This window comes from Copadichromis virginalis, linkage group LG7 (genome assembly GCF_057382275.1).
Source record: "Copadichromis virginalis isolate Kocher_CV1m ecotype Utaka linkage group LG7, C_Virginalis_male_GT1.1, whole genome shotgun sequence".
NCBI classification, from domain to species: Eukaryota; Metazoa; Chordata; class Actinopteri; order Cichliformes; family Cichlidae; genus Copadichromis; species Copadichromis virginalis.
Window position 1 is genome coordinate 14,573,073 of NC_140624.1, and position 243,793 is coordinate 14,816,865.

The window sequence follows — 243,793 nt, forward strand, 5'->3', positions numbered from 1 at the left end:
TCCATAAAACCTTAGAAAAACCAGTCTTGAGATATTTCTTGGCCCAGTCTTGACGTTTCAGCTTGTGTGTCTTGTTCAGTGGTGGTCGTCTTTCAGCCTTTCTTACCTTGGCCATGTCTCTGAGTATTGCACACCTTGTGCTTTTGGGCACTCCAGTGATGTTGCAGCTCTGAAATATGGCCAAACTGGTGGCAAGTGGCATCTTGGCAGCTGCACGCTTGACTTTTCTCAGTTCATGGGCAGTTATTTGGCGCCTTGGTTTTTCCACACGCTTCTTGCGACCCTGTTGACTATTTTGAATGAAACGCTTGATTGTTCGATGATCACGCTTCAGAAGCTTTGCAATTTTGAGACTGCTGCATCCCTCTGCAAGATATCTCACTATTTTTGACGATCAACCTCTCATATGTTTAATCTTGCTGCGGGACATTTCACTTGTCATGTTTGCATAGTAAGCTAACGATTGATAAGACTATGTCAGAAGAATTGGTACATAAATTATCGTCACTCACCAATCAGTGCTGTCGCTCTCTATACACAGTTCGCGCAATTGCAAAGTGAAAGCAAAAACATGCGCAAATTCAAACGCGATTTCAATATGTCACATATTGACAGTGGCTCACCGACGCCAATGACATAATTACCCAACTACATTTCCGAAAGAATGCAAAAGCATTGACATATATTTTTCCTTCCTACAATATTCCGACGGGCAGGGAAGAGATAGATTTTGGTAGCCCGACTGGAAAAATCGCTAGCCCTGGGACGTTGGGCTAGCGATATTGCAAGCCCTGTATCTGATTGAGGAATCACTCATCTTTGGAAAAGAGAGTTTATTACAGAGAAATGGCTCTTTCCAAAATAAAAGCTATACTATACGCTTCTTCTGGGCTATATTCTCAGCAGCATATTAAACATATCAGGTCCCCATAAGGAGAATCATGTGCTAACGGCTGTCTAAATGACTCGGGTAAAGTTTGTAGCATGCATGCTTGTTGTTTTGGTCTGCTTCCACTTGTCTTTGCACTAGGATAATGTCGGCGTAAATGTGCAGTCATATTCGTTGTGTTCCCACTAGTGCTGTCAGCGTTAATCTCGTTGAAATGACATTAACGCCACAACACGGCAAATCTCCATTAACGAGCTACCCCTGATCGCCCCGTGCGTGGGGCTATATGGCCAACACGTTAACGAGCTAACTGCGCTAACACACTATGTAATTGAGCATTGCGTGGCACATCCAACATACTGTTTTACTTTAGTCTATGACGCGCTTACCTTCAGGGTCATACGTCACATGAAAACCAAAATAATTCCAAACGCCAGATCTGAATGAGGGTGGGGGAGGTTCAATTTGCCATGTTGCAAGGAGAGCTTAACTTCTGTCTCGCTAGCTTGCCCTGCGCTCTTCCTTCTGACGATGCTGTCTGTGTTGAGCACTCAGTGGATCTGCGCTCGACAGTGCAACCTAGGCGGAGTAGTCGAACGCAGATTCACTGAGCGCTCAACACAGACAGCATCGTCAGAAGGAAAGTTGATAAAATAAATTACAAATTTTGTATTGTTCGATACATATGCGTACCGAAAGCACTGTATCGAACGGTTCAATATCGATATGAATATCGTTGCACCCCTAGTTTACAAGGTTGTGTTTAGGGGGAAACATATACCCGCTAGCAAGATCATGTAGCAGGAGGAAGTGTAAGGTGCGGTTTTGATTCCTTTCCATGGATGTGTCACCGCTGGTATCATGCAGGCTTCGAAATGCTGCAAGGCTTCAAGCTAACACCAGATGCACCGCTTTGAAGGCAAAACCGTGACTGCTGAGGTGATGATTTGGCGATGCAGTTATAGCTCTAGATATACTCAAGAGATGTAACAGTAACCAGGCAACAATCAAATTGAGTAAACTGGCTAAGGTAAGAAAGCTTTAGGACAAGCTACTCCCTGTATTTTTCATTAAAGAGATGGTTGGGTTTGTTTCCATATGCACCTACATATCCACCAAACATCAGTACTGGTAAACCTTTTTGTGTCATTTGAACTGAAGAATTTAAACAGCAATATGGGGGGCACGGGGGTCTTATTACTTAATCAATGTGCCCATCCTCTCTGTACTCTATTGCTTCTATACGGTGAATGCTCCACTACACTATAGTCATTACCGGAAAGATGCAGACAGTAGGTGGCCTGCTAAAAGGTATTGGCTGTAATCGAAATAGCTGTTTTTGCTTGGCTTTGTTAAAAGTCACATTTAAAGAGGAAAATAGCCACAGCAGGTCTACGCTGGAGGGCACAAACCTATCCAAATACTTGTGAATCGAATTTAATGTGTTTGCTATTATATAGTGGCTTAGACACAACAAATTATCATCAGAAATGATTAGCATTTCCAACAAAATCTAAAGTACTGTACAATGCAAAATCTAATTATTGTTCAGTCCTTTTGGGTTTTCACTAATTGCTCATTAAGTTTATAAAATGAGAAAAATATTCAGATTAATTAAGCATATGACAGGAAACAAAATATAAAATCCTTATATTTAAAAAGCTGAAAACAGGGAATGTTTTTCATTGTGACTTGAAAAAGAACTATAGTGACTGGTTTATTAGCAGAACAATTACCTCCAGATTATTATTCACTCTACAGTCTAATTAATGGTGATGTGGTGGTGACAGTTTATGAGTTATGAATAAAAAAGTAGGCATGCATGGTTTTATTCATAACTCATACATCTGTCTTTTTGCAGGCCTCCTGCAGGATCTCATCTTTACACAAACCGACCTAAAGTTTGACACCAGAGTGACGAGATTCACATGATGAAATTGTTAGAGAAACTGAATTTTCTTGCCCCTGCTTCCGGTCTCTGGTGAGTTTTTTTTTCTTTCTTGGTAAAACACTTTATTTTTATTCCTGTTTGGTTCATTGAAGCATCTGTCATTCCCAGTGCTCCCATTGTGCCTGACAAAAACAGAGCCATGTTAGATTGAAAAGACAGAGGGGCAATCTTTCAAATGGATCTCTTTTTGAAAATATATTATGACATAATCATGTTTTCTCCCTAAAAGCCCAGGGGAGGCCCGTCTGTCAGATTGCAGTCCTCTCTTGGCTGCCTGGCCTGAACAGAAACAGCAGTTGTGTGTTAATAGAACCCAGAGGCACTCTGAAACCTTACCCATTCTGCTTTACGCTCTCAGCCAGGAGATTAAAGTCAGGGAAACATTACAGGAGGCTGGATAATTGCCCCTGTGTCTCCAGCAGACAAAAGGCAACGCTCTGGCAATTCCCTCGGTAAATTGTCAAGCGAGACTCAAGGATCCTTCAAGGCTGCAGCAAATTGTACAGTGCTGTCTAACAAACTACCAATCTCTGGATATTATGAGGCTTCTATATATCCTTGGCCGTAATGACAGCTTGCACTGCTATAATGGAGTGCAGGCACAAGATAGCTTTTGTGAGTACACTTCCAATAGAAAAATTACTACCTTGGTTCCCAGTCTGTGCTTTTCATTTTTTCCCTTTGTTCCCATTTGAATTTTGATTTATTCTTCTATCATTTTTTATTTTTTTATTTTCTGCTTTCATTCAGGGCTGAGTGCTGGCTGCAGCCACCAACAGATGATTGCAACCTTTACTCCTGAGGACCACTTGATCCGCAGACAGGGGAAAAAAAAAAATGCAAGCAGTTAATGAGTTGCCATCCTTTCCTAGTGTTAAGGGTGTCTACAAATTAGACCCTTTTGTCAGGGCTCTCCTTTGCTCTCTCTCTCTCTTGCTCCCCCCTTGCCTGCTCTTGCCGCCACTTTCTCTCCTCATCCTTGCGCCCTCCCCTCCATCACGCCCTTCCTCCTGCTCTTCAATTTTCTCTCTCTACCTGCCTGCTTCACGCTCCAGTAGCTCAGTGGCGGAAGCAGCGCTGTCTGGCTTTGGCTCTGAGCAGCATTTATTGTCAGCGCGGTTCATGTTTAGAATTAGCCATTTAATGAGAACAAAAGAAATTAATTGGTGGTTTAAGCCTAATGAGACGTCTGTGAAATTAACAGGCCTCATCAATTGAAACAAATAAAATCCTCCAGCTTGTTGTTGGGGAGCATTATTCTGACAAAGCTTTTGACACAATGATGAATAGCGGGTCAGGAGAGACCATCTGTGCTTTTTTAAACCCCTGCAGGAGGGGGGGGGGGGGGGGTGGAATGTGGGCTGGCTCTAAGAGATGGTGATAAAGGAGGGAGCGAGGCAAAAAAAAGGGGGGAGGGGGGAGAAAAGAGGAGAGGAAAAAAAGCTGAGAAAAAAACAAATTCACCAGCTTTATTCATCGCCCTTTAGCATGATACCGCTGTCTAACCATGGTTACAAAGGAAATAAAAAACATGGGCATTAGCATGTGAAAGGCACCGGGTCTCTGACTATGCGTCCAGAAAGCCAAAGAGCTCTGATTTCGAGGGATATTTAACCTCCATTCAGTCAGCAACAAAGGCCTGGCTGTCGCGCTGAGAGCAGTGGTTCAGCCTGATTGGGGCTCAGGGGGGAAGGAAGGGGGGCAGAGGAGGGGATAGACAGGATCACAGACCTCATTTGTTCCCCCTCTTTACTTTAGCCTGTCTCTATTCCCACTGAAGAGCAGCATTTCCTCTCTACGCCCCCCTCCTCCTCCTCCTCCTCCTGCTCTCAAAGTTGTAAATGTATGACCTGAGGAATAAATTGGATGGGAAGGAGCCGAGGAGGCAGCACAGAGAGCAGTAATACATCTCTATCATGTTCGGTGACCTTTATTTACTGCGCGTTGAGCATCATCCTCGGCCGTGTTATGTGTCTGCCTGGCTTCCTTCTTCTTTTAATGGCCCGGTGTGGAAGTTGCAGACGTGATGGAAGTGGTTATCTGCATGTCTTCAGCCCCAGCCCGCATCTCTGCCCGACCCTCTCTCCCCCGGCCACCCAGTAGGGCCTGGCCCAGCCCTGCCTGTTTGTGTATCATGGAGAAACTGTTTGCTTTCCTGTGCTGATCAAATAAACAGGCCATGTCCTTTTGGGTGGGGGGTGTTGGGGGTGGAGGTTGGAGGAGCGGTGTTGTTTAGCTCTCTGGGTGAAGATAAGGAATTGTTTGATGGGGTAGAGAGAAACGAGAGCGATTTAGGTCAGCTAATCTGATTTACACAGAGATGGTCTGGCCATTGCAGGGAGCAGTAATTACATAGAGGGATTAGAAGCCCCTGCCACCCCACCCCACCCCTTTTCAGAGCTCCCAACCTAAAGAGAGGAGAGAGGGGTGGAGGCTTAAAGGCCTGAGAACTGCTCGAGTATGGTGCTGAAATAACAACAGCTTGAGCAGTTCTCTGTACAGATTAAAAATGGCTGAGACTGTGTTCAAAACAAAGGGGGCATTTGGCCAAACTAGTATTACTTGGCTTGTTTACATGCATTTACATCTGTTGCTTTTGAGCCCACAATTATCACAATTTGCTTTCCGTGGCCAAACATTACAGCTGCTTCAGCCAGGGAATCCGGCTATCAGCTCAATCATTCCCCAAAACCTGGAAGGAACCTGTTAACAAAGTGCGCACAACATTACATCACATGTTTCGTCACATGCTCGTGGGCCCGATCGCCCTCAATTACTGCTGCCGCCTGTTTTGCATTTCATTTCCTCGTGTGTTTGTGCGATGCGTAATTTGAGGATTGATCACTTTCAGCCCTGACATTCGTTTCGTGTTTAGCTGTTTTTTCCGTCCACGCCGAGCAGATATTCAGAGCCTCTCTCGATGCCATTTGCCTGTGTATTTAAAATGCACAGCTGAATAATTGCGCTGCCAGAGCCATCACTTCATCCACAGGAATGACTTGCACGCTTGGCTGCTGCTTCTAAAGTGTGCTTGGCTAATCCACTCATTGCTTTGTGCATTCAGTGCTGTGAACCATAGGGCACCCGCTTGGATGCCCGTGCATAAATTACTGCCATGGAACATAAAGTGCTGGGAGGATTTTCCTTAACGATCGCCAACGCTTTAAATGCTTCTGCTTCAACAGTCGATACTGCTCAGCCCATTCAATTATTCAGCGGTCCGTCCCTCATTAACAAAATCCTGACCTTGACATGTCTGCCCTATTTCTCTCCCCTGACAGAAACAGCTCTCCAAACGACTCTGTTTGCTCTGATATTGGCTGGGAAATCCATGCATATTGATAAGTTGTTTGCAGTGTAATTGAAAATGTCAGTTATGAGGCCCATGCATACAAAGGTCAGCACCAAGAATAGAAGCTGACAGGCTGCTATTTGGAGAGAATATATAGTAAATGAATGGCTGGGGGAGAACTAGGATCACAATAGAATATGTTCTGTGTTATAAATTGTTGAAATATGCATCTGACTCCTTGTAGGCTCACAACACGCCAAAAAGACTTGTAGAAAAAAAAAGTAAAGTTGCTTTAAGCCGGGTAATTACACAACGTAATTCTTCATTTCTTTCGTATTGTAGTGTTTCGAGTTGGTTTTTGGTCACTTGATTGGAATTCTAATTTGTTTCCAAAGGTCAAATTGTTCATCATTCATATCTCATGTTCTGTTTAAACAAGATTTATGAATATCAAATTGGTAAGCCATAATCTCTTTAGTAGTGGCAGGTGTCCTGTGGGTGCTGCCTCATCTCAGGGAGGTGTTGTACCTTGTGCATCAGTGATGTGATGTGTCAATCAAAAGCTTTCGTGCTCTGCATCCCAGAGCACCACGGGCTCCATGGTTCAACTGTCCTAATCTACACCATAGGAGTGGGATCTGGGGTTAAAGTGCTGGCCACAGTTTCTACATAAACAAAGATTTGAACCTCAATCCCCAGGAGGCTCGGCTGGCTGACAGGCCCCCACCCCCGCCAGACGCTGTCCTCCCCACAGGCAGAGCGGCGACTGCCTGCTGGTTCTTTAATCGATTGCTAATGGGTTCAATTCCATCGTTGAGGAGCTGCTTGGAACCTGGCCCTGAGACTGAATGAAGTGGAAATACCATTTGCGGCTTTATGAGCCGTTATACTGCAGTGAGAGACCTCTATTCGGCATGCTTCATAGCACTGCAGAGAGTTTTGCACCACCGCTTGATGGTTTTTCTTATGCCTGCTCCTACTGCTTTCGTCTCAGTGCTTCCCATTTACAGCGTGCCCTAAAGCATTTACATCCACTCAATCTACAACAAAATAGCTTTGCTTTGCTGCTTTTTCACAAGGCTTGATGTCTAGGGTAATTACCATAGTATATTTCTCATATGCACACAGGGGCCCAACACATTCACTCCACCTTTAAGCAATGATATTCATCAGTTTTTATCAGTAGCACCACGGCCCTGTGTAACTCGCAGCGTCTTGGCATCGCCGTGCCTTATCGTCCACAGCGGTGCATGTGCGGTTCAGGAAGTATCGGCAGAGGATAACTCATGAAACTGCAGTTGTTTTATATCGCAGTAGCATGTTTTCACCTTCTGTGGATGTTGCAGGGCGAGTGCTTTTGCTTAACACTCCCTGATTTACAGATCTGCCCAAGTTTCTGCAGTGCTCTTATGAGCGTGCTCTGGCTGTAATGCAAACCTAAGCAGCCAACACCGTTCTACATTTTATAGCCAGTCCCAGCAGACATGTGCTCTTTGAAGCATTCTGGGCCAGGGATACAAGTCTTGTTTGTTCTGTACTTCTAGAGAGAGAGAAGGAGAGCGGAAAAAAATGCAAGCTATTTTTTTCTTTCTTTCGCAACAGTAGAGAGTAACATTCTTTGACGTCTCAACAGCAAGCCTTGTATTACAGCACTTGCTGCCAGATGCCTTGATCGAATCACCCATGTCAAACAGGAAGAGAAATAAATGCTTCATTGAACTAGAGCTCAGCTTAGTGATGGTGGGAGTGAGGAATAGCGAGGGAGAGAAAAGGAGGGTCGAGCAGGCTGCTATGTGGGTGTCTGTTGGTGTCAGTTCACATGGGGAGGGTTATTCTCAACCCGCCGTATAAGCACTTTCTTAGATGTGGTGTGAATAATTAGTGTGCCTGGCCTAGATAGTCTCATCAATGGCCATTTAATCTTCTGAAGAATGAGGGGGAAAAAGGAAGCTGTAATCAAGGAAGCCGATGATTTTGGTAAGCGACCTGGTGCCAGCAGTTGCAGCGGGATACAGAGCACATGTTTGTATTTGTTCTTTCAGGCTCATCTTCCAGCGGCAAGTAGAGTATGACAGGATTTACATGCAGGCTCCTAATCTCTGTAAGCGAACCTGTTTCGGGATGTAATTCACATGGTATGTCTTTTGATTCGGATTAGTCTAGGCAATCCTCTTACCAGTGGCTCAGTATAACTTATCACTGACAAGGCCGTCTCGTGGAGCAGTGCAAAGCCTCATATCCACCCCTCCCAGACTTCGAAGTCGTAATTCTAATCTGCCCAAATCTGATCTGAGACTTTAACTTCCAAATACCTCTTGAAAGCCAGAGCTCAAACTGAAGTTCATGCGAGGGCTTTGGATTACATAAATTGAGGTTAGGGATTTCCAGCATGGCCTAATGTTTGCACATAGAGCACGACTTGGATGTAGGATGTAGTGACATTTTATCATTTTTTTTCCCCTTTAGTGTTGAATCTTAAATTAAAGGATCATTACCGAAAGTCAAGCCGAAACCCTTTGGTAATTAATACTGAAGCGCTGGCATGAATTTACACAGAGGTAGTTGCATTCTGTTCCCCGAACTATACCGTTTATAGCCATTTTGTTATACGGATCATGTATATTTCAACATAAATAAATAAATGGATGCAAAAAGTTTTCGAAGCATTGCATCGTTTCCTTGACGGCGTGCTTCAATGTGAAAATAACATCAAATATTTAAATGTATGAGTCGCTTTCCTGATCCTTTAAGGTTCTTTGTAATTCAATAAACAGGATTTAAAGTAGAGCAAGCATGCTCCACTTTTTTGCCTCAGCCGGAAGGCCACAAACGGGTTCTTATTAAACGTTGGAAGATTATGCCTTAATCTCACTGAACACATGTTGGGTGGAATAAAAGCAATTTTATTTCTGAAACACTACTCTACACAGCTCTCGCTCTCTCTCTAATCTTATCCTAGCTACTGCTACAAAATGAAGTCTTGTTAGTGTGCGAAAGCTGCTGTGCGTTTCTGAAGAGGCTCAGAGATCGAGGTACTAATTGGGAGTTGTAACCCATTAACAAAAATGTGGCCAACTTGGACTGCACTTCCAGCCCAAAGACAAACTTGGTTCCCCATCAGAGAGGATTTGGGTGCCGTGTTCGCTGCTCTTGGTGAGACAGCGGTGTGAAGATGACGATAAGCCAAAGCTTTAAATCCCAGACTCAGCTGTCTTATCTGAAGCTGCTGGGCTGTGTGGCATGCTTTAATGGAGGCGGCTCACTGTCTGAGCTTTAGCTACAATCGCATTAAGATTCCCCTTCACCTCAACTAGGCTTGCTTGTTGTCAGTTTTTGATTGAATCTTGTGAATTAAGGTTTCGTCTCGGTTAAAGTCACCCCGCAGTTTAATTCCCCTGACTTCCTAGCAAGGAACAGTCTCATTTAATCTCTTATCATGGATGAAAATGACAATGATTTTATAACTAATAATACAACAGCGTGCTGAAAAATAATCAAACTTTTAATCTAGTGTAAGATGAAAATTAATTTTTTTTTTTGCCTCTTTGTTAGCTGCAAAGGAGCAAAACCTTAACCACAAGTACAAAGAAATGATCACACATTTATTCACATGAAATACAATCAAGTTTCAGTTCAAACAAAATGCCAGTGCTTTTAGTGTGTGATAGCAGAAAAAAGTTAACAAAAAGCTTTTTAAAATTGATGCCGTGTAGTGGAGTCATTTGAATATTTTTTTTCCTCTCACCTGCAAAGTGAACCAGAAAATAACTTCCAGCGTCCAGTGAAAGACATTTAAAAAAGTTCTTGCTTTTTAAAAAAAAGAGCCACTGCCTATTTTGCTTGGAAAATAGAAAATAGGTGGATTTATTGATACAAGTGCAAACATACACGGAAATACAATATATAAACCACGTTTGAAAGTCTGCAAAACATCCAGCATCCATTGTGCTTTACAGATGACTCTAGACACTCACTGTTGTAGTTCTCTCCTGACCTCCTCCATACCTACTGATGATGATATGAACGAAGATTTCAAAATTTGGATTCATGAAATTGGTACGGCCTGATTTCAGTCCAGCTCTAGTGTCATTCTCCCTGTTTCCTTAAAAATGGCTTCTTAAAAGCACCCTTCCACTGAGACCGTTTCTGATGAGGCTTCAATGAATAGTAGATGGATCAACTGAAGGGCCAGATGCATCTCTCAGGTCCCGTGTCAGGTCTTTCAGATGCTTTTTTTATGCTGTAGATGGTTTTTAGGCCTTCTTTTGTTCTCCACTTGTACAGTTTCCTCATGGTGTGTAGGACACACTGCACACCATGCTCACGTATGCCTTATAGATGCAGAAATACTATTTTTTGCCTGTCAAACTGTGCTACCTTATGTGTTTTTTAAAGGTTCAACAAAAGAAAATACAATTTAATCTCTTTATTAAGTTGTCTGTTATGTATAGACACAACACTGGTTCCCCTCCTGAGTTAGGTGCCTTTGTATGTTTGAATAATTCAAGGATTAAGTAGCTTAAACACATAAAAAACATTCCTCTGAAAATGGTCAGTACAAAGAGTGGACTTTAAATGAGTGAAAAAGATAAACTTCCTTCAGGAACCCTGGAGGATTATCAAGACCACTTTAAAACAACAGTAAGAGACTCTGGCTGCTTAGAATCAAAATATAAAGGTGGCTTGACACTTTTACACAGTACTCTTTGAAGTATGTGGGAATAAAATTTGAACAATCGCAATAAAATAGTTTGCTATAATCAAAAAATTACAATTCGTTAGTTATCAAAGTAATAAGAGGACTGGAAAGGATACAACTGGCCAACAGAAAATGAATGAACAACTTTAATAACTGATAAATGTTATTGATTATAGAAACATCTGAATCACATATAGGGATTTTTGTGAATATTTGAACTGCTAGACAAACGATTTGATGTTATTACTTTGCTTTCTTGAACGTGAAAGTGGAATGGAGGTTACTCAGTAGCATCACAATAGATGCTGTGTAAACGTTCTCAGTTGTACAGGGACCAGGTTGAACTGACCTTGATTGTTATAGTTTGAAATTCCTGCTCTGGGAGCACCACTCCGGCATTGTTATTCTCCCCTCTGCTTATTCTGGCTTTCCTCCCCCCTCCCACCACCTATCTACCCACCAACACACGCGCACACGTGCACGTGCACACCCATACCCCCGGTGGGTCCCGCTCTGTTTACTCAGGTGCCTGCTCTCTCAGTGCAGTGATGAACTCCTGTGCAGACTTTAACACTCTGCTGCCTCTCAGGCAAATGCCAAAACAAATCTTGTCATAATTAGCAGTAATCCTGCTCATTACCATCTGCTTAATTATCCTATTAATAGCACTTCCTGGGAGAGCTTGTTTGCTACGCAGGCAAATGTTTGTTCCTAAATTAGCAGACAAGAAGACAGCTCCATTGTTCAAACAGCAGCTTTGACAAAGCAGAACAGGCAGGATTAACAGCAGACAGAACGGGCCACGAGCTCATCTCTGCTTGGAGCTGACAGGCAGGGAGGAGGCAGCCTGGGCCAACAACAGCACTCTTATCCTGCAAGCTGCTGTGTAATCTACATAGTCAAGTACACACAATCAGCACAAGCAACTTGTCATATCAGAGCTGCAGTGTACTAGGAAAGAAGTATGAGTGACAAGAATAGAATAAGCTACAGGTGCGTTAGGAATAATGATAACTGCACTGTCAATAAACGGTGATTTCAAATGCATGCAGTGATGCTTTTAAGTTTCAGTTATGATCAGAAGTAACGGCACCGCTGTTCTTCACAGGCTCTGGTCAGATTCCTCCAAACTAAAAGCCAAAAGCCTCACTAAAGAACCAACTGCCAAAACTCATTACGTTGCAGGTAACAATGCACTCATACGTTGCCCACTTCCGTCTTTGTAAGGCGATTGTAAAAATGAACTAGAACTGTCTTGTTCATCAAGCCTCCCAAGTTTCCTTGCAAGACTCCAGAGGAAAGCTTTAAAGTAAATAAGGCAAGTGCTTGGAGCAAGGTGAAGACCAGCCACACAGAGCTGTGTGCACTAACCTAAGCAGACTAACCTCACACACCAGCAGGCCTATACATTATAAATGATCCTCTCTCTTTCCTCCCATGCACCAATCCCCTATACATACACAGCGTGCCATAGCTGGAGTAAGCAGAGCCAGTCTGTGCAGCCTGCAGCACTGTCAGCCCATTGATGTACAACACTCTGCCCTTTGTTCCTTGTACACAAACACACTTTCCACATTAATATTTCACAGGAAATGTACTCCGTGCTTGTGATTTAAAGCCTTTTCTTGTTAACAATGCTGTTTTCTCTATTCTGTTGTGCTGAATTATGAAGGCAACTTGTCAGAATGAAGACATGCCCATGAGATTATAATACATCTGGAGATAAATGATTACTGGCAAGGCACATGTGACTTTATCCACTGCGCTTCGCCGTGTTCCAGTTTAAACATTTTTCCCGAGGTTGCACTTGCAGCTATTAGTTAAGAGCAGGGAGATGTGTTTAATGTGGTGTGCATACAGTACGTGCGAGTGAGCACTGGTAATGTGTGTACACATTATGCACATATGCAGATTATACATAGCCTTTTTGCAAATGCATTTTTCTCAGATCTATTTGTTGGAGTGTACAGCCATGTGATGTCGCTTGTTTGTTCTTGTTGTCAGAGAAAAGGCAAGGATCAATGGATTTTCCTTGCAAGAGTGAAACATGACAGACATAACGAAAGCCTTTCATGAGAAATGAATGAATAATTCATAGGCGCTCTCTCACTGTGCTTTGTTGTGTCTCATACAGATGGGATTACAGAAGGCTAGATCTTGGAAACATATGAAAGATTAATTTGTGATCTGGGACACTGCTTGCTTACAAAAGGACTAAATAATGATTTTACTGAGAGTGGCAGGGATCTTGGGATGGGTGTGATGCGCACAGGGCCTGGACACAAAGAGCCTACAGAGTACACGCAGCGCTCAGAATAATGGGGCCCGACAGATTTTCAAAAACTTTGCGCAAAAAAAGTGAACTCGAGTTCTCGATATTTTTTTTTTCTCATTGCGGTTACTGATTTCTGTTGTGTTGCATGTCAATAAAAGCGAAAGGACAAACTCGTGTTGAAACTGCATTTTTATTCTTTCTTTTTAAATTTGTATTACATGTATCCTCTTCCACAGGCAGTTCAGACACTTAGCAGCTATAAAACATCGTCAGCAGCTGTTAGGGATTTGCTCTTGCTCAAGGGCACTTTGCTGTGCAGATGTGCAGATGCCTGCTTTCTCCTAAATCTAAGCTTTCCTGCTGAAGAGCTGACTTCAAATTAGCAGCCCGTTGCCCAAAATTTAGCAAAAGGTAGACCAGGGACTTCAGTCTTCAGAGTTGCTGAAGGCAGCAGTACGGGGTTGCCTGAAAATAACTCGGATCGTTTCAAAAGAGTCCTCCACTAATTCACCAGGGAGTGCAAGAAGCTGTTGTCTGGTCTCCCACAGATGGCATAGACTCTAGGGTGGCACTGCTTGTTGTTTTTGATGAGCTGTGCATATACAAAAGCAAAACATCTGGAGCTGCCATGTGGCCTCTCCATTTGGCCAACCCCATACCTCCCCGTGCCAGATGCACCCAAACAACTGTGAGCTAAACAGCATGAATGATTCATAGAGGAGTGAGAGGCACAGCTCACACCAGAGACCCGCTAGCTACTTTGATTGGGATTCTGAAAAAGCAATGAATATGCAAGAGACATTAAGGCTGCTGCGGGGGAGGTGATGGGGTGGTGGGTGGGGAGATTTGTCAAATGGTCTGTGTGGCAAATGTGACCGGAGTAGTGAAAGCTCCTGTGGTTTTTATGATTAGAAAATAGGAATTATAATGTCCAATTGCCAGGATCATTAAATTTTTAAGACCTGTAAAAGTGGTTAGCAAGGTGTTATGAAAATGTGACTGGCTTGGCGCTTGATTGCCCCCGTGTCAATGAGGAGGAGAAGGAGAGGGATTCACACCTGCTCCATGACTCAGTTAAGTCCAACCTAATCAGATTATAAATTGGAGACACTTCTGGTATTAAAGCATTTATGTAGGAATTTGTCTGTGGAAATCAAATCAGTGAGAGAAGCGGTCGTGCTGAAATTGCGTGTGGTCATTAGGTTCACTGCTCGAATCACCGAATACATAAAAAATTAGAGTTTATAGCAAATTACATGGTGCGCTTTTCTTATTGAGAAAGCTAAAGTTTTTGATTTTAATATCAAATTACAAATTACTTGCATTTTTTTCAAGATGTAAATAGAAAGGCTTGCACCGTATATAAAATCTGTACATAAAAGATGTGATGTCACCAACAGGTTTGTGTACTGCCAGCCTGAACATTCATATTCAGAATTTTGGTTTTGTACACGGCCATATTGGCATGAGAGAGTAGAGCTGGAGAGTTACCTGTTAATGCTAGCTATGGCTAGTTAGCTTGATAAGCAGGGTGCTCCTACAATTTTCCATGAGATTAAATGGGATGCTAATTTTGGATAGCATCACGTGTAAAGCAAAATTCAGTTACCCCCAAAGCTGATTACCTGATATTATAAAGAAAAGAGTATAGAAGACAAAATGACACACCAGAATTAGCTAATAAGAGAAAATGTTTTTGCACCAGACTTTAAACATGCTCACATCTCTAGCAAACTTTTGTTTTGTAGCACAGGAGTCTTTCGGGATTGTTTGACTTTTGCCAACCTTGAAAGTTGCTTTTGGTTACAAGTGAGTGTCAGTTTCCTCTGAGATTAGACTTTGATTTGATATTCTGCTGAATGAAATGGAAAGTTAAAATGCAAGAAGGTTCTTTCATAAGTCACTGTGAGTGCAAAGCACATTAGAGTGAAAACAATGAGTCACATCAAAAGGAGAGGACTCTACTGTGGGAATGTTTGGTTTAAAGTATAAAAGCGGTCAGTAACACCACTCAAAGGACCATAAGACTAGTTTCCTCCTAGTGGAAAAAAAAAGCATCATTTATACATTTTAAATATCTAACCCAGCAAGCTTACAGTGCCTGGTAAAAAATAAAACGAGAGAATTTACACTCTGTTTTTTTTTTTTACTGTGAACAGAAGCTCTCATGCATACCTTCCCCTGAGAAAAAATAAGCTTCTTTCAAAGCGTTGGCAGCTTTGTCCTTGTAAGTGTGTCACAGATGTTTTTATGTCTTCCTGCTGAATCATGACCTATAAAGATTTTGCACCTCTTCCTTTTTGCTTTGCTCGAAGCATTCGTGCATGTTCGTGCTGGTCATAATCTGTTTTTTTAACAGAGAGCCTGTTTACAGGTGCAAAAGAATGTAGATGATTCCATATTCGACTGTATAAAAAGACTGCCTTATTCATTTGACCCTCATTGTGTGATGTTTTTACATTTATAATGAATACGTGGGCAAAGGTGCCCTTTGAAGCCTTCTGCAAAAATTGCATTTACCTGCTGTAAATCAAACACCACAATCACACATCAAGGAGTCAGAGTGAACTACCAAGGACACAAGCCTTTTAAAAGTGGCCCTCAATGAACCAGTATGATTTTTTTTATTCTTCTGCACAATTTGAGTAGTATGGATAGAAGTAAAGACAGTTACAGATGTTTCAAACCTAAGTCGCATGGATTATGGCAGGATATGTGCTGCATTGTACTTTCTTATGTGGTTCAAATCATTTAGAAACCAAATTGCAAGCAGTGGAGCAAGGAGATACGCAGTATCACAGAAAATACCTCAAGATGAGACCTCAATTAATTTTGTAAGCTTAGATTTAGAGTGCTCTATTGTGAAAGCGGGAGGGATGTATTAATGTGTGTCACTGTCTATAAACAGACCATATAAACGCAGAGAGCTGCTGAAGCAGCTCTGTGGAGGAATGTGTTATCAGAGCTCTGACAGCATGTTGTGGACTCAGCACTGATGTCATTTACTGTCTAATGAGATGAGCGCTCACTGCTAATTAACGCATCCATAAACTGTATTCATCACCACACAAAGCTGAGTGAAAACAGAAACCGATAAGGACAACAATGTTTAGCACCACTCACATTCTCAGAGGTTTTGCACGTATTTTAAATGAGGTATTTGTTAAGCAGTGAAAGTGTCACTGGACAGATTTGGCGCATTAAACGTTCTGCCTCAGTCACAGTTACGGGGATTTATACTTCTGGGTTAAAGCTACGCCGTAGGTACACAGTAACCGAAAACCCTTCTGAAATCCTACACCGTCACCTGACGTGCACCACCCTGGAAATGTAACTACACGCCGTGTTGACGCGGCCTGTTCAGCATGGTTGATGCATTTCAGGCTACTTTTTGACTGCGATTTGTGAATTTATCAGGAAGAAAATAACATCATTGATTGCTTAAGTGTAAGGAATTAATAATCAATATAAGGACTGACTGATGTCAGCAAATACCTGGAGGGAAACTGGAGCAACTGTCAAAAAGGTCATGAGAGAAAAAGATGAGGAAAAACTTGGGTTTGCATCTGAAAAATGAAAAGACCCAGCATGGAAAAATGTCCCATGATTTAATTTGTTTCTATTGTTCTGGCACTGAGGCTAAAAGACTGAGACATGACCACAAGGTAATTCCCACAAAACACCACATAAAAGCATGAAAGCTGATAACGCATCCGCCAGTTATAATGTTTTAAGCACTGTAGAGATTCACTGCAGAAGTCTGAATGTCTAAATCAGTTGTGACATTGACAGTATAGGTCAATAGAAGGGCAGAGTTAATTTTTTTTATTTGTATTATTTATTTTTAAATGATCATAGTTTTATCTGGGACCTGTCCTATGACACAAGCTCAAGGATATATTTTCCTTATCTGCATTCACTTACTCTTAACATCAACAATCAAGTTAATGGTCACACAAAGGTGCTTATCAGCTTGATAAGTAAGCCAAGGGTTGTCTAATCTAGATACGAGCCTGTTCACACGAAAGAGTTGTTGTTGGCAGCATTTGAGCAATCACAACCGTGGACAGGTTCACTAACAGGAGAGTGATGTGTGGCTCTCAAAAGGAAGGAAGAAGTTAAATGATTAGTAATGTTCTAATTAAGTGAGAATTAAAGTTATATGATCTATAGAAACAAGACTTCTTCTCAATCTCAGAAAAGCTGTTTGGTGGCAAACAAATTAATGAGCCAAATGTCTAAATTAGTCCACTGATTATTTTTTTTAAATCGAGCACAGTTGCTGCCAAAATTCTCACCTCAATGGCTACTTTTAGCTGCTTAGTTAAAGTCGGGGAAAGATTGTGGTTACAGTAGCTATGAAAGATGTAAACTCTAGTCTATGTGGTGACAGTCTGACTCACACTAATAAATTCTAGCCTCAGACGTAAATCTCAAGATTCACAATTGCTCGCTATGGGCGCAGCTCTATAGATATATGGCCTAATGAAGAAACAGTGTTGTTGTGCATTGTTTGTGACTCGAAATTGCATCACAACTCTTTGACACGAGCTCTTACATAACAACCACCGCTTCAAATTCAGTTAATGACGCTCCTACGATGGCCTTAATGTAGTTAAGGTTATCTGCCTGTGGTGCTGACATGACAGTTGCTTTACTCTTATAATAACTGGATTATAGTGCATGTAAACTAATTGTATGGTACAATGTCTTCTGGTACAGTGCTCTCAATTTGTTACACAAAGAAGCAACGTTGGATGGTGACCTCAATGAAACTGTGGCGACCTCCCATTTGTGATACGGCTTATTTGATTCTTACATAATTCAGAATTCAACAGAATGTAGTTTTCTAAAGCTGAGGGGGTTTTTTCAGCTTGTATAACAGTATGCTGCTTTGCAGTGAGGGACACAGATGAACAGCATTGGTGCCCTTGTATGAGAATTAGATTGTGCCCTTTTGGTTGTATTTGATTGTGGTTTATTGCACTGATGGCAGCTTTCAATTTCCCACCGTTCCCTTTGGTTTCACAGCTAAGCTGCATAAAAAAGGATTAAGATTACGCTTTGAATGAGTCATCACTTTAAACTACAGATGGAGTTTACAGTTCAAAAGGGATTATAAATATTAAAGAGGGTGTTTTTGGGGTTTTTTTTTTCAAATGATTGGGTTTTTGCTCCAGTGCGTTGCTGAATCACATAGCAGACACAAATTCAAAGGATTAAGCAAACATAAAACTTCAAGGTCTTTCTTATGATTTGGTCTGCATTTGAATTACCTCTGAATAATATCCAATTAAATAATGCATTGTTTTTTAAGACAACAAGGTCTGCCTCGGAGGCTCAGTGAAAGCGCAGGAGGTGGAAGTTCACATTTGACATCAGATTGCGGAAGGAATAACATGACCAGATGCCTCAGGAGCATTTTGCAAAGTTTTTAAAGATGACCTTGTTTTTTTGAAAGAGCATCAGCCGTTCATCCAAATACTTTTCACTACTTTTTAAGTGTCCATCTAGTGTAAAATAGGCATAACCAAAACACAAAAAAGGCTCCTGCACTCACATCATACAAAGAAACATGATACATCCAATTTTACTAGTTTGCACAGAGGCTAGTAACTCAACCCTATTCAGCTGAGCTGTCATTTTAGTCATGTCAAACATAATAAAACGCTGACTCTCGTGTTCACACAAAAGCTTGTGAATAAGAGAGCTTGGCTGCTTTTATTCACAAGGGGTAGATCCACTTGTTTGATTTGGCAGATTATTATGTCAGATGCCCTTCCTCATGCAGGATCAAACCTAAGGACTTTCTCTTGTTAGGCAAATGTGTAAACCGCTATACTACGGAGCCACAAGGCAAAGTGTTTGTGTAAAAAAGGGTATTGTCCTGTTTTCTGCCCCGACTTATTTTGTTGTTGTAGCAACAGGGTAGTCCGTAAAGATGTTGAGCTAACCCAAAGAGCCAAACTTTCTTGTAATTTTTGTGGTTTTAAGCGATAGTTTTCCAGACTTTCTGTAGCTATTTTAAAGTTTTTCTTTAGACAATGGCTGCTTTTTCGCTCATTTCCTGCCTATTTTCAGAGGATTGTTTTTGTTTGATAAGCCACTTAACACTGACCTCTGACCCATTCAAGCATAAAAAAGGCACTTAACTTAAGGGATAAACCAGTGTTGTGTTTACATACAACAGGCAACTTAGCAAAGAACCAATTTTAAAGTGTTTCTTTAGGCACTTGTCACACAAAAACACACAATTTGTTCCAAGTTCTTTAGCTGAATCAACAAAAAATGTTTGACAGACATGAAATAGTCTGGGGTTCTTTTCACTGAAGAACTGACATTTCTTGGCATGGTGTCCATGGTGTCCTCAAAAAGAAATGAAGGACTAATGAAGAATTGCAGAAGCACTTTGAATGCCTTTCAAGAAGCCTGGAGAACTTTTCAAGAAGACTAGTTAAAGAAATTGCAAGATATCTTGTTGAAGAAAGTTCAGGCTGTTTTGAAGAATAAATGTGGTTTTTCAAAATTTGGGCTTTCAAACTTTTTAGAACTGTGCAAACTCAGTTTTTGCCTTATATACTATATTTCTATGTATGTATCCAGATGTTTCAACCAATCACTGCACCTATTTCCTATTTTCCTAGCAAAATTAAAAGAAATTAGGGGGTGACATCAGCTCAAGACTTTTGCACAGTACTGTAGAATATGTAGATATGTCTCAATAAATCCCTGTATCTAGCAAAATACATTTTTGCAAGTACTATATTTTATTTTTAAAAGATGACTGTTTGAGCTTTAGCTCTATGAGTTTAACAGAGATACAGGCCAACATGAATAGAAGCCTCATATCTCAGATCTGTTTGGCAGCAGATTACCGGCTGGGTGAATGACGAGAATGGATCAATAACTGAGGGAACAATCTTCACTTAAAATCACAATATATTGACTTTTTCATTACTGTTCATGTTTCAGCAGCGCTAATCATTTTACCTACCTTGAAAATGGATCCCCAACTGTGTGTGTGTGAGGGAGAGAGAGAGAGAAATGGAGCATGTGTGGTTGTTGTGTTCCACTTAAAACACAAACAGTCAACACGATCAAGCAAGACAACCAATTTTTACAGTCTTTCTCATAAATAATCAAAGCAGTTTATTTCTTTGAAAACAGTTTTAGCTGAAAAACAGAAAATCTGTCAGGTCATTTTGTCTTGTTGGGTCATATTACCCTGTAAAAATGTCTGCTGTTCGCTTGTCCTGATTAACAAGTCTGGAGGCGCAGTGGCCACCATGCGCCATCCTGTACTAACAGACTGCACCCTGTGAATATCTGATGCACTGGATACGCTAAAGTTTTGCAACTTTTTCATGCTGAAATTCAGCTGCTTGTCATTTTAGCCATGCTAACATATGACTTTCATTCAGTTAGAATGAAATAGCAACAATTAGTTGGATTGAACTTTCGTACTAACATTCACAGGACCCCCAGATAATAATCTTGGTGGACTCCGCTTTTCTAGTAGTTCCACCAGAGTTTGATATTTTTTGGCTTTGAATAAAATGTTTCTTTTGGAACAGTTAAAATGATTGCAATGAAATTTGGGTCATTCATATCACTCTGCATGAATTGTAAAAAAAACTTGATCACACCTTTATTTTTTTTTCTTAATCAACAGGGTATCAACATTTCAATTTGACCAAATGTATCTGTATAGTGAGGTATTTAAAGTCAAATACCTGCAGAGCCTCGACATAATTATCAGCTTCATTTACCACCAACTTCTGTTTGGTGGTGAATGGTAAGAGTTCACCTTCTGAGATGGTAAACCTGCAAAACATCAGCATCTTAATATCGTCACTGTGAGCAGTGTAAGCATGGTAACGCTAGCATTTAGCCTATGCGGTCTCCTTGCCTATAAGTACATCCACTTGAGTGACATGTACGTTCTTTCTGTAGGTGTATAGCTTTGAGCTTGGCCTTGATTATCCTGGAGAAACATTTTCCCTCATAGAAAACCCCAACAAATAGATGAACCCTCAATTTGAGCAAACACTTGGTAACAGTGAGAAGGAAAAACTCCCTTTTAATAGGAAGAAACCACCAGCTCAGAAAGGGGATCCCACGAGGAGGTCTACGTAGAAACAGTTTGCTATCATTTATAACAGTTCAGTTTTCACCTGCTTTTCAATGAGGCTGGCTACATTTTGTGTGCAATACCAAGAAAAGTGATGCACAAGATTGCTTTGGGCGTGTTTAATTATTCAGCACCAGCGCTGGTTATTTTTATGCCCATGGCTTTCTGCATGTTATGGCCACAGTTTCATAATTGCTAGCTGTTATTGAAAGCTTTAACTTCATTATGTGATACTAAAATGAAAAAGGCCAAGTATGTTTTGAAAGGTAAATCACTCGATTCTAATATTCTTTTGCGTAAAATTTGGGTCTTGAGGTTTTATATTTGTATGAAATTTCTAAATATTAAAACTTTGAATGTGACGCTTCTTTTATTGTATTCATATGTTGTCTCAGCTTTGAGGAATGGCAGAACAGATGCAGGTTATTGCAGCGATAAGTCTTCATATTTCATTACGGCAACAAAAAAGCCAAATTTAGGCATTTGGATGAGAAGCCGCTTTCATTCTTGAGACATATAAATTAAATGTTGGCATAAAGTCATGCGTAGGTTTGAAATACACTGCCTAATCTCACTTGCAAATTTGGACAGTGCTTTTTTTCCCCCTTTTTTTTGAAAACCTAATTTCCCTTTGTGTTTGTGCACAAAGAAAGCATACAACCTTTGTGATATAGAAGGTGTTATACCACTCTACATATTATCTTCTAAATGTCACCTGAATGACAGGCAGATCTGTACATATGGGTGAAAAGCAAATATGACTCAGAGTGCAATTTTCCCTCGGCTACTTGTGTCTGCCTCACTGCAGTATTCAGAGAGAGGAGAGGAGCAAGAGGCCCTGTGTTAAGTGTCTTATTAGTGGGAAATGACTGCAGTGTCAGACGAGCCCAAGCTGTCACAGTGCAGCCATCATTAGAATAAGCATGAGAAGCTCTTGTCGTGGATGGAATCACATTTTAATCCCCACCACATTATTACTGTGGTGAGGAAGGTCAGCACTCAGGCACATTTAAGCAGGAATAAACCCCCTCGAGAGCTTATGATAATGTCTTCTCTCAATGGGAGATATTGGTCATATTTTAGTTTCAAGCTTTTTGTAGAATACGGCACGGCTAATGAAGAGCCTAATGTAATGCAGCTGTGCGAGCCGCCATGGTAACCATGAATAATTCAGCCTACTTGTTCTTTGGTTTCCTGGTCTCAGGAGGGTTCTGCCTATATTGTCCATTATGACAGGCCATTATCCAGCCTTCAGCCTGCTAGCTCTCAGATGGTGCGCAGAGCCCATTTGTTACCCCTCTTGCCCCTGGTAACCTTCAACCAGCTGGAGAGAATGATTGAGACTATACTGTTATATAAACATGAGAGCAAGAGGTGCAAGAGGCAAGAAAACGAAGAGACCCCGCCACACCGGGGAATTCAAGGAGGACCTTCCATTTCATTACAAGTGCATATTACATTTCCCTCCAAAGCCATCAGTTACTCTTTGAATACAAATTGCACGCCATTGTGACATACTGTATTAATGTGCAATGTGCATGTCCTGTTTTGATGTATGCAGATGCTTTACATAAATATATATATTCCCAGTACAACAAGTTGAAAATGAAAGTTTCAATATTGCATTAGTAAAACTAGAACTACTCCAATTATTTGTAATAAAGGATGGATCGTGTCAGTGTTAAAGTTATTATGCATTATTGATTTTTATTTCTTTTTTAAAACGCTGTAAAGGAGAGCAATCCAACAAGGCTTGTGAGTTAAGTAAGTAAATTCCCTCAAGTGATGTCATTTGGGTCAGCGTTGGTAGGACTGGGCATAATCTGGAAGTGTGGAGCAGGAAGGAAGTTGCCATAACTCTGTAGGTCGTTTCTTATCTGGCTGCAGGCCAGAGAAGGTCACCACATCAGAATGTGTGACCAAACAGTGTGTGGTCAAGTTGAGTTACGTGCAGGGCAGGTTTGAGTTTGAATAAGTATGCACTGATCTCAGGAGAGTCATATCAGTATGCTTGTCTAATTACACTATTGGTTCATGTCTTAGCATATAAAGTCTAGCTTAGCAACATATATATATACATATGTATTTATTTATATATATATATATATATATATATAAATAAATACATATGTATATATATATATATATACATATGTATTTATTTATATATATATATATATATATATATAAATAAATACATATGTATATATATATATATATATATATATATATATATATATATATATATATATATATATATATATATATATACATATGTATTTATTTATATATATATATATATCTGGGACAGACTGGCGATCTGTCCAGGGTGTACCCTGCCTCTCGCCCTAAGTCTGCAAAAATGCAAAATTTATCTATCTCTCATTCATGGTGAGTTATCAGTCAAATCACTTTCTTTTGAGTCCAAAACGGAATTGGTCGTGTGATTGTGTTCAGTCTGGAATGTAGTTAGTATTAGCGCGGCCAGTTGAGGAGGTGTGATGCATTTGATCTAGTCATTAGAACGGGCAGGATGCTCTGGTCCGTGGTACCTCAGCCATTTCAAATCACTGCCTGTGGCGGGTCTTAAATCAATGAGCGTGTTGCATCTCAGAGGCTCATCAGTGGACAGTCCCCTGAGAGCCTGGATAGCATTGAAGAATGAGAGAAAGGCCGAGAGAGGGAGATAGACATTGGCAAGAGGAGGAGGGGGGTACTCTTACCTACTGACCTCCGTAATTACCCCGTGCGACTGCCTGAATCCAAATGCAATCCGATTGAGATAACTGGCTATTGGAGACACCACTGAACCATACTCCACAGCTCTCGGTGATTTCAGCCTGGGCAATCCTGAACCCACGTCTGGCTGTGGCAGAGCTGCTGCTGCAAAGGGCCCTAATATTTTGCAGAAGGGTGAATTGAGACTGATGTTTCTGTTCTTGTGATTCCAGCCTAGCTATTGTCCCAAGGGCAGGGCAGTGTAATCAGGGCTGTGATAGCATCTCTTGGGGCAGTGGAGGAGGAGGAAGCAGGGCCTGTGGGCTGATCCAGAGGGCAGATATATTTATCTAGGTAATGAGAGCCCAAACACTGCGGCTCTGTTGGGAGGGCTAGGGACATGGCCTAGTGCACTAAGAGACGCCCCGGTGCCATGGCAGCGCAGTCCCCGTGCTGCTCATTAAACTTCCATCAGCGTGTGGTCACCATGTTCCTGCCAGGCCTCCAAAGTGCCCGTTATTAATTCATGAAAGCACACCGCACATGTGATTGAGTCTGGCGAGCAGTGAAGCATTGAGGCACGAGAGATGGGGGAAATATTGTCTGTGTCTGAACACCCAACCATCCACCAAACCCCTCCCACACTTTCCTTCTGGCGGTGTGCCCTTGAAAAAAATAAATCTGAGAGAGAGAGAGAGAGAGACACAGATACACTATGTTGTGAAACATTAATAGCCACTGCTGCAGTTTGCCTACAGCTGGAAAAAGAGCAATGCAGGTCATGTGAGCATGGATGCACGCGTGGGTGTGTGAGCACATTTATGAATGTCAGTGCATCTCGGTGTGCACGCCTGTTTGGAGCCCATTTGCCTTAGTGTTTATAAATGTGGAGGAGGTGGTTGTGCATTGTCAAGACATTCTGGGTGCATATATTATCAACAAATGTGGCGTTGTTTAGGCATGGGATGCTTGTGTTGAGCCAGCCACTTTTATCTTCGCTCCACAGACGTGCTCTGTAAAGCTTACGTTGGGAGGGCTGGCTTTAAAAAGGAGACAGCAAATTGGCCTGGATATGGATTGTTGCAATTGAATTTAAAACATTAGCTTCAGGATAATAAGGGTTGCTATAGAGAAAATCTAGGAAATGCATTTGGTCATTAGAGCATAGAGGGATGGGACTAATGGTGTACGGGGGTGGGCTGGGGAGGAGGCAGAAAACGATGAAAACCATTTTTAGGATGAATGGGTTATTTCGGGGAGAGTGCGTGCGAGAAAGAGGGAGAGAGGGGGAGGGAGTGAAATAGAAAGGGGGAGACGAGGGAGACGGCGAGAGAGAGGAGTGCTACATGATTTCAAATTAACCATTATTGTAGGCTGTGACATGTATTATGTCTCCCGAGGCTCAGAATCTTGAGCTCATTTTCACGGAGATGAGGAGAATAGTCCACTGTCACAGTTTGAACATGTACAGCTGGCTTGAGCTCCTCATCTTAGGGCCAATTATAACTCCTCTTCTTCCAAATCCTTAGCCCAGCTCTCCAAAGCAAATCTCACCATGCATAGCTTATTGTTCGCCTCACTCGATGTCCAATTAACAGAATGTTCTTCTCACTTCTTTCCTCTCCCCCCTTACCCCCCCTGCCGTGGATAAAAAGACACTGACCAGTAAAACTGTGTTAAACTCCAGCAGACCTCATCAATAACATAACAGCAGTGGGGATATTGAGTTATGATTACATCTATGCACGGAAGACCATATGATTAAAACACCATAATCGTTTCCCCGATGCATTTTGATCTCAGCTAAGATGTTATTAGCTCTCTCCTGTTATATTTGTATCCTAATTAAAACTGCAGATCAGGCAGTAAATAATACATCCCTATCTTGTGTTAACTGAAGCAGTATATGTGTGCAAATGGCATAGCATCACTTTTGTGTGACTTCTCATAAATCATTAGTTTATATCTGCAGCAGCTGAGCTGTTCTCTGAGGTATGAGCCTCAAGTTATTATTCCACTGTTAAAAGTCCTTTCATAATTAGCATTGTGAGTTACTAAAGATTAGACAGAAAATTACGTTGACCTCATAGACAGGGGCGGCAAAAAGAAATGCCTGAAGTTACGGCTAAAAAGAGAGAGAAGAGGTCTCACTACATTATATATCCAATACGTTGATTTACTCAGGAAAGTTTTCCATTTTTACTTTTTCACATGGACTGTAATCACCAAAATTAAGTAAACAAGTATTAGATGTGGGACAAAAAGCTAAAGGGGAAACTTTCATTAGTAAATCATCGTAGGAGACACAGAATTCTCATTAGACTTTAGCATTGAAGGGAGTGGGAAAAGTTTTTTTTTCCTTTTTTTCCCCTGTCTGCAGTGGTGGTAATGTGATGCTCTCCAGGCCAGGAGCATCTCTGTCAGATTTCATCAGTGTTTAATTAATAAGACGGGCTGAACGAGCGCCTCTCGTATTAATAGCCACATTAAACTGCAGTGTTAATGATATCATTAGGTCAGTATGTGGTGTCACTATGAGACGGGTGGATGATGTAGCACTAAAATGATACAGAGAGGTTTAAGTCTGATGCGAGACAAGCTATGGTTATCACATGAAATTCATTAGACCTGATCATCTTGTTGTTGTTGTTGTTGTTGTTGTTATTTTTTTCTGACATATTAATTAAACTGGGATGTTTTGATTTCTAGCTGCCGCAAGCACCACCAGTACTGCAGGCCTTGATCCTTTGTTGTCTGGTTAGAAATCATAAGATACACGATAAGTACACAATAAAGAAACCAAACAGCGTGAGTGCGGTTCATATCACCCATATCTCCAGTTTTATGGCTCATGTGACCTTTAAATGTGGAAAAATATAATCAAATACCTGGAAAAACGAGGGTCACGGTTCTATAAACTGATAAGAGCAAATTATGATGGTGATTATAAATTTTACAGTGACTGTTGCCGTCATATCTGGATGTAGAATCACAGACTGCTCAGCGGTGATGACATCATCGTACACGGTTAATGATGTTGCCCGCATATCTGCTTCGAATTTGTCAGACGCATTTTGGCATCTTAGAGTGCAGCGTAACTGACAGCCGTGCGACAGAAGCCGTTGTAACTCAGTGTCTACCAGCTAAATTACAGGCTTACTAAACTTTTATTGGCAAATTGATCCTCCGTCTCTCGGAGTTATTGACCACGCAGGAATCAGAAACTGCTGCTGTGCGAAAACTGAACACTATGATGTGGGAAATGTATATTAACCTCCTTTCCACAGTTATTGACCAGTGCATTACTGCATTAGCTTTTTGGGGGTTTTATCCATTCAGTGTTTAGCAGCCGTCATTTTAAAGTCGTCTTGAGTTTACATCATGATATTTCCCTTAAAAAAAAACGTGGCTGAGAGTTGCTTAGAGTGGAAAGGTAAGTTGTGCATGTAGTGTAGAAACGAATGAAGAAAGGTGCATTTAGTCTAATAAAGGTTGCTAGCCAGCTAGTTTTGAGCTGCAGGATAATTTTCTCAAGGTACTGATTTGGAGAATAGTAAATAATACGAAAGATTACATTGAGTTTAGGCTTGTGCATTTTCCAGAGATTATGTTTTTTCTTGCTCAAAATGTTTTTCAGACCACCAGAAATGTTCCAGTTTTATGATATAAGCTGTGTGAAGGTATAACGTGAGCAGATATGGCTGCCTGAAATTGGTTGGAAGCAAAAAAGGTCAGGAGCAACTAAACTAAATATGTACAGAATTAGTAAACGACAGTGCATAAACACTGAATTCTGAATTTGCATGTCCAGTCTATGGCTGCACATGCATTTGTACAGTATAAAGATGCATATGTAGACAGAAACTCTAAAGCCATCTAAACACATGCACTGTAGCACTAGTGGGGATATGAAAAATCAATTGTATCAGACATTAAATGGCTTTTACTTTGCCAGCTCCAAAGAAAAAGTCCTTTTAATGGTCAGCTGTGAGAATTAATTATCCAATTAATTATCCAGAGAAGTTACAGCGTGGGAGTCGGTGTCCTTCCTCCTACACCCTTGATTCTAAAGCAGGCAGACTACATAGCAGTAGTAAGAATTCCTCTGATATAGAGACACTCCTGTTATGTGGTGCATGTGAGAAAGTGTGACTTTAGACAACGTTCCAACCTCATTCTCCCAATATTATCATAGTGGGTGGCGTACAGTATTAGTTTACATTCACCGTATTAGTGTTGCTTGCTGAGAAGCATGTTCTTTGCCAGGAGAGCGGAGATTTACCTCAGCCAAATGTGTGCCACCTGTCTGACCTGACTGTCTGCCACCAGGCCTGCCGGCCAAGAGGAGTCATGGTAGACTTCTCAGCTTTCCTCTCAGCTGTCACTGGCAGCGCATTTAACATTTGAATGTTTCGCTTCGTGCACCTTCATTTGAGGTTAGTACGCAAAGAAATTATGCAGTGTAATAAAGGATAGATGGTAGATGATGATAGATATTTTATGATAGATAATTTGCAAGCTTTATACTGATATTTAAGCTTCCCGCTAACACCTACAAATACACTGCTAAGACTGGGGGATGCAGGACTTCTAGGAGCAGAAGGACATCTGTGTTATATGTGTCAAAAATGTGTTAGCAGTGTAGTTCTATAGTCACAAGGGGCGCTGTGGAGGAGCAAGTCCCACTGGGAGACAGATGGCAGTGGCCACAGAAGTACAAGGCGTGTGCTGGCTCTGCACATTCACTGTAGGGCCAGATCTCAACACCTCACCCCTTCCGATTAATCAAGCCTGCCGTGGTTATTTAAGGCCTCCGATTAATCATGCAGGATAACTGAGGTGATAGATTAGGGTTAAAGGGAAGTTTTGGAATTTGAAAAGAAAAGGATTTAGTGTGGAGTTAGTCTGTTTCTATAGCCAAAAAAGGTGCAGTGGGAGTTTTGAGACCTTTTCACTATTATTTTTCTTGAGTGTCACCTAAATAAATTCTTCTCAGTCATCATTAGTAATGTGATGCTTCTAGCTACTTTGCTACACCAATGCTATCTGTTGGCAAACACATAAATAAATCGCTAAGTGCGCTTAAGAAGCCTGTCTTTCTAGGTAAAATCAGAATAATCCAGATGTCCAAAGATGTAAATATGAAAAAAAAAAGTTTAATTTTGTTTCAAATCAGATGTAATGTGAGTGTAATTGGTGCAGTGAGAACTGGAGATCACTGCTCTTCAGGATCCTTCACGGGTTATTAAGCTGCTGCATATGAGAGGATATGCATACATCAACACTCAACATGTCAACACTTGTCACTGGCACGGACTCGGGGGAGAATGTGTGAGGGTGCGTGTGTTTCTGCAGCTCAGCAGAACGTTGGCATTAAATCTGCACAAGGAGTCAGGAGAATAATATTTCAGCCCTTTCTGTGCAAAATGATAGTTAACGGCAAGAGTTGAAAAATCAAGTCAGGCAATTACTTGTGTTTCTGAAAATGTGCTTCATGCCTCATTGTGTGTCAATAAGAGGCTCCTTTGAAGCAGCAGGTCTATCGGTGCAATCGCGGCATTAGAGTGCACTGAATAAAGCGTCTACTTTTTCCCTCTGCACTGCAATAATAAGTCCTTGGTCTGCTAATGAGTATCTAAAGTAAGACAGTCTGGTGTGCTGTTAAATGGCAGGGAGAGCTGTGAGGATCTTATTCTAATACTTAAAGCTGACTTGATCTTCTGTCTGTACTCTTGCCAGCTGCTCTTTGCTCTGACAGACACGAGCACATTCCTCGGGAAAGAAGATTCAGTTTGAGCCATTTACCTGCCAATCAAAAGCAAGGGGGTCATGCCCCCTCCGGGGATAGCATGCTTTCGAAGCCTTGGCTTGTCATGCGCTGTGGGTCTCCAGATGAACCCGGCCACATGTGTGTTGATGTAGGATCATTTGAGCACGTCAGCATGTAGGCCAGCGACCAGCGGGTACATCATGTCTATAAGGGGCAGCAGTTAAGTTTAAACTACCGTAATTAATGGGGCTGAACTTTTCAAGGCAATGCATAGCTTTCCAGGCAGCAGGACCCAATTCTATATATAAAGCTTAGATGAAGCAGGGTTATTTAGAGCTGGGAACATTATCCAACACCTCATTTTCCTGAATCCAAATGAAAACTGCTGCCTGAGCGCACAGATTAGGAGACTTGAGGGCTGCTTGTTTCCTCCCTTTAGCGAAAGTGATTGTCATGTAAAAATGCAGGAGTGTTGTCAGCTGCTTAAAAAAACTACAATAATAATAATTAGAGATGATAACAAAAAACAGATCAGTTTTTGTTGCTGTTAAATAAAATGTATGTGTGTTACAGCTTTTAATTTCATCTGTATCGTAATGTTAAGCTGCTCAATCTATTGAATGACTTTTATATTATTACATAATTAAAAAAAAAATGATTGTAAATCTTTACTTACTAATAGTAGCTGTCAGATCTGACAGACAGATTATCTAACAATATTAGCATATGTAGAAGTATTTATATTGGTACATATGGCAGCCATTAAGTAACAAGAAACCAGCAAACATATGTTTATTTATAAACAGAGCTATCATTACATAGTGTTTGTGTGTCCCCAGCACACAAGCGAGGTTTCTAACTGGAAAATTTCTCCTTCTACACATGGCCTGGTCCTTAAAAAGCAAATCTGAAATTGCAAAGTTGTATTTTAATAATTATTTGCTTAAAAATATTCAGATACTCTGGTTTTCATATCCAAATACATGGTTGTTGGACTCTACTACTAACTTGTAAGTGACGCTGTAAAATAAATTTCATAGGGAAAAGGAGAGAATTGAGAATGTGAAAGAATGATTGTTTATATTTGTGTTACTACTTTTAATATCAGTTTTAAGGTCATATTTGTGTTATGTCTGTGGTACAGTCTTTCTTTCTTTCTGTCCTCTTGGTTAAGAAGCAGTTATATCATGTGCAGTAGAAGAATAGCTGTGCTTTGTTATAAATATAGATAGATAGATAGATAGATAGATAGATAGATAGATAGATAGATAGATAGATAGATAGATAGATAGATAGATAGATAGATAGATAGATAGATAGATAGATATTTACTCTGTAAATACTGTATATCTGCACGAAGCAGAAGGCACATACATTGACAGCTGCTGTGACATTTCACAATAGTGCTCTGATCCGAGTTAATGCTCCTAAACAATGTAGCACCTGATTGCTGGCTTATTGTGGACCTGTGGTGACTGAGGCCTGTCGTCCGGCCTGTACCCTGCTCTTCTGGGACTTCAGCGAGGCACTTCAGCTGGGAGAGGCAGGAGAGAAGTGCCCGCTGAGAGGGGTGGAGTGCACAGCAATGTAGGGGTGCTGAAATTTGTGCTCTCATAAGACCCACTCCCTGTCCCTTTCTCAGCGGGGCCCTGTTGCCACCTTCCTCTCCGCCTGTCCCCCTCCTCCGCTCCGCCCACATGACAGAGGAGCCATTGGAGCAGCTGGGGTTAGAGATACTTGTCAGCAGGACGATCGGGTGTCCTCTGAGTCGGTCCCCTGACCGTCCCGTAGTCATGTCGACTGACAGCCAGCATCAGCTGATTATCGCCACTGTGGCAGTAAAAGAAACCCACTTTGGCAGTGACAGGCTTATGACCTGCAAGACCTGCTCATATTGAGTAACCAACACTTCATCCAGAGGCTCAGGGTGTGTTACCCTAGCCTTGAGAACACACTACTGGACAGATAATCTGACACATTAGCAGTCTGTTTAAGGTTAAAGGATCAAATCATAGCCACGGTCATAAATTGCATCTGTTACAAGATGTTTATGTGTTTGTACGCTGTAATTGAATTTTATTGCTTCTATGATACACAGAGCAGCATGACTGCACCAGACTGGATGTGATTCTAATCATATCTACAAAAAACATGTCTAATAGATCATTAATCCAAACTGTTTACTTATTAAACTGGTACTTTGCTCTGTTTGAATAAGTTATGTTGCTGACCGAAGGCAAGTGTGGAAACGACGGTATATGAGCATGACACTCATAAAAGTTATTTTAATCCCTCCTGGCCAGTCGTGCTTGGTGTTTGTGTATTTTGAGAATCTCTGAGAGGTTAACACCCCCTGTGCACAGAGGCTCAGACAGACTACTGGTGTCTGGTATCAAGCTGAATTAAAGCTATGTCAACACATTCAGTCATCCGGGCTTACATTACAGAGGCCCCTAGTCGTCTCTTATCTGAGGCACAGACATACAGTCATCTATATTACACACACACAGACACACAAAAACCATATTCTACTGTTTTTCTCTAATTGTATTCTTATTATTGTGGGCCTCGTTTGCAGTTTATGAAGATTAGAAAGCACTGATTAATTCTATGTATTGATGAAATTGAATTAAAAGTGCCTTACTTGTGGACGACATCATCAGGGCTGAAAAATAATTAAGAGCACATTTCTGGAGTTGTGTGCTGGGTGGAAGCATTGTTCTGGAGTGGCCAACCTTGTGACTCGTTCCTGACTGAGTGTGTTATTGTGTCAACAGCTTCAGGTCCTCATGCTCCAGAATAACAGTAATTGACTCGCTGTTATGTAGAAAAGCCCGGTCCGATGGGAGAGGCGGACTGCTGCCAGCCAGCCTGGTAAATTCAGCGTGAATGAGGCAACGTTGATGTTGTCCTCAGACTTCGGTTGTTTGATTGCCTGTGTGTGTGGCTTGTTAGGTTGCTGAAAGCTTGTGTTTAGCCCCAGAAATGGTGGCTTGAAGGTGACATCTGTCTGGGAGGGGAGAGGAGAGTGGAGTGCAGTGCCATGCGGCTATAAATACGCAGAGGCCGGGACAGCTCATAGACGAAACAGCTGAGAAGAGGAGCTTTGCTATGCTGCATACCTCCTAGTGACCCTGTCACTTCCACAGAGGTCTTAATTATTCCACACTGGCAGCTTACCTCTACTCACTGCTGAAGCTGTGACACCCAGGGACCTGTCAGAGGGAAGGGCTATACGCTGCCCCCTGTAACATACTACACTCACACACAATATATGTAAACAGCAGCCTGGTGCAGTGTGCATTCACAGTACTCTCTATACTTTCATTTAAGTGTTAAGTTAGTAGACCTCGGTGTAGTCCGTCACACGTTTTTGCCTGCAATTATTTTTACTTACTCTTGAGTCTGGATGTTGATTACGTTATCTTTGACTCTGCAAATTCAATAGGTTTCATAATTCATAAATGTTCTCTCTTATATATTTATACAAAACTAAAAAGTCATGATTGCAGCCTCTCAGCCTCTAGAAATGTCACTGCTGAAACGATTCAGTTAGCACCACTGTTTTCCAATGTTACACTCAGGGTTGCAGACCATAAAACAAGTCATGTTTTAGTATAGTGTAAATGACCTCTGTTATCCTATGAATGACGTTAGGGGCTTTAACGGCTGACGCTGGTATGGAGGTACATCTTTATCACCTTTGCAGGGTTAATGGCGACTTATAAATGGGTCTAGTGTTTCTAGGCTCAGGTTTCAGCATGGTCAAGGTCACAAGCTAGTTCCTCTTCCATATGCAAAAGCTCAGGTACGAGTGTTATATTATCCTGTATTTTAAGCTCGATTTGTCTGTCAAAAAGCATTTCATAATTGAGCTGTTTACATCCTTGTGTGTCATGTAATGCCTGCATGTTTGCCGCATTGTCAGTATTGCCTCACAGTGCTGGCAAGATAAGTGCCCACTACTCACCCTGAAATAATTCCTCATGTTGTTCCTGCAGAGCCTTAACCAGCACTCTGCCCTGACAATGACTGATACTGTTGTGTTGCCTTTATCTGGGCCCAATTGTGTACTTATGTGTGAGTGTGCGACACTAACTGGCACTAGTGGATAGATTACCTAATACAGTCCAAGCACGTTATTAGACCCCAGGGCGCTGGCTAAGTCACTTTGAGTTCTGTTTCTGGCCTTTTAATTATTCATCAAGGTATTGCCTGGGATGTAACCTCAATTACTGTGGGCTGTGGGGCCAGGTCACGTGTTGTTAACACTGTGCTGTGATCAGAGCCACCGCAGGGAAGGCTGCCAACGGCAAGAAGTGCTCTGTGGCTTGGCACTCCACCCACCGCCACTGATTGGCTCACATTTAGCAGGATGCTCGATGCACCGAGGGGGAGGGGCATTCCTCAGATTCCCCATAGCCACAATGGGGACGGGAGGATGGTGTAAATACTGTAAATCAAAGCTTGATGGGTGTGATCGGTGTGGCGTGAGCACCAAGCTGAAGGGGGGAGAGAGGAAGAAGTAGGGGGAGGAGCAGCTAAAGACTTTAATGAGCCCAGAGAAGGGTGAGACGTGAGCTCTCTCTCTCTCTCGGGCCCACCTGTAGTGGGCAGACAGGCTGTGCACCTGCAGTCCTGGAGCCCTCAGCCAACAGAGCAGTTGGGGAACTGGCAACCCAGCAACACTTGACAGAAGGACACAAGGATGAGAGGCTGGTCTGATGTGAGTTGCTCTGAAAGGTGCCAAAACGAACGCCGTTGTCCATCAAATGCCCCCTGCTTTTCATGTTGTCATGTTGACATGCTAGCATCACCCCACCTTTACTCACAGTTACAAAGAAACAGGAAAATAAACTCACTTGAACATTTCTGCATCTCAATTTGCACCTTAATAAGGCATCTGCATGTCCATTCCTGACTGAGATGAATTTCTGTACTTCTATCAGATCTGGTGAGAGTGATCAGACAACCCATTACTCGGCTGATTTGTGGCAATCATGTGCGGCTGTCCCCCGTGCCAGCGTCGCTCTGACAACCGTGCCATGCATATCCAGGTAGTGATAATGAGAGCCGCTGTCATGGCGATCTATGACTAACAGCAGTTTCATGCTGTGTTAAATCAGGCCTGCTGCCTTGTTAGAGTCTACTCCCTCAGGCCACACCTACCTTTACCATTTCAGACCGAGACCTAAAAATCCTGTGATCTACAATATGAAAAGATCGGATGTGACGCCCAGATATTTTTTCTGACAGTGTTATTTGCACACACATTAGCACAAAGACAACACTGTTAAAAGTTAAGATACAGTGTGAAAATTTCAAGAAATGAAAATGTAATGATTTGTTGGATTTAAGATGAAGTACTGCAAAGACAATATACCCAACGTGTTTCTAAAAAAGTTAGTATAGGCCACGTTTCCCACTTTTGCATCACCTCTTTTTCACAACAATGTGACCGTTTTAGGAACAGAAACAAAATGAAGCAGGATATTTTTGCATTCTTGCTTGATGTAGGACTCCAACACTTGTTTAGTGTTTAGCTGCTCAACACTCATTTAGCATTAATGATTCTTTCGTAAATGTGCCACGTGCCTTGAAGTAAACCCAAATAATTATGGATGTTGTTCTGGAGCCTATCCCAGCTATCTTTGAGCAAGAGGCAGGGTACACCCTGGATAGGTCGTCAGTCTGTCACAGGGTTAACACATAGAGACAGGCGACCATTCACACTCACACATGCAATTAGCATGGCGGTGACGGCAAATGAGAAGGGCGAAAGCGGATTGTTAAATGAAACAGAAGAACCAGAATTGGTTTGTAAAAATGCTGCAACTTCAGTGGTGTGGAACTGGTTTGGCTTTCGTCCGTCAGATACACAACAAAGCACAATTTTTGGTAGAGCATGCAGGTGGGCCGTCATTATTACCGTGTTTTTTGGAAAATCAGGCACAATTAAAATCAATCCTTTGATTTTCTGAAAAATCCTCAGTGCCCCTTATAATAATGTGGATTTTATACATGGTTATGCTGAAGATATCTTGGCCCATTTCCACTGGAAATGCCTTTTGGTTAAACTGTCAGCAATGAATTTGTATTTGCACTGTTACATTTTTATATAGCTTTAATACACATAAAAAACAGCTGCTTGTTTAAGTGAAAATACATTGATGGAGGGTTTTTTGCACTAACAAAGTTGTGACGTTTATTTTGTATTGTATTTTGTCTCGTGTCAATTATATCTTTAGTTAAATCGTTATCGCAAATTTTCAAATATATATCGTGATAAATATTTTTCGCCATATTGCCCTGCCCTACCTGCAATTTAGTTACCAATGATCCTAACCCCATTAACTGCATGTCTTTGGACTGTGGGGGGAAGCTGTAGTACCCAGAGAGAACCCATGCAAATCAGTCATTAAGGAATATATGCTTGGTACAAACCGAATATATTCCATCCATTCATTACTTCCATTTATCCAGTTCAGTTTCACCCAGATTCTTTGCAGTTTCGAGCACATATCACTCATTTACTGGTCCCAGTTTCCTAAATTTGAATTGCTGCTGTCTGTTTCAAAATTAATACATTTTGGGCCTCAACTACAGCATTTTGAGTCATTATCCTAAGCTCTGATGGGTCATTTCTCAACATCTTTCTAAATTAAAATGGTAACATTCGAGCAGTTTGTCATTTGGCATCATGTTATCCACTTTCACATGACAAACAGGACAACTAACTTATAGTGTTTGCTCCAGGGAGGTTAAAGGGAAACAAATGGACTGCTTTTAGACTTCAGTCTTGGTATTTATGGTTTAAAGAAAGCAGGTTTATGAATTGTCAAGCTTTACAGGTGCTGTTAACATTTGAAGAGAGCTATCTGTGTGTGAATATGGTCCAATAAACTCCTAAAAATGTCAAATGTTAGAGAAGCTGTCTGAAACTTACATTATGAAGATTGCCCAAAATAAAAAACTAATCATTTTTTTAAAAAGTTGATTAATTGATTAATCTTTTCAGGATATGATTTAATGATAAAACATGATAACAATGTGTATTTGAAGCGCTAAATACCATATAGGCATTTCTAAACTATCAGCATATGAAATAGTAATACTGCTTTCACTGAACCCTGTAACTCTGCAGTGTTTTTGCAACTGTGTTGCATTACACTCAGAGGAGGAGAGCAGATGTCACAGAGAAGCTCCGCTACCTTCAGGCACCCCACTCTCAGGGGATCAGAAGAAAGGAAGAGGCTCCAGATGGGACATCCTCTGTCATAAATATTGTGTGAATTACACTGACAATAATGGCACATGCCAATTTCTGCTGCGCTTGCAAGTAACCTTGACCGTGGGTTTACAAGCACGGACATAAATTGCAGTGAGTGATTTAGAGGCGGCTGAAGTATTCAGTGAAATACGTGGTCAGTGGTTGGAGTTATGTCCCGTGAGTGACATATTTCTTTTTTGGAGCCACGCTTGCTACATGACTGTATATTATATGGCAGTGTTTGTCAAATTTTCATTATGTTACATGGCAACTGTAAAAACTAGTGTCCACATAAAAGAAATATATCGATTTACTACCTGACATTTTTTCCCCTTATCAGTTTTTATCTGGTTATCGAGTTTAATTACATCTTAACTCCAAAGGTTTCGATGATGTTATTGGCTGTAATTAACCATCTCGCTCTCCCGCTTGTGTCTAAGGTCACATTATTGCTGTGTTTTCATGTTGATCCAGCAGCTAAGCCAAAGCTCCCTGCTTTCCATTATACTTAAAACCAGAGAATGCTGAAGTAAACCTGCAAAATGAATTCAGGGGCAAGAAATGCAAACGCTATGCGAGCCGTGTGAGCTGTGTGGATTATCTGTCGCTGGAGTCCTGCTGCCTCTCTGGGATAGTGGCTTTTATTATGGAGTGTTTTATTGCTGCTGGAGTAAAGCTGACTTGGAAGAGGCAGCTATAAAATGAAGCCTCCCATTCTTGGTCGTCTGCCACCTCCTGTGAAAGCTCTGCAGTCTGTATGCGTGAATGTTCCTGTGTGCAGTATGTGCGTACAGGGGGGTTAAATGAGCTTGTTTGTTTGCACAGTTGGTATAAGACGAGAGGCCGACTCTCTAGAATGAATAACTCATCAGTGATTACTCATGTGTCACTTTAATCTATGTGGCTCTGATAACTAATCTGCCCCGTACTCCAACTGCAGAGTGCAAACAGTTTATGTGTAAAACAACATTAGGAGGAAGTTTGAGATGTGATTCATTTTAATGTGCTGCCACATCTGTTGCAGGGTTGACAGAGTTTTGGCTAAAATGAAATGTCAAAAAAATACTTTCCCACAACCCATCTTCAGCTAATTGCTCATCCATCAAACAGCATTTGAGCAGACCTTAGTCTGTTTGGGTCTGACCTTACTATTACACATATTACTGTTGGTAGAAAACTTCATCAGTAGAAGCAAAGTGGACAGCGGGACACACCCAGAGCTGTGTGAGTGTGTCACAGTGTGTGGAGGACCATGGTTTGCAGCAATGATCAGTAGAAGCATAACGCTGACAGGTTGACCCATACCAAAGCCCTCTGTCATTACAGGGATCAAACTGTTCAAGGCCACAGACTTTCACTTTGACTCCTCCCGCTGAAAACATGCTGCGCCCGCCTTCGCCATTTACACAAGTGCAGTTGCACGATCAGGAGGGTTGAGGACTATATTGGTACAATTTTGGCTTTTTGCCATTATTGTAAATAGTCCCTGTCTGTAGCAAATTGTATGTGATGCGCTGCCATTCATGTGGAAAACACTCTGTGAGGCTTGGAAGGTGCCCAACATCTACAATTTTGCTCTTGTGAAATTATGTAGATGCCTACTTTTGATGAAATTACTGTATTTTCTCTGCAACAACCCACTGTGGTTTTGCACATAGATGATAAATCTCTTGCATTTTATGCTTCCAAGAAACGAATATTTCTTCTTGCCTTTCTCTGGGCAGCTCCCACTGGATAAAAAAGGGGGGACAGCGGAGACCTGACATCAATTTGCAATCCTGTCTTGCAGTTTTGCATATTTTTATAATGTTTACAAATTTGCCAGATGTACTTAGAAGGAGATATAAAGCTAGGAGAATCATGACATTTTTGTAACCTACAGATCAATGAACGCTGAAGACTGGGCTCCACCTCTTGCTTTAAGCGTAGCATGTCACTGATTTTAGGCTACTGAAAACCGAGGTTTGGTTAAAAACTGCAAAATTATACAGCATGGATCAGATGCTTCCCTCTAGACATGCCTTTTTGATATAGTTTACCACAGATTGTATGTCCTCTCAAACCAGGGTCAAGTTCTGTGAATGCCAAAAATATGCAGTATTTCTTCTATAATTGCAAATGTTTTGGTGGACTTGGCTGACATGTCTATTACCGATTTTACATTCAGTAAACATGGAGCGTATCCTTAATGTCTAGCAAGCAGGCTGAGCGCGTTCCCTTTTCCGAGCCAAGAAATCTGCATTTTTGTCACATCCGTGTTTACTTATTAGCTGTCCTCATCTTCTCTTCTTTCGCTGGCATGCTGTTGTGATTCTTGTTGTTTCTGCCAGTGTAGCATGCAGTGCAGTCCAAAGTAACACACTGCTGTATTTACATTGCAAGTTAATTCAGTCACATTACAGTTACTATTGAAACAGCTATTTTGTTTCTTATGTTAAATAAGTTTTTTTTAAAAATATCTCCGTTTGCAGCACAATGAGACTATGTAAACGTGTAAACTTAACTTCACAAAACTATGAAGGTTAGCAGTTTAGCATCAGTCATGTGAACGATATAGTTTTTAATCTATCTGCCATTTTCTTATCACCTTTCCTAAATGAATACAGCCATCATCATAAATAGATGCTAAAGCTGCTGCTTCATGCTACATGTACAGTCATGTGAAAAAGAAAGTTTTTATAGGACTTTACACGGTCTTAGTAGCAATATCTTGAAGTAATCGTTTTCTGTATGAGTTTATCAGTCTCTCACATTGTTGTGGAGGAATTTTGGCCAATGTTTCTTTACAGCGGTGTTTCAGTTCATTAAGGTTTGTGGATATTCATTAATGTACAGATCTTTTAGGGTCTAACAACATCATTTCAATTGAATAGATGTCTGGACTCTGACCCCAACCGATCACAGCAGATGGCCCCGCCCCTCCCTGAGCCTGGTTCTGCCAGAGGTTTCTTCCTGTTAAAAGGGAGTTTTTCCTTCCCACTGTTGCCAAAGTGCTTATTCATAGGGGGTCATATGATTGTTGGGTTTTTCTCTGTATCTATTATTGTGTGATCTACTGTACAATATAAATATAAATATAAATGAAGCGCCTTGAAGCGACTTTTGTTGTGATTTAGCGCTGTATAAATAAAATTGAATTGAATTGAAATTGAATTGACTGGCTCATTGCAGCACCTTGATTCTTTTCTTTTTCAGCCATTATGCTATATACTTCCTGGTGTGCTTAGTGTAATTGCACTGTTGCATGACCCAATTTGGGCCTAACTTTAGCTGTCAGATGGATGGCCTCATGGTCAACTCAATGACTGCAAGCTAACATAAGCTAACATGGTCACATAAAACCAGGACAAACAGGTTCAGGGATAGCTTCTTTCCCAGAGCTATCACTGTAGTAAATAAGCACAAAAACAATTGAACCTGCTTAGCTGTACCATACCGTCACTGTCATTATATTAATGCTGCTATCCTGTATATATCGTACTTACTATTGTTTGAGTACTTGCGATTATTTTATTGTACTTTTTATATTTTACATTTATATTTATTATTTATCTTGCACCAAGGGAGTGGCACTCCAATTTCGTTGTACTCTGTACAATGACAGTAAAGGCTATTCTATTCTAACCACGTTCTGTGGCTGCAAGGCTGCAAACAAGCTCAAATCATCACTCCTCCACCACCGTGCATGATAGTTGGTGTGAGGTGTCTCTGCTGATATGCTCCGTTCGGTTGTCTCCAGACATGGTGCTGTGTATTATGTTTACATATCTCTGCTTTAGACATTGTTCCTGATGTGTTGTGGTTTATTCAGATCCAGCTTTCCAAACTGAAACCATGCTGTCATGTTCTTTTTACAGAGAAGAGGCTTCCTCTTGCCAAAACCTTCCTAACAAGTCATACTTGTTCATTAAAAAAACAAAACAAATATAGCGCTGCCATAAACGTAATTATTTAACACGTTAACTGAGCTTCTGAGATCTACATCTTGGGGGTTTTGCAGTTATTCTGAGCATTGCACAGTTTGATCTCAGGTTGGATTTGCTGGGATTTCTACTGCCATAAAATTCTGGTTTTATAGAGACGCTCACAGTTGCTGATCAGTGAGTCTAGTGCATTTGATTAGCAGCATCTGGCTGCTATTAATTCCTACAGAAGTATTAAGGGTGGACTTTGTTTTTTTGAAAAATGTATTTTTCCTGCTAATGTAGGACTCTACATTAGCAGGAAACAAAAAACTGTTGAATCGGATTTATTAAGCAAAGGGAAACTTGATGAGGGGTGTCTTCTGCTGCATTTCTTTCAGACTAAGTGTGTCTCCTGGAAAATATCTTTACATCTACTGTAATGTTTTGGTTGTCACTGTTGTGAAGTTTACTTGTAAGGAACGAGCTCTAATAAAAGTAGTGGCTAAAAATGATGCCTGTCTGACATAAATAGAGAAATTCAGCAGCTATTTGAGGAGCAGATGAAAAATGTGAGTTATATGTGTACGTGTGTTTGTGTGTTTGTGTTTTGTAACAGTAGGGGAAAAGGAAGCCGTTGGTGGTGAGAGAGTGGCTTTTTTCCCTCCTCTCCCCTTCTCTGATTACTGCTGTTTTGGCAGCTGACACCCAGTAATGGAGACCTGGCTGTCAGGGAAATTTGTAGCTGTCTGCCGTAGCGCAGCTCTTCATTCCAATCAGCAGCTGTCAGACCAGCCTAGGCTGTTATTAATGACGGCCACTAACTGCCTCACAAATTCTCGGCACTATTTGAGAGCCAGCGTGAAATAAGGTTACACTCTCCCAGTGCGCTGCTGTGGGTTAATGGAGAGATCTCAAATATCAAACAAACTACTTCAAAGCCTTCCCTTTTATTTTAAGGACCGCACGCATCATATGAAAAGCAAGTTTGTGATTTTTGAATGCGAGCAATGAGAAAACAGCAAATTAAAGTGTTGTCCTTGAGATTGGCTTAGCTGTCAGCGCGCTGGCGGCTGCCTCGTCTGGCCAGCGCTGTCCATGTAGTCACCCCGTTTTGATTGACTTCGATAACTGCATCATAAAAGCTTCTTTATACCCTTGTATGGCTGAGGTTGCACTAATAGAATTGTGTGTGACGCCATAAATGCGGCGTGACAGAAGAGGCATGTGTTTGTCAGCTGTTAAACATGGGGCACGGGCATTCAGAACGCCACGCTGGGGAACAGCTGCCATATAAATCACTCACCTTTGAAATGCTGCAGTGAGCTTTCCACCCTTCACCGTCACTCCACGGCTGAACACAGAAGCTATTCAGCAGGGAGCAACTGACACCCGGGACGTGACATCGCCTCTAATCTGCCTGGCCAGCCATATCTCCTAGAAATTATGTTTATATTCAGCTAATTTGCAACAGTAAACATGTTTTAGAAGATTGTTTTTTTATTGAACCCACTTTTAAAGTTGCCAAAATTGTCACTGACATAGTTCACTGATAGTTCACTGACACACAAATTAAATCAAATGGAAAACTTAAAAAAATACAGTAACATTGTCCACGACTATTGCAGTGAAATATCTGCTTGTAGTGTCTGCATCATTTTGCTTTTCAACATAATCTGGCCAGCGACGAGGTTTCATCACAACAGCAACAAGAAAAACATTACAGTAGATGTTAAGACATAGTCTAGGAGACAGAGTTAGTCAGGAAGGAACGCAGCAGAAAACACCGCTCAACAAGTTTCCCTTCGCTTAAGATTGCTACACCCTTGCTTCCTTTTTGCTCAAGGCAAAACGGTGCGGTGAAGCACCGCCCAGAACAATATAAAGAATTTTACCATGAGCTATGCGGTTTACTGACTCACACGGTTTCCCGATCTTTCATCTGCCTGATTACTTATCCGCCCATTTAGTTTGATAAGTTACACCAGAAAGAAGACTGGTGCACTTGGCTATTAAAGGCCTTGTAAAAAGAGAGAAGATTCCTGCTCGGTGACAGGCAGCAATTAAGTCTTAAAAAGGTGTAACAAGGTTCTGGATTATCCTTGTCAGAGGTCATATCAGAGAACTGCATGCCTGCTATTTGTGAGTTGCTACAGGAGGTTTAAGAAGATGGAGTAGAGATTGTTGGGGATTTTTTCTTTTTGTGTGTGTGTGTGTGTGTGTGTGTGCATGACCTTCACAGGTTCACAGGTAATCCTTATCTCGGAAATCTTGAGCCCGTTTCCTACCCTCACTCCCAGGGCTATCTTTCCATCCCTGCACAGGAATGCTCACACCTGTAGCTCTTCACCCAAATGTGAAACCTGTTATGGGAATTCATCGGGGCAAACCTTTTGTGAGCACATGCTGATCAGTCCTCTGATAACAAGCTGTTGTTTTGGCAACAGCTAGACATCTGAGAAATGATAGAGCAAAAGGAGAAATGATTATAAGAATAATAGTCACTGTTATGCTAGGTGCTGGCGCCCTGCAGTCTTGTGGCTGTTTGTGGTTCATTAAGACCTGTTCTTCCTCCACTTCAGCGTTCAGCCACATTCCACAGCGTGTTAAGTTGTTTGTTAGTGGCTGTGTCGTGCAGCGGAGGGTGGAGAAGCTTGTGAGTCAGCCGCTCCCGAGATCTGGGATTGAGGCTGTATGACATGCAGCTAACCACTCTGCCATTTGTCAATCCACACACTGTTACCACCCCACCCTGTGGGCACATCACAGGATAACTACTGGAAAAAACAGGATGCTGTGGACACAGTTTCTTTAGCAGGAGGAGCGAAAGGTTTTCTGTGGTGTCAGAGTCAGGTTTATAATCATGTTGTGTTGAGCCGATGCTCCTCCGTGGAGTTGTCCTTCCTTTGGCTGAAAAGCGAAAAGACAAGAAGCAGCTAGCAGCGTAACTGCCAGATCTAGATGTGAAATAATTTCTCATAGAAACTATTGTGGTGGTTGGTTTGTGGTTTTAGCAACCCTCCCATGTACAAGACAAGGCAAAACGTTCAAACAGCCTGAAGGCATAGTCACCCACAAAGCAGAGGAAAGGCTTGCATGTAGTTTCAAATACAGCATCGGCTTGTCTAGTGCACAAAGTCAGGTCCATGGGTTTTTGCCTCTCTGCATCGCCACAGTAGAATTTAAATCAAACAACCAAGATGTGATTGAAGTGCAGCCTTTCAGCTTTAATTCAATTAGTTTCACAAAAGTATTACATTAACTGTTTAGGAATTACAACCATTTTCATACATAGCCCCAGTCTGAAAAGTAACTGGACTGACTTCATTTTAAATATAAGGACTTTTTTTAATGATTGGATGAACATTTTTTGACTGCAGGCTGTAGGAAGTCTAGAACCTTCCAACATCACAAATTCCCGCTTCGTCAAACAATTACATGTAAAGTTTCACGTTTGACGCTTCCTTTTTGTTTATTTGTAATCACAGTCAGACCTGTGACGCCATGACACGTAGATGAAAGAGAGACGTGCGACAGAAGGTCAAAGAGCCCGAGGCAGACAACGCAGGAATGGACTCGGTGCACGTGTTTTTTCCTTTGCTTGTCTCCTGGCCTGCACCTTCTGAATTAAAATGTTCTGTTCCACATGTTCAAAACAGACTCAAAGATAACTTTCTTACAATATTATATCATTTTAACTCATTTGTGGTTGAATTCATTTAAAAAACAGACTATGACCACATTGGCTCTTTGAGGCTGTAGTCCTGAATATAGCCTAATATATTCACTTTATTTCAGCATGCTGGCAGGCTGTCTTGTTGGTCCAATAATGAGCCAAAGATTCTTGGACAAGGTGTAATTTTGATCTCATGATTGTGGTAGCTGAAAATTTAATGGCCTGCTTAACTTATGATTGTGGGTAATGTAAGCATGCCAGCTAAAAAGACCCAGCATTTAAATGAAGACACTTTCATAAATAAACTTAAGCAAGTGCTGAAAGGATCAGGCTGGGAAATTGTCCACAGTTGCAGTTCCTCGCAGCAGAAAATGGTTTGTTTATTATGTATTTACACTACTGGAAATTCTCTGTTTTAGATGAGGGGTGCTGCTTGGAAAGAGCCTGCAGAAGGCGCAGGCATATAACGACTACTCGCTCAAAATTTACTGGCCTATCTGTCCGCTGGCCTCGCATCGGCACATTCAGACCATTAAATGTACCGCCATTATTAACTTCTTCTCCCTGAAGAGGTTAATGCCACTAAAATTGTCAAAAGTAATGCATCTTTACTGGACCTAGTAACTGTAATGTAATGGCTGAATTTCACATTGTAATCCAAACTATAAAAAGCATAAGTATCACTATAATGTGTTACTGTGCTGCCATGCTGCTGTTTTCTTGTGTGATGCTAAGCTGCCACTGGGATAACATGTATTTTCAAGCATTTATGATAGGCTTCAGAAAATACAGACATTTCCTGTATTTTTTGTTGACATTTTTATAAACCCGAAGACAGAAAACTAATAAAAAGATGAATCAAATTATTTTTTCAAGGCTCTAAATTATGCCAAGATTGGGTAAAGAAAATGCCATATGTTCATAATATAACTGTACTGTATTTGTTCTGTGGAAAATTATCTCACATGTGTAAGTAAGGAGATATGAGCAGATTCACAGACTAGTGACGCTAGGCTCTGCTAAATCCATCAGCCTCTGTTAGTGTAACACCAGACTGTCGGGGGAAATGGTAAACCTCACTTTTGTACATGTCACAAAGCATGATGAACAGCCATAAAACCACACAGCATTAAGACTTCACTTTTCCCATGATGCATTGCCACAGAGCACAGCATGTCTGCAGAACCGCAAGACTATAACTCTTGCACGCTCTATAAACTAATCACTTCCAGGGTTTCCTGATTCCCAGGCAAGACTGTTTCATCCGTGTGGCAATGACAAAGCCCGAGGTTGTCAAATTTACCCTCGCTGATGTATCAGCTTATTCCAGAATACTCAGTGGGCAGAGAAACACAAAAAACGGTTTCTAAAGAGCCGTTACATTCACAGAGTGTCTGCACTCGGTGCATTTTTATGAATCCGGTTTCAAACCCATGAAATAAGATGCCTCTGTGAGGGTGAGACCTAGACGTTGGTACCAGTGGGTGTCAGAATTAAACATTGGGAAGTTGTTTTAGCTCTGATCTCTGGAGGAAAAGAAGCAGTTAAAGTGTACAGTCTCAAATAAGAAAAAAGAAAAGAAAAAAACTGGCTTGACTAACAGCTACTCAATCCTGAGTGGATTTCACACTTCCATGCACTTGCATTTAAATTTCTTTGTCTGGATCACTCTGGATGGGAACGTCACGAAATGAACCCTTTTGGCTCATAAGGTCGTTTCCACTGTCATTATATCTTTAAGTGAATGTATTTGACCATTTCTTAGGGGAAAAAAACTGCAGTGTGTTACACTGGGATCGACATCACAATGATTTTAAAGAGTGCAGCATGGGTAGACTCTTTCACAAAGTGGAGGTTATTGATTTATTCAGTCAGACATTGGATTGTTCACGGGCTACACATTACACAAATGTGGAAAGTTTGGCATCATAGGGCTCGGTTTGTCATGCTGGTGATTCTATTCGCGTCCCATTTAGTTCTTTCTGGAGTTTTTCATTGTATTCTGACATCATGAAACATTTCACGCTGAACTTCCTGTATGAGAAGAAAAATCTGAAATGATGCACAAGTGCAGCTACAATATAACAGCAAAGCAGCAACTGGATCCCTGCCACAGACTGACTGCCATTCACCTTCGAGCTGACTCAGACACATAAAGGGGGCAACGTGTAAATCACAAGATAGGCACTACCTAAAGCGCACAAGAATTTAGTGTCCATTTCGACTCCAAAAGTATCCAAATGTGCATCTTGTTGTATTTAAGAGTTCATAAACACATCATGATGATGTTTACATGTGGAACAAATCAGTTACAGAATTGTTTTCTTCTAAAGCTCTGTACAGTTTCGCTTTTTTTGCAGCCCCTGCTGACCCTTATGAAGAATCCAGATTTGAAGCCTTTCCCCATTGGCTTCACTCTCCAGAGTGAAGTGGGAGGTATTGTAACGTGGGTTGTACTCAGTCGTTGAGAGGAGCAGTAGAAACACTTAGCAGGACAATCAGAAAAACACACGACCACACTTGTACTGGGAATTCCACAGTGCTTGTCCTTCAATGCACACTCTCATCATCAACCTTACAAGGCTCGGTTGAACGGCTGTTTATCATACTGAAGCACAGTGTTCCTACAACCCATAACGTTGCAAATTGTTAGACAGGTAAACATATAAAGTCCATGTCTGTCCATACACTCACGTGCAAGCACGATGCTCTCATACTCCACAGAGGGCAGTGGCGCATACTTCTGACATCACTAACCCTTACACACCATTGTGACTGTTACAGTATGCTCATCGTTTTGACCCTTGTGTGATTAACAAGATTGCAATCACAAATAAAAATATGTTGCCAGTCTTGCGGATGATCCACCTGGTCAGATCGATCTGTGTCCTGTATTCAATCATACGTCTCTTTAGCATCACTTATTTCAGGCTTCTGTATGAAAGAAGAGCAGTTATCTGCACTTTTCTGCTGGTGTTCGTTTAGTTGAAGTAGCGCTCCATGATAATGGGTAGATGTTTCCAAGTACCTGCCAGGCCTTTTTTTTTTTGATAGTTCACTCTATGGCTTTGGACCACAGCCAAGCAAACACTAAAGTTATTTTCAATTACTAATCTACAACCATTAAATATGCACACTTTGCAAGCAGTGCATTACTCTAGCCATATCACTAATGTTGTGCGCACTTTCCTCCTCAGATCTTTAGCAGCCTATGGAGCCTGAATTGGCTAATGGATAACTGCCAGATCTTAAAGTCTGTTATAAAATTAACAGCAATCTGGACTGAGGATAATATGGAAGCTAATATGTCTCCTAATCCTCGTTAAAAGTGTGGCTGTGATTAACGGCATTACAGCCAAGTTGTTTCATGGATTAAATCACATTATTACAACCCACATTCCACAAGAAGGGTTCCTAAAATGCACTCTGGTTTTAAGAGTCACAGATGCATTTATCATGGAGGGGGAATTTTACGCTGCTTGTAGGCTTTCATGACAGCATACATGATGGAGTGTCGTGTAGAAGCCGGCTTTGTGAAGAGGCACCCACAAATATAGTGGCCTGTTTCCCTGATGGAGTGTTTTGTGGTGGTTTAAAAAAAAATGGATCGTGTGCAACACAGCAGGCTGACAGAGTGACACCAGGGAGCCAGAGAGGAATATCTGCCTCAGTGCATCTGTTATACACCAAGAGCGAACACTCAAACTGGGAAAGAAAACCATGGAAATTAGCAATTTTGTGGCTAAGCTATTAGTGGCTTTTTGGCTGGCAATGCTAAAGATGGATAGCTTATCTGACTTTAATAGCTGGCACAGCAGCATTAGTGCTGAGCTGGAGCGAGGAGAGGAACAATACGGCACATTAGAGGAACAGCCAGCACACGCCAGAAAACTGCTCCAGACTTCTAATTAGCATTCATTAACAGTAGGGGAAAGAGCGATTATGGTCTTTAAGTAGTGCATTAGCTAATGTTGCTTTTTCTCATGTCAGCAGATTTAAATAGAAGTAGTGTTCTGCCACATCCGAGCTGGCACTTTGTGCTGAGTACAGGGTTTCAGTTGATGCTTGTGATGACCCTAAAATACACTGCTGCTGTTTGTTTACACTAGTTATTACCACTAACAAGGCCACAGATTCTGTCAGACATGACTGACAGTTTGCTACAATCACAGCTGCTTAGCTAAATGTGACACAGCCTGCTTGCAAGTTACAGTAAAACGTGGATATTTAGTCTGATTCTGAGCATCAAAAAAATGCTGCTCATGTCTCAAATTCAAATAATAACTCTGGAGCAATTTAGTCAAATGATCAGGCCTGTGGTCTTTTTTTGCTGTTGGAGACCGAATGTGAGTAGCTGCAGGAACCAAACCAGTGGCTCCAGGTGACCACTTTCCATTGCACAGGTCCTCGAGTGGGAGGCAGTCTGTCGACAGGCAGGACAGCAGTCCAACTCTGACTGCGTGCAATCACTCTCAGACAGACTGGTGAAGGTCTGCAAATAATTGCCATCTTGTTTATACACAGAGACAAATTTCCATCATGTTGGAGTCGGTCTGCACCAGTGAGCATAAGTGCAGCACGTCTTTCAGTTCAGTTTTATTTACATAACACCAAATCACAAGAGCACTCACCTCTTATATCAAATCAAAGACCTTACAATCTGCAATCTGGGCTTGTATTCTGGTTATATTCATATATAATGAAGAACTAATGTCATTTTGCAGGTAAATTGGCATCCTGCAGCAATTACATCACTATTTCTATTTTAGTTCTGTAAGGTTCCGGCTGGACTCTAAGTGTAAATTTCTGCGTATGCTAACAGGAACAGACTTAATAAATGCTTTGGTACTTACAATATAGTGTTTTTCTTTTCTAACTGAGCACGCAAAGCACTTTTTACTAAAAGCCTCATTTACACAAGCACTTTTTTTTCTATGCCAGGAAATCGATCCACTGACCTTTAGTTTATGGACCTTGGTATTGGTCTCGTGAGCCCACAGTGAAGCTTCGTATTATCACATATTGCAGGTAATTGTCAACAAAGTCTCTGTGAGTGGTCACAGATCTGCTTCCCGTCTTAGAAGCAAACAACTCCAAAGCACTGAGGACACATGTTCACTGTGAACAGTCACAGTGATTTTGGTTGTGCCGCAGTCTCCAACCACTTTGCCTATTGTGACTGTGGCTCTGTTTTGATAGCTAAATGCTCCACTCTTCAGCTAACTTCCTGCTTGCTCTCTTATCTGTTTGTCCTTGTACAGTTTGTTTGTTTTTTCATAGCAGTTATGAAAACCATAACTGCTAAAGTTCAGCCAAGATCATTTCTATCTTTGTTTATCCTGTATTGTCTTTTTTTTTTTTGCTAAATTAATTAAGCTCAAAATACAAAAGTACTTAAAAATCATGGCTCTTTACTTCAACATAATGTAATGACATCATGGACTTTACTATCCATGACACTCTACGCTAAGTGGAGAAGACCACAGAGGCATGAATCACTGTGGTTTTTATCAAGTGCTTTATTGTTGTGGGGAATTCAGTCAAAGCTGACCCAACACTGAGGTGTTCCAGCTGCATACTCGAAATCAGTTTGCTCAGCAGCCTGGATTTTAATCACTGTAGTGTGTGTTGTTAAACTGGTGAAGATGCTTTCTCAGGCGGCTTGTGTTTTTTCCCACACTTGTTTTCTTAAGTTAAAAAAAGAAGAAGCACTGAGCAGAAAACCATTATTTCAGCTTATTGCTTCCAAAGGTGGTTCGTGGGGTGTACTTTGTTTTTTCCACAGCGCTGCTTCTGCGCTTTCACTTCATTTCTGTTAAACAAATAAGACACACCGGAACGTGTCGTGTGTTGCTGTTTGTTTAAATCGTTTTAGAACCTGTTAAAGACCAAATTATTTCTGTTATTATGTCCTGATAGAATTGAAACTTTTACCATGGCTATATTCATGACTATCAAGCTTACCAATTCCAGCTACAAATACTGAAATATCAGCTTTCTGATGTGGATAGCAGATCTGTTGGCTCACAAATTGAGCACAAGACTAAGACACTGATTAAGGAAATGAATGTATTTATGTTATGATTACATTTGTAATAGAAAAGAGTAATCAACAGGCAATAATCAGAGTGTGTGGCAGATGCAGAAGCCTGATGTTTTTCTACACCCCCCCCCCCCCAAAATTCTCCTACTGAATGAATCCCGAACAAACAGAAGGTGCAGATAGCTGATGGGCTCATAATTTCCTCTTATTCAATAACTGCAAATGAGGCAAAACTCAAACATTATTTAGCTGCCCTCTGTAATTAAAACTTCATTCAGCCACAGATATGCTTTATGCCACTACTTGTTTCATGTTGTGAAATCACAGTAATTGAGCATTAGTACTGACTACACTTAAAGTTTACTCATCCACACCACATTTGTTGAGTGGAAGAATTAATGTGGTAGTTGTGCAATGCGATACTGACGGTATCATAATGAGGCTGTTGATATTGGCAGCTGTTTGACCTGAAATAAACTCTAATAAAACCTCTTTAAAGGCTGAGCCAAAGTGCTGAGCTCTTTGCGTAGGTCTGTCAGCAAGTCCAGGCTCGACTGCAGAGTGTCCTCGAGCGAGGACTGAGAAAGGCCGAACGCAGGAACTCTGACGTCTAACAATAACATCCACGAAAGGGTGATAAAAGAAATGTCACTCTTGGCGAACGCAGAAGCCGCTGAGGCAAACGTAAGCAGGAGTTTGCCTTCTTCCTTTTTCTTATTGCCTTTATTATTATTGCCTCGCCGTGTGGTCAAGGTTCACTGGTAGAGTGCGCTTAACCATGTATCCTGTCACATACACAGCCACCAGCACGCACACACACACACACCTCCTGTCTCTCCTAACACCGGGCCTGCTCTGTGTGCTCTGCTAATATTGACTCTCCTGACTAACACTGCCTCTATTGAGTCAAACACAGAACTGTTTGACTAGAATTAGAACATCATTGAGATAACAGCCGTGGACCTGTCCAGGCTGGAGCTGCGGCGCTAATGCAAAGCAGAGCAGGAGAGCCACCGCCGATGAAGGCGCAGAGGTGGAGCTCGCAATCTGCTCCCTGCTCAAATGTTTTCTCACTCTGACTTTTATCGCCAGCGCACAATAGCAGCCACTTGTGAAATGTCTTCCTGTGAAATCACACGCCGCATTCTTGTTCCATGTGGGTAGAGCCGTGTTTATGTGCGTGGCACTTCTGTCATTAAGCTCATTGAGTCCTTGAAGTTGTAAAACTGGCTCGTCACTGGGGCCATTGTGTGTGTGTGTGTGTGTGTTTGGGGGGGAGGGGGGGTTGTTGTGCAGCTCTGAGATGAAAACAAAGTGCTGTCAAAGTTGTTGGCAGCGGGAATAAAAGCCTGTATTATGTGCCAAAGCACGTTTTTTAATCTCAATGCAGGTATTAAATTCTTATCTTCAGTTACACAATGCAGTCATAATGTTAACAGCTCTACCCAACCATAAAATACACACACACACAAAACACACAGATAAGAAAGCCTACTCGACTATTCACCACATGCAGGCCTACTCGCTCGCCTTATCGCTCTCTATCTCTGTCTCTCACATTTCACAGACTAAGGCTCTGTCCGAAATCACTCCATATTTACCAACCGTATTTACACCGTACCATTTTTCCCTGCTTGCATTTGTTCGCTATAGTGGCCTGAAATGTTTACGCATCCACAAAAACAGCAGTCTCCGTGGCACACAATGCATAATGATGCTTTACGGATGCAGGAAAACATGTAGTCCATTAAAAAAATAGTAAAAAGGGGGTGTAGGCTGCTTTATGTGACTGCATATATGGCTTTGTACTAAAATTCTGAGGTGAAAGTCAACAGATCCATTCCATTTAGCATCTCCATGTAAGCACAAACAAACAGATACAAACAGTACTCTTCTACAATAGTTAGTCATACAGTTTTAAGTATGATGAGAAATAACTCTTTAGTTTAGGACAACCCTGCGTAGCATCTTACATGTTACATATTGTTTTATATTTTTCAAATGGTTGTTGTAGTAAAGGCTTTCAGATGATTTCTTTTAAATGTGGACTGGTTTTACAAAAAGGGTCCCATTATGCATTTCCTTTATGCTCCGCCATATTTATTCTGTTATGATGGTTGATAGTCATATTCTTTCGGTGCTTGGATTTGTCTGGCGCCCTTGTCATCTCAAGTTGGTCATCTTTGAGCAGTCCCGCCCACGCGCTGTTGCGGATGGTCAGTCAGTGGATGAACTGGGAAGCTGTGCCAAGGACCACTATAAAAGTCTGCACGTGAACAGGACATAGCCACTGGTTGTGAGGGGGAAAAGTGTATTCCCAGAATGGTTAGGGAGTGGTTTCTGGAGGTGGGTGAAATCATAAAAAACATGGACTTAGCGTCCTCGTTAGAAAATTAAGCCGATGCAGACGTGCCATTGACCTGCATTCTATCCGAGAGCCACCAGATGCCGATAGCTGTGGCTACAAAAAGACTTCCAGTCCTGTGGAAGTCTATGGGGAAACAGTAAACATTTTACTGGCAGGTTTATGGGCTCAAGCACTCATTTTGGGTTAAATTGAACTAATTTAAAAATGAAGGCAATTTTGTGGTGATACTATGTTTTGAAATGAACGATTATATGTGGCATAAAACTGCACATCACTGGCTAATGACTTGTCAATTAGTCAAATGCCACTGAGTATGTATCACAGTCATATGTGCCCTGGGTCTTTGCGACGAAGATAAGGATGACAGAAATTTTTACTTTGAGGCTTTAAAACCGGACTTCGAAATCCAGTGTATGAGTGAAATCTGTTGCTAAGAGGATGCTGCACACTGGGGGGAAAAAGTCCTCAAGATTGCTTTGGTCACTAAAAGGATGCTCAGGCTGTATTTTTACATGAAAGACACTATTTTGTGTGTAAACAATTTAACTACTAGCCAAGTGGTAGTAAACCTCGAAAAGCTTTTACTTTTTCAAGGTGGGGCCTTGTTAACGTGACCCAAAAGGGTCACATGTCCAGACAGATGTCAGCTGGTTAACAGTCACGTGACTGCAAAACATCTTAAGACAAAGAAGGATTATTTTGGGTTGTGAGCCATGCTAAGCTTCTTTTAGCATCCAGGAGTGAAAATACAGAGTTGAAGTAAGCATAAAGGAAAATATTTCACTTAGCCAAAGTCACATGTAACATTACTTAGTGTGTGCAGTTCAGAGTCCTCAGCATTGCCCCTTATTCCTTGGAAACACCCCCCCCCCCCCCCCCCCCCCCCCCCAGAGAATTTCCACACAGACACAGCGAAAAGATAGAAAAGCACCTACAGCTTTTATACATTTGGCATTTGCTCCTGCAGACCCTTTAAATACCAATGTCTCTCCTATATTCACAGGCACTCCATGTCAATATGAAGAATCATGAAAGGCCAGGTATTAACTTTAACTGGGCAGTTCCTGCAGGGGGATATTTAGGGAATGGTCAATTCAACAATAATTCACTGTTCTATAAATCATCACTCGCTGTATTTAACTGATACACATTATTAGCCCAGCCATCTGGGCGAGGGAGCAGGCCGCGTTCGTCAACCACATGAAAGGGGAAGAGCTGAATAGCAAGTTGCTGCAGATGGCAGTGCGGCAGTGTGTTTTTTTTTCTTTCTTTTTCTTTTTTGCTTATGTGGTTTCATTTTATCCCTACAGGCCCTCATGGTATTTTGAATTGCCCTGGGTTATGTATTCACTCGGTCATGTAAGCTAAATGAACCATCCATAATGTAAATGAGAAAGAAAGTGCAGACTGAGAAAGGGAGACAGGGATGTAAATGCAGTGGTGCCCCTGGTGTTAGCCAGGAAGAGAAAGAGATGTCAGCATTTTCCCACATTTCACTTTCAAATGAGCCTCAGCTGACTGGAGAGTCAAACCTTCCTTCTGCATATAGCAAATAGCACAATTACTTAGCAAAAGATGCAACAATTTGGAAGATGCAAACGGCTTATTGTGCAATTCGTAGCAAAGAGCTTCTCATCCTTGTCTTGCAGTGGAACGAAGAGAGAGGGAGATGATTCATCACTCTCTGGTCCATCATTTAAAGAGCTGCTGACTCCCTGAATAGCTGGCACGAGCTCTGTGCTTGTGTTTATTGTGGTTGAACATCCACCCTCCCCTCTCCCCCACTCCCTTGCTTCTTTTATACCCACAACCTCCCAAATGCACTGTTTTCCCATTTAAGAGAGGCACTTTGTAAATAGTTAATAGCTTCCTGGGGACACGGGTCATGTTTGGAGTGCAGAATAATCACTGTTGGAAATTCTTGTCTGGTGATTCAAGGCGCAACACAAGGTATGCATATTACAACACTGCTGTTGTCTGCACTCCATTTCAATCAGCCATAATTACCCGACATATTTGCACTTGGCACTGCAAAAACATGATGCAAGTTATTTTGTGTCCTCGATGAGAAATATTTCCTGGCATTTCACTGCTTCCAAAATGTTACAGCCAATTTGATATTAGATAAATATTTGAGCTGGCATGCAATGAAGCGTATGTCAGATGAGCAAAAAGCACTGGCACTACGGATGCATTTAGCTGCTCAAAGGGAGGGAAAAAGACAAGGGAGAGGCCTTGTCTGTTCTCCATTAGAATCCACTCAGTTCTTCTCCAAACAGAGAGGATGCTAGCCAAACAAGCTTATTCAAGGGGGGTTCTGTGTGGACCGTGTTAGCTCAGCAAATCCAGCTCCACAAACATGCTTCAAAGAATCCTGCTATCTCCGCAGAGCCTTTGATGCGGGTATTGATCGTGCAGCGGTCTGTGAGAAAGAGAGGGATGCAGTACAGGTTTAGTATTCTGTCCTGGCTCAGATTGAATAGATAATAGCAAAAACATGCACTCCCATCACGCCGCGCTGTGCTTCAGTTATGACAGCTGCACAACCATTTTCGAGCTCTGAGATGGATGTGATTAAGGGTAAAAAACAAGGGGAGAGCAAATCAGATCATCTGCCCAGAGGACAGGTCACGGCGTATTATGTTTACCACAGTAGAAGAGGCCCAGCAGAAGCAGGGGGGGGAAAAAACCCAATCACTTGACAGAGAGGAGCGCCTCACCTCCAGGTGACAGTGGAAACAGTTGGGGATTTGTCTGTGCACTTCTAAAAGCGTGAACACGTTCCCATATTGTGAGGTCACCTTATTGTCTGGAGATAAACAAGTACAACAACAACATTTTTCTGCTAGGTTTGGGTGTTGCACCAGAGCGGCAAGGAAAGCAGAGCAAACACAAACAAAGCTAACATTTCCAGAATCACACAGTCACGCTGTATGCTATAGAAAGACAAACAAAGTCTGTTCTTCTTAGCATGGTAAAACAACCACCCACAGCCCTGCTCCTGTCTCACACTGAGACCATTAGTCACAATGATTTCTCTGCCAGCTGTCCTGGTGTTTGCTTAAGCTAGCCTCACAGGCAGTTTGGGCCTCATTTGAATTCTCACTTCACTTTATTAGGCGTGCACCGACTCATTAGCACCCAGCGATTGTGATGCAGATGTGTAAGGTCCAAATGCAAAGCCGAGCAGCCATTAATCGTGTGGTTAAGCATACCATGAAAACATCATGCTTTGTGCAAACCCAGTCATCTAATGGTTTTTTTGTTTGTTAGCTTTTTGCCTTTTACAACAACTCTCCCAATCACCTTGTCAACAGCAATCACTTCCTACACTCTAATCTTATATGTGGGCCAGGATGCTGTAATCTCAGCCTTTATACTCCTACCTGTCCTTATGTGATAAAAGTTGGCGCGCCATTAGAATGAATGAACTTTGCAACTTAGCCGGATCCAATGAATTAAATAATAGCTCCTTAATGTCTATGTGTAATTGCCTAGCATTTACAAAGTGCAATGTGCAAGGTACTGGATAAGAGCAGCAGTGCTGCAGACTATTTTAAGATAAACAGCTGATGTGTGTGTTCAAAGAGGCTTTTGTGTTTGCTTTTCCGTAGGAGTTTGTGTGGAGGGACCTGACTGAGCTTTATGCAGATATGAAAATCATGTGGTGCCATTTCACCCTCCTCCAAATGCCACCTATGATTGTTCACAGATAAGCTAGCTCCAGTGTGAGTAATTTGCATGAAAGCACAACAAAGGTATGAAATGCCGTTCTCCTCTTTTCTGTAGCGAACAAGGACTATAGATATCAGTTAAGTGGGTTAATGCTCATTTATTCTTTGTCCTTGCAGCACAGAAGCTAGTTGAATCAGTCTCAAGCGCATCCAAATACCATTTAGTCATCATACATCATCCTGCATTGTACCATTGTCAGTAACAACCATTTCTGGCATCTCCTCTCATTTCATCAGCAAACTGCTTGGAGCGCTGCTTAAATAATCAGCCAACTGCACGCAAAGCCCGGTTACACCGCGGCGTTAACTAGATGAGATCAACCACTTGTAAAAAAAGCTCCCCGACTTTTCTGTGAAGGACACGTTGTGGTCGCGTTGAAAGTGAGTCAACGGAAATCAGTCATGGCGTACTGTCACCACAGTAAGGACGCAGCCAGCTAAAAGTGCAGCCAAGCCACATATACTGGGCAAAGAGAGTACACTCAACTGACAGCTGCAAGCACTTAGTCGGCCGCCAAGAACAAAGACAGAGAGGAGAGGGGGGGGAAAGCCTCTATTCAGTCCAATTTCCTACAATGAGCCAACACAACAATAGCTTCCAATATTTTCAGTAAGAATTCAGTCATGTCTTGAATTGTGTTTGTCAGAGGTCAGCTCTCGCTGTGCTCATGTGTAACCACAACAACAAGCACGGCAACAAATAGATTCCTCATAACAACTTGAGCTCTTAATGATAACTTGGACAGGAGGAAATATAATAGGCAGTGGCAGGCATCTGTTCTAGTCATCTTTGGAAAACTCGTCAACTGCTTAAACTAAGGAATAGGATCAGGGAGGTGGCTCACAGTCTGAATGAAGCAGCTAGAAGGGCTATAAAGCAGAGCTGGGAGAGGAGGCAGCAGATGGGATGAGGGGTTCTGAACCACTAACCACATGCACTTAAGGGTCAGAGCAATTCTCAGCCGGCGCGCCTCTAAACAGCTGAAAAACCAAACTTTACCTCCGGGAGTCTCTGTGAGCTTGTGACTCGTAAACCCATCTGTTTGTCACAGCCACACCAGCAGAAAAGAGAGCGTGGGAGCTTTTACCTCTTATTAACACTGAACACGGTGCCTCGTGCCTCCACGGTGCATGTTAGTATGCATTAAGGCAGATGAGTGTGAGGCGAGAAAGCAGTGAAGAGGAGCGCCGTTAAAAAAGCCAGATGAGTCCCGAGTGCCGGGGCGATGGGCTGAATGACAATTGACTGGCTGTCAGCACTCATCTGCATTCGCGTATCTTTCTGGCCCGACTCATTTAGCTGGCAGACAGCCACGGCCTCGACATATGAAGATGTAGTGTGCAGACCCCGCTCGGAGCTTTGGTTTGCAAACTCTGCTCTCATGCAGTATTTACGTGTGTTTCCCACTAATTGACTTTAATTGTCAGGGATTGTTATCCTTGCCACTAAGAGAAAGCAGAAAGCCGTGTAATGGGTTTTGGTTTAAAGGACAGCTGTGGCTCTGATTGAGTCACTTGCTCCGACATGCCCTTGAAATTAGTAACCGTTGGCACATCCAGCTTTGGAGGTAATGCAAACAGCCTACTTCAGGTGCCCCGCACAGCAGGTTACGCTTTCATCACACCTATTTAAACTCATGCTCACTTTTCAGTGCCTGATTCAGCACAGCATGTTAACCACGTAAGCAGGTAGAGGTCATAGAAAGTACCTGCTACTCGAGTCAGATCGCACAAAATAAACTTGAAGGCACTGTAAGTGATATTTTTATATGAAAAGTTGGATAAAATAGCAGCCTGAGAAGTCATTCTCATAGTTTTGAACCACAAATAATAATACGTGATTTTGCGGTACCCCTTAGCGCTGTGCAGCTCTTTTGGTTTTCAGGGCAGTTGTGTCGTTTTGCTCTGTAACAGACGCTTTGTTGTTTACTGATTCCTGATCAGGTTTCCATGAAAAAGAAGAGGAAGACAATGCATACTTAATAAACACAACTAAAATATAAAAAATTTGGTTTATTTATTTAAAAAATGAATCATTAAGCAAAATTTGCCTGGTGCAATCTGAATGTATACCATTCAAATGAATTTAATTTCCATTAATTAATGTATCCATAATGTAACATTTTCCATTGTATTTATTTAAAAATGAATGTGGAAAATTGACATAGTCAAATGAGTTAAAGTCAGCATTTTAGGTAGATTATTTTTTTAAGTGCAGGTTTTCATCAACAACACAGCTGTTTTATTTCTGAATAGGCTTTCACATGACCCAGGTACACTGTATTATGAGTATTATGTTGTTTTGCAGAGCTTGGCTATCAAAAAATTATAGGCTGGTATTGAAAAGCAGTGAAAATCTGGTTGGATTGAAAAATTTGTTACTGCTTCGCGATTTCCATCCCTTACTTTACGCAACCTGTTCTGTGTCAAACACCAACCCAACGCAGCTACGAGCCTGTGAATGTTGTCCGGCGTTCTAGCTGCTAAAGAGCCAAGACCAAAAACAGACCAGGAGGAGTGGATTTTTGAGCTAATGTGCCAGATGGATGCAAACATGATCGCTCGCGTGTAGTGAACACATTAGCATTGTGCTGAATGTGTAAACAGGCAACTGTTTGCCAACAAGTTCATCATACAAATGTAATAGCTGAAGCTATGTCACTGTTGGGTTGGCAGCTTGTTTTCTAGGTGCTGGTGACCAAAGGCAGGCTCCTAATCTATCAGTCAGTACAACAACATATAATAAAAGCAGAAATTATACACTGATGAGCCACAACATTATGACCAGTCTGTCTAACATGCTGTCGCTCACCAAAACAGCTCAGTGAGGCATCAATTCTAAGAAATCCTTTTGGAAACGTCACAGTAAGCCAGAACTTAATATCCAACAAATATCATATGCTGTTAGAGCCTAATTAACACCATTTTCTTCCTCTGCTATCGGTCATAATGTTTTGGCTCAGTGATGCTCTTTCAATCATAAAGGACTTGAGAGGAAATTATTGCATGACAGGTAATATAGTGGGCGATGCTATTTTGAATAACTGAAATATGAATGGCCCTCATCAGCATCCTAGATGGCTGTGAAAATTACTTCATCCTCCCTGTGCCAAAAGGCAGCTTAAGACCTCTTTATCAGAGTCATTCAAGCAAAGAGTCAATAAAACACTGCAATTAGGGCTGCTCTTTTAAAATCTGAGACAGTCTAATTGACTGTGTATTCAAGTAGAACCCCAGAATTCCCTTCAGCAAGTTTAATAACATTGATAAGCAGCATAATGCATAATCATAAGCTCAAAGCTGTGGAATACAGAAAGATGTAGTCTCACAGTACAGCTGGATGAGGAGCTTTGTCTTTGACAGTCGGCCTGTGTTTATGGCAGGTCTCTATGTGCAGTTTCATTTATTTCCCTCAAGTGTCTCTTTGAAAACTGGCAATGTTGATCAGGGGCTCAACAGGAGCTTCATAATAACATCTTTATAATGCTCACACCACTTGGTGGTGGAGGGCATGCGGTGAGGAGCCGGGGATAATAATGCAGTACAGCACATCAAACAGAGCCTGGTCAAAAAGCAAAGCACTCAGTATCTCATAGGAGTGAATTTAATGGCCACTGGTTGCTCTGGGCTCTTGACCCTCTCCAAGAGGCTCCATGTTAGTCACTCTCCAGTGCTTTCCAATTGAAACTCAGCCAGACTGGTAGTAGATGAGATTTCAACTGTCTACTCAAAGCCTGGATGACTATACCACTAGCTTCAGCTGGTCATCACACCGGCGGTGCTTGGCTCATAAGACAGTTACTCGTATTTTCAAACTCCTGTCTGCTTATAATTTACATCATATGTTGTCCTCAAATAGTGGTATTGAGAAAAGCTTTGAGGTACGTGTACTTCACTTGAGTACTGAGGTATGTTTCTCAAAGTTCTACTCTACCAGATTTACAGGTGTATTGTACTGGACAGATATTTTTCTGTTTCCCTTCAAGCTGTTTTCTCACATTAACCTTAGACAATCTTGGGAGCATCACATAGGATACAGTTGCTGTTAGTCGCATGTGGCACAAAGCAGGAAATAGTCTGCTTCCAAAGCAATCACACTGCCTGGAATACTGATTTTGGGGAGGAGGCTGCCAAATGTACAACCGTACAGATGTTGAAGTGGAAATTTGACTTCTATGGCCGTATTGTAAGAAGTTATTTCTTTGTGTGAAAAGAGTGTGAAGATGATAAACCTTATGATAAACAGTGTTCAAGGTCATGAGGCACTTTGTGTGTCTTGAAATAATTCTCAGAAAATCAGCTTGTTTTCGATGCTCAATTAATTTTTCCACAATGGAAGCACATGATGTCGGTGCCCTATTTAATATAATGAGCATCTTATTAAGCACAGAAAAGCAGTCTCAGCAAACTAAAATCTAAGTGTATTTGTATGATAGAATGTTGCACTACTCCGGCCACCCAGTGCACTCGCTTAACATTAAATCTCATTTTATAATTGTGAGATATACATTTGTTTCAACATACCTGCCTGTCAGTGATTCTTTAATACAAACAAACAAAAACAAGGTCTAAAATTTGTTTACATAAAAAAAAAAATATGATCCTCTTTGCGTGGTGTATTGTTCTCATGCCTACAGAATAGTGCAGTACTAGAGGCCTGCTTGCAGTCATCCACCCAGTGACTGAGGATTTATAATTGTCTTGCGTTCCTGTGCTGCCATCTAGTGAAGAAAAGTGAGAAAGGAGTAAAATGAAGACAGAAACTCACTTTTTCCAAACTTGAAGCTCAGTTAATTTCACCAAATCAGACAAATTGTATACAGGAGACAAAAATCATTACAGGGCAGGTTTACAATAACTTGTGTGCAGATTAACATATGTGCAAACAGTTTTTTTTTTTAGCTGTAGAGCCACAGTAACTAAAGATGCATATATCTGAGTGAACAGATAAAGTTATATGCCAAAACAAGCTTTGGTGACTTAGGTATATTCTCTTCTGCATATTTATATAAAAACATGAAAAGCATTTAGCCTGAAGCCTTCACTTCACTCAAGCAGGAACGCTGGTGCTACTGTAGTGATGGCCAAATGAAGCTTTCTGAAGCATTGAAACGCTTCATTACTCGAAGCCTTTCAACAGTCCTCTCTGGTGACATCTGGTGGCCAAAAATATGAAGAGCAGCTTGAATCAACCAAATAAAATGAACTGCTTCATTATGACCTCTATTATGACCGTGTGAAAAAATTGTTATGTTTATTTGTTTAATAAATAATTTTCATCAATAAACTTTCCTTATTTAAACTGTGGTGTGGTCTATCTTTGCTTGTGACTTCTTGATGTTGGTAAATACAATGGATGAAATGGACATGAAAAAAGCATTTAAACTGCATTTCAATGCAAAACAGAGAAAAAAAATATCCCTGGCCAAAATTGGGCAAAGTGCCATTTTAAGTACTTTAAGTACATTTTCAAAATGGTATTGTCTTTAAAAAAGAATAATAATAATAATAACAATTTCAACATAAAGTGCAGCTTTTCTTCTTAAAAAATAAGGCAGAAACATAAAAGTTTATTTGACCAGCTTCACCTTTAAACTCTGAGTAACCTTAGCCAACATTATTTTGTATATTAGGCTAAAACACGGTGATCATCAAACATTTTATTGCAAAAAATAACAAACCCATTGGACTCACAATACCTCCATGCTTATTTACTGTCCGTCTCTTTCAGCCAGTTACTTAGACAAACTAGCCTGTTCACATTTTTAGAGCTCAAGGCAGCTCTATTTTTGTTACTATGTGATCTGCAGGTGAGAACAGTCTCTCACGTGGGACAGAAATGGCAGGACTAATGAAATACTTCCGGGCCAGGACATACAGCTTTGGGTGGGTTGCTGCTTGACTGGAACACCACTGCAGCGTGGAAAGTCTGTCTCACTGATGGATGATTCTGCTCTGTAGAAACTCAGGGCCCCGTTACACAGGGCTTCCTCATCTGAATCACAGTCTGAAGACAATGAAGAGAGGAGGCGGCTCTTTGTGGTGGCATCGTCACACTGTTCCTGCAACAGGGTCTCAAGGCTGGTCCATGGCGTGATGCAGGTGGCAGAAAGCAGGCAGAAAGCTAGCGCTAACAGCTCCCACAGTTTCTGTGCTTGTTGCAACATGTTACGCATTTAGATGATACCGTAAGGTTGAAGTGCTTTGGTGGTATGCAAACTCTTTTTTGCATTTTGCACAAAACCACGCTTTTATCAAAGCTTCCGTCGGGTAGTCTTTTTAAATGACATTTGCCTCTGATCAGTCGTAGTAACGTGCTATCTTCTGATTCTTCATTTTTGTAGCTGTAAAATCGTGCATTGACAAAAGTTCCCCTTTGCTTGGAATGCAAAGTACGATTAAATGCGTTAATTTTTTAACACGTTATTTTTCGAATTAATTGATCGCTATTAACGCGTTAAATTCCCATCCATAATTATAATAATTGTTTACTCAATGTCCTTGATTCTCTAGTTGCTGTAAAAACCCAGTTTCCTTCGCGTGTTCTGCTCCATGGTTTACCATTGACCTCTAAGCATTGAAGGTCAGTCTAGGCCATCTTCTCTTCATAATATACATCCTCCCTCTAGGGAATCAAATTTGATCTTCAGTTTACCTGTTTTGCTAATGACATCTAGTTCTATCTCTCCTGCAGGCCTGATTCCTCCTCCCTCCCACCTTCTTCCCTTGGAGAATGCCTATCCGAATTAAAATCCTGGTTCAGCTCTAATTTTCTTAAACTCAATGAGGATAAAACTGAAATCCTCCTTATTGGCACTAAATCTAACCTATAGCGGCAACCTTCGGTCCTTCTTTGCCGCTTCTGCAGAACGTAAAGTTTCTGACTCGTTAAGTCTCTTGGATGCCTTCCGGTAGCAAAAAACGAGGCGAAGGAAAAAAGGGGCAAAACATTTATTTTCCTTACAAATCGAAAGGTACAAAACAAATGCCTCTGGTGGGAGCTCCGTTTATATTCCCTTTGTGTTACAACAAAAAATGACATTAAAACGGCGACGGTCAGAAAACTGTTGCTCCACGTCCTGCTTGCTTACCTAACCTTTTACCCACACCCCTCCGCATGCGGGTCAAATACACACCCCCTTTACGACATCCACCAACACTTTACAACAACAACAGACTAACAAAGCAGGATTAATTTATGGAGCACAGCATATTACATTATAACCTAAAATGATCAAGATTATAATAAAAACTTAAAGATCATGACAAATACTTAAATATGGCATGATGTAACTGAGTAAAATATTGGCCTGGACTTGGCTCCAACATAACCTTTTGAAGCCAAATCATTTCTCACTCACTATTGATGACTCCACAGTTTTCCCTTCAACTCAGGTTAAGAGCATTGGTGTCATCCTAGACAGTTCACTATCCTAGAAATCTCACATCAGTAATCTCACTTGTTCTGCCTATTTCCATCCACATTAACCGATTACGTCCTTCTTTCCACCCAGTCTACGCCCATTCTCGTTACTTCCCGCATTGACTATTGCAATTCTCTCTTGCATGGTCTCCCCCAAAAATTCCTCCATAAGCTTCAACTGGTTCAAAACTCCGGATTATTACAAGAACCCCCTCCTACCAGCTTACCTTTCTGACCTGTTAAGCACTACCTCTTCTATCCAGCTTGCTGTGCCTTCTTTCAATCTCAGCACTATGGGGAAAAGAGCTTTCAGTTGCTCTGCACCCAGGCTGTGGAACTCTCTAGCCCCAGATGTAAGAAACACTTGTTCTCTCCCTCAGTTTATGTGTTTTATTCTATTGTTAAGTGTGCTTGGGTGTCTTGAAAGGCTCTTTTAAATACATTTTTTTTATTAATATTATTTTTATTATTGCACAACAGCCAGGTGAGGATAAAGGGGAGTGGTCACTGTTGATCTGTTAGCAGCTTTTAGGGTTTTCTGCGCCTGTAACAGAAAACCGAGTGAATCACAATCTGTAGTTATGTATTCTGCTGAAAACAACACTTTACTCAGAGGCGATGCAGAAAGTTGACAGCTTACTTGGTGACTGCATGATGCTCCAACCCAGGTCCCAAGTTTGATCCAGCCCTCATCGCCACAGCCACAGAGCACTGCGAAGAGGGAAAAGATTAGGACCTAAATCTATTTGCAAGTGTTCTGAATAGCTCAGCCTGATTCTGATACTAGAAGGAGAATTTTTTAAATCAGCTTACCCTCGTCTCCACATCAGTCAAAGCTCCATCTCCACTGGCTGACACGCCTTCTGAAGACTTCCTCTTCCGCCTTCAGAGATTGATACGTAAAAACATTAGCACACCTTCAGCAGCTTGGAATCATATTTAACAACTTAAGAAAATGTAAGACTCAGGAGGCACGTTAGGTAATGCATGTACAATTATTAACAATATTAGCAACAATAACAATATTAACAATACTAGTTTTTGTTTTTTTTTTTACAAAATTCACAGCAGTAGTGAAATAAGATAATCAAAATGTCCGATGCTGTGTCCTGCTGTTATGAATTAAATAGAATAAGAGATGAGTTTTTGCTCAACTGAGCTATCAAGTTGATCTCAGTCAAAGACGTACTCTAGAACAATCCCAGCACAGAAAGCAAACCCTAGTTTTTTTTGTTATCCTGTTATTACAGAGTGAAATATATTTAAACCTCAGCAACACAACGATTATAACATTCCAGAATGGAAATAAACTTGGTGGTTAAGTCTTATTTTCTATTAAGAAGAAGAAAAGTATTATCTGTTTTTTGATAATGTGGCAGTATCCAGAAATCCAGTTCACCATATGGAACATTATATGGTCAGGTAACACATCTAAAAATGTTAAACATTTTTTTAGGGTGCAAATTCAAGACATTTTTATAATTATAAATTATTACCTTGGGACTGTAGTGAGCTCCTGTTTCAGTGTCTCAATGTCAGTGAACTGGACAGCTTGCCCCCCTCCTCTCGTTTTGATGACATCGCCCTAAAGAAAAAAAAACCCAAAAAGAACCACCATTAGATATCTTTGTTATTTAATATTTAATACAGTGCGAAGCCCTTCTTGTGATCAGTAATTCAACCATCACAAGAGTTTCCTTTCTAAGGATAAGCATGCACGCTACTACAATCATGCAACAGAACATTGAGAACCACTTTATAGAAATTATTTAAATTCACTTCTTAAAACGGACAAACTTATTCGAGCAAAGTGTAAAACAAACAGTTACAAAACCACACTGACTCAAACTCAAGTTGGCAAATATGCTGCTGGTTTGCTGAAAACTTGCCAGTGTTGGGGAGTAACGGAATACATGTACCGCTGTTACGTATTTAAAATACAAAATACGAGTAACTGTATTCCGTTACAGTTACCGTTTAAAAAGGTGGTATTTAGAATACAGTTACTTTGTTGAAATAAATGGATTACACCGCAGTACTTTCCTGTTTCATTTTGTCGCGGGTCAGGACTGTTTGGGTTTTGTTTGACAGCTACGTTCTGTTGTCCCAGGCGGCAGCGTTACGGTTGCCATGGTTACAGGGCGATGCTCTCTCTCTCTGCGACTGTGTGTTTCCTGGGTGAGAGAGCGCCTTTTCGTTGTTGTTGTTGTTGTGCTAAGCTAACAGGCAGAATGCTACAAGCATAGCTCTAAAGAATGTAGCATCATGGGCAGTGTAGTCCGTGTTGCAGGGAGAATGGACTGCCACACACGTTATGGGTCTGTGAGCGCGAGGAGGGAGAAAAAGGCGAGTGGAAAGGTACGAGTTGTCGTCGAGGAAAAACGGGAGCTGGAAGCATGTAAATATAATAATAACCACTGCAGCCAAGAAGAGTGCCTGACGAGCCCAGTTGTAAGTAAGCTATTAAGACTCGACTGTACACCGTGTTCGTGTTTTCCTCCGAAACAATAAGTTCCGTTGGAGCAGCCTTTCAACGCCTCTCTCCGTCTCTCGCAAGAAAAGTTGACCCACACAACAAAGTAAAGCTATTTTTCGGCTACGAGCCGACAGGGACCCCGCCGTATTAGTCAGAGGTCCCTTTACTACAGTTCGGAGACGCGGACCTTCAGTAACAGTAATAAATCACACAGCAATAGTACATTCACGTTGTTGTAAAAAGCATGATAATATATTAAGTAATCCAAAGTATTCAGAATACGTTACTGTCATTGAGTAACGTAACGGAATACGTTACAGAATACATTTTGGGGCATGTAATCTGTATTCTGTAATGGAATACATTTTAAAAGTAACCTTCCCAACACTGAAACTTGCTAATATAAATGTCTGCATGAGTAAGGAAGTGTAACCAAATATATCATTCTGAATATCAGTAATATGCTGTGCTGCATACTTGACCTTTATAAGTTTGGTCTGTATCTCGCCGTCGCAGGCAACTTCTTGGTGCGTTAGCACGTATCTGTCACACTTGGACAGAGCCTTCTCGCTGGGTGCAGACACCTGGATGGCGTTGGGGATGACCGGCTGCAAAACTGTGCCCAAGTCCATGCTAGACGATGGCTTATGGTCCACCCACTTCTCCCCACCAGCAGAGCGGGAACAACGGTGCAGCAGGCATACTGGTGTTGTCGTCTGAACAGATCAATGGGAAATGATTTAAAAAGGGAAAAATCCCACAAACAGAGTGAACAAAAACACAGAACTTGACAAAGCATTACAAAGCTTGACAAAAGAAATCATAAAACTTATACATTTTGGGGGGCAGGGTACCCCACACCCTAAACTTGTAGGAGCCAAAATCCTGACACATTACAACCTCATGCTGCTGCCTTTAGCTAACTCACTGACCCTGTATCTTCTTTCAATTAGGTCTACATGAAATGAAGGGGAAGGGAAGCAGTCTCTCTCATCCACTCTGCTCAAGCACACAGCTCTCCTCCTGGCCCGGCTGACTGAAGTGCCCGTTGAGGCCTGGGGTCTTGTGGGTGTTCTTGTGGGTGTACTAGGGGAACTGTAACCCTGCATGCTGTCCTGAGCTGCCTGCTCCTCACATGCAGATCTAGCCACAGACAAAAAGGTACTTCTGCTGGGGACGGGGCAGGTGAGCCTTGGGTTCGTCTCATCCTCCTCATCACTAGCAGCACTGCCTGACTGTGACTCTGGCTTTGGACTGACATGAGGGGAATCGACTGGGCACTGGAGAGTGAAATGGAAAGACTAAATGGTCACAGTTAGACATGCAAAAATTAGACGTTATAGGAACGGGATACATTCACAGTCTAATGTAGTCAAATGCAGCAACCACTTTATGTAAAGTACAAAGTTCATGTTTTTCCCCATACCTGGTGAAAAACATGAACACTGAAATGTAGATTTACCTAAGCTGAGCTAAAATGTTCTGTGAGTTGATGCAAATTTATCTGCAACATAATTCATTTTACAGTTTGTCTTATTTGTTGTAAATTCAGTATCTTTGATTTTTAAAACTATAGATTCAGACCAATAAATTTAGAACAACCTACTGAGAAATCTACAGCATCAAAATAACTCTTACACATTCACCAGGAATGTAATTTCCTCAGTTTCACAGTGGTACTTAATTGCTGAAGGACTACATGATCATATGCATGAGGCGTTTATTATAACCTGCCTGCTGCTGTGGCACTGGGATTAGTGATGTTAGTAGATTAAGACAGACGAGTGCAGTAGAATTTAACTTTGAATGGGCAGAATACCATTCAACACCCTTAAAAACATTCATCATTATGGTTTTTAAACACAACATACAGGGAAAGGTGAGGGTGATGCTGATCTCTTTGGCGGTAGGCGGTCCTCTTTGGAGGGTCGCTGAGAACGGGGCTGATGCTGTGGTTGTGGTAGAGGCTGTGGCTGCGTCTGACGGGGTGGAGGTTCAGGGCGACCTGGAGTCTTGCTCTCTGTCACGATGGCCTTGAGCTGCTTCAGCTTTTCGTCTTTCACCCACAGCTTATTTTGCATCTCAAGCTGCAGTGCATTAACACGTCTCTCCTGCACAGTGAGGATATTGCAAAATGTTCAAATGCAATATTATCCAAGTTGCTTGAATAAGACAAATTAGCTTCCACTATAAAGACTAAAACAATGACCAACAAGGGCTGTTTGCAAAACTGATAGTAAGATCTAAATTTTACACACATTTCAAAGTAGGTCTTTTTTTGTTTGTGGTCTTTATTGGAAATCTATACATTGTTGAATAAAAGGAAAAAAAGATATTTGAAACTCACACATTCTTTCTCCCACTTGAACTGGGTGTCCGAGATCACGCCATGCATGCGCTGCTCCATGCGTCTCTTCTCTGACAGCTCTCTCTGAAGCCTCTGCTCTCTGGTTTCCAGCTCATGCTGCAGCGAGCGCTTGTCATCTTCAAAGATTTTAGTTGTTTTCTGCAGGATGTCAATCTGAAACAGAGACATTAATATTAAAGAAAAAAAAGTGACAACCTTTAAATCTGCAGCGTGAATGGATTAGTCTCCCACCTTGTGTTCTTGCATCTTTGTTTTCTTCTCTAAACGTTCAATCTCTGCCTTGTTGCCTTGGATGATTTTGTCTTTCTCTATCAGTTTGCCGTTTTGTTCCTGAATAAAGTTGTCTTTGGAAATTAGGCTGGTATCCAGTTCTTGGAGCACAGGCTTCATCATGTTGGCTGAAATAACATCAAGAGAAATGTGAGCCAAGAGAAAGACAACTATTCAAAAACTGATCTTTCAAAGCCAAAAAGTATCAGGTGAGCTAAAATGAGAACAGACACCTGTTTTACTGTAGTCCTCAATCAGCATCTGCTTGATCCTCTGCCTGTTCTCCAGGGCTTCAATCAGCCTGGGCAGCGTGATGTCATCATGTGGGTCAGTCAGCTCACAGGAGGGTAGAGATGGGAGACTGAGGATCAGAGTGTTTGCAGCAGGAGGCATGTCTACAGAAGACAAGGAATCACAAGTCCTTAAAGCAATTGTGTGGTTGTTAATAATCATCACACACAATACTGTTAAAACATTTACACAATAGTAGTTCAGATTAATTGTGTTTAATTTTAATGGAAATTACGTTTGCAAGAGTTTGGCTTGTCCGGTAATTTGCATGTTTTGTGTTTCCAAAGAACTTCTTGAAAAATAATGCATTCTCTCATTTTCAAATTAAACCTTTACACATAGTAAGTTGATGCCCGAGTTTTCTAAAATTGTGAATACAAGGCTGAATAATACTTTAAATGTTGCTACAGTTAACTATGGTAAATGGACTGTTTCTTATATCGCGCTTTTGTACACTGAGCGCTCAAAGTATCTTCCCCAAGGATATTTGGCATCCAGACTGAAGCAGCCAGGGTTCGAATCACCAGCTTTGCGATTAGCAGATGGCCTGCTCTTCCTCCTGAGCTACAGCCACCTCCAACTACAATTCTCCTTGAGATGATAAAATGAAAAGTCCATGTAAAAGCTGCCACTGTGCAGCCATCTTATTTGGGCTGTTATTTTGAAGTATCATCTAAATCATTGTTGTAATTTCAGAGAAATGATGCATTATCCTGACATTTCTGGCCATTTAATATACAATTCACAAGCAACCGATGACAGTGGGAAGAAAAACTTCCATTTAATAGGAATAGGAATAGGAATGAGGGGATGAGGGGAGGAAGACAGCATAAAAGATGTGCTGTGGAAGAGAGTGAAAAGAGGTTAGTGAAGAAGCCCACAGCAGCCAAGACGTATTGCAGCATAAACAAGCCGCATAATTAATGGACAGTTTACAGTCATCTGATGAATACCAAACTATAAGAAAGTTTTAAGCCTAATCCTAAAAGCAGAAAGAGGGTGTTTCAAATTCAAACTGGGAGCTGGTTCCACAAAAGCAAATATGCCCTCTTCTGAGATGCTGTTGGCACTCTCGCTGTTCTGGATCAACTGAAGGCTTTTCAGGGAGCTTTTGGGACAAGTTGATAATGAATTACAAGAGTCATAGTAATAAATGCATGAAGTAACTTTTCAGCATCACTCTGACAGAGGAGATTTCTAATTTTAGAGATACTGCACAAACGCAAGAAAGCAGTCCTACATTTCTGTGTGAAGCACTTTGTGATCTTTGTCTTGAAAGGTGCTATATAATCTGAATTTGGAAGCACACAAAAATGTGTCCAGTGGATTATTAAATATAACAACAATTACCAGAAGTGGAAAAACCCTCATTATACACTTGGTGTTTAAAAGGTTGAGTGTAAAACTTCAGTGCGCCTAAATTTAGGCTAATCACTTGATTAATAATAATAATAATAATAATAATAATAATAATGGATTGGATTTATATAGCGCTTTTCAAGGCACCCAAAGTGCTTTACAATGCCACTATTCATTCACTCTCGCATTCACACACTGGTGGAGGCAAGCTACGGTTGTAGCCACAGCTGCCCTGGGGCAGACTGACAGAAGAGAGGTTGCCATATCGCACCATCGGCCCCTCTGGCCAACACCAGTAGGCAGTAGGGTAAAGTGTCTTGCCCAAGGACACAACGACCACAACAGAGAGGCCGGGAATCGAACCGGCAACCTTCCGGTTACAGATATGCTTCCTAACCCCCTGAACCACGGTCGCCCCAGTGTGTTAAATAAATAAATAAATAAAAACTTAAGCACAGTATTAATTTTTTTTACCAGGAACTATTGGGCCACTGCATTCTTCCAATCTGTGAGACAGCTCATCTTTGAATGCCTGGTTTCTATGATGACGGCCTGGAGTAGCGCTACAGATTGGTCTGTCCGCTGGCCTGGCCACTTCCTCCACTTGCATCATCTCTGCAAACTGCACCAAAAGCTACACAAACAGAGCATTTCCTTTATGTCTGGAAAAAATAAATAAATAAATAAAATTTCGGGTTAATTAAAAAGACACAAAGTAAGAGGGCAGGGTCAAGTTACCAGGGTTTCCTCATAGTCATCAGTCTTGGGATCGACACAGACAACCATTCTAACTTTTCCCTCTCCATCGAAGTCGTTTTTAAACCGGTGGGTTATTTTGGAGCTTCCAAACAGCTCAAGCCGAGCTGTTTGTCTGATACTCATTTCTATTCTTGGCCATTCTGGTCAGTTTCAATGAAAATCTTAACATCTTTAACTCTGCCACCTCCAGCACTGCCTCCCATCTTTTTTGTCAGTGCCACTGTCTCCAAACCATACATCATAGCAGGTTTCACTGCTGTCTTAAAGTTTAAAACCTCAGTTAGATGGCAGTCAGGTGGCACTCCTCTCAATAAAACTCTTCCAGATGAAAAAGTCTAAATCTGTTGCCTTTGAGGAAGAAAACTGATGGCTGCAGAACGAAACTGTGGGCTCACATTCAGGTTGAAGAGAAACTGTCCAGAAGAATTTTCACTCTGTCAGTAAATTACTCCACTCTAGGTTTAAACATTCCCTTACTGGAATTTTTTTCCCACCCAGTGGAATGTATGAGATTCACATTTGTACTGTCTGCCAAGTTGACCTTCTTTAAGAATTCAGGGACACTCACCCCAACTGGGTCCGTCTGGTTGCTGGAGGGTTTTTTTGGAGGAGGCCTGCTGGGGGTTTTAACCTTCCTGTAAAAGTAAATAAATACAAAGTCATTCACAATTCAAACAGAAGCGTAAGCGTTAACAATTAATTACTTTATAATGGCTTAACAAAGCCACTTGCTAGATGGCTAATTAGCCCCCTGCTAACAGTAAAGCAGAGCGTCAGCGTCCGTTGTTAACTCCTTAAACTTAAATTCACCATTTAGTGACAGGGTAATACACACAAACAATATAGCCTGCCTGCAACATATATAATATAAACCTATACTTACACTTCTCTCGTCATTGTTACGTGGTACCTATGCTGAATTCACCGTTTCTATTTGTCTAGTTTTAAATCGTCCCTCCACCTCGACGCCTCTTCTTCTTCTTTTAAATTTGATTGGCGGTTGGCAAACAACTGAAGGATGCATTACCGCCACCAAAAAAAACCTCAAATCCTCCCAAACAATTTACTTTCTTTTAAAAACTGAATTAAGGCCTGATAACTTTCACTTCTTGAGACCATTTGCAGTAAATCAATAAGATCTAGCTTCATTTTTATGTTTCTGAGGTTTCGGGTCAGTTGTCTTTTCTCCACCTGATACTTCTGACAATATAACATGTTCTCTAGTTTCCTCTTCTCCACAGTAGTCACATTTCCCTGTATTATGTTTCCCTATCATGAACAGTGTAGTGTTCAAACCAGTATGTCTTATTCTCGATATGACCACGATATGTACCACCTCCTTTCTCCTACTCCTTCCTGTGGTTCTCATTTCTCCTACTCTCCGCTAAATTTTATAGGAGAGTCCCCTCCTTTCCCCCTCCCACTGTTTTCCCACCTTTTCTTCATTTCTTGCCTTACAATACTCTTTATCTCTGTCTTACAGAAGTTAATAACCAGGTCAACTACCCCATGTTTTGTGGCTTCCTTCGCAGCTCTATTTGCCATTTCATTTGCTTTTACTCCACAGTGAGCCGTAATCCATAAAAAGACAGCTGTAAATCCCATCATTTGTATTATGTAAAGTGTTTCCTGAATTCCTGTTAGAACATCTGCTCTACTTTCCGAGTGGCTACACTGTAAACTGGCCAATGACGAGCTTGAGTCTGAACAAATGACTGATTGTAACAGCCTCGTGTCTTCTATCCACTGAACAGCTAACAGAATTGTGAGCATTTCTCCAGTCTCCTTCTCCGACAGTCCATCATTGATCCTTTTCCCTATTTTGACTTTAAACTCCAGAACAACACTGGTTTGACTGGCTGTATTCTTTGATGCATCTGTATATATTTGTACATAATTATAATACTGGTCAATGTAAACCTGTATGTGAGTTTAAACTAAATGCCCTTCCTCCCAGCAAGGTTTCAGTACCTCTTGTGTTGGGTGATCCTGTCCATGTCCCTGTAGATTTGCCCAGTAATTGAGTGTTAGCTGTTTTCTTCTGATTCCTAGTGGCATCTCACCCATCTCTACCTGTAAAGCTGCTGTTGAGGTTGTTTTAAATGCACCTGTGCAGAGTCTTAGTGCCTGATACTGACTGAAGTCTAACTTTAAAAGACTTGTGTCAGCCACGAAATTATATGCTACACATCCATAATCTAACACTGATCTAATCAACCCAGTGTGTATGGCCCTCAAAGACTTCCTATCCGCTCCCCAGTCCACCCCAACTAAACATCTCATTATATTTAATACCTTTTTGCATTTATCCACTATTTTCTGAATGTGTACAGCCCATGTTATATCCAGCCACAATCCCAGAAACTTAAATTTACTTGCTCTTTCTAACTCTTCACCATATTACTTTAGCTTGGCTTCCTCAAAAAACTATTTTCCTTGTAGAAAGAAATATTGTCTTTGTCTTATACACTGCACATTTATTTTACAGACATTAAATATTAAAGCTATAGGTATGCAATTTCCTGGATTTTTACCATCGTTTCTTGGCTTACCTATGGGCACAACCACTGCCTCCTTCCGGCTTTGCGGCAGTTTCCCACCCTCCCAAACTCTGTTATATAACTCTAACAAAAGATCTTTAGCTGACTCACTAAGATGGTTTATCATGATATAGCAAACCTGATCTTTTTTCGGTGCTTATAATTTGGATTTCCGAAGAACTCGATTCAATTCTAACTTTGTAAAAGTAATATTTAATAAACCATCTGTATCTTCTACTTGTTTCAGTAAATCCTTATTCTCTATGGTTGTCATTTCTCTTCCACTTCGCCCTTCTCCACTAGCATTGCCTGAACTATGGATTTTAACAAAGGTTTTGCTTTTTCCTCATCTTTTAATGCTGTTGCCTTTCCATCTCTCAAGATTGGATATCCATACTCCCTTTTTATACCATTCATCCTTCTAATCATTGACCAAACATTGTGTATTTCTGTCTCCCTCCCTACTGGATTACAAAAACCCCTCCAGAAGTCCCTCTTTGCATTTTTAATTGTTCTTCTTACCTTAGCTTGTAATTTTTTATATTCAATGAAATTCTGAAAACTACGATTCCTCTTTAATATGTTAAAAGCTTTATTTAATCACTTTATCACAATCCTTTGTCCAACAAGATACAATCTTCTTTTCCCTTCTTTCCTCTTTATCGCCCAGTTTGCTGCCTCTAAAACTGCCTTACAAATAGAATAATTTAAATCATCAACCCCAACATTCATATCAATCTTTTGCATTTCACTAACTAATCAAAATGTATCCCAATATGCATTACTGAAACACCACTTCTGCACACCCCTATGTCATGTTTCTCTACACTCAGCTCTATCTCAGTCATTATAGGATAATGGTCACTGCCTACAGTTGTCTTTTTTTATTACCTGCCATGAATAAATACCTGCCAATGAGTGTGACACTAATGTAATGTCACTTGCTGATTCTGCACCTGTTCTAACTTTCACTCTTGTACCACTTCCATCATTCAGACACACATTTTTTTTTTTTATCTCTATCAATCACTGCTCCATTCTGATCCTTACAGTTACCCCATAATGTGCTGTGTGCATTAAAGTCCCCACACCATATTACTTTCCCACTTAAATATGTGCCAAGTTCCTCTACTGATAACAGTGTTACCCGGATTCAAAAAATTGACTACTCTGATGCTACTATATCTTGACCAGATTTTCATTACAAAGTATTCTGTGTTCCTATAGCTAGGACTCTATATTGGGTTCCTTGCTTTACAAATTTTACAAACCCTCTTCCATTACCCTCATTTCTATCTCTCCAGACATCATCATAACCTTTAATAACAAAATCCAAAGTAGGTTTAAGCCAGGTCTTCTGAATACAGATTATTTATTTTCGCATTTTTTGATGAATCCTTTGAGCCCTTGTCCATTTGCAATCAAACTTGTGGCGTTCCACAGTGATCATACTGTCCTCTCATCTCCCTCTCCTCCAAGTCTTATATTGATATGTTCCCGAGATATATCTTTAATGCCAAAAGACCTCTCTGCTCCTTTCACAATTATTATAAGTTTCTGTTTTGTGTTTCACTTGATCTATGCAATTTATAACATAGGCAATAAACAAAATCATCTTCTCCACTGTCAGTCCTGTATGAGTTCCATGTGTCTGCACGAAATCTGATGTTGACATCGGTTGAGCCTTTCCTGTTTCTTCCTGTGCCTTCTGTTCCCTCTTGACAGCCTCGGTGTAACTTGCGATGTGAACTACTTTAACTTGTTTGACCTCCATGGCCTTCTTTCTGACTTAACAACCCCATAACTTACCCCTTGCTGCCCCCCACAGTTACTGCATTTATCCTACACTATCCCCACATTCCTCATATCTGTGTTCACCTCCACACACACTACCCATTTCCCATTTGCAAACTGTAGAGATGTGCCCATATCTTTGCCATTTATAGCACTTGAGGGGCAGCGGAACATATGCTCTAATCTAATAGACTGAACATCCTTACAGAATATGTTAGCATTAAAAGACTCAATTATGTTTAGATGGGAAATTCAAATTAGTCAACCTGGATACACAAAATCCTTATATGCAAATTCAGGAACCACTCTATTGGATTTTCTTTCAGTGTAGTGAAGAAAAGTGAGAAAATTATAAAATGAAAACAAAAACACTTTTTCCAAACTTGAAGCTCAGTTTAATTCACCAAAATCAGACAAATTGTATACATGAGACAAAAATCATTACTGTGGAGGTTTTACAATAACTCGTGAGCAGAGTAAAATATGTGCAAACAGAATTTTGTTTAGCTGTAGAGCCACAGTAACTAAAGAGGCATATATCTGAGTAAATAGTTATTTTACACAACAATGCTTTGGTGACCTATGTATATACTCTTCTGCATATTTATATAAAAACATGGAAAGCATTTAAATATCATCACTAGAACTAAACATAAAAACAGAGGTCAGACTATTGCACAACAGTCAGGTGAGGATAAAGGGGAGTGGTTACTGTTGATCTGTCAGCAGCTTTTAGGGTTTTCTGCGCCTGTAACAGAAAACCGAGTGAATCACAATCTGTAGTTATGTATTCTGAGAGAAAACTACACTTTACTCAGAGGCAATGCAGAAAGTTGACAGCTTACTTGGTGACTGCATGATGCTCCAACCCAGGTCCCAAGTTTGATCCAGCCCTCATCGCCACAGCCACAGAGCACTGCAAAGAGGGAAAAGATTAGGACCTAAATCTATTTGCAAGTGTTCTGAATAGCTCAGCCTCGAATCTGAGGAGAATTTTTTAAAATCAGCTTACCCTCGTCTCCACATCAGTCAAAGCTCCATCTCCACTGGCTGACACGCCTTCTGAAGACTTCCTCTTCCGCCTTCAGAGATTGATACGTAAAAACATTAGCACACCTTCAGCAGTTTGGAATCATATTTAACAACTTAAAAAATGTAAGACTCAGGAGGCACGTTAGGTAATGCATGTACAATTATTAACAATATTAATATGTTTGTTTGTTTTTTTAAACTGGATACCAAACTGACAACAGTAGTGAAATAAGCTAATCAAAATGTCCGATGCTGTGTCCTGCTGTCATAGAATAAGGGATGTGTCTTTGCTCAACTGAGCTGTCAAGTTGATCTCAGTCAAAGACAGACAGGAACTGGATACCGGTTCCTGTCTGGTATCTGTCTGGATACCAGACAGAACAAGGCCAGCACAGAAAGCAAATCCAGTTTTTTTGTTATCCTGTTATTAAATGCCTTTGTTCCCCTTTTGTTAAAACATAGAAAAACACTACACAAAAATACTGCAAAAGGAAAAGGTTGCCTTATAAGTGTATAAACTCAAAATGCACATTTCACTTAAAAATTAAGATGTGCAAATGTGAATAAATCAACTTGTTCGAGATATTCCTCTCCTGCTGAGAAACAACAAAACAAAAGAAAACTGCACCAAACACCCACAAAATAAGAATAAGTCGTCTCATCAGATACTGATGCTTATTTCCTATATGCCACAAAAAAAACAACAACAACCCTTGACATTAAAATTCAAGTGTATTCAAGGATTTCAAGCACCTGTATAAGCCCTGTATTAAACATTTCAATATATATTTTTTTGGTTAAGGTTATAAATTATTACCTTGGGACTGTAGTGAGCTCCTGTTTCAGTGTCTCAATGTCAGTGAACTGGACAGCTTGCCCCCCTCCTCTCGTTTTGATGACATCGCCCTAAAGAAAAAAACCCCAAAAAGAACCACCATTAGATATCTTTGTTATTTAATATTTAATACAGTGCGAAGCCCTTCTTGTGATCAGTAATTCAACCATCACAAGAGTTTCCTTTCTAAGGATAAGCATGCACGCTACTACAATCATGCAACAGAACATTGAGAACCACTTTATAGAAATTATTTAAATTCACTTCTTAAAACGGACAAACTTATTCGAGCAAAGTGTAAAACAAACAGTTACAAAACCACACTGACTCAAACTCAAGTTGGCAAATATGCTGCTGGTTTGCTGAAAACTTGCTAATATAAATGTCTGCATGAGTAAGGAAGTGTAACCAAATATATCATTCTAAATATCAGTAATATGCTGTGCTGCATACTTGACCTTTATAAGTTTGGTCTGTATCTCGCCGTCGGAGGCAACTTCTTGGTGCGTTAGCACGTATCTGTCACACTTGGACAGAGCCTTCTCGCTGGGTGCAGACACCTGGATGGCGTTGGGGATGACCGGCTGCAAAACTGTGCCCAAGTCCATGCTTGACGATGGCTTATGGTCCACCCACTTCTCCCCACCAGCAGAGCGGGAACGACGGTGACGCGGGCGTACTGGTGTTGTCGTCTGAACAGATCAACAGGAAAACGGTTTAAAAAGGGGAAAGAAAATAAATTTTTAAAAAAAATCCAAAGTGAACAAAAACACAGAACTTGACAAAGCATTACAAAGCTTGACAAAAGAAATCATAAAACTTATACATTTTGGGGGGCAGGGTACCCCACACCCTAAACTTGTAGGAGCCAAAATCCTGACACATTACAACCTCATGCTGCTGCCTTTAGCTAACTCACTGACCCTGTATCTTCTTTCAATTAGGTCTACATGAAACGAAGGGGAAGGGAAGCAGTCTCTCTCATCCACTCTGCTCAAGCACACAGCTCTCCTCCTGGCCCGGCTGACTGAAGTGCCCGTTGAGGCCTGGGGTCTTGTGGGTGTTCTTGTGGGTGTACTAGGGGAACTGTAACCCTGCATGCTGTCCTGAGCTGCCTGCTCCTCACATGCAGATCTAGCCACAGACAAAAAGGTACTTCTGCTGGGGACGGGGCAGGTGGGCCTTGGGTTCGTCTCATCCTCCTCATCACTAGCAGCACTGCCTGACTGTGACTCTGGCTTTGGACTGACATGAGGGGAATCGACTGGGTACTGGAGAGTGAAATGGAAAGACTAAATGGTCACAGTTAGACATGCAAAAATTAGACGTTATAGGAACGGGATACATTCACAGTCTAATGTAATCAAATGCAGCAACCACTTTATGTAAAGTACAAAGTTCATGTTTTTCCCCATACCTGGTGAAAAACATGAACACTGAAATGTAGATTTACCTAAGCTGAGCTAAAATGTTCTGTGAGTTGATGCAAATTTATCTGCAACATAATTCATTTTACAGTTTGTCTTATTTGTTGTAAATTCAGTATCTTTGATTTTTAAAACTATAGATTCAGACCAATAAATTTAGAACAACCTACTGAGAAATCTACAGCATCAAAATAACTCTTACACATTCACCAGGAATGTAATTTCCTCAGTTTCACAGTGGTACTTAATTGCTGAAGGACTACATGATCATATGCATGAGGCGTTTATTATAACCTGCCTGCTGCTGTGGCACTGGGATTAGTGATGTTAGTAGATTAAGAGAGACGAGTGCAGTAGAATTTAACTTTGAATGGGCAGAATACCATTCACCATTATGGTTTTTAAACAACATACAGGGACAGGTGAGGGTGATGCTGATCTCTTTGGCGGTAGGCGGTCCTCTTTGGAGGGTCGCTGAGAACGGGGCTGATGCTGTGGTTGTGGTAGAGGCTGTGGCTGCGTCTGACGGGGTGGAGGTTCAGGGCGACCTGGAGTCTTGCTCTCTGTCACGATGGCCTTGAGCTGCTTCAGCTTTTCGTCTTTCACCCACAGCTTATTTTGCATCTCAAGCTGCAGTGCATTAACACGTCTCTCCTGCACAGTGAGGATATTGCAAAATGTTCAAATGCAATATTATCCAAGTTGCTTGAATAAGACAAATTAGCTGCCACTATAAAGACTAAAACAATGACCAACAAGGGCTGTTTGCAAAACTGATAGCAAGATCTAAATTTTACACACATTTCAAAGTAGGTCTTTTTTTGTTTGTGGTCTTTATTGGAAATCTATACATTGTTGAATAAAAGGAAAAAAAAGATATTTGAAACTCACACATTCTTTCTCCCACTTGAACTGGGTGTCCGAGATCACGCCATGCATGCGCTGCTCCATGCGTCTCTTCTCTGACAGCTCTCTCTGAAGCCTCTGCTCTCTGGTTTCCAGCTCATGCTGCAGCGAGCGCTTGTCATCTTCAAAGATTTTAGTTGTTTTCTGCAGGATGTCAATCTGAAACAGAGACATTAATATTAAAGAAAAAAAAGTGACAACCTTTAAATCTGCAGCGTGAATGGATTAGTCTCCCACCTTGTGTTCTTGCATCTTTGTTTTCTTCTCTAAACGTTCAATCTCTGCCTTGTTGCCTTGGATGATTTTGTCTTTCTCTATCAGTTTGCCGTTTTGTTCCTGAATAAAGTTGTCTTTGGAAATTAGGCTGGTATCCAGTTCTTGGAGCACAGGCTTCATCATGTTGGCTGAAATAACATCAAGAGAAATGTGAGCCAAGAGAAAGACAACTATTCAAAAACTGATCTTTCAAAGCCAAAAAGTATCAGGTGAGCTAAAATGAGAACAGACACCTATTTTACTGTAGTCCTTCATCAGCATCTGCTTGATCCTCTGCCTGTTCTTCAGGGCTTCAATCAGCCTGGGCAGCGTGATGTCATCATGTGGGTCAGTCAGCTCACAGGAGGGTAGAGATGGGAGACTGAGGATCAGAGTGTTTGCAGCAGCAGGCATGTCTACAGAAGACAAGGAATCACAAGTCCTTAAAGCAATTGTGTGGTTTTTAATAATTATCATCACACACAATACTCCACTATTAAAACATTTACACAGTAGTAGTTCAGATTAATTCTGTTCAATTTTAATGGAAATTACATTTGCAAGAGTTTGGCTTGTCTGTTAATTTGCATGTTTTGTGTTTCCAAAGAACTTGCCCAAGGATATTTGGCATGCAGACTGAAGCAGCCAGGGTTCGAATCACCAGCCTTCCGATTAGCAGATGGCCTGCTCTTCCCCCTGAGTTACAGCCATCCCCAACTACAATTCTCCTTGAGATGATAAAATGAAAAGTCCATGTAAAAGCTGCCACTGTGCAGCCATCTTATTTGGGCTGTTGTTTTGAAGTATCATCTAAATCATTGTTGTAATTTCAGAGAAATGATGCAGTATCCTGACATTTCTGGCCATTTAATATACAATTCACAAGCAACTGATGACAGTGGGAAGAAAAACTTCCATTTAATAGGAATAGGAATGAGGGGAAGAAGACAGCATAAAAGATGTGCTGTGGAAGAGAGTGAAAAGAGGTAAGTCAAGAAAGAAGATTGCTCAGTGTATCATGGGAAGTCCACAGCAGCCTAGGCCTACTGCAGCATAACCAAGCAGCATAATAAGGGACAGTTTATGGTCATCAGATGAATACCAAACTATAAGAAAGTTTTAAGCCTAATCTCAAAAGCAGAAAGACAGCATCTCAAATTCAAACTGGGAGCTGGTTCCGCAAAAACAAATATGCCCTCTTCTGAGTTGCTGTTGACACTCTCGCTGCAGAGTTCTGGATCAACTGAAGGCTTTTCAGGGAGCTTTTGGGACCGATTGATAATGAATTACAAGAGTCATAGTCATAAATGCATGAACTATTTTTTCTGATTTTAGAGCTATTGCACAAATGCAAGAAACCAGTCCTACATATGTGTTTAATATGTGCAATAAAGGACATATTCTGGTCAAAAATTACTCCCAAGGTTCCTCACAGTGTTACTGAAGGTCAAGGTAATGCCATCCAGCTTAACCTTGGTTTTATCTGAATTTAGAAGCACACAAAAATGTGTCCAATGATATTAGTGAATATAACAACAATTAGCAGAAGTGGAAAACACACTTGGTGTTGCTCTTGTTAAAAGGTTGAGTGTTCTTATATTTCGGCTAATCTTTTGATTAACAGGATGTTTCACACACATACCAGGATCTATGGGGCCACCACGTTCTTCCAATCTGCGAGACAGCTCATCTTTGAATGCCTGGTTTCTATGACGACGGCCTGGAGTAAAGCCACAGATTGGTCTGTCCACTGGCCTGGCCACTTCCACCTCTTGGGTCATCTCTGCAAACCGCATCACCAGCTGCACAAACAGAGCACATGTTATATGTCCGGGGGGGGGGGTAATTAAAAAGTAACAAAGTAAGAGGGCAGGGTCAAGTTACCAGGGTTTCCTCATAGTCATCAGTCTTGGGATTGACACAGACAACCATTCTAACTTTTCCCTCTCCATCGAAGTAGTTTTTAAACAGGTGGGTTATTTTGGAGTCTCGATAGGGGACCATCTGGAAGAGAAAAATGTCAATTATATACATATTTTATCAGGAAATGAAATCCAAGTCCATCTTCAGTTTGGCAACACATACCTTGTTTGTGCCACACATTTGGTTTTCTCGAAGTATCTCGATGCATGTCCTCAGATTCAGCAAAGACTGATTTATGTTACCTGAAAGGCAAAAAGTGGTTAAAGCTCAAATGAACCCCAGCTAAATCAAAGTCCATAGGCTTGTATATAAACAGACTTGTCTTAACAGATGGCCAGCAGGAGACAGCCCTTGTATGCTACATAAATAAGTCATATATGAATAAAAGAAAGTGACAACTACTACTATTCAGGTAATCTGTTAACAGACATACGTGTGTTTTTTTTCTATATCTTGTTTTGTAAAGTATAACTAGTTTAAGCATATTCTTCTGGAATAAAAATAAGTTTTTAGGACACTTTTGGCTAAATTGTAACTGATAAAAAAATCAGCAGCCACTTTTATAATGTCCATTATTTTGGAGCATTATCTAAATTAAAGGTCACCACTGCATTCAAAACTTCAAGCAATTCTGCTTCAAGTTTACCGAACTTGTCCAAAATAAGGATTTAAATATTAACAAACCTGCTTCACGTATACGAGTGCCTTCTGCCCCTGTCCTGCCAGTTCGCTCGCTTCCTGCCAAGTCCACCAGGCACAGCTGACTAACACTTATCTGGTTCTTATCCTAACAATCAAATTAAGAAGAAAAATATTTGTCAATTATGGTTTATCCAAGTATGTTACCAACAGGGCTCTGGTGTGGGGAAATTTGGTTCAACTTTTAGCTGACCTGGAGAACGTTGTCGCCATCTGCATCAAGAGGCGCCTGAGCCAGTTTAATAATGAACACACTGTGGGAGCGACTGGACTCTCTATTCAGCCGGGTGTTCGCAACCTTCCTCTTTTTTTGACCTGGAAAAAACACAGTTCAGGCCATTTCTAAAACCACATTTCTTTCCAGACATTTTTATGCACAATTTAAAAGCCAAACTATTTCAGACACAAAACTCATACTGAGCATTCACATTCCTCAACAACCTGCTCAGAGAGAAGATTAACTGAGGTCATTTACTGGCCAGAGCCGAACCCAGAGGGCAGCAATTCCAGGTCAGTCACATCTACGATCATCACTGCAGGGTACTTTATTTTTTCTTTACATTCATATGAGAACAACTCACCTCTCCAGAACACTTGAAAAGCCTCCTCGGCAGATTTGACTTCAACCTCCAGACAACCGGCCACATACATGATGTGATTCTGATCCTCTCTGAGGATTTTAGACTGAGGCGGTCTGCATTTAGAAAATAATCATATTAGGGAACTGCTTTTCCTTCAATCTGCAAGATGTTGCATACCAAGCATGGCAGGGAGTCGAAGACATTAATGCTGGTTGTTTCCAGCCACAGAAAGTAACCAGTTACAGTCATAAAGCATCACAAATAGATGTAAGAACATTCAGCGTTGCCAGAACAAACACCAAAAGCAGCAGGGGGAATATAAGGATTTAAGGCTAAAGTAACACTCATCAACACTGGAGACATTACCTCCCATCAGCAGCTCTGTTATACATGGTTTGTGCGTGGTTCAGAATGAATGTGTCCAAAATACATATGTTTTACCACTGAATGTGCTCCCAGATTTATACTTTTTGCATGACGTAACTCTGAATTTTGGACTACAGCTGATTATGTTAATAATCAATTCAATTATTTGCAGACAAAATAACTGATAACTTGAGCTCAAAAAAACAAGAGAAGCTTCAAATTTTGCACACCAATCATCCCAAAAATATAGTCAGTGTACTATTATTTAAAAAACAAAACAAAAAAAAAAAAATCATCAAAACTCATTTTTATGACAGCAAAAACATCTGTGAAACTTAGGAAATGTCTCCAACACTGACAGGTTACTTTTTTTGCACATCTGTATGCAACAGCAGAAGCTCAGCTAAAAATCAGGCTGCTACAAATATTCACTGGTCACATACATCAACTCGGTGTTCTGGCGCACTGGTGTGCCTCCACCATTCCACCTAGTAAAAAGAAAAGACAACAGTTTTGTCTCCTGGCTAATCTGCCATAGAAAATAAACTGAACTACACCTAATATTTTACTCTATTACTCTAATGAGATAAAACATGATCCACATACATACTGTACACATGAATTGTGTTCCTTTTGTTGTATATTTTTCTAAACTCACTTTGGCTTGATTGCATCTTCCTGAGTTTCCTCCAGGAGATCATAGATGTAGTTGTTGTAGATTTCTACGTAGGAGACGAAGACGCTGTAGCTGCTGTCGTCATCCACGCCATCTGATTTAGAGGTCTCCTCTGGCTTAATCATGTCAGCAATTTCAGGATCAGCCTTTAGCCTAAAAATCAAAGTAGAAAGTTGCACATTAAAACCAACATCCCACTATACTCAGAACTGAGGCAACAATGCAAGCTTAACAAACCCAAAATATCTTTCTGTTAACTAGATTCACTTATCCTAACATCACCAGTCAGGTGAAACAGTGACACAGAAATAAAGTCTTAGCAATTTTACAGTGCTGATTCTTCCTAAAGGGTAAGAAAGACTCTTGAATCAATTGGCCAATAGGTGACAATTTGATTTTAATTCTAATTTTGAACATGATCTTCTCCACAGCAGTAGCAGCACAAGTTACTCTGGAATAGTTAATAAACCTAGGACTGACTTATTCAGGTAACTTCCGGTTACCTGAATAAGTCAAAGTCCTACTTCACAGACAGTGATGATTTTTACAACATATGTTTCGTTTCTTGCCATTCCACTGGATGGATAAAATGGGTCTAATAAAATCTAAATCTGTGTCAGGCTATAGAACATCAGTTTGAAAGACAGATTATTTAGTTGTACAAAGTAAATGAAGTGTAAGAGCAAAAATGTGTTGATAATTCTTGTCATCCATGACTTTTACACTGTTGAAATGCAGGACTGTACGGCATGTCTTTATTGTCAAATTTGAATGCATAATTTCATGTGATATTGGGATTTGGAGTTTTGCAAAATTTTGCTGTAGTCTTTCTTTAGCAACAAAGCTCCAAGTCAGTAGGCACATCTCACCATGGGATGTAGATTTTTGGATTGCTGACTGCAGATTCCACCACATCTTTCTCAGTAATGTGAACTTACATTTCACACCCATAATTAAAAAAAAATGTAAAATGGGCCTTTACCTGGTGGAGGGTGTTTTAGGAACAGACAAGTTGTTGTCCTGCCTTTGGCGCTCCAACAAAGCATCTACTTCAGTCTGAATCTCAATACTGTTTTTCTCATCAGTCTTAAATACCTGAACAAAGAGAAAAAAGGAAATTAAATTAATAAATAAGCAAATTACTCAGTTATTCTGGTGCCAAACATAATTAACCATTTTTATGTGCCATTTTCGTACATATCTCTTGGCCTGGTAAGGACCTATACTGTTGAAAATCATGTCAAGGGAGCGAGGCAGAAGTCCACCCTGGCCTGGGGAGCCTGTCATGGTGAAAGTCTTTCCACTTCCTGTCACCCCGTACGTGAAAAGCAGACCTGACACAAACAGAGAGGAAATCAGCTGCCAATAATGAACTCAAGGCTAAAGTAGGTTAAAATGCAGCTGTTAAGAGGGGAAACAGGTCACTGTAATTTAAAATGTTACTGTACTTTAAAATAATCATTGCATATTACTGATGTGGCCTTTGCTTTTACCATTTTTTCCACGGATGAGGTCATCAACAAGAGGTTTCGCCACATGCTCAAAGAGCTCCATCTGTGATACTGAAACTCCAAAGACTTTTTTGAAAGAGTACTGTGTCTGTGAACCAAAAGGGATTACAAAAAATAAATACATAAAATAAATAAATATACGTATGCATGCTTTGCTTGTTCTGGAAGACCAAAATCAACCATGTGTTATTTTTTCTCTTGTACTTTCTAAATTCTTCAGCATTTCTGGGGATACGCCTGAAATGAAGCCTTCTACAAGGCTAGACAAACCACTTCAGCTATGCTCATTTATTACAGAGGATGAGTAGTTCTATTCATATCTCCTTCTCGATGCCTAATCTCCACTCTTGAAGGAGGTCATCTAATCCGGTCTGAGAACACCTTGTTCCCCACATCTACAAAAGTTCAGTAACTCCATAAACAATGCATTGTACAATTTAACAGATATTGATACATCAAATTATAACAGACTATATTTGGGATATGGAGATGCAGCAAAATGATGTGTACTGAATAAGAAGGGATTGATTTTTATACATGATGGTAAATAAGTCAATCTGGGTAGTTAGCATAGTTAGCTAGCATGGTTAAGACTGTTTAATATTCAATCTGATTGCTTCCTACTTTTGCATTCTCACAGCTCTTTTTAGCTTTTTGTTCCATACCACTAGGTGTGTCTATATATCTGTTTCCCACTATCATGTGCAGTTACCTGAAAGACCTGTGAGAATGCAAAAGTATGAAGCAGTCAGGTAACTGCACATGATAGTGGGAAACAGATATATAGACACACCTAGTGGTGTGGAACAAAAAACTAAAATAAATAAATAAATTGTGGTCTTCAAGGCATTTGTAGCTATGAGAGGTGATAGCAAAAGTCACAACAAACTGGGAAGTGTGCCCCCACCTGTCCAACATCACTACATCTCATGTAAAATTACACAAAGAAAGGCATCAGGGCAAAACAGGCCCAGTCCTGGCACTCTATCAATGGAGGGAAAAACAAAAATGGAATCATTTGTCTTTAACAGTCGTAGAGTTTTATGACACAGGAGTAAGCTACGAAATTTCCAACGATGCAAACAATATTTATGACTGGATTTACTTATTGTTGTTTTCAGTCTTTATGCAGCTTTTCCTGACAATGACAGAAACACATAATCTCACTACCTTTAATCAATTACTACTCCAAACTTATCGGATTTCTTACCTCTTTGTATTCTCCATTGCGGTTTGTTTTGAAGCCCTCCGGGATGTGCATCTGGATGGTGGTACTGCTGATCACCTCAATGCAGCATTCCTCATCCTCAGCTCCCAGGGGTCGCACACGGCAATATACCTGAAGAACAAAACAACACACATTAAAACAAGCTCTAACGGTACATTTTGAGCTCGTTACTACTGCAAAGGTATTTAATTTGCCCAAGAATATCTGATGAGCGATTAAAAAAAAAAAACAAAAAAAAACAACAACCACCAAACAGACTCTGACATTCTTGGATGCAGTAGGATTTTTGCTACCATTTGTTTCAGCTTATTACCACTTGGTGAAACTTTTAAACATACTTTTATTAAGAAACTGAGGAGTCTCGTTATTCACAGCCAGAGTCTTTATACTGTTGGGTTTTTGTTAAAGAACAAAAAGGGGGGAATTTTGGTTGGCCCAAAAAACTGAGGAGAGATAGCAATCGAAACTTTTATTGCAAAAGCTTCTTCTTTCTGCTGCTAAAAGTCTAAATCTGCCTTTGAGGAAGAAAAGTGATGGCTGCAGAGCGAAACTGTGGGCTCACAGTCAGGTTGAAGAGAAATTGTCCAGAAGAATTTTCACTCTGTCAGTAAATTACTCCACTCTAGGTTCAAACACTCCCTCACTGGAATGTTTTCTCTTCCACCCAGTGGAATGTATGAGATTCACATTTGTACTGTCTGCCAAGTTGACCTTCTTTAAGAATTCAGGGACACTCACCCCAACTGGGTCCGTTTGGTTGCTGGAGGGTTTTTTTGGAGGATGCCTGCGGGGGGGTTTACCCTTCCTGTAAAAGTAAATAAATACATAGTCATTAACAATTCAAACACACTGTAAGCGTTAACCATTAATGACTATGTGATGGCTTAACAAAGCCTGTTGTTAGACGGCTAATTAGCCCCCTGCTAACGGTAAAGCAGAGTCAACGTCCGTTGGTAACTCCTTAAACTCGCCATTTCGTGACATGGTAAAACGCATAAACAATACAGCCTACCAGCGACATATATAATATAAACTTGTACTTACAGTTGTCTCGTCATCGTAGCGTGGTGCCTGTGCTGTTTCACTGTTTCTGTTTGTCTAGTTTTGAATCTTCCCTCCGCCTCAAAGCCTCAAATCAGCTACTTTTTCAAAACGGACCCGAAGCAACCAATGGGATCTGGCAACGGCAAACACGTGTTTCCGCCTTCACCTCCGAGCCTTCACTTCCGAGCCTAACCCCCCCCCCCCCCAAACAAACAAAAAACAAACAAATAAATAAATAAATAAATAAATAAAAAGTTGGCAAATGCAATAAAAATATAAAATATAATGTACAAACGTCTTTCAGCCGCTTTCATTCTTCATCTTCATAAATAGTCCTTGATGTCTGCGCCAGCGAAATGTAAATCCTTTCTTTGTTTTACACAATTCTTAAATATTTTATGAAAATTATTTAGTTTAATAATTTAACATGACATTGACATAACATGACATTTTTTATTTATTTGAGCAATGAATTACTTCGCAATCTTCTGTGAGCATTTCGTTGCCGTTACCTTACTTTGTAGTTTGAGTTGTTTGAACTCCAAACATGGTGCACACTGAGATTTCATGGTGGCTCTACAGTGCCACCCACCGTTCACCAGCTTTAACAGACACAAGTTACAAAACACACATTTTTCAGCACATAGTCACGTGTACTGTCGTGTTATGCAAACAGAGAAGTTCTTGCTGTTAAACTGCAGGGTTAAAGCACTAAACATCACAGGTAAGCAGCAATATGAACATTAGAAGTGCAGACAAGTGCACAATCGTCCGCGTTGTGACGAGTAACTGTTGCTTTGTGTGTTTACAAGGTAGAAATGAAAAGCAAGCCCACGAAGTCAGCTGCAGCTGGATCAAAGAATAAAGTGAAGAAAACACCTGAGGGCGTCTCCGGTCCAACTCTCTCCAGAAAACTACGAGACAAAACAAATGGCGAAACGTCAAAATCAGGTATGAGGCTCTGAAAACACCTCAGTCCAGTGACAGCACTGTCTTTGTGACACTTGAATGGGTTCGTGTGTCTTCTAGGGACTGCTCTCAAGTCTGCAGGAGTCCAGAAGAGAGGTTGGGACGGGAGCATACTGCACTATATCTACAAGAGCACTCTGGGCCAGAGTTTGCACTCACAGATGAGACAGGTAAGAGAGCCTGATGTGGTGCTGGCCCCAATGCTGCTCAAAATACTCACACCTGTTCCAATAGTAATTAAAAAAAAAAAAAATCTAATCCAGGGACAAGTTCATAAGTCATAGTCCATCTGTTACCTCTCGTTTCCTTTTACTGGATTTATTCAGTGCAGGTGTGAATCTAGCTCTTTTGTCTCTCCAGTGTCTCCAGGAACCTTTCGTTCGCTCTCTGTCATCCTATCATTTCCACGGTGGCAGCAGCCCCTTCAACCGCAGGATCACCTGTCTTGAGTGGCATCCGATACATCCTACTACTCTGGCTGTGGGGTCCAAGGGTGGAGACATTTATCTGTGGGACTTTGAGGCGCCTGCCAAGAAGACCTTTATTCAAGGGGTTAGTTCCTGTTTAATGGTTTTGATTTGTTCTTTCGATTGATCAAAAAGACATTCAGCAAACTGATTTTAACAGAGGTCAGATGCATCTTCAGGCTGTGGTGCATTTCAGAGCGGTGCGATGTAGCTGTACTTAATGAAACACTGTTGTTGGCTCTCTGGTTAGATGGGGGCTGGAGACTCAGTGACAGACATGAAGTTTAACCACTTAAATCCCACTCAGCTGTTCACCTCATCTATGGGGGGTACGACAGCACTTCGGGATTTCAGTGGGACAACGCTAACAGTGTTTGCCAGCACAGAAACACTGAAGTAAGACTGGAGTGTCCACTTGTTTTTCTTCTGTGCACTAAAATCAAAAAGCGTTAGGGGTTAGTCTAGCATCAGTCTTCTTACAGAGAGTTCAGAGATCTCTCAGGGGAACTTGTAATCAAGGCAAGGCAAGTTTATTTATGTAGCACAATTCAACAACAAGGTGATTCAAAGTGCTTTACAGAGACATTAAAAAACAAAAACAAATAAAAAGCATGATTTAAGGCCGGTGCTGGTGTGAACGTTTGTGTGGTAGTTGTAGTCATAACTGCTGCCTGGTGACAGACCTACATTTGTATTTGTGTGTGTAGAACGGAGCAGGAGACTTTATCGGAGGGATGAAGTTTTGCCCCACAGACCTTTCTAGAGTCTATGTGGCCTCTGGCGAGGGCACACTGACCGCACAGAGTTTTGAGGGCCGCGCACCCACTGTTCTGTCCAGAACTCAAGACTGCGGCCACGATCACCACAATGTTTGGTGAGAAACTCCTAAAGAAGACTGATGCTCGGCATTATGAAAAAGGGAAAGTTCTTTCATTTCCCTCTACTGTGTCTGTAGGAATCCTGCTGCCACATTTTTTTAATAGCATTAAAAAGGTTTCATATTTCTTTTCCTATTTTATGAAATGTAATTTGTCAGGGCTATAATACAAAAAAAATAAATGGCAGATTTCAAAAAGCATGACTATATGCATGGGTAGACATCAGTAGAGGTAAATGAGAAAACATAGATAGCGGAGAGCATTGTGCATATATAATGTTATCTCTTGTTGAAGTGTCACGTAGTATAATACATCCTATTTTCAATTAAAGCTATGATTTGTGGAAAACATTATTTTGTAAATTCTTACATGTAGCTCTTTTCTTCCGTAGTTTTTGGTACTGCTGCGTTGACGTGTCTGTAAGCCGACAGATGCTCGTGACAGGAGACAATGCGGGGCAGCTTTTACTTCTGGGTTTGGATGGCCAAAAGGTGTGTGCCTCTTTCTTAATGAGGGCTTTCACTGGTTTTGATCAATTAAAGGATCAGTTATAGTTCTTATTTAACACAGAGCACTTTTTCTTTCGGCCCTTCCCTTTAGGGGTCGCCCAAGCCAATCATCTGCTTCCATATCACTCCTATCGATTGCATTCTCCTGTGCAAGTCTTCCTTTGTTACATCCATGAATCTCCTCTGTGGCAATTTAATGTTAATTGATTTGCTCTGTTTTAATGTTTCAGATTTTCAGTGACAAATTGCACAAAGCCAAAGTGACCCACGCAGAGTTCAACTCCCGATGCGACTGGTTGCTGGTGACGGCCTCAGTTGACCACACGGTAAAGCTCTGGGACTTGAGGAATATGAAGGACAAGAAAAGCTTCTTGTACGAAATGCCTCACGAGAAAGCCGTCAACTCAGGTAACACTTCCTCATGGAAAAACCTCTCATGCTTACTACTTCAAAAAAAAATTAAAAAAGAAAGAAAACGTTTTCTAATTGTCTTTAATTCATTTCTTTGATAGATTTTTAAGTTCTAAACCTAAAAGATCTGCAAAACCTCTTGACAAAGATTTTCATATCTCCTCACAGCCTATTTCAACCCTTTGGACTGCTCCAAGCTGCTCACCACAGATCAGTACGATGAGATCCGCGTCTACTCATCTTCTGATTGGTCAAAGCCTCAGCACATCATCCAGCACCCGCACAGGCAGTTTCAGCACCTCACACCCATCAAGGTTTGGTTCCTGTCTTTGGGCTTAAACTGTTCTTTTTGCACGTTGGAATTATTGTACAACATACATCTTTAATGTCTTTAACAAACAAGAATTGCGTGCACAAGTAGTTTATTATAGATTTTTACACAGAGTCAAAAGTATACACACATCTGCACTAGTATTCTGGCTGGATATTTGACCACTCTTCTTGCAAGAACCGGCAGAGTTCATTTAAATCAGCCGTTTGCCATCGATATAGGGTATAAGAATTTGTTGGAGAGATGTTAACATTTTCATATAATTGGTGACAACAGATTTTTCTGCTTTAATTGTGCTGTAGGCCACATGGCACCCTATGTATGATCTAATTGTGGCCGGCCGTTACCCCGACGATCGCTTCTGCGGGGCCGACCTGAGGACCATTGACATCTTTGACTCCAACACAGCAGAGCTCGTGTGTCAGCTGTACGATCCCACTGCTTCAGGGATCAAATCTGTGAGCATCATTTCATTGTAAACATAAAGAACTAGAACTTTAATTATTTTAAGATCGCGGCTTCTGTTTTTACAGATCAACAAATTCAACCCAATGGGCGACGCAATTGGATCTGGCATGGGTGAGCACTTGGACAAGTACTGCACATTATTAACAGCCATGGTTTTTATTTACTTCCCACTAAAGCGCTGTCCTGCTCACTCCCCAGGTATAACTGTGCTGGTCTGGGACCAGAACGAGTCACCGATGGGCGATCACCACGTTCAGCAGGAAGGACCATTGAACTCAGTTTTAAGAGGGCAGCGGAGGAGTCAGCCACACTCCAGTGGGAACCGGAGGGGTCCTGCTGTGGATGCAAAGCTTAAGAAAAAGCTAGCTTCACTGGAAGAAACTGAGACTAAAACCAAGAAGGGCCGCACTAAACAAAAACAAACACAGATGAGGAAGAAGTGAACTATAAAACAGCCGAGGTCTTAAAAAGCTGTGTTTCATATGCTGTTTATTCATTGTTACTGAGTCTCCACGTTCAGAGATTGTCTGCATGTTTAAAAAGTCTTTATATATATAAATGTGTTCAAAAGCAGTGTTTTTTTTTGTTTTTTTACTGTATGACAATAAAGATGCTCATTTCATTTATGGCTGAGTCATTCTTTGATTACATATTTCTTATTAATACAAAATCCAGAAACATTTAAGGCAAGTGGTTAATTGCATGCAACTTTATTTTAAGAATATCTGAAGAGATGATTCCCTCGGAGTTCGTGTACCGTGATGTTTGCCAGCTTGAGGAGAACTTCACCCCAAGCTTCCTGTCTCTCTTTCCTCTTCTCGTGCCAAGCCTGATGCGCAGTGTACACCATGCTCAGCACGACATTTTCAAACTGCCGCTCCATCATCGGTCTGCTCCTCTGGCCCTCGAGTGCATCTGCCATCTGCTCCATGGAGCTCAGACTTCTGGGAACATTGTCATTGATCAGAGACAGAAAAGCTCGCCCCTGCCTCATCGACGCCATCTCCTCATCGAGCAGGACGATGTTGTTGTCCTGATCGAGCTCCACCCCACCCAGCAAAAGCTGCACGAGTAGGGGGGGGACAAATGTTCATCAGTTATTTGTAATATTTAGCTTGCCTAAGTGTAGCCTTAAGTAAAGCAAAGAAAAGTACCTCATAGATCAGGTTTGCATTGGAAACTAGTGGGTCGGTGTTCTGAGGAGCTGGACTTAAGCCTTCAGCCACATCTAAACAGGAAAACACTGAAGTTTAGCTGCACTGTAATCAAATTAGTCAGTGGTGACAAACTGTCAGGGTTCAAATAAACATCTGTTCATCCATTTTGATACATACTGCACAACTGCACGCAGTATTCAGTGACAACATTCAAATTTCTCTCTTTTCTTCGCAGCCATGCCAGCGGACCTTCTGTTACTCACCCTGCAACACCTGCTCAAAGCAAAGCCACAAAAGGACCTGGAGGAAGATTTTCAGTTGGGAGCTCGCGGTCATTCTTCTTCTGATTGTTATCGGCAGATAATACACTCCTCACCTCATCTCCTCACCTCTACTCTTCCTAGTACTCTTTTGTGACTTCAGGCAGGCGCAGCTTAGACTGAATACCGTGCATTTTTCCACCTTGGAAAAAGAGACCAAAAGCCAGTTGGCAGTGATGCAGAGCAGACAGAAACGGATGGAAAGCTTTCAGCGAGCAGAGCTCAGAGAGGCAACTAATTCTGTTGTTCTTTTATTGAGCAGATTTCCAGCATGAACATCAAACATAGGAAGCACGTGAATGCACAGTATATTCATGTAAAACAAGAAAAAATATAAATACATGAAATTAGGTAAAGTGGATTCAAGGTGAGGCAACTCTCAACATAAATAATTCAAGGAAAGAAAAATGGTGAGTCCGTATTTTTTTCCTTCCTAAACTTTAGTGTTTTTGTGTAAACTTCTTATCTCTACCAGGACTCCCTGTCAGTGAGTCAGCCAGCTCTGCACATGTAAGCAGAATTCCTGCACTGAGTTGTCGCGCCCCACGTGTAGTATCCTTAGGGCCCAGCAGGGGGCTGTGGCACACACTTGACTGCAAGTTGAAGAAACCGCAGTAACACAGCTTAACCACAGGGATGCAGTAGCACCCATTGGTGCCGGTGAATGTGTCATATTTGCGTTCTGAAAAAGTTTATTTACTTCCGGTGAACAGTTTAGCTCCTTCTGAATGATAGAGTAGTGGAGATAAAGGTAACCGTATTTGTTTGTTACTCACATTTAAAGCCTTGCGTTTTTATTTTTATTTTTTGCCTCATTCACAGCCCTAGTAATAACACAGTCGACATAATTTTACGGTGGAATTTGTGCTCCAGAGGATTGTAGTCTGCTAACTGCTTTAGTGCTAATGCTAGCTAATCCTATCCGTGAACGCAGCACAGCTAACACGATTAACGTAGTAAATATAATGTAACTGCAGGGTTTTATCGTTACATTTAATGGCATCTTGACAGAGTTTTGAGCAGCTAGCATGGTATCTGCACTCACTGAGTTGTTTATTTGTGAATTAACTCGCTAAATTCCTGATGTTGGCGACAATTTAGAAACATTTGTGAATGACACTTAATCGGCCAACGAATAAAATTTACAAAGCATGTGGCAGCAACTTAAAATAAATGGCAAGGTTATGTGTAAACGCTCTGAAAGACTTTCTGTTTTAAGTTTTAAGGATGTATAGGACAGCTATTCAGAGTTACATACTTAACCGTGTTAGAATGGTTTACATTTATGTTGTTATAATAATTCAAATAGTCATTAATTTTAAAGAGTTCGAGAGTTTTCTTTATCATCTGTTTTTAATTTATACTCCAAAAGTGACTCATTGCCTATTCACATATACTTATGCGAATAGGCTAGTTAGTTACATTCACTGAAATTTGAACCATATCATCTCATTGGAGACAGGTTTTATTGGAAAATTGGCATGTTATTATTAACTAGATATGCTGAAAATATACTGACATCTGAGTATAAACATGTCGATCAGTGTTTGTTACTTTTTCACAGGCGAGCAGAAAAGATGGAGTCCAGTGAGGAGGGTGGCCTCAGTGTTGGGGGATCTGTGGGCGAGGAAAACTACTTCCTGGGGTACACGTTCACGGACCGCTCCCACTCGAGCCGAGTGGTGAAGAGTATTATGGATCTCTGCCTGGAGGACGGCTTGTTTGCTGATGTCACCATCACCGTTGACGGCAAAGAGTTTCACCTGCACCGCCTGGTGCTCTCTGCGCAGAGCAGCTTTTTCCGCTCCATGTTCACCTCCAATCTCAAAGAGTCGCACAACCGCATTATCGAGCTTAAGGATGTCAGCGCTACCGTCTTCCAGCTGCTGATTGACTACATCTACCATGGTACCATTAAACTGAGGGTGGAGGAGCTGCAGGACACCTATGAGATGGCGGACATGTACCAGCTGACTGCTCTGTTTGAAGAATGCTCGCGCTTCCTCTCCCGAACAGTGGAGGTCAAGAACTGCTTGCAGGTGAATTATTGTTTTTGTAACACCCGTTCTCATAGTCCTTGCTTCTTGGCAATGGTGCTGCAATACAAGTAATTCCTTTTTCATCTAGGTGATGTGGCTTGCAGACAGACACAGTGATCAGGAGCTGTATACTGCAGCGAAGCACTGTGCTAAAATCCACCTGGCCCAGCTGCACCAGACTGAAGAGTTTCTAAATCTGCCCCTCTGTCTGCTACTAGATATCATCAAAGGTATAACATTTTGCTTCTCTGTCACCAGACTAGCAATTGTTTTTACATATTTATTAAAATACATTTAGGATTTTAATGTTGCATTGCTAATTATTATTTTAAACAAGGGTATTATTATTGGCTTTGAGTTCAACAATTGATGCATTAATATTTATTTAAATCCTGAAAGTAGGATGTGTGAATAATGAACACTGTGCCTGAACTAATCTGAAAACAACAACAACAAAACAACGCTAAATCTAGATATTCTTCAAAAAAAGGCCTTTTTAAATTTTTACAATCTTAACGGAGAAAACATTTTTATGATCCTTTAACAGGAAAAAAACCCACATCTTCTGATCTAGTTTCAAACATGCCTTGTGTTTGTGTTCAGATGGCGTTCCAAGTTCTCAGAATCCAACAGTGGCCATCGAGTCATGGATAAATCACAATAAAGTTGAGAGAGAGGAGTTTTCTTGCATCCTTCAAGAAAATCTTAAGGTAATTTTCTCTCATATGGAGCTGTAAAATATTTTTAAAAAACATTTACATTGCTGATGTTTCCTTTTCTTCGTCTTCAGGAAATTGGTGAGAATGTCCATATTTACCTGATTGGCAAGGAGGAGACGAGAACTCACTCTCTGGCCGTGTCACTGCACTGCGATGAGGATGATGCAATCAGTGTGAGCGGCCAGAACAGTTTATGTCATCAGATCACCGCAGCCTGCAAACATGGAGGGGACCTATATGTGGTGGGGGGTTCTATCCCGCGGCGCATGTGGAAGTGCAACATGCACACGATGGACTGGGAGCGTTGCGCACCACTTCCCAGAGACCGCCTCCACCACACTATGGTGTCCGTCTCCACTGAGGATGCCATCTACTCACTGGGAGGTAAAACGCTGCAGGACACGCTCTCTAATGCCGTCATCTACTACACAGTGAAGGACAACATGTGGACAGAGACCAACCAGCTGGACACTGCAGTGTCGGGGGCTGCTGGCGTCAACCTGGGAGGCACCATCTACCTGCTGGGAGGGGAGGAGAACGACATGGATTTTTTCACAAAGCCTTCTCGCCTCATTCAGTGCTTCGACACCTCCTCCCAAAAGTGCCAGATCAAACCTTACATGCTGCCGTTCGCCGGCTGCATGCACGCAGCAGTCCACATGGACGTGATTTTTATCGTAGGAGAAGGAGACTCATTGGTGTGTTACAACCCACTGCTCGAGAGCTTCACACGCCTGCGCTTCCCCGAAGTGTGGAGCTGTGTCCCGTCACTGTGGAAGGTGGCCAGTTGTAATGGCTGTATTTACGTCTTCAGAGACAAATGTAAGAAAGGAGACGCAAATACTTTAAAGTTTAACCCGGCGACGTCTGTCGTCTCCGTAATCAGAGGTATTAAGATCCTCCTCACAAACTGGCAGTTTGTTTTGGCCTAACCTCTCCGCGGTATGTTCACACTGTGGTCAACACACCAGCCACAGAGAATCAGGGAAGACTGTTGGTTGACTGACCAAGACTTCACTCATGGAGACGTCCTGTGAAGAAATTTGTCCACGAGTTGTATTTACTCAGCTGTGTCACTTATTCCATTCAGACTCCACCACCGGCCCCACAACAACAGTTCAGCGGTGTGTCGCTTGTACTACAACGTGTCTCATTGTCGGCTCCTTTGCCGAGAATCTAATTTGTGGTGATGCTGTGAAAAGTGATGAACTAATCTATTGTTTTCTGTGCACTCCTCATTTACTGACATGCATGAACAGCTTCAGTGTAAAAATATTAATGAACACAAGGCATCTGTCACTATATTGTAAGTGTGTCATGATATTGTAGGTCAGATATCATAAGATGTTTTTAAAGTGCTCATGTTATACTTGTTTTCAGAGTCTACTAGAATAAGTTTACATACTTTAATGTTGAGTGTGTACACGGCCTTTTCATTCCAATAACTATTGCCCTGTTTAAAGCCCACTCCGGAGAAAAACACTTTGCTCTGATTGGTTTGTTAGAATGATCAAAGCAAAGCAAAGTTGCCTAATGTACATAACCCACAATGGTTATGGAAAGCTTAAGCTATATTCAAAATATATTGCAGCATCTGACTTTTTCTGAATGACTATTTTTATCTGTAAATATAAATATTAAACAATAGCTCCAACTTATGTGAATGGTCATCACATTTCGTCACACAGTGTTGCTGTTAGCAAGATTTTAGCCGTGAAGAGAAAATATTGATTGGGAATTTGCTATTTTAAAAAGAAGCAAAACAAAACAACAGCTGTTTTAGTTTGAACATGACAAGGTGGGACAAAATATTAATAACACAGTATATATCATAGGTAAGAAATTCACGGGGAGCTAAATATAATGAATTGGCATTAAAATGTAAATCTTACTGTAATGATTTTAATAACTATAGGTTTACAAAAAGATTATAAATCTTAATTCTTTTCATTTTTGTGTCCATCTGTTTCTTGTTTTTTGACTGAATTTTGTTTGAATCACCACTGAATCTGGAATGAAGGCTTGAAGCACAATGTGCCAGTAATAATAAAAATAAGAATAATACATGTATTATTATTGACACCACAGTGCTTAAATACATAACTCATACTTTTTAATGCCTTTCTAGGATTATTTTTCTACAGTTCCACAGATGTGAAGTATTGCAGAGGATACTTGCATTATGATAACCATTGTTGTAGTATTGTACCAGGAAAGTTTTTTGTGATTCCCAGGAAATTATGGTGGATTGTGGATGTAATTCAGGCACCTTTTTTAAATTAAACTAACCATCGGGCGGGTATTATGCTTATGTGTTACATAAGATAAGTCACAGAACAGAAGGTAGGTTTACATGCACTAAATGTGTCAGACTGAAGGTTAATGGAAACATGAAAGCATAGTACGGGCACTTTAAGTTGGTGTGTGCAGACATGATAACAAAGGGTGTTTTTTAACTTTTCAGATTTTCTTGTCTCAAGATTGTATTTTTTGATGTACACCATACATGTTCAAGTTAACCATTATCTGAAATGTTAAATATATTGCTGTAGCTACAAGCTTTGAGTGGTTGTTTTGATATTTATAACCTTTAATGAATTAACAATGCTACCATTGATCCTGTGTTTAGATACAGTGATGCACTTACAAATTGTGCCTGTGTAGGTCTAGAAAACTTTTCCTGAAAAAAGAAAAAGTACTTAATTAACATTTATCTGTTTATGTCCTTGTGAGATAAAAGGGGCATCGAAGGAGAGAAAGCAACCACACAGACGCCAAAACTTTGATCCCATTGATGTTTTGCAGGAGGCTATGCAGCTGAAACCCAAGCCCAGTAACATGTCAGACTTTGTGAACTATTCTAAGCATCAGTTGATGAGGGGTGGGGGTTTCTGGGGCCACATATGAGTCTCCATAAGGACTCGCAATAGGAATTGAAGCTAAGAGCACCAGTAAGACGGGCGCAGTTTGAATGTCTGGATATAAGCTGCTCGCGAAACGGTGTCACAGTTCACCGCCGCCCATGTGAGGATCTGGTCGGATGTTTTTGCGGATGAGTGCTTTTAAGTCTACAGAAGTTTGTGATGTCACTCGTGTAGTTAGTCCTTGAGTAATGTTTAGTGTAAAGGTAGATTGCTAGGAGCTGTAGTGACCTTGGGACGGTTTGCTGAGGGCAGAACATAATTCCTGAAGGGACACATGGTCTAGAGTGACAGGGCCATCTGCTGTAGCGCCAGCAGTAGGAGGAAAGCGGAGGGGGGCGGGTTGGACACCGGGGTGCTGAGAATTCCTTTCGGTGGGTGTGGAGGGACTAGATATTCTGGGATACCACTGCTATCACACTGCTTGGGAAACATTTTTCTCTGACGTGTTTCGAAAGGAAATCTGAGAGAGAATTTTGCAAATGCTTAATGGTGAAGGGGAAACGTGGCTCGGTTAAATGGGGAGGATATTTGCTTGGCCCTTCAGCTCTCCGTAAACCGTTTGGTAATAATGGTCTTGGTGTGTCGCCTTCTCATTTTGGTGGATCCAGTTTCCTTTCCATCTCAGCACAGCCGGAGCTGATAGAGCGGGATCCTGTGGGCCTTCTGGCACAAACCTCTCAGAGGGATCATCTTCAGGGGATCTTCTTTGGAGTTGTACTGTTCATGGCAAGGATCTATTTTCTTGCTGCCTCACTGAAATTGCATGGCCTAAACGAATGAATATTTTTATGAGGCACCTTGCACCAGAGATGGGCCAGGACCAAACCAAGCAGCAGATAGAGAAGGGTCTAAAGTTGTATCAGTCCAATCAGACAGACAAAGCTCTGCATGTGTGGACAAAAGTGTTGGAAAAGACCTCAGATCCCGGAGGAAAGTTTCGAGTGCTGGGGTGCCTGATCACAGCTCACTCAGAAATGGGAAAGTACAAAGACATGCTAAAGGTAGGCTATCAAAACCACAGCGAGCCACGTATAATGGTATAGTATATCTAGCATTTCTGTAAAGGAGTAAAAAAATCTACCTCAATAACCGTAGCTCATACTTGTATGACTCATATTCCAGGACTAAACAGCCACGCTTTATTTATATTACTAATGTTAAGACATTATTCACATTTTGCATACTGTGCGATTACATTTTTCTTAATGCAAACAGCAGTAGGCGTGTGTGTGCAGTTCCTGTTCCAGTTACTAAATGTCACTGAATATCTCATAATTTTAAATGTCATCATGTCAGCTGTGAAGTGCCACCGTTTACACAGTTGTAGCATTGTAACATTTCCGCAATGTGTCATTGATTATTTCATGAGAAGAGGTCAAAGGTTACCTTCTTCCAACCACAGCGAACTTGAGAAGCATGGGTTAATTTGTGGCTTCCACATGATGCGGAGTAAATAAGTGCTCTGCAACCTAAGTATGAGTGTGGGGTGTCTTGTTGACATAATCATCCTTCCTGAAGCAGCGCCCGCTCTCACTAACTCGGCTTTAATGAGAACTGTAAAAAAGTAGGGGTCTTATGTCTGAATGAATTTAACAAATTAAAAAGTCTTTGAATCTGCGTGAAGTTGAAGACTATGCCTGTTCCCTGCAACATTTATCCTCTTACTCTATCTGCAGTATGCCCTTGAACAAATTGACACAGCCAGAGAAATGGAGGACCCAGACTACCTGACGGAGGGCTACCTGAACTTGGCACGCAGCAACGAGAAGCTGTGCGACTTCCAGAAAACAGTCTCATACTGTAAGACCTGCTTAAACATGCAGGGCACCACTGTCAGCCTGCAACTCAATGGCCAGGTATGTCTTAGCATGGGCAATGCCTTCCTGGGTCTCAGTGTCTTCCAGAAGGCCCTGGAGAGCTACGAGAAAGCCCTGCGCTATGCACACAACAACGACGACAAGATGCTGGAGTGCAGAGTCTGCTGCAGTCTGGGAAATATCTACGTCCAGCTTAAGGTACTCAAAAAGCTGTTTTTCTGACAAGCGATTCTTGTTTTCCCATCATTACATTTTGCTCAGTTTCAATAAAAATGAGCGATTACCGATAAATAAATGTAAAAATCGTACATACTTTGGCTGTTCCAAACGTCTCCGCTGTGTTATTTGAGTAAAACATTCACTGGACTGCACGTGTGATTCCACAATCAATGATTTTGCCAGCGTATTCACAGAGTATGACAACACTGCAGAACATCTGAGCCAACATCATCAATGCTTAGCCTGTGTAGTGCTGGGCATTGTAAAACAAGAGCTGAGTGAGTTGGCCGGCTGGTGTGTGTTTTTTTCTTTTTTGTAGTACCCTTGACATCTGAGATTTGTATATGTAATCCTCTGGCTTCCCAGAGAGGATTGGTTTCAATGGGATAGTGATGAAGTTCTGCTTGAAGAATGCACTCATGTGTCACGTTATTTTATGACACAAAAAAATATTACATCCTGCATCGCAACGCGATTTAATATTGTCTGAGTGCTCTTGTTAAGAAGATTAAAAACCAAAATGCTAATGCTAGTAGTATCTAAAAAGATGTGGCGCCCTTTTCTGGTGTCACCTAAGTGGTCATTCACATGTGCCTACAGGACTTTGAGAAAGCCCTGTTCTTCCCCTGCAAAGCGGCCGAGCTTGTCAATGACTACGGCAAGGGCTGGAGCCTCAAGTATCGAGCCATGAGCCAGTACCACATGTCTGTAGCCTACAGGAAACTGGAGCGCCTGCCAGATGCCATGGAGTGCTGTGAGGTATTGTTTTATAACACATCATTACTGTCCTCAGAGACAAACTTACATAACTCAGAGCCTTCCTCGCCATCTTGCTGACCCAACCCCCGTGCCTTTGATTGCTCTGAAGTTGGAGCTGCAGAGACAGTAGATGCTGCGCTGCCGACAGGTGCAAGTGGCAGTTGTTCTTTTGTACGAGGCCTTAGACCCTGACAAAAATATGCTCAGAGAGGCGCGGTTTAAAATGTTAATGAAGAGGGTGGATTTAGTCTTTGCTCTGTTCTAATTATGTACTGGGGGGGGGTGAAAGATAACTCGATTTCATTGCCTCTGAGTGTAGAAGTATAGTAACAAGACAGCAGGATGCATTTCAGATTTATTACATTTAACCCAACAGTTTATGCATCCGGACATACTCAGGATACCACGGACAACGGCTCATATTTATTCTATCACATCTCTCTTTAAATGCACACTGCGATACAAATAAATCTGTGTAACTGCAGTTGAGAGGATGCAGCTTAGAGTTTCAATTTAGTTCAGGGTGTTGGTGTTACATGATGGAGGTAGGACTCTTCTAATGTCTGCTCTTTACTTTGTACCAATAACTAATCTGTCTTTTGCTTCAACAGGAGTCCATGAAGATTGCCCTGCAGCATGGTGACCGGCCTCTTCAGGCTCTGTGCTTGCTAAACTTTGCAGACATTCATCGCTGCAGACATGATGTTGATGTACAGTACCAATATTGCATTCACATTAATGTAAAATTTCAAAACTGGTCATCTACAACTAGTCTGTGCATTTACCTTTTTGGGGTTTTTTCTCTTCATATGTTCAGAAAGCATTCCCTCGTTATGAGTCTGCGCTGGGTATTATGACTGAGATAGGAAACCGTCTTGGGCAAGCACACGTCCATCTGGGAGTGGCAAAGTGCTGGCTTCTGCAGAAAGAATTTGACAAGGTGCCCTACAGTTTACACAAATATAAATTCTGACAGTAAAGGGACACAATGTTTTATTTGTACTCAAAATAATTATCTGGTATTTATAAAGTGTTCCTGTTCCTGTTCATGTTCCAGGCTCTTGATTCTTTGCAGCGAGCACAGGAATTGGCGGATGGAATGGGAAACAAGGTAACTGAACAGGAAAAGAGCTGCAGGGATAGTTTAGCCATTTCTCATTCTAGATTTGTTTTCTTTCAGTCGTAGTTGTAAAGATGACTGTTGGTTAAACAAAACAAGACACCTGAAGATTTTAAGCACTAGTTTCTCATGCTTTTAAACTTTAAAGCAATGACATTGTGATTCTTTCTCTTATACAAGCTGTGCACACTGAAGGTTCACTGCTTGAGTGAAGGGATTTACCGGAGCAGGGGGCAGCTGAATGAGGTCAGAGAGCAGGTGGTGAAGTTCCTCCAGTGTGTCGAGGAGCTGGAGCTCTACTGTGGCATGTGTGGAGAGTCCATCGGGGACAGGGACCAAAAGCTGCAGGCCTTACCCTGTTCCCACATTTTCCATCTCAAGTGGGTGTCTGTTCAAATCTCGCCTGGTATTAGTTACATTACATTGGAGAAATGCAGTGTTTTCAGTGGGAGAAAAACGAGGCACTTGGACGAATGATGAAATGTTTTGCCACTGATCCTACTCGATTGGGCATGCATCACAACTTTGCAGAAACAACAAAGTGCCGATTGTGATTCGGATTTTCTTCACCTATAAATTGTTCTCATAACCAAATCTAGATGTAGTTTAAAGAGTGTATTTCCCATATTTCTTTGTCTTTCAGGTGTCTCCAGACAAATGGGACAAAAGGTTGTCCTAAATGCTTCAAGTCCTCCATGAAGCCGGGATTTGTGTGATTGCGAGGCTGCGTTTGAGCGTTGGATCTGCAGACACGGCATGGTGCCTCACAGGCTCCTGACTGATCTGAGAGACGCAGGTAGCCTTAGGAGGTGCTGAGGAGTGTTTCATTGCTCTGAGCAGAGGATGCTGAACTGAATCCAGAATGTTGAGGCATGTTGCTCAGAAGACACGATCAAGGCATCCATCTTTCTTAGACAACAGTCTGAAGCTGACAAAGGAGGTATAACCGATGGAAGTGTTGCAATTCGAGATAAGCTGAAGAGCCTACATGGTCTCTGATGACTGGCCGTCTGTTGCAGCATTTAAACAGGAGACCGACCGTAAAAAGAACATTTACAACATAGTGTGATTGTTATTTTATACACTGGAATTGCTTAGTACAAAGTGAGACGAAATTACATCTCCCCAGACTTAGTGTCATGACTTTTTGTTCAGATTCAAAGATTCAATGCTGACTTTTTACAGCACAACAGTTGAGCCATATTTATTACTGAAACCTGTGTACATACTATTCTCATGTTAATTTCTTTTAAAAGTTTGATTTATTTGACGTGTTTTGTAAGTCCTGAAACGAACTAAAATCTCTTAACCATTCAAAAACTAGTATGTCTTTACAAAACAGGTACATGCAGCTGTTTTCTTCTGTCCTTATTCACAGAAATCCAGGAGCCAGCCAGTTTCCTTTTTCCTTTCATTGCTGGGAATGTTTCACATTCATTAATTCAAAACGTTTTTTTTTTGGGGTTTTTTTCTTTGCCTGTCCCATTTGGTTCTTTAGCCGTCAGAATTGTTGCCTGAAGACCAACAAGGATACCCAATGGATTTACTTTGCCAAATGGATCATCATGGCCTTGTCGTATTGGTCCATTTGATCGACCTTTGTTGTTATTATTTATTTTATTATATTTTCAGTTGTTACAGACGGGACAGACATGACTGAGGGATAGGAAACGGAGAAAGAAAGATGAAGGAAAAGAAAAACGGAAGGGAAGAGGGACAGTGAGAGAGGGCACTTAAAAAGAGAAAGAAGAGAAAATAAGCAAAAAAACAAACAAAAACAGAGCAACATACTAAACCCAACACCATCACATTAATCTAGCTAAGTGTAAACAGCAGTAAATACGAAATGTTGAATGTTGTTGTGTAGCAAGCAGCGCACATTGTGCTTGGAAATAGCAGCCAATAAAGGTGTAGTTTATGTCTATGAACAGTGGACACCCGTGTGCACACCTGTTTTCACCTGTTCAAAACGTTTTGAGAAGAAAACCCTACGGGGAAAGGATCTTTGACCAATCACACACTTACACACAGTTATTTGGGGGCAAATGCGTTCAGTGTATTTTAATGTATTGTATTTGTGAAATGGTGAAATCTCTGTATATTTAAAATATTTACTTGGAAAGGTATTTTAGCGAAGCCACTTTAACTGAGATATCATGTCAGTGAGGGGTTGCATGTTTTTTTTATTTTATTTACGATGCAGAAAAAAAAGTTTAGATACTTCAAAATATGCACCCATGTGACTGCATAAGTATTTCTTTCTTTCTTTCTTTCTTATTTAGTGGCTTTTATTATTCGTATCCCCTATAAATCATTTCTAAGGAACACTATGGAAAGAGCTGTCATAGACTGAGGTTTCTCACGTAAAGCCACTTTTTCTCAAAAGCTAAAACTCCTTTCACTAAAGTTCCTGTTGAGATTGTGCTTGTAGATAGCTTTAAAGTACTCCCGTGGCCGTTAAAGGGACACACTGATAAATTCAACAGCATAGTGATAAGGAGATAAAGATCTGATTTTGTGTTGACAAATGACAGGAGCCTTTTGAAATACTTTAAGTGCACATTGGAGATAGAGAAAAGTGAGAGCAACACATTTACACAAGTGTTTCTGAACAAGCACTTATATCTCTGATTATAAGAGCACCATTTGACCTTGCTTTTAAATGGCATCTGAATCTTATTTGAGCTCTCTGCATTCAAAATAATGCTGATTCACTGTTTACCTGTAGCTCACTCGCTGTAATGCACATATATTATCTGCCGGTTATTCTTGTTGTCTTGTCTGTAGTATAAAAAAAACAACTTTACTGACAGTGCAGCCGCCACTTGTCTTTTAACAATTTAAACTACCTCTGTTTTTGCCTTTGCGGATTAATGCAGTAATACCACAACATTTAAATACATGTAGATTTGTTATGTTTTTCTAGACGTCATGATATAAACATGATTTATTCGATAATGTCTCAGCTGTCCAGACATGGATTGAGCCTGGATCATGGAGACCTTCACTAAAACTTTCTTTCTGTCTCGGATGAGGGTTAATCCATGTCTGAGAAACTGACTGTAAGAGTTTGACTACGATGCATTGTTAGTAAGTTTATGCATTTAGTCAAATGTCCTTCTTGTGTTTAACATGATGGTAAATAAAAACACTCTTGAAGGTGACTGTATTTTTGTATTTTTGTTTGGTAATTTGGCAACAAAATAATTTTTCTGACCCACTACCACAGCTTCAGGGAATTCTGGATGACTTGCACGATTAACCAGAAATACCAGTTGGCCATCTTTTACTGAAACCGCCTACAGTCACAATGCCTTGAAATTTAAAGGAAGTTTTCTTGTAAACTCACTCGATAGAAACCCTTCAACCTGATGGCTGCGAAAACGACGGTTCCTGAAGAAGACATAACTTGCCCTCAATGCACGGACATTTATTGCCTTCCAGTTCTTTTAAAATGTGGCCACAACATTTGCAGAGTTTGCCTGTTTAACTACTGGGAGTGGAAAGGATTGCGAGAGTGTCCCGTCTGTGGCATCGTGTCTGACACCAAGAGACCTCCTATTAATCTGGCACTGCACAATGTCGCAAAGGAACACAAAGTGCTTATAATGACCAGCAGTCAAAACAAATGTCGTCAACACAACGAGATGTTGAAGATTTTTTGTCACAACGACCGAGAGCTCATCTGTCTTGTCTGCCAAGTTTCAAAAGAGCATAAAGTCCACGAATGCAGCCCAGTAGAAGAAGCAGCCGAACAGAAAAAGGTTTGTGAAAATAGAAATACTTCCACCACAACACAGTAGAAGAAAGTCAGTTATATTGTCTATTTGTTAAATTTTAATAGAAAGAATCTTAGGAGGCCGGAACTGATGAACAAGACTAATCAGCTGTTTGTTTGAGCTCTGAATGTTTAATTTCTTCTTGAATTTCAGGCAGAAATATCAGCCAGCCTTGAGTCTTTACAGAATAAACTCGAAATACTGAAGAATACAAAGGAGAAATGGGAGGAAACTAAAACCTATATCAAGGTAAAAAACATTTCCAGTGCCTCTAGCATTTTGACAACGACTCCAAGCATGCAACTTTATTTTGCCTCCAGCTTAGATTGAAAAATCCCTCTGCGTGACAACCATTCTTTCTCTTTACTGGCATTAAAAAAACCCACATTCCTGAACTTGCAGACGCAAGCATATGAAAATGAGACAGCAATCAAGGAGGAGTTTAAAAAGTTCCACCAGTTGCTTCAGGACGAGGAAAACACAAGGCTGAAGGCGCTCAAACTGGAGGAGGAAACCAAAACTCAAATCATGCGTAAGAAGCTGGAAAACATCAGCGACCAGATCAACACACTCTCCTCCACCATCAGTGATATTGAAAAAGCCCTCAAAGCACAGGATATACAGCTTTTACGGGTACATTTACTGTCATTATTTACAGACTGCATTTATTTATAATAACTTCTAGATTATTTGTCATAAAAACAGTCAAGTAAAAATTATTTAATTAAAACAACAACAACAACAACACATTAAATATGAAAAACAACACAGTAGTAGTAGAGAAACATCGGATGTTATATATGGCAAATAAACATTTCTATGAAGCTTCGCTGTGCACAGTCCCGACAGTAACTTTTTCCTGTTATTGTATTTTGTTTAAGAGGAAAGGCTGCATACAAAAGATTAACCATGGCATAATGCATTTATCATGAAGTCACCTTTTGAAGCTTTTTGTTTAGAGTCTAAATCGTGTTCATTTAAAACCACAGCTTTTGGCTACAGCTACCTGTGCACGCATCCACCTATCACTTAGCAGCCACACTCCTAATATAACACTGTCACTGAGGGGGAGGTCACTGAGGTAGTTAAATAACTCTTGGGTGGTAGGGCCACCGAGGATGAATTCAAAGCTCTGGATATTGTGACTCTGCGGTGGCTGACATGTCTTCGTAGCATTGCAAGGAAGTTGAGTACAGTGCCTCTGGATTGGCCAACTGGGGTTTTGATTGACCTTTTCAAGAAGGTCAATCAAAAGTGTTTTCCAGCTTCGAAGAAATCAGACTTCTCAGCCTCCCTGGGAAGGCACATCAGTTGATCCTCAGATTCAGGGGGAACAATGGAGTTTCAGGCAATTTAGCACTAGATTAACTTTTTGTCCTCCTGAACATATTGGAGGGTTGGTGGGAGTTTGCTTAAGTAGTCTAGAGGTTTGTGGAGGACTTTGAAGGGTATGGAAGAGTTACTGCTTCAAGTATAGGAATTTAAGCATCTTGGAATCTTGTTTATGAGTGAGGGGAGAGTGGTGTGGAAGATTTGGCATAAGAGTAAAGTTGCCAATCTACTTTCTCATCCTGTCAAAATGCTTGCCTGGTGGGTGGAAAATGGATGAATGGATGCTGGCCACTATATTAATCCACAGTACAATCTGAGCAAATTAGGTGGTTCGTTGTATTATGTTTTGCATGTTCCCAATTGATACAAAACTGTATAAATCAAACTGATGTGAATATTATAGTTTAGAAGGCTGTTCGATCATAAACAGTATTGGACACACTGAAGTTCGGCCTAATGGTGGCGCTACAGAGTTAAATTTCAGCAAACTGTCATCTAATTATTATGATCATTAGTATCAAGCATAGCATAAAGTTTTCCAGACAAGTTCAATTGTTCAGAATTATTCAGAATCGTTCCTCTCTGTTTCTAGTTGTAATAGTTGCTGTTGTAATGCAGTGTATCACCATATGTCGGCACCTCCTGTCTCATTGTCTGTATCTGAGTTTCCTGTCGATGCATCTGTCGCAGTTTTCACTGTGTATGTCTTAAATTTAGGGTTAGGAGGTTGATGACACCTGCCATCATAGCGCAATTTATCGTTTGTACATATACAGTATGTGTAGTTTTGAATTATTGTACATGTTTGTTACCTTTCAGTCAATAATTTCCGATAATACAGCTGTACTGCATATGTGATTTTGTAATGCAGCATGTCCTTAATGTACTCTCTTTCACATTCTCTCTTCAACTTAAGGACTACAAGAAGACAAAGAAAATGTAAGCATAACCCACTATCTACCAAAATCAGCATCAACCCTTTCCATGAGAGAATGCTGTAACAATTTTAACATGTTTCAGGCTCCAGTGCAGCATTGGAGAGCCAGAGGTAATCAGAGATATCCTGATAAACTCTGCAAAGCATCTGGGATCGCTTAGTTTTCACATTTGGAAGAAGGTGGAAGACAGTGTCAGATGTGGTGGGTTAAAGAAAAAATTCAAGTTTACTCTAAATTCTATCATATTTTCAACTAACTGAATTTTACGGTTTCCAGTTCCTGTTGTTTTGGATCCAAACACTGCCCAGTCCAACCTAGAGTTCTCTGAAGAACTATCCTGTGTGCAATACAGCAGCAAGAAGCTCCTACCCAACAATCCCGAACGCCTCATCAACCGTGTTTCTGTGCTGGGAGCCACTGGTTTTACATCTGGAAAGCACAGCTGGACTCTAGATGTGGGCCAAGGCAAAGACTGGTACATCGGAGTGGCTCTAGACTCCATCCAAAGAAAGAATACCATCTTCCTCAGCCCTGCTGAGGGTTTCTGGGTAATTGGCTTGAGCAATGGAGACTCACTGTGGGCACAGACCACACCTCGCTCCAAGCTCCCAATGAAGGAGAAGCCCAACAGGATTACAGTCGAGCTGGACTATGAGAAGGGAAAAGTCGTTTTCATTAATGCTGCAGATTCTACAAAGATCCACACATTCAAAGACAAATTTACTGAGAAGGTTTTCCCCTACTTTTCCCCCGGATTGTGTGAAGACAAAAAAAAATCAAGCAAACTGAAAATCTGTCCCCAGGTAATAAAAGTACAAGTAGAATAGTCAGAGGCTACATTTTATTTAACAGGCTGCGCTGACTGATAAATCAATGCTTTACACATGGAATTCAGGAGGAAACAACTGTCTGAGGAGTGGAACTCAGACACTGTTTTTCTTTTGTATGTGGCATAGGTATAACTATGGGAAAAAACAGAGACATGTTTTCAGGCAAAGTGATATTTTAGCTTCATTTTCAAACATAGTGACAAAGGTTAATAATAAAAAACATTAGATTAGAATAGTATAGAACTGTATTAATCCCTATGATGAGGTCAGTTTATTGTTCATTCTTGAGGATGTGGTTTCTGTGTCTGTTCTTCCCATCCTCACATACAGATCAACTTTAAAAAGCAGTGCAACTCCATGGCTGCAGATGTTTGTATGTTTCCTGTGTTTGCTAGTACTTCTTAATTAAAGGATCTAAGCTTTTTTTTCTTTCACCGCCCAACAAAATTCAAATAACTACATAAAAAACTGAAACAACGAAAAAAACAAAATAACTTTAATCCTTTATCAAAGGGAGATGGAGAAAACAAGAAGCGAGACAGGTTCTCTCTCTGAATATTTATAGTTTCCCTTTTCAAGTATTTCTAGCACACACTATGACAGGCAAGGACAGGTAAAAATAAAAACCATTTTTAGATTTTAAAATAAAATGTTTTATTCATCTAACTGTGCAAGAGGTTGGAAAAGTAAAGCTTCAGTATCTTACCCAAGGATACTTCCATATGTAGAAGAAACCAACAAACAACATGAAATAGCTGGCATCTAGTGTAAAGGTTAATGACATTTCTGTGACAACACATATTAGGAAACTAAGCCATGCTGGTAAGCACTCAGACACTCTTATTAGTGCTGTCAATTCCTGAATAGTGGAAAAAGGTTATCTTATGTGTGGGCTGCAGGTGTGTTGTTCTGTGACATCACCGTAAACGTTTCCGGTTTAAAAGCCTGAGGCTTTTCTGTGTGGAGTCAGACATGCCAGGGGCAGGATGATTAACTGACAAACTATTATTGCAGCACAACACAAAACTGAAGTAAAAGGATTTCCGTGAAGGTAAAAATCAATAAAATCCATTCATTTAATTTTGAATTCAAGTTTATTTATATGGCTTCAAATGCAAACAACAGCTGCCTGTCTCTAATACTGTAAGGTGTTAGAGACAAGGCCAGCAATCTGATGATCCCCTATGAGGAAGCACTTGGCAACTGTGGGGAGGAAAAACACCTCTTTGGAAAGAATATTGTAGTAGTCCTGTTATTGTAGTAGTTGGAGAGTCTCCTAGTGTGTCGAAGCTTTACAAATTTGCAATTATATTTGCATTTCAAGTTATGACAATGATTCGCTAAACATGTTTGTGTTTGTTACAGTAAAAAATATAACTTTTTTCTACGCTGATTTTATGTTTTTTGTCTGAATTTAGATCAATTGTGTTAATATAGTATGTCAAAATGAAAAACGTGAGGTTGTGCTTAAAAAATGAATGATACCAAACAAGGAGGATAAATATTCTTTAAAGGTGAAACGTAGAGATGAAATCAAAAGTAGTCAAAGATCCTGGACCACAACTAGTCATATTACTCAACTTTGCAGACAAACATCACTGCATGTCTGCATCTTGATGTAAGGTGCCCAGCTGTGGGTCGTGACCGAAAGAACGAGATCGCGGATACAAGCGGCGGAAATGGGTTTCCTCCGAAGGGTGGCCGGCCTCTCCCTTAGAGATAGGGTGAGACGTTCGGCCATTCGGGAGGGGCTCAGAGTAGAGCCGCTGCTCCTCCACATCGAAAGGAGCCAGCTGAGGTGGTTTGAGCATCTGACAAGGATGCCTCCTGGGCGAGGTTTTCCGGGCATGTCCCACCGGGAGGAGGCCCCGGGGCAGACCCAGGACACGCTGGAGAGATTATATCTCTCGGGTGGCCTGGGAACGCCTTGGTGTTCCCCCAGATAAGCTGGAGGAGGTGGCTGGAGAGAGGGAGGTCTGGCCTTCTCTGCTTGGGCTGCTCCCCCCGCGACCCGGCCCCGGATAAGTGGAAGAAGATTCTTTCTGAGAACTTTTTTATTTTTAAGCATGTATCGAGGACATTAGTCAACTTCTGCATCTATATCATCTTTGGTTATGTCTGGATGACTTGCATGATTACCCAGTTATACTAGTTGGCCAACTTCTACAGGAAGCTGTAAATATTCCCAGTTGTACCGCCTACTGTCACAATACCTGAATCAAAGAACATCACTTGACAGAAACACCTGAGCCTTCAGCCAGGGAAGTGCACCACTGTTTGCAGAGTGTGATTATTTAACTGGAAACAGAAAGGATCTCAGTTATGTCCACAACTAATCAAGACAAATGTTTTCTCCACAACCAGAAGCGGAATAGTTTTTGTCACAATGATGAAGAGCTTGTCTGTCTTGTCTGCCAACAATCGAAAGAGCACAAAGTCCATGTCTGCTGCCCAGTAGAAGAAGCAGCTGAACAGAAAAAGGTTTGTAAAAATATACATTTAAAAAAACTAATACTGGGATGAAGTTGTTGGTAGACTTACATCACAATGTAAGAAACAGATCTTTAATTAATGACTTCCATCATCACGTAATGTGTCATTTGTTCCACGAATTCTCATTATTCTTATGTCTGTAAAATGTAAGAAAATAGTGAAATGAGTGCACCCAATATGACTCAAATAATTAACAATTTTAATTCAATGTGATATTAAACAAAACCACAAAGAAAACTGATTATCAGGAACTACACAGAAATGCTATATTTTAAAATTCTTCTTCGTACATTTCAGACAGAAATCTCAGCCAGCCTCGAGTCCTTAAAGAAAAAACTCAAAGTACTAATCAACACAAAGGAACAATGGGAGGAAATAAAAACCCATATCCAGGTAAATGGTTTTGCGTTTCGTGAAACAATGCTGACTTTTACTGGGGCTTTTTAATGTTGCTTCTGACGAAAAAATCCCCAGCATGACAAACATTCCTTCCATTTACTAGCTTAAAAAAAAACCCACATTCTTTAAAATTACAGACGCAGGCATGTGAAACTGAGACAGGAATCAAGGAAGAGTTTAAGAAGCTCCACCAGTTCCTTAAGGAGGAGGAAAACACCAGATTGCAGGCACTGAAACAGGAGGAGGAAACTAAGACTCAAATCATGTGTATGAAGCTGGAAAACATTGAAGAGCAGATCAACACACTCTCCTCCACCATCAATGATATTGAAACAGCTCTCAAAGCACAGGATGTACAGCTTCTACAGGTGCATTTACTATCATTATTTACAAGCTGTTTTTATTTATATTAACTTCTAAGTTATTTTTCCTAAAAACAGTCAAGTAAACAGTGAAAATGGCTAAACAGGACGCCCAGGTGATAATGAACATCAATATAACACACAGCATACAAAACAGTAAAATTAAAAGTATTTAGTTAGTATACATGCAAACAAGAAAATTACTGAATATTAACCAAAATCATATTTTGCATAAAATGTTTACCAACTTTATTAAATTTGAAATTTCGTATTTCTTAGATTTCTTGGATTCAAACTTGGATTAGTTTGGATTAAAACATAAAATGTCAGACAAGCATTTCTCACAGACCTATTTTCCATAGTCTGGATGTAAAATGTTAGTATGCTGTATTGGTTAATCAGTATGGTCAGTTTTAAAGACACATGTAGCGTCTGACAAGTGGGGCCGACTTCAATGTGCCTGCGTTCTTTTTAATGGCCACCAGGGGGTGATCCCTGTGATTGCAAAAAGACTTCGGGACCCATTGAAGTCTATAGAAATATCGTTTTCTACCTTTACCACTGTTAACACTTTCCTGTTGAGTTCATGGTCTCAGTTACATATTTAGGGTCATATTAAATTTTTAAAAGGAGTTAATTTCATACATCTTGGTTATACTGTTTGTCAGAAAGGAAGTAACAGTTTGTGATTGACAAGTTGTTAGTCAATGAGCGTGTTACGACCCCCTCTGCTAGGCGTCAGGGAGGGAGTAACATACACGAGCCCCCCAACACAAAACTGAGTAAAGCAAAAGGTTTTAATTCCAAACTTTAAACAGAAAACCGACAGGGCTGTGCAACAGACCACTGGGCAGACAATTATTACATAAAGAAAGAACAGTCACGAGTAAAAGTTAAAGGGTAACTAAGGCAGGCTGGCCGCACACAAAATAAAAGCTAGGGTTTTAACTAAGGCAAGCCAGCTTCACGCAATCCTACTCACAGCCAGCTAGCAGCTCAAAACTCTAATCAGGCTAGGTTTAAAGCATGCACCAAGGTTCGACAAAGGTCAGCAATATGAATAAGTTCAACAAAGATCGACGAGGGAGGCATGAAGGGCAAACTGCATGTTCAGTCCTAAGCAGCCGCCACTGAGTGAAGGACCTCCAGCCTTTTGTAGCCACAGGTGGGTACGATCAGCCACTGATTGCCTCTTGGAGCATCATGGGATCCCGGGGCAGCCAATCGTCCGTGTGGTCTGGCACACTTCATTCTGCATAAGTGAGGGTTGGCACGGGTCTCCCAGTAACCAATCACACACGAGTCCTGGAACACATTGATTTACCTAGAGGAAGGCGGGGCCACCTGAGGCCGGAGGCCGTAACAGAGCGTATGGCTTGACAGTCAGACCTGCACCGACTCACTGCATCCGGTTACAAAATCGCTACGTCCATCTCTTACAGTGTCCATGGTTGTAACCCATTAGTTTGTGTCCTGTTTTGGAGCCTCAAATCTTCCTTTGTTACCATCATCTTGTTGAGAAATCCAAAAAAAAGAACCCAGGAATGGGCAAATACTTTTTCACAGCATTGTACCTGTTTTAACACTACATAACGCATAAATAACGGCTTTTTTTCCTGGTGTAGAGCTCATAATATGAACTTTTAAACCTAGTTTAGTTGGCAATTACAGTTTTGGCACTTCTGATTTGCTTCATTTCGGCTGCTTATGTGCGCTATCATGCAAGGAGGAAGCCATATTTGAACAGTGCAGAAGTACCTTTGTGTCTTGTGGACCAAGACGCCTTTGAAATTAACTGTTTCAAAGTGGTAAAGTGTTCAGCGAGTCCAAATTAGACGTTCTTGTTGATAATCGTGGATGCTCTGTCCTCCGGGCTAAAGAGGAGGGAGACTTTGCAGTGTGTTATCAGCATTCGGTTCAAAATCCAACATTGTGGTACGGGAGTACAGGAGGTTTGCATGTTTTGGAAGGAACTATGAATGAATGCAGACCATCACACTTCTTCCTCCATGTTTGACAGTTGATGGCAAACACTGTGGAACCATCCTTTTGCCTACTTGATGGCAGTGGTGTTTCACGGCCCAGGCAAGCCTCTTTGTTTTATTCTGATGCCATAGTTAGCTTCCATGGTCTGCTCACAGACAGAGGGGGTTGTAAGTAATCCAGAAAAGTTGGAACACTTGTAGGAAATAACAGCACCAACTTTCAAGGCTTGATCAACCTCTATTACTGCAGAACAGCTTTAAATTGTTAAACCATTTTGTGTTTCCTAAAAAAGAAAGAAAAAAAGGCCTTTTTGTATACATTTAAAATGTACATTATTTTTTAGTTTTGGGTAACCTTATCTTTTTTTAGCCTCTGGCAGTTCACCGCTTACCTTTGTACCATTTCAAGCTATTCATTGGAGTTGAACGACTTGAATTGCAATACAAAACTGAAACTTTTGAACGGTAGTGCACATATGTGTGTCTTTGAATTACTGTACAGGTTTAATACTTTCAGCCGTTTCCAGATGTGCAACTCTATTTCACACATGATTTCATAATGTACTCTCTTTCACATTCTCTCTTCAACTTAAGGACTACAAGAAGACAAAGAAAATGTAAGCATAACCCACTATCTGTTAAAATCAGCATTGATCCTTTCCATGAGAGAATGCTGTAACAACTTAACATGTTTCAGGCTTCAGTGGAAAATTGGAGAGCCAGAGGTCATCAGAGATATCCTGATAAACTCTGCAAAGCATCTGGGATCACTTAAGTTTTCATATTTGGAAGAAGGTGGAAGACAGTGTCAGATGTGGTGGGTTAAAGAAAAAGATTTTACTCTAAATCTATCATATTTTCAACTAACTGAATTTTATGGTTTCCAGTTCCTGTTGTTTTGGATCCAAACACTGCCCATTTCAACTTACTCTGAAGAACTGTCCTGTGTGCAATACAGCAGCAAGAAGCTCCTACCCAACAATCCCGAACGCCTTGTCAGCCGTATTTCTGTGCTGGGAGCCACTGGTTTTACATCTGGAAAGCACAGTTGGACTGTAGATGTGGGCCAAGGCAAAGACTGGTACATCGGAGTGGCTCTAGACTCCATCCAAAGAAAGAATACCATCTTCCTCAGCCCTGCTGAGGGTTTCTGGGTAATTGGCTTGAGCAATGGAGACTCACTGTGGGCACAGACCACACCTCGCTCCAAGCTCCCAATGAAGGAGAAGCCCAACAGGATTACAGTCGAGCTGGACTATGACAGGGGAAAAGTCGTTTTCATCAATGCTGCAGATTCTACAAAGATCCACACATTCAAAGACAAATTTACTGAGAAGGTTTTCCCCTACTTTTCCCCCGGATTGTGTAAGGATGTGCAAAACGCGAGTCCATTGACAATCTGTCCCCAGATAATCAAAGTGAAAGTAGAATAGCTTCCCATTTCTGTAGAGTTAAAAGGCAGGCTCCATTACGTGTCATAACAGTACTAGTAATGTATGCAATAAATATTGTGACTGAAACACAATGAAAATGTTTTGTAATTAAAATTATTTATTTAAATAAGAGTTTTTCAGCAGGAAATTGTACTTTACTGTATCAAACTGAGGTCCAAAGAGCAAGAAAATAAAAAATTTCAAACACTCTTTTAGCTTTCTCAGAACGAAGTCTTTAGATTTATTTAAATTTAGTGTCAAGTTAACCATTAACCATCCTTCTCTTTGTTTTTTGGCTTCCTCTGTGACGCCATGTCTTTTAGCTTAGAGTCCAATTTTCTTTGCAGATAGGCCTTCTTATTGTGGTCCATAGATTTGTCTTTCTTCCCACTCCCAGCATAAAGAACACCCTCTTTACTTATCCTCATTCGAGCATGAGACTTGGCTTTATCTCCACAACCGTGAACCTGAAAAGTATTTGCAAGACGTCAATCAGACTTTCACGTAAAAAAAACATAAATTCCACAGATGCTTGGCAGGTGTTACCTGTTAACCTACACGTCAAACATACTACTCAGTTGAGGCGTGCCTCTTACCTCTGGTATATGATGACTGAGACAATACTGCCTGTTACAGAACAGGCAGAGCTGCCCGAGTGTTAGCACAGATGCTTTGCACTTGACAAAACTACAAACACTGTCGGCCTTCATGACACTACTGATGAGTGTGTCGAAGTCGTCATCTGGAGCAGAGGCAGCAGCGATGTCGCAGGCCCCAGCCTTGGTTCGATTTTTTCCTGGGGTTGAAACATGATGCAGAGTTAAGCTGTTAGAAAGCTGATGGGTAAGAAAACACCTTTAAATGCTTTGTTTAGACTCTTCTGATGCAAACCTTTTGCTTTTTTTGATGAGTGGCCTTGAGCTGGATGAATGTTGTTCTGTTGCTTTTTTTGTTGAGCGTTTTCTTCCCTTTTCTTCTGCTCCCTCTTCATCCTCTCTAAATGTAAACTTTTCAGGTCTAAGGGGGGTTGAGACGATGGCTCACTTTTTGAATCTGGGATCGTTTCCTCTTCCTCTTCCGTTGCTGCTCGTGCTTCCTCTTTGGCTGGTTTTGACACTGGGGGTCTGGAGACAGTGATACACCTCTCACTTCCCTCTCCTTTGCTCTCATGAATGAGGCCCAGCTCCTCAGCGATCTCATGGACCAGCAGCCGGTCATGAGAGTTAAACGATGACGGAAACTGTAGCTCACTCTGGTTTAAGTCCTTCATAAACCTTTCCACCTGCTCTCTGATCTCAGCGCGTCTGCCCTTACTCTGCTCTTGCTCTGCTGATGTGCTAGACTTTGTTTGCTTCTCTGAACCAGCTGCATTTTCCTTGCTGCTGCTACCAGCAGATTTTTTCTGTCCTGGCTTTGCTTTACTGGAGGGCTGATCCTTGACCTTGTGTTTGGTAGATGTGGAGGTGCTGGAAGAGGCTGTTTTCGCATCTTTGTGGTCACGGGTGTAATTTTGTGGTACGATGTCTTGAATGTACTCGAACGCTGTTCTGACCTCACCAAACTCAGTCATGTGATCAATCAGGGATTTCAGAAAACCGTGATTCTGAACGGTTTGAGTGTCACACACGACAGCGATGTGTCGTCTTGCACGCGTAACGGCAACATTTATCCTTCTGTCCTCTGCTAGAAATCCAACTTCACCTAAAATAAATGGAATCAGTGGGAAAAAAAAAAAAAATTGTGATAGCCTGTTGTTTATGTTTAATGCAGCTAACATCTGCAATTCTGTGACAGAATTAAAAGGAATGTCATGAATTACCTTTTCTGTTGGATCGAACTAACGACAACACGACAGCCTCTTTTTCCCTGCCCTGAAATCCATCCACTGATTTTATCTCGAGCTCTGGATGCTTTGCAGAAAGTTTTTGACGTAGAAGATCGACCTGTACGGAGAGAAAAACGGTTGTTATATTCAAAACAGCACTGTTATATCGATTTTCCTTGGCAGCTGTGGTTTAAGTGGTATAACGGAATGTCTACCAATTAGAAGGTCGGAATGACGGAATGTCTGTGAGCCCGAGTTGCCACCAATTGCAGTGTGAGTGTGTGAATGTTAGATAAAAGAACTGTATGAATGTGTGTGATTGGCTGAATGAGACTTAGAAAAGGCTTTGAGTGCTCAAAATTAAGTAGAACGACATTATATAAGTACCAGTGTGTTTACCATGTACCATTTAAATGATAAAGCTTCGGGTGTTTATTTTTATCAAAGGGAAAGATGTTTTTACATACATACATGCAAATTTATTGCACACTGTGGTCAAATGTTTGTGCACGTTGGAGGTATTTCTTCTCTGTTGGGGGAATTATTTATTTTTTATTTTTTTTAAGCAATGTAATACACATATCACTTTTCTTTAAAGTAATGCATTAAGTTACTTAAAAGCTAAGTCATTCTTTATACTAGTCTTTACATCCTTTTTGCATTTCCCTAATCACTGTGCTATGATGATCTGACCTTCAGGAAAATTTTTTTAATAATTCTCCCTGGAATTTTGAAACCAATCAGTTACTTTCAGTGCTGCCAGTCTCATTTCTGTGACTTACTTGTAGATTGTATGGAGCAATAACAGCTATGTCTTTAGCTTTAACTCCAGCTTCAGTCAGAGCTTTTATGTGCAGATCGACAATGTCGACCTCACCTGAGGAAACACATCACACGCTGTTAAACTGTCATACCACACAAGCAGTAAACATAGATGGCTTGTTTACAAGCTAAAATTAAAAAAGAATAACCTGTGTTGCCTTTGGACTGCTCATCTGCGACCTCCATTTCACTCAGACCACACCCTGCTGTGTCAATAAGAAGCAGCGGCGTGCTGGTCTCTTCAACGCATGCGACTCCTGCTAGATCTCTGTTTTGAGCGACATTTTTAAATGAATCCAAAGATTCATCCGTCACCAGAACTCAAATATGAGATGCTTTAAAATAGTACATTGAGTCTCACTTCAGTAAATGTCCCTCCACAGAGCTGTGAGCGGTCAGTCTTCCATGGTACATCTCCTTGGAGGCCCACTGCATAATGGCACTGTTCATGCGGTACTGAACTGTCAGCATACGAACCACCGAGTCCCCGTACATCTGGATAAGTCTCTCCATAAGACTCAGAGATAAGCCTTTTGATGCAGCCCTGTATGCAACAGAACAACATAAAAATTTTAGAGATTTACATTTTAATTTCTGAAAACCAGCCTCATTCGCATTCACATCAACGGCCAATTTAGAATACACATTTAACCCAACCCCACTAACTGCACATCTTTGGACTGTGGGAGAAAGCCAGAATACCAGGAGAGATCCCTGCTGTACCCTGCCTCTCGCCCTGTGACAACTGGAATAGGTTACCGCCCTGCACAACCCTGAATTGGAAAAGTGGAAAAAAATGGATGGAGCATCGATGACTTCTTTCTATAACTGATTTGATACTGGGATTAAAAGTGCATTAGGATGAGATCTCTGAACCACCAGTACACACAGAAGAGCTGATTAGAGCTAGAAAAACCTGTTTCGGTGTTTTAAAAAGCAACAGACTGGAAAACTATGAAACCTATCCTTTAACCAAGCTTGTTGTTTTTATAATCAGAAATCTGAATGCTTCAGAAAATGTGTCAAAAGTGCTTTTTAAAGGAAAAATTAAAATTCTAAAAACTATTTCTAGTGACATCCTTTGGATTTTGTCCTCCACTTTTAACTCCAGAGGCTTAATAAAAGCAGGCGGTGAATGTCTCATTGTTCAGGTTATGTTACAATTCATTTACATACTGGCAACAGATAAATGCTACATCGTGTATTTTAAGGTTAAAAACTTCTGGGACTTGAGGAAAAAAAGTCACAACGGTATAGATATCAAATGCTGAATATTATGAATGCATAAAAAACCCAAACTTGAATTTTTTACATTTGTGATTTAATGGTAGGTGGTAACTGCTTGTAGTCTCCAGCCAGGATGCACTTGCGTGCTCTAAGCAGGGCGATCCAGCAGCTGCTCTCCAGTGCCTGAGCACACTCGTCTATCACCACCCAGTCAAAATGTTCAGCTGGCAGGAACTTCAGAGGCCCGTCATCGCAGGCACCTGCACACACGCAGACAAGCGCTCTCCGATTACCTTTCATCATTACTCCAGCATCTGAATGACACTGTCATCGGGCCATTACTCACCTGTGTTGGTTGATAACACAACATCAGCACTTTTAAGGATCTGGGCGATGGCTGCTGCCTCTCTGCTTTTCAGCTCTTTTCTCAGCTCTCCTATTTCTCGTTTCATGTTCCCCCGTTCTCCTTTCTCCTTTTTCATTCCCGTCTTGGAACAATCACAACATCACAAATCATTTGAGACGGCACTAAAATGACATGTTAGCGGGACACCACACTATAATACTCACAAATGCTTTATCAATGTCCTTCCGGATCTCAGCGATGATGTTTGCGTTGTCACTCTGAGCCAGGATGGCATCCAGTGAATGTTTCTGTATGGACTCCAGTAGCCTGGCTGGGTGACCCAGCCTCAGGACCTTGGCTTTGCCCTGGGCTAACCTCTCCACTAAATTATCCACCGCCACATTTGAAGGAGCACAGCACAGGATCTGCAGTCACAAGAGCCAAAGTGATCCTGTCTAGACTAGAGTTGTGGCATTGATAACATTCTTCTTTATACACTAACAAATTCACATTTTTGCACCTTTTGCCCCTGTTTGACAGCTTGCAGGATGATTTCCACCACAGTGGTGGTCTTCCCAGTGCCCGGAGGCCCATGAATCACTGCAAGCTCTCTCTGTGACAGAGCGAAGGATACAGCTTCTCTTTGGGAGTCATCCAAGTTTGAGTTAAAGAATTCAACCTTATCTGATGAAATAAAACAGAGGCAAACACCAATGCGCTGAATGTTATATATGCATATGGAAACTTAGATTTCTAAACAATCTTTTAATTAAAACAGGAGCTAATATTTACTCACTTGGTTGTGACTGAGAAGTAGGTTTTGTGTCTCCAAAGAGGACACTTATTAAATTGGAAGCTGGTCCATTGTTGTATCCATTTAATGTATTCAAAGCACTGCAAGCAGAAACCCCATGGGTTAAGTTTCAAAAGTGTACTGATTCACATGCACCGAGGTATTTTTGGTTACAGATATTCCTCACCGTTTCATTCGTTTGTAAGTGACGTCGTTTGCTAACTTTAAAAGGTTGTAAAGTGCATCTGAATCTAAACTGTGGCCATCCTTTAAATCATCAAAGGCCACACTTACAGATGCTTGGCCGACCCTTGTCACAATCCCAGTACTGATCTGTGAGGCTGCAGTGCATCCAGTAGTGTCATACAAGCCAACTATATCACCTGCAAAGACAGACACATACCTCACTGTAATATAAACATAATTGAATTACATTTTATTTATATAGTGCAAATCAGAACAACCATTTCTAAAGGTGCTTTATATTGTGAGGTAAATCTCTATAATAATGGAGAGACAACCCCCTATGAGAAAGCACTTGACAAAAGTGGGAAAGCAAAGCTTTTAATAGGAAGACACCTCTGACAGAACCAGGCTCAGGAAGGGGCAGCCATCTGCTGCGACTTGTTGGTGTTGAAGAGAGCCTAGTCTTGTTACAGGATAACTAAGTGAGGATTCATGGTCACCTGATCCAGCCTTAACTATAAGCTTTATCAAAAAAGAAAATTTTAAGCCTCATCATAAAAGGAAAAGGGCCTCAAAGCTGAACACTCTGCCTCATAAAGTAAAAACAGACGTCAATCTCACCAGGTCCGAAGCTGTTGCTTGGCAGAGATGAGAACCCAAGATGCTTTCTTGGCTCCAAGATGACGACTGTGCGGCCGTAGAGGCCTGTGGACTGACTTCCTATCTGCAGTTTCAGCAGGCAAACACCTTTGTTTTGAAGATCCTTGAGAGAAATGTTCTCCTGCCATACCCTGAGGGCACAAAAAAGGGAAATCACGAGTGACAACTGTTGATAACAACATTTGGTTTTAGATTATTTTCAGGAGAAATCTCTGTGTTTAGAAACAAATCCATTTTTTAAAACCACACCTTAATCTCTCTGAAAACAATTTAAATACAAATAATAAAAACATCTTTATGTCGCACAGTTCAGCAAACTAAATTCTGCAGTGTGACCGTTTGACAGTGCAGATGTGACATTACATACCTGGTCTCCTCTATCTCAGCCTCCCGCTCCTCCTGCAGAAGCTCGAGTGTCTTTGACACAAACTTTTCCAAGGCCATTACTCACTGAAATGGTAACAGAACAAGATGTTTCTAGCACATCATCTGATTTTTAGAAAAACATCTCTACATGCTATAATATTTATAATGTGCAAAGATTGATAAATAATCTTAATTTTGTGATTTATGGATTAGTTAAATTGACATTTCATCCACTTTAATACTAAAGTATAGTTTTGCTTCCAACGTTCCTGCTTCTTCTACCTTCTGTTTAACTTTTTTACAGTTTTATTTCTATACACCTTTTCTCTGGGTTACAAAAAAATGATTTAATGTTCTACAAAAAAACTCAAACAAATAACAAACAAAATATTCAAAGCAATAATAGTTATTCATGATCATACTACTACTAAGCTGCAGCAGCTTCATTGGCTCCCAGTCAAATATCGTATCAATTTCAAAATACTCTTGTACACATCTATGGCTATTCATCATCTCTCTCCTGCATATCTCTCTGATCTGGTTCAGATCACCACCCCATCTCTGTGTCTTAGATCTTCTTCTCTTTCTCTGTCCCCTCTCCCCGTCTTGCCACCATGGGGAGCAGGGCTTGCTCTGCTCCTCGACTCTGGAATTCCCTACCTCCTGATTTAAGAAATATCACTTCCTTCTCTCTCTTTAAGTCCCAACTCAAAACTCACTTGTTCAAAATAGCTTATCCCACATAACCTCTCCACTCTGCTATTTTAAATTTGTTTTATGTCTTGTGCTTTTATGATTGTGTAAACTGCTTGCTTTTAGTGTTCTGCTGTGTACAGTGTCCTTGAGTGTTCTGAAAGGCGCTTTCAAATAAAATGTATTATTATTATTATTATTATTATTATTAGGACACAGGTTAAATTGGTCTTAACCATATTTAAATATTTTTGTACTTTTTCTGTACTTCTCCTCCTAAATAATTCGTCCGAAACTGAATCTACTAGCCTGTACACCCACTACTGTATTTATTTTATTTTTAATTTGGGGAAAACGACAAAAACAACAAAGGAAAAACTGTAAAATTTAAAAAAAAGCTGTAAAATAAAAAGCACTAGGACCCACACTTAGTTATTATAGATGAAAGTAACCCTTAAAAAAGAAGCAGGGTATAGGTAAATCGTTTCAACGCACAAACATGTTAAAGCTAAATGCTAACATCACAGCCACGGTCATTTTACTTTACGAGCAGTTAGCAAGCGAGAACTGCACTCACCTGTTAGCGCCTGAAACCTAAAGACGGAAAAGCCAAATTTAACGTTAGTTAATCATGCTAAATAACTTGGAAATGTAACACCCTCTCTATCATTACTCAGGTGGATTTGTTTGGTTCCTGTTCTCTTCCTTGTTTGTGTTTTACTGGTTGACAAACTCGGCACACTGCCACCTATAGGCTCGGATGTCACAAACACGCACCTTTTATTTTGAAAAATGCAAACCCCGGAAGTTTCCTGGCGAGGCTGACGCTTCAGAAGCACATTGAGATAAGTTGTCAGTCAAACAGACACCAACCGCCTGACATCAAAAGCTTTCAGTCTGTTTATGGTTATTTAGGGTAGTATGTTTTAGCAGGACGAGCCGGGCCGCTTTGGGTTACTGCTCTGCTTGATTTTAGGCCGCGGGAGGATATGGTGGTTTCTAATCTCACACATCCCAGTAAAGGAAGGAAACACTTGCACTGCAAATCTGCAGACCTCAGCTAGCCAATCTTATATTTAACTGCTCTGTGTTTTTTAAATTGGCTTTTTGGAAATGAGAGCCTCGTTGGTCTTCCTTCATATCGTCTCAAGCTGCTGGCTGGTCAGTGCCACACTTTCAAAAACCGATGCAAAGAAGTCGCACAAAGCTGAAGCTGAGGTGAGTAACTTCAGGTCTTAATCTTTAAACTGGTTCGAGCTGTTCTGTGCTGTCAGGTCAAACAGGTCTGAATGCGTTTGCCTAAAATGTCCTTGGTCTCCTGTCTCCGTCCTGTCGTGGTTATCTGTTACTGAAACGGGCTCTTTTCTCTTTGATCTCACTTGTTTAGACATCTCCAGCAGAATTATCTGTACTGGAGAGAAACCTTGTTGTGTCAGACCCGCACTGGAAAGACATAGCGAAGGAGGAAAAGAGATACTGTGCACACATCAAGAAAACGTTTCAAGGACCAGTGCTTGGATATGTGACACCCGTAAGTCTGAAATCCAGTCACAATTATATCTCCTTGTTCTCCTGCTGAATTTAAACGTTTGACAATAGTGTGTAAGTGATGGGACAGACCATAGCCATGTGGACTCCAGTGAGTAGATTTATCAGTTGATAGATAATGAATCATTAACTGGTTTGATAATCACATTCTAATTTCTTAATCTTTATTAGCTGTCACCAAAAAATCTATCCAATCCCCCCTCATCTATGACACTGGTAAAACTTTAATTTAATATGCTTATGGTCATGTAAGAAAATTAAAAACCTGCCCTTTAGGGTTTCATATGTACGTTTTAGCACAGTCAAAGACACAACTTATTTTTCTCATCCTGCAGTGGAATTCCCACGGCTATGACGTTGCCAAGATGTTTGGGTCCAAGCTAACTTCGGTGTCACCGGTGTGGCTTCAGCTGCGCAGACGAGGACCTGAAACCTTTGACGTTATGGGACTCCACGATCACGATCCAGGCAGATGATCCACTTTTTTCCTTAACTTTATCACTGATTAAAGCCTCACCTTAAGTCACGGATGAACATGAGGTAAAAGAGTGTCTTTTGATCTTTTCAGGCTGGGTCAAAGCTGTACGCAAGTCTAACAAAAAAGTCAGGATTGGTGAGTGAATGCCAACTTTACTGCCCACAGGTACTCAAGTCTGATTGTGTGGATTCAGATTAGTTCATTTTCTTTTTTAACCATCAGTGCCTCGGCTCTTATTTGATGGTTGGTCCTACCAGGACTACATGGCAGTATTTGGAAGTGAGGATGAAATTGACGAGTTGGGAACTGAGCTGGTGGATGTTGCAAAAGTAAATAAGTAGTGTTTGTGTCTTTAATTCCAATAAAACCTTGTTTTTGGTTTATTCGGTGACTGATTAACGTAAAAACCGTGGTTTTGCAGACTGAAGGTTTCGATGGCTTCACCTTGGAGTTGTGGAGTCAGCTGGGAGGTAACAAAAGAAAGTGAGTGATTCTGTTGCAAGCCCCGATCACAAGTTTTGCTTTGTCTGAGGTTAATCAATAATCAAGCATTTCTGATCTACCCACACAGGGAACTGGTCCATTTGGTGAAACACATATGCGAGACTTTGAAAGCTAAAAGATTAGACTGCATTCTTGTTATTCCACCAGCAGTAACAAGGTGAATTCATTTATTTTGCATTCAGCAGCTATAAATGCTAAAAAAAACAAACAACAAAAACAATCAGTGTGATTGGTTTAGATTTGTTTTTCCTGTGAATTATCAGCACAGGGCAGCCGGGTATGTTTGGCAGGGAGGAGTTTGAGCAGTTGGCCCCAGTCGTCGATGGATTCAGTCTCATGACATATGACTATTCCAGTGGTGCCAGGTGAGTACATGGCACAGGTGATGCAACAAGAGGATTCAAACTGGCGTTAATCCAGTTTTCTGAGTTGTGTGCTGTTGTTGTTATAGGCCGGGCCCTAGCTCTCCGCTGCCCTGGGTCAGAGACTGTGTCCTCCAGCTTGCACCAAACTCTCAGTGGAGGGAGAAGATTCTGCTTGGACTCAATCTGTACGGCCTTGATTTTGCAAGCCAGGGAACAGAGCCAGTCCTGGGAACAAGGTGAGCTGAAACTCTAGCTATTGCTGCAATACTTTAACCTCCTAAGACCCGAACTCTTCCACGGCATGCATTTTTAATTTCTCTTTGATATTTGGGCTGATCTGAAAAAGTCTTTTCCTGCTTTTTCACACATTTTCAGTCCAGTCCTGACCATTTCCATTACAGTTTTTTTGTTAAACCACTTAACCCTGATCTATAAATCACTCAGCATAAAAAAAGGTACCTAACTCGAAGGACGCACTAGTGTTGTGTCTGCACATAGTAGATGACTTGGCAAAGAACCAGTTTTGGAGTTTGACACAAAATCATATTTTTGCAATAAAAAGGTGATTCTCAAAGAGTAAACATAGCATACCTCGACAAGGTGTGCAGCATCCTTAAACATTTACTGCATAGCATTCAGACTGTGTTGACTTTCAAGCTCATTAGAATTGTAGAAACTCTGGTAATTCCACGTATGTTTGCATGGATTTAAAAAAAAAAAAAAAAAAAAATTGGTTCCCTTTCTTTTAGCAAAATAAAAAGAATTACAGGGTGGCTCAGGACTTTTTCACAGTACTAAACGTAATTTTCTGACTGCAAGTAGCATGAGCTTTTTATTTATAGTAAAAAATGGCGATAAGTTGGAGTAAAGAGTCGATTGAGAACTTTGACATGGACTTGAAGCCTCTTACCGCACTCGTCTGTGGTTTCCTGCAGGTACATCGAGATCTTGCGAGAACACAGGCCAAAGGTTCTCTGGGATGAATACTCTGCAGAGCATTACTTCACTTACAAGAGGTATTAATTTAATAAAACATCAGGGTTTAAACAATATTTCGAGGTTATTTAAATGTCCCGAGAGCTTTTCTTGATTAAATATCCTGTCCTTTGCCTTTTATTTTAGGAACAATGCAGTTAAGCATGTGGTGTACTACCCTTCACTGAAGGTAAAACTGTTCACTTCTGCAATTAAAAGAATAGGAGTATTAATCATCAATGAGTGATTAATATTATTTCAACTGTTTTACAGTCAATCGACCTGAGGATTTCTTTAGCTGCTGAACTGGGAACAGGAATTTCCTTGTGGGAATTGGGACAAGGACTGGATTATTTCTATGATCTGCTATAAGAGTTGGACTTGTTGGCGAACACTGTGAATCTCGGATTGACACAATATATCTATATTTTTTGTCATTGAAGTCAGTGCCGTTTTGTTTTTTTTCCTATCTCGACATCTGCAGTGAGCCACTGACGGGGTTTAATTAACGCTCAACTTGTTTGAGGGTCGTGAATGTATCGAGCTCTTGAATGACACGGCGGTTTATTTTTAGGCATCTGCAACCAACAAAAAAAGGTACTTCAGTGTATTTTATTTATTTTCTGTGATGATACGATTTAAAAAAAGAAAGGAAAAAAAGTACAGATTAGTACATCTCTGCATTCAACAAAAGAAGCTGCATGATTATCAGTATGTATCCATTTTAATTAAGGGTTTATTTATATTTGGAGGCCTTCAGACATCTGCAGCATCGCTTCAGTCCAACGCCTAAAATCATCTGTGCTCTTAAAAAGATTCATCCATCAGCAACAATACATCTGCTCCTGATGCTTTATTTTTTATTATGTTTGAATCTACACAATCCTGTTGCTTTTACTCGGTTTATAATAACAGCATCAACAAATAACCAAGTGGTATGTTGCAGTTTTGCCAAACATCTCTTTCTGACCCAGCATTTTTCTGATACTTGTTCAAAATAAATGTTTAATTACATGAATATAAAAGTGGGACGACAAAGCTGTCGAATCGGAGCATTCCTCGTGTATTATTTCAGGTTTTTATTTGGCATTACAGAGCAGGATTAGATTATTTACAGCGAGCAAGGTTGATTGCATGTTCTGTCCAGTTATGAGGTGCCTGTCTACGACCACATGCATGGCATCTTCTTGACTTGCTGCAAAAAAAAAAAAAAAAACCCACAGAGACGAACATCAGACTGTTTTAGAAATAATTATTTGGTATTTGACTCTTCTGTTATTAGCAGGGTAAGCTCACCTGTGTACGATCCACCGCTGTCTTTCACGAAGTCTTCTACAATCAAGGGCAGGTTGGCAAAATCAGGTTCCCGCACCAGTTCAAACACTGAAGGCTATTAAGATCAACAAGTTGGTGTTACTAAATACAGCAAACATGTGATAGCTGAACAAATATATGGGTTATATTTCCCCTAGTGAGTTCACCAAACACTAACCCCTGTTAAGCTGTAGCCACTGAAAATCCACCTCTGTCCTTCAGTGGCACAACACAGTGCAGACACTCCCTGTCCCACTGCACACACCGGCTCTGCACAGAGGGGAAAAAAACCAAGCAAACCACATGTACATGTGTTCCTAAAAAAACAACAAGAAAAATACATACAGATGTTAAAACAAGCCCCAAGCTCACTTTGTTGAGAGATGAAGTGCGCGAGAATGCGGTGCAGAGAGCCGCTGTGTGCCAGGTCATTCAGCGCTCCAGGGCAGTGTGGGATGAGCAGTGCCTGGTATCGGGCACCTTAAAAGGGGTCATCGTGACACAAGTGAGCAGATAGTAGTTAAAGCAGCAGACATGAAAACGGCCGAATGGGCATGAAATAAATATTCTCACCATCTATGGATTCAAGTTTGGCTGGTGTTGCGTAGGGTTTCACACTGAAGTCCTGCACCCATCTAGCTGTGCTTTCATCAACCCCAACAAAGTCTATTGGCTTCCCCTGCAACCACAGAAACACTTCTGTACAGGGTAACATCACACACCCAGGGTAATGATCACAAAGTGGACAAGAACTATTTCCAAGAACTGGGTTGCATCTTAAAGCGCATGTCCGTGACCTTTCAGATGTAGTAGTAGGGTGAAAGCAGGGTATAAAAGACAACTTTTTTTTCGGGTGTGTAAGTCCATCTCTACAAACATGGATCTAATAATGTATCTTTGTTGCGATAATATTTAAATTCTTGAAACTGGTGGTTGATAAATATTTTAAACTCAGGGTTCTGATCATTTTACCTGCCCTACCAGGATGAGCTACCAGTAGGAGAAAAAAAATGGATTTTGCGATTGGCAATGTAGCTGCAATTTTATAACAAACTTGGATTTCAGGAAAAAACATTTTTTTTTTTTAGTAACACCCATATATTTGTATAAATGTGATGCTACTGTTGCACAGGGACAATGGGTGTCACAGTGAAACGAGGTACTTGTTTGTCCTGGAGTTTCTTTTTCTTCTTTCATTCATCACCCTTGATTATACCGCTGGTCTTTTTTTTTTTTTTTTTTTTTTTTTAAATCCTACAAGATACATCACTTTCTAATTTTAGCAACACTCCACTGACTAGAAGCACCACTCTGTGGTCCTTTTGGTAACTATCTATTCTACATGCACCTATTTCAAAGTTATTTGAATGAACTTTAATTTCAGTACTCACCAGGACATAAAAACCGCATACAAGGAATCACCACAAAAGTTTAGTGATAAAGAGATTGCTGAATTTCCCCAAAATAAGGTACCCCCCAAAGAAAATATCGTGGAATTTTTTTTCTTTACCACCATATTTAAAAACAAACGAAAAGAAAAAGTAAAAAAAAGAAAAAGAAAAGACGTGTTTATTTATTTATTTAAATTTCTCCTTTGATTTTTTTTTTTTTTTTTAATCTGCGCAGTTGTCATGGAGACTGTCTACGTAAGTACGGACTAACGCGCTTAGGTCACGACAGCTGTTCGTGTATCTGCTATTTGCTTGTCAGGTGGAGTCTTACCCCTGGTGTGGCTGTCTGTAGGTTAAAGACCGGACTACAAAGGCTGAAGGACTGATGGAAAGATTTCGCAGACACCCCTGAATAAACAAAATGTGTGAGATAAAACGCTTTAGAGAGCTCATGCTAGTTCTGCAGCTCTAAGTAAGTCAAAGCTAACGGACAAATTCATGAATGATTGAGAACAGCCGAGCTGTTCAAAGTAAAGCTAACGGGCTCACCTTGAGAAGAAGCACTCGCCACTATCAAACACGTTGGTTTCGCTGACATTTTAATAATATTTGCTTTAAATTATAAAGAAAAACCTTGAGGGTGAGACGATGCAAAAGAAATACGCGAGGAGGGTGTACAGTCAGCTGACAACAACATCCGCTTATAAGTTTCAAAATAAAAGTTCAGTCGGAGAAATTATCTGAGAATTTGGGTGGAAATTATAAGGAAGTATCTTTTATTTGCATCCAACAAAGAAAAATAGTTCTTTATATTAGTTTTTTAAATACACATTTGTAATGACTATACATAAAAAAGCAATTAAAAAGACAAACAGAGAAGCGGCCACAACATGCTCATATTGCTCTGCTTTTTAAATATACACCACTCATTTTAAAGAGTTAAAAATCCTTTGTGACCTAAATTAAAGAATACATAAACACATGCAAAGCTGTTTTTGCGAGAACAAATGAGCAGTGCTGTCCAGCAGCATCGCAGTGTTTGAAGTAACTATGCAGCATCGTAGGACTGTGGGAAAAAATACTTTTTTGGGGTGGTGGGGTTATAATAATTTGGAAAACATTTTAGAAGTTGTGTTAAATTTTGTGATGTTTAAAAAAACTACAGTGATCCCTACAAGGGTGTCACAGTGGTGTGGTGGTTAGCATTATCATAGCAAGAAGATTCTGGGTGCAAATCCAACCTGGGGCCTTTCTGTGTGGAGTTTGCATGTTCTCTGCAGGTACTCCAACTTCCACCGACAGTGTGCACAAGGTTGGGTTAATTGGTGATTCTAAATTCTGTTGGTGTGAATGGTTGTCTGTCCTCATGTATTAGCCCTGTGACAGATTGGTGACCTGTCCAATGGTGTACCCTCCCTCTCGCCATATGACTGCTAGGATAAGCTCCAGCACCCATCCCCACGGTCATGAATTGGACAATTGGAAGAAAATGAATAGATGGATGGGGAGGGGGGAAGTACAAAATTAGTATGGATCTTCTTTCAAATTCCGGTAAAGGCAGCATGTAAACATCATCCCCAGAAGCTGAAACAAAACAGACACAAAGACCTCATTATTTCCAGACTCCATTAAAATAGATGTTCATATTTATCTCCGTTTTGCTCAGCAGTAAAAGCTTTCACCTGTAGAAATGCAATCCCTATACCAACTGCACTGAGAATATATAACTGACTCAAGAGGAATTCCTCTAACTTCATGATGCAGCCTCCCTGAGAGCACAAGAACAGGGGAGAAAAAAAAGAATAAATAATAATATCTTGTTATCATGTGAAATTTAGCCACGCTGCGTCGATGGAGAGCTTTCTCGTTTTTACCTCCACTCTGTAGATGTTAGAGGGATGGTCCCTGCGGCCGCAGAGTTCACCTGGAGTTTTACAGCAGCTATCGGGAACAAGACGCTCGTTCTCTGCTGCCTGGATCCACACACTGTCGCTCCAGTCTGAGAAGTTGTGGCTACCACAACACTTAAACTGAGAGGGAAAATAATGAGAAAATTGCAGTTAACACAGAATTTCATTATTAATCATGTCCAGTCTTACTGATGTTACTCATTTTTTATTCGAGCCTTTTTCTGAAACAAATTCTCCTTTTCCACACCTCCTGATGTAGTTTGTCCACAGCCTGTGTGATGCTCTCCTCTCCTGGCTGCTGGTATTTCTGCTGCATGGTCACTTTCAGGTTCTGTTTGAGCTCTTCATCCAGCTGTGAGACAGGAGAAGCTCTTTAGTACCTCCCATCAACAAAAATAGCTCCTGATCAAGTTTCCTCCTTCCCCCGTAACATTCCTGTCTACCTGAGCAATACCCACAGATAACTCAAAATATATGAGCACAGATTCTATGACCTCACTCCCTGATTCTAATGAAGACTCTTGCAAATAAAAATAACCTCAACCTGTCAGAACTAAAACAGACTGATATAAAGGAGAAACACACTGCAGTAGATTACCTGGTAGCAGAAAGGGAAACACTAGAGCAAGAAAAAAGGGGGAAGAAAGAGAGGCGTGAGAAGGATGGGGGAAAAATGGACAAATGAACATGCACAGAAAAGCATGTAAAACACACTTCACAAAGGAGTGCAGCAACTGAGTGGTTGTTAGATTTGACATTAAAATGATGCAAAGCTAGGAGAAATACTTGAAAGGAAAGTAGAATTAATAAAATACACATAATGCAAGCAGAAAGACAAAAAAAAAGACATTTGTAATTTCTGGGGTGAAATTTAAATGATGAATAGATATAACCATAAAAAGTACTGGAAGCTGTGCAAGTTATAGCAAAATAAACTGTATGTCACTATTTACTTTTGTCTCTATATACAAACAGATACAAATAGAAAGTATGGCACCTCACCTCTTGGTAGTTAATGTATGCCAGAACACCAGCAATGATTTCCAGAAGGAAAATACAGAGCAACAAGATCAGATACTGTAGGCAGAGACATAACAAAAATGACTATGAATACAGTGAAATGCCATTATTTTGCACCATTTTGCAGGTATAATGTCACTGAACATATCTGTGCATGGCTACAAAATACAAACATCATACTCCAGAAAATAAGTGATTAAACGGTGGGAAAGGAAGGTGCTCATTATAAAGATTGCGGGGAGTATGACCATAGAGATATACCACTGAGTCTGAGTGATATCCTCACAGACCCTCTGTCTGTCTCACTCACACACACTCTTAAGTCCAAGCAGCAGCTTGTGATGCCCTTCATTCCTCTGGCATGAGCCACACTCTATATCTAAACTCTTAAAGACACACTGTGCATGACTTTATCTGTTATATCTGACAGGCATGCCTGGCATAATGAGCTGCACTGAGTGCAGGCAGACGAGACAGAAGGTCACCAAGGATTAGCTTTCAATACACAACCTGGACCAGGGGGTGAGAGTGTATAAACATCGACTTAAAAGTGCCATGGTTTCTCATGTGGACTAATGAAAAAAGGATTTCAGCTTCTGTGGAGTGAAGTGAAACGGGCAAGAAAAATCAGTTTTTCTGTAACAGGTAGTATTTTGTGGGCGTGGTCACCGTACCACAATCAAAAGACTCTTCATCTCGTTCAGCGTGGCACAGCAGCCGATTATCCCGGTCACTATCACGATGACTCCAGCAGCTATCAGGATGTACGCCGAAGTTGCATAGAAGCTGGAGCTCAGCAAACTGATGTAGTCGCTCTTTTCCACCAGAGTCCACACGCCCACCGCCAACACAGCCCCACCTGCCAGCTGACAGAACATACCGTTACCAGCTCAACTCAAACCAGATGCTCGTAGTGAGAATGCAGCACATAAGTTATAACTTTGCTCTTAAAATGTGATCACGCTGGACAACGCCTCATTCTTTCAGTGTAAGCCCTGAGAGACTAGAACATCAGTCTATTCTTAAAGCCTAAAGGAAATTGCAGTTAATAAAGTAAAAATAAGTAAATAAAAAAGTTTGTATGTTTTTTTTCCGTTTTTTTTTTAATGTGTCTGTGTACAAAGGAAGTCATCTTAATGTCTATGGCATTTTAAGCACTGCACAAATTTAATGTTGCAACTTTAAATCAATTACAACTGACTGAATTAAGATGACATCGTTCAAAAGTTGCTTTTGTAATCTAAAATTCAGTGAAAATCTTTGCACTTTTATATTAACCTACCCAGAAAAGAACATTGAAAAGAAAAAGAAGATACTTCAGACAAATCGTCCCGCAGGCGTGCTTTTTTTCACGTCGAACTTCCATTCTGTTAAAAAAGGGGAATTATTAATGTTAGCAGTGTTCAAGCTGATACAGTAAAGAAACAACCAAATATTCGATGGCACATCTCAGTCTCCCCCTAAAGGGATTACTACAAGATACTGAGAGCAAAACTGCAGGCTATACCCCCCCCCCACTGCAAGATTTACACAGATTTCTGTTCCTATCCTTTATAATGGAAAGCTGTATTAGTGTCATATGTGATGTAGTTATACATGCAGTTTATTTCTATATCAGTTTCCTCTTTCAGTTCCCTTTAGTCCTGCCTTTGCCGTGGGTTGCAGAACAATTGGGCTTTTTGTGACGGCTATTGTTGAGATTGTACCTTAGTCTTTGTGCAGTAGCTCGAGGTGCTATAAGAGTGCAATGGAAAAGAGCTCAGAGATGAAATCAAATATGTTGTGGGGAAAACATACTTAACGTCCTGTGTCACATATCATCCAGCAGACACACATCCGTCCCCCGTTTCAGTAACATAATCTGATCGTCTCATTCTTCAGTGATTTTGTGTTAGCTTTTCACTCTTTACTTCAGGCTCAAGTCAAATGTTGTTATTCTTGCCTAAACAGAACTTTCCTGGTGCTTCTATTTTGAGAGAAGTCATGACCCTGAGCATCATGGGAAATGTTTTTCTTTTCTGTTTTTTATATTTTAAACACAAATGAACATCTTTGTTTACAAACATATATAAAGAACAGTTAAAAAGATAACACGTATAAACCTGATTAAAATATACTTTTAAGACAATCTTAATGTGTAAGTACGACTGAAAACAATATCACCGTGGTCATATTCAGAGTTATTTTTAACTCATTATGTCATGGAAAAACTGCTCTGTTTTCACACAGACCAAAATACTCCTACCTGGTTTAGATGGTGGACCTCCCAAAGGATGTAGATTATCAGGGTAACGTCTTCTCAGAGTCTGCCGACCTCAGCGTCCAACTGTCTTTGAAGGTTGAGCGCAACAGTGTAAGTTCTCAGCTGACAGTCACACTCGAGCCTCCCACTCAAGGGTCTGAGCGTCTGTCCTCTTTTGGCACAACAGGCTGCTCGCCCCTCTGCAAGCTGTACTTGTCTGCCCCCAGCTGGTTTCCCATGCATACGAGCTCTACTTGCTTTAAAGCATGCAGCTTAAAGGTTTAACTGATTTTTTTTAAGACACATGACAAAAGAGCAGTCATCAAAAATAGATTTTATTAGACATTTCTGAAAGATGCATAAACCCAAAGGAAAACATTATTCTATTCAGTAAACTTGTTCACAGAAAAATGCCTGATGTGACGTCACGACGTGGTGATCTGCTGTTGGTGTGGGATACAACGTGGCTCCACTGAACCAAAGAAGAACACCTGGAGGCAGTTTCAGTCTTTTCAAAAGCCTGTCCTCAACTGTTCATGCACAGCAACTTCTTTTAGGCATGGTTTCAGTCAGTAGAAGTGCATCTTCACACTGGCGTTCATGCTGAGTTACCAACATCCTAAAATGTACAGAAACCGCAACATATGAGAAGAAAAATCTGTGATCTTACTGTAATATCAGAGGAAGTTCATCCAGCTACCAGTTTATTAGGTAATTAATAGATTAACAGTAGTGGAATCTATTATGGAATCTGAGATAGAATATATGTATGCTGAATTGCTTGCTACTTTGATCCCTTTGTCGATTCGTCAGATAAAACAACTACCATGGCAATTTTAAAAATGTTACCAAAGCCTCCCTCTGAAGATTTGCGTGCATAAAACAAACAAAACAAAACAAAACAAAAGACAACATTTACACTCAGCACCTCCCTCTTCTCATCTATTATTAGCCTTTGATAGGATGTTTAATAGGGATTACATTTAAAAGTCACAAATGGGCAAAGCTACAACAGAAAAGTACAGAAGGATTATCTGTAATATTATATAAATGCTCCAGAGGATTTTCATAATGTGATTCTGTAAATCACAAATATGTGATGCCATACCCTGCCAGGTGATTCATTAGTTCCTCCACGTTCAATCCATTCCTGGCACTGCACTCATAAAACAAAGCTTGATGTTGCTGTATAACCAAAAAAATAGACTTTTCTTTTTATACATTTGTGGCTTTCCAATTTTAGAAATTTGGGTGAATAGTCTAATGCGCCTCACCTCTGCCAGTTTTTGACCCTCTTCTGTTCTCACTTCTCTACACTGATTGTCAGCCAAGTCCAGCTTGTTCCCCAGCAGCATTAGTACAGCACCTTCACACATCTTCTCCTGAGACAAACATACAGCGGGTTTATAGTACACGCTATACATAAAGGAGATACACCAAAGAGGTCACCCCAATAATATATATAAAAACTGAGCAGCTCCTTCAGTGGGAGACTGCAGCACCCACGGTGTGGGACGGAGAGATTTCGCAGGTCTTTCCTCCCCACTGCTGTCAGACTCCACAACAAAGACTTTTGCAGCTGATCAAACCCTCACACGTGCAATAAGACTGCTATATGTGCAATTCTAAATGCTATATGTACAATTCTTATACAATTGTTCTTCTGACGAAGTTGTACTTTTGTATTTTCTTACTCAGTTGTATATAGCATTTGTATTTCTATTTTATTCTATTGTATACATTATTCTATTCTATTTTATTGTATTGTATATAGTATTTTATTTTATTTTATTGCATTCCAGTGTTTTTCTAATTTCTGCTACATAACTTTGCACTTTTGCTGTAACAAAACAAATTTCCCACCTGTGGGACTAATAAAGGTCATCTTATATAAAAAAGGAATCAAAGTTAGGACTGAGATTCGTGCATCGCCATTACGTCAGTAACTTTCACGTATATTCAAATAAAGATCCACTGTTTTGCATGCTTTTACATCAAACCATGGTAGTGCCGCCTACTCACCCTGATGGAGTCCATCCATCCTCTCACTGCAGTGAAGGAGGCGGAGTGCGTTACATCATACATGGCAAGGATGCCGTCGGCCTTTCGGTAGTACTGCTTGGTGATGCTGCGAAACCTAAAAAACAGATTCGATGTAAAACATTCTGCACCTCGGATGATTTTGTGTGCTTGTGTAAACATGTCTGACCTCTCCTGCCCTGCAGTGTCCCACAGCTGCAGGATGATGGTGGTGGAGTCCACAGTTATAGTCTTCATCTTAAAATCTATACCTATGAACAACAAAGCCTTATGACTTCATGCTCGACTTCAATACATATATCAAACATTTACTTCAACATACACACAGTAGTTTTCTATACACTGATGAGCACGTACATCGCTGTGAAAAGACTTACCGATGGTAGTGCTGACTTTACTGTCGGAGCGCCCTGTGCAATAATACTGGATGAAGGAGCTCTTACCCACCCCCGAGTTACCCAGAAACACAACCTTGAACACTTGCTGAGTACTGACAGCTTTGCTCTAGAATTCAGATAAAAGAATCAAAGGTGACATTTTGATCAATCTAATATTTGAAAAGTTTAATTTTTTTTTTTTTTGAGTGACCAGTGGTTGTTTAAGCCCTAAACCAAAAGCCTCAAAACATAATTTCCATCATTACTGCTCAGTTTTGTTGCTGCATCTGCGCTATTCAATAATTATTTCTCAGATATATTATGTGTATTTGTAGATTTTACATTTTCCCTACCTGAGTTTGGGTCTGTTCAACATTTTCACCCCTGACTCTACCTGACGGTTGGTGTTTCTTGGATGATATTGTCACCTCTGTCTTTTTGTCCTGCTCCAACTCATCAGCAGAGCATGGCTGTCTTCAGAATCAATAAATACACAAAATTAGTGGCTGCCTATATCCATCTGCTACATCACTGCAAAAATGACAAACAGATGCACTATTTATACAAACCTTTTCATTGGCTTGTCCTCCAGTAAGTAGTTACCTATAACTGACCCTCTCTTCTGCAAAGCCTGTGTGACATTTGGAGTCTACAAGGTTTTTGTAGAAAGTGAGGCAGAAGAAATATGTAGCATTAAGATTTCATACTCGTCCACAGATTTATAAAGTATTAAAGATTTATGGATGTAGCATGGTGCATATCCAAGGTAAATGCGCTTTGAACCGAACCGCTCAGTGCGATGTCTGGTGAAAACCAAACACAGGATATCAGCACAAAAGCCTCATGTGGTGGTGGAGGGTTTATGATTTGGGTGTTTTGTAGCCACAGACTTGGACATATTGGCTTCATTCAAAACGACTACTTCAAGTTATTGTGCTGAACTCTACAAACTACTGAATTATGTCTATGGTGTACTTGATTTTATCACAGGACTGCACTCATGAGTGTGTGATCTCTGTAGTAATTCCACTTGCTTCCACTGGTAAACTATTTACAGTGTACATTTAAAATGCAGGAATGCAGTCCAACTATGATTATTCATTTATTTTTAACTGTGCACTCGTGTTTGTAGATTTAAAAAAATACAATAGGTAAATAAAGAAAGAGGCAGTCTTTGCGTCAAGGTTGATTTTTTTTTTTTTAAATAAATACTCATGAGATTATTTGCACATTTTATACAAAAATGCTTCATGTTTGTTTTGTGAAACAACAAGGATGAGCTGAACCTGCTGAAAGTTGCTAAATTAGATTATCAGTCATGAAAAGTCTGAGAAAAAGTTTTATTAGATTGAAAAAAAAATACTTAGTTCACCTGAATTTGTACAGTGAAATGTGACCAATAAACATAAATATAAATAGAACATTTTCTTTTCCTTCAAGTTGACACAGGACAGAATAAACGTCTAGTCAACAAAATCCTTCAGTTCACTGAGCACATCCACAGAAAAACAACATTGCAAAAGGCTGTGTCAGCAACATTAATTAATAACCAAAAAAATAACAGCTGCCCATATAAATAATAACAGATGATGTAAAACATGAATCTATTCCAAGTTTTAGCTTAGGGTGGATCAACCTGCTGTGTCCACAGCATACAAACATCTTCACTAGGTAGGTAATATGTTAAGGGCAGAGGAGGAAGGACAGCATGTCTGTGACTAACCCTCTTCTGAGACTGTTGGGCGTCTTTCTCATCTCGCAGCCTTTTGTTCATATCCCTGACACACACACACACACACACACACACACAAGAAATCTATTTAGAGACATCCTCACATGGTGAGACCCGTGTCTCAAATGGTGAATTAAATTTAAAAAAAAAAAAAAAGACCACGGGTACGTTTGAATAGTGCATTTTCCTTGGGAAGCTTCCTAACTGAGAAATGTGAAAAGGAAATATCTGCACGGCATCCGCAGTAGGAGCTGTTTGAACTCTCCAAAAAATAAGGAAAGGCGCTTTGATGCTTCCTTTATTACAGGATACACCGGACCAATCTTATTAAAGGAGACAAGATGGTGCTGTCCCAAAATCATTTCATGCCATAACCTACTGATATGTTTTGAATTTTTAAAAACAGCTTGTTAAATGCACAGGAAAGGAAACTGACATTTGATAGAGTGGGTTTCGCTTTACATTAGCAGTGTCTATTGCTGTATTGCCAATGTGCTTTCTGCTACAGGTCTCATTCAATGAAGTGATATTTTTCACTGACTGTTCTCATTTCTATGACCTGCATAAAACAACAAGGTGAGATGAAGATATGAGTTTTGTAGTTTATCTTATGGCGGTGTTAAGGAGTCTAGTGTAAGTGTGGCGGGATTTTTGGACTATTCAAACATACCTGTAGTCTGTGAACTTGGCATTAACTGAAACAGCAGACAGTTTTAGACTTACCTCAATATCTCCAGTTGTCTCAAAAGACTCTCTTTCTCTTTCTTCATGTTCCTTGACACCTTCATCACGTTTCTAAGTGAAGCAAACAAAAGATTTGAAATCTTTACTTGATCCAGATGTCTTAGCTAATTACTGACCTATTTCTAATCTTTTATTTAAAGAAATCTTGAAGGAGTTGTTGTAAAATGGCCAACTGATCATTTGCAAGTAGAGTTCAGCCTTCTCACCATAGCACAGAAACAGCACTAGTGAAGGTTACAAATGATGTTCCAGTGGCCTCTGACAGCAGACTCATCTCTATCCTTGTCCTGTTAGACCTCATTGCAGCATTTGATACCGCTAACCACAACATTTTACTAGAGATTAGAACACACTGCTCATCTTAAAGGGCCTTTAATACATATGGTACCTGGTAGAGATATATGTGAGATGCACTGGTTTAAATCATAGATAATCATGAAAATGGGGAATCTTTTTAAAACATGGAAGTTAGTCATGGAGCTCCACAGGGCTCTGAGTGGGAACCAATAGTTTTTAATATTATGCATGCTTCCCTTAGACAATATTGTTAAAAAAACACTGCATACATTTTCATAGTTATGAAGATGATACCCAGCATTATTTATCCATGAAGCCAGATGATAAAAATCTACTACTATCTAAAATGGGTTGATCTGATATCCTCGTGTTGGTGTTGTTCCCAGATCATCATACTAAATGTTGTTCCAGGATCAACATTGCAAGTGACCAATCAGAATGTTGTGACGTCATACTTTTGCGACTTCGGGAAAAACCGGCGTAAAACAAAAAACTGTACTAAAGCTGCGTGAAACCGCCTCTGTCCGCCGATCAACGGACCCTGACCCTAACCCTAACCCTTTAATAAACAGTAAGCAGAATTGATATTGTCCTTGCAACATTGGAATTTCATAAATGCACGAATGGCTTGGCGCGCAAAAGAATAACGTCACAACAATGTGATTGGTCACTTGCAATGTTGAACCTGGAACAACATTTTCATGATGGTCTGGGAACAACACCAACACGAGGATATCAGATCATCCTCTAAAATACGTCCTTCAGCGAGCACATTAAACAAATGTTTTCTTTAATTGCTGCTTTCATTCATTTGCACAGTGCCTCTAAAATCAGAAGCGTTCCTGTCTCAGAGTGATTCTGAAAAAAATAGCTTCTACATTTATTACTTGTAGGCTAGAGTATTCTAATTCACTGTCATCAGGTAGTTAAAAACTCCCTGATAAGCCTTCAGTTGATCCAGAACACTGCAACAAGAGTACAAACCAGGACTAGAAACAAAGAGCACATGTTTCTCCCATATCAACTTCTCTTCATCACCCGCCTGTTAAATTCAGAATAGAATTTATAATCCTTCTCTTCACACTAAAACTCTTGACTGACTCAGATGTCTGCCCCTACCTGAGCCTGGTTCAGTCAGAGGTTTCTTCCTGTTAAAAGCGAGTTTTCCTTTCTTTTGTTGCAAAGTGCTTGCTTATAGAAGGTTGTGTGATTGTTGGGGTTTCTTTCTAATATTATCTCCCTTACAATATGCAGGGCATGGGGTCTGTCATTGTGAATTGGTGCCAAATAAATTAAAGTAAATGAAATTAAAATTTAAAAAAAAAATTTTTTTTCAGCCATACCACATGCAGACAATGTTTTTAATGACTTCAAAGCTGGTGCTAAGGCATCATCTGGACCTTGGTTAATCACCTCTGTCTGGCCAGTTGTTCTTGCGCATTGCTGATCTGCGCCAAGTTGAGCTGAGCCAACGCAGCCTGCAACTGTTCTTTGTTGCGCTCCACCTGCTCCTGTAACTGCATGTTGAGGTCCTGAAGCTGCTGGTTCTGCTCTTTGATGTTTACTTGCTCGTGGCTCAGCTGGCGCATTCGGGTCTCAAGCTGAGAACAAAGACAGATCCTGTTCGCATTAAAATATAATGCCCTTCATAATGGCATGAGTACAGTTCGGATGCCTACCTCCGTCTGTTTTTTCAGTGTATTCTCCAACTCCTGTTCCCGCATCCTCAGCTCCTCCTCAAGTATTTTCCCTTTCTCCTTCTGTTTAATACTGTCCTTGATTTCACAATAAATTCATTAAATGCTAATTTGAGGTACACCTGCTAAAAGGAACAACAGTGCAACTACCACATATCTATACCTGAGCAAGGAGCTTCTCTCTCTCCTCTCTGATTTGACTTTCCATTTCCTCATATATAGACCGAACAACCTGATCATGTTCGCTCTCCCGTCTAATGCAGAAAAAAACAACAACACAAAATCTCAGCATAATCCAAACACTCACAGTTAAACTACTTAAAATGAATGTACTGGAAGGAAGGTGTGACCTGCGTAAGGCTTGTTCCAGACTGTCTCTCTCTTTCATGGTGTCTTGTAAATGGGACACTGCATGGACCAAGATGCCCTCTAGGACGCTCAGCATCTCTGGTCGGTCTCTCTGGAGCTCACACCACAGAGTACACAGCTCCTGTTGACTGACACACAGCACAATACACAACTGTTAATGTGACCGAAAAACAAAACTAACTGTGACTGCACGACATCACTTGTTTACATGAAAAGAGAAAGTGCTGAGTTTAAATGCTGAACTGCATAAATACATTTACATATTGAAGAAGTCCTTGAAGATTCCTTTAAATAAACAGTCCTTTGAAACATTACCATCTCCTAATGCACATTACATTAAACCTTGAAGTAGCAGAAGACCACGCCTGGTGTCAATTTTTCAGTCAAAAATAAAACTCAATCGCAGGAGATGATGCATTTAAACCATTTTATGAGAACAGTATGAACATAGTGTATATGCTAACATTTGAGGATGAAGGTGACGTTACTGTACACAGCTGCTGCAGTGAAACTGAATGGGGAGATCTTGGTGGACAGTTTAAAGGGAAGCTAATGGTAAAGATTTTAGGGCAGAGTACTCACTCTTTGAAAAGTTTGTCAGTGCCAAGTTCCATTAGTATGTTTACAAATCTAACAGCACTGGGGTCCTGAGAAAAGTCCGCCTCGTCCAGTTCTTCTTCTGCTTCATCATGATCCAGGTCTGTCACCTCCTCCAGCTCCACCTGCTCACCTACACCACAGAAAATAGAACCGAGGAATAACATAATGTGCTTATTTAATCATCCGCTTTTAAAACTGTTCTAAAATGACTGAGTGCAGCGTGCTCACCGAGCCCAGTGTTGAACTCCACAGGAGTGAGGTAACCATTGCCCTCTCTGTCCAGACTGTCAAAGACTGTTTCTAGCTGTTCAGGGGTCAGTGGCAACTCCCACTGTAACCTCTAAAAGCACAATAATATTAGTAATAACAAGAAAAACTTTAATCAAATATCAATTTGATAATCAGACTTTCGAAAGTGCTGTGAGAAACAGTCAAAAATAATCAGAAGGACAAGGTCATGAAAGCTGAGAATAAGTTAAAATAAAGTTAAAAAGTAAGAAAGAGAACACAAGAAGAAAAGGAGGATCATGAAAATACAAAACATTAGTGCATAGAAAACTGAGCAAGTAGAGGAGATGACAAAGTTCAAGACTCTGCAGTCAGTCTAAACGTTGCTCCTCTACCACATTAGCTGCTCACCTGCATGTCCTGCTTTGTGATGAACCCTTTTCCCTCTTTGTCACAGAGCAGAAACAGCTGTTTGGCCTTGCTCATGGTCTTTGCCAGCGGGCTCAGTGGAACTGGCTCCCTGCTGCGGGGTGAAGCTAGCGGACTACGCCCGTGGCCTGATCTGGGGCTCCCAGGAGGCAGAGTCCGCGCTCTGGGGCTCAGTTGCACTGCCTCGCCACTGCCTTCACCCACCAGCACCTCATCATCGTCCAGCCACTTAGACATTGCTGCACAGAGACAGATGGGTGTGGGTTTGAATGTGTCTATCATTAAGTACAGGCTATGTAAACATGCTTATCTTCTAGTATATCACATGATAGAGAACACACGATCGTAATAATATTTCAGCTATGCTAAATTTATTCATCCAGGAATAACGCTGCTTGTCCGGCACAGTTTTAGAATTACATTTGCTTACATTTTTGGGTCTAGTTTTTAGTATTGCAAGATAGTGCAAGAAACAGGACCTTGACCCTCCCTTGTCAAACAAGAGGTGCAGAAAAAACTAGCTATTGACTCTACACATCATGTGAGCTCCTGTGACCGGCTGTCTGATCAGTCGTGTCTATGCTACATTTTAGGACATTTTTTAGGAATGCAGTGCGACAAACTTTGATAAAGAAAATGGTTTTCATAGAACACATTTTGTTCTATAAACATTTTCATAGATAATTTTGAATCCCCTGAAAGGCTTGACAAGAACTCCTCATTCAGATGAGCCAGTTGTCCTCACTGTTTATATAGATTAAAAAAATCTAACCTATGAATGAGCACCAGGATGCGTGGAAGGTAAAAAAACAGGATGGTGTCATGTGAAAAGAATTAGTGTCCTCGAATGGGAGGGAGGATAGCTACGGGAGAGGAGATGCAAATTAAACATTTGCAGTTGTTTGCATTGTCAGAACAACCACAATTGCAAACAAATTTTACTTGCAGGAATTGTTGGGGGAAAAACAGCCTCCATGACAACATGACTGTTCATATAAAACAGTGATTTATAAGGGTTACCAGCGTCACACATGATCATTCTTCAAGTAAGATGACATTGCTATTACTCAGGATAGCCATTTCAGTGTAAACACAACTAAACATACTACTAAACTGATCCAGAAGTAAGAACTACTTTCTTTCTGGACATCCTTACGCTACATTGAATTAAAAAAAGGTCAGCCTCAGTGGTTGATAAAATATTGCCTTTCTTTCCATGGCGTGCTATCTATGAAGGCATAAAATCCAAAACACTGATTATCGCAGTAAATTATCGTACTGATTATCTATGAAGCCTTCAAAACTTGGGTGTAATAAGGGATATACTGCAATTTCAGATAAGAGACCTGTGTAAACACTGTATGCTGAGGATTTTGTATGACACCTCAGATTCCCAATAAGCCAAAGGTCATATCAAAACTTTTAAGCACTTAAAAACACTTCTTAGTAAGCTCTAAGTTTGGTGCAAATGTAGGAAGCCCCGGGGAGTGAGACAACATGCTGTAGGGTACAAAAATAACTGAGGCAAACTTAAGAGTCAAGCATTAGATCACATCCTGTCTGACTGTGTGAATGTATTTAGAACATATGTTGAACATGTGCTGAGTTCCTCTTCATTAAATGCGACAGTTTGTAAAATGCAGTTCAGCGTTGATGGCTGTAATTTAGCAAGATCACGCACAATTAATTAAAGTGAGTAAATATGCCCCGTTTTAGAGCAAAGTGTCAAGCACGGGAAACTAAAACCAGCGAAAGGAGACGTGTACATTTATTATTAACGGGGGAGAGAACCTGCACTACAAAACAACAGGTTGTCAACTTGACACAACACAGAGAAGGTGGCGATTAGCGCGACGAATAGCATTTCTAAATGACTCGCTTTACTGCGCTGTTTGACAACTCTAGGAAGTTGAAGAAACTTTCACAACTTACCTGCGGTGTGCTGAACTCAGGTCTCCAGTCATTACCTTTGATCACCTCGGAGGCATTCAAAGACTTACTCACGCCGCTGGGTGGCAGTGACGACCTCGCGTGACAGGGAGATTACCGTAATATATGCCGCAGCACGGCGGATTTGAGACACTCGGAAATTTCTACTAAGTTGTTACGCTTATTCGTTCAGTTTTTAGAAAGCAACCATCCAAGTTTCCACGATACACATTAATGCCCTGCCAAATTGGTGAAAATTAATTACTTTGGGAATTTTGTATTTTTGCTTAATTCTCGGAAAAAAACGTACTACCGTTATTACGGTAACAAGAAGCGTTACCATGGAATTAGCGGAAATACATCTGCTAATGCCGAAAATCAGAAGTAGATGCTTGAATAGCGGCGTTTGCGAATAAAAAGAGAGGTTTTTGTGATTTATTAGTGCTTTCTGCCTCACGCAGACTTGGTTTAATCATTTTTGTCTCGTAAGTATATGTCAGTTAAATTATGTTTGTGAAGCCTGCTTGCGTAACAATGAGCAGCAATGTTGTGTTAGCGTAGCAAACGTGTCTGGGGGGAGTTCATCGCCAGACGGGTGATTTGTTGTGGAAAAGATAAGCCTATAGTTCCTCTATTATCCGTCTTTTGGATTAACTCCAGACTGGACTAAAAGGGCAGCCGTAAGATGTAGATTAGATAGATGAAAAGAAAACAAGAACGAGTACTTCGAAAACAGCGACTAAACAAGAGGTGTTTCAGTCTGAGTAAGTTTACTTGGGTCAGATCTATAATCCTAGTAGTGACCTTTCCATGCCCGCCTGTGTAACAACACGAGCACGTTGACCTTACGTGATTAGGTTCAATGCTTATTTGGCTCGACTGAGACAGAAATTTCATCAACCCCTCGTTCACAGTGGAGATGGCTAGCGGGCTAAGATATGAGTTGGACGAGGTGGGCATTTTCATCGCTTTTAAAATGTCTTTGTTGTTTCAGTTGCTTCTCTTCTTCCTCTCAGGTAGTGCAGCATATCTGGAGATTTCCCACATCTGAGATGTCAGCATGCTGCTTTTGGCAGGATTGAATACATTTCATCAGATATCTTGGACAGGCAGCACTCATCGCAGAAATATTTTTTTCATCTAGGACAACTAACATGTTCAGTGACAGCGGAGCAAACCGGATTGGAGAATATAATATGTACAATTTAACGTAAAAGCGACCAGTGCTTACTGCAAATGGATTATTGTGGCTCATTAATGTCTTGCTCCAGATAAGTCGTTTATTGCTGAAGTATGTAGGAGGGTAGAGTTGACCAAAGACGTCGGTTTCACCACCAAATACCAAGAAAAAAGGAGACTTTGAAGAGAATACACCGTGGAGCTGTGGGGTTGCACCACCAGCCCTTGAAGATGCTTCAGACCGGCAACTTCTCACTGGTGCTGCTGATCCAGCTGACACTGTTGGCCTATGACCTCTTTGTCAACTCTTTCAGTGAACTTCTGAGAGGAGCAGCTGTCATCCAACTTGTGCTTTTCATGTGAGTCACAGAGCTCTGTGCTGATGAGATTGGATTATTTTATAACCGATTAACAAACACATGCACAATTTCTCAATTTTTTTTTTTTTTACTACATACAGAGTTAGAGATATTTGATGTCATCTTTCATTATATGAATTGAGATCTCTAGAATTTGATAGATGTTCTAACAATGTGCATTTTTTTTGTGTTTATGTCACTTGCTTTTCTTGTTTTTAGTGCATTATAATGAATGTTACTGCTAAATTTAATAGGTTAATAAGTACTAAAATGTGATGGTTACATTAAATATTTAACGTTTTCAGATGCAAGTTAAGCCCTTGTTTATTAATCATCTAATTCTTCTCATCTAATGCCATAGACGACTTAAAGCCCAGGCTTATGCTGATTTAATACTAAAAAATCTATTAATAATAATAAAATAATACTTTTATTCCTGAAAGGTTACTCTTTGTACCATTTATGTGTCATTTATTAAGTGGTTGGTTTCTGTTACATAGCCAGTTTTCCTGACATCAAACATTTTGCACTCATTAGAAGAATTCTTGGCTGTTACACGGACAGCGTCTCACTTTAATGTCTGACATGCAGTCTAGTTTTTGTCGGTATGATATCAATAAAAAAGAAAGCCGTACTTAAAAAAATTAACTATTAAAAAAACTGTGTTTGCAGCATCCAGGACATTGCCATCTTGTTCAACGTGATCATCATCCTCCTGATGATGTTCAACACGTACGTGTTCCAGGTCGGCCTGGTGTCGCTGCTTCTGGAGAGGTTCAGGGCCCTGCTGGTATTCTCTACTCTTTACCTGACCCTTAGCATCTGCTTCCACTGCTTGGTGCTGGTATGCTTTCAAACTGTTGTTTGCAAATTAGAAGTCATATATGAAGATCCATCTTCTGAGACTTTTCTTTTGTTTTCCTTTTTGCCAGAACCTAAGATGGCTTAATTCAAACAGTTTTGTTTGGACAGATGGTCTCCAAGCTCTTTTTGTTTTTCAGAGAACAGGTAATTGGCGAATTAATTTCAGAGCTACATCTCCCACCCCAGCTATTCTGTTGTCACTGACTAACTGTGCTTCTTTCTGTTAACAGCGGCTGTGTTTTATTACTACTTATACAAACGTACAGCAGAGTACATGGGAGACCCGAGGCTGTACGAGGACTCTCTGTGGCTGCGTGATGCCTTCGCCAGAGCTCGTCAGTGAAGCAGAGACACTTTTTAAGAAACTGTGGAAAAACATATCACTGGGCATCACTAGCTAATCCTTCCTTTGGATAATTTTTTTTTAACCCATTTTTATATTTGGAAATCCTTTCACTATTAACCATATCTAACAAAGCAACACTGACATGTGTGTGTGTGTGTATATAAATATATACACATATATATATATATTTTACACACAAATGGAACTTAATAACTCATAACAGGGATGAAGCAAAGTGTCAACCGCTGTTTGTTTACTGGCTCTTTGTAGCCAAGAAGCTGTGGGTTAAATGGTTTACAGTGGCAGGTAAGCCAAGTGTGGCTTGTGAGTATCGTATTAATAAGGATGAGTCAGTTAATCTATGTGGCCTTGTAAATCAGTTTGGGTTGCAGACAAGACTGCAACACACTGAGAGAATGTTTTGAAAATGACCAGGTGTAAATGCAGATTTTGCCTCGTAGAACAAGTTCTTTTTTTTTTAACTGTTTCAATGGGTAGCTTTTAGAAGAGCATATGCTCATAGTTTTGTTGGAAAGCAGGTTTCCCCTGCAGTGAAAGATCAGGTGGTCTCTTTTGCCTTATGTAAGATTAGTATGTGCTGTTTACACTATTGTTATTTTAATAATTCAATTTTCACGTGAACTCACTTTTCTTTATTTGGAGATCTTTGAATTGTGTCTCCGCTGCTTTTATTAAATAAGCCATCTCTAATTCCAGTGTAATCCTTTCATCTCGGGGGTATTCAGTATTATCCAGGAGACAAGGTGAAACAGACTGCTCTATTTTTAACACAAAGATTAATCAGGGATTGAGGGTTTTAGGCGCCACTACTGAAACACACCGCGAATAGCCCCGTGTGTGTCAAAATAACCTTGGATTTCTTAAAGAAGTGACAGGTTACGTTCCACCTCAGGTCTGGGCAGATCCCAACACATCAACACTTTATATAACCGTAAAATCTGTTTCATTATGGGATGTGTTGATTATTGTAAACACTGAAGCTGTCAGGATGAACAAAGAAACACACCAAAGGTTGTACAAATCAACCTTTACTTGTGAAACAAAATCCAGAGTCCATGTGATCCCAAAATATTGTCAGTGCAGTCCAATTAATCCAAAGTCCAGTTCATGTTGTGTGTGATGTCCTTTGTTACACTGGAATGTGTCTTTCATTTCTTTTTTTTTTTTTTAAAGTCAGTCACCTGAAACAGCAGAAAACAATGAGTGTTGATGGTTTCAGCAACTCTAAATTAAAACTACTGCATTTAAAAAAAAATAAGGACAGAGTTTGAATGTACCTTCATACATATATCCCAACCCAGAGTAGTAGGAACAGCACACCAAACCCCATGAAAAGTGATGCCACGAGGGAGATCAGCAGCTCTTTGTAGACGTCCCGTGTGTATTTTGTTGATGTCACCTCATAGCTGATGAAAAGCTAAGGCCAACTCAAAGATTAGAGTCTTTGTTCTATTTTAAGCCTAATCTCTTATGCAGCACTGCTGAATATAGTTATGCAACCGGTTTATTATACATGATGTACTGCCTTCATTATTTAAAAAAAAAATTGTGACAGCTCAATCTAAAATTAAGATTTTTAAAATAAACAGATTGGATACCACTGCTTAATTGGCATGAACTAGATGTTTATCTAACATCAAAAACTACTTCTTTAACAACCACTTATTGCAAAAATCCTTAACTCATAAAGTCAACATTAAAGTTTGATTTATACAGTATTTTTCAAAAAATAGCTGAATAAATAAAAATATTCTTATGGCGTAAAATGCTTAAAAAGTGAACATATAAACAGGGTGTGGTCTGAGTGTTTAGTTTCTGTATCCATCTGTTGTGTGAGTGGAGCTAAAAACAGATATTGGACATTGTTCTGCTACCTGTGGTGTGGTGCACAGGGTGGTTGGCATACATTAATTATCTAATTCCACTCACCAGAGCCTCAGTCATTTACATAATCTCTATATCATCTGATAAAGAAATCTAAACAGACTAATGAAATGAAATCAACTTGCAAAACAAACAAATGGGTAATGCCATGAGACGCACAATAACATGTTAATCGTCCTTGCATAACATGGCTTGATTCACATCCTGCAATACTTAATTTTAGACATATTCCCTACCCCAGTTTGGGAGACAACCTCTTTATTTAAAAAAAATTAAAATTACAATAAAAATCAGGCTTGCAGCTTTCTTTTCATAAAGCTGGTAGTTTTGCTAGATTGTTTGACTGTGTAACTGCTCATTATTTACGCTGATATAGGCTCAGAATACTGAGCTGTTTCTACCCCACTACTCTGTGTTGATAACATTCATCTTTCCCAAAGTCTGTCCTCTATGCTCTCCTCTTTTGTCTTCCTTCCCCTCAGGCAGTCGACAGCTGTCCCTCCCTAAACCTAGTTCTGCTAACGTTTCTTCCTGTAAAAAAATGGGTTCTTCCACCCCAGTGTCTCCAAGTACTGGCTCACAGGCAATCATCTGATTATTGGGGTTTACTGTCCAATGGCATCGACTATGAAAACAAGTTCCAGTATGAAGTTTTGTTTTCTTTAATTACTGCACTTAGTGACGACTTTGGCCAGCTCTGATGCAAGTTAACTTACAGTAAATCGACTGCAACATTCAAAAATTAAAAAGGATACACGAAGAACCAGGCGGTGAAGAACATGCCGATAGCCAGCAGCACCACAGTGAGGTGGGGGAACACAGCCGGGTTCACCGGGCTGGTGTATCTGGTCATGGCCTCGAGTTCCTACAGCCACAGAAGAAAAACAAAACAAAACAGAAACAAGCCGGCACAAGGGTTAAAAAAAAGTTGTTGCTCTAATTCACACTCCAGCCATAATACAGAGAATCTTCAAAGGAGTGCTGCAAATGAGCTAGTATCTCATTTAGCTAACACATCGGCTAACGTCAATGATTTTCACTGATAACAAGGTTTCATATAAAACTCATTTTTTACTGGTTCATTGCAGAATCACATTCAAAGATAAAACGTCTATATTTAAGAGTCAAAGTAAATTAAATAATATTAAAGCTACAGTTGCTACCATTTTGTAATGAAGCGGAGCTCCTGCTGCTGCACAGATGAAAAGGCCACGTACTGACTAACACTTCCTGGTATCCTGACGCACAGATGACGTTTAAGGAAGGGGACATTCTCCCTGCTCATTTTAGCCTTTCAGGCGCTTATTTCTTTGAGTGTGTCTTTCTCCTGGACTGTCGATTTTCAGGTCTACATGTCCACTCTACATGTGCCGAAACTGTCATATTCCGCTATGCTAATCATTTGCTGGATTTTGCTGTGTTGATTGCCAGCTACCTACCTGCTACCTACCAGGCAAATTTCAGGGTTGTGGTAAAGACTGTTCATAAACCGTCGACTGCCATCTAACGGGCTGAATGAACAGCTTTTTTTTTTTTTTTTTTTTTTAAGCTCACCGTTTGTTTCTTTCTGATTTATCTCGGGTTAGTAGCTCGAAATTTCACAGTCACTTAGAAGTGAGGGGAATTTTCAAGATACTTAGTAAGTGAAAATAATGAGATAATAACTAAAATGATTCCATACACATCCATAGTGGTCTTATAGAGCAGGTAGACTAAACAGCATAAAATGAAATAAAACCTCAGGAAATGTAATAGTAAATTTATTTACTGCATGCATTTATAGTGTTACAGCATATTTATTGACAAAAGCTTTGAAAATGAAAAGTAGTGATATTAATGTAGTCACTGAGCTTTAGTCTTTTGCGGTTTTTTTGCTTTACACATGGGCCTTTTAATATATGCATGTTTTAATGTTTATCAATCATTCCTTGGCTCCAGTAGCTGAAAGTTAATATATTATTGATATCAAAATCAACTACAAAAAAAACAAACAAAAAAACCCCCCCAACAATATGCTAAAAACACACCCGATAAAAAGGAGCATTGGTAGTGACAAAAAAAATGAAGCTATACAGTTACAAACAACCCAGTTCTACCAAAGTGTCTGACACCAGTCTGGTGCACTGGATACAGCAAAAGCCTTTTTCGTATATATATATATATATATATATACAGTGCAAAAAGTGCTACAGTGGTTTCATTATGCTAGCTGGTGAATTATAAATAAGCTAAAATAATACCATATACCCACTGAAGTCATAATAATTATAGTGAAAGCATGTACAGAATTTTCATATTATTACAGAGTCCATAAACTTTATCTGATGGCTTTTCCTATTTAATATAAATGTGTTTTTTTTTCTTCATAAAGACACATACGGGACAAGGATTGAAAAGCAAATTTCAGTAAATGCAACAAAACCACAACGTCTGAAGTTAAATGGAGATTTCCTTTGAGACAAGTGAAGCTAATACAAAACAAAAACATAATACAAATCAGTTATATCAAACATATTATCACTGCATATACTTAGCTGTATAAGCAAAGGAAAAATTGTTTTAAAAAACATCCAGAAAAACAGAGGAAAGAGTCCAGTGTATAGAATCCAGTTTTATATGTGTGTAAATGAATTTCCTCGTAGGTTTGTGATCAAGGCATTAAGACAAGAACTTCCAAGCTGGAGCAGCATCTCAGCTACAATGTACCGTTTTAGAGAAATTGATTGGGCATGCACATGAAATGACATATTTCATATTCATATTTATTGCCTTACCAGCATTGTCCAGTTAGCAAGATACAGTGTAAGCTATTCCAGTGTTTCTTGAAATATTGTCAGTGCTGGACTCAGCGAGCTCTCAGTGCATCATGTTATTTTCCTGTGATTTCTATGCTTTCCAGTCTTAACATATTAAATCCTCTAAGGAATCTGCTACAATGTGCACAGCTCAGAGGTTTTGAGGTGTTTTTAATGCATTTAAGAAGCAGTTTCTATGTAGTAATAGGCATTAACATGTAACAACTTGGTGTTTAATTCAGTGTCACGATTGAGACAGAAATGCCACAGAGTGTGCATACCTCTGTGCACGGCTTTTAGTCAGGGGCTGCATTAGGATAGGCAGTACAGTTAACTGCTGCAGACTCAGCACAAAGCCCCACTGCAGACACTGTGCACTACTGAGGTATCTTTTCAGTGCTAGCTGCAACCATTTACCGTGGCCTTCAGCAGATCTCCTCTCCAGTGTATAAAAGTATTGAAAAGTATTCTTCCAAACCAGTTGTGACTGGTTTTGTTGTACATACAGATCCATAGTGTATGTTTGCAGTGCCTTCTGTTGTAACATCGTAGCCTGGACTTGATTTAGAAAATTCTGCTAAAAACAATGTTACGGCTTATATTAGGAATGGAAGACATAGTGACGAGTAACAAATTTAAAAAATAAAAATTGTTGAGCTATGAACTAAGTGCGTTACTTTTACATTAGCAGTTAACAGTGGTACGACACAGTTTTCAGTTTCAGTCATCAACAGAAAAAAAAGTCATATACAGTGTTTCAAACTCCAGTGATCACAGCAAAAGGAGATGTCTTAATGCATATACATATGAAAGGGACTACAGTGGTGGTACAGTAAATCATTTGCTCTGTTTGAATATCTTTAAAATAATGTACAATAATTAGACAAAACTTGATCCCATCATAACCGCATACAAATGGAGAAATATGGTATACTGTAAAGGGACTGGGATGCATCATCTGCTTCCTCACACGCAGCTGCTTTCTATGAGAAAATGGTAGTCAGAGTACGGTGTAGATTTTCCTTCAGTGTCACAGCTCACTCTGTCACTCTGTTAACAAAAAAGAGTGTAAGAAAAACAGAATTTATTACTCACTTCTGACTTTACCAAAACAACCATGAACAGATTACAGAACGCAGAAGAGCATCCATGATGACTGTATGTTTTGGAGGACCAGGTTACTCACAGACAGGGAGACACGAAAGTGATAGGTGATGTCCTGGTAAGGCAGCACAGGCACCGACCACAAGTGATGAGTCCCCTTAGAGAGAAGCAGAAAGAACATAGGAATATCTCATTCAAAAAATGAGAAAATTACAGTAATGTAGGAAATATTTTGTATAATATCAGTATTATATAATTAGGGCAGCATCAACTGACAAAACAATGAAAAATATTTTCATTATATGAGAGATGAGGAATATATAAATGCCATTAAGTACCTTTGTTGATGTACTCTGTTCATTATAGAGCTGTGTTTCTGTGTGGTTGGGGCATAAACGTCCCTTGGTGGCTCCACATTGTCGTACCCACAAGCTGTTTGTAGACCTGTGTTGGTAAAGCTTTATTTTATCTTGGTCTTTTATTTCCTGATAATCTCCCAACAATATCTCGCATGTTGAACGTTGAAAATGTAAATGTGCAATTTGAAGCTTAATATATGAGAAATTATTTCATGAGAAAGCAGCTACAGTAGTTCCATCCATTAGTTTGTAGTTAGTACCAAACCCCACAAGTCTTTCTAGGAAACGTAAAACATTACTATGAATTCATTTGTTTATAAATCAAAACTTTGCTATTGTTATTGCAGATGACGTTTGCGTACTCACGTCATGTGTAATGTGATTTGTGACATGGAGGAATTTCTTTTTCCATGAAGTGATACCGTGTAGCTAGAGATGAGACAGAGAAAAGGTGCATTAACATGCAACATTAATAATGCAAAGTTGTAATGCACTGATAACGTAACACTCCAGATGATGAAGCGATACTGGGTTGATAGTGACCATATTCCCAACTCCAGCCATGTTAGCAAAAAAAATAAAAATAAATCCCAACAATAGGGTTCAAAAACATCCAAGGCACAATAAAACTGTTCTTGTTTCTTTCTTTTTAGTGTTTACTTGTTTTTCATAGTGAAAATGTACACATAACTCTACATTAGAGTAACCTTTGTGTGTTTACCTGCAGCTTTTGGCTGTTGCACAGTTTTGCAGTTTGATTTCTTGGTTTGTCTCCATGATATATAAGCTACTGAGAGAGGGAGACGATTTCACTCCTGAAAAAAAAGAGGGAATAAAATAGCATTAGACGCTAAACTAATAGCATTCCTTTGTACAGCATGCAGACAATTTTTGTTTGCCATCGTCAAACAAAAGGCTTTACTGTGTTTGCATACTGCATATTATGCGTGTCAAGAAAGTGCTCTGGCTGGGCTGTGATTTTTACCCTTTGTGTGCAGGCTGCGTTGTCTGCGTGGCAGTGGATGCTGCCCACCAGGAAGACGGTTGATGGCTCCCGCTCCATCCGTCTCTTCAGGGCTCGGCCTTTTGGACTTGGCAAAATAAATGGGTGCTGATGTGTGACTCAGACGGTTTCTGTTGTGATCTTTGTCCATTAGTCTGGACTTGGCCTTCTTGTTAATCAGGCCGGGTGTAGGAACTAGGCTGCTAAAAGCTAGAGAGGGAGAAATAATAAATGTGTATGGACATTCAGAAACAAGACTTTTTTCACATTACCAGAGACTTTGATACCTGGTGTGGATTGGTTGTTACTCATTGTTGAAACAGCAGCTGATTGGTTGTTTATGGCTGTGGTTGAACAGCAAGCTGCAGGAGTTTTGAGGAAACAGAATGAAATCAGATAAGCAAAACTATTCACACTACTACTTAACAGTGAAAGTTGATCCCGCGTGGTCATTTGATAAGAGCCTCCACTCACCTGGTGCAAGGGTAGTGGACAATGGAGTATCTGGACCCTTGCGGGAAGATCCCACTTCAGCTCTTGACCTGCATCAGATTCATTGGTACAGGAGGAGGACATGGTTTAGTTCAAGTAATGATACACTTAATGTAAAAGACAGTTTAAGAATGCTTAGATATGTGACTCATGATCTCCTTTCAGACAGAACAAAAGAAACGCCCTACTAAGCAATCAAAGATAAGACTGAAAGAGCAGATCAGGAAATTTGAGTAGTAGGACTGGGTGTTGATTGTGTACCATGGGCAGACAGGTGGACAGACAGTTATAGTGGCAGTGAAGATGGGCATCCAAGAGATGTAGAGAACACAGGAAGGAACATAGCTACAGAAAGCAGGGACAGATTATATAGAAAGGCATTAACAAAGAAGTGAAAAATGAATTTCATTTTACTACAAGGTGTTTGTGTGTTAAAAACACATACCCATCTTTCTCAGTGACATCTCCTCTGTGGTGAAGAGTGAGTACATAAAGGACAGACATGGAAATGACACTGTGGACAAATAAAGATCCAATAAATCAACATCATCATATCATGTATCCGTTTTTTATTGGCCCACTCATAGACAATATAAAAAAGATGGGCGTTGCATCTGCTGTTTGACTGGTTTAAAAACATTCGCATTGTTTATAATGGTCAGCAGGGGGCGACTCCTTTTGTTGCAGCAAGAAGTACAGTTACATAGAAATTTATCAGAAAATAGCTCTTTTTCTCACTTAATTTATGAACTTGGTAAACATTTTGAGTTTATCATCTCAGTTGGTAGTTTCAACTCTGTTTTGATTCAGTCTTATTTGGTTTGAGTGAAATACTTTTAGAGTAAAATACATGACAAAGCGAAGTATACTTTAAGGTATGGCGTATTAAATCACTGTAATAAGAGCATGCATTTTTCAGAGAGATCCACCACTTGCTTGTGATGTTTAGAAAAAGGGGAAAAAAACAGCCAAAATTCTCAACTTGAGGCATAAAGTTGGGGCTTGAACAAATGGATGATGAATGGTGTCTATTTCCATCTTTTAAATATAGTCTAGGGTTTAATGTCCCCTCACCAAACACATTATCTCCTCTAACCTGAAAGCCATGACCACAACCAGTGCCAGGATGGTTCCCTGCATGAACTTCTGACTGATGCAGCCCTGATCTGGAGGTAAATTCTGCAATAAGCAGATCAGATGTAATTAAATGAGCACATTTTACTTCAAAAACAGAACAATAACAACAATAACGAAGGGAGAAAAGAAAACACTAGTATCATCACGCACCTTGCTTCCTGGGTTGACTGTCTTTTTCTTTAGTGGGCCACTTCCTGTCCTGCTAAAATAACTTCCTGACTGGCTACATTAACAAGAAAAACACAAGTAATTTCTTTAACCTTTACGGTCATACTGTCATTGTGTGATAATGTGTAAATGAATTTTTCTTACCTGACCGTGCCCCCGCTCACGGTGCTCTTCATGCTGTCAAAGCGACGCAGTTTGGCCAGTTTGCGGCTCCAACGCTCCAGCTCATCGATACGAGTCTCCAGGTTGTCCGTCAGCTTACACAGCTCCTTCACCGCTCCGACGTTCTCCATAAAGATACGCTCCTTTGAAATTAGAGGAAGCAATCAGAGTTGATGGTAATGACTTTGAGCACGGTACTGTATGCATGCCTGAACTTTCATTACCTTGTTGACAACTAATAGGTTGGAAATAGTTTCTCCATTTGCACACACCACATCACCCCCCTCTTTCACTGCCTCAGGCAAAATTTGTTGAACCTCTTGAGCAATCACTCCTGCAGAAGGATACACCAAGCAAGCCCTCACAGATTAATGCAGGATATACTTAACAATGGACTTATACTAAATGAAGACATTGAGATGATAGCATGATATACTGCACAAACAAATGAGATGCTGAAATGCAAGATTTAAACTTGTACAGTTTTTTTTAGGAAGTTGTTACCAGTCTCTGCAGTGTTCTCTATGCCCACGGTGGCAGCAAACTCAGGCTTGTATTGATAATGGACCAGCCTCATCTGAGAAATCCGTTTTAAATTGTCTGTGGTGTCGACCTACACGCAGACAGAATGTGCAGATGGTATGAAAACACAACGCTAACGTTGCAGATGAAGAATACAACATGACATGACTTGGATGGCATGATTCACGATGGTGTGCTGAAAACACACAATGACACGCTGAGAGTTTTGAGGCACACATGTACTGTGAGTGCCATCCTGACCTCCTGGACATTTTCTTTGGCCCTGATGTCAGATGGGTGCACAAGGGAGCCCATGACCTTCAGGTTGCCATGGACAACGAGGGCCTCGTCCGGTCTGTCTGTATTGACACCGACTCTCCCGTGGTGGTAGACGGAGTCTGGCAGTTGTCCACGCTGCCACAGCACCTCGTTGTCGCTTTCAAACTGGCCTGGGTTGGATGCCTGTCGCAGAGAAGCAAAGAAGGAGATACAAAGAAAACGTGTGATTGGGATTTTGAAAATGTTATAATAAAAAAAGCTTTTTTTAAAGATAGATGCAATGCTCCAAAAAACAGGTTGACATTTAGGAATATATGCTTATTTGCTTTCCCGCAAACAAGATAAGAAGATCCAAGCAGACGTTTTCTAAGTGAGTCATTATAAAATGATGACTCTGCCTTACAACTATAAACACTTTTCATTTGTTTACATGGGCAGGCAACACATCATACAAACAACCAAAAGTAACCGAGCTGTTCCAGTTCTGTATTGCTGCTATGCTAGGCTAAGCTAAGCTAACCGGCATTACCGTGCAGAGATGTGTAACATCTTCTCATCTTGCTTTTTGCAAGAAAGCAGACAAGCTTATTTAGTGTTTAATAAGTCATTGTCTAACAATAAGCAAATGTACGTGTCACAGTCAAAAAGCTCTTCTAATATTTGCTATCATACTTTATAATCATATGCTTTACAAATCTACCCAGATAGCATACATATTAGATATGTCAGGATTACCTTTGCCACTTATAAGTCAATTATATCAGTGTCAAATGTTGTAATGGCCTGATGTGCCTACGGTCTGGCTCATATACAGTGTTGTGCAAAAGTCTCAAGCCACCCCTCATTTTTTATATTTTTGCTCTCTGTCAAGATGGACCCATTCTGCTTCAATAATACTGAGATTCAGACTCTGGGGAGGTCGATTCATGACAGACTGTGATCGTGGTCATGCTGAAAAAAGAAGCAAGTCAGAGGCTTTCTAGATGGTATTGCATGGCAGATCAAAATCAGAGAGATTTCTGGATTCATACTTCCATCAATTTTGACAAGTTCCCCAACACCGCTTTCTGAAATGCAGCCCCAAACCATGAGTTTGGAACATATTGCTGAAGATTTAAAGATTCACCACTCCATCAGACCTGTTGCCATTGATTTTTAGTCCAGGTCTTGTGTAGTTTAGCGTACCTCAACCTTTTCTCCCAGCTTCCCTTTCCTAAGAAGGCTTCTTGACATCTTTTTACTGGGGTCATTTCTGGTCAGGCTTTAGTAAACAGTAGATGGATCAGTATATTTTTAAGGACATGACTTTAAGACGCTGTTTATATGCTCGAGACCTGCAACTTATTGTTTTGTCCTACAATTGTCCAGTTTTCATACATTTTTAAGAACACGCTCCACACCATGCTGAGATGTGCCAAGTTTTTGTGCTCTGTGGAAATCACCTTGTTGGTGCAAAAATGTTATTTTAACCCCATCAAACTATGTTATTTTTGGCATTTTTTGTAAAATTGAGTGAAGAAATAGAAACAAATGATCTGTTTGGTAGTGAGTGCCTAAAGATACAATTTAAAATTGACACACCACCGGATCTTCCCTTCAGTTAGGTGATTTTTTTTAACACGTTATAGGTATGTGTGTGGCTTTACAAAAAAAATATATTATTCTGAAAATATCAGGTACAAAGACTCGAACAAAAATGAGGGGGGGAAAAAGCCAATGTCATAAGAATGCTCAAGACCACTGTCACAAACTGGGTAAAAGTAGGTGATAAGGAGAGAGTTTAAATATATTAAAATATAAAATGATGTAATAAACATAACCTAATCAAAACTTCATCAATAGGTTGTGTCAGGTGGAGTAGAAGAGAGACTGAGCAGTTCATCTGGGCCAGCTTTTATAGCCTGCAAGACACAGGTACCCTGCATTAGCTGATGGTTCTCCCATGGCAGCCAATCAACAGCAAGCCATGGCTTTCATGAGTGTGGGAGCGTCATAACAACCACTTTTAAAAAATTACAAGAAAGTCTGTCTCTTTGGAAGCAAAATATAATGAAATGAGGGTTACTGTTTAAGGTGTGGCTGAATTGAGATAGCAACGCTCATCACTGTCAGTAAAGGCTAAACGTGAACCACAAGAGAACCACATTGTAAGCAAATATTGCTATCTGAGTAGGTTAATGACAACACTGTCACTGTCCAGCAAAAACAATTGATTTCAAAATTTGGGGATTTTAACATTTTAGATACATTCAAAAGATATAAAACGTGATGAATTTAAAATGCAAGCATAAATCCAGACTGTTGTACTTAGTTCATGAATAGTAGGTTTTTAAAAAAGATATACAGTTGTTACAAGACAGTAACAATGCGCTTTGTTTCATAATATGAACTCTTCTAAACAAAAGTATTTGAGGTGTAATGAAGATTACAGGCATGCAGATAAAACTAATGGAAAGAACAGAAAAGAGAGAAGATGATGTGAGAAATAGTGTATTACAGAAAGGTGTGCATAGCAGACAAAGAGTAAGGTGTCACATTCACAAGGGATATGATTGTTGTAGGAAGCAGACAGACATGGCCAGACGTTACCCTGACGATGATCCTCTCAGACACATGAGCAGCCACAGTGTAGCTCTGATTGTGGGACTGTGCATGGAGCGCCACCACCAGCATGAAATACCTGGAAAGGCAGAATAATCCGAGGTAGATGTGACTACCCGAACTTGGCCTGTGAGCAAAGCGTGTGGTATTTTTACGTGCAGTGGCTTTTCACCTCTGATCAGGGTTTGGCTTGCCCTTCTTTCTCATGTTATTTGCTGTGGTCTCGCTAAAATGGAGCCGTCCCACTGTGACCTTAGTGACCTGATCTGAAGGCAAAGTGACACTGAAAGAGACAAAAATCAAGAGATTATTTAAAAATGAAAAAACAAAACCACTACAGCTATTTACTGTTTCTCAATTAAAAACCTCAAACTCACAGGACTGGCTTGAAAGGTCTCTTGCTGCGGTCGGACTGCGACTGCTCCACACTGATGGACTGATTCATGGCTTCCACCTGGCAGTGAAGGCAGAAATAACCCATGCAGTCAATATACTACAGAACTAATAAATACTATAGCCAGTCACAATACTGCTGCCTCGATGTTGCCTTCACCTTTACTCCATTAAGTTTGAGATAAAAACAATCAATGGGCTGCAGTCCTTCGCTTGTCTTGACATACTTGGGATCTCCAAGCATGCCGATGTATACCGTGACCTGAAAATGGTTCTTCTTCTGGCAAACAAAAGCATCATCAGCTAAGGAGAAGTTGAAGCCTTTGTCAGCGTCAACACGGTAGGTTGGCATCGGGCTAAAAGCAGGGAAAGAGAAAGCATCTTAACACTAGGAACACACAGGAAACTTCATAGTTTCCGTATTTTTATCACTAAAGATAAAGACATGCACGTGGATTTATCTGTCCTTAACATTAATTTTAAATCAATTACACTGTAGCCTAATAAAATTGGTGTACGTATTTGAGATTCCTAAAAGATCTGAATAAAAAAAAGAACTTCATAATAAATGAAAAGACTCTTTCTTTGTCTTTCTTCTCTGTTTTAAGTAGGCATGGTGTTCTAAAAGTTGTGATGGTCAACCAGGTGGTTTTGATAACATATCTGAAAGGTCTAGTGAGTTCATTCTAACCCTCCTCCCTACCTATACTTCTTTTTATTTTGGCACTGTGAGTGCATAAGAAGGTGCACGCTAATTTTTTTCCCTATACCCCCTCCTCACGTTGCCTTTCTAAGCCGAAACCCTGTGCTCGTCACTCCCCCGCACAGCTCACCACTGAGGAATTTAGAGGCCTTTTTTGCAACACTCCTATTCCTTTGGCACTCCCGCTATACACTTTGTTCACATTATCCATTTAACTAATTAAGACTCCTCTCATTTTTGAGCCTCTGTGGGGGTATTTCTGCTCTTTTCGTTCCAAATAAACATTACAACGTGTGCAAGTGAACTTCCACCCACAGCTCTTTGCAGTTGGCATCATATAGCAGCGTCCACTTGTTCTGCTGGTGAGGTTGCCACTTAATGCACTGATAATTTGGGTCCAGGTAGGCATTGTCTGCATCCTGCATTAAACCTGTGAAAAACAGTTTGAAATGTGGGCTATTAAAGGGTGACCAAGGACTGTTAATAATGTTCATATCTGTTCTGTAAGCGTCTATATCTGTGTTAGAGTTTAAGGGCAGTGGAGAGAAGGTGAAGTAGAGGAGGTGAGGAAGGGGGGAAAAGAAGATGCCTGCCTACCTGGTTCTTGTTTGATGATACCTGTGAGGATTTGGGAATTCAGGGTGCTGTTGGGAGAGTCAGAGTGCTTCCTCTTCTTTGCTTGATGAGCAGGAACACTGCTGTGAGAGAAAGAAATTGTAAAGATTAGCCATCATTCTCTCTGGGCAACGCAATCCCCCCCAACTCCTCAACCCTGTGCATCGTCATGACTCACTCTTGACCCTGAGGGTGCTGAAGTAACTGATGAAGCATCTGCGTCTGCTGCATGTCTCCACTTCCGCTTGCAGCCGGTCCAATGGCGTACTGGGATATCATGGGCTCAGGCTTCAGGTACATGTCCCGATGCATGCTGGGATAGTGCCCGTGTGGTGGGAGAGGCGGCGTTGGAGTCATGTGGCACATGTTCTCTGGAGTCATGGTCCTGATCATGTGAGGATCTAAAAAAAACCCATTGGGAAAGGAGAATTATGGTTACATTGTTCTACAAACTGTCGGCCCTTGTGGCTCCTTTTTCACACTCAGAATGTAAATTTCCTCCTACATATCAATCCTCCTGTTTTGCATTTCTTTCTGTAGTTTATTCTGCTGTCCTCCAACCTTGGCTAAAGGTCTTTTTCTATTGTTTCAAACTGAAGGAGTGCCCATCAGATAACACCATTCCACACCTTTTTCACTAATACCAACACAGGTGTTTGAGCGGCATAGAAATGTGACTTTGGGCACGGCCGGTATTCAGCTTGTACGCTGAACTGAAAAGTGCACCTGAAATGAACGTGTTCAGAAAATGTAGAATATTAAAACATTAATAAATACCAGACCCCAGCTTCCTTTAGTGTCTTGTTAGGTATCGAATTGTTTGCAAATGAACTCGAGTTTCTGCTTGTTCAAACACACCAAACTGATGACTAACAGATATTGACTCAGAGAAGTTTAACCTGTGTAAACCTTTCATATTTTCTCCCACTTTCTTTGATTTAAAGCACCACTTCTTTTCCTTATTATTGGAGCTCGTTTGACTTTTCTCTTTTTAAGGAGAGAGAAAAAACACTTGTTACTCACCATTCACCTGTTGGGGAGAGTACGGTTCTGAGCTGGAGTCTGGGGGTGACTCAGGTAGTGTCCTAATAAACAAATATAAAAACAAATAAGGTAGTAGATGTTACCCTCACAAACTAACAATAGCAAGATTTTATAATCAGAGCTATATTTAAAATTCTACCGTGCTAGAAATCGTCCCCATGCATTCTTCTTGTTTTCCAACTGCCATTATATCTAAGGCAGAACCTGGGATCACTCTCATGTACAAGCCCTTTACACGAGATGTGTGTGTCTGAATTTTTTTTGCAGGACGTAATTTGACTCTCTTTCTCTCTGGCTGTTATCAGTCTCCCTCCCCCTCTTGAGCGTCTGAAGCTTTATTTGTTCAAATGACGCTTGATTAAGTATTGATTGCATAATGGAGCTGTAGGTTGTGAGGTGCCAAGAGCATCTAGGATCTGCACTCCTTTTCATCAACTCACGTTATGTTTTGTGTCCTCCCTGTACCTCTATCCATCTAACACCATGCTATTGTGCTCACCCTGGAGCGTAATGGCCCCTGTGCTCAGGTTTGACGTGAGCCTGCTGCTGTTGCTGGTGTTGCTGCTGCTGTTGCTGTGCCAGACAGGGGTAGCCGTGTCGGAGGCCCAGCGATGGACCTGGGGGGTAGGCGTTCTGGCAGCTAGGGGGCCCAGGTGGAGGGGCTCCTTGGCGTAGTGGAATAGGGGGGCTCACACCACACACCAACCCTCCAGAGGAGGACACTCCTGCTTGGGGAGATGAATAATTTGGTCCTGGGGTGCTGTGGACCTCTGAGAAACAGCTGGGAGAAAAGAAGAAGAAAAAAGGATTAGCCTTATCAGGAAAAACAAATTCCTTTGTAACAACATGATCTGATGTGGTTGGCGGATGTTGTTTTGACGTTGCTGGGTTGGTTCAGAGTCCCTACTGACATGTCAGCACTATCGTCCTCCTTGCTGATGTACTCTTCCAGGATACTGGTGTCGATGTTGGCTGGTTCCAGAGAGCTGGTAATATCATGACCTGTGGTGAAGGCAGGGTTGGGAACATGGAGGGGAGATAGAGAGCATCTGGGGATTAGCAAAAGGAGTCTTTCAGCAACTTCACTCAGTGCCACGAGAGTTGCGGTTTCCACATAAGCCTGTGTTGTAACCATTCCCTATCTAAAAACATAACACAAAACGAACATTAAAACATATTATAAACTCAGTAGAGCATGTGATATCAACACATTCATGGATTAAAAGGTCGTTATGTTTTCTTGAACATATAATTGAAAATCGTGGAAAAAGAAGAGCTGTGATTGGCTTTTAAACAATTTAAACATCATCATTTCAGGAGTGAGCAACTAGGATCTGGTAGTTATCATTACATGCTTATGATTCAGTGCCACTAAGTGGTTACACATATAGACTGGAATGGTAAATGGATAGCATGTTTCTAATCTTACACAAAGCAACTGGAATCACTTTACGTCACCGTTTCAACCTTGGACAAAATCCTTAGAATTTTTTTTTTTCCTAAACAGGGAAAAATTCTAATTTTGCTTAAGCATATAAAATCAAAGGTTTATTTGTTTAAATAATTAATCTTTAATGCAAACTGAATGTGTACAAATCAAGTCAATTTAATTTAACCAGACTGCATTAAATTGAATGTTTAATATTGTACTTCTGTAATGAAATTACATGGAAAATTTACACGCAATCAAAATTTTGGGCATACACTTGTTTGAGTATGACTGCAGGATTTTATTGTCAGTATTTTTCTTCTTTGTTGAAATTTAAGTTCATCTTAAAGGTGAGTTAGAAACACATTTTCAATCATTTCCAAATCCTTATTCCAACCCTGCGGCATTTTTACCCTTTGAGAGGCAAAGCCTCACAAATCCCAAACACATGACCCCACCTAATCTTTAAAATGCCAATATGTAGGACGAGCACATTCTTATGGATATATTTAGAAAAGAGTAAACCAGGTTATAAAAACTGGCATTTACTATGTCAAACAGAACATTCATCTCGAGTGTTACACGAAGGTGAGACTTTCGCTAAAGCTGTCACTAAAATTGTCCCAAACTGTGCTGGGCACAGTGTGGTTGGGAGGGGGGCTGGTATAGTGGGTGGTCAGTGAACCTCAGACTTTCTTTCTCTTGCTCATTCTCTCTCTTTCTTTCACCCCCCCCCCCCCCCCCCCACACACACACACACACACTCACACACACTCACACATACTCTTCCTCTGATAGATTAAGCAGCTACTCAGTTGGGAATGCAAGGAATTTTTGTGTTAACATTGGAAAATGTTTCTCACTTTCCTTTTAAAATAAAAACATCTACTAACTTCGTTCAGTTTACCTGAAACCAAACGAAAAGGTCGCTTTATAGTACTCGTGCCACAGTTTCTCTGAACCCACTTTAAACATTTTGACTCATCACCACAGACAGTTTATTAGACAACATTGTATTTTGAATAAAAACCCCAAAGTGTACAGCAAAAAAAAAAAGTTATAAGTCTTAATCATTAAGGCAACAGACTAAACCGCTGGTCTCAAGCTAATCAAATAAAATTCGACAGTTTGACATCATAAATCCTTATGGTGCACTATTTATGATGTAAACTGTCTTGTTTTCACTGGGAAGAAACAGATGGTGAATGTCTCCTAATACATGCCAGTGCAAAGGGAGAAAAGCAGGATGGTTCCCCTTAAATAAGATCCAGATGTGCACCCCACCCAAAGAGGCAGTAAATTTGAGCTGGCAGGACTGATAAGAAAAAATTGAGAGATAGAGGGAGAGGGGAGGGCAGATAGATGGAGGCTAAGGAGAAAGGGGAGAGAGGGGGGCAGGATGGGCAGAATGCAAGTTTAATGTCTAAGGGTTCTAGCTATAGCGGAAAAACAGAGAGGAAAACTGAAGGGAAAATATGAGACAGACCATCTTTCTGCCCAGTAGAAACCGATCCCTACCAAACAGAGATGCGACTTAAATGTATTTATTGAATTATGCCTTTGTCTCTAACATAACATTTATGGACTTCAATTACTTAAATCTGCAGTTATTAGATTTCTTTTTCACTCAGCAGAAATTTAAATAGTTCAGGAATACAATAGTTGGATAATGTCAGCTTTTAGGGTGGCATAGCAAAAGCTTGTGGGCAATTTGAAAAATCATTGTGGCCGGTTAGATAATGTAGAGCTAATATTTGCTCTCTTTCTGTTTTGGTCTCTACCAACTCTTTAGTTCCTCCACTTTCACTGAAAGTCTTTGTGTTAAAAAACAGAACAAAAAACAGCTATCTGCTCCAGCTGACAACACCATAAGTGTTGCAGCAGTCCAGTTAACAGTAAAGCAGTGGAAGAACAGCTAAACAGTGAAATCTCACAGGGTTAAAGGGAGCTATATGTTTCAACCTTGTTTGTCCATATAAGCAGCGACTTTAGAAAATAAATGGAAAATCACAGTTAGCTCCATTTATCACTGTGTTGAGAAGAAGGTAAGAGTAAAATCTTTGCAACATGCGATTCAAACCTGATACAACGACTGTGACTTAAATAAAGACTGGACACCCGATAGAGACACCAGTACAACAGCACAGGTCTAAATATTGGGGCTAAAGCAAGAGTAAAGTTCAGTTATCGTCAGACAAGGATGTCAGGAATTGGAATACACTTTCACTGTTGCAACTTTACCCCATCACTTTGTGTTTTACTACTAATAAAAAATGCACCGATTATTAAATCGCTTTCTCTTCGGTTGTTGTGAACTGGATGTATACATTTCCCTGTCCTCCATGTTTTTCGTTGTCCAGCTGTGCTCAGTGAGGAACAGTGAAGTGATTGTCAGTCCAACTTCGATACAGACTCGCCCTTTGAGAGATTAGGGGCTGAGAGGGATGTATGTGTGTGTGTGCCTGTGTGAGTACGCATACGCGTGCACATGTGAACACGCACTTGTTTTTATGCTCATGAGTGTGTGTGTTTTGCCACCATTTCAATGCCTTGCTTGTAAAGACAGAGGACTGAGTGTGGGAGAGCTTGTTAATCACAGTTTCACTCATAGCATTTGGTTAAACGCACAAATTAAAATTTTCTTTCCATTTTTTTTTTTTTTTAAATTATACCTCCCAAGCTGCATCGGCATCACTTCCCTGTGTAAAATAGGACAGTGGCCTTGGCTGAGGTTGTGCTAAGTCAAAGCATCATGAAGTTAGAATCCCGAGTCACATGACCTCTTCAGTTAAAGTGTCATGTTACTCAGGTGTTTTGTTTTTGGCACCACATCAAGGTTACTCATCATCCTCTTGGGTCACGGTCTTAACATCTTTCCAAACTATACATTTATCATCAACAGTGTGAATCGACTGGACTGTTTTTCCATTACATGCAACATCTAGATCCTTGAACAGAGATTCCTCCTCAGTTTTTCCCTCCTTTTTCCCTAAACGGAGGGCTCAAGGGCACCACTTCCAATTGGAGGACACATATGTAAACTATTATCAAGGTTAATGACAGTTAAGAAAAAAAGCAAACAAAAAAAACAATTCTAATCTTCAACAAATTTTCTAAACGTTATTGATTTTCGCATCCAAATGAGATTTGCATGCGCTTGCATGAACATGTTAATATTTAAACACTTAGTGAGTATCTTAACTAAGAGTGAACAAAGTCCACCTGATTAGCAAACAGTTGGACTACAGTGAACTTGGCCGCACATACGCACACCAAGAACACAACGCACGATTAACCAACAATAATAATTACAGTAAAAAAAAACTAAAAAAAACTTTTTTTTAACGAGCATTAAAGTTATATTTGTAGAAAGTATTGATTGCTAGAGTCTGGATTTGGGATTTCATTGATATATAAGCCTGCTTTTAACAAAAAGGTTCTCTATTTATCTGTTTTTCACCGTCCCATTTGAACTAGCCCCCTCCCCGTAAAAATCTATAAAAAAACCTGATGCATTCAGATAATGTCAATTTCATCCACGCGCACAGCCTAACAATAACTCAGCTGCTCTCAAAAATGCAGCTCAAACTAGAGACATGGGGATAGCACCTACAGATTACAGTTAATGTGTGAAATCATCAGTAGAAGGCGTTAGACTAGCTGGACATAACTCTAAGGTTACTGGTCTTCTCTATTTGTTAACATGACAGAGTTACCATTAAAAGAGTGCAGAGCATCCCTTGGACACAGATATTATTGAGTGAGATGAACAGAAAGCCCCCTCATTGGGTGCAGACTAACAAGTTGAATCTAGACAGAAACAGAGCGGACAGAGCGGCTCAGAGTACCTGCACGTAGCCAAAGCATGTTGAAGTCCTTGAGTTGAAAACACCTGAAACAGAAGATGAGAAGAACAATTCCTGTCTATTTTTCACATGTTTCCCTACTCGGGCTAAAAAACCTTTCTCCTGCAGACCTGAAAGCCGTAGATTAGAGTACCTAAATGTATGTGTGTGTCATACTGTGTATATGTTCACGTGTGTGTGTGTGAGAAAGGCTGTTATAATGAGGATTATTTCCCAGTCATGAGAAAGGGCTGTACCAGGCTACCACACACAGCCCTTGTCGCATACAAGCACTGGTCGCACCGGTGGACCTGGCTCAGGAGATTATAGGAGTAACACGGCTGGGACCGGGACACAGAGAGAGAGGCTGGAAAGCAGCGAAACACTGCAACTGTGAGGTCGAGGGTCAGTGCAAGACAGAGCTACAGAGCATGGCGAAACAAAGAGGGAGAAGACGCTGAAAAGGGGAAAAAAATAGAGGAATAAAGATAAGATGCGGAGCAACGTGTAGCAGACGATGAAAAAAAAAGGTTTTCTTATGATAACGCGTTTAGACACAGAGAAGTAAAGAAGACCTCAGTTATTGCTTACTAATCAAATATGGAAGATGCAGTCTAAACATCCAATAAGAAGCAGAGTCTTCACAGCAAATTTGTTCTGTTAACACTATCTGTTACCTGCCTGCAAATTATTGCACACAAACATGAACTTAATCTCCTGATGTCGAGTGGAGCCGTAAACAACATTCGCTACCTGAGGATTAGTGGGATGGCAGTTTGAAGTGAAGGGAGTGGGGCGGGACAATGAAAAATAGAACCCACTTGTAAGCGCAGTAAGCCTGGCTGCTCAAAAACAATAAACTCCTCAACCAGCATTTCATTGCTAAATCCATGAATCAGAGGAACCATCTAAGTGACAGCCTTCTTATCCATTATTCACCGTGACTGTGGGAGTACTGCGGGACTTAGTAACCCAGGTCATGGATTGCTCTTGAACCAAGAAAATTATTAATCCACCTTTAGACTTGTTAAGTGGTTATAGGCTCAAAGATTGTTTTTTTGTTTTCATTATTTCATTATTTCTGGCAGGTACAGAAATAACAGCATCCTCCATCTGCATGGGTACGTTTGAAAGTGATGAAACTGATTTGTAACCAAGTGCCTGGAAAGCCAGCAGCATTCATTAGCAATATTTTTATATCACTTCATCATTTGTGCCCTTTTGTTCCAAGGTTCCAGCTTGTTAACTGTGTGAACTTGCTGGGTTTCTTTATTTTTTGTGACTGTAGACTGGATATCTTTGTGTGATTGTGCTGGCTCTTTGTGTCATTTTGAAAAGAAAGTAATGAATCTTTTAATTGGGAAAATATTTTACAAAAAATGATTTGATGAGTAAGGTAGGCGTCACTGATTCCTCTGTGTAGGTGCAGCTACACAGGCCCGCTAACACGCCTTGTAACGTCAACTGGATCCACACTTTTTTTCCTCCCCACCATATTTCGAACTCATTTTGAGGCTGGAAAATCTCACACAGATGATTCAACCAATCGTTTGTTTACCTGATGGAGAAACCCAAGACAACAGCAACAAATGTTACTGTTAAACGTTGCGCTCACACACGGCTCGACTTCGAGTCACTATAGTGAGTCAGAGAGGAGAAGGTCAAGTTTTGAGGGGGTTGGTGCTTTCGTTGGGTTTTCCCTCAACCCAGCCAGTTTCTCTCCACCCTGAGCCTGCACTATCTCACCTCCTCGCCCTGTCTGCTAACTGTCACTCTAATGGAGTCAGAGAGAAAGAGAGCGAGAGGCCAAATACCCGAGGAGAAACACCAGTCTCACCTCATTGCATTTAACAGCTACCAGGGCTATGTCAGGAATGTACATTAAAGTGAATGTATACATATTTCACCATTACAACAGTTTACCTGGTGCTGAAATCCATTATAGAGCTGTGTGTGTGCGTGCACGTCTGTTTGTGTTTCAGGCATGACTGAAAGACCCCAGCTTAATTATCTCATGTATTCAGATTTGCAGATTTTCGACTTTCACTCCACTTTAAAGTCAAATCTTCAATTCAATATCAGACGAACACTTGTGGCATCAAAATCATAAGGGGTAGTTAGGAGAAAGAGGACAATAAGCACGTACTTTATACTTCTCATGGACAAGTTGACATTTTAGCCCAAGCGAGAGCGGCTGAAATAAAGCCAAAGTAAGAACATCTCTCTTACTCCCAAAGCAAGAATGTAAACACACTAAATTCCTCTCAGAATGGCGAGAAACCTCTGACAGTCATGGATGGCTGTGTATATTTAAGTCAGCACTAAGTGTGTACTATAATAAAGTGCTAAGCCTCTTCACAGATAACTTGTCATGTAGAGTGTTTTTGTATATGTGCACCTGACGCTCCCTGGAAAAGTTATTTATTCAATTAAAAAACAAACAAACAAATTGGTAAAGTGTGAATTTGTTATGTTGACTTGTTTTTTTTTTTCCTTCTGTTGTGTTTCTTTTTTTTTTTTTTGGTCTTCGTTGTTCTTTTATTATTTACACAAATTACACAGTCACTCAATACACAGGGAAACTCTTGTAATTTGAATAATGGGGTTTTCTTGTGCCACATGTGATGAGAAATTTCAGAGAAGAAAAAAGGCTCATGAAGTCAGGCAATTACTCAAATTGCGACTGAATAATTGAACTCAAGACAGGCAGCTCAACCGAGGACGTCAACGTCACAGCAGAAACCAAACAAAGAGAAACATCAGTTTAGAAAAATAAAGTCTACCTGCTGAAATTACACGAAATACAAGTCTGAAGACTGATTTTGTCCAAAGCCTTGCAGCATAACTGCTGGCTAACGTGACACATTTGTTTGCAACATGATGATCGCGTCTCTAACACCAACAACACACACACCGTGCCTGCAGCACATTTACAAAACACAACATTTATCTTCACTTGAATTCCTACCCTTTCAACCCTCAACCCCACCCTCCTCCAACTCATTTTTTGCTCTTAGGATTCCCAGTTTTACTTGATCTGTTCCCCATCACCAGCACTTTTGCCCCCACCTCCTCACCCACCGACCCACTCTCCCCGAACCCGTTAACCCTCCTGAATTTTAACAATATAAGTATTATTTTTTTAGGAGGGCAGCATATAGGAAACATTTACTGTGAAAGAGAAACTTTCTCATATGACCACCCAGTCTATCATCTCATGTTAACCACCTGCCGTATCCGGTAAATTAAAACAGCGGAGGGGTTTTTCACATTGATGCTGTGCGTAAAAGTGGAATTAACAAAAAGAAATATTCAAAAACAGATCGGCGCTTATTTTCTTCACGAAATGCAGTTTTCTAGAAGTAAGGTCGGGTTATATAAATTTAAAAAGACCACTTTTCTCTGAAGTTTTAAGAAGAAACTTTATAATAATCAGAAAGTCTTACCTTCAAAAAATCTCTGTAACGCTTCTGTTTCATCTACCACGTCCTGGTCCATCCTAGCGGGTCCCACATAAAAAATCCATGAAAGTCTCCCCTTTTCCGAACGAAATCAATTCGGATCGGGGAAACATTCACACAAACATCCCGGACTCTAATTTACAATTATCGCGACTTTTTTTCTACTTGCGCTTCAATCCACCGTTTGCGAAGAACTTCTTTCCTCCTGTTCAAATAATCAAACCTTGGAACTGGATTAATATTCTGTATGTTCTTCGCCGTTTCAGCTGAATATAACTTTAAAGCTTTAATCTCGGTCGATTTGTTTTTTTTTTTTTCAATTAAATTGTCACTAAAAGTCTCTGTAAGAAAATCATTAGAAACGTCCCTTTAGTCGCGCCTTCCCTTCAGCTCCCACACGCTTCATAGTAATGTTTGGTTTGCGTTCTTAAAAGCGATCTGCAGCCTCCTGGGGGACACTGGGAGAAAAAGTCGACGGTTAAATGAAAAGTTAGAAAATTATTAAAAAGGGTTAAAGTTGACTCCCTCAGGTTGAGTCTCTTCCTCCTTTGCCTCTCCCTCTCAGACAGGATGTGAGCAGCAGAGTCGGAGGAGAGGAGCTGAGGCAGGTGAGGGATGTGCTGCTGCGAACATCCCAGGAGAAAAAAAAGGAAAAAACTTTAAAGTTTCTGTGAGGACCCAGATACTCTGTGGTCTGTCTTTACAGATAGTTTCAATATGAATTTGGCATTGCTTCACTCTTATTATCATTATTTTGTTTTAACTTGGAGTTTTCTTTTAGTTTCACTATCCCTTTACAAAACAACTGATTATTTCCTTTAACTAGATCTTATTTTTATTTATTTTGTTTCAGTGTTATAATGCTCCTAAACAAGTTATGGGCAATAACTTTAAACAAATCTGTTGTCATTTTATTTTTGCCACTTTATTTTTCTGTGTGTAAAACCTTTTACAGAATCATAATGATTTACTCTTTCTAATAGTGGGCTGGCAGGTACTGTTAATCATATTATAATCTCTAAACTAAATCTATAATTTGTTATTTTGGGGAAAAAAATAAACAGAACTGACTAGACTGAGAAAACATATTTTTTTCCATGATCACAAACAGCACGCAGCTCAGAGAGGGCCAGTCCGGAACTTGATCAGCACAGTTTAAAGTTCGCTTTCAGCAGGAGATGATTTATGATCCCCAAAATAAACATTTTCTCACTCATTTCATGTAATAAAAACATTTGTGAAACTTTGACCTGGAGTCAGTTTCGTGGTTTAAACGACTTCTTTTTGAATTCCTGAGCTTAAACGAGCAGCAACAGGAGTGTTTTGTGTCAAAGCTTCCCAAGGGGAGGATTTGAAGGAATGATCCATTTCTCTCAACCTTATCAGCTGCATCCCACCCCCCCCCCCTCCCCCTTATAACAATGCCACTGTGTGCAGCCCCCGCTGCCTTGACGCCCACCCCGCCCCCCGTTCCCCCACATGTGAGATGCCGTTGTGTTGTCTTGTTCCCCCACAGCTGGACCATCTCCCTCTCCACCCCTTCACCCCTCTGCTTTTCCTCCATTCAACCACAACAACGCCTCCGTTCTTCCAGCCACACTATGCAGATTGTTTCAGAGGACAAGCAAGAAAGAGAAACAGATAGAGGCTGCGGAGGACAATGAAACAGCTGGCTATGTTAAAGCAGTTCATTTTGGTATTCTGTATGTCTTATCTCATATAGCTCGCGAACTGTATGTGTGTGTGAATGAGTGTGCCGCACACATGCACAAATCTTACATGTTGTGGCGAAATAAACCCTGCGAACAAAGACATATGGAGACTTTGGAGTGTGGTTAAGTGTGGGGTGAGGTTTTGATCATGACTGTCTTCCTTAGCAACAAAAATAATAAATACTGAAGTTATCAGTTAAAAACAAATGACAAATTATATCCTGATACTCCAAAATTTAAAAACTTTGTTGGCAGACTGTTCTGTGACCTGCGTTCCAACTCTCACCCGGTTTACTGATGGACTGTTTAGCCACTTGGAACAAATGAACAAAACAGAATCAATTTGTACTTTTTATAGCCTAATAATCAAGTGAGCAATCAGTGACCTAATTAAAATCCAGCATCTATGGACTCCATTTAGCTCTGCTTTTGCTCCTGTAGGAAATATCTGGCTTTTCAGTGTGGTCAGTGTGGCAAGGCTTCAGTTGAATGAGCCTTGGATTGGGATCTGGAGTGTTTGGAGGCCAAGTCAAATCCACACATTCATTAAACACGTATGTGTTTTATTTAAGGTATAGATGAATGTATGGTTCTGTTGTTTTTCTTACAAAATGTGTAGGTGTTAGTCCCCATAGGGAAATTACTCCTCTGCATTTAACCCATTCACCCAGTGAAGCAGTGGGTGAACAGTACCTTGCTCAGGGGTACCTCAAGTTAGCCGTTCAGTGAAGTTGAACCCCTGACCTTCCGATCATGGGGCAACAACTCTACCTACTCTGCTATCCCTGCTATCCCTTTCAGCATGTCTTTTTGATGAGTAGTTTATTATATCTAAACCATACAAAAACATGTTTTTCTATCTAAGATCGCTAAATCTATCGTTAAATGCAGTAGATGTTAGTGTTTCAGCAATTAATCAGTAAAAAAGCGAAATTACCAGGGCCAATAAAACAAAAAGCAATACAGTTTATACCAGTGGTATCAAACATAGGCTTTAATCTGAAAGCCAACACCTGTGATCTAAAAGGGTCCAGTCCAGCGATAAAGATGACTTTGCTTTACTTACTTTATTTATTTTCCATTTTATATGTTAGCTATAAAGGGTTTTTTTTTCTGGCCAGGCCCAAAGTGTAGTTTTATCTTCCCACCAGCAGGCGGCGACGTTAACGTTTGTAGTTTAAAGAGAGTAAAAAAATCAAAATGGCGCTGCCCAGACCAGGTAGGTGGACGCGTTGCTATGGTTGCTAAACACAAACCTTAGCAGTAAACGTATCACAACGTTTAAATTGTATTAATTTAACGCACAAAAACTTCACAGCGGTGTTCTTCCTGTTTTGGTCCACTGTGCCGAGTCTAATTCGGTGTGTCTGTGTCTGCAGGGAGGCCGGCGGGTGTCGTATCCTTCTCTTTTTATTATTAAAACGTGCACGCCACAGTCAGAAAAGTATCTGATAACGAGTGATGCTTAACTTTGCACCCAGCTGTCGTCTGTGACTCTGCAGCTGCTGCTCCATGTGACAGCCGCCTATTTTGTCTTCTACTTCCTCTTCACTCTCGGGTTAATCATCAAAAAGAGTGAGTGATGTCTCTCACGCGACTTTTCCAAAGACTCCGATGTACCTAACCGTGTCTGCTGCTCTCAGGCTTGGTGCTGTCTTATCCTTCCGATGCTCTGGTGTGTGACATCTTTCTGCTCTTCCTGCTGGCTGCTCTGGAGTTTCTCCATTTCTACATTGGTAAGAAAGCGATCAAAAAGCCAGTTGCACCATTTCAAGCATGCTGTTATCATGCCCTACTTATTATACGTTTAATACAGCTTCTTGAAGCTGGCAAGGTTGATAGAAAACATGCTGGACCCTGCACAAATTCACATTTACTTTAATACTCCTTACCCGTAACTATCTTACCCATCCAATTTGTAGGTCTAAACTGTGAAGTGTGATACATATACTTAATACATGTAAATATTTGTGTTCCAAGTTTCTATTTACATTTTAGCACAACATGTAAACAAGAAGGAAAAAAAACATGTGCGACCGCTTACACGCACTCATGATAAACCAGATTAACCAGATTTGGTTTATTATCACAAGATCCTGGATTCAAAGAATTTCAAATCTGATTTTATAAAAGGCTAAATAAGGTAACTTTTTATTACAAAGGTCTTAGTTAACAGGAAATTGCAAAAAAATCCGTTTAAAATTATGTCAGATTTTTATTTATGGCTTATTAATTAGGTCTTTGCAACATCTCTTCACTGCAAAGATTGTTTATTGGCTGCTGGTGTGCTGTAGGTCAGGAGGTAAAGGTACATATATGTCATTAGATAGAAAGCGCTTCAGCATATGAATGGGTAAATAAAGTGCTTTGAGGGTTCTTTGAGAGTAGAAAGGCACTATTTATAAACCAGTCCATTTACCATATGCAGCAGTAGCACCAGTTGTACCTTACAGAGAGTGGTCCAAAACAGAGAAAGTATTGAGTGAGCAGCAGTTCTCTGGGAGAAAATGTCTTGTTGATCCCAGAGGTCAGAGGACTGCTTGGATTTCACCACTCGTTACAGCCAAGGCATGCAGAAGAGCATCTCACAACACATTGAACCTAAAAACAGAGGGGCTACAGCAGCAGAGGACAGCATCAGGTGCCGCTCCTGTCAAGTGAGAACAGGAAACTGAGGCTACAACACTGGCTCACTAAAACTGGACAACAGAAAATTGAAAAAATGTTGCCAGGTGTGGTTCTTGAATTCAGCTGCGACATTCAGATAGTATGATCAGAATTTGGTGTAAACAACATGAAAACATGCATCCATCCTTGTATCAGTGGGGTTCAGGCTGCTGGTTGTTGTATATACAGAATGTCCTCTGGACTCCACTTCAAGGTCTTTAGTATCAACTGAATATCATTTAAACACCGCATCTGATCCTTTATGACTACACTGTGCCCATCTTCTAATGGCTGCTTCCAGCAATGACAACAAACAATGCCATAAATGTCAAGTTGGGATATTTGGTGTACCTAATAAAGTGACCACCACATGCAGTGCTTTTGACTCTCCAGTAGTCCCCTTACACTCAGTTTGTTTCCTTCATAATCCTCTTATCATCGCTTGGATTTTTTATCTTAAGCTGAAAAGTGCTGACATCAGCCAATGTGATGCAGTTTAAACATTAACAATTACAAATATCTGCCTGGTAACAGATCCTGAATCACTTAAGTGAGTAAAGAGGAGAGGATATATCATTTTATTATATTTTTAACCAGGTAATAAAAGTAAAACAAAAAAAGTAATAATCATTAATTTGTTGTTTTATGGTTGCTTATCCAGCTAAGGTTAGAGGAGAGTCCTTCACATTATTAATCCTCACTTACTAGTTAGCAAGGAGGACACAAATTGTACCTTAAGAGGGTTTTGAAAGTTTTTGCAAACACTGAAATATGTGAAAAATGAGGGCTTGGGTTGTGAAAATACATATTGACAGAATGACTATTGATATGCTTTGAGAAATGTTAGTAAATTGAATGTGATGATACTGATATCTAAAAACAAAATAATAGCGTTTTCATATCATGTGATAATATTGTAAACATTGTTCTCACTAAATACATGCACTTATAATTCAAACATACTCAATCCATGAAGCCAATTTCTTAACCAGTTATGCAAAGAGGAAGAGGCTAGCACAGAGAGCTGACTGGTGTTTTTGAACCCATAACCTTTTTTCTGTGAAGCAACAGTGCTATGTTGAATTCTATTCTATTCTATTCTATTCTATTCTAACCACTGTGGCACTGTGCGGCCTGAGCGTAGTCAAGGACGAATGTGACTGCTTCAAATGGACACATTCATCAGTAAACTCAAAGACAGTCTATACACATTGCTTTTCTCTGAGTCTACAGGTGTGAAGGGCAACCTGACAGAGAGCGAGACCTATGTTTTTGGCAACCTCCTTTTGACGGGGGCAACCATCCTGCTGACGGTCTACTTCCTAGTGTGGCAGAGCTACGTGATGAGGGCGGATGTAATCATCAGCAGCGTCTCACTCAGTCTCTATGGTTTAGACGGAGTCTTGGCTTTCAGCACTTTAACCAGATTTGCCAGGTTTGTTTCACTTTCATGATTTCACTTCTCAAAACTAAACCAAAGCTTTTATATTCAAGCTCAACGGCTTCATTCATGACAGGCGAAGAGGCTTTTATTGTATTACCCCTACTATGCCTCCCCCTTTTTTTATCAAGTCAGCATAATTGACAGATAGGTTGGTAAATTACAATATCTGGTGTCAAGCACAGATAAAACACTTCATTATTCCCACAGGAGGCTGGCCTACATTTTAGGCTCCATTTATTTTGATTGAGTTGATTTGTCGACATCATTAGCATCTCATACGTATGTTTTGAAAGCCCCCACATTGACGCGCTTTCTTTGTGTTCATGCTATTGTTTATGAAACAAATAAGCCCCGGTTCCCTTTAGGACATGTCTGAATTATTGATAATGGCAGCATTCTTTCATGTGATACTGTATACCTTGTGCAATGTCATCACATCCTCAAATTTTCCTCCCAGGACAGATGCAACGACGATAATTCCCTGTCTTATTCTGATCGGAATCTCTATTGTGTGCATGAGGAGGAGATCAGTGAATAAATCTGTGTGAGAGGGGTTTAGTTTGTGTGAAAAACCATGTAAACTAACAATCCTCCTGTTGGGCAGCTCGTTTCATGAGTGGGTTGTGCGTATAATGAATGTGCAATGATACAGCTTATTTTTATATGTTTTTTTTTGTTTTTGTTTTTGTTTTTCAGGGTCCACTCATGAAGAAGCCCATGAAGAAGTCATGTTGTTGTTGTTGTTTTTTTTACATCTTATCTCACAGTGTGTCTACTGTGATTTCTTTTTGCAAGAAGAAAACCACAAATTAACAGCATCACTTGGATTGTGTTGTAAATACTTATTTGGACTGTTGTGCCTATTATAAAAGTAATATAAGTTAAAATGCAGGGATAGAAAAATATGAGTTAATCTGTGCTGAGAGGTTCTCAGGGATTTTTTTTCATATTAAATGTTTTTTTTATGTGTGTTCCTGTTTTGTACAGTAGAGGGCAGACTTGCGTTGATAAAGGTTTGAGTCTTCCCAGATGATTTTCCTTGGAAAATATTTTTGAAATAAATAATATAGGGGTTTTTTGTGGGATGTTTTAATAAGTCAACTGGAGCGTGGTCACACATATGTACAAATCACATTTCTAAGTGCCAACAGAGCCTGAAGTGACCTGAAAATATCACATATCAAATATGAATTCTGCATGCCAGCTTCTTAGACTTCAGCTGAGCATATCAGATGTCAGATCAGGCACTCAGAGCAGTTTGTCAGTGTTGTTCTTTGAGGCATTTCCGACTCTCCTTTCTTCAAACAGATGAAGTTAATGATCAAACACAGGGACAATGTTTCCAGAGTAACCACTTTCAAAACATTCCACATTTCAGAGTGCCCGTCCTTGAGCAACAAGCACGCACAAACACTGGCTGGATGTCAGCAGCAACGTTTATACAAAGACTTTTGTGCTGTGAATTCTAAGGTGATTCAGGGGGGTCAACAAAAAATAAGGCCTCTCTGAGAACTGCATTATCTTAGTGGTTTTCTTTGCAAGGACAGCACAATATACAAAGAGTGGTCATTCTTACCAGCTGGTGACACTGAAACCTGGGCAGTGTTCCACGCTGTTGCTCCTCTTTCAGTCCCCCCACCGAATTCGACTAGTTTACACCAGTCACTGTGCTGCTGCACAACGACAAACCTGCAGAATTTAAAAGCTTCCACCTGAGAAGAGCTTTATTGGAAAATGCGTTTCAATCAATGCATGTAAAGTTGACGGTTTATTTTGCCCTGTCATTGGTAGAATGTCACCCACGACATCTCATGTGAGATCCCACGTGTCGCTTATATTTTGAAACAATGCTTCCAGCCGTTGCGCAAGGTTTCCCCACGGTAAACCGGAATAAGTAACATTTTTTAAAGAACTGTTTGCACAATTACTCCTTTAACCACTTAAATCCCTTAAAATCAAACTGCGGGAGAATAAGGAAGGACTACCCCCTCCTCCCGTTTGGCGCCGAACGATTACATGATTTGCATTAACTTATATTGTAAAGAATAGTGACTGGCGACATTTTTTTTTAGCGAATGACTGGAGTTACACCACCAGCATATTTCAAAACTGTCACCATCCTGACAGATTCTGAGAAAAACACAAGGACCGACCCACCTTCCAAACAAGGTGTCCAAGGAGCTCCGCCCCTCTAAAGTTACCTGCAGAGTCACCTTCTCAACGGCGCAGTTTCTGAGAACCGACTGGAAGCTTCTTGTGCTACAGGTGTGCAGTTTTGGAGTCCAGCGGGTTTACTGAGATTAGAGATAGTGCGAGATTTGCAGCGGAGGGTTTTCTTTTAGTTTTCTAGCTGCAGGTTGGGATGGCTGGCTGATGTTTAAGGCGCTGTTTCATCCACGTTTGTCACCTTTCGCATCCAATCCGGAAATTTTCACAGTAAGTTTCAATGATGGGTAACAGATATGCTAGTCAACTGTTTGTGTCTAAAGCCATTACATTAAATTTACATTAAAACGAATAAATAAATAAGTATTTGCTTCATAAATCGCAAATTGACTACACTGGAGCTTTTCAGTCGTGTCATACGATCTTGTGCGCCAGTAAAAGTTTAACTTTGCCCTTTAAGTTTGTCTTGTCTAAGTTTATATAATAACGCTGCGTGATTAGTTAAACGTATTCATTTATAAACTCCGTGTAACCTTGTGTACACCGATGTGAACCGAATGGATGGGAACCACCAGGCTTCATGGAAGCAGTCAGTTACTGGCATGGAAGAAAGCAGATGGCAGTATAATAAACAAGTAATTGGTTCCTGTGTGGTCAAAAGTCATGTTTGCTGTTGTTTTAGACGTGGTGTGTTGAGGTTTTAAAATATATATATAATAAAAAGTTTCAATTTTTTTGCAGAGAAAACAAATGGTGGTGGTCTGGTAGCATAGACTACATGTTAATGAATGAGCTTATAATATACACGATTTATTTTTTAATATTATATAGTGTAGTCTATAATCTCACATAAAGCCACTGTATCCAGCTGAGATCTATATCACCTGACTAATACAGAACATTCATTATTTAGATATAAAAACTAGATATTAACCTGCAAGTGTGCAAATACTTTATAAGTTAAAAAACATTAAAATTCAGGAATAAGCTTCAGATAGTAGTAGTCAATGTTTTGTTTTTTTTTGAAACACACACACACACACACACACACACACACACACACACACACACACACACACACACACACACACACTACCTCTAAGCATTTTTAATTAAAATGTGTTATTAGACAAAGACTCGTAGCTAATTTGTTATCACATTTTGTTAAGTTTGTTACTGATGAAGTATAACTGACACTCTTGCAGTGCATCAGGTACTGCATGTGCATTATCAAAAGTAATTTGATTACATGTAGATTTTCCTATGTAATTTCACACAGTACATTGTAAAGTGTTACATTTAATGGAGTCTGGTCAAATGAAATTTGCTCAATTAGCACACATCCAGTTTATACCAAGCACATTTTCCTCAATGAAGAATTATTTGAATTAACAACACTTTGATTTGATATATTTTAGATGCATTTTGCACAAAGCTATCACTTCATGTTTTTGAGCGTGCATGTATTTGCTTTGCTTGCAACAGAGCAGAAAAGTACACGTCGCTGCCCTAGTTTACATCTGATTTCACCAACCGTTTTAATTGCAGCATTTAACTCGATTGTCAAAGGATCATGGTTTAATTCCAGATTAATGGGTGTAGGAGTAACCTCCTAATATGCTGCACATTAATCACCAAAAGAGAAGTAATAGCTACTAATATGAGAGTCACAGTCTTTATAAAAGTTACTTCCAGCTATCATAACAGTGTGAGCGAGTTACAAAAAAGCAAGGAACTGTTATCACTAATGAGATTGTTTTTCAAGACCATGGGTCAATGTAATGGCACTTATAAGAGATCATTGATGCAGCACTTACTATATAAGGTTTTCTAACTTTGTAGCGTTGATGTTTTTAAAATAAGCACATCTGTTGTAGTCGGACTCATTTGACATCAGTCTTCAAAACAAGTGTTCCTTATACAAGAGGCAGCTAATGAGCATGTGCTGATTATGTCACAGTAATGAGGCTGTGACTCTTCAGGTGTGTTGTGGGGCGTTTGCAGTGTTGCTTGGAGCTGGAATGCTTTTTATATGTTGTTTGTTTTAGAGCTGTCGTTTAAAGTAACTTAAGGAGCTGCAGTCTCCTGGGGTGTGAGAACCCCGAGAGATTTCATGCGCGTGGATATGCCAGGCTTAGAACAGAGAGTGAAGGCCAGCAGACCTTTACTTTGTCTTTTTAAATTTCTGCCTACTGCAACTGAAATAGCCTCTTGTAGAACGTTTCTGTATTTTATTGTAGCTACTGCCTTTTCTGCAAATCCTGCACTAAAGAAACCTTTGTTTATTTAGTCCAAACCGTATGTGGCGTACTATGAGCAAAGAAATATTGAGGTTTTCATAATTATGCACGTTCCTGGAGAAAATCCACTTTGAAATATGCACGCACATAGATTTGAATTAACCTTCAGTGTTAAACCTTTATGTGAGTTTGTGGGTTTGTATTTGTTAGCATGCTGACAGACAGTTTTCAATCCAAAAACAATTATACCACAAATCTAAAATATGAGACTGTACTATAAGGCAGAGCTTTGCTGAGTCGGGACTCACACTCAGATAACTTTTTGTCAAAGAAAGCAATTCGATATCGGACCTAATTCTCTCAAATATGAAATTTAACCAGCCTGATATTGTTGTTCTTTTTTTTTCTTCTTAAATTAGTAGATTTAAAAGAAAAAACACGAGCATCCTCTGCTTCTTATTAACCCGGCCAAGGGGGTTATGTTTGTGGTTGTATTTGCATGCGTGCGTGCCATTTTGTCTGTAAACATAATAGCCTGAAATGTTTTGAATGAATTTTAATAAAACTTTGTAGAGGTGTAGAGTGGGCTCATGTTAGCAATCCATTATGTTTTGGCTGAGATCCACCAAGGTCTTTGAGGTCAACATAATGATTTGTTGGTTGAAAATTGGCAAAAAGCCTTAGAAACATTTATTCTTATTGTGTTGTCAAAGTAGGGTATGAAGATTTAAAATATAACTTCACATTTAACCTCTGACCTCTGAAGGTCAACAATGATATAAGGAGCTTCTAAGTATCACCTTACACGTCATGTAAAACTACTTGAAATTCTACTGCTTTTGTTTGTATTGTCAACATTTGTTTTATTTTGGCTTTGCTATGTACATTACAGTAACAGGTTATGACTGATTCAATACATAGCAGCTTGAATACATGTACAATGTTCCTGAATTATTAGATTTTTTTTTATTCAATTTTCTTAACTTGCTATTTATTACTAAATTGACTAAGAAATGTACTTAGCCGCAAAAATAATGAGCGTGTTAAAATAAGTTCCAGTGAGGCAAAAAACAAAATTCTGCACTTGGCACTTGTTTTTATTGATGTATATAGAAATGTATGTTTAAAAGAACCAAATTAATAATCAAATGTAAAATGCATTACTATTTCCTTAAAGTTAAATACTGCTCAGTGAGTGATCTGCCTGGGTGGAGGTTTTTGCTCTCAGAGGGCTCCTTGTTTAGTACGTAATTGTTGCTGTCATTCAGTGTAATTTCCTCTGAGTAAAGGGTTGTCATTATTTAGCAATACACACAATAAATGTCAGTAAGCGGAGGTGAGCAGGTGGCCTCTTGCCATCAAGTTCACAGCACTTGACACCCTACGTGTACTGCTTTGGCTTTACCTCCATCCTGAAACCTGGCAACAGGCCAGAACCGTGAACAATAGCACTGACGGAGGATGGCCAGAGTGATAAGGGTGGAAAGAGGAAGTCTATCTTTTGGGCAGGCTTACTAAAGTAAATATAGCCTTTTCTTTTCTTTTTTTCCCTTTGCTCATGTGACTCTTTGTTGTGGTAATCTTCAGCGAGGAGGTGGCCCCATCGTGGACATAACCATATTTTAACTTATAATAAGTATGACTGTGGTTGGCTAAACTGCTTTTATGAATTGCCCCCTCTTTGTTTCAAAAGATCTGAAGAGATTATCCGTAAATAAGATTAAGTTTATGATCGGCCAACGAGATAAGCTTTTCAGACCGCACCCGTACACATGTAACTGTTGTAGATAAGTAGCGTAGAGTAGTGCTTGTTAGGACGACATAACAGTTTTGACTTCAGGAAGGAGGTAAGGCATGACACGAGGAAATGTCAGAACAGTTTGTTTAAAAAAGAAAGATACTGGAATGTTTATACCTGTTGTGGGAAGCACGCCCAATGCCTCCGAGTATCTCAGTGTCAGTTTCCCACAGTTTGTGTCGTTGTAGAAAAGTTGAAATTCCTTCTAAACGCTCATCCCTGTTTGAGGATACAAACTGAACTGGCTGCTTAAAGTGATATTTGGAGTCTAAAAGTCACTCCAGCTGAGAATTCAGTGTTGCGTTCAACTCACGGTTATTAGTGGTTCATGCATTGATAAAAAAAATTACTGTAATGGCATTTAGGTTTAATCTATTTATGGTCTGCAATGTAGCTGAAATCCTTATAAGTCCTTGCAAAATCTCTAGTGTGATAACGTGTTCATGCCAGTGACTATAAAAAAAAGTCACCTGTACAGTCACTGGTTCAATCACAGTGTTTGTTGTGGCTCACATTATATAACCTTGTTGTGAATGGCTTGATAGACAGGTTAAAGTCTCCAGGCTGAAAGGTGTGTGACAGTTGTTTTCGCTCGTTTTCTGCTCCCACTGATCTCTCAGATTTAGATGCAGTGCTCTGTTACACGCTGCGTCCTTCGGGACTCTGACAATTATCAATGTGGATGTAAAAACCAACCGAGTTAATTAATTGCAGCTATGCAGATATAGTCTTCAACATGTTGGATCTAATTACACAGAGTACGTCAGCCTGCTGCCTGCCATTGTCCCAGATCAGCCCCCAGACTCTTAGCAGTACAGGCCAAACACCTGGCTCTCTACAGTGAAAAAACAGAGTGTGCAGCAGAGTACGCTTTGCATACTGGATCTGCAACCTTGATAATGTAGTTATATCGATTTATGAGCCTTTACCCTTTGGATTATAAATGAGCTCAAAGTGGAGTGCGAGGAATCTCTGCTTGGAAAAATGTCTGAGCTGTTTTTAAGACATGACACATGCTTATTAAGATAAGATAGAACTTTATTAATCCCTCGGGTGGGTTCCTCTGGGAAATTCGACGCTATTGTAGGGTAAAATATTTTCCCTTCTCCTCCTTCTCTTCTCTCACTCTGTCTGTCATTTTCTTCATTCAGGTAGATGCCTTAAATCATGAATCACCAGGGATCTCCGCTGAAGCAAGCCAAGTGAGTGTCACATTCCTGCTGCTTCCCCTCTGGATGTTTACCTTTCAGTGTGTTAGCTAATGCTGCTGGGTTACTCTCACACAGGCAAGAGAAAATCACTAACCCAGTGTGTGGAAGGTGGTGTGGGTCAGGGACTTTGGGTACAGAGCCGCTCTGTTGAAAATTGTTTGTTTTGCCTGGGTCTCTGGCTCCAGCCTTCCCCTGTGCCCTACACCCCCCCCCCCCCCCTCCCTCTTCCACTCTCCCTCTCCCTGATCCATATGCTCAGAATCTCAGGCTAATCTCATCCAGTGCTGGCCAGTCTCCTCTCTGTATATAGCTCGTATTTTTTTCTGTGCATGCAAAAGGGTTTGTGACACTTAACTATCGTGAGGTGCGGGTCAGAAGATGAAGGGCATGCTGCGTAACCCTGTACCCTCTTCTTGTCATTTCAGTGGAGTGGCCAGATCGGACAGCAAGCTCAGCGCCAAGGCCCTCTATGGTAAGTGGCTTCATGGAAGTAGGTTGAGGTGTTGCGCTGTTTGTTCCTGAAAGATCATTTTGTTGTTCGCTTGTTTCCAGAACTTTGTTGCGACATGCCCTTATTTCTGTGGCATGACTCACAGCAGGCTAGCTACAGTTTACAGCTTGTCATTGAAGAGTTTGGATACTCTTACGTGTCGGGGAATTAGATGTTTAGTATTGAGAATTTGCTTACTTTCTTGCAAGAATCTGTTACTGAAAATAGATCCCAAATGCTCTATACTTTTTTTTCACATTGCTTGGTTTACTTAAAAATGAAACTATAGATTTGTGACCAATTTTTAAGGATTTACAGCTTTAGCTGTATTTTCTTAATTAGATACCTTTCCAAACTGTTCCTAGTCAATCTGTGTGGATTAGCCCTGTTACTGACACAAATCACAACAATTTTCCATTTGCTTTGCAAATGACTGTGTCCGGAAACTCACTCTGTGGCATGTTGCCGCAGGTGTAGTCCTCACTGGACTGTATGTATGCCAGTGTGTGTGTATCTGCACTTAGTCACATTCTTTGAATTCAGGGATATGCTTGTTATTTTAGTGTCCCATTTGCATTGTTGGGCTGCATTACCAATCGGTAGTAAGTGCTATTAAACTCAGTAATCCAGTACTGGCATGAAGTGACTTTTTATTTTAGCTGTTGCATGCTTGTCTTAGGGTGTGTGTCACTGAAATTCGCTTACACTGCAGGGTGTGGCAGTTTTTAACATGTGGTTGGAACAGGGTGAGGTGGCCATGTCTTGCAGGTGAATAAAGGGCACATTGAAAAGTGAAAAGGAAAAGGCGGACTCAGGCCTCCGGTCCTCCCCTCGTTGCCTCAGACATTAGCTCACTGGTTCCTGCCAACACCTCCTTCCACACTGTCAACATAAAGAACTATTTCACAACATAGTAGGCACAGATAGAAACCTACGCCGAGCTACAGCAGAACAACCCACTTTCCTGCATGGCCAAATTTAGAATCGCCTGAAATGGCAGATGACGCTATTGTAGGGATGCAAGATGTTCCCAAAACTTCTGACTGTGCACCTCGTTGTCTGTGTGACATATCGGAGCCGTAAATCATCCAAATATCCACAGGAAACTCCCACTCTAGCAATCTTTGTGAAGTATCCCACCGTACGTGTGATGAGCTTGTGTTGTTTGGCAGATGGTCACCACTACCGTCTCACTGCAGGGTGACAGCCACGTGCCCATCCTTTTTAACCCCAAGAGGCAACAGTGGAAAATACTGAACACCAACCATGACAGTGCTAGATATTTGGTAGGTCAGTGTAGGATGGTTGTTCACACTATGCTGAATAAACACACGTACATTAGTTAAATTATAACAATCTCCCATATGCAAACCACCCTACCATTCACACAGTGCAGTCCAGCAGAAAAACGAATGCAAATGATGCACAGGTCCTCCCACTTGATCTGTTATCAGCAGCAGCAGCAGCTTTGGGGTAAAGCAGAAAGACGCCACTTAGGACTCATCATCTGCGGACTTGAAAATCACCTGGCAGCTATAATAAGTTTCTCGGGAAGTTTTGGGTTGAGGATCACAGGTAAACTTTTTCTTGGGTGGGACTAAATCAACAGGTTCGAATTGATGTTTTCCTGCTCTGTTGCTTTTCTTGAATGTCTGTGTTGTTTTGTAATTCAGTTGAATCTCTGCGATTGATCCACTGCATTTAGTGTCTCTTCTTTTGGTTAGTGGTGTCAGGCTGTGAGAGGTGTTGATGTGGTCCTTGCTAGCAACATATGGTCAAGTCTTTGTTGACGCAGCCGGAAACTTCCGTATCTAAAGGGCGGTGGCACAGTTAGAAAGAAATCACAAAGTTTTGCCATCAAGGTGTTGGTGATTGACTAGATATATAATTGTGATGATGCAATTTTTCATTATTAGTCAAACTGATTCAAAATTCTTTGTCTGCTACTCAGATAATCACCAGTTTTGTTGGTTTTGGATTGAATCCCATTAAATATGTTTAATAGTTTCCCAGTATAGGATTGTCCGATTGACCTGGGTCATGTATTGGTTTGATAATCTGCCAGGGAGCCATGTTTGTCACTGGTCATTGACTCTTCAGACCTCTGAGGATTTGCCCATCTGCCTGCTAAGTGGCTGTTATTGTAAGCTGCCGTGGCACTGTGAATTGACTGGCATAAATGTCAGTCATTAATAAGACATGGGGGGAGCTCGTCTTTCAGATCGACACCCGACGCTTGTGTTTCACCTGTGAGGAGCCAAGCAGAGAGGAAATGGCTGGAAGAGGAAAGAGAAATGCTTGCATTGTTTGGGCAGCGGTTGCGCTGGCTCTAAAATTGTCCCCTTTAGAGGTCTTGTTTCATCACAGGCAAACATGTAGGACTCTAAGAAGCATGTTCATTACCACAATGAATTGGAATATCGAATATTAGAATGTCATTTAAAGCATTATTGCACATTTTGGTAAGTGCTAGGCAAACAGAGTGGCTTTGTGTTGCTGTAAAGCACATGAACAGAACTATGTCTGTACGAATAGAAAATCTGCGTGACATAAGCGTGTTGATTTTGTTGGGTAGGGGACTGGGGACACAGAGCGAGTTGATATCTAGCAATGGAGTTGATTGAGCCATGCTCTCATTTAACCGTAATTGTTACCTGCAGACTATTCAACTGGTAAATGGGTCAATGAGCACACTGGCACACTCATTTGTAATCAGCCTGTTCAAAAAGAAAGCCTTGAGCCAACAGCACACGCAGTGCATGCAGCACATGCAGAACATGCATCACGCTAACACAATGGTGACATGAGTTTCAGTGTTTTTGTGCATCGGACATTTGATATGGATCACTGAAAAGGTTAAATGTTTTTTGGTTTTGTTTTGGTTTTTTTTAAGCTGCTGTGATTTATGTTTTTATCATTACATTTTCCTCAAAACGTGTAACGCACCCTAATCTGCAGCTCTCATCGTGTTTATTGAGCTTTACTGAGCTTATTGTCTCAAATAGTTTTTGCTTGGAACTTATTTTTATGTATGAAAAATTTTTTGTGACAAATGGGCCAGATGTGTAGATGAAACCTAGAGCTTCCTAATCTGTAATCTGTAATTCTACAGTGTCTGCACTGTAGAATTTGACTGTTTTGTGAATAAGGAAGCATTAATGGTGGGTTTAGATTTAGTTTCAAGTATTTGTAAAGGCTTATCAAGCGTGTCTTAAAACAAGCCTGAACGTGACCTTTTTCCTTACTGTATTGAATGCAGTTGTTCCTATTGCAGCAGTGTGCAAAAGTCTTAGGCTATTAAGTTATAATTTGCTGTTATTTCTTTAAGTTTAAGCCTTCAGGAATAGTTCTCCAGTTGTAGCGGTAATCGTTTCAGCCGTCTCACTACTACAGAACTTTAAGGTGTGGAAACTGTACTTCAGTCTGATTTTTACAGCTTTTAACCAGCTGAAAGGTAAAGATGAGGAAGTGTGACGCTGTCACTGATCTTTGACCCTCCAGTAAATCTGTGCCTCTGAACGGTGCGCTGGATCTGACGAAGATTTAATCCCAGCTCGGCCAAAATATTTTAATATGGAGCACAGTGAATTAATACTCAAGTATCCTCTGATTTCACACTTAATTATGAATTTCTCACATAGCTCTGATCTCGTGTTACTTGCCCTCAGGCAGCGAGCAGCTGCAGATCTATTCCTTTACCTTAAAATATAGTCGAAAATCATAAGGATGAAAACTTTATTTTAGAAAGCGTGCAATATATCTGAACAGTGTAGTTAACATTGGGATTAGCAGTTGACCTCATGGAAAAAGTAAAAGGAGCATACATTACGATTCTTTGTCACTTCCTTATTGCCCTCCTGCTGTTCTCAGCTTTAATGCGTCCTTTCAGCTGTTCACTCCGCTAAAAGGTTCGACCTGTGGAGTTGAGGTCAATGTTGTTTATATAGGTGTACATATATACAGCAGGATCGCAAGCAGCACCGAGGAGGTTTTTACTTTCTGAAATGTAAATTTATTTTTTTGTTCTTATCAACAGAGCAGAGGAAAAAATACTCCAACTCCAATTTTATCATGCAGGAGACGTCGCAGTATCACGTTGAGGTAAAATGATCATTATTTCATTGATTTTCATATCTCATTGTATTTCAAAATTAAAGCAAAGAAGCGTAGACTCACACAGTGTGTGTTCATTCATTTATTCAGTGTTACACTTATTTTAACACACTTTAACTTCTTATTTCGCTCATAAGGATTTTAGAGGTCATTAATGTAAAATGAATTTAAGTGTTTATGAAACCGCGGTATTCTTATGCACAGTGTTTTTTGTCATTGCTCTGCCTTTATAGCATTTTTTAAAACTTTTTTAGACTACGGTATAATGTAGTAGTATGTTACTGGAGATGTCTGTGTTTACATTCCATGCAACGAAGATGTAATAGTCAGTGTCCTGATCATTCAGGGCGTTACTGTGACATTTATCTGTAAATTTTTTTTACATTATCTCATATAATGCTGTTAACTTATGGGTTTAAAATGCTTGTCACGTAACCTCATTTGCAAAGCAAGATAACGACACTATGAAGGTTATGGCATATTGTTCTTTTGCCCAGAGATAAAAGCTGACACACAGGTTCATCTTCTGATTACATTTCACTTACTGGAACTTTGTTATAATAAAACAGTCGGGCCTTTGATTGCAGCAGTAATGAGCTAATGTTGGAACGACTGAGTCCGAGACGTGCTTTGGGTCAGGCATGTTTCTGAACTATGTCCTGTGTCCACATTAATAGGATATCTTCTAAATGCCTCCCTCATTATCACGCATGGGTGAGTAATGATACACAAGATAACAATCCTGGTGCCAGCAGCCACTTAGTGGCAGTAGTTCAGTTTTGATCAGATAAACAGAAACTCACCCAGCTACACAAAAGTCAGTTAAATGAAGCATTTATATAGCAAGAGAGTACAGTTAAAGGAATGAGGGAACATTTTTATTTGTTTTCTTGCTGAGAGTTAGATAAGTAGATTGATTGTGGCTCTGTGTTCTCTATGGAGTCACCGCAGGTTAGCTTAAAGACTGAAGACAGGGAGGTGGCTCCCCTGGTTAACTAATTAACAAGTTATGCTATACTTAATCATAAAAAAGTGTAAAAAAATAAACACTGTGGTGCCAGACTGTTTCTTGGCTGCCCCCCGCACTTCCAGGAGTTTTGTCATTGTGTGTCATTGTGTCATCGGTCAACTGTGAACAGCCTGCTACTCCCAGCCAAGAAACGCATACTTGGCACATGCTTCTTTTTTTGATGAGAGATTAAAAATAACATATAATGTGTTAATTAGGAAACTTTTGAGCTGCTTCGAGACAGAATTTTCTATTTGTTTCTTTCTATTTCAGTCCTAAAGCTGTAATCTGATATAGGGTCTAAGCATAAAGTAAGCATATCCCAAATGTCACAAGCTTCCTTCCTTATATTTGAAAATTAGATCAAGTATATTGCAAATTATGACTAACCACTTTCTTGAGCACAGCTTCAAGTGCAGGTGCTGTTTTTAGTTGACTTCCACTAACACACTAAGTCACCAACAACTGTTTTCTCTGCAGCATCTTTCCACATTTGTTATGGACAAGACAGAGTCCATCGCCACAGTGGATGATGCAATCAAGAAACTGATTCTTCTGGACTCAAAAGACAAAATCTGGACCCAGGAGATGCTCCTCCAGGTCACAGACAAGTCAGTCAGACTTTTGGATTGTGATACGCAGGTACAGCTCCAAGCATCTGTTTACACCTCAGAACATTATTTCAACATGAAATACCGACATTTCTGTGTTCCAATAATGACAGGCAAGGGAGATGAACAACATTAATAATCTTGTTGCATTGTGTTAGTCCTGAACACAGTCAGACTTGCTGTATATACTTTGTTTTCCGTTGCAATGCTACAATAGAGTCCTGTAATTATGCCTTTTCTCTCGTACAAGTCATTTAGAAGGCTATGTGTCTGATTATTTTGTACTCAGTTGGTGTCTCGCTCTTTCCCTATTTCCACCTCTTTCTTATCTTTTTGTTGTTCTGCTACAGGAAGAGTTGGAGAACTTCCCTCTTCCAACCATCCACATGTGTCAGACGGTGTTGAATCAGACCCGTTACCCCTCCGTGGTGCTGCTCGTGTGTCAGGACAAGGATCAGTACAAACCCGACATCCACTTTTTCCACTGCGACGAAGTGGACGTGAGTTTTTGTTTGAATACGCCACATTATTACATTGTCTTTGCATGATGGATGGCTTTGTGTTTTATATCATTAAGAAAACCTAGCTGCTGATACCAGAGCACTACAGGTCAGATTTCAGCACTATTGTCTTTGCAGCCTGTATATTTGTATGGAGGAAGCTGGAACTCTGTTAACTCACTGTAATAACATTATGTCTGTGTAGTTCAGAATCACCACTAGTCAGTGTTGTTTCCTGGCTCCGAATGAGGCTTTGGGGATTGATTTTGAATATAAGGGCCAATGTTCCATGTTGGAGTAAAGGCAGTATTTCTGTGTTACCTTATTTGATTAACTTCCTGTTATTTCAGGCCATTTAAGGGGGGAAATGACTTCTTTGTTGGTTTAAATGTCAAAAATGGGTTTATTAGAATGCTGGATCTTTTAGCCCTGGCTAAGACTAGACAAGAAAGCGCTGGGTCATAAAGATTTACTAGAGTGACCTTTGCTTTATCACATGAGGATTGTGTTTGAGAAAAAACAGAAATCACCATAACCAACAACACAAACCAGATATAGTGTTGTTAAAAATGTCTAGAGCCAGCAGCTTTCACGTCTTTACATCTGGATATATTTCAGATTTGAGAATTAAAGTTTGCAGGTGTTAACATGCTTTAGAGAGGTGAATTCAGTGTACTGTAAAACTTTAAACCACGTGAGTTGGTCAAATAAGTTTATATTTGTCTTGTTGTTTAACCTTTTTCACACTCTCACTGAAATAACTTTTTTTTTCTCTTTTTTTTTGGTATGGCTCAGAGTGAACCTACTAAATGGGAATATTTTAATATTAATGTTAACTTGTGTCTCTCCCTCACTTTCTTCAGGCTGAGATGGTTCATGCAGACATTGACAGTGCCATTGGAGACGTCAAGCACGGGAAGAATATGAGGCCTCAGACTCTGAAGTGAGATTAGTGCTAATATATGTAAACTCATGCAGTCAAAGACACATTTGAGAAGGTAACTAGCCGCGAGCTAACTTGTCATCATGTCTTCCCGTTAAGGGTGAACCAGGAAAAAATGAAGCGTCACAGAGAGACTATCCTCCCCCCGTCGGCCCCTAAGGGCCCACCACCTGCCGCAAGGGGACGAGTGGCAGCCGTGGACACACAGGGTGAGATTTGACACGCATCCACGGCTCGCTTTTTATTCTAAATGTTTTGTTCAGTGGTCAATTTGATTCATTTTTGTCTCTTTTTGTCTTTGTAGACAGACGAGCTTTCAGGCAAAGTGACTCAGAGTCACATGAAAAGCTGGCCCAGCGCATTGAGAAGGATGTGGTGAGTGCCTTTCTTTATCCACAGGGACACCTGCTAATATGCTACGCTGCTCCTTTCACGTCTCATGTAGCTACATTCTTCAAAGCCTAAACCTGAGCATTTGTCCCCCTCAGCAAATCCTTAACTGTGCCCTGGATGACATTGAGATCTTTGTGGCACGGCTGCAGAAGGCAGCAGAGGCCTTTGCTCAGCTCAACCAGCGCAACAAGAGTAAGAAGAATAAGAAGAAAGGACCAGCAGGTCTGTCTCCCTTTCTTCTCATCTGGTGGCACAAACACAGTGACAATATGTTCATATTGCTCACGTCGCCATGTTTGTGTCTCTTTGTGTTCTGTGGCCAAGGACTCTCATCCACTGATGTATGTGTTGTAGTAGTGGCCACTTTGGGCTTCTTTTAAGTAATACGATTCTCATTATGCAACTCTTATAACTGGAGTAATATTATTGCATTCTTCCACTTTAAAATGACGGCAAACCAAAACAAACCGATATTCTGTTTGATCTCTCTTGGAGGCGGTGGTGTGTGACGTCAAAGCAGTCGCCTCCTGTGATTGTTGCACAAAGCAATAATATTACTGTAAATGTTGCTGAGTAATGTTTTACTGCCCAACGCTGGCGCTGATGTGATGTTTTATGTCAACACGCGTGTGCAGTTAAGCGTAACGTGCATATTACATGCGACACTGTCCTTGTGTGGGGTCAGGAGACAAACGCACATGTGTGAGTTTATCCACATCGTCTGGTAATAACGATGTGTGGTCAAGTGTGCTGGAAGTGACGAATTCTCCGTTTTGAGAATTTGTTTCTCAACTTTGAGGTCAGTGTCTTATCTACTGTCACTTAATCTGGGTAAGAATTATCAGTCAAATGTCATTCTGAACCTCTCATAACTGTGAGCTATTGAGCTCAGGTTGAGAAACACTGCTGCACCACGTTCTCTCGTACTCTCTGGCCAAAGGTGACCTGTATCTATAAAGCTGATTGAGGCTATCTGCTAACTACCATTTCTGTGTCATTGTCTTTTATTTCACTGGAAACAAAAGCCATAAGCTTCTGACTAGATGAGCATTCAGGTTTTTATGACTTTGACCTCTGGCCAGAAAGTGAAAACTGTGTCCCATCTGTATTGTGTCTGTGTGGCCGGCGGGTAACTCTGGAGTCTGTGTGTGGTCATTGTTGCATTGGTTGTTTGCAGAGGGCGTGCTGACCCTGCGAGCCAAGCCCCCCTCTGAAGCAGAGTTCATTGATAGCCTGCAGAAACTGAAACTGGCCTTCAACCTCTTGGTGAGATATCAAAGCACCTAGCCTCCCTCATTCATCAGCTGTTGTCTCTTCAACGCCTCATTGCTGTGTGTCTGTCACTGCGCTCCCTGCAGGCCAAACTGAAGAAACACATACAGAACCCAAGTGCATCTGAGCTGGTTCACTTCCTCTTTGGCCCTCTGGAGCTGGTAAGAGTTTTTCTGATCTCACATAAGTGGATTATCCCAAAAGTCAACAATATACTCTATGCATGCATGTTACTGTTAGTTTTGTCATTTGATGCCTTAGCATTGACTGAGCTCAGCCCACAGGCATATCTGATGGGAACGCATTAGGCCTCTTTCAGTTCACAGATGAGAGCAGTTCAGCATTTTTGCCATCAGGCATTTTAGCTTTGTAACACACCCACTAAACTCTCACCAGACTGGAGCAACGTGGTTTTCAGCTATACTACAGGTGCAGCTGCACTTACATAATGTTGGTTTTCTAAACCACAGTCTTCTGCCACACCTTCGATACTGCTGGATGGAAGCGCAAAACCAGACTCTGTTTATATGGCGCAGTAATCTTTGAACACATTGGTTTTATGCAGCTGAGAAAAAGAAAACGCCTCATACAGTACGCCTCCTTGACCGCTAGTTGTCCTCCAAGGACGGTGTCAAAATACGGAAACTCAAAATATTCCGAGCAGTTTAATATTTCGGACATTTTAAAATGATTTTTTTCCTCTTTAAATACTTTTACTTGTGCAGTAAAGTGAAAATGGTAAACGTTTACATGCTGAATTCAACACTCAAATACCAAGTTTGCATAACTGTTTAAAAAAAATGTAAAAAGAGCTCTAAGTGATACCTTTACAGGTAATACACCGTAATGCTTCTGTATGGTGAATGCTATGCCAGCTGTAAACACTTGGTGCATCTACAGGTGCTGCAGAGCTGTGGAAGTCCTGACCTGCCGCGCTCAGTCATGTCTCCTCACCTGTGTAAAGATGCTGTTGACTTCCTGCGGGGACACCTCACACCAAAAGAAATGACCATCTTTGAACTGCTTGGGGAAGGTTGGACCAGACCCAGGTATATTTGCGGTGTTGTCATGGATACAAACACTCTGGTTATGATTCAGTGCTTGTGACATGGATCTCTTTTGTCGCAATCTTGCCCTGCGGGGGGTCGGGGTGACCATGTGGTCCTGCGTAAAATGCTGAACTACGTTTTACAGTTGCAATTAAAGAAGCGACAAAGCTAAACAGGGCTGCAAAGTGTTGTTTTAGGATGTTTTACTCTAGCAGCGATGTTTAATTTGATATACCGGTATGACAATTAAAAGTTGAACTAATCTACAGAGACTGAAACTAAATGAAGCCAAAGCTGGCTTATGTCATGCATGCATGTGTTATTGTGTCCTAATTCTAAATCTAAATATAGTAAATGTAATCCTAAATTATCTGTCCCAGTGTCAAATGTGTTTCATGGCACAAGCATGACATACAGTAACAGGTGCAGGTACTTACATATTTGCCTCAATTGCAGAAGCATGCAGAACTGCAAGGAATTTGTACTTGTTTGTTTGTAAAATAGTTAAGAGGTTCATGTACGATAGACCTAATGTCTAATCATTACAAGACGTCATAGTAAGCTAGTTAAAATTATGTGAGTAATGCTGTCATTTTTCATATTTACAGTCAGCTTTTTCAATAGAACATCAAAAAAACATATATGTTTAAAATTAAGAATAAATATATTTATAATATATTTATAAATCTACAGTGTTACGGTTACCTTCAACATACTGTAAGCATTTTCAGATGAAAATCTGCATTTTCTTCTAATGATATATCCCCTGTCTTAATTAGCATTTGTAGGACGCAAAACACCTTGAAAATTTAAAAAAAAATTTGAGCAAATTATGATCATTTTTCATTGTGCAGTGAGATCTGATTTCATAGATTTGGATGGATGAAGAAGTTTAGCACCCCCTGAACATTATGGCAGTTTCCCCATGAACAGCAATGACCAGTTCAGCATCTGCACTGGTACTGCTAGCTCTGTCTCCACAGTAGAGTAGCTCAAGTGCAATTTTTTTGACCATCCCTTCACTCGTCTTCCTGCAGAGCCGAGTGGCCGAGGGATCAGTGCGCTCCTCCTTATTACCCGAAGTTTCGAAACGGCTGGGAGCCGCCGGCGGATCTTTTCTTGACATCCCCGTGGGAAACGGAAGGACCCTCTGCCCCCCTAGCTTCCCCCTCAAGCCCAACTTACAGTAAACACAAACCTGAGGATGTAAGGCTTTTATTAAATGTTCCCTACCTGTGGAAAAAATAAATGCCGGTATCTGTAAATTTGTTTATTTATTTTTGGTTCTTTTTCAGTATTACAGGCCTCATCCCTCAAGCCCCTTAAATGGGTAAGTAATGAGGTCCTCCACATAATTTTTATTTATTTTTTGGTGTTTTTCCACATGCGATATCACAAAATATAAAACTTTGACACCATGTGTCTCCACAGGTCCTACAATGGGATCCCTCAGGCCCCCAAATATGCCAAAATTCGCTACAGCTTTGTCGCGCGGAATGCCAACGAGCTGTCAGTGCTGCAGGATGAAGTCCTCGAGGTTGTAATGACATATTCTTTTGTCCTTCATTTGACGTTTGTAATTTCAACCAATTTGATAGTTTTACTCATTAACTTGGACATTTTATCTGCTGAATGGGAGTGTGTTACCTGTAAACCCGTCATATGGTGCTAAAACACAAATGGTAGCAAACCAATTTCAGCTGTGCACAGGTCAAGCGTCTGTCACCATTTGCAGTACAGTGGAGTAATGCGTGAACTGTCTTTTGCAGGTGTTAGAGGATGAAAAACAGTGGTGGAAACTACGGAACCGCAGCGGGCAAGCCGGCTATGTCCCATATAACATCCTGGATGTTGTGACAATAGAAGAGCCAGAGGTCCCCTACTCCTACCAGGTGACCAACACCCGCCCGTCTGCATTTTTAAAACTCTTTTTTGGTTCTATTTGAAAACGAATAAAACACACACTTTTGACTGTTTAGACTTTATTGTTTACCCAAAGTTTAAGATCCTTCCTAGTCATGACACCACAGTTCTGAAGTCCATCTGACTGCTATAAAGCATTCACGATAACAGATTAGATTAGATTGATAGTAATTTGTGAAAAACATAGCTGTTACCAATGGCATCTCATGTCATGAAACAAAAGTGACTTGTTAGTTCATCGTGCCCAAGAGCCGATGAGCTCATGCAATGGCAACGATGAGGCATGAATCCGTCCCGCCACAATTCGCGAGAATTGCTATTCCTGCTAGAGTATTACTCAGAATGCAGTGAAACACAGTGATCACCTGATGGGTCTTTAACCAAACTGTACTCAAGTTCAAGGTCACAGGGGTTGTTTCTATTTTCATAAGAATCTCTGCTATTCCTAAAACGCTGGTCAGGTTTTAGTAATTAATTTGTCCTGGATGTGACTCTATTGACTTCTCAGTGAATTTTAATTAGTTTGTTGTAACAAAACTTGTAACTTTCTTTCTGTACTTCATGCATTACTTACGATTTACCTGTGATTTGTGAAGTATCATGAGCTGGATGGGCTACATCTGGGTTTTATTTTATCCTTTAAATCCCATGCATCTTAGCTTTTTAGATGTTATTTTGTTTGATATTCTTCTGTGTCTAAACTAGTGTGTAATTTAATATAGCCACACTGAGTGACTTCTCACATGCCTCAGCAGCCTGTTTCTCAGCTCTGCTTGCAGCATGAGGGTTTCTGACTGAGCTCTCAGCAGTCAGGCTGCATTTTGGTCAGTGCCAGACTTTGCCAAGGAAAAACAATGTGTGTAATAAAATAAGATCATATAAGTGCTTCTGCTGCATGGAATTTGATCTTTTCTTTTCCTTTCTTTTCCGTTCTCAACCCTTGGTTAAGATACCTAAAAAAATGGTCCATTGTTTTGTTTCCATTTTTTGCTTTGGAAAAAGAAAGGAAGGAAAATGTTTTCATGTGTCTGTAAAAAGAATGTGTTTTTTAGTGGGGTTTTTTTTTTAGTAACAATAATAAAAGAATTCAGTGCAGCCACAGGACAAATAATACTTTTCATTTTTTTCTTCACCTTTGTTTACACTGTACAGAGCCATGTCACTTTAGCTGTAATCTTATCTTCACTTCATAGACCAGAGGAGGCAAAAGTACAGACTTTTTGTACTTAAGTAGAAGAACAGATACTTGTGTTAAAAATATTCTGGTAAAAGTTGAAGTACTAAATCAACTTCTTTATTCAAGTTAAAGTAAAAAATACAGGCTCTGAAATGTACTCAGAGTAAGAAAGTAAAAAGTAGATCCTTGAAGGACAGTTCTACCAAAATTCTTCTCTATCTGTTTTTATGCAAAGTATACTAGATAGATAGATAGATAGATAGATAGATAGATAGATAGATAGATAGTAGGGGTGCAACGATACACAAAATTCACGGTTCGGTTCGATACTTTGGTGTCACGCTTCGATATTTTTTCGATACAAAAAAAATGTTCATGCTTTTTTAATTTGTCATTTATTAAACTTATAGATATATATTTTAACTCAAAAGTACAGTTTTTAAATTTAATGTTGCTGAAACAAAAGTAATTAAAAAAATAAATATATCTCAGGGCTCTCAAAATTTCAAAATCCCTGGTAGCCCTTCGGGCAGGGACTCTTCAGTTTTTGGTAGCCCAAAATAAATTTAAGTAGCCCGAATAAAAAAGAGAGAAATTTTTTGATTGATGTTTTGTTTCCTTTACAATATTATACATTAAAGTATAATATTGTAAAGGAAACAAAACATTAATCAAAAAATTGTTGAAAAACAAATTACAACATTGTATAAAAATTACAATCATCAACTCAAATACTTGGTTCTAATTGAACAGAAATTTCTATGAACTTGTAAGAACTGTGTAGGACATGAATCAGTCTGTGTCAGATCCTGAATTTGAAATTTCCACTGAAGTCACGGGTAAGAGACAAGTGGAACCAAGATCTAGGCCATTTGCTTTTTGAAGTTTGCAAAGACTGCTAAATTTTGCCAGTGGTAGTTCACTCTTTGCAACATAGTACACTGTTCTAAACAGATTTTTCAGGTTTATTTTTAGTATGTTATTTGCAATTGGTGTTTGTTCTGGGAAAGATATTGCAGACTGAGCAATAATGCATTTCTTGCATTTCTCATGGGTTCTAATGGGGGCCTTTCTTAAAATGACTGGTCCCAGTAACAAAGGCGCTTGTCGACTCAGAAATCGAGAGAAAACCAACAACACACCCGGCAGAACATCATGTTATTTACACGGGTGCACACAAGTGGTCCGCATGTGCGCATTCGCTGTCAAAATAAAAGACGCGCACCAGATAAGAAGTTGCAATGCGCGTTTGCGTCCATATAAAAGCACTGTTTTGGGGGCTAGAGTGGGATTTTCACGGCACATTCCGCACCACATCTCTGTGCGTTCATCATTTGTTTGAAGCCAGCTCACCTCCTGCAACCACTTTTCCGAGAATACATGCTTCTTTTGTGGTTCGGACTCCTTCTGACATTTGTTTGGAGGTGGAGGAACACCAAAGTAATTGCTTAAAGGAGCTTCTTCGACATCTTTAAGAGTTCTAAACAAATGTCTGTCCTCCTCCAGAAAATCTTATGTATGCAAACACGCGTTGCAACTTCATATCTTGTGCGCGTTTTTTTTTTTTTTTTTTTTTTTTTTGACAGCGAATGCGCACCTGCGGACCACTTATGTGCAGCCCCGGTTATATAGCTCGTCATATTGCAGCCACAGAAATTCTTTTGTCCATGAAACCATAAAGCTGCACTTTCTTTTTGCCTTATAGACTGATTTGTCATAACTTTTCCGTTTTGTGGTAAGCTTTTCTTTGGCTGTCACTTCTTCACCCTGACCTGTCTTATTTGGCTCAGCAGAACTAAAATATATATCCTGCTGCTTTTACACACCACTGGCATAACGGTCAGCGATTCTCTGCGCGATCAACCTCTCATATGTTTAAGCTGCGGGAGATTTCACTTGTCATGTTTGCATAGTAAGCTAACGATTGATAAGACGATGTCAGAGGAATTGGTGCGCAAATTATCATCACTCACCAATCAGTGCTGTCGCTCTCTATACACAGTTTGCGTGATTGCAAAGTAAAAGCAAAAAACAAGCGCAAATTCAAACGGGATTTCAATATGTCACATATTGACAGTGGCTCATCGATGCCAATGACATAATTACCCAGCTACATTTCCGAAAGAATGCAAAAGCATTGACATATATTTTTCCTTCCTACAATAGCCCGACGGGCAGGGCAGATAGATTTTGGTAGCCTGACTGGAAAAATCGCTAACCCCGGGACGTCTGGCTAGCGATTTTGCGAGCCCTGTATCTGATTGAGGAATCACTCATCTTTGGAAAAGAGCGTTTATTACAGAGAAATGGCTCTTTCCAAAATAAAAGCTATACTATACGCTTCTTCTGGGCTATATTCTCAGCAGCATATTGTAGCGGGTCAGGGCTGTTCAGGGTTCTGTTTGTACAGTTATGTTTTGTTTATGTTGCCATAGTGACGGGTGACGCCCTCTCGCTGCGACGGTGTGTCCTTCCGGGGTCAGAGGGCGCCCTGTGTGTTGTTGCTGTGCGGTTGCCGCGCTGAGCAGTTAGCTAGCGGCAGTGTTCTTCTGCAGATGTCAATAAACGACTGTGCTCCCTGGCTAGCTCACGGGAAGCAAGACCAAACGACACCTCTGTCTCCTCCTTGTCTGAGCTCGCCACATTGGTGTCAGAAGTGGGATGATGGTGGCACCCCATGTTCTGACCCGAGTGACTTTTCCCCCGCCGGTCGTGACCGGCCGGTGAGCCAAAAGAAGGCACCTGGACATTTGCAGGACTTTATGTGGGGTAATGGGGTCGTCGGGGACGAGTGACCCCTTAGGTGGGGGCTATGTAGCGGGTCAGGGCTGTTCGGGGTTCTGTTTGTACAGTTATGTTTTGTTTATGTTGCCATAGTGACGGGTGACGCCCTCTCGCTGCGACGGTGTGTCCTTCCGGGGTCAGAGGGCGCCCTGTGTGTTGTTGTTGCTGCTGTGCGGTTGCCGCGCTGAGCAGTTAGCTAGCGGCAGTGTTCTTCTGCAGATGTCAATAAACGGCTGTGCTCCCTGGCTAGCTCACGGGAAGCAAGACCAAACGACACCTCTGTCTCCTCATTGTCTGAGCTCGCCACATTGGTGTCAGAAGTGGGATGATGGTGGCACCCCATGTTCTGACCCGAGTGACTTTTCCCCCGCCGGTCGTGACCGGCCGGTGAGCCAAAAGAAGGCACCTGGACATTTGCAGGACTTTGTGTGGGGCAATGGGGTCGTCGGAGACGACTGACCCCTTAGGTGGGGGCTATGTAGCGGGTCAGGGCTGTTCGGGGTTCTGTTTGTACAGTTATGTTTTGTTTATGTTGCCATAGTGACGGGTGACGCCCTCTCGCTGCGACGGTGTGTCCTTCCGGGGTCAGAGGGCGCCCTGTGTGTTGTTGTTGTTGCTGCTGTGCGGTTGCCGTGCTGAGCAGTTAGCTAGCGGCAGTGTTCTTCTGCAGATGTCAATAAACGGCTGTGCTCCCTGGCTAGCTCACGGGAAGCAAGACCAAACGACACCTCCGTCTCCACCTTGTCTGAGCTCGCCACAATATTAAACATATCAGGTCCCCATAAGGAGAATCATGTGCTAACGGCTGTCTAAATGACTCGGGTAAAGTTTGTAGCATGCATGCTTGTTGTTTTTGTCTGCTTCCACTTGTCTTTGCACTAGGATGATGTCAGTGTAAACGTGCAGTCATATTCGTTGTGTTCCCACTAGTGCAGTCAGCGTTAATCTCGTTGAAATGACGTTAACGCCACAACAGGGCAAATCTCCGTTAACACATTAACGAGCTAACTGCGCTAACACACTAGTTCCCACCCATGTAATTGAGCATTGCGTGGCACATCCAACATACTGTTTTACTTTAGTCCATGACGCGCTTACCTTCAGGGTCATACGTCACATGAAAACCAAAATAATTCCAAACGCCAGATCTGAATGGGGGGGGGGGTTCAATTTGCCATGTTGCAAGGAGAGCTTAACTTCTGTCTCGCTAGCTTGCCCTGTGCTCAGTTAATCTGCATTCGACTACTCCGCCTAGGCTGCACTGTCGAGCGCAGATCCACTGAGCGCTCAACACAGACAGCATCGTCAGAAGGAAAGTTGATAAAATAAATTAAAAATTTTGTATTGTTCGATACATATGCGTACCAAACCGAAAGCACTGTATCGAACGGTTCAATATCGATACGAGTATCGTTGCACCCCTAACAGATAGATAGATAGATAGATAGATTACTCTAAGATCTCTGTAGTGGCTCAGAGTGGGGAAAGAATCACAAATCATAATAATTAATGTGAGCGTCAGTATATTTTCTTAGTTTATGGGCTGTGATCAGCTGACGTGCTGCTCTTTGTGCATTTACACAACTGAATTTCGCAAGTTATGGTGGGTGATGTCCATCTGCGACACTAACATTATACTGTTTCTTTATACTAGACAGCATATAGTTGGTATAAAGTTGGAATTCAGCTAATTAATCTAAACATCATCATCTTAAATGGAAATTAGTCTACTTCATGTAAGCTGTAACTGACCATAAGCACCACAGCCACTGTGCACCAGCCCAGCGCAGTGCTTTACTATAAATTCCCCACAGTACTGTAAAGTAACCTCTTTATCCCATTTAAAAACTACAGAGTATTTTCATGCAAAGTTTTTCTTCCTTCTTCTTCCTCTCCTCTCCTGGCTTTCTTACATCTTTCTCCATCTCTGAATGAACTTATCTTGCCCTCTTTTCTCTCCCTGTGAAATACAGCATCTGGACATTTAGCTAGCAACGCACTGTGCGACAAGCTGCACACAAACAGTTTGTGTGTTTGCTGATGTTTGTTGAGCTGATAGAAACACTGAATTTGAAATTGCCTACCATTAAAAAAAAACATTACTTTCTTTATGCTCACTGCTATTCTGTAGCTAGCATGATGCTGAAGTACCAAGGCCACAACACCTACACTCACTCCAGCCCACTTTACAGGGAGTGCAGAATTATTAGGCAAATGAGTATTTTGTCCACATCATCATCTTCATGCATGTTGTCTTACTCCAAGCTGTATAGGCTCGAAAGCCTACTACCAATTAAGCATATTAGGTGATGTGCATCTCTGTAATGAGAAGGGGTGTGGTCTAATGACATCAACACCCTATATCAGGTGTGGATAATTATTAGGCAATGTCCTTTCCTTTGGCAAAATGGGTCAAAAGAAGGACTTGACAGGCTCAGAAAAGTCAAAAATAGTGAGATATCTTGCAGAGGGATGCAGCAGTCTCAAAATTGCAAAGCTTCTGAAGCGTGATCATCGAACAATCAAGCGTTTCATTCAGAGCTGCAACATCACTGGAGTGCCCAAAAGCACAATGTGTGCAATACTCAGAGACATGGCCAAGGTAAGAAAGGCTGAAAGACGACCACCACTGAACAAGACACACAAGCTGAAATGTCAAGACTGGGCCAAGAAATATCTCAAGACTGGTTTTTCTAAGATTTTATGGACTGATGAAATGAGAGTGAGTCTTGATGGGCCAGATGGATGGGCCCGTGGCTGGATTGGTAAAGGGCAGAGAGCTCCAGTCCGACTCAGACGCCAGCAAGGTGGAGGTGGAGTACTGGTTTGGGCTGGTATCATCAAAGATGAGCTTGTGGGGCCTTTTCGGGTTGAGGATGGAGTCAAGCTCAACTCCCAGTCCTACTGCCAGTTTCTGGAAGACACCTTCTTCAAGCAGTGGTACAGGAAGAAGTCTGCATCCTTCAAGAAAAACGTGATTTTCATGCAGGACAATGCTCCATCACACGCGTCCAAGTACTCCACAGCGTGGCTGGCAAGAAAGGGTATAAAAGAAGAAAAACTAATGACATGGCCTCCTTGTTCACCTGATCTGAACCCCTTTGAGAACCTGTGGTCCATCATCAAATGTGAGATTTACAAGGAGGGAAAACAGTACACCTCTCTGAACAGTGTCTGGGAGGCTGTGGTTGCTGCTGCACGCAATGTTGATGGTGAACAGATCAAAACACTGACAGAATCCATGGATGGCAGGCTTTTGAGTGTCCTTGCAAAGAAAGGTGGCTATATTGGTCGCTGATTTGTTTTTGTTTTGTTTTTGAATGTCAGAAATGTATATTTGTGAATGTGGAGATGTTATATTGGTTTCACTGGTAAAAATAAATAATTGAAATGGGTATATATTTGTTTTTTGTTAAGTTGCCTAATAATTATGCACAGTAATAGTCACCTGCACACACAGATATCCCCCTAAAATAGCTAAAACTAAAAACAAACTAAAAACTACTTCCAAAAACATTCAGCTTTGATATTAATGAGTTTTTTGGGTTCATTGAGAACATGGTTGTTGTTCAATAATAAAATTATTCCTCAAAAATACAACTTGCCTAATAATTCTGCACTCCCTGTAAACTCCCAGTATAAATGCCATAGATGATACATCTGAACCAAAATTCTAAGGAATTTTTCCAAGGAGTAGAAACTAAAGATATCTGTGTAAAAAAACATTTAAAGAATAAAAATAAAAAGTTGTAAGTATTTGTACTTTGTTACTTCCCACCTCTGAAAAAGCCCAGATGTATTGTCTAAAAGGTGTTGTGATGGATTCCAGGACGACAATAACTAATTATCCCTATAAGCTTACGAGAAAGGTCAAGGTTTCTTTATCACTAGCTGGATATGATTTTCTTTCACAGGATACTTCCGGGATTAAAGTCAAGTTATCATTTCATGATAGAGCTGTAATAAAGTGGTCTCGTAAATAAGAAAAGTTTACGCTGCATTCTTATAGGTACCTGCTGCTTGCTTAAAGAAATGCCCTCCAGCAAACACTTGTCTATGTGTGAGAACCTCCCACACGTACTTTGCTTTTGGCTACTTGGCAAGAATTAGTCAAGCAGAATGAGATAAAAGACAAACCAGTTTTTTGGAATAATGCTGGCTTTGATTGCTTTCTCATGACCTGTGTTTGTGTTTCTGTGTGTGCAGCAAGGTTGCAGCCCGTCCTCCCGAAGCCCTGGAAATAGCTTCAAGAAGGAAAGACCCAAGAGTGAAAGTAAGGGTTAAAAAGTAATCAGAAATTCCAGTTATGTTTTTTTCCCCCTGTTTGTTGTTTTTTTAAGAGGTAGCTGTTCTTGCTCTGACTTTTGTCTCCATCATATTTCCATGCTGCAGTGATAGAGGAGCTGCTGACTAAAATCAATAACAAGCAGCCCCCAAGGAAGTTGCACGTGGAACGACCGTCAGCCAGCGCTCAAGTCCTGCTCAAATCTAGCTCAAAGCCAGATCAAGTGACTGCATGGCTCAATTCAAAAGGCTTCTCAAAATCGTAAGTTACCCACAACTCTCACTAATCCACCAAATCAAAATACCTCCCTACGCCTTAAAAGCAGGGATAAACAACTCACGGCTTGTGGGCCAAATCATTTGTTAAGCTCCACATAGGGTGCATAACAAATTTTCTAATTCGCTAAGTAGATGTTTGGTGCAGTATGAGCCTTTTTTGCAAAGAATTTGCATCATCTCGCTCTGTGCATCCTTGTTCCAAGTAAACAGTAAATAAGTCAGTTGGTTTGAAAAGAAATAATTTGAAAGAAAGAGGATTTATTGTCTTTTTAATGTGTATTTCTTATATTTGATAAATATTAGGTCCTAGACAGCAACTTGAGTATCACTTGCTGAATTTCATGTCTTTACTGACCTCTAGTGGCTTAAAAGGTGTTAGCCTGGAGGTGTAGTCTGGTGCAAAAAAGCGATCTATTTAAGTTCAGACAGAGATGCCAGAAAGGAGTGATTAAAGGTTTTCTTTATTTTATGAACAGATGCAGAGTGGGGTGGCTGTGTCTGTTTGCCTTGTTACTCTGTAACCATATAAGCGTTACCACCTTGGCATATGTGGCTAGTTAGCATTTAGCACAAAGCTAAGCTGTGTCTAAGTATAGCAACATGTCTCAGTGAGCCTGTCACGTGACCCAGGTGCAGGAAATGACAATGTGAATAATATTATTGATGATACGTATCTTTTCCTGTCATGCTTTGTTATAATGGGATACATTTTTTTAAATGGTCCTTTAGCAGTGTGCTCTCTTTTGGAAGCAATGTTGTTTTAGTAAATACTGTCTTTTAATTGTGTGACTGTTTTCTGCAGAACTGTTGACTGTCTGGGGATCCTGACTGGGGCTCAGCTGTTTTCCCTGAACAAAGAAGAACTGAAGGCTGTTTGTGGAGATGAAGGCAGTCGCGTCTTCTCACTGGTCACCGTGCAGAAAGAACAGCTAGAGGTCAGTCCCCTCAGCAGCACACTGCTTACACAGCTGTTTCATTTGATAGATGTGCTTTCATTGCTGAACATCTGACAGCCTTTAGATGCTGTATGAAAAATGCCCACTTTTTAACTTTCAGTAATTTTCCAAGATTGTTAAGTCAAGTAGATGCATGTAAAATCTGTTGTCAGCTTTCAGATTCATAGTGATTCACGCTCTATACTTAATGTACATACAGCCATAAAAAGTGGATGTACTCACTGAGATGGAGACCGTACTAAGTAGAAAGAATTTGTCAGTTTAACATGTTCTTCATAATCACAGCTACACAAAAGTGTAATCAAAAAAGTTACAAAAAATGACAAAGTAGATTAATAACCTCAAATTACGAATGTAAATATATATTGCAATGCAGTGTGGTATATTCCTGAACCACCAACTGGATCTTTCACTGAGTTTATTCACAGCAATGAGATGCTGCAGAAAAATGTAAATTAAAAATGGAACGCGGTGTTTTACAAATAAGTTAAAGCCTATTTTAAACTGTTTAGTCTGAATAATTTGAAATTTGTAGGTTTTATCGTTTGCTGAAAATATTGTAATTTAAACAATAGGAAAATTTGAGGACTCTCTGTAGGAGAATGAAGAATTGAACCTCAGACAGCGCTGCATTGAAATGAACACAGTCGACAGCAAAAAGCAAAGATGAAAACGAGCACAAAAAGACTTCAAAGCAAACACCTCAGTGATTCTACTTTAGAAACATGAGCAGGTAGAAACTGAAGCTGCAGATTGACTGATCATCTGCTTGTTTATTGTTGAAGTTCAGCATCTAGCTGCTGGGCTGGGGTTGGCATTCACTCAGGTAATGTCACCCTGGGTTCTTGGCTAGCTTAGCGTTAGCATGGTGTCTGTGCAGGTGCCTCATTTAAAATGGACACAGGAACTTTGGAACTGTATTTAGAAGAAAACAAATCCTAAAGCTACTGCTTTGTAAATATATGCAAGTCTGTATATCTGACATCTTCAGCATCAAACGATATTTAAAGAGACACCAATGCTTCCTTTACAGCAGAGCGGTGGAACCTCAGAGCTGCAGGAGATCTTGACACGGCGGCAGGAGAGGATCGACTCCGGCAGCAAAGACTGAGCCTGTTGACCTAAACAATTCATCTAGTCATCTAGCTCCTTCACAGCTTTCTAAGTGCACCAGCTTCTTCAATCAATCTACAGTTAATTCTGATCTGCCTTGGCAAATACTGAAATATTGTGTATGTCTTTAATTGTATATTTATTTTGTATCATCCAACGTGTATGTTTTGAAGCGTTTTTTTCTTAATTGTGTTGCATTTTTTCTCTTTGTCTCCTTAAATTTTCTCAACAAAGATTTCTGCTAAACACAAGAAAAAAGGAGCTTATGAATTTACGTACACTTCGGTGTGCGTGTGAGCACGTGTATGCATGACTTGCATGTAATGTACATATTTGTATGAGCAGTGCAGTTAATGTTCATGCTCACCATCAACAATGAGGCTGTTTACTAAAATACCTTTAAAAAAGTAGATTTTAGCGATTGTGTTTTAAAATCTGTGCCAGAATGCTTGACATGCTTTCTGATATATGGCCAACTGTTTTCATGTAACTGTTTACAGGAGTTAAAAAAGAAAAAAAAAGATAGACATGCTCTGTGTTACTTCTAGCAGGTATCATTTTCTCAGCCTGGTTGGTTAATGCTCATCAACACTAAGTATTAAAACAAATATTCTTGCTAATCAGGTTTCAGACATTCTGGCAAACTTAGCAAGCAACAATTCTGCATGAAGATTTTGTCTGTAAAAGTGAGACGCTGCCATTAACATGTTCTTAGCAGCAAGGCGTTTTGCAGTGTAAGCTGCACAAGCACCAGAATAACAAGCAGTATGTGCAGTAGATATGTAAATCCTGGTAATGAATAAGTGGAGATTTAGAGAAACGTTCAAGCGGGTGTATATAGTTTTTAAAAAGACAATGATTCAAAAATGAATAAATAAACTCGGTCTTAATTGTATGTCTTTTGTCAGTATGGTTCTTGTGTTTGTCATTGGATCAATTTTACCAGAGGACCAGAAACAGTCAGCACAGTTTATTTATTGTAAACTGAAACAGAATAACAAGAGCTGCATTTTAAAGTGGTTACAATTTTAATTTTGACAGAAAATAATGAAATTAATATTGTACAAATAGTGGTTTGTGAGAAACCAGAACATCAGTGACATAGTAGCTCATCTGGCTCACATGAAAAATGTGACTTTGGCCCCAGAGCACCGTGTGTGTAATGACCAATTAGGACATCATTGATTATATTCTGAATGAAACTGTAGGAGGAGATGCAATTCTTCTCAATTTTGAATGGACGGATGGCCAACAGATGGCTTTACCTCACCACACCTTTGAGCAATAAAATGATCATGTTTTATCTGCCAAATTGACTAAACTGAAAAAGAATGGCTACTGTTGATCAAGACACTCAAAGGCAACTTACGAGAACCCCAGACTTAACAATAGCATTAATAAGAAAGGTCATTCCCCCACTAGTGGCTTGATTTTAATAATCAGACAGATACAATTAGTTGGGTTTTTTTGATGCAAAAATGAAAAACACTCCTTTTACATCAGTGAAGGAAATGCAGTCTGTTATTTATGGAGGTAAGCGTCGAGCCAGAGGTCTCCTGAGGTTTTCAGTGACCTGATGAAAAGAAAAAAAATAGGAAAAACAAGTAAGTGTCTGTGTGTGTTTTCAACCTCGTCAATGCTCCATTATGATAATACTTACGTGACAATATCAGCAAGGCCTCGCCACAAAGTTTTCTCCTGGTAAGGAATCCCATGTTTCTCACAGAGTGCGCGGACCTGTGGCGCCACCAGGTGGTAGTTGTGGCGCGGCATGGTAGGGAACAAGCTTGAGAGAGAAAAGAAACAGGAAGCTTCTGTCAGATATGATAGCGTCTGAGAATTTGTGTTTTAAAGTCTCTCTATGTTGCCAAACAATTTCATATTAATGACAGCTGTTAAATTATGAAGGCACTGGAACGATGCATGCAGACTGGGCTCCTACAAAAAGTTCTGTCAGAAAAACTGTGTTTACAGAATGTGACTCCATGTCTGTGTGTGTGTGTGCTCCCCCCCACAGAGCTGCCATTAGAGGCAGTTTCACAAGTGGTTAAATGGGGAGGCCTGACTTTAGCATGTGATGACACCACTCTTTCACCATTTTTTTCTATATTTACAACAAGCGTGATGCTTGATTCTAGTTCCTGATTCAGAGAGGTTTTATGGACATTTGCTGCTTGTGTCTGCAAAATGGTTGTTTCTATTTTAATCCTAGTACTCGACTTTGTGAAAGCACACTGAACATACATTTGTCTGCATTTGCTGCACTCATTTCACTTACTGGTGCTCGATTTGAAAGTTGAGGTGCCCACTGAACCAGTCGTTGAAGAAGGACTGCTCAATATTACAGGTGGATTGTAACTGAAGACGAGAAAAAAGCCTAAATAAGATCAATATTTGTGATACAGGGACATTTATGAGGATTGGGCGATGGAAGAATCAAAGTGTCCAAAACCTTTGCACAACCTTGCTGGTAAAATAGGTACAGGTACCTGAATAGTCAGCCAGTCCTTGTGCTTTTCATGATCAATGTCCATCGGTATGTGATTCATCTGAGTCACCCACACAAACCAGTGACTCTCCAAAAACCTGCAAAATGAATAACAACATGATAACTTTCATTGTAGAAGGGATAACGGAAAGAATAGAAAAAAATCTTCCTAATAAGGTATACTACAACTGATAGGACCAGGTGACTCTTTCACCCAGAATCTAATCTAAGACAGTGTAACAACTAAAGTATGCCTTATTAGGAAGAGCAATCACATAATGCTTTGGTTAATTCTCTTTCTAAATATTTACCTGACAAAAAAAAAGAGCGCCACTGAGCCAAACACGCCGTATAGAGGTGCATAATAGTAGAAGTAGCGGAGGTAGTATGTCATGGCCCAAGCCAAATCCTTCACAAGACAAGAACATTCATATGATTTATATAATGTCTTACTTAACAAGAGTCATAATTCATCACTATCGTATTTGTACAATTGGGTCCATAATTTATTGGACATTTTTTGTAGTTTTGCCTCTGATCAGAACACAGTGCAGCCCTTCATCTGTCATAAGAGGTTTAACAAAAATGTTGCATTGACTGTTTGGGAATTACAGCCATTTCATACGCAGTCCTTTATTTTCAGAGGCTCAAAATTAAACTAACAAACTACTTCAATTTTATTTAATATAAGCAATATTTTTAGTACGTGTATGAAAATCCTGTGCAGCCAATGACAATTGGAAGATTAGCATAGATGCTCTGCTATCCCTTTACTGTAGACACCTTCAGCTGCTGTCTGCGTCACTTTCTGCCTCCACTTTTGTCTTCAGTAAATGAAAAGCTGCTCTGTTGGCCTGAGATCAGGTGACTGACTTGAGGAATTTCACATTCTTTGCCTTGAGAAACTCCTGTTTCACTAAGCACCAGTGGGGATACTGGCAGACATACAGGTTCATGCATAACACTGCCTTCACCATATTTGACAGACAATTGGGTTTCTCTCCTTCTCCATACTTTTCTCTTCACATTATTCTGGTACAAGTTCTTCTTGTTTTCATCTGTCCAAAGATTTTTACAGACCTTTGCAGGTTTTTTCACATAATTTCTGGCATAGTCTGGTCTTCCAGTTCTTAAGCATAATCTGCTGTATGTATCTTGTTTTAAACCCTCTGTATTTTCATTCACAAAGGTGTGTCTCGATCACAGACCTTGACAATGATACTTTAACTTCCTCGAGCGTGTTCTTGACTTGGTTAGATGTTTTACGGCTGTTTTTCGTAACCATGGAAATAGTTCTGCCATCGTGCACTTCAGTTGTCTTCTGTGATCTTTCAGGTCTTTTGGTGTTACTGAGCCGGCTGTCCACTCATTCTTTCTAAGAATATGTCTCAAATCATTGATTTGGGCACTCCTAAAGTTTTTGCTGTCTCTCTGATAGGTGTAAATGATGGCCGGCCTCCTTCCCTTGCAGTGACATCAGTTTGGGCTTAATATTTAAAAAACAATGAAAAGCTACTAAATGCTAGTTCAATATTTGAAATGAACTTTGCTTTTCGTTCTTTTATCTGGTTAATTTGTCACAGAATAATCAGTTAGTAGTTTAAGCCTCTGAAAATGAGGAGAAACTGTGTGTTTGCTACCACCTGTGCTATTCTGATTTTACTGTAATGTTTTTCTTTAGCACTCTAAGCTCACGTTTCCTTTGCTAGGCTAAATACAGCCTGATACATCAAATGGAAAATAATTATACAAACTGCACTACACCACTCAGAGGCTGAGAGCTTACCAGCCAGTATCGCCGGGTTATCATGGTGTGCATTATATTAAAGTTGTAGAAAACTGGAATGAGCAGCGGAGGTCCCACTGAAAGAGAAAAAAAAAGACAAGGCTTTTTAAAACAAAGCTGTCATAGTTTTTTATTCTTGTTAAATGACTCTGAAGAAACATACAGAGAAAGAAGTACTGGTGTTGGTGATTGTAGGGCATGTGCTTGATCTTCTTTATCCCGTACTGTAACACAGAGGTAAACAGAGGGTGATGAGAAGTTGGATCATATGACTGAAGAAATTAGAAACATTAGTGCTGTGCTACTTGCCTCCACTGGTATAGTCTGTCCAAGTACAAAGGTGTCCAGCGTGTTGATATCGGGGTCCTTGGTGAAGATGTTGGGTTTAGCGTGATGCTGGAAATGTCTGTGATTCCACCAGTTGGCCGAAGCTCCCTGAGAAAATCGATCTTTTAATACCTGTGTTTAATTTATATGAAAAGAATATAACTGAGAGAGGTTACCTTTAAATGACCAATGACAAACTTGTGGACAGCGTGGTTCCAGGTGGACTTTTTGAAGACCGACAGGTGACCAAAGTCATGCTGCAGCCATCCAGCCTGCGCCTAAAGAAGTAGCAAGCATTATGTGATGTTTTTGGCTGGTTTATTCTGAGATTCTACTACAATAGAACTAATCCTCTTACTGACGAAGGTTGAGGATTAGTTATCTCATTATCTCAAACTTTGTGTTTAATGTAAGCATCCACCTTTGTAAAAGTGTATATGTCAGAAAATAAGGAAATACATATTAGGATCCATTTAAAGTTTATGTCTGAATTACCTGAGCGGTTGCTAAAATCACCGAGCACAGTAAGGTGGGTATCCAGCCCGTCCCACACATTGAAACAAGCATCCATCCGAGGGCTTCTAGCAGCACGATGTGACCGAGGTGGAGGAAGAAAAACAAAGGCTGACCTTGAAGCAGACCCTGCTTCTCTACCTGAGCTCGCAAGGTTTTGAAATCCTGCACGATGGCTGCCTGGGTTCAGAGAAGAAGAAACAAACAGTTCTGTAAAGCTGAGAGGATGTTATGTACTAATGTGACACTTGTGAAATCAAGAAAAATGTTTGCATTTTAGCCGTTTTAGGTTTTGATTCAGAGAAACGAGGCATTAAACCCGGCAATGAAACCTGAGCATCAGGAATCTCAGCTGTTCCCAGCACTGTAAAATGCATGAATAGGAATTCAGATCTGTGAAAAGGCTGGCCTACTTCTGTTCCGCATCTAAACAAGGTCCTTTATTCAGGGAATCAAAGGCTCACATTTTTGTCTTGGTCCTGACTTGGCTCTGTTGCTGCCAACTCTCCAAGCAGCAGCGGCTTCAGAAACTTTTGCACGAACTTGGAATCAGGATGAAAAGCAGTGAATGCCTCCTGAAAGAGAGAAAATTGGAAATGTAAGCTAGTAGAAATTATTTAGTGGTTGAAAATAGTTTTGATCCTTCTGAGGGGTCACAAAATCAAAAAGAAACCTCTGGTAAACATACTTATGTATTTGCAACCATGTTGCGTAAAAACAAGTTTACTACCACCGGTATTATTTTTATTTTTCATGAATCATTATTCATAAAACCTCAAAGGGGAACTCTCGTTCTGTTAGAGCTCCAAAGAATGAATAGACATGTAAGGAGTGGCAAAAGGTCCAGGTGTAGACTGTAGACTGGTGTGTAAACTACTTTTCATGCAGGACATATTTAAAGTAAATATCAAGTGAATCAAATTAATTCCAAGCATGTTTTTCTTAACAACAGCATTCACAAATATATGCAGAAAGAAAGAGACACAGTGGGAGAAAGACTTGCTGGCTTTGTGTTGTAGAAGGTCTAAATATTCTTACAGCCATGATCAGTATCCATAAAAAATTAATTAGTAGGTAGTAGATAGAAAAAGATCAACTGATAAAATTAAATGCCAATTAACAAAACAGTAAGACCACTAAGAACAACCGAAAGATAGAGAAAATGTGTGTCTTAAGATTAAGATAAAACTGTTAACACAGAGTTGATCTCTGATAGGAGGTCTCCTCCAGAGGTGTGGAGATGCATGATCTCCCTTACTCACCCCAGAACAGTTAAAAGTGTTTTTTCTGAGGATCTAAGAGATTATTACATGAATGAAAGCTCTGACAGAAATGTTGGAATGACTATTTAATACCCAGGAATGTGTCCATTTCAAGTATATTAGTAACTATACTTGCCAGTACGATTAAGCAGAGTAAAAAGTAGACTTAAAGAGTTTAAATAGTGTCCAGTGCCATCTGCTCTGTGGAGCCATCCATGGATCCAATTCCAGTGTTTGTACAGCATGTGTTTTTTATGTTTAATATATTTGCTTATATCGGTAAACAGGATTTATGAAAGGGTTATATAATATGAAAAGCAATGACCTCTTTTGAAAGTATCTTTTAGACATTTTTAATGTCAGTGCCACTTTTTACCTTGATAAATAAAGGATATATAAAATTCCCAAAAAAGTTTCTTTGTACCTGACAGCAATGTTTGTTTCTGGCTCAAAATGAATCGATCATAGGCCAATAAGTCATTTACAGTCGTGTAAATACCGGAATTTTTTTAACCGTTTAACAGTTAAAAAAACAAAACAAAAAAACCGTGGTCCACCTCCAACACGTTCTCACTCCCAGAATTGTAGTTAATCACAATATTTAGGTGGTATTCATAAACACCACAACTTTCATATTATTAAAAATAAAATAAAAACAAGCAAACATAAATGCACAAGCCCGTGCATTCTGAATTTATTTTCAAGGAAAGTACATAAAACATATAAACGTAATATACCGTGGCATCCTCTCCAGCATAGTGGCCGATGACGCGAAACCCTCCTGGATGCCTTTTGGCCCAATGAGTGATGTTGTAAACCTTTCGATCGATGACCAGCCATTGATCATTCCTGCTGTTGTGGCTCTGCACTTCCTCCCAGGTGTAAACGCCTTTAGCTTTCCCACTGTCCGGCTCTCCCGGCACCGTCTGCTGGCTTCCACGTCCCATCCTCACCGCTGCCTCTGGTCTGAATGCACCTGAGCTCTAAAGTGCCAGTCCGACCTGGGTGTAAAAAAGGGGCCCTTTTAACCGTTTACGCAAGGAGCAGCACACGCAGGGAAGATGTAGTTTGATGCTAGTGTTTTCTTGAGTTTAATACACCGAATGTAGCGCAAGGAAAACAAAGAAGAGTGCAACATCCTCATTAATAATTCATGAGATCCCACAGCCTCCAACTGAAGCTGCTGGTGAAGCAAAAGCTCCAAGATTTTGTGTCGACATTAAACATCAACCTAGCCGCCAGATGCATCGATACTCAGCACATAAGTTTGTTTTATACGTGAATGCACAGGCTGGAAAAAGTCCAGTCGAGGTTAACGTGTAAAAACCCAACACAAAAGTGACTAAAGCGCCACCAAAACGGATTAATCGTCCCACAACTGAACAATTAAACAACAAGGGTGGGTGTCCGTGCAGGCAATAACACGAAGAGGATGAATGTTAACTTACAGCATCCGGCTTTCAACTTCTTCTCATCGGGTTTCAGTCACAATAGAGCGGTTAAAAAGGTTCAGTTCCACTTTATGTAGCGATCATCAAGTACAAACTCCAAGCAGATCATTCGAGGGTGTCTGGGCCAATCGGCGCTCAGTATATCCCCCCCCGCTGGCCAGGGTGGCCTCAATAAGCTCCCTGCACATTTTCTAATTCAGAAAGGGCAACCGGTTTAATGGCTCTAACTTTGTTTGATGTGGTATAAGCCATTTGTTTCTCCCTTCTTCTTCTTCTTCTTCTTCTTTTTAAAAAAATACAGTGCAACCAACGAATTTGCAAATACAATAAGTGAAGCCTCTTAGTGATGCCTGATGTTACTCCTTGTCCAAGTTAATGGTCGATGAGTCAGTGGGTTTGAAAATAAGTCATTGGGAAGGAAGGAAGAGGGGTCCCTGGTCTTATAATGTGCACTCACTTTGCATGACTATCATTTGCTCATTGTCTTTCAGAGAAAGCAATTTCAGTATCATTCCCTGAATTTGATGTCTATGCTGACCTCCAGTGGCTTAACTTGCTATCTTTCTGCAGGGTATCAGTGTGCAGATGTACTCTGATACCCTGTAATAGTACTGCTACTGCTGCAATAAAGCAATCCGCTGATCAGTCTGCGCCTTTTTAAGTTCTGACTGAAATGTCAGAAAGGAGTGATTAAAATCTTTATTTCCGTGACAGATGCATACAGCGTGGCACAAGGAAAAGCAATGTCCATTGGTATGGTACACTGCCATAAAAATCTGCCTATGCTAGCACAAATTACCACTTAAAGAAATCCAGCTGTTAATAATGTTATTGATGGCATCTTTTCTTGCCATTACCTGTCACTGTATCCTAAAAACTTTGCATCTATAGCATACACTTTCTGTCAGAAGTGATCGTGCATTTAGGAAACTACAGTTTAATTTGTGATAGACTGCAAATGATTGGCCTGACTGTATTTTCTGCAGGACTGTTGACTGTTTGGAGGTCCCGACTGGAGCCTGTTGTCCCTGAACAAAGAAGAAGTGGAGGCTGTGTTTGGAGATGAAGGCTGTCGTGTCTACTCATAGGTCACTGTGCAGAAAGAACACAGGTCAGTCACAAACATCTGTCAAACTGCTTACACAGCTGTTTAATTCATAGACGTGCTTGTTTGTTGAAAAGCTCAGAGCCTTTGGATACTGTAGATACTGTGTGAATAAGACCCACATTCAGACTTTCAACAATTATCTGAGCACGTTAGGACAAGTAGATATACACAGGTACATAAAAACACAGGTGTCAGGTGTCAGAGTCTTAGTGATTATAGATCATCACTGAGCACACATTACATCTTTGAGGCAAAGATCAGTAATCCAGTGTGATACGTTTCTGAATATTTTACTGTTTATTCTCTAGTTATAACATACCCTATATCAGAAACAAAGTCAAACTTAAATTTTGAGTCCAAATAGGTTTCATTTTGTTTTATTGATCTCAAATGATTATTTTTGTTTTTATTTCTTTCTTTCATGAAAAAATAGCCCTAGAACCTCATTGTGTAGCTCTGCTGTTAATAACCATGATTGGTTTTGAAACGCCTGTTTGAACAACTCACAACCGGTAAGATTAATTAGCAACATAACCTCTCAGAGATGTGGAGAGAATCAGATAAAAACGTGTCCACCATATGGTCTTGGTAAGCAACTTAAAAGTAACGTAAAATTATCACGATTTTGCAGCGTTTCAGCATCACTTAGCAAGAAATGCTTCTGCATATTGTTGTTTTTGTCATTAAAAGTGAGATTATATGCAGCATATATGTTGCTGCCGTAAAGTGTCATTTACATTGAGCTTTTTGTTGGAATGTGTTTTCTAAAATAGATTTGGTGACGGTTTCTTTCAACACGGTTTCTTTATTGTATACTGAAAGAGCAGAACAGAAGAGCTGTATTTAAAGTTACACAAAGTTGCACGTTAGACAGGAGATAATAAACATTTTAATATATAGTTTGTTGTTTGAATGAAAACAAATTATCCTGTTTAATCATTCAAATATTATCACAAGATAGAAAAATGAAAACTCATTTTAAATGAGTCACAGGGGCAAGTTCCACAACTGTGTTTATAACATCACACCGCTGCTGATCAAGATATTCTTAAGGCAACTTAGGAAAACCCTGTGATCTATAAAAATCAGCAAATCTGAAAACCAAAGTAAGACTTAACAATAACACCAATAATGAGAAAGATCCTTCCCACAATTTCGACTGAATTTTAAACTTGAAATGGATACAATCGCTTTCTGATGAAAAAGAGAAAAACGCTTCCTCTACATCAGTCAAGGAAATGCCGTCTGTTATTTATGGAGATATGCATCGAGCCACAGATCCCCCGAGCTTTTCAGTGACCTGTAAAAGTCCAAAAGAAAAGTCAATCTTTCCATAAAAGAAGACTGAGCCATGCACTGTATTTACAATCTTTCTAACAGTCTGCACTTACGTGACAATATCAGCAAAGCCTCGCCAAAACGTTTTCACCCGGTAAGGAATCCCATGTTTCTCACAGAGTGCGCGGACCTGTTGGGCAACCAGGTGGTAGTTGTGGCGCGGCATGGTAGGGAACAAGCTTGAGAGAGAAAAGAAAGAGGAATTTTCCCTCAGATATGACGCCATGATTCACTTTGATGTAGGCAAAGAGAGAGTTTCGTGGATCTTTAATGCTTGTACAGTTTTGTGCAAATGTCCTGAGCTACTCCTCATTTCTTTACGTTTTGCTGGGAAAATGAATAATAGGTCAATAATTTATTAAAAGATGCATAAATAAGTAGTTTTCGGGAATAGTTATCCAGACTTCTAGAAAGACATTCGAAGCTTATTTTTGGGTGCTGCTTCACTGCTTCAACAATGCTGAGGTCTGGGCTCTGGGGAGTCCAGTTGTGTTGTTGTTCTGTGTTTCACTGCACTGGGACTGTGTGTGATCATCATTATAAATGCAATGGTCAATTAGATGTTTTTCGTGGAAAACGTGTGATGTGGTGAATCAAAATCTGACTGTTCTTTTCTGTGTTCATAATTCCGTCAACTTCAACACTGGCTGAAATGCAGCCCCAAAACATGACAGAGCCTCCACCATGTTTGGATGTAGACACTCGCTGTTGTGCCTCTCTCCTTCTTCGATCGTCACTTGTCATATTGATGAGAATTTTGTTGATCACTCAGTAAGACCTGTTGTCACTGATTTTCAGTACAGCTCTTGTGTTATTACCTCAGCCTTTTTTTCCCCATGCTTGCTTAAAAATGAAGTCTCGACAGCCACCCATCCACTACCGGTAACAAAGTGCTTAAAGATACAATGTCACAATAGTTGTTTGCTAAGTTGTTTGTTATACATAGACGCTTGAGTTCCTTTTTTTAATGCTCGAATTATTCATAGGTCAGTATTAAGTAGTTTAACAAACAAAGAAACGTTCCTCTGAGAATAGTCAACTGATATTGAATAAAAAACCCGAAAACCTTAAGAAACTGTTGCTGAAGACCGCTGTAAAAAGTTGCAATAAAGTCTGGCTCCTTTTAAGCAAAATATAAAGGTCATGTTATGGAGTAACGTGATGAGTTGCTTTTTCTGATGATTCACTTTTCACTAACAAACCCAACACCGTTAACAGTTAAGTGGCTTTATAAACAATAAAATATTCTTTTGAAAATGATCAGGGACAAAGGAGAACTATTGCTCAAGAACCTTTATAAAAATTACAGGGAAGTCTGGCTCATTGGAGGGAAATTCACTAGCTGCGACCACATTATCATTTAGGTTCAACTCCATTTCTAGACGGTAACAACAGATGGTGCACGCATGAATGGAGGGTGCGGTTTTTGGGAGGACTCAGAGGGGAGTGGCAGCCACTCCCAGACCAGACAAACCCCCATGTACGAATGAGAGGCGAATAAATTGGAAAAGGGAGGCAGTGTGAGGCAAAAAACCGAGAACAAACAGCTTGTCGTACAGGCGGGTCATATATAGACAGAGAAGGGGAGTGTATGAGGTGTAGTCCTGTTCCTGAAATTCTGATAAATTATCTCAAGACATTTGAACAGTATTGTATCTGTAGAACAACTGTTTCTTATCTAATATCAGTAATCGACTTTGAACTCTCAGCAGTGTGAGCATGCTGAACATACATTTGTCTGCATTTGCTGCACTCATTTCACTTACTGGTGCTCGATTTGAAAGTTGAGGTGTCCACTGAACCAGTCGTTGAAGAAGGACTGCTCAATATTACAGGTGGATTGTAACTGTCAAAAGGCCACGAAGGAGTTAATAAAAACATAATAAAGGGAATGTTTTAGTCATCAAATGTCAGCAGTGCCTGCTGGTAAAAGTAGTACAAGTACCTGCATGGTCAGCCAGTCCCTGTGCTTTTCATGATCGATGTCCATCGGTATGTGATTCATCTGAGTCACCCACACAAACCAGTGACTCTCCAAAAACCTGTAACATTAAAAACAATATAATACTTTTGATTGAAAAGATGCTATAACATGATGCTAAAGAGTACCACAGTCTGTGTTACAGTTTGAGTCAGTCTGTTAATTGGTAACAAATCACGAGTTAATTATTTACATATCAGTAGTATTAGGAAGAGCATTAAAAAAATTTGGTTGACTTGTTTTATAAATATTTACCTGACAAAAAACATGAGTGCCAATGAGCCAAACACGCCATACAGCGGGATGTAACAGGAGAAGAATCGAAAGTAGTACGACAAGGACCACGCCAGATCCTTCACAAGACAAAAAAGTTCATTTTATCCTGATAATTTCTGCTTAAAAATAATCTTAATTCACCATATTCTTATTTTAAACTTATTCTGTTTTCACTTTAATGTTTTTTCTTTAGGCCTTATCCTTAAATATTTAATTTAAACGAAACTAAACCATCTGTAGCCTGACAGCTTACCACCCAGTCACGCCGGGATATCATGGTCTTCATTATCTGCATGTAGAAATAAACTGGAATGAGCAGCGGTGGTCCCACTGAAAGAAAAATACAAAAAGATTTACTTTAAAATTGCAACATTGTGAAATTATAGTTTTTATTCTTCTCAGACAAAACATACAGAGAAAGAAGTACTGGTGTTGGTGATTGTAGGGCATGTTTTTGATCTTCTTTATCCCGTACTGCAACACAGAGGTAAAGAGGGGGTGTTAAGAAGTTGGACCGTATGAATGTTTGAAGAAATCAAAAATATTCGTTTAGTCCCGCTTGCCTCCACAGGTTGAGTCTGGCCAAGCACAAAGACATTCAGCATGTTGATATCGGGGTCCTTGGTGAAGATGTTGGGTTTAGCGTGATGCTGGAAATGTCTGTGATTCCACCAGTTGGCCGAAGCTCCCTGAGAAAATTGATCTTTTAATACCTGTGTTTAATTTATATGAAAAGAATATAACTGAGAGAGGTTACCTTTAAATGACCAATGACAAACTTGTGGACCAGGTGATTCCAGGTGGACTTTTTGAAGACCGACAGGTGACCAAAGTCATGCTGCAGCCATCCAGCCTGTGACTAGAGAAGAAGGAACAGCTGTTATACTGGCCACATACAGCCAGAGCCTGTGCTGCAGGTGGTCAATTTAGGACTACGTTCCATCACTGGACTCGTAAAAAGACAAGAGCAGGAATCGAAACTGAGTGCTTAGAGGGTCTGAAACCCAAGCTTTGCCCCACAGTGCAGCTCCAGAAGCCACCTAAGTGTCCTTATCTAGAGGACCTTGAGCTGCCTGAGCCACAGGACGTAGAGTCCAAACTGTCCATTGACCCTTCACCTCTGGCCCCTGGTGGATTCAGCCGATCTTGGCCACCTGAGGAATCTAGTCCTCTGCCAGTTACGAGCCAAGCCACCAGAGATGTCCCTTTACCTCCTGCCATGCCTCAGGAATGGTCCAGTCTCTGTCACAGGCCTCCGTGCCCACCCCCTGAACAACTCTGTGTTCATCCCTCTGCTGGGGCCCTGAATTGCTTCATTTTCTCTGTTGGTCCATGCCATCCCACAGATCTGAGCCTCGGCCATGCTGCCCCTCTGTTTCAGCCAAATGAACAGCTACCCTGTTCTACTAGCCCCGAGGCCTTGTGTTGTTGCTTTTTGTTTTTCATCCCTGGAGACTTCCATCACCCATTTGGGTCAGCTGAGTTTGTGTCAGGTGGGGATACACTGTGTCATGGACACTGAAGTTTTGGATTATTCCTTTTGTTTTTAAATTCTTGTATTTTTGGTGTTTTTAATCTTTTGAGTTTTGTACATAGCAGTCATTTCCTGGTGGGTTTCTTTATGCTTTTGTCTTTAGGTGTTTTTAGTTTTTTGCAAACTATCTTTTGCCAAGATGAAAGTTATAGTTCATATTCAATTTCCTGAGTTTTAGTTTATCCTGCATGTGTTTCCCTGTTGTTTAGTCCCTGTCTGTGTTACTTGCAGAAATGCATACTAGGACCCATTTAAAGTTTATGTCTGAAAAGTTCATGTCTCAATTACCTGAGCAGTTGCCAGCAAAACTGAGCAAAGTAAGGTCAGGATCCAGCCCGTCCCCCACATTGAAACAATGAGCCATGGAAGGGCTTCTAGCAGAATGATGTGACTGAGGTGGAGGAAGAAAAACAAAGGCCGAGCTCGAAACAGACCCTTTTTCTCCACCTGATCTCGTAGAGTTTCAAAATCCTGCACGAGGGCTGCCTGGGTGCAGAGAAGAAGAAACAAACCATTCTAAAAAGCTGAAAAGGTGATGCACTGATATCACATTTGTAAAAGTGTTTGTTTGTTCAAGGTAACAAAACCTGACCATCTAGAATCTCAGATGCTCCCAACACTCAGCACTTCATAATTAACAAAACAGATCTGCTAATTTTTTAACTTACATTTATTTCACAACATCACTCACATGTTATCAATAAAAAAATAAGGGACTTTAATTAAAGGCTCACATTTTTGTCCCGGTCCTGGCTTGGCTCTGTTGCCGCTAACTCTCCGAGCAGCAGCGGCTTCAGAAACTTTTGCGCAAACTTAAGATCAGGATGGAAAGCAGTGAATGCTTCCTAAAAAACAAAGAAACAAGCAAAAAGAAAAAGAAAAAAAGAAAGAAAGAAATTTAATCAAAAACAAAAAAGTTTTCAGATCCTAAAAAAAACTGTTTAAAGATAAATTCTCACATGATTTAATTGTTCATAGTAATGCCACAGCATTAAAGCAGCAGTGTTACCATCTGGCAGACGTTACAGGAGCCTGTCTGCTCGGACTACAAGACTTAAAAACAGTTTTTACCACCAAGCCATACACCTCAACCACAACACTTAAACACACACACACACTCCACAGGACGCACTCTAGTGATGGGATTTCCGGCTCTTTTTAGAGATCCGGCTCTTTCGGCTCGGCTCACTAAAAAGAGCCGGCTTTTTCGGCTCCGAACCGGCTCTTCAGGTTGTTTTGTTGCTTTAATTAATTTATTATTCACAATAATATAAAATTATGCACAAAAGGAATTACTAACGTAAAAAAGTGGTTTTATTTATATATGTTTATATATAAATATATGTGGTGGCCCCTAGAGACAAAACACGTACAAACTCCAAAACACATTTCTAGCATGAACTGAACTTCCAAAGCAGAGCTACTAGATCACTTAAATTACACAATTGAAAGCATGTGTGTATTGTTTGTGTATTTATACACAAGCACTAAAATATATTCAAATAATTTAAAAAAAAAAGTTCATCTACCTGTTACTACCACACACCAAATCCGGTCGTTGGTACTTGCTGGCTTGTGTAGCCACTAGGTAACAAAAGCTCAACACTGCGCCCAGCATCCTGGAGCACTTCTGTTGTCTTTTGTACGTGTTTTGAGTTTTTATGTGCTTCTGAGTTTTTACGTGCTTCGGAGTTTGTACGTGTTTTTACATGTTTTGGAGTTTTTACGTGTTTTAAGATAAGATAAGATAAGATAACCTTTATTAGTCCCACACGTGGGAAATTTGTTTTAATCAATTTGGAGTTTGTACGTGTTTTTACGTGTTTTGGAGTTTGTACATGCTTCAGAGTTCGTACATGATTTGAAGTTTGTATGTGCTTTGTCTCTAGGGACCACTGTAAATATACTTTTATTTATTCACGCCACATAAAATGTAATAAATAAATCATATAATACAAAAATCAACTATTCACATTTCAACTTTTAACTATTTAAATTTTCAGCTGTTTCCTTTTACAAATTTAAAGTGAAAACAACACAAAACACTGCAAAACACAATTAAATATAAATTATAATATGAAAACAAAAAGAACATGCACATTCTCTGTCATATGGGCCCGCATGAATCCGCACTTTCTGAATCCTTTATCATCTGCAACTGAAAATAGTTGTGGATGATTACTATACCTTTCTAATGTGAAGTTGTTGTCCCTGGCTCTCTTTCTCTCTCTCTCCCTCTGGCTCTGTTCTTGTGCTACTGAGTGTAACTACCGCCCCTCCCCCCTCTGCCCAGCATAAAGCACAAGGCTCGCGTGCAGAGTGAAGCGGAAAAAACAGTGCGAGACAGAGGGTGAGAGAAAGAAAAAACAAAAAAACAAACCCACGAGCCCTCACGGCTCACGATAAAGAGCCGGCTCTCGTCGTTCACGTCAAAGAGTCGGCTCTAAGAGCCATTTCGTTCGCGAACGACCCATCACTAACGCACTCAGAAGCTACCCTGCAGCTTCACAACTCTGTTTAATCTGCACTGGTCACTCCACTTTATTGTTATTGATATTTATATTTAAAAAAGTGCAATACTGTAATTTTCTGCTGCTCATTCCTGTGCAATATCCCATCTGCCCTCCCGTCATATTTCTTTTCAAGATTTTCTTATTTAATCAATAGTGTACATATATTTATATTTATAGATTCATATATATTTAGTCATCTTTTCTCTTTTACCATGTCTCTCTAATATTTTGCTCTTTACTATTTTTCTATTTTTTTAATTATTATTTTTTATTATATTTTCTTCTACTGTACCTGCTGCTGAGTGACTGCTGCTCGTCAAACACATTTCATTGCAATGTTGACCCTGTGCTAACTTGCATATGACAAATAAAACTGAAAACTGAAAACTGAAACAGCAATTCATTGCTGTATAGCAAAGCTGTGTACAGTCATAGTTGAGGGGTTTCAAATATGGGGGCCACCCTCACACAATGAGACAAAAAATGAATATTGACCAGAATAAAATGGAAAACAAGCTTCTGCATCAGTTCTGTACTTGTGTCAGTATTTTGGAGTTTCTAATATTTTTGTTCTTGAACAGTTATTTAGGGCGTGTGTGAAAGCCCTTTCTGTCACAATTGCAAGGAACTTATCAATATGCGAGGAGTGCCAGGGGACTAGCACAGACACTATGTTTTGTAAGAAATGAGAAACCACTGAGTTTTTATCTCTAAAATAAAATACTAATAAGATACTCTTTACCCTTCCAATGTTGCAATAAAATCTATTTATTTATTATTTCATTAATTGCTGTCAATTTGAGATACTAGAAAAGTCAAGTCAGAATAGAGTAAAATAAATAAATAATTGATAAAACAAATAACTAAATAAACGACAGCTCTGAAGAGTTTTCTTGAAAAATGTCAGTAGAATGTCTCTTTCAGTGTTTTGGAGCTGCCACAAAAAAAAAAATCATGAACTGCTTTATCCGGCTTAACGGTAGAAGGTTGCTTTGAGGAACTGAGAGATCAAGAAGTATTAGGAGCAGAGAAGTCAAAGGAGCTTGGAAAGAAAAGCGTCTGGACTTCTTTAAGTTGCTTGAAGACGTTTCACCTCTCATCCGAGAAGCTTCTTCAGTTCTAAGGTCAAATGGTGGAGAGTCCCAGATATAAACCTAGTGGGAGTAACCCCCCACAGAGGGACAAAAGGACCCCCTGATCCTTTTGTCAGGGGGTCCTTTGACTACGATGACCTGGATGACTGAGAGCCTTCACAGACATACTAGGAGCAGAGTTTGGCAAAAAGGATGAAACTGCTTTTTAAACTTCAAAAATCTGGACTTCTGGATTTTTCCCCCCTGAAAAGTGACAGTGGAAGTGTCAACCATTCGTATATCCATTTATCCTCTTTCAAATGTTCCTCCATGTCTGGGTCACGGGGAGTATCAGGTAATGTTTCGTGAAATGAACGAAGAGAAACCTACTTTGTCATTTGATGTCTTTCAAAATAAAATCACATGAAAAAAAGCACAAGTCTGTATAATGAAAACGTACCGTGGCATCCTCTCCAGCATAGTGGCCGATGACTCGAAACCCTCCTGGATGCCTTTTGGCCCACTGAGTGATGTTGTAAACCTTTCGATCGATGACCAGCCATTGATCATTCCTGCTGCAGTGGCTTTGCACCTCCTCCCAGGTGTAAACACCTTTAGCTTTCCCGCTGGCAGGCTCTCCTGGCCCCGTCTGCTGGCCTCCACGTCCCATCCTCACCGCTGTCTCTGGTCTAAATTCACCTGAACTCTAGAGGGTCAGTCAGCCGCAAAGTTTCACACCTGGATGTAAAAAGGGCGGATTCAGGGAGGAAAACTCATAGGGTGGATGTTACTGGTATACTGTTGCTTTCTTTAGTTTAATAAGTTGACTGTGGCACAGAAAAACAAAGAGGAGTGCAACATCACTAACTAATAATTCATGATGAAATCCGAATACCATCTTTTGGAGCTACAGTTGAAGCAGGTCGGTTTTCACCCACTGACTTTGCGTCATTCGTCTTTATCGGCATTAAACGCCGATCTAACTGTTAGACGCACATTTTCACTTAAAAACAGGAAATCGAACAATATTGAGGACACAAGTGCGTTTTATACGTGAATGCACAGGTTAAAAAATAACTAGTCAACGTTAATGTGTAAAATCTAGACACAGAAATGACTGTAGCGCCATGGAAAAAAGCGTTAATTAAATAATTAAATAATAGCGGCAGATAACGGGCGGCTGGCTGTGCACGCCAAAACATGAAGATGATATTTACTCACAGCATCCAGATTTTAAACCAGCCTCCCCGGGTTTCGGGCACGTTAAAAGATCGATTCAGTGAGCTCAAGTCCTTTTTACATAACAATCATCCCCAAAAACCCATCCTCTGCCTTCCCTATACGCACACCATTTCATCCACGCACTCCTTCTGTACAAACTCTGAGCAGATCATTCGAGGTGTCTGAGCCAATCGGCGCACAGTACATTCTTGTCCCCTGGCCAGTGTGCCATAGGCTCAATAAACTGCTCGTCTGAACAGTGCAAAGTCGTTTGAGCGCACAGACGAAAAATAGTTTTAGTCTGGGAGATGTCACACACAGTTTCTGACAGTTTCTGATTTGATAGAAGGATTAAAGACACGGGAGGTCTTTAAGGGGCAACCCTGCTATTCATTTATTTACTTTTTGTTGTTTTTGTTTTGTTTTTTAATTTTTTGTTACCTCCCCCAAAATGCTTCTATACCTAATTAACCCGTTTAACTCCTAACTCCCATTTTTTTCTCCAAATAGTTTAATGTTGTATGTCTAAAAAGTTTACAATTATTGCACATTTGAAATTGCTTCTTCTTCTTTTTCTTTTTTCTTTTTTTCAAAAATATTATATCAAAACACACGCTCCATAAAAACATGCAGACCATCAACGGGTAAACAAAATGCAGGACTCTTGGATATCAGACATGTCGAAAGCATTGTTGTGTCAAGCTTAAAGTGATGTTGACGCCAATTGTAATCATTATTGTGCTGGTAGTGCTCCAGTAAGAGCAGAAAGTTTCCATCTCTAAGGCCATTTTTATTTTATATGCCCTCCTGATCGCCAAACGACCATAATGCCAGCGATAACGAATTTCTGCACATTCAGTGTCGTAAAATAATGACTCACTTAATTGCGCACTGTTGCAAAATAGGACAATTTATACTACTTTAGATCAGATAGTTTTTTTAGTGCCACACCACCAGCTTGAAAGGAGAAGCACAGAAGCAAAAAAAAAAAACAAAAAAACAGGCAATACGTTCTGTGAACAATAATTTGCATCTCCTAAAAATGTTGCTGCAGACAAATGGCTACAGTACACGCAGAGGTACTACAGTCAGTATGTTTTTAAATTTTAACTGCTTGAAAAGTTGCAAATATTTTTACTTTACTGCAAATACCGAGGCTGTCAAGCATGCTTTGATGTGTTATCAGGTTCTTGGTAATATAGCTGCAAATTCTGATGCATGGGCTGCCATTCCCTCCCTCACCAGCAGATTGTGCTCCTTTAGTCAAACCGCTTGCTTGTCATTTGACTCAGTGAATCAACAGTATGCAGGCTTATCATTAGTGTTGTGTTGCTTCTGTTCTTAAGAAATATATAAAATATTGCAATGAAATCCAAACCAAATATCTGAATCATCTTTCAGTCTACAATTAAGATGTGCACAGGTGTGTAATTAATACAACGACATGCAATCTAAAGGAGCAAGCAAGTTAACTGAGAAAGCCCTGGACTAAAAACTAAACTGCACAGGCCCAATGGAGCCAGATTAGTAGTATTAGTACAGTAAGAAAGAACTTGACAGTTTGATGTGATGTCAGTAAGATGCAAATGATGTAAACCATTATATGCACAATGGTTTCCTGCTTTTGTCATGGAGTTTGAAGACCTCACTAGGTAAGTAAGACATTATGTGTCTGAAGAAAAAAAAAATGATGCAGAATTATTAATAGAAGTAGCTCGAAAGGTTGGCTTTAGAAGCAGCTATTGTAGAAAAGAAAGCTCAAGTAAGAATATTGATGGAGAATGAGGCAAGTTACTATGGCTCAAAAATATTTGTTCTGTGAATTTCAATTATAGGAAGAATTAAAGGAAAAAGAACAGAGATGTCATCCCACAGCCAAGATTACATAAATGTTAATAAATTCACAGGATTTAAGGTCAAGACACAGACAAAAACAGTCATGGTATTCTAGAAAAGTATGATCAATAGAAACAGGCTTAGCTGCCTGTTAGAGATGTTTCAGTTTTCATGGGGGAGCCACTACAGATCCTTTATGGGAGCTTTTGAAAAAACCATTGAGCAGAGTACTGAAAATGCAACTGCAGGAGAAACATAATCCCTTATTTGCAATTAAGAATACATGACACTAAACAGAGCATTCAAGGAAACACAGTGACTGTTTCAGAAGCATTATGGAGATCAGGTAACAATTATTAGCACTTATACTGATTAAGCCCTGAAAAACTCAGAAGATGGTGTGTTTATTCTGACTTGTTGTTGTAACACAATAGAAGACGTGAAATTTAAAGAGGGAACGCATAACCATAGAAACATGACAATAGTGCCATACAAAAGGAGGAAAACGTACCACAAACAGCATTAGAAAATCAAAGAACACAGACAGTGCAGAGCAAGTTTGGCTGACTGTGCTGTCTTTGTGGTGAAGACTCTCCTAGGCTGCGTGGAGTACAGACCTGTGCAAAATGAAAGCATAAATTCTACAGATAAGACATCTCATTACCGAGACAACCCAATCTCAATGTGGAAACAAAACAGCTGCTGGTAAATCGGTAGGCCTACAAAACACAGTCATTGTCATGACGAGGAAGCAATGTCTCAGGAAGACAGGTAGTTTATGCTGTCAGTATGTTGATCGTGTTACATTTCTACTGCTGAGAAATGTAACACTAAAAATTCCAGACTGAGTAAAGAGCTGCCAGTTTGACAAGAGAACTGATTAAAAGAAATCTTTCTTAAACACCGCAAAGCTGTTATGTGGAGCCAGTTTGAAGAAAAAATAAATAAATGTGTTAAAGTTCCTTAAGCACAGCTTAACCATAACATTTGATATATCCCACCCCATGCTGTGCAACACCTGAATAAAAACAAAAACCGTTTTTTGTTAGAGTGCACAGCATCATTTCAGGATGAGTCACTGAATGCTATTGGTATTGATGACAGGGACCTGTGCTCACCAATACACTCACTGTTGTCTCGGTGAGGTTTGGAAAGAGGCTTTAGCACACTCGATTATTGTTTTATCAGTTGAGAGTTTGGGAAGAAGCTTCCAACTTGATTTAATTTGAATTTTGTTAATTTTTTATTCTTCATTTCTAATTCTTGCAAGACAAAATTAAGATGTAAAAAAAGATGAATTCATATTCTATGTTGCCGAAAGTATTTGCTTGTCTGTTAACATGATGTTGACCCACTCTTTACAAATGTAATAGCTTCATCTCTACTGGGAAGGTTTATGATTGTGTGTATGGAAATTTTTGACCTCTCTTCCATAAGTGCATTTGTGAGGTCAGACACTGATGTTGGACAGGAAGGCCTGGCTTACATTCTCTTCGCTAATTCATCCCAAAGGTGTTCTATCTATAGGCCAGGACTCTGTGCAGGCCACTCAAGTTGTTCCAGACCAAAGTCACTTATCAATGTCTTTATGGACCTTGCTTTGTGTAGAGGTGCAGAGTCATCTTTAAATAATAAGGGGGCAACTCCAAACTGTTCTCACAAAGTCGGGAGCATGAAATTGTTCAAAATGTCTCGGTATGCTGAAGGATTAGGAGTTCCTTTAACTGGAAATAAGGGACTGATCACAGCCCTACACCATAATCACCCCTCCACTAAACTTTACATTTGTCACAATGAAGTCAGACAAGTACCGTTCTCCTGGCAACCGCCAACGCAGACTCATCCATCAGACTGCCAGATGGAGACGTGTGATGTCCGTTGCTCTAGAGTCCACTGGCGGTGTGCTTTTCACCACTGCGTCAGCTCTCTGTGCACTGAGCTATTCTGAAGGCCACATGAAGTCTGGAGGTCTGTGGTGACTGACTCTGCAGAAAGTTGGCGACCTCGTCACATTGTGCGCCTCAGCATCCACTGACATTGTTCTGTCTTTTAACTTGGTCTACCACTTCATGTCTTTGTTGCTGTTGTTCTCAATCACTTCCACTTGTTTATAATACTACAAACAGTTTACTGTAGAAGCAAGGAAATTTTACTATTTAAATTGTTGGCGTCATGCCTAGATGCTTGATTTTATACATCTGTAGGCATGGAAGTGATCAGAATACCTGAATTCAGTGGCCATTTGCAGCAAGGCAACAGAGCCACATTAGGCACAAGAGGGTAGAGTTTTTGAAGTGTTTCACATAATATAACTTGATAATTCGAAAGTAGACATCTTTGAAATGAATTGCATCTCCTTTCATCTGCATCATGCTCAAGTTACTGTGCTCACAGCTCATTAGTGGCTTGCCACAGTTCACTAAGTTGACAGATGCTCTACAACATTCAACTCCATTTGTATCTTGGGTGATTCAGCCCACCCAAAATGCTGCAGGGTGGAAGAACAGTAAAAGAAAATCATATGGTTGGGTCTGCTCTATGGGATTTGAACTCTTTTTGGGAAGTATTTGTTCAGAAACTAGTTTATTTGGTGACAGCAAACCCAGCTGGCAGGAGAGTTCATGTTTTTCAGTTTTTCTTCAGGTTTGCGTAATTTGTGAGTTCATGTCACTTTGACTTGAGTTGTAATCTTATCTGCTTTGAACAGCTGAGGCATGTTATCAAGATGTACTATAATGGATTCAGAGAAGTGTAGAGCATTACTATCTAACATACGAGCTAATGAGAAGGGTAAAGGTTTCTTTATCAATGCTTGGGGATGTGTTTCTTAATCAGATGCCTCCAGTGTGGTAATCAGATGAGATTTGTTTCCATCATCTTTCTATGCTGCAGCTGTAGACACTGAGTATTGAGTACCAGATCATCAGTGACATAGTAGCTCACCTGGCTCACGATACAGTACAGGTTACTGTACTGTGTGAAGTACAGAAACCTTTTCTTGTCATTGGTTGGTTGGATCCTTGAGAAGTGAAGAAATGAATGAAAGCGTTTGAGTTCAGAACTATTTTAAGCTGTAACCATGGCTATAAAAACCAGGAAAACATGTGAAGATGTCAGCAAGTCATAGCATTGATCATATTACTGTTATTAGCGTCATGGCGACAGGGAGATCCCAAACATGCCTTTATAATGAGGGAGTCAACCAGTAGGACCACTCCCTTCCTGTTCATGACCAATAAGATGATCATTATCACCATAAAACTAAATACAAGTTGTAGGTGATATATTTCAAGATATTTCATCATTTGAAAAATATGTCGTTTCCGTATCATTTTGTGCATGCAAAATTCCTCACACATGTAGCCTGCTAGCATTTAGCACAAAGCTATGCTGCATCTATGTATGCTATTACGCTTTTAAAGATATTCTACAAATGCAGAATTAAAATTGAAATGAAAATGCTAATCAGATCAGTTCTTATTAGGGAAACGAGCAGTAATGTGTCCCAGCTAAACCTAAAATCTTAACAGCAAAGAAAAGAAGTTGCATGAAATATTCCAGTATCCCAATATCCCAGTGAGCCATGTATATGTACAGTATGTGTCTGCAATTTTTGACAATATTCAAAGATTAATAACACTAAACAATGTGAAACAAGCAGTGACTCCTGAGTCAGGCAAAGCAGATCTTTGAGTGACAGATCACTAATGCAGTGTGGTGATCTTTCACTATGTTTATTCCCTTGTTATAACATGCCCTATATAAACAAGAACAGAAAACTTTAGAGAGTTTTTAGTTTGATTTATTGGTCTCAGTGAAATTATTCATGTGGTATTGCAGTGTAATGGTTTCTCTATAGAAAGAGCACAGCATGTTACAAAGCAGTTACATTCATTTAAAGTAGTTTCACAAACGATAACAAACAGTTTACAAAGGTTTTGTAGTTTATATAAATGATTGTGTCTAATCATTCAGATAGTTTTCTTTTACATCTGGTGATGCTAATGCTAATAATAAGTCACAGGTAGGTTTTAGAGCTGTGTTATCATCACATTGCTGCTGATCAAGATACTGTTAAGGCAACTTAGGAAAACCCCATCATCTATAAACCAAACAAAGACTTTGTTACAACAATAAGAGGGATCTTTCCCACGGCATTGACTCAAACAGATACAGTCGATTTTTATTGAAAAAGAGAAAAACACTTTTTTTACACCAGTGGAGGAAAATACAGTCTTTCATTTATGGAGATATGCATCGAGCCAGAGGTCCCCTGAGGTTTTCAGTGACCTGAATGAGGAAGTCAGAACAAAAAATAGCCAGCCCATCAGTGTGTGTGTCAGGTAAGCAGTCCTTCCATAAAAGAAGACTGAGTCATATACTGTATTTACAGCCATTTTCATGCTCTGTTATCATTGTACTTACGTGACAATATCAGCGAAGCCTCGCCACAAAGTTTTTTCTTGGTACGGAATCCCGTGTTTTTCGCAGAGCTCACGGACCTGTGGGGCCACCAGGTGGTAGTTGTGCCGCGGCATCATTGGAAACAAGCTTGCAAAAGAAAAGAAACGGAAGCTGATTTTTTTTGTAATTGTTGCATTGTGGCATATTTTGTTACATAAAATCATTGTAACATATAAGTGTGCAAACAGTGAGTGTAGTTCTGCAAGAAAAAAAATTCTGTTTGAAAAAATGGGCGATAGCTGACTATGGATGGGTGTAAAATCCGAATAGTGTTCACCACTGGTTAAGTGGTGTAGCTTGAGTTTAATGTGTGCCTGTGACCATGCCTGATGAATTACATCTCTCAGTCTTCTGACTATTCTTTAAAACTCTTTTTTTATAATAGAGACTTTATATCTTTAAATGCAGAATTAATGTTGTTAAATTATTATCAGTACTTCAGTTTACACAGTCGTGCTCTAGTTTTTGACAGGTTTCAAATTTCACTTACTGGTGCTCGATTTGAAAGTTGAGGTGTCCACTGAACCAGTCGTTGAAGAAGGACTGCTCAATATTACAGGTGGATTGTAACTGAATGACAGAATGAGTCAAAAGAGTGCAAATGAGTTAATAAGGTCCTAGTAAAGGGAAGGTGTAAACAGATGTTTGTGATCTGGGATGTTCATGAGTATTGGGTAAATGCAGAAAATATTTAAAGTGTCCAAAACTTTTATACAACCTTGTAAAAGTGATACAGGTACCTGCATGGTCAGCCAGTCCTTGTGCTTTTCATGATCGATGTCCATCGGTATGTGATTCATCTGAGTCACCCACACAAACCAGTGACTCTCCAAAAACCTGTAACATTAAAAACAATATCATATTGAGGTGATACATAACGTGGCCAAAGGGTACGAAAAATGGAATCACTTTCTATTGCAGTGTACTTTATTAGGTATACAGCGGTCAAATATGTTAAGTTTAATGTTTGCTAATAAAGTCAGGCTTTTCCACACACATTCCAGCAATATAGAGCAAAATATGGTGCATCTCAGCTCAAGGACAATATATTTTGAAAGGAATGGACAATATAAGGCATCAAAGTCTGTTAACTGGTAACAATTCATTTGTTAATGAGTGCAATGTTTTCTTATTTTAAATAGTTACCTGACTATGCTTATGAGCACCAATGAGCCAACTAGGCCATACAGGGGTATATAAGAGGAGAAGAAGCGAAGGTAGAATGAGATGAACCAAGCCAGATCCTTCACAAGACAAGAAAGTTTATATGATTTATGTAATTTCTTTTTTAATTATGACAATCATGATTAATTATAATCTTATTTTTACATATGCTCTATTCTGTGCCATTTTTTTTTTGCTGTAATGTTTCTCTTAAATACTGTAATATCAAATACAAAATTCAATCTGACACATCAAATGGAAAATGCCTATATGCAATCTAATATACTACACCCAGTCAGTATATTATTATATACACCTACCACCAAGTCACGCCGGGATACCATGGTCTGCATTACATGAATGTTGAAGAAAACTGGAATGATCAGCGGTGGTCCCACTATATTTAAATATATATATATATAAATATATAAAAAAGGTGCAACGTTAAAAAGTTGTAGTTATTATTCTTTTTAAATGACTCTTAAAAAACATACCAAGAAAGAAGTACTTGTGTTGACGATTGTAAGGCATGTGTTTGATCTTCTTTATCCCGTACTGTAACACAGAGGTAAACAGTGGATGATGACGAGTTGGACCGTGCGAGTGCTTAAAAACATAAGAAATACTATCTTCGTGCTACTTGCTTCCACTGGTTGAGTTCGGCCAAGTACGAAGAGGTGCAACGTGTTGATATCCGGGTCCTTAATGAAGATGTTGGGTTTAGCGTGATGCCTGAAATGTCGGTGATTCCACCAGTTGGAAGAAGCTCCCTGAAAAAAGAAAAAAAAAACCTTTAAGTATCTGTGTTTCATTTCAATGGAGAGAGGATTATAACTAAGAGAGGTTACCTTTAAATGACCAATGACAAACTTGTGGGCGAGGTGATTCCAGCTGGACTTTTTGAAGACAGACAGGTGACCGAAGTCATGCTGCAGCCATCCAGCCTGTGCCTGGAGAAGAAGCAGAAAAACAAATGTTTTGGGTGAAAGACTTCTCTTTAAATGGACCTGATTTCCAACACCATGTATTTGTATGCATGACTAACTGTTTGTCTTTTATCAGTCCTGTGTTTCTGCATCTCAGTTCATACTTTTATTTATTTATTTTATTTATTTATTTAAAATCACAATTATTTATGCTCCCTTTAATATGAATGGTTAGCTTTTGTAAACAGAAGATTTGCACAGTCTGTGGGAGGGGCTTCTGTCCTCACAGCCAGAGCAGTGTCAGTGATGAACATATTAGGAATACCTTCCATCACTGGCATTGTAAAGGGGCAAGAACAGAAACTGAAACTGTGCATTGAGAGCAGTCTGAAGGTTTTTGGCTCACTTTTACACATTTATTATTATTGATATCCATTATTTAAAACTTTGTCTCTGTTTAATGTAACCATGCACTTGGTGTATGCATATATTTCAAAACATAAGGAAAGCATAATAAGGCCCATTTAAAATTTATGTCTGAATCACCTGAGCGGTTGCGAGAAACACAGAGCACACAAGTGTTTGTATCCAGCCTGTGCCCCACATCCAGACGGTCAGCCATCCGAGGGCTTCTAGCAGCAGGATGTGACTGAGGTGGAGGAAGAAAAACAAAGGCTGAGCTCGAAACAGACCCCTTTTCTCCACCCGAGCTCGTAATGCTTCAAAATCCTGCACGATGGCTGCCTGGGAGCAGAGAAAAACAAACAAACAACTCTGTAAAACTGAAACTGTAATATATTGATGTGATACTTCTGAAATCAAGAATTTTGGATTTGAGCTATTTTAGGTTTTCATACAGTGAAACAAGACATTAAGGTGGCTAAAAAAACCCCACCTAGAATCTCAGATGTTCCCAACACTCAGCACTTCATAACTAACATAAGAGATCAGTGAATTATCAAACTTACGTCTGTCTCTCATTTATTACACTAGATCACTCACATGTTGTCAATAAAAAAAAGGGACTTTGATTAAAGGCTCACATTTTTGTCTCGGTCCTGGCTCGGCTCAGTCGTTGCCAACTCTCCGATCAGCAGTGGCTTCAGAAACTTTTGCACAAACTTAGGATCAGGATGAAAAGCAGTGAATGCTTCCTAAAAACAAACACAACAAAAAATTGTAATTTACTAAAAAGTTAGGTAGCAGTGGAAATAGTTATCAGATTGTAAAAAAATAAATCATGCATTCACTTCAGCTAAATTCTAACATGTAAAAATGCTAAAAGTAAAATGATGTTCCCTGTAAGTTTCAGTTGCCTGTGAAACCATGACATTACATTGTTTATCATAATTCAGCTGCCTGAAAGCAGCGTTTCAGTGCTGTAGCTGGTTCTGCTACACCTACTCATGTTCTTTCATCCATATTATCGAGCTTTCTGCTATTTTTATTCTGGAACAGTTATTTAGGTATACTAAAACCTCAGAGGGGAAATCTCTTTCTGTTAGAGCTGCAAGGAACTTAGAGACATGTTAGGAGTTGTGGGAAACCCAGGTGTCGTTCACAGACTGGCATAAACTTTACTTTTGATTGGAATGGCAACACAAATCTTAAACAAATATAAATGAATTAACGCTTATGATGATAGTTTCATGTGATCTCTTTCAAAATAAAATCATATGAACATAAATGCACAGGCCTGTATATTTTCATTGTATTTTGAAGGAAACATGACATACCGTGGCATCCTCTCCAGCATAGTAGCTGATGACTTGAAACCCTCCCGGATGCCTTTTGGCCCACTGAGTGATGTTGTAAACCTTTCGATCGATGACCAGCCATTGATCATTCCTGCTGCAGTGGCTCTGCACCTCCTCCCAGGTGTAAACACCTTTAGCTTTCCCGCTGTCCGGCTCTCCCGGCACCGTCTGCTGGCTTCCACCTCCCATCCTTACCGCTGCTTCTGGTCTGAATGCACCTGAGCTCTAACGGGTCACAAAGTTGCACACCTGTTTTCACACAAAAAATGCACAAAATTTCCATGTAACTACATACAGGCAACGTAAACCATTAAATTTAATGGAATCTGGGCAAAAAATTGCTTGGTATGCGTTCAGTACCAACTCTGTTCCTTAATCATTGGTTATTTGAATAAATAAACCTTTGATTTTAGAAGTTTCAGCTGCATCTTACTCACAATCATTGCTTCATGTTTACTGAAGGTGAAGAAACCTTTTTTCAGTGTGAGTGTAAAAAATGGCTTTCAAATGGTTTGAAATGTGCAGAGAGAAAAACTCGTACGGCAGATTTTTCTATGCTGTTTGAGCTGGTTGTGGTCCAGATCTAAAACAAAGAGAAGTGCAACATCACCCACTACTATGGGGAAACTAGTGAAGCTAGGAAACCACCAAATGGAGCTAAATCAGGTCGGTTTTCACCTACTAACTTTATCGACATTAAAGATCAATCTAACAGACGCACACCCACAAATACTTAAAAACAGGAAAAACATCGACGCACACAAGTACGTTTTCCACACGAATGCGTGGACTGGGAGAAGTCTGATCGTCGTTAACGTGTAGAAACCAAGACAAAACCGACAAACCGCCATCGAAAAGCATTTAATGACTAAATAATAGCGGGAGATAGCGGGTGGTTAGCTATGCACGTCACAGCATGTAGATAATTAATATTTACTTACAGCATCCAGATTTTAACCAGCGTCCCTCAGGCACACTAATAAGAGATCGATTCTGAGGGTTCGGGTCCTTTTTATATAACAAGCATCCACAAACCCATCCCCATGCTTACCTTGTAGGCTCATTGTCACATCCACGCACTCATTCGGTACAAACTCCGAGCAGAATCATTCGAGGCGTCTGGGCCAATCGGCGCACAGCATTCTCTCGTCTGGCGGCGAGAGTACCATAGGTCATAAACCATCTGAACAGCGCAAAGTCGTGTGATCGCAGAGACCGCAAACAGTCCCCTGGAGGACTTTAACTGTGGACTCATGAGTCCGATTGGTTGTAGATGTGGAGCTGCTTCTGATTTATGTAGCGGACTAAATACACAGCTACACAGCAGGTCTTTAAGGGGTCCTCTCAACCCTGCTCCCTTTTTGTTGTTACTTTCCATCCTCCCTAAATGCTTTACATGGAAACTGGGCTGTAGTTTGCTTCGAAGAGTCTGATTCAGGTGTGTCAAACATAAGGTCCGGGGACCATAATCGAAAGACTCCAATCTAGTCCACTGGATAGCTTTGAAGGACAACTACATTTTTAAATACATTTCAACTCCCCCCCCCCCCCCCCCCCTATATACTACTATATAATTTTTTTTTCAGTGATCCACTGTAAGTATAAATATTAATAATATCAATTAAAAAACTTTGTAAGACTGTGCTTTAATCCAGCTTTCTATTTTATGATAACGGGACAGTCAGGGCAATGAGCTACTAGAACTTTTTCTGTAATTTGACACATTTCTTACAATTTAAACCCAAAGAGTTCTTTATTAGCTAAACCGCTGTTTCTTTATCATGTAGAAAAACTGAGACATTCTGTTAAAATTGCACTTTTTCCCTTATATTAAGATATTTTAGTGATTCAAGTTGTAATTCAGTTTCTTTTCACTGACAGATGACAGCACTTTTACTGGTCTGGCCCACTTAAGATCGATGTAGGCTGTATGTGACTCACAATTTAACATCCCTGGTCTCTCAGATTGTCATAATAATTGTGCTGGCAGTGTTTGTATGAGAGCAGAAAGTTTCCATGTTTAAGGCTATCTTTATTTAGTGTGACCCTTTGACACTGAAAAACAAAATGTCAGTGATAACAGTTTCCTTGTTAAATAATCACTGGAGGGGGTGCTGCAAAATAAGACAACAACTTGTACTACTAGCCTAATTCCCTCAAAGTTGGGATGCTATGTAAAATGCAAATAAAATAGAACATAATTATTTGCAAATCTCATAAACCCATATTGTATTCACAGAAATGACAAATAAAACAGGGACAAAAATGAAGTTTTTGTTAAAACTTTCATATGCTTTTTCAAAGCATGCCATTTCTAAACACATCAGTTTTCTTTAGAAAGAAATACAATAACAGAATTATTTCCGAAAAAACAAAAAATGATTAGGGTCAATTTAAATGTATAATTAACCTTTTTATTGAGCCATGGCACCGTGGCGCTGTGCAGTGATGTCCTTTAACTTTCTAATGCTCATAGTGTGTAAAATCTAGTTAAAACTGAAAGTTACCTGCCAGTTTACACACAGTATAAAAACTTTAGCAAGAGTTTGAGCTGTCACTTGAGAAAGATCATGCCAAAAACAAAGAAATTACTTAAGTCATTTCTTTATGATAGACTTGGATATCAATACACCTACCTCCTGGAGAGTGTTGTTCACTTGCTTGGCTATTGTGAAGGGCTAGAAATGATTCTGTGATCATCCATCATCCACCACTGTTGTCTTCTGTGGATGTCCAGGTCTTTTTGTATTGCTGAGTTCACCAGTGCTTTCTGTCTTTCTCAGGATATAGCAAACAGATTTTGCCACTCCTAATATTTTAGCAATTTCTCAGAAGGGTTTTTTTCTGTCTTCACAGCTTAAGGATGGCTTGTTTCACCTGCATGAAGAGCTCCTTTGACTGCATGTTATCTGTTCACAGTAAAGAAAATCTTCCAAATGCAAGCACCATACCTCAGATCAACTCCAGGCCTTTTATTTGCTTAATTGACAATGACATAACAAAGGAATTGCCCAGACCTGCCCATGAAATAGACTTTGAGTCCAAATACTTTTGGTCCCTTTAAAAAGAGATTGGCACATGTTAAGGAGCTGAAACTCCTAAACCCTTCATTCAATTTAAATGTGGATACCTACAAAGTAAGCACTACAGTAAACACAAAAATGGTTGCCTGATGTCATTCTGTTTTTAGACTTGAACTGTTTGCATCATCAAATCACACATATTTTCCTTTACTGTAAATAAGCACAATGATGCTGTATCAGCTGCAATTTTCTCCTTCACCAGCAGATAGTGCAAATATGCTCCTTTAATGAAATTGCTTCCTTGTTCTCTTTTAACCTCAAGTTGCAAAAGCATGAAGGCCTCTCATTGCAGTCCTGTTTTGCTTCTTGTGTTTTCCAGAAACATTTATGAAATATATATAAATATTAAATACTTAATAATTATTGATTTTCCATTAGACCACCATGAAAAAATGATCATTAATAACTGTTTAGAGTTACTTTTCCTTTACCCTGTCCCTGTGTTTGTTATGTGTGTGTTCGTCCATGGTAGTGAAGTCATGCAGTGCTTCATCTGCATTCAACACTTTCACCTCAACAGTCACATCTATTCACTGCCTGAGGTCTCAGTCTTTTATGTCCCCTGCTTACAGTTCACTGTGTCATTTCAGGGTCATTTTAATGCTATATAGAAATTTGCTAATCAGCTCTTTTGGTCCTCAGCATATCAGACAGGATTATCCTCAAGCAGCACGCCGCCTGTCTCCCTGTTTGTCCGCTTCCGCTGCCATAGCTTATCAAGCTGACAGAAGCCCTGCACATCTGACCCCAGCATCTTTTACAGACTTTTCCTCAGTATCACAACCAACAGCATAGACTGTCAATCAGAAAACCTGCATGCTGTTATTACGTTTTTTGATGAATTTGGGCTAAAGGTTAACTTTCATTTTGGTCCCTCAAATGAAAGGTGGGGGTATTTTCCTCAGAAAAGAGTGAGAGACTTTTTACTTTGGCATCACTACACTTTTCATCCCATCAGTTACATTATCTCATATCTGAATATTTCTTTGGAGATTTACATTCAAATGACACATAAGATTCATTCAAAGCAACATTTGGGTCAGAATAGGTTGCAACCCATCAACAGATATGTAAGTGTAAAGAAGAAATATTAGAACCTAAAGATGTCTCTAAAAACCTTTGCTGCCAAGTATTGAGTCTGTTTTTCAAAAACAAAACAAAAAGGTAAGTAATTTGGGATGAAATGCTCAGTAAAGTATCAATAGTAAGATAGAAAGTATCATGTTCTTGTTGATAGTAGCATGTGATCATTATTGCATTATGTGAATGCTGTAATCTCCTCAGTACAAATTCAGTATAGTCAGTATAAACAGCATTGCAAATTTTAAGCTACGCGAGATGAAGTTATATGGTCAGATTCATTAAAAATACAGTGTCGGATTGGTTCATCTTGAACCTTCATTATTTTAGGATGTTTTTCTTTCAGTGTTTCTTTCAGATTAAAGTATAATGTTAAGGTTGAACTGAATTCTGAATTAGTTTAATACAGAAAAACAAATGGCTGAAAACGCTACAATAGTCTCAGTAATATCCTGTAATACTGTGGGGTAAACTATGAGAAACAGAGAATAGTTCTGTACTGGACAAAGTTAGTCTTTTCTGGAACTGTTGTTGCCCTTTTAGTTAAAACTGCTCTGGGCTCACCCAAATGTTGGAGCTATTTTGAGCGGCGGTGTAGGAATATTTTTCAGTCGTGTCACATTCATTTCAATCTGAGCTGCACTTTAGTCCACTGTATCTGTGTCACGTAGAGAAAAATTAAAACCCTGTAAAGCTTTGAGTTGTTTATTGGCATTTGCTGAGACTTTTCCTGCACTAAATTATTCCACCGATCGTTTTGCTAAATAAAAAAAAGGCATCTGAATAATTAACAAAACAAAACTGAAATATGAAGTGCGGAAAATCTTTAATCAGGAGGGTTTTTTGTTTGGTTGTTTTCTTTTTTCTGGAATTCAGAGTATTGATCACTGAAACATTTTCAGAAGCAATCTGAAAATGTAGTGTAACAAAGTGAAATCAAAGGTTGACTGTAGGGTGATTAGCCCTCACAGCAATAAGGTTCAAATCCAGTCTGGGACGTTTCTGAGTGTGCGTGGGTTCTGTCCGGGCAATCCAGCTTTGTCCCACAGTCCAAAAACAAGCATGTTAGATTAATTGATGATTCTGGATTAACCCCTGGAATTTCTCTCTGACTTTTGATTCATGGTTGGACAACATCAGGCAACAGGAAGTGTGACAACATCACTTAAACCAAAAAGGCTTAATGATCTGTAAGACTGGATCCAAAGGGTGGCTACAGGCAACCTACTGGCCATCAGAGGACGGTGCACATATTTACAGAACTGAAGCAAATGGATGGATGGAATTTTTACATAAAACATTTGACAATTAAACTATATGAGCCATAATGTGAAGCAACAACAGTAAAAGAGAATTATTTTAGCAATCGTTGCAGAGTTGTTTGTTCACTTTAGGTTTGCATATAAAACCATACTATATGAGAATCTCATATTGTACTTGGGAGTCCTATTGCATAAGAATGTGAGT

At 40.3% G+C, this 243,793-nt stretch overlaps 20 protein-coding genes, 1 non-coding gene and 1 pseudogene across 38 annotated transcripts; 9 read left to right on the top strand and 13 right to left on the bottom strand.

The window, feature by feature from the left end:
- Nucleotides 1-64,572: 64,572 nt before the first annotated feature.
- LOC146704666 (kinesin-like protein KIF23) lies at nucleotides 64,573-73,248 on the bottom strand. Of its 4 annotated transcripts, none has more exons than XM_085461950.1 (13): nucleotides 73,171-73,248; nucleotides 72,233-72,299; nucleotides 71,380-71,539; nucleotides 69,489-69,650; nucleotides 69,217-69,383; nucleotides 68,965-69,138; nucleotides 68,489-68,728; nucleotides 67,550-67,918; nucleotides 67,100-67,333; nucleotides 65,638-65,726; nucleotides 64,955-65,024; nucleotides 64,782-64,852; nucleotides 64,573-64,685 (listed from the first exon to the last, which is right to left on the bottom strand). In XM_085461950.1, the coding sequence occupies exons 1-13, from the start codon at nucleotides 73,212-73,214 to the stop codon at nucleotides 64,670-64,672; spliced, it is 1,863 nt and encodes a 620-aa protein (XP_085318076.1). In that variant the 5' UTR covers nucleotides 73,215-73,248; the 3' UTR covers nucleotides 64,573-64,669. The 4 variants fall into 4 exon arrangements, with proteins under 4 accessions (XP_085318076.1, XP_085318077.1, XP_085318080.1 ...); XM_085461951.1 differs by having other exon boundaries at nucleotides 67,550-67,897; nucleotides 73,171-73,190; XM_085461954.1 differs by having other exon boundaries at nucleotides 71,380-71,567; nucleotides 73,171-73,186.
- A 3,122-nt stretch (nucleotides 73,249-76,370) lies between these two features.
- On the bottom strand, nucleotides 76,371-88,633 carry LOC146704667 (kinesin-like protein KIF23). Of its 2 annotated transcripts, none has more exons than XM_085461949.1 (24): nucleotides 88,482-88,633; nucleotides 88,176-88,242; nucleotides 87,420-87,548; nucleotides 86,192-86,297; nucleotides 85,896-86,032; nucleotides 85,681-85,793; nucleotides 84,681-84,851; nucleotides 84,466-84,510; nucleotides 83,657-83,769; nucleotides 83,269-83,390; nucleotides 83,061-83,163; nucleotides 82,539-82,618; nucleotides 82,338-82,457; nucleotides 82,096-82,255; nucleotides 80,708-80,869; nucleotides 80,436-80,602; nucleotides 80,184-80,357; nucleotides 79,707-79,946; nucleotides 78,789-79,136; nucleotides 78,324-78,557; nucleotides 77,848-77,936; nucleotides 77,011-77,080; nucleotides 76,844-76,914; nucleotides 76,371-76,746 (listed from the first exon to the last, which is right to left on the bottom strand). In XM_085461949.1, exons 1-24 carry the CDS (start codon nucleotides 88,493-88,495, stop codon nucleotides 76,731-76,733), a joined length of 3,051 nt encoding a protein of 1,016 aa, XP_085318075.1. In that variant the 5' UTR covers nucleotides 88,496-88,633; the 3' UTR covers nucleotides 76,371-76,730. The 2 variants fall into 2 exon arrangements, with proteins under 2 accessions (XP_085318075.1, XP_085318074.1); XM_085461948.1 differs by having other exon boundaries at nucleotides 78,789-79,157.
- LOC146704668 (Z30 small nucleolar RNA) lies at nucleotides 83,517-83,614 on the bottom strand. Its single transcript, XR_014921815.1, has one exon. It is a non-coding gene; the product is annotated as a Z30 small nucleolar RNA (small nucleolar RNA).
- Nucleotides 88,634-88,927: 294 nt separating the features above from the next.
- ddb2 (damage-specific DNA binding protein 2) lies at nucleotides 88,928-93,140 on the top strand. 3 transcript variants are annotated; one of them, XM_085461956.1, is made up of 11 exons: nucleotides 88,928-89,205; nucleotides 89,298-89,432; nucleotides 89,511-89,620; nucleotides 89,811-90,002; nucleotides 90,168-90,313; nucleotides 91,187-91,286; nucleotides 91,535-91,712; nucleotides 91,884-92,029; nucleotides 92,349-92,504; nucleotides 92,580-92,625; nucleotides 92,713-93,140. In XM_085461956.1, exons 1-11 carry the CDS (start codon nucleotides 89,049-89,051, stop codon nucleotides 92,955-92,957), a joined length of 1,611 nt encoding a protein of 536 aa, XP_085318082.1. In that variant the 5' UTR covers nucleotides 88,928-89,048; the 3' UTR covers nucleotides 92,958-93,140. The 3 variants fall into 3 exon arrangements, with proteins under 3 accessions (XP_085318082.1, XP_085318081.1, XP_085318083.1); XM_085461955.1 differs by lacking the exon at nucleotides 90,168-90,313 and adding an exon at nucleotides 90,625-90,791 and having other exon boundaries at nucleotides 88,929-89,205; XM_085461957.1 differs by lacking the exon at nucleotides 90,168-90,313 and adding an exon at nucleotides 90,625-90,791 and having other exon boundaries at nucleotides 88,930-89,205; nucleotides 89,294-89,432.
- On the bottom strand, nucleotides 93,124-95,662 carry LOC146704670 (protein FAM180A). The gene is made up of 4 exons (XM_085461959.1): nucleotides 95,546-95,662; nucleotides 93,935-94,133; nucleotides 93,669-93,742; nucleotides 93,124-93,577 (listed from the first exon to the last, which is right to left on the bottom strand). The coding sequence occupies exons 2-4, from the start codon at nucleotides 94,005-94,007 to the stop codon at nucleotides 93,230-93,232; spliced, it is 495 nt and encodes a 164-aa protein (XP_085318085.1). The 5' UTR covers nucleotides 94,008-94,133; nucleotides 95,546-95,662; the 3' UTR covers nucleotides 93,124-93,229.
- On the top strand, nucleotides 94,656-99,307 carry kbtbd4 (kelch repeat and BTB (POZ) domain containing 4). The gene is made up of 5 exons (XM_085461958.1): nucleotides 94,656-94,742; nucleotides 95,556-96,030; nucleotides 96,119-96,260; nucleotides 96,634-96,740; nucleotides 96,821-99,307. Exons 2-5 carry the CDS (start codon nucleotides 95,569-95,571, stop codon nucleotides 97,679-97,681), a joined length of 1,572 nt encoding a protein of 523 aa, XP_085318084.1. The 5' UTR covers nucleotides 94,656-94,742; nucleotides 95,556-95,568; the 3' UTR covers nucleotides 97,682-99,307.
- A 376-nt stretch (nucleotides 99,308-99,683) lies between these two features.
- On the top strand, nucleotides 99,684-106,757 carry rapsn (receptor-associated protein of the synapse, 43kD). The gene is made up of 8 exons (XM_085461960.1): nucleotides 99,684-100,674; nucleotides 101,350-101,688; nucleotides 102,310-102,468; nucleotides 103,080-103,178; nucleotides 103,286-103,408; nucleotides 103,526-103,579; nucleotides 103,769-103,968; nucleotides 104,232-106,757. Exons 1-8 carry the CDS (start codon nucleotides 100,450-100,452, stop codon nucleotides 104,302-104,304), a joined length of 1,272 nt encoding a protein of 423 aa, XP_085318086.1. The 5' UTR covers nucleotides 99,684-100,449; the 3' UTR covers nucleotides 104,305-106,757.
- A 191-nt stretch (nucleotides 106,758-106,948) lies between these two features.
- Nucleotides 106,949-111,860, top strand: LOC146704673 (zinc-binding protein A33-like). Its single transcript, XM_085461961.1, has 6 exons — nucleotides 106,949-107,352; nucleotides 107,521-107,616; nucleotides 107,770-108,000; nucleotides 109,616-109,638; nucleotides 109,720-109,838; nucleotides 109,914-111,860. The coding sequence occupies exons 1-6, from the start codon at nucleotides 106,960-106,962 to the stop codon at nucleotides 110,462-110,464; spliced, it is 1,413 nt and encodes a 470-aa protein (XP_085318087.1). The 5' UTR covers nucleotides 106,949-106,959; the 3' UTR covers nucleotides 110,465-111,860.
- Nucleotides 111,861-112,693: 833 nt separating this feature from the next.
- LOC146704674 (E3 ubiquitin-protein ligase TRIM39-like) lies at nucleotides 112,694-117,252 on the top strand (annotated as a pseudogene). Its single transcript, XR_014921202.1, has 6 exons — nucleotides 112,694-112,948; nucleotides 113,258-113,353; nucleotides 113,497-113,727; nucleotides 116,301-116,323; nucleotides 116,404-116,523; nucleotides 116,594-117,252. The product of XR_014921202.1 is annotated as an E3 ubiquitin-protein ligase TRIM39-like (transcript).
- Nucleotides 117,238-124,780, bottom strand: ighmbp2 (immunoglobulin mu DNA binding protein 2). The gene is made up of 16 exons (XM_085461962.1): nucleotides 124,635-124,780; nucleotides 123,366-123,448; nucleotides 122,960-123,129; nucleotides 122,340-122,535; nucleotides 122,156-122,253; nucleotides 121,880-122,043; nucleotides 121,584-121,784; nucleotides 121,360-121,501; nucleotides 121,099-121,273; nucleotides 120,148-120,330; nucleotides 119,936-120,054; nucleotides 119,747-119,841; nucleotides 118,959-119,082; nucleotides 118,031-118,840; nucleotides 117,736-117,935; nucleotides 117,238-117,606 (listed from the first exon to the last, which is right to left on the bottom strand). Exons 2-16 carry the CDS (start codon nucleotides 123,440-123,442, stop codon nucleotides 117,409-117,411), a joined length of 2,952 nt encoding a protein of 983 aa, XP_085318088.1. The 5' UTR covers nucleotides 123,443-123,448; nucleotides 124,635-124,780; the 3' UTR covers nucleotides 117,238-117,408.
- A 91-nt stretch (nucleotides 124,781-124,871) lies between these two features.
- chid1 (chitinase domain containing 1) lies at nucleotides 124,872-128,374 on the top strand. Its single transcript, XM_085461964.1, has 12 exons — nucleotides 124,872-125,275; nucleotides 125,445-125,588; nucleotides 125,941-126,073; nucleotides 126,174-126,218; nucleotides 126,306-126,412; nucleotides 126,505-126,566; nucleotides 126,655-126,744; nucleotides 126,851-126,952; nucleotides 127,039-127,188; nucleotides 127,888-127,968; nucleotides 128,075-128,117; nucleotides 128,201-128,374. The coding sequence occupies exons 1-12, from the start codon at nucleotides 125,171-125,173 to the stop codon at nucleotides 128,297-128,299; spliced, it is 1,161 nt and encodes a 386-aa protein (XP_085318090.1). The 5' UTR covers nucleotides 124,872-125,170; the 3' UTR covers nucleotides 128,300-128,374.
- A 149-nt stretch (nucleotides 128,375-128,523) lies between these two features.
- On the bottom strand, nucleotides 128,524-131,330 carry gatd1 (glutamine amidotransferase class 1 domain containing 1). The gene is made up of 7 exons (XM_085461967.1): nucleotides 131,182-131,330; nucleotides 130,964-131,040; nucleotides 129,815-129,920; nucleotides 129,614-129,721; nucleotides 129,420-129,511; nucleotides 129,224-129,317; nucleotides 128,524-129,122 (listed from the first exon to the last, which is right to left on the bottom strand). Exons 1-7 carry the CDS (start codon nucleotides 131,228-131,230, stop codon nucleotides 129,007-129,009), a joined length of 642 nt encoding a protein of 213 aa, XP_085318093.1. The 5' UTR covers nucleotides 131,231-131,330; the 3' UTR covers nucleotides 128,524-129,006.
- A 55-nt stretch (nucleotides 131,331-131,385) lies between these two features.
- cd151 (CD151 molecule) lies at nucleotides 131,386-135,984 on the bottom strand. 2 transcript variants are annotated; one of them, XM_085461965.1, is made up of 9 exons: nucleotides 135,808-135,983; nucleotides 134,845-134,929; nucleotides 134,237-134,428; nucleotides 133,545-133,619; nucleotides 133,141-133,161; nucleotides 132,790-132,894; nucleotides 132,507-132,662; nucleotides 132,315-132,401; nucleotides 131,386-132,216 (listed from the first exon to the last, which is right to left on the bottom strand). In XM_085461965.1, the coding sequence occupies exons 2-9, from the start codon at nucleotides 134,926-134,928 to the stop codon at nucleotides 132,157-132,159; spliced, it is 780 nt and encodes a 259-aa protein (XP_085318091.1). In that variant the 5' UTR covers nucleotide 134,929; nucleotides 135,808-135,983; the 3' UTR covers nucleotides 131,386-132,156. The 2 variants fall into 2 exon arrangements, with proteins under 2 accessions (XP_085318091.1, XP_085318092.1); XM_085461966.1 differs by lacking the exon at nucleotides 133,141-133,161 and having other exon boundaries at nucleotides 135,808-135,984.
- Nucleotides 135,985-136,122: 138 nt separating this feature from the next.
- cracr2b (calcium release activated channel regulator 2B) lies at nucleotides 136,123-146,578 on the bottom strand. Of its 2 annotated transcripts, none has more exons than XM_085461972.1 (18): nucleotides 146,250-146,315; nucleotides 144,300-144,556; nucleotides 143,889-144,000; nucleotides 143,643-143,790; nucleotides 143,042-143,188; nucleotides 142,855-142,945; nucleotides 142,674-142,769; nucleotides 142,408-142,595; nucleotides 140,677-140,748; nucleotides 139,945-139,999; nucleotides 138,791-138,870; nucleotides 138,575-138,695; nucleotides 138,222-138,348; nucleotides 138,014-138,095; nucleotides 137,827-137,941; nucleotides 137,079-137,186; nucleotides 136,913-136,989; nucleotides 136,123-136,423 (listed from the first exon to the last, which is right to left on the bottom strand). In XM_085461972.1, the coding sequence occupies exons 2-18, from the start codon at nucleotides 144,552-144,554 to the stop codon at nucleotides 136,339-136,341; spliced, it is 1,959 nt and encodes a 652-aa protein (XP_085318098.1). In that variant the 5' UTR covers nucleotides 144,555-144,556; nucleotides 146,250-146,315; the 3' UTR covers nucleotides 136,123-136,338. The 2 variants fall into 2 exon arrangements, with proteins under 2 accessions (XP_085318098.1, XP_085318099.1); XM_085461973.1 differs by having other exon boundaries at nucleotides 136,336-136,423; nucleotides 136,913-136,960; nucleotides 146,250-146,578.
- Nucleotides 146,579-146,667: 89 nt separating this feature from the next.
- Nucleotides 146,668-149,705, top strand: tmem138 (transmembrane protein 138). Of its 2 annotated transcripts, none has more exons than XM_085461974.1 (5): nucleotides 146,668-146,731; nucleotides 147,263-147,784; nucleotides 148,457-148,628; nucleotides 148,717-148,792; nucleotides 148,879-149,705. In XM_085461974.1, the coding sequence occupies exons 2-5, from the start codon at nucleotides 147,657-147,659 to the stop codon at nucleotides 148,989-148,991; spliced, it is 489 nt and encodes a 162-aa protein (XP_085318100.1). In that variant the 5' UTR covers nucleotides 146,668-146,731; nucleotides 147,263-147,656; the 3' UTR covers nucleotides 148,992-149,705. The 2 variants fall into 2 exon arrangements, with proteins under 2 accessions (XP_085318100.1, XP_085318101.1); XM_085461975.1 differs by lacking the exon at nucleotides 146,668-146,731 and adding an exon at nucleotides 146,750-147,010.
- A 322-nt stretch (nucleotides 149,706-150,027) lies between these two features.
- Nucleotides 150,028-152,167, bottom strand: tmem258 (transmembrane protein 258). Its single transcript, XM_085461977.1, has 4 exons — nucleotides 152,063-152,167; nucleotides 151,655-151,764; nucleotides 150,293-150,421; nucleotides 150,028-150,196 (listed from the first exon to the last, which is right to left on the bottom strand). The coding sequence occupies exons 1-3, from the start codon at nucleotides 152,063-152,065 to the stop codon at nucleotides 150,295-150,297; spliced, it is 240 nt and encodes a 79-aa protein (XP_085318103.1). The 5' UTR covers nucleotides 152,066-152,167; the 3' UTR covers nucleotides 150,028-150,196; nucleotides 150,293-150,294.
- Nucleotides 152,168-152,646: 479 nt separating this feature from the next.
- Nucleotides 152,647-173,619, bottom strand: myrf (myelin regulatory factor). 4 transcript variants are annotated; one of them, XM_085461970.1, is made up of 27 exons: nucleotides 172,997-173,619; nucleotides 165,188-165,278; nucleotides 164,776-165,057; nucleotides 164,256-164,317; nucleotides 163,411-163,633; nucleotides 163,215-163,312; nucleotides 162,933-163,047; nucleotides 162,075-162,270; nucleotides 161,899-161,975; nucleotides 161,694-161,804; nucleotides 161,510-161,600; nucleotides 158,903-159,103; nucleotides 158,624-158,732; nucleotides 158,344-158,453; nucleotides 158,102-158,262; nucleotides 157,940-158,012; nucleotides 157,749-157,831; nucleotides 157,098-157,166; nucleotides 156,914-156,997; nucleotides 156,635-156,702; nucleotides 156,448-156,522; nucleotides 156,143-156,370; nucleotides 155,879-155,972; nucleotides 155,524-155,586; nucleotides 155,137-155,242; nucleotides 154,881-154,955; nucleotides 152,647-154,744 (listed from the first exon to the last, which is right to left on the bottom strand). In XM_085461970.1, the coding sequence occupies exons 1-27, from the start codon at nucleotides 173,046-173,048 to the stop codon at nucleotides 154,661-154,663; spliced, it is 3,081 nt and encodes a 1,026-aa protein (XP_085318096.1). In that variant the 5' UTR covers nucleotides 173,049-173,619; the 3' UTR covers nucleotides 152,647-154,660. The 4 variants fall into 4 exon arrangements, with proteins under 4 accessions (XP_085318096.1, XP_085318097.1, XP_085318095.1 ...); XM_085461971.1 differs by having other exon boundaries at nucleotides 161,495-161,600; nucleotides 163,236-163,315; XM_085461969.1 differs by having other exon boundaries at nucleotides 163,215-163,315.
- Nucleotides 173,620-175,891: 2,272 nt separating this feature from the next.
- Nucleotides 175,892-179,909, top strand: LOC146704683 (transmembrane protein 80-like). Its single transcript, XM_085461982.1, has 6 exons — nucleotides 175,892-175,942; nucleotides 176,103-176,119; nucleotides 176,205-176,298; nucleotides 176,367-176,459; nucleotides 178,624-178,825; nucleotides 179,531-179,909. Exons 1-6 carry the CDS (start codon nucleotides 175,924-175,926, stop codon nucleotides 179,541-179,543), a joined length of 438 nt encoding a protein of 145 aa, XP_085318108.1. The 5' UTR covers nucleotides 175,892-175,923; the 3' UTR covers nucleotides 179,544-179,909.
- Nucleotides 179,910-180,804: 895 nt separating this feature from the next.
- eps8l2 (EPS8 signaling adaptor L2) lies at nucleotides 180,805-210,040 on the top strand. 4 transcript variants are annotated; one of them, XM_085461980.1, is made up of 21 exons: nucleotides 180,805-181,270; nucleotides 186,190-186,240; nucleotides 186,675-186,721; nucleotides 190,776-190,840; nucleotides 192,342-192,503; nucleotides 192,823-192,972; nucleotides 193,836-193,915; nucleotides 194,015-194,124; nucleotides 194,220-194,290; nucleotides 194,404-194,530; nucleotides 195,486-195,574; nucleotides 195,667-195,741; nucleotides 196,481-196,629; nucleotides 197,667-197,835; nucleotides 197,925-197,959; nucleotides 198,061-198,166; nucleotides 198,399-198,521; nucleotides 206,720-206,786; nucleotides 206,906-207,059; nucleotides 207,879-208,011; nucleotides 209,066-210,040. In XM_085461980.1, the coding sequence occupies exons 2-21, from the start codon at nucleotides 186,206-186,208 to the stop codon at nucleotides 209,141-209,143; spliced, it is 2,025 nt and encodes a 674-aa protein (XP_085318106.1). In that variant the 5' UTR covers nucleotides 180,805-181,270; nucleotides 186,190-186,205; the 3' UTR covers nucleotides 209,144-210,040. The 4 variants fall into 4 exon arrangements, with proteins under 4 accessions (XP_085318106.1, XP_085318105.1, XP_085318104.1 ...); XM_085461979.1 differs by lacking the exons at nucleotides 180,805-181,270; nucleotides 186,190-186,240 and having other exon boundaries at nucleotides 186,479-186,721; nucleotides 209,069-210,040; XM_085461978.1 differs by lacking the exons at nucleotides 180,805-181,270; nucleotides 186,190-186,240 and having other exon boundaries at nucleotides 186,480-186,721.
- Nucleotides 210,041-210,100: 60 nt separating this feature from the next.
- LOC146704685 (acyl-CoA Delta-4 desaturase-like) lies at nucleotides 210,101-217,217 on the bottom strand. Its single transcript, XM_085461983.1, has 13 exons — nucleotides 216,970-217,217; nucleotides 216,259-216,522; nucleotides 214,724-214,834; nucleotides 214,242-214,439; nucleotides 213,923-214,024; nucleotides 213,729-213,854; nucleotides 213,583-213,643; nucleotides 213,420-213,496; nucleotides 211,945-212,042; nucleotides 211,635-211,731; nucleotides 211,424-211,503; nucleotides 210,806-210,931; nucleotides 210,101-210,718 (listed from the first exon to the last, which is right to left on the bottom strand). The coding sequence occupies exons 2-13, from the start codon at nucleotides 216,466-216,468 to the stop codon at nucleotides 210,667-210,669; spliced, it is 1,338 nt and encodes a 445-aa protein (XP_085318109.1). The 5' UTR covers nucleotides 216,469-216,522; nucleotides 216,970-217,217; the 3' UTR covers nucleotides 210,101-210,666.
- A 1,648-nt stretch (nucleotides 217,218-218,865) lies between these two features.
- LOC146704686 (acyl-CoA Delta-4 desaturase-like) lies at nucleotides 218,866-228,180 on the bottom strand. The gene is made up of 13 exons (XM_085461984.1): nucleotides 228,017-228,180; nucleotides 227,256-227,533; nucleotides 223,944-224,054; nucleotides 223,498-223,695; nucleotides 222,433-222,534; nucleotides 222,239-222,364; nucleotides 222,089-222,149; nucleotides 221,929-222,005; nucleotides 221,655-221,752; nucleotides 221,364-221,460; nucleotides 221,185-221,264; nucleotides 219,472-219,597; nucleotides 218,866-219,380 (listed from the first exon to the last, which is right to left on the bottom strand). Exons 2-13 carry the CDS (start codon nucleotides 227,463-227,465, stop codon nucleotides 219,329-219,331), a joined length of 1,338 nt encoding a protein of 445 aa, XP_085318110.1. The 5' UTR covers nucleotides 227,466-227,533; nucleotides 228,017-228,180; the 3' UTR covers nucleotides 218,866-219,328.
- Nucleotides 228,181-234,023: 5,843 nt separating this feature from the next.
- On the bottom strand, nucleotides 234,024-239,372 carry LOC146704687 (acyl-CoA Delta-4 desaturase-like). 2 transcript variants are annotated; one of them, XM_085461985.1, is made up of 13 exons: nucleotides 239,215-239,372; nucleotides 238,143-238,412; nucleotides 237,450-237,560; nucleotides 236,953-237,150; nucleotides 236,329-236,430; nucleotides 236,125-236,250; nucleotides 235,975-236,035; nucleotides 235,801-235,877; nucleotides 235,463-235,560; nucleotides 235,057-235,153; nucleotides 234,807-234,886; nucleotides 234,278-234,403; nucleotides 234,024-234,142 (listed from the first exon to the last, which is right to left on the bottom strand). In XM_085461985.1, the coding sequence occupies exons 2-13, from the start codon at nucleotides 238,350-238,352 to the stop codon at nucleotides 234,091-234,093; spliced, it is 1,338 nt and encodes a 445-aa protein (XP_085318111.1). In that variant the 5' UTR covers nucleotides 238,353-238,412; nucleotides 239,215-239,372; the 3' UTR covers nucleotides 234,024-234,090. The 2 variants fall into 2 exon arrangements, with proteins under 2 accessions (XP_085318111.1, XP_085318112.1); XM_085461986.1 differs by lacking the exon at nucleotides 239,215-239,372 and adding an exon at nucleotides 239,105-239,208.
- Between the last annotated feature and the right edge of the window lie 4,421 nt (nucleotides 239,373-243,793).

Excerpts from the sequence above, each read along its gene's own strand:
- LOC146704666 (XM_085461950.1), bottom strand. The coding sequence starts at position 73,214 with ATGAAATGGCAAATAGAGCTGCGAAGGAAGCCACAAAACATGGG. Across the intron at positions 69,651-71,379 it reads CAGTGGCCCAATAGTTCCTG|ACATGCCTCCTGCTGCAAAC; the intron begins GTAAAAAAAATT and ends TGTCTTCTGTAG. Across the intron at positions 64,853-64,954 it reads TGACTGATGTGGAGACGAGG|TGCTCTGTGGCTGTGGCGAT; the intron begins GTAAGCTGATTT and ends CCCTCTTCGCAG.
- LOC146704667 (XM_085461948.1), bottom strand. Across the intron at positions 84,852-85,680 it reads CCTAAAACACCCTCCACCAG|GCTAAAGGCTGATCCTGAAA; the intron begins GTAAAGGCCCAT and ends TTTGATTTTTAG. Across the intron at positions 82,256-82,337 it reads ATGACTATGAGGAAACCCTG|CTGGTGATGCGGTTTGCAGA; the intron begins GTAACTTGACCC and ends CTGTTTGTGCAG.
- ddb2 (XM_085461955.1), top strand. The coding sequence starts at position 89,049 with ATGGTGGCTCTACAGTGCCACCCACCGTTCACCAGCTTTAACAGACAC. Across the intron at positions 89,433-89,510 it reads TGGCGAAACGTCAAAATCAG|GGACTGCTCTCAAGTCTGCA; the intron begins GTATGAGGCTCT and ends TGTGTCTTCTAG. Across the intron at positions 92,505-92,579 it reads CTGCTTCAGGGATCAAATCT|ATCAACAAATTCAACCCAAT; the intron begins GTGAGCATCATT and ends CTGTTTTTACAG.
- LOC146704670 (XM_085461959.1), bottom strand. The coding sequence starts at position 94,007 with ATGACCGCGAGCTCCCAACTGAAAATCTTCCTCCAGGTCCTTTTGTGG. Across the intron at positions 93,743-93,934 it reads CTTTGAGCAGGTGTTGCAGG|ATGTGGCTGAAGGCTTAAGT; the intron begins GTGAGTAACAGA and ends TTTCCTGTTTAG. Across the intron at positions 93,578-93,668 it reads ATGCAAACCTGATCTATGAG|CTTTTGCTGGGTGGGGTGGA; the intron begins GTACTTTTCTTT and ends CTACTCGTGCAG.
- kbtbd4 (XM_085461958.1), top strand. The coding sequence starts at position 95,569 with ATGGAGTCCAGTGAGGAGGGTGGCCTCAGTGTTGGGGGATCTGTGGGC. Across the intron at positions 96,031-96,118 it reads AGGTCAAGAACTGCTTGCAG|GTGATGTGGCTTGCAGACAG; the intron begins GTGAATTATTGT and ends TTTTTCATCTAG. Across the intron at positions 96,741-96,820 it reads TCCTTCAAGAAAATCTTAAG|GAAATTGGTGAGAATGTCCA; the intron begins GTAATTTTCTCT and ends CTTCGTCTTCAG.
- rapsn (XM_085461960.1), top strand. The coding sequence starts at position 100,450 with ATGAATATTTTTATGAGGCACCTTGCACCAGAGATGGGCCAGGACCAA. Across the intron at positions 103,179-103,285 it reads GCTGCAGACATGATGTTGAT|AAAGCATTCCCTCGTTATGA; the intron begins GTACAGTACCAA and ends TCATATGTTCAG. Across the intron at positions 103,580-103,768 it reads CGGATGGAATGGGAAACAAG|CTGTGCACACTGAAGGTTCA; the intron begins GTAACTGAACAG and ends CTCTTATACAAG.
- LOC146704673 (XM_085461961.1), top strand. The coding sequence starts at position 106,960 with ATGGCTGCGAAAACGACGGTTCCTGAAGAAGACATAACTTGCCCTCAA. Across the intron at positions 107,353-107,520 it reads AAGCAGCCGAACAGAAAAAG|GCAGAAATATCAGCCAGCCT; the intron begins GTTTGTGAAAAT and ends CTTGAATTTCAG. Across the intron at positions 109,839-109,913 it reads GGAAGACAGTGTCAGATGTG|TTCCTGTTGTTTTGGATCCA; the intron begins GTGGGTTAAAGA and ends TACGGTTTCCAG.
- ighmbp2 (XM_085461962.1), bottom strand. The coding sequence starts at position 123,442 with ATGGCCTTGGAAAAGTTTGTGTCAAAGACACTCGAGCTTCTGCAGGAG. Across the intron at positions 121,274-121,359 it reads TGTGTTATCAACCAACACAG|GTGCCTGCGATGACGGGCCT; the intron begins GTGAGTAATGGC and ends GCGTGTGTGCAG. Across the intron at positions 119,083-119,746 it reads TTGCTCCATACAATCTACAA|GTCGATCTTCTACGTCAAAA; the intron begins GTAAGTCACAGA and ends CTCTCCGTACAG.
- chid1 (XM_085461964.1), top strand. The coding sequence starts at position 125,171 with ATGAGAGCCTCGTTGGTCTTCCTTCATATCGTCTCAAGCTGCTGGCTG. Across the intron at positions 125,589-125,940 it reads TGCTTGGATATGTGACACCC|TGGAATTCCCACGGCTATGA; the intron begins GTAAGTCTGAAA and ends CTCATCCTGCAG. Across the intron at positions 127,189-127,887 it reads GAGCCAGTCCTGGGAACAAG|GTACATCGAGATCTTGCGAG; the intron begins GTGAGCTGAAAC and ends GGTTTCCTGCAG.
- gatd1 (XM_085461967.1), bottom strand. The coding sequence starts at position 131,230 with ATGTCAGCGAAACCAACGTGTTTGATAGTGGCGAGTGCTTCTTCTCAA. Across the intron at positions 129,512-129,613 it reads GCACTTCATCTCTCAACAAA|AGCCGGTGTGTGCAGTGGGA; the intron begins GTGAGCTTGGGG and ends CCCTCTGTGCAG. Across the intron at positions 129,318-129,419 it reads GTGGCTACAGCTTAACAGGG|CCTTCAGTGTTTGAACTGGT; the intron begins GTTAGTGTTTGG and ends TGATCTTAATAG.
- cd151 (XM_085461965.1), bottom strand. The coding sequence starts at position 134,928 with ATGGAAGTTCGACGTGAAAAAAAGCACGCCTGCGGGACGATTTGTCTG. Across the intron at positions 133,620-134,236 it reads TGAAGAGTCTTTTGATTGTG|TATCTGATCTTGTTGCTCTG; the intron begins GTACGGTGACCA and ends CTCTGCCTACAG. Across the intron at positions 133,162-133,544 it reads CATACATTAACTACCAAGAG|TGTTTCCCTTTCTGCTACCA; the intron begins GTGAGGTGCCAT and ends TTCTTGCTCTAG.
- cracr2b (XM_085461972.1), bottom strand. The coding sequence starts at position 144,554 with ATGTCTAAGTGGCTGGACGATGATGAGGTGCTGGTGGGTGAAGGCAGT. Across the intron at positions 142,946-143,041 it reads CTGGAACAAGCCTTACGCAG|ACGGGAGAGCGAACATGATC; the intron begins GTCACACCTTCC and ends TTTCTGCATTAG. Across the intron at positions 138,871-139,944 it reads CCCAACAGTCTCAGAAGAGG|ACTCCAAATGTCACACAGGC; the intron begins GTTAGTCACAGA and ends AAAACCTTGTAG.
- tmem138 (XM_085461974.1), top strand. The coding sequence starts at position 147,657 with ATGCTTCAGACCGGCAACTTCTCACTGGTGCTGCTGATCCAGCTGACA. Across the intron at positions 148,629-148,716 it reads GCTTCCACTGCTTGGTGCTG|AACCTAAGATGGCTTAATTC; the intron begins GTATGCTTTCAA and ends CCTTTTTGCCAG. Across the intron at positions 148,793-148,878 it reads TTTTGTTTTTCAGAGAACAG|CGGCTGTGTTTTATTACTAC; the intron begins GTAATTGGCGAA and ends TTCTGTTAACAG.
- tmem258 (XM_085461977.1), bottom strand. Across the intron at positions 150,422-151,654 it reads TTCACCGCCTGGTTCTTCGT|CTATGAGGTGACATCAACAA; the intron begins GTATCCTTTTTA and ends GCTTTTCATCAG.
- myrf (XM_085461968.1), bottom strand. The coding sequence starts at position 173,048 with ATGGACCAGGACGTGGTAGATGAAACAGAAGCGTTACAGAGATTTTTT. Across the intron at positions 164,318-164,775 it reads AGGGGCCATTACGCTCCAGG|GACACTACCTGAGTCACCCC; the intron begins GTGAGCACAATA and ends TTTGTTTATTAG. Across the intron at positions 159,104-161,494 it reads TCAGGGTAACGTCTGGCCAT|GCATCCAACCCAGGCCAGTT; the intron begins GTCTGTCTGCTT and ends TCTCTGCGACAG.
- LOC146704683 (XM_085461982.1), top strand. Across the intron at positions 176,299-176,366 it reads CGGGTTAATCATCAAAAAGA|GCTTGGTGCTGTCTTATCCT; the intron begins GTGAGTGATGTC and ends TGCTGCTCTCAG. Across the intron at positions 176,460-178,623 it reads GTTTCTCCATTTCTACATTG|GTGTGAAGGGCAACCTGACA; the intron begins GTAAGAAAGCGA and ends CTGAGTCTACAG.
- eps8l2 (XM_085461978.1), top strand. The coding sequence starts at position 186,628 with ATGAAGGGCATGCTGCGTAACCCTGTACCCTCTTCTTGTCATTTCAGT. Across the intron at positions 194,291-194,403 it reads AGCGCATTGAGAAGGATGTG|CAAATCCTTAACTGTGCCCT; the intron begins GTGAGTGCCTTT and ends TGTCCCCCTCAG. Across the intron at positions 194,531-195,485 it reads TAAGAAGAAAGGACCAGCAG|AGGGCGTGCTGACCCTGCGA; the intron begins GTCTGTCTCCCT and ends GGTTGTTTGCAG.
- LOC146704685 (XM_085461983.1), bottom strand. The coding sequence starts at position 216,468 with ATGGGACGTGGAAGCCAGCAGACGGTGCCGGGAGAGCCGGACAGTGGG. Across the intron at positions 213,855-213,922 it reads TTGTCATTGGTCATTTAAAG|GGAGCTTCGGCCAACTGGTG; the intron begins GTAACCTCTCTC and ends CGATTTTCTCAG. Across the intron at positions 212,043-213,419 it reads TAACCCGGCGATACTGGCTG|GATTTGGCTTGGGCCATGAC; the intron begins GTAAGCTCTCAG and ends TGTCTTGTGAAG.
- LOC146704686 (XM_085461984.1), bottom strand. The coding sequence starts at position 227,465 with ATGGGACGTGGAGGCCAGCAGACGGGGCCAGGAGAGCCTGCCAGCGGG. Across the intron at positions 222,535-223,497 it reads TTTTGCTGGCAACTGCTCAG|TCACAGGCTGGATGGCTGCA; the intron begins GTAATTGAGACA and ends CTTCTTCTCTAG. Across the intron at positions 221,753-221,928 it reads TATCCCGGCGTGACTGGGTG|GATCTGGCGTGGTCCTTGTC; the intron begins GTAAGCTGTCAG and ends TGTCTTGTGAAG.
- LOC146704687 (XM_085461985.1), bottom strand. The coding sequence starts at position 238,352 with ATGGGAGGTGGAAGCCAGCAGACGGTGCCGGGAGAGCCGGACAGCGGG. Across the intron at positions 236,251-236,328 it reads TTGTCATTGGTCATTTAAAG|GGAGCTTCTTCCAACTGGTG; the intron begins GTAACCTCTCTT and ends TTCTTTTTTCAG. Across the intron at positions 235,878-235,974 it reads ACACAAGTACTTCTTTCTTG|TGGGACCACCGCTGATCATT; the intron begins GTATGTTTTTTA and ends ATTTAAATATAG.